Below are 288,358 nucleotides of genomic sequence, written 5' to 3'. Positions count from 1 at the left end.
ATCACATTTGGACAGGGGACTTTCTGACTCTAGGTTCTGGGTTCTATCCAAAGTATCACCCTTATATGCTTAACAGCTATTGTACCTCCTCCCAAACTTCTATCTTCAGTCTTAAACTTCCCAGTTCTTTGAATCAATCCTTACTTGATTTTTCATTACTCTTACTCCCTTCCTCTGAATGCTCTCAAGTTTATATCACTATCTTCCTAATATGTGGTTTCTAGGGGTGATAATAAGTACTCCAGATGTAGTCTGACAAAAACAGAGTACAGCAAGACCATGGTCTTTCCAATGTGAACATTTCTTTAATGGATATGTCATTTCATCATAAGATTATACTGCTACAGCTGGAAGAGATGGCAGAGGCCATAGAGTACAATGTGGGAACTCCTTTTCTCAATGTCTATTCAACCCAACCATGCACAACCTTCATATTGTACTTTTGGCCATGTCCTTCTATAAATCCTCTACAAGGAACTCACCCAGTTTGTTGGAGCCATTCTTTATATCTCCTCACACTGGAACATCCATCAATTGATTATTCCTCACTTCTCCTGACAGACTGGTCCATCTTTTTTCTCCTAGGACATCCTATAGGCCATTTCTCCTCTGCAATTATATCCACGTGTATTTCAGGTCCCAGGTACACATCATCTTCATGATCCTCCATCCCATTCTGTCTACTTTTCTACTCTTCAGACAGCAGTTTTGACTCTTTTAAGTGAAGACTTCCTACCCACAATTTTTGTGATTAACAATTAATTATATTTTAATGCATGTGTTTCAGTTATGATTTACAAGATGTTACCACTAGAGAGGACATTAGGAAATTTCAGGTATAAGTCCCAAGATTTCCCCAAGATCTGATAGGCAGTAACAAAACCAGAATGTAGCTACCAGAACCCATAAATGCTTTTTTAAAGCATATTATCTTCATTGCCAGAAATTGTCCCTTTCCTCTTAATAATAGTGAGCATTTACATAGCATTTTGAAGTTTGCAAAGTACTTTACTGTGTTATCACACCTCTACAAAATAGGTTCCGTTATCATCTTCCATTTTACAGATGAAGAATCCGAGGCATTATAATTAAGTGCCTTGCTCAAGGTTGCACATAAATAAGATTCAAACTCAGGTCTTCCTGACTCCAAATCCCACATTCTATCCACTGTCCAAAGAGAATAACTTAGATGTGGTTCTAAGCATTCAGTTGTTTAAAATAAGCTGAGACACCCAGTCATAACTCAGGGTACCACTTGCTTAATATTTAAAGCACCCATGAATTCACTATAATCTGTGTCAGTACAACTCCAAACAACACACACTGCTTATTTTATAAACAATTTAATTGACTACTAACAACACCCCCCTCAAAAAACAAACAAGCCAACAAACATAACTTCTATTTTCAGAGGAGTTTGCCATTTTCAGAGGATCCTCCTTAGAAAAAACAAAACACCTTGAATTATATTGGCAAGTAGAGGAGACACAATAGACCATTAAACCCAGGTGGTCCCTAAAGAACAGGTCGCATAAAGGCCTGTTTTTATTTTTATTTTTAATTAATTAATTAATTTTTAAATAACTTTTTATTGACAGAACCCATGCCAGGGTAATTTTTTGCAACATTTTCCCTTGCACTCACTTCTGTTCCAATTTTTCCCCTCCTTCCCTCCACCCTCTCCCCAAGATGGCAAGCAGTCCTATACATGTTAAATAGGTTACAGTAGATCTTGGATACAATATATGTGTGCAGAACCGAACAGTTCTCTTGTTGCTCAGGGAGAATAGGATTTAGAAGGTATAAGTAACCTGGGAAGAACAACAAAAATGCAAGCAGTTTACATTCATTTCCTAGTGTTCTTTCTTTGGGTGTAGCTGCTTCTGTCCATCCTTGATCAATTGAAACTAAGTTAGGTCTTCTCTTTGTTGAAGAAATCCACTTCCATCAGAATACATCCTCATACAGTATCGTTGTTGAGGTATATAATGATCTGCTGGTTCTGCTCATTTTGCTCAGCATCAGTTCATGTAAGTCTCAAGGCCTGTTTTTAACCAGGGAGACCATAAGTGAGGATTTGAAGAAAGCCCCCCATCTCATGTTCTGAAACTTTATGGAGTTCCTAATCTTCCCATCACATGGTTCCATGACGTTACAGTTGGCTTGTTGAGAAGTAGGCAATGTGACATGCTAAGAATTGCTATATACACATGTGTGTTGGTAAAATAGATTCTTGTCCCCAGTTCTGTGACTTGGCGCTAACATTTCTGTAGAGATTTAAGGTTTGTAAAGCACTTTACATATATAATCTCATTGGATTTGATCTCCCTCCTTCTACTACCTAAAACTATCTAGATTTAAAAATTTTTCAGTGTAAGCACTACAAGTGACTACAAATCAGGGATTGGTTTATCTTTATCAAGATACCTTGACAAAGCTTTATATTTGCTGTTGTTGATTGCCTAGATTTAAGAAAGCAAGGGAGAAAATGTGTGTCCTGTATATTTTTTTAGGGAAAAGTTTTTAAACATTCATTAGCACACCCTATGTCACAACCATCATGTGACACAGGTACAGTCATTATCTCCATTTTTACAAATGATGAAATTGAGTTAGAGAGAGGTCAAGTAACCTGTCTAGAATTACACAACTATTAAGTGCCTGAAAAAGCGTCAATTTTTTCGGAATGCAGGGCCAGCCCTATCACCTAATTAAAGGCAAATATCAGTCTTTTCAAAGCAAAATGAGGAGTTCGAACTACATAATTTCAATTGTCCTTTCCTTTCCTCTCACTTTTTCCTTTTGCTTTTTTAAAAAAACTAAATTTATTGATTTATTTAAAGCTTAAATATAAAATAGGAAATGAAAAAACTTGCTATATACACAGCAGAACACGAGAGAATTCAAAATGTAAATCAATACATTCTACTTTAAGATAGCCTATAAAATAAATAGTAAAAATTTATATTTTAATATATTTAACATCTACTGGTCATCCTGCCATCTGGGGGAGAAGGTGGGGGGTAAGAGGTGAAAAATTGGAACAAGAGGTTTGGCAATTGTTAATGCTGTAAAGTTATCCATGCATATAACCTGTAAATAAAAGGCTATTAAATTAAATAAATAAATAAATAGTACACATTGTGTTCAGAACTGTCCATCTTTGCTTTGCTTCTTTATAGCTTTTTTATAGATTATAGATTTTTGGGTTTTTTTTTTGCTGTGTAATTTTTATTTTCCCCCTTTCCCCTACTCGCTCATTCTTTTTTAAAAATTTATAAATAATTTTTGGTTTTATATAACTTAACTTTCTCCTTATGCTCTCTCTTCCTTTGTATATATGTGTCTATCTCTCTGTCATTATTTCTCTCTGTCCCTGTCTCTTTTTCCCAGAGAGTCTTCTTAATTACAAAGTTAAGGGGAAGAAAAAGAGGAGGGAGAAGAGAAAAAAATTCAACAAAACTGATCAGTACCTCAAAAAATCTGAAACGTTTCACACAAAAGAGTGAGAGGGAGGTTTTTTCCCTGAAATCTCTTCTTTGGGGCCAAGATTACTCTTTGTAATCTTTGCAACATGCACTTTCTTCTCACTTTCTTCTAAACTTGCACTACTTAGCTCAACTACTTCCCCCTTTCCCCCCAAAAAAGAATCTTTTCTCAATGCTCATTATTTTAGCCTTTCTGTATCAGGTGATAAATAGATAGGTAGAAGCTGCATACCTTCTCCTACTATACTCACTCTTCTCTGGTTTTTTTTTTTTTTTTTTTTTTTTGTGATACTCTGCTTTATGCCCTTTCTTGCTTCTTTTCTTACCTATTTGACTTCTCATTATTTTTTTTTAAATTGGATCCTCATCCTTGTCATTTTCCTTAAATTCGAGAGTTGTTGAATTGTTTCAGTTGTGTTCAACTTTTTGGGTTTGTTTGTTGGTTGGTTGGTTGGTTTTTCTTTTTCTCTTCATTTTTTTCCTTTCTTTTTTTTTTAAGCAAAGATGAGAGTGATTTCATTTCTTTCTCCAGATGACTTTGCAGATGAGGAAACTGATGTAAATGGGGTAAAGTGACTTGGTAACATGGGGCCATGCAGCTAGTAAGAGTCTGAGGCCAGATTTGAACTCAGGAAGCTGAGTTTTCTGACCCCAAGCCCAGCACTCTGTCCACTGCATCAATCTAGCTATCCTTACCTGTGAGTAACAACAACAACAACAACAACAACAATAGAGGCAGGGAATCTCAACCAATATGAAGAGTAGACAAATTTTGTGATGATTTGCACTGAGAGATGTTTGTATTTCTGCCACAGCTAGTCACTTTTATCTGTATAATAAGTATAGGTTAAATTTCCTATTGAAAAAGAGAAAGAAATCTAAGGATAATATTCTTAATATTCCAAGTTCAGCGTTGGTGTGAAGAGTATAAGAGGTTAGGTTTCCACAAATACTGTCAAAACAGGATGAAAGGAGGGGTGAAATATCTTGTTAAGATATTTCCAATCAACCACTGTATGAGGCAAAGAACTGGCTAAATAACAAAATTCCTGACAAGGAGCCCAGGACTAAACAGGCCCAAACCAGCTAAGGCCAATGACAGGGCACAAGCCTTTTGACACATGGAATGGACAAATAAAGAAGTGAATCCGACCAATTGTAACTCGGATTGTAATTCTGACCAATTGTAACTAACTTTGTAAATCTGGCCAATGTGAACCTTGAAGGGAGGAGGCAGGATAAAGCTTGCCTCTGCTTTTGCACTGGGGACGCATCTCCCAATGAGCACATCCACTTCTAAAGAGAATCACCGAATAAACCATCGCTCTTAAAAAAAACCCGGGTTGTTAACCTACTCCTGGACTAGCTTGCAAGTGGGAAAGCAGGGGTAATGGCAGTTTGTCCTGGCTTTCTTCCTTGATTGGACAACGAAGACCCAAAGTGGTCTGCCACATCCCTTGACTTTTGTCACTGCTGTACTTTGATGACTGTGAAAGAATGAGGCTGATGACTTTGTGCAACTGCCTCGCCGAAATCCAGTTCACAAGGAAGTCAAGATATCCCCTGTGCTGTCACCCGTCCTCTTCGAAAATAAAGGAGCAAAAAGGTGCACGCTGCCATCTGGATTAGGGCAGCATCTTTACCTTTTGTTCCACCATCCTCCAATAGTTGAGCATATGGTTCAGTTCCAAGATTTTCCTACAACAAATAATACTGCTAAGAATATTTTCATATAGATCAGGCTTTAAAAAATAATTATTGTATCCTTGATAAGGAAATCTATTAGTGTGATTGCTAAGGTTGAGAATAAAACTTTTGAAACTTTTCTTGCATCAGTCTCTATCATTTTCCATAATAGTTGAACCAATTTACAGCTTCATCAGTAGGGAAATAAGTCTTTTCCTGCGTGTTTGGACATATTTCCTTTGCTCAAAATGTCTACCCTGGTCTCAGAATCCTTCTTGTTTCAAGAACTGACATAACTTCTACCGCTTCAATTAAACTATTTTAGGACACTCTGATCTCTCCATTCTCTGAATTTCTGTTGTACTTGAAGTCAAGATTTCGAAATACAGAGTTGGCAATTGTTATATTTTGTTTTTGACAGGCCACATAAAACATAAGAATTTCTTAACTGAATTCAGTGTGATGACTAATCCCAGAAAACAATTAAGTAAACCAGTATTACAAAAACATTAAAGAAAGAAGCATTAGCAAAGAGAAGGCAAGTTTGTTTCTATTTGTAGATGATATGACATTTAACTTAGAAAACCTAGAGAATATTGATTAATGTAAATACAATTATTAAATAATTTTCAAAGAATAAAGGAAGACAAGTAAAGAGAATTTTTGAAGAGGAATTTGATGGAATTTTTAAAATTATGAATAAATATGACGATATTACAAGATCTCAAATTATATTATAAATTATTCTTTATAAAATATACTTAAAATATGGTTCTAGAATTAGGGATGAAAAAGATCAAAAACATACTGACTAAATGGAAGCCTTATAAATCTATATCATGAATTTTTCCCTTGAGGAAAGATTTAGGAGAAAATTTGTTTAATTTTTTTAAAAATCCATGTAAATTAATTTTAATAATTAATATATAATAATGCCTGCAACTGAGTATATAATTAAACTATCAACTTGTTAGAGAAAAAATTGAAATTTATATGCAACTAGAAAAAAGAATAAAAATTATAAAGATATAGTATGCAATTAAACAACTTCACTCTACCCTATTTAAGCAAATTAATGACACAAGAAGATGGGAGATGGCTATAGGAAAGGATAGTGACACTACAACATTTCACATGAAAGTTTAATTTGTGTAAACTAATTCTTATAAAGAGACCAAAAGAGTCTAAAATTCACTTCAGTCAGTAAACATTTAATCTGCTTGCCAAGCTGAGAGATATGACAACCAAGGTTAACATAAGTTTGGAATACAGACACTTGTTTGTGAAACCTTGTGATGAAAAATGGGAGAAGATTATGAACCCTATTGCCTCATAAAATATCAAGATGCGGGGGAAGGAAAAACAAGTTCAAAGAAAACTTAGCAAAAAAGCCAACTGAGCAAAATCTTCTTGAGAATATTTAAAGATGAAAATGGAAATAGACTAACATGCAGATGAAAGATGGAAAAGATCTGCAAAGATTATTATAATCAAAACGTTTTTTGTCTATCAGAAACAATGGAGCCTACCCAATAGATTCTAACATCACAATCCTGATTATGACTCTGGAGTAAAAAGAAATGGTATTGAAAAGAACAAACATCAGATACATGGCTAGATTAATGAAATCAAGTGAATATAGAGGAAGTCTACACTTGTAGTGACACAATTTTGAAGGCACTGAAGGACTGCTTCTCCCAGCATCTAAGAGGAATTGGTACCATTTTTTCAACCATCTTCCAATAGATGAGCACATGGTTCATTTCCAAGATTTTCTTACAACAAATAATATTGCTAAGAATATTTTCACATAGGTGGGTTTTTTTAAAAATAATTATTGCATCCTTGATAAGGAAATCTAATAGTGTGATTGCTAGGGTTAAGAGTGTAAAAATTTTGAAACTTTTCTTGCATTATTCTAGATAATTTTCCATAATAGTTGGACTAATTTACAGCTTCATAAGCAGGGAATTAAGTGGTTTTTTTTCCTTCTCACATAACCACATGCCATGAGTTTTTTTCCTATCTTTATCTTTGAAAATTTAATAGGTGTTCAATGATACCTCAGAATTGTTTTAATTTGCATTTCTCTGATTCTTAAAACTGCTGATGGTTTTATGAATTCATTTTGTATTCTATTACATTGCAGAAGCCCATAATTTTTGTAATTCTTTTTTTGGTTAATTCTCTTGAATTTACTTATTAAGTCATAAACAAGTCTTTATCTTTATTGGTAAAAATGAGTTACCATTTCAAGGATTCTCTTCACTGACAAAAATCACAAATCCTTCACATATTTTTTTTATTATCTATGATGCCATTAATAATAATTAGTTTTTCTATTACATCTCTTAGTGTTATCTGTTTACTATTACATTATCTGACATAATGATTGAAATTGTTATTCTAGGATTATTCTAATTCTAATCTTTGAATCTGTCTGAATCCTTATTCTTTACATGTGTTTCTTGGAAGCAGGAAAATTGTTGGGATTTATTGTCTAATTCACTTCTTTTTCATTGATAAATTCATCCCATTAAGTTCAAGAACATATTATTGAAGGATAACATCTAATTTCAACATTACAGTATTAGATCCTTGCTAGATAACATTTTTTTTCTTTTTATAAACACCAGGTAGCATATGGATTTTTTTTTCAGTCTAATGTTATTTTTTCAACAATAGCTTGTTGTTGTTCAGTCATTTCAGACATGTCCAACTTTTTGGGATTTCCTTGATGAAGATACTAGATTGGTTTATTATTTCCTTCTCTAGTTTATTTTACAGATGAAGAAACTGAGGCAAATAGGATTTAATGACTTGCTCAGGATCACAGTTAATAACTGTCTGAGGGTAAATTTGAACTCAGATCTTTCTGATTCTAGACCTGACAGTATATTCAATGTATGACCTAGCTGCCAATAACTGCTTAGATATCCATTATTCCAGCCCATGTTAGACATAGACACATTATTTGTAACAACCTAATCTTAATCCATCAGCTATCCCTCTTGTTCACACCAACTCTATGGAAATTCCTGACTGGGAATCTTAGAAAGTATGCATAATTGTTGACTCTCTTGTGACTTACATCATCTCTAAGTATAGTCAAGTAGTGAATTTCAAGGGGAGAGAGGCTGCTTAATAAAAATGGTAGGGAGTAGACCCCACAATAAAGAACAAGAAACAATAATTCCTCTTCCAGGCTCAGGATGTTAAGGATGGGGAAAAAAGAAGATCAAATAAGGTACATCCAGTACTGGAGAAGTTGACCAGGGATGCATTGTTATCAGTGGAGAACAGGGCAAAATTGTTTATATCAAGGTTTCTTATCTAGCATGAGAATAAAATACCATGTTTCAGTCTAGTGCTTTCCAAAGAATAGAGTCTACATGATGTCTGTATATATGAAAAATGTATGTATTTGGAGGTGATAGCAAGGAACCAGGGAAATGGGTTCAATTGGTTAAATCATGTAGAAAACTAGACATCACCTGTCCTTAAAAAAAAAAAGCAAGAATGGCTCCAAGGCAGGAATTTTTTTCATGGAATCACCAGGAGTAGGAATATGGAGGCAAGGTGGAAGTCATCAGAATTTCTTGAAAGGATTTCTGGACATAATAGCTGAGAAGATAGAGGATATTATCTAGGTGCTAGGAAAGTAGAGTATCTATGTGCTGCTAAGTGTAGAGCACAAAAATGCTTAATAGTTATGGGCTGCATTCTAAGTGACCAAGGAGTGTTTTATGTTGAATATTTGGGAATCTGAGTCAGTTCACAGAGAGGAAGAACAGAGATTAGGAGTTAACTCAGTGTGAGAGTGGTCAATGGATACTGCAATGTGTACCAGGACAAAACAGAGAAGAACTGCTTTGGTCCCCCCCATCCATTCCCTCATTCCACCCTCACACAAAAGCCACATATTAACTTGGAAAAACAGTGACAAGAGGCAGATAACTAAAATTTACTTCTATAGCCTTTACCAAGTGACATTGGTAAACAAGGCAGTCTGAGTTGTCAATCACCCCTTGAGCCAAAGCAGTTCTCTCAGCTGGTCCAGCCAACCCAGTCAAGCTTCTTTCTATGGACAGAGCTTCTCAGGAACTTACTCCCCCTTCTTTTAAGGAGGCAGAACTATCTTTTCAAACTCATTTTTTCCAAATGACTGCCCCCACCATCTCTCTTTTATGTCTTTTATTGGTTCAAATTTAATAATATCTCAGGATCTGATTCTTTTGTTAGGCTTGCTGAAGTCCAAAATCAGTTTCTCTCCTTTGAGCTAATGGCTCTGTAAGGATTCCAGCTTGGCTCAGCTAGGCAAAATATCTCTGGAAATGAGAATCTACCACCCTTTTTATCTTATGTCTAGATCAGAGTAATAAGTAAAACCCAACAAAGAGCTTGGATTTATGTTGACCAAAATTTTTATTACATTTAATGGCATAGAAGGGAAAAATAAAATAGAGAACAAATCCTGATACTTCCTGAGTTTAAAAGAGAGAAGGATTATAAACTGAATATGTAGTCTAGAGGGACATTAAGCTCTGGGGAGAACTCTGGAGAGAGAAAAGGAGGGTGGAGTAGAGTGGCTGGCTCTGCACACAATTTGCAATGCACATTTCACTTAGGATTACTAGTCACTTGGAGCATCTTCTCTGCTCCAGCTCTTGACGCTTTATGGCCACTCACAAATATATACAGTAATTTTCAAAAGAAAGAAATCTCTTACTCTATTCTTAAAATTCTGAGTTGCTGCCCAGAATATTCTACTGAATCAACTCACCCATCTGTAATGGCCTTTTGCTTTGTCCCACTTATCTGACTTAACAGTTTATTTACACAAGCCCCTTTATTCAAGTTCTAATGTCCAGACTTGAGTTTGGGAACCTAGATGGATATTGTCTATCTAGTGGATCAGTTTCTTGTTTCCAAAACTCTTTGCCCCCTGCAACTGTCAAGTAAGATCTATACCGCTATCTGAACTGGACTGCGTTGTTCCAGGTTTATTGTGAGTGGGTACAGTGGGCTCTAGAAAATGAAATATAGGTGTTGTAATGGTTAATTTCAGGTCCAGGGAAACTAGAACAATGCATATGAGCATGTGAGCAAAAAGTTGGAACTGAAGTTGTGCAAGAGTCATGTTGCTAAGCTGAGTCAAAGTATCAAGGGATCAAGTCACTAGGGGATGGAATGGACAGGATGTGGACAGTCAAGGTTACAGATTTGACTGGAGCAGGTGGACTGTGCATCTGAAATAAACATTTTGTTCACCTAATTATTACTGACTAAGCTAATTAGGTTTTTCTCTATGAGCATACCTCTGAGGTTTCCCATTTCAACTAAAAAGGGAAATAATTAAGGCAGTACTCTCTGAGAGGAGTTTTGCTATCTTAAAAACTGTAAGTGAAATTAATTTCTAATTTCTGGGTAGCCATTGTTTTTTTCTTCTTGTGTTCAATAACTCTTTAAAAAAAAATACTCTAGCACTGATACATCCTTGTTGTGAATGTATGACTTTTAGTTTTTGAACATTAGTGCCCTAAAATGTTACAAAATAGTGATGTTACTTCATGAAACTTGATCCTTTTCCCTGTTTAAAAAAAAGAGAGAGAGAGAGAGAGAGAGAAATAGCACTACTTGTTTTCCAGAGTAACTATATCTCATTACCAGTGCAGATAGATGGCATGGTAGATAGAGTACCAGCCCTGAAATCAGGAGGATCTGAGTTCAAATATGATCTCAGACACTTAACACTTCCTAGCTGTGTAACCCTGGACAAGTCACTTAACCCCAATTGCCTCAGCCCCCCCCCCAATAAATAAATACCTTATTATCATAATTAGTTATTCTTAAACTTAAGAGTCATCCACTGACCCATTAGATTTCTGTAGTTTGCTCTTTGGCAGGTTTTTATTGATGTTTTCTATTTTTTATGTCATGATAGTATCCCTTGAATGCCTCCTCTCCTCTCAGAGAAGCACTCATATGATAAATGGCATTTTTTGGAAAGGAAAAAGAGCTAGTTGGTCAATACATTTACTGATTAATACAGTTACTGACCAATACATTGAAAAGTCCAAAAATGTCTGTATCTGTAACATTTGTGGACCCCCCACAATTTAGAGATAGGTTGGAGCTGTCATCTCATATCACTTTATGTCCCATTTGATCTTTAAAATTGTATTATATTTACTTTTGATTTTTTTGGTGTCTCAGTTTTCATTCTACTCAAATTATAGTAACTATGATATTATTTTCTTGGCTCTGCTTGTTTCACTCTGCATCTGTTCATATATAGCTTTCCATGATTCTGTATATTCATCATCCACATAATTTCTTACCACATAGTAATATTCGATTATATTCATGTACCATAATTTGTTTAGCCATCCCTCTCGTTGATTTGTATCTACTTTGTTTCCAATTTTTGGCTATGACAAAAAGTGCTGCCATAAATATTTGGGAATATATGAAAACTTTTTTCATATTAATGGCATCCTTGGGGTATAAGAGTAATGAAGACTCTGATCCAAAGGACATAGTAATTTTAGTCACTTTATTTATATCCTTCTATAACTCTCCAACACTGTCATTTTTTGTCATCTTTGTCAATTTGTAGGTTGTGAGGTGATGCCTCTGGGTTGTTTTAATTTGCATTTCTCTTGTTAGTAGCAATTTGGTATATTTTTTATGGGGTAATAAATACTTCACAATTCTTCTTTTGAAGAACTGTATCTATATCTATGGGGGAATCTTGGATACTAAGACCTTACCAGAGAAATTTGACACAATTTTCCTCTTACTTGGTCACTTCCCTTCTTATTCTAGATGCAATAATGTCTTTTTAGAAGCTTTTCAATTTCAAGCTCCCTCTTCTGCTGTTAACAGCAGTCTCTCTCTTTCTCTCTCTCTCTCTCTCTCTCTCTCTCTCTCTCTCTGTATCCCTTTCCAAAAAGGATTTCTCTTACTCTCCATATCTTTCTGTTTAACCTAAACTCTCATTGTCTGATTCACAACTCCTATAATCATCTGATCTTTCTCACTCTCTTGAATTCTTCATACTCCCTAAGCTTCCAAAGTATCCATTCTAATCTCCCTTTAAGTGATTTCTGCTATTGCTTTGTAGTGATCCCCTCACAGATTTAACTTTCCTATTATGCCTCATTTCCAACACAATGCCAATAAACAATCCTTATGATGATGATGGCAGCTAACATTTATGTAGTGTTTACACTGTTCTAAGCACTTCATAGTAATTGTCACATTTGATCCTTATAACAAACTTTGAAGGTAAGTGCTATTATTATCCCCATGCTGAGAAGACTGAAATGAGAGGAGGTTAAATGACCTGTCCTGGATCACATAGATGTGAGCATGTGAAAGCCTATTTGATCTCAGGTATCTTCCTGACTGAGGCCCGGCACTATCCATTATGGCCCTTGATTCTGCAGCCCACCACCTCTCTAGACCTTCTTATTCTCTACATCTGTCTAGAAATCCCCCTCTGCGCATGGTTCTACTCCTTCAGGTGTCACTAACACCCCTCCCCATTTCCTGATTCCACCCTCTTCCCTGGGACAAGTAGACTTCTCAGGCTCCAGACCCACAGATCTCATCCAATATCATGTCTCTTCCCTCAAAGGAACATCCCACTCTTTCCTTTCCCCTCCTTTGTAATATTTCTCTCCTCTTCCTTCCCTACTCCCCTATAGTTTCTTCTCTTTCTGAGACCACAGAGTTGCCTTCTTCTCATGGCCAGCCCTTAATTTAACCCCACTGGATCACTCATGCTTTCCCCTCTACTCACATCCTTCTCCTGAGCCCCTTTCGTACATCCTTCTGTAGCGTAGTTTCACAAAAGAAGTGTTTACATATAAGCAGGGGGTCACCAGATAAGCCTGTCTATATCTTCACTGTTACCTCTTTCTACTTTCACTCCCATTTCACCTTTTTAGACATTTACAAAAACACTACTATTGGTCTCTATTTTGACTCCATCTTTCCTTGCCTTTTTATTCACTCCACTTGCATTTCTTTGTAGATGTTTGAAAGACAAATCATCGCTACAATTCTGTTTCTAAAAATGTTTCAAGGACATGGCCTTCTTCAACAATGAGATGAACCAAATCATTGCCAATACAGCAGTAATGAATTGAACCAGGTGTCTGGGTGTAGACCCAGGGAAAGAACTCTGGGAGATGACTATGAACCACTACATAAAATTCCCTCTATCTTTGTCTGCCTGCATTTTTGATTTCCTTCACAGGTTAATTGTACACTATTTCAAAGTCCGATTCTTTTTGTACAGCAAAATAACTGTATGGACATGTATACATATATTGTATTTAACATATACTTTAGCATATATAACATGTATTGGTCAACCTGCCACCCCTGGGAAGGGGTGAGGGAAGGAGGGGAAAAACTGGAACAAAAATTTTTGCAAGTGTCAATGCTGAAAAATTACCCATGCATATATCTTGTAAATAAAAAGCTATTTAAAAAATAAAAATGTTTCAAACTCTTCTTTTTTGAATGTCCATCTTTTGTCTTTTATGATGAAACTCTGATTTGCAAATTTGGGCTGCATCTTAAACTCTATTATTCTTTCAAACACATTATTCTATTCCCTTCTTTTTCCATGTGGAATAGTTTTAAATTATGCAAATGTTCTTTCCTTTGTATTTAAAGATCTTTCTTCTGATGGCTTGTAGAATTTAGGGTTTCTGGATGGAACTGTAACATTTATCTACTATGTCTTGGAGTTTGAAATCTTGGGATTTATTTTGGAGGTGATCTTTGAATTCTTTTAATTGAAATTTCATTTTCTGCCTTGCTGAACTTTTCTATTAGTTCCTTCATTATAGTGTTAAGGCTGTAATCTTCTAGGAAACCTATGATCTTTGGGATGTCTTTGCACATACTGTCTTCAAGTTTAATGTTTCAATTACATAGTGAGCACATTTATTTTTAATATTATGGGGATTTGCTCCTTTATCTTTCACTACTGTATTTTATAGTACCAATCTTTGTTCTCTCTTTTGTTTATTTGGTGAAGTTTATTCAGGAGTCAGATTTTTTCCATTCTCCTCATTATTTTTGTTGTGCAGAACACAAATTCTGCTCTTGTGATTCTCATTTCTCTTTTAAACACTCACCAACATATGGTGCCTCATTTGCCTCGATTTCCACAGGATATTCTGTCTCATCAAAATTTGGATTATTTTCCTTTTTTTTAAACATTTATTCATTGATACTTGGATTTATTTATGATGTCTAAAAGACCTAGCTACTTCTACTGTTACTGTTTCTCCTCCTTGATTTATTTCCAAGGTCTTTAAATTTTCTTCTTCCCTTGGTACTTTCACTGTTCTCCTCTTTTTATTTTCCTTATTACTTTCTTCCTGATTTTCTCCCCTATGACTGGAGTATCCTTAGAGGCTGAACCTTAAAATGTGTTAGGCTCCTCTCAGGATGGGTATTTTATGGTTCTCTAACTTAGTGACTTTTGGGTAGTCAGAACTGGCCTCAGGTAGTTGCTGTGCCCTTTCTTTCAGGTTTGGTGTAGCGCTGCAGAGCTCCCAACATGCATGGTATCTTGCTCTGGTAATCTCTTCCACTTCTGTTTCTCAGATCTCCAGCCTGGTACCCAGAAATTCAGAGCCTGCTTTTCTCAGCACTAGTACTTCCAGGTTACAGCCCCTGGCAGACTTTGGCCAAGTCTGTGGCCAAATTGGCTTTTAGGGTCTGAGCAAACTTTTGGAGCTTGGAGCCAGGATCTCTACAGCACTGAAAAGAAGAGTAGGGGGACCAGTGTAGAGGTGGGTTTTAATATAAGCCTGTGTCTTGTATTAGCTTTTCTTGGTGCAGATATATACTATAGTGGGAGGGGTAATGAGTGAGCTCAGAATCAGTGAGTTCCTATTTCTGGGTTTTGGAGGATTTGTTTTTTACATTCTTTTGGATTCTGGGTGTCCTAGATCATGGAAACAGTAGAAATGACTTTATCTTTGATGCATATTTTCTGTTTTGGAGAGATTTGAGAGGGTTGTGGGGATCAAAAAAAGATTTAGTCTACCTTCTTTTTGATCACATGACCCAAAAATGTAGTTTATTTTTAATTAAAAGTTATGCATTAATCACAATCACTTTATTTTCACTGTTGTAAAATTTCCAACATTAAGGCAGATATTATACTTTCTGACAAATTTTACATTTATATCTACTTAACCCCTGGACTTTTTGTGGGTGTGGTAAAGTTCATGATAACAAAACAACACATTATATTATAGTGTCATGGACAGATTAGGAAAGGAAATTGGGTGAAGAACTACCTTTTATATAAATTCTTTACAGAAAGCTCAGCTAAGTTTTTAGAAATAGCTTTGTTTGATTCAAGGAAGTATATAGGCCATGTTCACACATTAATTGATTGATTCAATAAAGAAGTATTCTTATTTAACAAAGGCAATTACTTTTAAGTGAGTGGAATAATCCCATTATAGCACTAATGTAGGAGGTAATTAATCAAACAGCATTTATTAATCATCATCTACTTCAGGCCAAACACTGGGGATACAAAGAATAAGGAGGATTTCTCTGCTGAAAATGAAAAGAAAAACATTTCAGAAAGTTTTGTGTTCCCAAAGTTTTGTAGAATTATTTTTATAGGTTTATCTGATAATGTTTGCCCATATTTTTAAACAAAAATATTGTATTATTCTAGTATTTTGTGTCCTTGGGGGGGGGGGGGATTTTTCACCTATATTTTGGTATGAATGGAGAGGGAACTGGCCTCAGAGCCAGAGAAACCTGGGATCAATTCCTAACTTTAACACATACTGGCTGTGATACATTTGATAAATCACTTAATCTCTGTGCTCCAGGCAACTTTCTAAAACAAAGTTGTAGAGAAGTTGCTAACAAAGACTGATAGAAGAGGTTTCCTTATCCAAGATTTATACATATCAATGAAATCACAGTTTTAGGCCTAATCTTCTATCCCCACTTCCATCTACCTAAACTTGAGTTTTTTTGGTTGTTGTTGCTGTTGTGTTTGCTTTGTTTTGTTTTTTTATGACTCTACTCCCCAGTGAGGTCAGGGTCTCTCAAAAGAAAAGTAATTTCCCATCCTTGTATTGTTGATTTTTTCCTGATGTAGATTAAGTTCCCTAATCATATTTTGCTTTGATTAATGTTAAAATAACCTGTGCTCCTTGAACGGGATACTAACTGATCTTGGGGCAATCCAGCCTGGTATTAACACTGTTCTTCAAATAATTGACTCTGGCTGAAGTCAGTAACAAGACACAATTACCAGCGTGGTTTTCCTCCAAAAAGCTCAGCTATTACTTTAACTCTCTGGATGTTGCCTGGAGGTTATTAGACAAATCAGTGAAGTTTTCAAATATGCTGGACCTGGGGTACAGACTCTTAGCAGACATACAATATTTCCCTGTGCTTATAATACATTATGGCAGTGCAGAGGAAAAGAAGGTAGTTTAATAACTTAATTTTTGTTTGGCAAAGCTCAACCCTTGAAGTGATTATTAAAGAGTCATGGTCAAGACCCAAGAGAGGAGATTGAAATATGGTTTTCATTCTGGTTTTATTTTGATCCCTTTCTAATTTTTTTCTTTGGGAGGGGGTGGGGTGGGAAGAGGCATAAAACCCTTCTTGGCACCATGTGTGTTGTGCTTAGTCCAAGGCCAAAAAAGAATTTTATGGGAAAGTCTGATGTGTGGTATGCCAGAGATCTGTTTTCTCTTTATCTATCTATAGTTGTTGTTATTGTTGTTTTTAATAAATGAATGTAGACCAAATAAAATAAAACAATCTCACACAAAGTCTCTTACTTTTAAGGTGTGAAACTTACCATTTATTTAGTTCTTCATAAATATTAATACATAAGATTGATTACATATGATTTTGAAATACTGAGAAGTTTGGTTTCTCAGCCTTTTTTTTTTTTTTTTTTACTTATGCTTGAATTAAATCAAAAGGTTTAAAGTTTTCCTCTAGAAAGCTCAAAAGATCATTATCTCTTCTGGCTTTACAATTTGACTGAATTTTTGTAGTGGCTTCAGGAAGGATAGAAATATGATTAGATATAGTTAAAACAGGTAACAGTCAAAAATTATGTGTAATTATACACAAATATACACACATGGATAGCTTTATACAGTTATGGAGTAACTATCTACATGTGATATGATTTTAGGCATCCCCAAAAAGTCCTGCATTTCTTTCTTTAGTCCTAGCCCTTGACCACTTCCCTTACTATTTCTCCCACCTGTATGCTAGTTGGTACCTGAATTTTAAGGAAGTATGATATAATGGGAAAATTCAAATTAATTATCAGAAAATCTAGTTTCTAGTCCTGATTCTGCCACTAAGTCTCTGTATGACCTTAGACAAAATCATTTAGCTTTTTCTAAGTCTCAGTATTCTCATTTGTAGAAAAAAGGGGTAGAACAGAGAAATTAGATTAAATAACTCCTAATAAAAATTTCAGGATTGAGAGAGGAGACAAAGGACAAAAAACAAGGAGACAAAACTTATCAAGTCTGTTTTTAAAAAAAGTTTGATTATTTTTGTTTTCATTTTATCATTTACCAATATATTCCTTCTTTCCACTCAGAAACTCTCCCCATAACAAAGAATTAAAAATAAATAAATAAAAGCAGTTATTGCTATTGTCATTATGTATTCTTTTTTTTTAACTCTGCTAACTTTGCTTTACATCAGTTTATATGTCATCCCATGCCTCTATATTCTTCATATTCACTGTTTCCTACATATTAATAGTCTATTGCCTTCATATGGCACAATTTGATTAGCTACTTCTCAATCAATGAGCATCTACTTTGTTCCTAGTTCTTTTCTCCTATAAAAAAATATTGCTATAAATATGTTGAGGTATAATGCACCTTTCTTTGTATCTTTGGCAGTCTCAGAGTATATACTTAACAGTGGAATCTTTAGGTCAAAGTATATGAACATTTTAGGCACTTTCTTACTTTGATTCCAACTCCATAATTTTGAGAAAAATTAACTCAATATGCATGAGGTATATTTCTCTGAATCAGGATGCCATTCAGTAAGGTCTGAGTATTTGTAACCCCATGGACTGCACTGCCCATGGGGTTTTCTTGATAAGGATAATGGAGTGGCTTGCCATTTCCTTCTCCAGAGGTAATGTGACTTGCCTAGGGTCACACAATTTAGTAAGTGTTTGGGGCTAGATTTGAATTGAGGTCTTCTGACTCCAGGCTCAGCACTCTATTCACTGATCCATCTAGGTGCCAGGTATATGGTAGGTACTTAATAAATACTTACTAGTTGATTAATTATAGAATACTTCAAACTTTACAAAGTGATTTATATCTCTTATCCCAAAGTATGTATCAAAGGGATTGTTGCTATCATTCTCATTTTCTAAATAAAGAATAGATAAAGCATTAAGTGCCTGTTCACTCTGTAATAAGTGGGAAAAGTAGAATGTAAGTCCTGACCTTCTGGACTCCAAGTCTCTCCTGATAGATACTGCAAGAAGAGATCTCCTTAGAGTTAAAAGAGACCTTTTATACAATGGTCTCATTCAACAGGTAACAGACCCGGAGGAGAATGGTCTGCCCAAAGTCACATAGCTTGTAAGAAGCAGAGCCAGGATAGGAACCCTACATTTCCTGCCTTGAATGCAGCATTACGTTTGGTATATGAGGCACAGGACTCGGGCTCTGCTCACAGCTGTGGTTTCAGCTATTTATAGTGAATTCAATTAATAATCCTCAGTCCTCCTGAGTTCTTCTGAGACATCTCTGGCAACTTGACCATTCTTCTAAGCTGGTCAAAAGCTTAAAGACAGAAGATGCTGTATGTGTAGGTCAGGGTCATTTTCCATAACCACTTTTGGCCTAAGTCCTTTGAAACCAAATGGATATTCATCTTCTGTGAGGCAGAGAGAGACCAGTCTCTTCAAACCTGCTGACAATAATAAATCCTAAATTCACCTAGTCAGGGACAACCAACAAGCTGAATTAAAGGGGAGGAAGATTACCTATCCATAAAGTAAAAAGTCCTTGGGAAAACATAATTCCTCACACTGACAAGTGAAAAATTAGGAAAAAGAAATCTATCTATCTCCTCCCCACCAACTCCCACTTGTCTTATTTTATACTCTAAAGGTTATTTGTCAGATCCGGAAACTAAGGGAATTCCAAAGATTTGAGTTCACTGAGTGCTGTTCACATTCAGGTACATGTCTTCCAGATGTTTCCTTTTGTCCACCAGAGTCACTTCCTTTTTATAGGATTGACTGGCCTGCTATTTAATTCATGATCTATGCAGGAGGCATCCCTCCAAATAACCTCTGGGAGTACTGACAAGTTAAATGAATTAGGGAAAGGGTAAAAAAGACACTTTCATTTCCTAACTACAACACAATGAATTTCCAAATTCCAAATAGATTTCCAAATGTAGATTTGCTAGTGGCTTATCCATTTTTTTCTATTCCTAACCCATGAGTTTACCAGGTGGAATGGAAAGGCTAATACAGCCAGACTGTAATTTTGCAATACATAGTTTTAGAGAGCTGCCTGAGGCCTTGAAAAGTTAAACATCTTGGAGGTAGAGTTGGACAATGTGGTGGAGACAAGATGGAGTATAGTCTGGGACCCAGATGAATTCTCTCAACATTCCCTTCCAAACAACTTTGAAATAATGCTTTAAAAAAATTGGAGTTGTAGAGCCAACAAAAGGTCTAATTGAGATATTTTTTCAATCTAAGACAACTTAGGAGGTCGTCAGAAGAAGTCTACAATACATGGGTTGGGCCCAGGACCTGAATATGGCAGAAGCACCCATCATGCAACCTCAAAGTAGTTGCTGCAGCAGCAGCAGCTTTGGGAATTCTTAGCCCAGAGATACAAAGGGGTAGGAAAATGCTCATAAAGAAATAAAAGTGGATCCTTTGCCAGCACTGGGTGCAGTTGATGCTGACTGGAAACTCAATTGCCAATATACGATCTTGGGTCTCAATTCCAGGGCAGAGAGGAGTCCTTGTGGTCATTCATAAGAGAAAAGGGGCTCTAGTCACAGTTCTGTAGCCAAGAGAAACAGTAATAGTTGCAGCTTCAGGTGAACAGATGCCCTTCCTGGGTAAAGACCAAAACACAGAGCAGGGGAGCAGGTCGACACTTCTCTCAGAATGGTACCACTGTGGAAGCACCAAAAACCTACACATCTCCAGAACTAGCTCTGAAAGTAGCTGCATGAAAAAAACCTAAATTTTGGTACAGTGCCTTCCTATCCTTAGGTGAACTTTAACATAAAGTTCAAAGTGAAGAAATAGGCTGGGGAAATAAACAAAAAAAGAACTTGACCTAAAAAATTACTGTGGTGGTAGGGAAGACAACATAAACTCAAAAAAAATATATGAAAACAACTTCTAACAAAGCCTCAAAGAAAAATGCTATTTGGACCCATTCCCAACAAGAATTCCTGAAAGAACTAAAGAGATGAGTGGTGGGTGGGTGGGGGGGAAATGAAAGCAACACAAGAAAATTATGAAAAGAAAATTAAAAATTTGATTAAGGAGGCACAAAAAAATTGCCAAAAATAACACTATAAAACAGAATTGCCCAAATGGAAAATAAAGCACAAAATTTCAATGAAGAAAGTAATTCCTTAAAACTTAGAAATGGGCAAGTAGAAACTAATGATGACTTCACAAGATTTCAAGAAACAATAACAAAAAGTCAAAAGAATGGGAAAAATAGGAAAATAAATTGAGGGGAGATAATTTAAGAATTATTGAACTACTTGAAATCCATGATAAAAAAAAAAAAAACGCCTAGGCATTATATTTCAAGAAAGTACTAAAGAAAACTGCCCCAATATCATAGATCCAGAGTATACAATAGGAACTGAAAAAATCTACCAATCACTTCCTGAAAGAGATTCCAAAATAAAAACTCCCAAAATATTATAACTAAATTCTACAATTCTCAGGTCAAAGAGAAAATATTGCAAGTAGCCAACAAGAAGAATTCAAATATGGAACCAATTAGGATCACACAAAATTTAGCAGGTTCTACATTAAAGGAGAAAAGATTTTAGAATATGACATTCTGGAAGGCAAAAGAAGCAGGATCCTAACCAAGAATAACCTATCCAGAAAAATTGAGCTTAATCCTTCAAGGGGGAAATGGATATTAAATGACCTAAAAGACTTCCAAGATTTTCTGATGAAAAGACCAGAGCTGAATACAAAATATGACATTTAAACAGAAGACTCAGGAAAAGTATAAAAAGGTAAACATGAAAGAGCAATTATAAGGGACTTAATAAAGTTAAACTTCTTATATCATTATATAAGAAGATAATACATGTAATTCCTAAGAATTTTATTATTATTAGGGCAGTTATAAGGAGTTTGCATCGACATAGGGCAAAAATGTAAGTCAATTACATTGAAATGATCTTAAATAATGGACGGATGACAAAGAAGAATCCATTGAGAGAAAGGAGAAGTAGAATGGGGAAATTTTTCTCACATAAAAAAGATGTTCATGAAAGAGCTGTTATAGTGGAGGGGCAAATGAAGGACAGTGTTGGAAGATAATGCTTGAATCTCAATCTCACAGGAATTAATTCAGAGAGGGAAAACATATATACACATTCAGATAAGTAGAGAAATCTATCTTACCCAATTAGGGAACTAGAAGAAAGAGGGGATAAGAAGATAGGGAGGGAGGATGATAAAAAGAAAGGTAGATTAAAAGAGGCAGTAGTTAGAAGCAAAACAGACTTTTGAGGAGAAACAGAATAAAAAGAGAAAAGAATATAAACAGAAGAATATAAAATGGAAGGAAATACACAACTAGTAATCATTTTTTTTTATTAAAGCTTTTTCTTTTTTTTTTTTCCTGAGGCAATTGGGGTTAAGTGACTTGCCCAGGGTCACATAGCTATAAAATATTAAGCATGTGAGGCCGGATTTGAACTCAGGTCCTCCTGACTTGAGGGCCAGTGCTCTATTCACTGCACCATCTAGCTGCCCCTTAAAGCTTTTTTATTTTCAAAACATATGCATAGATAATTTTTCAACATTGACTCATGCAAAACCTTGTATTCCAAATTTCCACTCCTTCCCCCCACTCCCTCCCCTAGATGGCAAGTAATCCAATATATGTTACACATGTTAAAATATATGTTAAATCTAAAATGTATACATATTTATACAATTATCTTGAGTGCAAGAAAAAGCAGATCAAAAAGGAAAAAAATGAGAAAGAAAAGAAAATGCAAGTGAACAAAAATAAAAAGAGCGAAAATGCTATGATGTGATCCCCCACTGAATGCCCACAGTCCTCTCTCTGGGTGCAGATGTCTCTCTCCATCACAAGACCATTGGAACTGGCCTGAATCATCTCATTGTTGGAAAGAGTCACATCCATCAGAATTGATCATCGTATAATCTTACAACTAGTAATCATAACTGTGAATGTGAATGAAATGAGCTAATCCATAAAATGAAGCACAGGGCAGAATAGATTATCACAATAATATCTTGTGCACAAGAGACATGCTTTAAACAGACAGACACAGAGTCAAAAATATAGGGCTGAAACAAAATCGATTCTGTTTCAGTCAAAACTAAAAAGGCAGGGGTAGCATGATCTCAAACCAAACAAAAATAAAAATAAACCTAATTAGAAGAGATAATCAGAAGAATTACATTTTTACTAAAAGTATTGTAGACAATGAAATCATATAAAACATTTTACCAGTTTCTCTGATAAAGGCCTAATTTTTCAAATAAATCAAATTGATAAAAAATAAAAGCCATTCCCCAGTTGATAAATGGTCAAAGGATATGAACAGCAGTTTTCAGAAGAAATCAAAATTTTCTATAGTCATGTAGCTCTTTTTTGTGGTGATAAATAATGGGAAATTGTGAGAATGTGTGTTAGTTGAGAAATAGCTGAATAAGTTGTGGCATATGATTATCAGACTATTGTGTTGTAAGAAATGACAAGTAGGATGATTCAGAAAATATGGCAAGATCTATATGAACTGATGAAAAGTGTAGTGAAAACAATCAGGAAATCAAGGTCCTCAATAACAATATTGTAATAATGAGCAACCATAAAAGAATCGGCTTCTCTGATCAATACTATGATCCAAGCCAATTCCAAACTACTTGTGCTGAGAAAAATGCTATCCATCTGCAGAGTGAGAACTAATGAACTCTGAACACAAATTGAAGTACATTTTTCTTGCTTTTTTTTTTTTGCAATGTGGCTAATATGGAAATATTTTTGCATGATTTCATATGTACAACAGATATACTTATTGCCTTCTCAGTGAGGGAAGGGGTGGAAAGAAGAGAGGATCTGGAACACAGAGTTTAAAAAGAAAAGAATGTTAAAAATAAATAACAATTTAAAAAAAAGTTAAATGACTTCCCATTATCAACCTGAGGCAGGGCTTAAAATCAGATCATTTTGACTTCAACCATTTATCCTTCATACTAGTTATCTAGTTGAATCCTGCACTATTTGGTCCTAAACTCCTAGAATACTTTCAAGCTTCTTCCTTTCACAGTCACCCATTGAAAAGGCTGAAATTTTATTATTAGCTTAAGATCAATATTATTATGAAGTTAAACAGCTATTACCTCAAATCCTGTAATATATTTCAAACCAAATAATAATAGGTAGCATTTACATAACACTTTAAGGTTTATAAAATGTTTTACATATGGTATTTCATTTGACTGATGTTATATTATTGAAATAGAATTTCAAAGTGACTTGCTTGTGTATTATCTATATGAACAAGTACTTTAACCTTCCAGGAGCTCAGTTTTCTTATTAACAAAATGAAGAGAGTTGGAGAAGGTAGTTTCTTAGATCCCTATTATCTCAATGATCCTTATGGCTCTGTTTTCATTCATTCCCTATAATAGCTACTATTTCTATAATGTGGGTGGAAAAAGGTGAAGAACTTACAGATTAAGCACAAATTGATCAGAGACTGTTAGCTAAAGTAGATCAAACCTATAGGCCTCAGTTTCAGTTTCTCTGGAGTCGTGTGATTTGAGATAAGGCCTGGACTACATTCCATTGTCCAACAAAGGGAGTGGCCAAAGAAGCTGTACATCACCTTGTCTACTACATTCCACTGACCAACTAGGGGAACACTAGTCTTATGTGACCAATCACAACATGTAGAGGGTGGGATTTTGGAGGTTCTTTGTCTGAAATGTATAAAAACTGTAAGCATTGTCAAGGCTCTGGCCCTATTCCGCTGTGAAATTTTGCTCACAGACCTGGGTGGGGTCCACTTCTCGAGATTCTAGTAAATAATTTTGCTTTCTATGAGTGATCTCTGAGTAGTCAATTTGGGTAGGTCTTTTTGTCCCACACAGTTGGGGATTTGTCCGGGAAGGGGTCTTTGGGGGAGATTGCTGTGCACCCCAAACAGGGACAGGCACCTACAGAGCAGTTTTCTCCATGGTCTGGCTCTGGGTGTGCAGCCTCCCTCCCCTCTTAGACAAGGACCCAAGGCAGGGATACTTAGTGGAAAGCAGAATTGAAGATTGAAGGAAATAGAGTCCTGATAACCAGCGGCAGCCTGAAAAGAAACACGTGTTCTGGAGGTACCTGCTCTTGGGAGTCTGGGGGTCTACTGGCTGGGTTGAGGGAGACCCCAAGGGATTAGCCCTCCTAAATTTGTTTTTTGTGTTGGGACTGCATTAGACCCCAAGGAAAGGATTGTCCTAAGAAAGAACTTGGGTGGCTGCGGTGGGGAGGGAGGACCTCCCCCCAAAACCTGGACTGGGTCCAGGGTGGTATAGAAGCAGTCCATGGATTTATATCAGGATGTTAGCTAAGGAATTCAAGAAAAGTAGAGCTCTGTGTCTGTCTGTCTGTGTATGTATGTTTGTGTGCTTTGCATTTTTTGTTCTGTGTTAAAAGTTAGCAAGCTCGTAAGAGATAAGAATTCAACCTCTGTGTTGCAAGCTTAGGAAAATATCAGGCTGAATTATTGGGAGTTGGAATTCATTCAGAGTAGTAATTCTTTCCCAGTGGCTTAGGGAAGAAAAGAAGTTTGAAAAATCTTTTTCTCTCTCTCCCTCTACCTCAAGCTAACAGCTTCAGCTTTGTGAGGAGAAGGGGGAAGAGGGAGAGAAGGGGAAAAATAAAAACATAGATTGAAAGTTTGGAAAGTTTTGAGAAAATAGAAGAATAGCGGCTATCACTCCTGTCAACAAGGAGCGCTGTTACTGATAACAGGCTTGTGCATTCTTGCATGGGAGAGGAGGTCGGGAGGGGGGAATGGCAATTCTCAAGGTAAAGCAAGAATTGGTGCTTAACTCTTTCCTGGCTTACTAAAAAAAATAAGTTTGAGTGGAATATCTAGGTAGATTTTAGGAAGTTTCACAAACTAAAGTACTGCTTAATTTTAAAATAACTTTAAATTGCATATGTGTTAAGATTGGAAACTTAAGACTGGAAATAAGAAACTGCAGATATTGGAAGGGAGGAATAAAAATAGAGTAAGAGAGGTAAATAGCTAAACATGGGGCTCTCTGACCTGTTGGACCTGTGGGAAAACTAGGCATACTTCTAAAAAAAAATTTCCCAGAAGAAAGAAAAATCATTATTGGTAAGGTTGGTTTCATGGAGCTGGGGAACAGAAAGTTTAAGCAAGCTAAACTGGGTAATTGTCTGCAACATTTGATTAAGAGTTTTGGGAACTTACTATATTTTAAAGAGACACTATAATTTTGAAATTGAAATAAAATTTACCATTGTCTTGCACATTGTTAGATTTATTAAGAGGATAAAACTTAAGAATTGTTTGAATATTGTGGCCTTTACAACTGAAAAGAAAAACTTTTTTTTGCCTTATTGTTTGGTTGAACTTCAAATTAAAATATAGGTTATTAAACAAAATGCCAGTAGCTTACCTTGGCGGGGGGGCAGAAAGGGGGGGGTTGTGTTTGTATCTCCCTATTTAAATAGTATGTTGCTTTTTAAAAGTATTGGGTAATTTCTAAATTATATTATAAGTTTTATGAAATTTGGTTCAAAATTAATTGTGAATCTTGAAGTTTAAAATTTAAAAAGGGTGATTTAAAGATAAGGGACAAGAGAGATTGATTTACAAAAGCAATTATTGGTTTAGGAGTGTTTAAAGTATGTCAGAGAAGGTTTGAGCAAATTGGGCATTGTGAAGAGAGACAGAGAGAGATATGGAATAGGAGAATGAAGGTGATTTAAGAAGGATTGATTAGTGGGAGCAAATGATTTCAAGAAGAAATCAGTGGGAAAAAGGAACTGGTTGGAAAGAGTACTCACAGAAAAACAGCTGTGAAATGGGATGTGTTTTTGCAGGAGAAGAGCAGCAATGGAAAGCTGCAGGCGCTTTTGGCTGAAGAAAGCAAACTAATTTAAAGGGACAGGCTGCTCTTACAAGATGTTAATTGATTGAATATTTGTTTCTTTAGATATATAATGGTTTTTGTGCTTAAAGAATATGATCAGAAATATGATATATCGTTTGAAAGGGTTATTTCAAAAAAAGTTTAATTGATGTTTTTAAGAACTTTTCAGATTCTTTTTTGTGAAAATAGGAAGTTTTAATTAACTGTATTGATGCCAATTATTTAAAGGGACTTCAAGGATAATAGTTTTTGCCTTTGTCCTTTTAAAAATATTTTTGTTATGGACAATATGTAGTTGGGGATTTTTCTGTGTATTGGGTATTTTAAAAGCAAAATGGTATAATATTCAATTTATGGAATATCTATCTGGGTATATAAGAACTGTGTGAACATTCTGGGATAAATTTCTTATTGTTAAAAGTCTTACAACATGTAGATAATCTTCTTGTGGCAGAGAGGAAAAAGAGTAACCTTGTCCAACTTGCTATCAGTTGTTAAATTATTTAGGAGCACAGGGACTGAGAATTTCTTAAGACAAATTGCAATTTGTGAAATGTGAGATAAAATATTTAGGTCACTGTATAAATGAAGGTGTAATGGGCTGAGGCTAAATAGTGAGGCTAAATAGTAATTGGATTATACTCTATTATTATATATGCTTGGAGAAAGAATGGCCCCCACCCACTCTGTGCAAGTCCTGATGTGTTGTATAGGAAATGACGATTTTGGTGGGTGGAGGCAGAGGGGCAGGAAGAGAGGCGGGGAGAATACAGCTGGCTGGCTTCTGGTCTGGCTGGCTTCTTGACTCAGCTGCACACATTGCTATTGAGAATTCCCCTTTACCTCCAATCCTCCTTCACCACTGATCCTTCTTCACCTCTACTGAGAATAAAGATTGAAGATTTTCCCTTAACCTGAATTCCTGACTCCAGCTGATTTTAAAATTCTCGGTCATCACAGAAGGGAAAAAGAAATTAGATCCTGTAAATTACTTGAGGGAAAGAATGGAAACAGCAAAGGTAAGGGACTGGCACACAGGGCATTGGTTACTGAAATTTTGACTAATCTTATATTACCTAAGAATGTTGCAGTGATTCATGTGCAGGGGCACCAAACAGGAGATTCATTTGAGACAAGGGGAAACTGCTTTGCGGATGAGGAGGCAAAACGGACTGCAGCAGAGGAATCTGTAAGTACAGAGGAAATGATGGTGCTAATTCTGGCATTTCTGCCTCCAATGCCTCCACCTTTCCTTACCAGAGAAGAGAAGCAGGAAATCCAAAGCCTTGATGCTCAGGAGGATAAAGAGGGGCACTGGTTCCTCCCTGACAGCAGAGAGGTACTGACCACAACGGGTATGGAACTTGTACTGCAACATTTACATCAGGGCAGTCATTGGGGTGTACAAGACCTGTGTGATGTGGTGCTAAGTTTGTGGCACCGGCCTATACACAATAGCAGGCAACTAGTCAGCAGGTGTCCTGTTTGTCAGACAATGAAGAGGGCAGCCCAATGACAAGTCCAAAAAAGAGGAAGCCCCCCTGGTATCAGGCCTTTCCAAAGCATACAGGTGCACTTTACCGAGCTGCCATTAGTGGGGCATCTCAAATATCTGTTGGTTGTAGTGGACCATCTGACCTCATGGGTGAAGACTTTCCCCTTGCCCAGGCAACTGCCTCAACTGTCGTAAAAGTACTCCTTGAGTATATCATTCCGAGGTATGGGTTGGTGGAGCAGGTAGATTCGGACCAAGGCACCTGTTTCACAGCTAAGATCCTCCCATCTGTGGCCTAAGCTCTAGAAATATCATGGGACTTACATACCCCATGACCTCCGCCCTCATCAGGTAAAGTAGAAAAAATGAATAAGGAAATTAAACAGCAACTGACTAAATTGGTTGAGACATAATTGCCCTGGACCAAGTGACTTATTAAGAATTAGAACAAAACCCTGAAGGGATGTGGAATTATCACTTTATGAATTATTGTATGGTCACCCTTATCCAAAAGGGATTCAAAATTCTTCCTTGGATCCAATATTTGAAACCAAGGATTTGTTTTTAAGGAAATACATCATATCTTTATTGCAACATTTGAAAACTTTACAACTAGAAGGGCTTATTGCTCAGACTCCTCCCTTAGGATTCACAGTGCATAAGTTCTACTGGTGGACACTCTAAGGGTGTGGACTTCCAAACTGAATCCAGAGAAGAAGCTGAGACAAACACTGAAAAAGAACTGATGAACTGTGCATGTAAAATCTTGATAGTGATATTTATCTGGGTACCTTGTTGAGGCATTGCCTAAATCAAACAGGTTCAGGGCCATGGATGGGAGAGGGTAAGTGGGAATAAACTTTTACTCGTCGCCCAGAGAGGGTAAATATCATAGATTGTGGTGAGCATAGAAACAGATGGAGCAAGTTAAATATTGTTTGTAATGATGGGTCAGTGCTTAATTGTGTCCACCAGCATTTATTAGAGGGTAATGAAGACAAACTGGTGATGATCCAGATGAGGAGATTAACAAGCAATGTGTAGAGATGTTAATTGAATTTGACCACAATGTAAGTTCTTCATGATGAAATATATATATACAAATATATTTATGAATAACAGGGAGGACTGTGTGGAAAAAGGTGAAGAACTTACAGATTAAGCACATATTGATCAGAGACTGTTAGCTAAAGTAGATCAAGCCTATAGGCCTCAGTTTCAGTTTCTCTGAAGTCTGGCTGGCTTCACTCTGAAAATCACTCTGAAGTGATTTTAGATAAGGCCTGGATTACATTCCATTGTCCAACGAAAGGAGTGGCCAAAGAAGCCGTACATCACCTTGTCTACTACATTCCACTGACCAACTAGGGGAACACTAGACTTATGTGACCAATCACAACATGTAGAGGGTGGGATTTTGGAGGTTCTTTGTCTGAAATGTATAAAAGCTGTAAGCATTTTCAAGGTTCTGGCCCTATCCTGCTGTGAAATTTTGCTCACAGACCAGGATGGGGTCCACTTCTCGAGATTCTAATAAACAATTCTGCTTTCTATGAGTGATCTCTGAGTAGTCAATTTGGGTAGGTCTTTTTGTCCCACACAATGCTATACAGCTTGCAAAGCAATTTCCCTGTTAACTCATTTCATCCATTAGAAGAGATAATGGAAAGCTGGCTATTTAAGGTTGTTGCTGTTTGTCCATTCTTGAAGAAGACCACTACATCAAGGAGATGATTCCTTGACATGTAAATGAACTGGATTTAAGTGAGGGAGAGGTATGCAAAGTTACCAGTTTCATTTTCTCTTCCTGAATCATCTGAGTCCAGTGGTAACAGATTGGGATGATTACAGATGGCCCTGGGTGGATGGAAAAAGGCTTTGGCCTTTTAAAGCTAAGGTCTTTAACAGGTCTCAGTTTGACTGAGGCAACCTTCATTCAGTGTTTAAGGGTAGGTAAGAAATAAAACAGAGAATGGCTTCTTTTACTTAACCAAAAAACCAAAACAAAACAAAAACATCAATCTGAAAGAGAAGGACCCTCAGGATTTCTGACCAAAATATAAACAATTACTATTTACATTCACTCTGAGCCAATCTGGGCCCCCAAAATGACCAAGTGTGGCTTTGTCTGGGACCTACTATTGGTCAGTCAATGAGAACCAGAGTAATGTGGATTTAAAGCACGACCTTTAAGAAAGAAAGCTAGATAACCCAAGATATCTCTCCAGGTTTCAGCAATCAAAATTTAAATTGCTTTGGGTAGGTATGGGTATGCGACACTATCCGGCTTCAGGGAAGAAGAAAAGAGAAGAGAAGATCTGTGGCTAGTTCCAGGTGGGTCCCCAGTGGGCAGTTTCTCCTCCTGCTCACAGAGGTTGTTGTTTGTCCTTCGTTCTATTTCAGGACCAATAATCTGGAAAGAGAGGTGTGGTCTGGGCAACAGGGACTAGAGACAATTCTAAATGTCCCTTAAGTATTGAAGATTGTACTAGTGTGGTTTCAAAATCAGAAATAAGAGAGAATCATCAAGTACCATAAACCTTATTATTGGCACTAGACCTTCTGCAATGAATGATGTCCAAGCCTTGTGGCACATAACTCCTGTGTTGTTTTGAGTTGTTATATAACCATTATATATATATCTCACTTCCCAAAGTAGAGGGCAAGTTTCTTAAAGCCAAGTTTCTGCTATGTACATTTTAAGGCCGACACCCTACTGTCCCAGGCAATATCATCACCATTAAACTCCAGAAAACTATGTGGAACCACTGGCCTGAATATCAGTCCTAGATCCTTGACTATCAGTCAGTCAGTTAATAAACATTTATTAATCACCTTCTCTGTTCCAGACACTGTGCTAAGTACTGGAGATACAAAAAACAGGCATAATAGGGTCCCTAACCTCAAAGAGCCTATCTAATGGGGGGAAAACAGCAAGCAAATATACATGTACAAACAAACTATAAATACAAGAAATAATTAAAAGAGAGAAGGCACTAGAATGAAGAGGGATTGGGAAATGCTTCCTATAGACATATGACCCAAGGAAAGTCACATTAAATCTGCAAAAAAACCATTTCTTTTATCTGTGAAATACATATTTCACTATATCCCAGACTTGTGTCAATTGAGATAGTCTATGTGAAAATACTAAGAAAACTAGAATACATTAATTCTTCCAAAATATAAAACACTATATAATGTAAAATGGACCAGTCCATGCCTACTTCCCAAGGTTTAATCTTATCAGCAACGCCCTCAGTATAATCATAATAGATGTCTATGTTAAGAGTCTAACTTCCCACTTTGTACAGCTGTTCTTCCCACTCCATCCCTGCAGTTCTCACAAGGAACATAACCCTCAAAATTCTTTATAACTCCATATCAGTTGAATAATTGACCATCATATCTTCATATTTAAGTAGTAATTTAACAAAATAATCTTTTAATCAGACTATTAACCATTACTGAGACATTGATAGAAGAGATAAATAATTTGGAAACAATAAAATAATAAGAAAATTTTCATTTTGAGAATAACTGAAGAACTTTGTTTCCATTTCACCAATATCAGGGTGTTAGAATTTTCTATTTAAAACACATAATTGAATTCTCTATTCCATCCAAACATCAATGACCTTAGCTTGCTGCTAAACAAGGTGTATTGATATGAACATCAAATGAAATTTATTGAATGGTTGGAATGGGAAAGTGTTCCATTATATCACTGTATTCATTCAATGATCATGATTTTTGATTTAATACTCATTCTCAGCTATACATATTGGGACGCTCAGAACATAAGATAAAATATAAAACCTTCTTTCTCAGTGGTCTAGGAATCTACCACAAGTAGGAGTTTCTTTCCACATTTGGCATCTTACTAAAAAATTGCATATAATTGTAATTTTAAATAGCTCAAATCCCATTTTAATTGCATTAAAGAGGTTTTGTATTTAAAAAGAGTCCTATAGTGAATGTTTCTTCAAAATGAAAAATACTTTTGTAATATGAATAATTACCTTGTAATTTAGATGTGGCAAGTTAAAGGTTTTTGCATATTGAGTTTGTTGGAGGTGGGCACGAAGATATTTAGTAATATATAGACCAGACTGGAACAATGTTTTGAGGAAGTAGAGGGTGGTGCTAAATCAGATATTATGGTAAACAAATTGTTGTGGGATTTAGGATCATCATTTAAACTAAACATTAAAAGAAGCTGAAGACAAAATAACTTCCATGATCAATTATGGCTTCTGAGAAGAAATTAAGAAATGAAACTCCTTTTTCATAAAGCAACTACTTTTCTTTTTCATAAGGGAAGGCTCTTTTTGTTATGGGCCAGAACTCTGAAACAAGGATTCTTACAAGGTGTTAAGTAAGTGGAATTGATGAGACAATGGTTATCTATGTTAGCATAGTGATTAATAGTTCTCTAAATTCAGTATGATTGATTTAATCTTACAACAAATAATGGTTTCCTAGTGATATGATTTATACTCGATGTAGAGCATACAAGCTGGGACTCAGAGCTAGAGACAAACTCAGAAGGGACTCAGAGACATATTCATTCCATTGTCCACCTTTGTGGTGGCTGGAGGCTGAAGCATAAGTCCTTGGATTCAGAGAGATTCATTCCATCTTCATCAGCCTCATGGTGGCTGTTCTGTCCTCCTACTCCCCCCACTAAAACCAAGACTCCAGAAGGCTTCTAAGAAAGTGGGCTTCAGGCAAGGAAAGTAGATTGTGAAGGAGACAATAAAGGATTTGGACTTTAACATCTGTCTATTATTGTGGTGATTACTCTACTGAAAAGAAGGCTGCCCAGAGACCTCCAGAAAACCCACCAAGAACATTATATCTTTTGGCATTGGCAGCAATGGCTGGGTAGAGGTATTGGTGGTGAATCATACCTAGAAATGACTATGATGTAAAAACCAAAAACATCAATTGAACTGTTTATGTATATATGTATATCTATATGAAATAATTTTATCTCTGGCACAGTGGTGACATGGAAAGACTCCCAAAAGATCCACCTTCATCAGATTTAGGACAACAGAATTCATGTCCGGTCTTTGACCCACATAGGCTACGTGATCTGGAAGGAGATATTTAACCCCTCTCTGTGTCCTCTAATCAGAACTCTAAAATTACAAATTGCAGACTGGATGCTAGTCTCAATTGTTTTGAGGGAGTTCCTTATACCACTGAATTCATAGGTTTATAAATTATTTAAAAAAAAAAAACAGAACTACATAGGATGAGGAGGTATAGGTGATCTAGCAGACTGTCATCAAGATTGGTCAAAGGTGATTTGTAATATTCAGGGTCTATGTCAGATTAAAAAAATGGTAGCAGGAAGTAAAAATTTTCAGAAGTAAAGAATATAGGGATAAACATATATATTGCATTTATATACACATATGTATGCATACACATAACATATACATATATGCATTTTTGTTGTTCATCCTTGTTTTTGAAGAGCACCAATGGCATCATGAGGTGATGTCTTGACATGTATATGAATTGGATTCAAGTGAGGCAAAATTGCACAAAATCATAAGTCTTTCTCTTCCAGAGTTAGTGAAGTCAATAGCATGACAAAAGTAAAGATGGGATGAAGACCCAGGATGCAGTATTGAATGTCTGGATGTCTTCAATGTCTGACCAACTTTAAGTGTTCCATAATGCCTACTTCAGTTGTCTTCACAGCCACTGAAACAAACTGTTCTCATCTGCTCATTTTGCCAGGAAAAATCTTCACATGACTGGGAAGCTATCCCCCTTAATTCATCAACAGGTTTGAGGTCTATTTGTTACCTTTAGCCGGGTTTAGCTCAATCTGTCAAGACCATCTTATCAGAGAGTGGCCACTGTGTGCTACAGCTTCTTGGAGCCACATGTGAGAGCCTTGTACGTAAAATATACATATTTAATACATCTATAACATGTGCTTTGAAATATATGTATAAAATATAGAGTATAATTCAACAGATAAAAAAGGTATAGAATAGTATAGGGCAGGGATGTCAGACATGTTCATGATACTGCAGCCAGCAACACTCCTGAATGCAGCCTGAACTAGATTAAAATGTAACTGGGAAATATTTGACAGAGGAAATAAAAATACAATAGGATATACAACTCCCCAGTAAACCATGGAACGGACTGTATGTGGTTTTCTAAGTTAATACACTGCCCACAGAGATCTTATGTATGACTTAATAGCCCTGTTTCCATTTGAGTTTGATAATCACTGTTGTAGTGGGGTGGGAGGAATTGGTCTTGAAGCCAGGAATTCTTGACGAGACCCTTATGACTTCAGGCAAATCACTTAACCTCTCGGTGCCCTGGGCAATTCTCTGAGATTGTATGTTGCAGAGAAGGAACCATCTGCCCTTGATAAAGGGAGGTTCTTCCTCAAAGAGTTACAGCAATGAAACCCCAGAGCTAGTCTCTTATCACCTATCAGCTGAGAGAACAGGGGCTCAAAAATGAGGGAATCCAGAGAAAGGGAGATAGATTTGGAAAATACAGGAGAAGGATTTAGCAATAGTTAAAATAAGAGGAAAATATGAGTAGCTGTGACTAAAATAGGGCAGCACATAAGTTGTGCTGTCTTGTCTATGTGGTTTCTTAGACACTGGCAAGGCACCCTTGGTGAGCTGATGGGTGTTGCCCAAATGCACAGATGGATAAACAGGATGTAATCCTGTTTTCATTTTGCAAAATATGCCAGGCTTCTCACTTTGGTATCGTGTCAGATTAATTTGTATTCTATGAACTATGATCATAAATCATTTAAACCATTGACAAATGAACAACATTTCTGCAATATGGCAACTTTGATTTAATATGTATACTTGTCCAAAGAAACATGTGTTCTATGAATTTATGAAACAAAGGTGCCCTAATCCTGAGCAGAAAATGAAATCATTGGATAGCATTTGAGGTTGAGTGTTATAGTGGAAGTGGAGGCTTGAATGCTAGTTTCCCTTCAACCATTTTCTGTATCATGACTTGGGACAAAACTTTTTACCTTTCTGGGACTCAGCTACTTGTGGGAAAGGTAGATTCCAATACACCAGAAAGATTAGAGGCAGAATAAAGATATTTTCAAATTTTAAGATCTCTAATTCTTAAGTTATAACATTGACTAGGTATTGAAATTAACTCCCCAATAAACTATGGAATGGATATCTGTCTTTTTTTAAAGATGTGCTGAAACTTTTTTATTTTTACCATCAATGGCAGCTATCTATGTCCTGCCTTAGATATAATTCTTGAAATATTATTTACACACAGAAGACATTTTTCCCTCTCATTGTCGATTACCAATATATGATTAATATTTGCAGTCAACTGATTCAAAACATTTGATAGATACATAAAAATAAAAACCAACATTCCATTTTTAGGGAACAGCTGGCTGTGACTCCTCGGAAGTATTTGCCTTACAATCCTATCTTTGATTTTTAGCTGTAATTACTTCACTGAAAAGACTTTACGGGTCTGAAATAACAAAGCAGACTAGAGTTGTATAAGAACAGGCCCCTTTTTGCCTCCTCCTCATCTTTCTCATTTCTTTCTGCCTGCCTTTGTTACAATTCCTGTTTTTAAGAGTGTAAATTCAGGTCAGATCCTGTTGCAACAAATAAGATTATAGGCCAATAAATAATTCTCCTAACAATGACCAAAGTTTCTTCCCGTGCCCCCCCATCTCATCATTCTTTTAAAAATACTTAATTCAAGACAATTATTTTAAGCAGCATTGTTTTTCTTTCATCTCCATTTTAAAAAATTTGGTTGTTATGCCAAATGTCCTTTCCTTCTTTTTTCCCTTCCTCATTTTTAAGGCCTTCCATGAACATTATTTTGCTTCATTCATATCCTCTAAAAATACTTGCCAAGACACTTTATGCTCCTCTGACTATGTTTCATGCAGGCAGACAAAAGAAGCAAAGAGCAAGCTATCTGATCCATTTAATATCATTGACCATTTTGGATCATTTAGGATAATCTCCCCATATCCTGCTCCTCCCCCTTAGATTCTGCTTTTCTTTAAAACTACCATGAAGCTTTTTTAAAAGCCCCCAATAAAACGTCCTCTACTAACTCACTAATCTAATAGAGGACAAAAGGGGAATCTAAGTATGGAGGATTTTATGAGAAATAAACTTATGTGATGGGGGGAAAAGATAAGGTAATTCATCCCCGCACCCTAATCCTCCAAATTTTTCGGTGACCTGTTTAATTTAGGGAGCATGTTCGAAAGCTATTTACTTTTCCTACACTGAAGTCATAATTGCACAGATTAAAAGATGTGGAAATGTTTTGTCTAAGGCCAAAACAGCATCTGCCTGAGGGAAGAGTTGTGTGCCATTCCTAAAAATGTCACCTGATTCTGACTTGACATTTGTAATATACAAAGGAAGCAAGGACATACAGTACCTCAGCTGAGAATCAAATTCCTTTCCAAAGGCAAACTGTTAGACAGCTAAAAGAGGAATTACATTTAGTTCTTGACAAGTACTACTAGGCGTTGGTAATGTGCCCAGTATTTGCTAAGTTTTTATTTTTACTTTTTAAGTTTTATTGTTGCCTATTAGGTTTTTTCCTACCTTAGCTATTTCCCTGTGCATACTCTCCCTGACTGAAACCTTCTTTATAAAAAAGACAAACAGTTAAACAAAGCCAACTCACAAAATGACTGTAGCTGACAGTGGGGGGCAATAGTTCACATGTCAAACACTTGAGAGTTGCAGAGAGCTTCATATTTTATCTCACTTTGTCCTTATGATATCTCTATGAACTACATGCTATTATTCTCATTTTACAGGGGAGGAAACTGAGGCAGACAGAGGCTAAATCTCTTTTCTAGGGTCACACAGTTAACAAATACTTGAGTCAGGAGTCAAACTCAGGTCTCCCTGAATCTGGGTCTAATATTCATTCTATTCCCTGCATCATCTGTACCGCCTGCTTCAAAAAAATAATCAATAAATTAGCAAGCATTTACTAAAAGTTCATGCCAGGGACCATGCTAACTACTTGTGAGACAAAAACAAAAATGAATTCTCAAGAAGTTTATATGTTACTGAGAGAAACAACATGCATGCAGATATGTATGTGCATATGTATGTGTACAAATATGCAAAATGTTTCACTAAAATAAATTTCATCAATTTGGTGAACTTCTGAAGAGGAAATTCTCTCTGTCAATACAAATAGCCACGTCTGTAATTTATAGTCACTGAAAATTTTACCGGGTACTAAGAGGTGAGGTGACTTTATCCAGGTGAAGTGACAGCATCTATTTATCAGATATGGAACTTAAACCAAATTTTTCTGACTCTGGGGTCAGTGCTCTATTCATCATAACATGCAAAATTGGTTTAAAAAAATAAACATTAAGGTAATTGGGAGGAGAGAAAAGGGGTCCTAGTTGCTGGGAAAGACAAGAAAAGCTGTCATATTGAAAGTGGCATTTGAGCTGATCTGTGAAAAAAACCTGGGATTCTTAGAAACAAGTGTGGATGGGATATGTCTGGGCAAGGAGGTGAGCTGCTGCAAAGTGAAGGGAAGAGGAGACAGAATGTTGGTATGAAGGATGGATAACAAGAAAGCCAGTTTTTCTAAACAATATACTTTGCAGTGGCGGGGGGGGGGGATATAAATACATAATAAGGCTGGAAAGTTCAGTTGGAGCCAAGTTATGAAGGATTTAAGAGTCAAAACAGAAGAGTTTGCCCTTGATTATAGAAGCAATAGGGAACCAGTGGATAAGGGAAGATAATATGGCCTGTGCTTTAGGAAAATCGTCTAAGGATTTGGAGGATGGTTTGGAAAGGGAAGACTTGAGGCAGGAAGACCAATTAAGACAAAATTATAGTAGTGCAGATGAAAGGTGATGACATCCTAAAACAGGATGGTGGCCATGTAAGTAGAGAAGAGATAGAAATAAGAAATTATTTGCAGACAAAATGGGTATGACTCAACAAATTTTTTTAATATGTAGAATAGGGGAGAATGTGGAGTTGAGGATGACTGACATTTAGAGACTGGAAGGATAGTGATGTTCTTAGCAGAAACTAGGAAATTTAGAAGCAGAGTTAGTTTAGGGAAAGACATAACAATTTCTGTTTTAGACGAGTCAACTCTGAAAGGGTTGTGGGGCAGGCAGTTTGAAATTTCCAATAGGCAACTGCTGATGGTAGAACTAAAACTCTGAAAACAGACTAGGGACTAGACATGTAGATGTCCCCTCTACAGCAAGAAGGGAAATGTGACCATCATCTATTTATCACTAAGATTGGTCATCACAATTAATCTGAATCTGGTTACCAGGGTAATCTATGCAGGCCAGGTAGCTCAGCAGGCTAGTGTGTGGTGCTAATAACATCGCTTGTCTTCTCATGTACCTGGGCTTCCTCTCTGTCCTCATCTCTACCTCCTGCTTCCTTTAAATCTTAGATAAAATTTCACCTTCTATAAGAAGCCTTTCCCAAATTACCTTTATATTAGTGCATTTCCTCTTTTGATTTTCTCCAATCGGGGCAGCGAGATGCACCACAGTGCACAAGCACCAGTCCTGGAGTCCAGAGGACCTGAGCCTCAGACACTGGCTGTGGGACACTAGGAAGTCACCCAACCCCTATTGCCTCAAAAAATTATCTCTAATTTATCCTGTCTATATACTGTTTTTACAAACTATGTACATAGATGTTTTTATATTATCCTCTCCATCAGATTCCTGCTTCTTGAGAATAGGAACTATTTTTTGCCTTTCTTTTAGTTCAGTGTCTGGCATATAGTAAGTGATTACTAAATACTTACTGAATGACTCACAGACAAAACCAGGTCCCCTACTTTTAGTCTGAGAAATACTGGCATTTTTTGCAGTGCGAGATTTAAGCCTATTTTTAAATGATTTGAAATATAATTTAAAAGCAAACATTTATCCTGTTTCCTTCTGCAGTCTTAAGGCAAGAGTACTAGATTTGGGGTCAAAGGGCATGTTTCAAATTCCAGCTGTCAATGACCTTGGGCTTCAGTTTCTTCTTCTGTTAAAGAAGTGGGTTAAGAAGCTATTCTTCTGTTGGGGAATAACTAAAAAAAATCATCATATCTGAATGGAATGGATTATCACTGTGCCATTAAAATGGTGGAATGAACAATTTCAGAGGGAACTGAGAAGATTTCTATGAACTGGAAGTAAACAGAATTAAGAAAACAATTTATACAATCATATCAATGTTATAAAAAAAATAGAAAACCTACAATTTGGAAAGTCCATTTTATTTCAGAACTCTGATCAATACACTGATAAACTACAGATCTAAAAAAAAAAGATGAAACATTCCACTTAATTCCTAATATGGAGGTGATAAACTTAAGCTTCAGAAAGAGACAATGTGGGGGTTGTTTTCCTGGATCATATAGATTTGTACTGATGAATTTTTTTAAAAAACTTACTCAGTGGGGGGGGGGGTATGATGAAAAGTACAGATCGATAAAAGAAATACTTGTTGCTTGAAAAAATAACAAAAAAGAGAAAATGACTGATATTTACATGGTACTTTCAGACTTACAGAACATTCACCACACCTCTTTGAGAGAGACGGGACAAAAATTATTGTTCCCATTTTAGAGAGAAGGAAAATGAGGACCAGAGAGAAGAAGTGAATTGCTATTAAATAGCATCCAAATTGTGATATTTTCCTTTCTTGCACAGTGACTTTCCCTGTTTCATCCCTAGCCATGCGTAATGATCAATGTGTATATACTCTACCCACTGGTTCTGAGCATATTTATGGGAGATTTTATGAGGGAAATGTTTTGTTGTGTTACTATTTTTCCTATTATGCCATTTTAGTAAAGTGTTTGCTGTGAGTTGATTATATGTTGGGATAGGAGATGAAGGAGGAGGTTGGATTTGAGGATGATCTTTTAGGCCCTTTTTAAAGCTCTAACTCCTATAATCTTAAAGAATAATTATCATTTGACTTCCCAGTCAATAGTATATGAAGATGGGATCTGTTTTAAAAAATCATTTGTAAAGACCTGTTTTTTCATGGTCTCATATATTCTAAATTTTTTACAGAAATGAAAAAGTAGGCACATAGGATTGGTAGTTGTTGAAATCTTGTTCACCTATTTTTTGGAAAGGAACATGATGCTATCAGAGTGGTTCTCCCTAATCTTAACCCCATTCCTTTGGAATCACTCCTTGAATATAATTTAAAAACTGATATGTATCTTTAACATTATATTCCCATTCCCCTTCCTTATCACCAGTGTGGATTTCTTTCCTATTTCCTCAGATAGTTTTTTTTTTTTTTTTAACTCCAACTTAATTTCATTAAGTGCCATTTCCACTTCCTTGTGTAGTGCTTAAGTATTAAGAGTCCAAATTAAGAGTTCCACTGTCATCCATGATGAAAATAGATCACTACAGAAATGCTGGCAAATTCGTTCCATTTTGCCTTATTTATTGTGCTATTTCCAGTTTCATCTATAAAAGCTGTTGGGAATCTCATGCCAAGCTTTCCAATGGTTTGTTTTCTGCCCTGCTGCTTTTTACTGCTTTATGGGGTAATACTGTTGCAAATGAGGTCAGATTCTAGTGTTGTCTTTGTCTTCTGTTTAGCATGGAAATCAAGGGTCTACAAGTTCAGGCAGTTTCTGAGCTCTTTTTAATCTCCTTGTTGTAGTGATTGTTTTATGCCAGTAAAACTTCTCTTTAAAAAATGAGGATAATTTGGGCTAGTGTTTTAATTTTTTTCCATTTCTAATTTCTTATTGTCAATATTTTGTTTTAATAGATCATGTTGGAATCTCTATAATTATACACTGTTTTCTCATCTTTATCCTTTCTTTTTATTTGGTACTGATTTTGACTTATGTCTATAGCTTTCTCCAATGATTTGCCCACACTCATAAAGTTATATGGACAGAATCCACACTAGTAACCCATTATTTCTTGTCCATCAAAATATAAATCATTTCATTTCTTAAGATATTAGGTTCTTGTCACATATAGAACATTCTATTTTCTCTAAAAAAAAGTATTCATGAGAGAAAAAAGTAATCTAAAAGCATTTTCTCCTTTGTATATGTCTTAATTTCAAACAATATTTCCTTAAGTATTTTTTCACTTTTCTTCTGTGTCTTCTTTCACAGTAAAGTTATCAAGTATTATTAAAGTACATGATGATTTGGTTTAGAAACTCTTGGCAAGTTCTCCAAAATTTCTCTATTTCTTCATCTTCTTTAGCAGATATTATCATTCATGGTGGGTCTGTTGCTTATGCTCATCATGTATCCTGCATATTGAAATGAACAAGTTTCTCAAGAAATGTTGTTTCTTGTTGATTTTGGACAAACACAAAGGAAATTGTAGTAATTCCTTTATTTGTTTCACAGAGGAGAACTTGTAATTCTTTCATTTAGCGACAACTCTATTCTGTCATCTAGTTTAATTTATAATGAGAATAACAATACTGAAGTAGTTCAATTCCTCTAACTCATAGGTGACTTGACAAAGATTTCATATTTTTAATTGCTAGGAATTAAATTATCCCTTACTGGTAAATGCATGTTAATACTGATGATGTCTTAATCAGGAAAGACTCTCTAAAGGTTGTGCTTCAGGCACTTTAAAGGCTGGTAGGAGATATACTTGGGAGTGTGTATATTGCTTTTCAAATCAATAGTGTACTATAAGATATAAAAGAGGCATTATGTCATAGAAGTCTTCAGAGACTCCAGAAATCATTATAAATCTATATCTTCAAAAGCGTCAGAACTTCAATGGTAACAGACATGTTTTTAACCTTCATCTCAATATACTAGTACCCAGTGAAAGCATCATTTATCCAAATTAAACCTCTTCTCATTTCACTTTTTCCTAATCCCCTCCTTACCCAGGTACCAACTTAGTTTACAAATTATACATTTAAGCAGCCTTCTTTATACACAGAGAACTGAAAGCATTGTCCAAATGATTTAAGGGAAGAAGACATTTTAGAAGGAAATATCTACATATTTTAAGTAAAAGTTAAATTTGTATGTTACTCTTTTTTGATTAAAGATTTTTATTTTCAAAACATATGCATAGATAATTTTTATTATAGCTTTTTATTTACAAGATATATGCATGGGTAATTTTACAGCATTGACAGTTGCAAAACCTGTTGTTCCAACTTTTCCCCTCCTTCCCCTCCCCCCTCCTCCGGATGGCAGGTTGACCAATACATGTTAAATATGTTAAAATATAAGTTAAATACAATATATGTATACATGTCCATACAGTTATTTTGCTGTACAAAAAGAATCGGACTTTGAAATAGTGTACAATTAACCTGTGAAGGAAATAAAAAATTCAGGTAGACAAAAATAGAGGGATTGGGAATTCTATGTAGTGGTTCATAGTCATCTCCCAGAGTTCTTTCACTGGGTGTACCTGGTTCATTCATTACTGCTCCATTAGAACTGATTTGGTTCATCTCATTGTTGAAGATGGCCAGGTCCATCAGAATTGATCATCATGTAGTATTGTTGTTGAAGTATATAATGATCTCCTGATCCTGCTCATTTCACTTAAGATCAGTTCGTATAAGTCTCTCCAGGCCTTTTTGAAATCATCCTGTTGGTCATTTCTTACAGAATAATTATTCTATCACATTCATATACCATAACTTATTCAGCCATTCTCCAACTAATGGGCATTCACTCAGTTTCCAGTTCTATGCCACTACAAAGAGGGCTGCCACAAACATTTTTGCAAACATAGATCCTTTCCCTTTTTTATGATCTCTTTGGGATACAGGCTGGTAGAGACACTGCTGGGTCAAAGGGTGTGCACAGTTTTATAACTCTGTGAGCATTGTTCCAAATTGCTTTCCAGAATGGTTGGACCAGTTCATAACTCCGCCAACAGTGTATTAGTGTCCCAATTTTCCCATATCCTCTCCAACACTGATCATTGTCTTTTCCTATTATTCCATCATTATCCTTAGCCAATCTGAGAGGTATGTAGTAATCTTATTTTCTTATGTATCTTATTTTCTATGGTTCCATTAGTTAGCATTAAAGGGAAAGGAAATATGTAGGGCTAAATTTTATTGTCTTATTGAACACATAAAAACTGAAAATGTTTCTCCACAGTATCTCCCTAAAGGTTTAGTGTTCATGTTGTATAAGATCAGCCAATCAGTCAGTACACAAATATTTATTATATGTCTACTGTGTGACTTAATAATGAAGCTTTTTTGGCCATGACAACTCATGGGTATAAAAATTTTAAATGGCCCCTAGTCCTATGCAGCCCCACTCCGTTTTAAGAGTGATGGTGGCACTACACACCTCTTATTGGCTAAGATGAAAGGAAATCATAAAGGAGGGAAATGGATCCACATGTGCAAAAATGTTTGTAGCAGTCCTATTTGTGATAGCAAAGAACTGGAAAATGAGTGGATGCTCATCAGCTAGGGAATAGCTCAATAAGATGTGGTATATGAAGGCAATGGAATATTATTGTTCTATAAAAAATGGTGAAGAAGCTGATTTTAGAAAAGCCTGGAAAGATTTATCCAAAATGATGCTGAGCAAAACAAGCAGGACCAGGAATATATTGTACACAACAACAGCAAGAATGTGCGATGATCATCTATGAAAGGCTTGGTTCTTCTCAGCAGTTCAGTGAGTCAAAGCAATCCCAATAAATTTTGGACAGAAAATACCACCTGAATTCAGAAAAAGGACTAAGGAGATTGAATGTAAATCAACATGTGCTATGTTCACTTCTTTTTTCTGATTTTTTATCTCTCCCATGGTTTTCTGTTTTGCTGATTTTTCTCTCCCAACATGACTCATAAAGCAATGTGTGTTAAAAATAAATAAACAAATAAATGATGCTAGAAGAAACTTTAATCCGATTAATTTACTCTAAAAGAAAGGTCTTCATTCAATGAATGAAGTGGACATAGTGCTGAAGAAACTGAACTATATTAATCTTGATATTCTTACTATAAATGAAACCAGCCAAAAGAAGGGAATTCCCATTAAGTAGAAGGATGGCTCATAAGTACTCCTCAGAGATAAAGAAAGGAGTTAGTGGGATAGACTTTAATACATGCCTCAAAGCTAAAAGAAATATCACTTCAGGGGCAGTTAGTGCAATAAATAGAGCATTGGCCATAGAATCATGAGAGCCTGAATTCAAACCCAGCCTGAGACACATAACACTTTCCAGCTATGTGACCTAAGCAAGTCACTTAACTCCAATTGCCTTGCCAAAAAAAAGAAAAAAGAAAAAAAACCAAACATTATTGCATCATTATATAATTGTAATACTGATGATTGAAGTATATGCAAAGAAACCACCATGAAAAACTGCTTTCCATACCAATATTGGTTTCTGAAGATGAACTAGTAGAGAAATTTTTGAAGAACTTGCTAACACCTCTAAATGAAATAATGTACTCTGATATTTGGTCAGTTCAATGCAAAGCAGAAAAAGGCAAGGATTAGGAGACATACATGGGAAAGTGTGATTCAAGAGAAAGACATGAGGGAAATCAAAGCCTTGAAGATTATCAGATTATATCACGAACACTTTCTTAAAAAAAAAATAATTGGTTGGTATTTATACATATTATAATATCCCAAAGAATAAAACTAACCACAGTTTAACATATATGAAAAGATTTATTGGGAATGTGAGAGTTATCTTGGGGTCAGTTGCTGAACAGTCAGACTACTGACTTGCAAGAAGTGAGATCAGGAACATTTAAAAAAAGAAGAAAGAATAGTAATGAGGAAAAGATCTAAAGTACAATCATAAAGTTTTATACCTGAATTATCTAAACAAAATGCTGAAAATGACAAATGAATAAGAGAAATGCCATCAAATCCAACAATAGGAGTTGGAGCCAAGATGGTAGATAGAAGCCAGGAAGTTACTTGAGCTCTCCCCATCTTTCCTGGGAAACAATATTAAAACAAGGTTTTATATGGATTCCAGAGTGACAGAACTCACAAAAAGATGGAGTGAAACAATTCTCCAGTTTAAGATAACTTAGAAGGACTTCAGGAAAGGTTTCTCTCACTTGAATAAAAGGGGAGGCAGCCCAGCTCAGCCCAGTGGGCCCAAGGCGCTTTGCTGCAGCACATCTTAGCAGCTAAGACCCCTCTGTCCTGGCCCAGCAGATCACCTGTAATGCTTCCAACCCCAGAACAGAAGGCACATTTCAAATCTCTCAATCCCAGCACAAGTGACACTAGGTCAGGACAACCCAGGGCAGTGGGAAAGCCACCAGCACTCCAGGTCCCGCATGGAGGCCCCTGACCTGCAGCAAAAGAAGCATGAGATAATGTCCCCTGGGTCCTAGAAGCAGAGTTTAACTTTTAAAAATGAGCAACCCCTCCCCCAATCCAAATAACCCTGACCATATAAAGCTATCATGGCAACAGGAATATTAGAACACAAACTCAGGACAGAAATAGTAAAATGCCTACATGTGAAGCCTTAAAGGAGAATATGAATTGATTTCATGCTCAAAAGAGTCTCTTTGAAGAGTTCAAAAAATATTTTTAAAAATCAAATAAAAGATATAAAAGAAAAATTGGGGGAAAGACATGAGAGTCATGTAGGAGAATTATGAGGGGAAAAGTCAATACTTTGGAAAAACTTGAAGCACAAAAATTGATTAAGGAAAACAATTCTTTAAAGTGGAATTGGTCAAATGAAAAGGAGGTAGAAAAGCTAATGAAGAAAATAATTCATTGAAAATTAAAATTGGGCAAGTAGAAGTCTTTGTCTATTGACTTTTCCCCTCATAAGCCTTGTCTTTGTTAGAAGAGGTATATATAGACTTTGAAGTGATAATATAAAAAAGAAATTAAGGGATGGAAAAAGGATTGTACTGGAAGAAAAGAAAAAGGGAGATAAAATGGGATAAATTATAACATCAAAAGAGGGAAAGAAGGGAAGGGGATGAACATTGTTTGAATTTAATATCAATAGATTTGGCTCAAAGATGGAATAAGATACACACTCGGTTGGGTATAGAAATTTATCTTTTCATACCTGGAAATAGGAGGGCAACAGATAAAGGAAAGAAAGGGAAGATGGCAGGCTGATAAAAAGGAGGGAAGACTGAGGGAGGTGGAGGGACAGAAGAAAGACACTGGTGAGGAGAGAAAGAGGGAAAGAAGAGAGAAAAGTATAAATAGGGAAAAATAGGATGAAGGAAAATACACAGTTACTAATCACAACACAAATGTGAATGGGATGAACTCTCCAATAAAATGAAAATGAATAATAAAGTGGATTAAAAGCAAGAATTCTACAATGAACTGTTTATAAGAAATATATTTGAAACCCAGAGATACTTGCAGAACAAAGATAAAAGGCTAGAGCAAAACATATTAAACTTCAGCTTAAGTAAAAAAAAAAATCAAGGATGCAATTCTCATCTCATACAAAAGAAAAGATCCAATTAAACAAGAGAAGGAAGAAACTACATCTTGCTGAAGGGTACCATAAGCAATGAAGAAATATCAATAGTAAACATCTATACACAAGTGGTATAGCATCCAAATTCGTAAAAGAGGGGGAAAGTGAATTACAGGAATAAATAAATAGCCAAAATATACTAGTAGGGTATCTCAACTTCCCCCTCTCAGAACTAGATACATCTAACCACAAAACAAACAAGAAAGAGGTTAAGGAGGTGGGTAGAATTTTAGGAAACTTCGATATGATAGATCTCTGGTGAAAACTGAATGGGGATAGAGTTTTTCTAAATGATACATGACACCTCTACAAAAACTGACCATATATCAAGGCATAAAAACCTCATAATCAAATGCAGAAAAGCAGAAATACTAAATGTAAGTCAAACAACAAATCATAGAAACAACAGTTTTGTCCAACCAAATGGCAATAATGAGACAACATATCAAACTTTTTAGGATGCAACCAAAACAGTTCTTAGGAGAAATTCCTTAAGTACCCACATGAATAAAATAGAAAAAAAAAGTTCAATAAATTTGGCCTGCAACTGAAAATCAAAAGAGATTAATAAAACTGAAAGTAAGAAAACTATTGAATTAATAAATAAAACAGAGTTGATTTTATGAAAAAAAAATAAAACAGACAAACCTTTGATTAATTTGATTAGAAAAAATAAAGAAAAGAACCAAATTACCAGTATTAAAAATGAAAAGGATAAAAGTACCATCAATGCAAAGGAAACGAAAGCAATAATTAGGAGCTATTTTGCTAAACTGTATGCCAATAAATCTGACAATCTAATTGAAATGGATGAATATTTGCAAAAATATAAATTGCCCAAACTAACAAAAGAGGAAATAAAATACTTTAACCCAATTTTAGAAAAAGAAATTAAACAAGACACCAATGGATTCCCTAAGAATTATTTGTAATAGAGAAAAGCTGGATGGATTCCCAATAAGATCAGGGGTGAAACAAGGACACACATTATCACTGCTATTATTCAGTGTTGTACTCAAAATGTTAATTGGCAAGAACAGAAGAAAAAGAAATGAAAGTAATTAAGAGTAGGCAATGAGGAAACAAAACTATCACTTTTTGCAGATATTATGATGGTATACTTGGAGAATCAACTAAAAATCAATTTTAACAAAATTGCAGGATATGAAATAAAACCACACAAATCACTGTCATTTCTATATGTTACTAACAAAGTCCAGTAGCAAGAGACAAAAAGAGAAATTCCATTTAAAATAATTCTACACAATATAAAATATATGGGTCTGCCTGCCAAAATAAACTCAGGAACAAGATGAACACAATCACAAAATACTTTTCACAGAAATAAAGTCAGATCTAAACAACTGGAAAAATATCAATTGCTCATAAGTAGGCCAGCAGTGTCATTACTGGATCTGTATCCTAAAGAGATCATAAAAAATTCCAAAAAATGTTTGTAGCAATTCTTTTTGTGGTGGCAAAGAATTGGAAATTGAGTTGATGTCCACCATTTGGAGAATGGCTGAATTAAAGTGTGGTACATAAATATAATGGAATATTATTGTTCTGTAAGAAGTGAAGAACAGGCTGATTTCAAAAAAGCCTGAAAATATTTACATGAATTGATGCTAAGTGAAATAATCAGAACCAGGAGAATATTATACACAGTAACAGCAACATTGTGTAATGATCTACTATGCTAGACAGCTCTTCTCAGCAATACAATGATCCAAAACAATTTCAATATATTAGTGATGTAAAGTACCATCTACATCCAGAGAAAAAATTATGGAAACTGAATATTAATTGAAGTATACTATTTTCATTTTTTTGGATTTTTTTTCTCACAGTTTTCTCCTTTTATTCTGATTTTTCTTTCACAACATTAGTAATACAAATATTAAAAAAAAAGCTTGTATATGTATAACCTTGCTGCCTTGGGAAGGAGGATGGAAAGGGGGACGGAACAAAAAAAATTCGCACCCAATATCTTACAAAAATGAATGTTGAAGACTATCTTTACAGGTAATTGGGAAAAAACCATTAAATGAAAACACCAACTATAATAATTTCATCCAGACATTAAGCCAATGTAATTAATTAATTAATCAAAAGACCCCAGGAATAGCCTTAGTCAATATAAAATTGCTTGCCAGATATAGAGGAGGTAACTAAAGGCAACATCAGGTTAGAATATAAACTGATCTTTCTAACATCTTATGAAGAATGATAAACAATTATTAATAGTAATTTCATAAAGAAGAGATAATCTATGGAAGGTAAAATCAAAGAAAAGGCTAAATAAAGCTTCACAAAATTCCCAACTAAATTAAATTATCCCAATAACATTCAAGGAGGAAAGCAGAAGTATTTTTTTAAAAATGGAAATGGAAAAGATTCACAGAAAAATGACTGCAACAAACCATTTTTTCCATCAAGAATAGTGAAACCACCATATTTGGACCTAATATCCCTCAGATACTTAGAGAGGAAGTATTAATGGCATTTTAAAAGATGCAGATGGGGAAAATAGTCATATTGAATGAGTTATATATTGAGAAATTCTGTGCTGGAGGAAATACATTTGTGAGGATATCGAGCAACTTATTTACAAGGAATCTAAAAAAGATACTAAAAGTATGGGGAAAAGTTCCAACTTATTTATAAGGGATTTGAAGAAATACCAAAAGCATGGGGAAACGTTCCAATCTTGACACCAAAAAAAAAAAAAAAGGAATGAGAGAACATAGCTAATTTACTTAATATACCCATTCTCCCACCATACATATTTTTAAGAAGCTGATTAATAAATGAGTTGAAAAATCTCCCAAAAGGTATTATGAAACAAATTGACTTTTGTAAACCACATTCAATGGTGTACTTCATTTTCACTAATTGGAAGATATATATCATGTGCTTTTGGGTAATCTTAAAATCAATAGAACAAAAATGCCACTTTACAGTTTGTTTTACAAGAAGATGTCTTTCATACATACATCAAGATCATTCAGAATTCCTTGGAAGATAATACAGAAATAATCTTATTAAATGACTCTGTGATAATAGTATCAGACATGTCAAACAATGAGATATATGAGAAATCCTGCAGAGTTCAGGTCAAAAAGTGGTTCCATGTGGTTGATGGAGTTCCTTATATGCTCTTGTTAGAGAATGACATTGAACTGATTATGTCAAACCCCAACACTGCAGAGATTTCTGAAAGAGATCTATATGCATAAAGAAAAGGGTGAACAGTCTATCAGCACAAGAAAGACCAAATAATTGAAAATTGCCTTCTATTGAGATTTTAACGTGCATCTGAGTGGTGTATTGACCAGTGGACACTATAGAGCTAGTACAATAGTATATCTGAGACATATAGTACAGAGATACAATGAGTTGGGCTTAGAATTGAAAATGAAGGGAATAGACTGGATTGCTTTCAGGAAATTGTGAAGCACTTTTACTAATCCAAAACTTCCAATAATAATAAAGGGGAATATTTTTCTGACACAAACATTTTACCAATGTTACTGGATGACAGCAAGATCTGGAATACCATTGCCTCTGAAGAACTAAAGATGGGCAGCATATGGAGTGGAATGTAAATGCGCATAATGGGTTGTCAGCAAGTTGCAACACACAACCAGAGAGGGGCTTTTTTTTTGTTTTGGTTTAGTTTTTTTGTTAGGCAATTGAAGTTAAGTGATTTGCTCAGGGTCATATGGCTTAGGATGTGTTAAGTGTCTGAGGCCACATTTGAACTCAGGTCCTCCAGGCTGGTGTCCACCAAAAAGGAACTCTGAAGAACAAAGTCAAAGGAAGCCATCAAGCTCCTGGATGTCAGGATTGACTGCGTGGAGAGAGTTAGTGATGACAAATAGAATGTTCTACTGACAACTTCTGAGTGTCAAAATAAAATGAGGAAATCCCTCGTGTTGCTGGGTGGACTTTGGGGAGGACAGGGAAGAGAAGAACATGAGCAGGCAAAGGTAGGCTGTACAGTGAATCTTTGGGGGAAACCCCCAAATCAGCAGGATCACAGATGCATTTGAGTACATGAGCATTTATGTGCCTCGTGTTGAACCAAGCACTAGTTTTACCAGAACGAAAAACAGTTCCTACTTAAATCTTCATGGAGGGAAATGATATGTAACTAGGTAAATACAAGACACAGAGAAAGTGGATAGAAGGTAATATTAGAGTAGATATTAGAAGCTGGAAGAAATCAAAAAGCCCTTCTAAAGAATAATAATAAGCCAAGCCTCTGGATGGCATAATAGAAAGAGCCTTGGCCTGGAATCAGGAATCAGGAAAATGAGTTCAAATATGGATTTAGCCACTTCTTAGTTGTGTGACCATGGACAAGCCAATTGTCTGTTTCAGTTTCCTCAACTGAAAAATAGGAATCCTAATAACATTCATCCCCCCCAGAGTTATTGTGAGGATCAAGTGAAATAATTTGCATATAGTAGGCACTTAATAAATATTTGCTTTCTTCCTTGAAAGAAAACAAAGAAGCAGAGATGAGGAGAAAGAAGATTCAGGAGAGAAGAGTATTCAGGTCATGGGGGGACAGGCAATACAAAGGTTGAGAGTCTAGAAATGGAGAGTGTTGGGAGAAGGGAACAGAAAAGCTAGATTACACAATACAAATGTAAGAAGACTGAAAAGATAGAGGCAGATTATTGAAGAACTTTAAATACCAACAAAGGACTTTATGTTTGATCCTGGAGGTAATAGAAAACTAATGGAGATTATAGTATAAGAAGAGCAGCTAAGTGGGAAATAGACTGGAGTGGGGAGAGACATGAGCCTTAGTAAGATACTGAAGTAGCCTAAGAAAGAAGAGATGAGTTTGACTGTGTAAGTGAATAAGAAAGACATTTTATAGGATCGATGTCTGTGAAAGTAGAGAGAATAAGATTTGAGGAAAGATTGGATATGTGGGGTGAGAGTGAGAAGTCAAGGATGACATCCTGGCTATTATTCACATGAATTGGCTACCCATGTCAAAGACCAATTACCCCAAAGCACCTCCTGGATCTTCCCAGAAAAGGGCTGTAATTTGATCCCATGTAGTCATACAAAAGAGATCGTGGCAGCTTTCTTTATTCTTTCTTTGGCAGAGAGTGGGCCTCCTGTCAATAGCAATTCATATATGATTTCTGTCCCTAATAAAACATTTAGACAGGTCTTAGTCAGCACTGAGTTTAAGTCAAAAGCATTGATTTGTTAAATATTATTTACTCATTCATTTTTTAATTGATTTACTGAAGAAAGAAAATCCCCCCAAAATTTTTTCCAACATCTTTATTTAAGGTATTGTGTTCCAAATTCTATCCTCTCTTTCTTCTACTTCCTTCCCTGCTCCCTGAGACAATAAGCAGTGCAACATAAGTTATATATGTGTAATTATATAAAACATTTCCACATTACTCATTTCATATAAGTCTTGAATAAAAGAAAAAATGAAAGATGAAAAATAGCATTCAATCTGTACTCAATATCAGTTCTTTGCCTGGAGGCAGAAAGCATGCTTTATCATGAGTTCTTGGGGATTGTTTTAGGTCATTATTATGCTGAAAATAGCTAAGTTATTCACAGTTCTTCACTGAATAATATTTTTGTTACTGTATACAACATTTTCGTGGTTCTATTCACTTCACTGTCCATGAATTCATGTAAATGTTTCCAAGTTTTTCTGAAATGATCCTGCTTGTTATTTCTTACAGCACAATAATACTCCATTATAATCCTATGCCACAGCTTGTTTAACCATTCCCAATTGATAACCATCCCTTTGATTTCCAATTTTTAGCCACCATGAAAAGAACTACTTTAAATATTTTTGTATACATAGATCCTTTTCCTCTTTTTTGGATAACTTTGGGATATAGACCTAGCAGTAGTATTGCTGGAACAAAAGGTATGTACAGATTTTGCCCTTAGGGTATAGCTCCCAATTGCTCTCCAGAATAGTTGGTTCAGTTTCGCAACTCCCCCAACAATGCCTTATTATATCATCACAAGTACGTGAAGATTTTCCTCAGTACAATGGGTAGATGAGAACAATGTGTTCTAATGGCCATGAAGGTGGCTGAAGCAGGTGCTGTGGTGCTCTTAGAGGTGTTTTTTTAAATTCTATTTTAAAAGTATATTATTTTTAATTTTTAGATGCTTTTCAACATTCATTTTTGTTAGATTTTGATTTACAAGTGTTTTTCTCCTTTCCTTCCTTCTCTCCTCTCTCCTCAAGACAATAAGCAATTTGATATAGGTTATACATGTACATTCATTTTTAACATATTTCCATATAAGTCATGTTGGGAAAGAAAAATCAAAACAAAAGGGAAAAAAACAAAAGAAACAAAAACCAAAAGATGAAAATAGTATGATTCAGTATACATTCAGTATCAATAATTCTTTCTCTGATTGCAGATAGAATTTTCTATCCAAAGTTTATTGGAATTGCCTTGGATCATTGTATATTTCCTAAGAAGGACTAAGTCTATCATAGCTGACCATTATACTATCTTGCTCTGTTACTGTGTATGTTTTCTGGTTCTGCACAATTCATGTGGGTCTTTCAAGGCTTTTCTTTCCACATCTTATTCAGTCATTCCCCAATTGCTGGACATCCATCCAATTTCCAATTTCTTGCTGCCACAAAAAAGAGCTGCTACAAATATTATGTGTGTTTAGTTTGGTTAGGCATTGAAGATGCCAAGGTCATCTATTCCATTCCAAGACATCACCAGTCATCTTGACTTTGTCTTGCCATTGAATTCTGAAGACTCAGAGAGTGAAGCTGACAGCTTCAAGTAACTTCCTCATTGTTTGCCCTTCTTATATCTAACTAATGTGTAGATCAAAAGACATCATCCACATCATTTTTCCCTTTACCTTCCTCAAAGTCTTGTAGTGACAGACAAGTGATGAAGCAGCAGGTTCAGATACAATGAGAGCTCAATCACAACCTTGCACACAGGCAGCTCAAGCCATTGGCTCATTTTCCCACTGAACTGAAGCAGTAGTGGGATTTGGCAGGCCCCAAGGTATCTGAGAAGCCTTTTTAAAGAAATGTACTGCTCACCTCCTGGCAAGAAGGGGGCTTTAAAAGGGGCCCTAAAAATTGTATGTTTCACCCAACCCTGGTTTGTATACCATAACAGGTGGGGATCCTACCCTGCAGACTTGAAAGACAAATAGCTCTGTGAGCAGATTGGACAGGTACTGCATCCAAATAACAGTGAAACAAAGTGAGTAAAACAAAGCTAGCAAATAAAGGCCAGCCTACCAAATTGTACATTTTTTCCAGTGTTCAAGGATGCCTCCATTGTCCATCTCTCTCTCTCTCTTTTTTTTTTAATAGCTATTTATTTACAAGTTATATGTATGGGTAATTTTACAGCGTTGACAAATACCAAACTTTATGTTAAATATGTTAAAATATAAATTAAATACAATATAAGTATACATGTCCTAACAGTTATTTTGCTGTACAAAAAGAATTGGACTTTGAAATAGTGTACAATTAGCCTGTGAAGGAAATCAAAAATGCAGGCAGACAAAAATAGAGGGATTGGGAATTCTATGTAGTGGTTCATAGTCCTCTCCCAGAGTTCTTTCACTGGGTGTAGCTGGTTCAGTTCATTTCTGCTCTACTGGAACTGATTTGTTTCATCTCATTGTTGAAGAGGGCCAAGTCCATCAGAAGTAATCACCATATAGTATTGTTGTTGAAGTATATCTCCTGGTCCTGCTCATTTCCCTCAGCATCAGTTCATGTAAGTCTCTCCAGGCCTTTCTGAAATCATCCTGCTGGTCATTTCTTACCAAACAATAATATTCCATAATATTCATATACCACAATTTATCCAATCATTCTCCAATTGATGGGCATCCACTCAAAGAGGGATGTCACAAGCATTCTTGCACATACAGGTCCCTTTGCCTCCTTTAAGATCTCTTTGGGATATAAGCCCAGTAGTAACACTGCTGGATAAAAGGATATGCACAGTTTGATAACTTTTTGAGCATAGTTCCAAATTGCTCTCCAGAATGGCTGGGATGTATTCACAATTCCACCAACAATGTATTAGTGTCTCTGTTTTCCCACATCCCCTCCAACATTCCTCATTATCTTTCCCTGTCATTCTAGCCAATCTGACAGGTGTGTAGTGGTATCTCAAAGTTGTCTTAATTTGCATTTCTCCAATTAATAATGCATTGTCCATCTCTTTAAAGGAAAAGGAAATAGGTTGTCTTGTGACAATTATGGAGGAATCTCTACTAGCAAAATTCTTGCCAGAGTCCTACTTAATAGTCTTACCCTTCACCTGAAGAAGATAGTAGCAGCTACAATGGTAAGATAATATCCAGAAGACAGAAATGTAGCAGAAAAAACAGAAGACTGGAACCTAGCTAGGTGGAGAAATTAGCTTGTCTGATGAGATTAATTAAGTGTTGATGATTTTATAGCATTGTAGGTGTGAGTTAAACACATGTGCCTTATCTATGTATTATTTCCCCTTGCATGTTCTCTGATCATAAATGTTCCCTGCATATTATCCGCACTGATGGTATAATAATCAGCGGGGAGAATATAACCTTTGTGTGTATGGGAGGAAATAATCTTGTGAATTGTATTGTATTGTGATTTGTGAATTGGTACAGCCATTTTGGAAAGTAATTTAGAACTTTGTTAAGAAAGTGACTAAAATGTCCTTATTTTTTAAACCCAGAGATCCTGTTGCTATAATATATAGATCAGAAGAAGGTCAAAGACATAAAGATCCCATTTTTATTATTAATATTATTATTATTACTGCTGAGGCAATTGGGGTTAAACGACTTGCCCAGGATCACACAGCTAGGAAGTGTTTAGTGTCTGAGATCACATTTGAACTCAGGTCCTCCTGACTTCAGGTTGGTGCTCTACTCATTGCACCACCTAGCTGCCCCTATACCAAAATATTTATAGCAGCCATTTTTATGGTAGCAAAGAACTTGAAACAAAGCAAATGTCAATCAAGTGGGAAAAATAACTAAAGATATTGTGGTGTATGATGCAACTAGATATTACTGTACAGTATGAGATGACAAATGTAAAGGAGAGAATGACATAGGAACTGATATAAACGGAAGTAATCAGAATCATTTAAATGATATCTACAAAAACTACAATAATGTAAATGGAAACAACAAAAATTAAACTCAATACTATAAAATTATAATGATCAAGCTTGGCCACAAAAAAAGCAACATAAGAACACACTCTCCTTTCTTCTTAAAAGGAATGGGGGCCTATAGGTATAGAACACTACATATAATGTCAGACTTAGCTGACATGTTAATTCTGCTAAATTAGTTTTTGAGTATTCTTTGTTATGAATTTCATAATATATATTTTATTTATATTGTCTTAATATATCTTTATATATATAATATATATTTTATACTTAATTATATATATACATAATACAAATAATATGCATTATACATTAAATTATATATTTATATCTTCTGGATATCAGATACCCTGCAATTTCTTCTCAATAAAAGAGGGCTTCCCCAGCTTTCTGCAACAACTTTAGCTCTTAGTTCTTTTGGGATATAGACCCTAACCTATGCAGCCAGTTAAAAGGAGGTCTTCAGCATTTTTTCTGTCTGTCCTTTAAGCTACTTTCCTTTTCTGGGACTCAGAATCCTGACCACTATTTCCTAGATGACGTAGGATCAGAAAATACCTTTCATCTCTTGCCAATGCCCTTGAATATTTGTCTAGATCCTTTCAAAATACCCTAGACACTCCACTTAGCAAAACTACAAAGAAGCTGTATAGTCCTTGGGTGACAACTCCTTTCAGGCCCTGGTTGCCATGCAAATCAACTTGAGGCAAGACAGAAAGGGCTGGTGGAATCAGAGGAATTTTCAAGCTCTACCTCAATTCCCTTCTTCTGCAGAATACACACACATACACACATAAACACACACACACACACACACACACACACACACACACACACTCACTCCTTTCCAAGTTTCATCTTCTCTATTAGATTATGGGCTCCTTAAAGGCGGGAATTGTGTTGTTTCTTGATGTCTATATTTTCAGTACAGTTCTTTGAATATAGTAGAGTAGGTGCTTAACAAAATGGAATTAAAATAAATCCAAGCCATTTTTCTTGTTATCTATTGTACAGGTTTACTTAGATTACTTAGATGAGCATTCTGTTAATCTAAAGCCATATGAATTCTTCAAACATTAGCTCAAAATTGACTTTCTTTAAAAATTTTTTAAAGAATAACTTCATCTTACACTGATTTCTTTTATTTCTTGATCCACTGGCCTCTATATATACAGTTAATACCATATCATCTTCTTGCACATGCTCTCACACTAACTTACATATGGTGAATTTGACTCACTGACTTCTATTTCTCCATAAACAAGAAAAACCAAGAACAAGAACTAACAAGAACAAGAAGAGGATGAGGAAGAAGCATGTAGAGGAGAAGTATAAGTAGAAACACCAGCAGCAATATAAGTGGGGAAGCAGAAGAAAGAAGAGAAGAAAAAGGAGGAGGAAGAGAAGAAGGAGGAGGAGGAGGAGAAGTCACTTGAAGAGTCTGGAACATGCTTGGGCATTCTGTAACCTGGTTCCAGGTGGTCTACCATGGGGTTGAGAAGCTTTTTTTTCCATTGGCTCTATAGCAAGAAATGTTAGTTTCTTTTCTGAGTCAGCTGTGGTCAGCAAGCTGTCTTCAGTTGTATTCTATGGGTGTGATCGTATCTGGTGCAAGATCACGCTTTAAGGGAAAGAGCCACAAGACATTCCTCCTCTGAGGCTGACTCCCAAGTAATAGGATTTATGAGGCTTTTTTGTTCATTCTTTTTTAAGTTAGGTGCAAGGAGTGGAGACTCCAACCTTAGGAATTTCAATGGCTGGTAGAGCAAGTCATGGGAATCCAGGAGTTGAAATCCAGGTAGATTTTACAACCAGTGCAAAATTAATCCCCTGAGGAGCAGAGAACAAGGAAACATCTTTGGTAAACACCTTTAAGGTCTCAGTATGGGAGAAAAACACCTAGCAGTGATGCTGCCTTTGGATGTGAAATTAGTGGGACCAATGCTATGTGGGAACTAAACTGTTATAAGCTCGCTTCCTTCCAATCATCACGGTGGGAAGGGGGAATTATATCTTCTAGGCAAAGTGTAAATGCATATGGTAAAAGCAACTCACAACCATGGAACTTTCTGATAAGCTTTCTTTCTGTAGAGAATCTTCACAGAAGTTCATCATAGGATGGGATAAGAATGCTAGATAAGCTGCTCCACAGCTAAACTAGCCTGGTTCCCCTCAGGGCCTCTTTGGTTTTATTTCCTAGGCTTTGAGGCTTGTTACCTCTCAAATATAGTGTTAACAGATATAGATTTCCCTATTCACTGGCTTTTTCTAGTTCACAGCTCCGATGTCTAGGTGAAGAAACTCCTGACTTACAGGACAATTCACAGTAGTTTTCCTAAATCTTTAAAGAAAGTAGTTGATGCAGCCTATGGCCTGAGGGCAAGTCCATTGCTTCTGCTGACTTTCACTTATAATTGAGTTAAAAGTCTTACATCTCATCTACAAGGTGTGAAATGCTTACATTTCACTGTCTCTTGTCTGCTTCATATGACCTTCAATTTTGTAAAATCTAAAAGGGCAACTCTTAATCTAACCAACAATCAAGACCCAAGTCCAGGGAGAATTCTCATTTAAAATAATAATAATAATAAATTGTGAAGATGAGAAGGTGGTAGGTTAATGTTACATGAGCTTTATTATAATATCGAGAATCCCATATATTTTGTCAACCTTCTTTTATCTTTCTATTAGTCTTCCTATTCACTTAAATTGAACTCTTGATTTTGCTAATTCCAGATTACTATTGACTTACATTATAAAACTGGAGATATTTTACCACAATAATTTTTGTTCCCGAATATCAGAAAAAGCCTTTCCGGCTCAGTCACAAAGATGCAGTTAATCAGAGGTATAGTCAAGAGTCAAGACCCCCAAACTTAATGATTAAGCAAAGGGAGCAATTAGGAGTCTGGGTCAGGTTACCTACCAGCCTGGGACCAGAAATGTAGAGATCAAGACCTAAGGAGAAGCAGATGCAAGGAATAGGAAGCAAGGTCAGGAATGCAGGACATCAAAATTAGGCCAATGAGCCAGGATTAGATTTACTCTAGGTCACAGGTATGAGGGGAAAAAAAGGGAAACACCCTATGCCCCTGAACTTGTCACAGTAAATTGGAAACACTCATTCTTTTGTCATTCTCAGCTTAAATTCTATGTTAAGTAGTAAAAATTAACTTGAAAATGGGAATCATAGTTTAATTTATATATATCATAAACAGAATATTATAATCAGAAGACTTGAATTCCAATTTTAATGTCTACTATTTAAACCCAGGCAAGTAGCTTCATCTCTTGAAGGTTTATTCAAATATACAATGGAGACTAGTCATTGCTGTAACACAAATAATCTTGTTGATAGATCTGTGAATTGGCACAGCCATTTTGGAAAGTAATTTAGAACATAAAGATCCTATATATATATATATTTTTTTCCCCTGAGGCAATTGGGGTTAGGTGACTTCTTCTAGGATCACACAGCTAGGAAGTGTTTAGTGTCTGAGATCACATTTGAACTCAGGTCCTCCTGACTTCAGGTTGGTGCTCTACTCATTGCACCACCTAGCTGCCCCTATACCAAAATATTTATAGCAGCCATTTTTATGGTAGCAAAGAACTTGAAACAAAGCAAATGTCAATCAAGTGGGAAAAATAACTAAAGATATTGTGGTGTATGATGCAACTAGATATTACTGTACAGTATGAGATGACAAATGTAAAGGAGAGAATGACATAGGAACTGATATAAACGGAAGTAATCAGAATCATTTAAATGATATCTACAAAAATTACAATAATGTAAATGGAAACAACAAAAATTAAACTCAATACAATAAAATTATAATGATCAAGTTTGGCCACAAAAAAAGCAACATAAGAACACACTCTCCTTTCTTCTTAAAAGGAATGGGGGCCTATAGGTATAGAACACTACATATAATGTCAGACTTAGCTGACATGTTAATTCTGCTAAATTAGTTTTTAAGAGTATTCTTTGTTATTATGAATTTCATAATATATATTTCATTTATATTATCTTAATATATCTTTTAATATATTATATTTATACTTAATTATATATAATATATAAATATATACTTCTTGTGTATTATATAATATAAATAATATATTAAATTTATATATATACATACACTCAGAGAAGGAAGGAATGGGATTTATTCATAAAAGTGCTATTAAAAACAAAAGATTCATAGAAATTTAAAAACAAAGTGCTATATAAGTATTTTATATAAGCACAGTGATACTTGTTAAAAAAAATATTTCTTTAAAGTATGTATAGACTGACAAATTATTGAGAAAATTGGAAACTAGTGTGGCAGAAACTAATTATTGACCCACATCTAATATCCTGTACCAAGATAAGATGGAAATGGGTTCATGATTTAGACATAAAGAGTGATATTATAAGCAAATTAGAATAACAATGGATAATTTATCTCTCAGATCTGTGGAGAAGGAAAGAATTTATGGCCAAAGAACTAGAATACATTACGGAATGCAAAATGGATCTTTTTGATTGCATTAAGTTAAAAAGTTTTTTAAAAAACCAATGTAGACAAGATTTGAAAGGAAACAATAAAGGGAAAATTTTTATATCCAAGAGTTATGATAAAAGCCTTATTTCTGGGGCAGCTAGGTAGCACAATGGATAGAGCACTATCCCTGAAGTCAAGAGGACTTGAGTTCAAATCTGTCCTCAGACACTTAACACTTCCCAGTTGTATGACCCTGGGCAAGTCACTTAACCCAAATTGCCTCAGCAAAAAAAAAAAATCCTCATTTCTGAAATATAGAGAATTGACTCAAATTTATTAAAATTCAAGCCATTCTCAAATGATAAATGATCAAAGGATATGAGTAGATAATTTTCAGATGAAGAAATTTAAACCATTTCTAGTCATATGAAAAAATGCTCAAAATCATTATTAAAGAAATGCAAATTAAGATAACACTGAAGTATCATTACACACCTCTCAGACTGGCTAAGATGACAGGAAAAGATGATGAATGGTGGAGTGGATGTGGGAAAACTGGGGCAATAATACATTATTGGTGGAGTTGTGAATTGATCCAACCATTCTGGAAAGCAATTTGGAACTCTGCCTAAAAGGTAATCAAACGGTATATACCCTTTGATCTAGCAGTGTTACTACTGGGCTTATATCCCAAAGAAATATTAAAGAAGGATAAGGGATCCACATGCGCAAAAATGTTTGTGGCAGCCCTTTCTTATAGTGACAAGGAACTGGAAACTGAGTAGATGCCCATCAGTTGGAGAATGGCTGAATAAATTACGGTATATGAATGCTATGCAATATTATTGTTCTGTAAGAAACGACTAGCAGGATGATTTCAGAAGGACCTGGAGAGACTTAAACAAGAACTGGTGCTAAGTGAAGTGAGTAGAACCAAGAGAACATTGTATACAGCAACAATAAGATTATATAATAACCAATTCTGATGGATATGTCTCTTCTCAACAAAGAGATGATTCCGGTCAGTTCCAATGATCTTGTGATGAAAGAACCAGGTACACCCAGAGAGAAGATGGGGGGGACTGAGCAAGGATCACAGTATAGTATTTTTACTTTTTTTATTGTTTGCTTGAATTTTGTTTTCTTTCTCATTTTTTCTTTTTTGATTTGTTTTTCTTATACAGCATGATAATTATGGAAATATGTATAAAAGAATTGCACATGTTTAACATATTGGATTGCTTGCCATCTAGGAGAGGGGGTGGGGGAGAGGGAAAAAATTTGAAACACAAGGTTTTTCAAGAGTGAATGTTGAAAATTACCTATATGTATGTTTTAAAAATAAAAAGCTTTAATAAAAAAGAAAAATGTGTAGAAAACTTTTACTATTGTTTCTCTACAAATATAATTGACAAATATTGTGACATATAGTCACTATCTGAAACATTCTACATTAGCCTCCACCCAATTTTACTCCTAAATTTTCTAGATCTTTAGACACCAAAGAGATATAAAAGTGTGAAATAGAATAGTGCTCTGAAACTTGCTGTAAATGATAATTTCTAGCCATCTCACCAGTTTTGTGCCCTCTGATAGGATTTAAGGATGAGAAAATCTTTTTTGGCTATTTGTCTCTCTCAATTGTCTGTCTCTTTCATTCCAAGAGTGAAAATCCAGCATTTTGAGAGGCTATGCAGAGAAAGAAATTACTTTTGTTCGAAGTCCAAGAGATTTCCCACAAATGGATAAAGTATTAGAGAGCAGATTTTCTTTAAATATGAGGCACAAACAGGAATGGATGACTGCCAATGTTCCTATAGGGATGTGAGCTGATGTGCAATGGTAGTTTTCTGTCTCTCGTGATTCCGATTGAGGTTGCTTAGGAGCATTCATCTATCTCTCTTGTTACCCTCACCATTATAACCCTGAAAACATAGATACAGGGCGTTAAAAAGTAAGGCAGGGAGAGACCACTGGAAATTTAGATTCCTCCAGGAGTGACATTAGCAACTTATTCAAGGGACTTGAGTTGTAAATGAAAGTACATTTCACTTTTGATTTATTGTCAGCAAATTCCATTTGGACTTCATATCAAGTCAGTGAATTCTTTGGTGGATAGAGTTCTTGACCTGGAGTTAGGAAGACTTCAAATCTAGCCTTAGACATTTACTAGCTGTATGCCCCTGGGTAAGTCACTTGTCTGCCTCAGTTTCCGTATCTGTAAAATGGAGTAACAGTAGCACCTACTTCCCATGATTGTTGAGGTTAAAATCAGCTTATCTTTATAAAAACTTTTGTAAATCTTTCAGTGCTATATGTATGCTTATAAAAACCTTTGTAAATCTTTAAATACTATATGTATGCTAGCTATTATTATTACTGAGAAAGGAACAGATTGTGGATCCAAGTAGAGGGCAATAGCCCTCTATTGTTATTATTTTGAGGAATTAATTCACTTCCCTAGCCTTATACATTAAGGCCCACGGATCATTTGGGAAGGCTACAATGGCTAGGTGTTTATTGTGAATTGTTGTGCTACCGGGAGCTGTTGGAATACACAGGGGCCACCTATGGCTGCTGGAGATCCAACCCAGAATGGATCTCCTTTTGTGAGAGGATGATACAAGGAGATTGAGAGGCAGTTGCTATTCTCTGACCTCTCTGACTAAGAGGTTGGTCTGAGTTGGATCTCCAGCAGCCACTGTCAGGTGTGAATGTGAAGTTTGAAGGTAGCTAATATAGCTATAATTTTTAAGTTCTATTTGTTGGCTAATACAATTAAAGTAGCCCCATAGCAAATTGCTCTGGGTTCTCCCCCAGATCTTCATCAGAAAAAGTGTTATCCAGAAGTATTTAACAAAGGCAGCCTTAGTGTCTTGTAGCCTGCAACATTCTCCAGTGCAACCTGGAGTCAGATTAAAATATATTTAACAAACTAAAAAAACAATTAAACATAATTAATAATACATTTTAAAAATTAAATCAATATGTAGCCTGCAAGGATCCTTATACACAGATTAGTGATCTCCAACTGAGTTTCTATTTGAATTTGATATCCCTGGTCTAGCTTATTTCTTACTTATCAAGATTATTTTTTGAACCTATGTAAATTTTTGCATTTATGAATTTTATCTTATTAGCACTATAAGGGCTATTCCCTTATGTAGCATGGAAGTGTTACTGTGAGTTAAAAAAAGAAGGCTGACTAGAAATTTCTAGCTTCTTCTCTCCCCATCCTTCTCTAAGGGAGACTTTAATTTCCCAATCTTTTTATCCCCCCAAACTGAAATAAAATGGGCATCATCCATCTTTCTTGAAGTTAGAAGTCAAAAGCATCCAAAGTCCAAAGAGATTCAGTAATTCAAAAAAAAAAGTCAGGGAACATTTGAAAAGATCTAGAAGAGACTTGAAGCTTGAAAAGAACTGAAGCACTCTCCTCTCATGTTGTCTCATTAATTCTACCCTATCCTTGATATTGGCTGGGCATTCATCTCCACTAAATAAAGAAAGAATCCCATACTAATGGCTTTAGGATTACATTTACATTGGGAAAAATCTGCATGCTCACAATAGATCCAGAGAACCACGGAACCAACTGAGAGAAAATTGATTACTGACTTTTAAATATTATAGAGATTATTACTATATTACTTAACCCTGATTTTACAGTATCCCTTTCATCACCAACCTTTTTTTTTTAATAGTGTCTGAACTATAAGAGTAAATAAAAAATTAAAACCATATTAATACGGTACACCAAGAATTGACAGAGCAAAGCATTTTAAAATTATATTTTTGAAAGTGAAAAACAATAATGGTTTAAAGTAGAACTTCACAAGAGATTCCTGATCAATGGGGTTGGTTTGGCTCTTTAAATGTGGTCTATAGAAACAGAGTTGACTGTTTTCTCCCTTCTGGATAAAATGAGATCTCTATCCCACACAGTATTCTCTTTAAAAAAAATCCCGAGTTTTAAAAGCTATCCATATTTGATGAGTATCATTTATATCATTTTTAAGTAAGAGTTTTTAACTGGGACTATTAGTACTTTAAAGGTCTATTGCTGTTTGTTTGGAAATGCTTAATTAATTGTTTTCATTTGTATTTCTTGGTGAGTAGTAAAAGATGAAGATGAAGAAGATATTCAGATTCTAAAAATGATTGTTTTCTAATTTTTTTATTAAATATATATTTCCCCAGAGTCAGAGGCTGATCTAAAATGGGAAAAGAATGCTACTACAATGGTTTGGAAATGACTTCCCAAATTTTCTCTTACATTCCCCATCTCATTTCTTACTTTGGAGTGATGTTCTAAAATTCCTTTTCCTTGTAGTTATCCAATATCATACTGAATATAGAACAAAAATGTATCTAGTAGTAATTTCATATGCAATTCAAACCAATATATTTTGCAGAGTGTACTGATAAATGATTAACAACTGACTGGGAGGAAAATGTATGCAGGGCTCATTTTTTCAGTTTAATCTGTATTATTAATGTTTTCTCCATAATGTTCTTAAGTTTAAAAATCAACAAAACAATAAATCATGCCCTGATTTGTAGTATTTGCTGATTTTTGAGGTATAAATGCTCACAATGAAAATCTAACATTTGACTGTCCTTAAGCAATATAAACTGGCTCCAGTAAATCTGGATAACAACTAGAAGATCCAACATAGATAATAAAATTTAACAAATGATGGAACTTGGGGATTCACCCCTAACCCTCATAAATGCAACAGTGCAAGGGGAATTTCACTGACAGTTTATAATTCATATAAACATAAAAAATAATCAAGTGGATTTTAAAACATTTTAAAAGAACACTTTGAATGTACCATGCTTTCTAAATTCCTTTATTTTCTAGATAAAATGAAATGTCCTCTTTTCAAAGACTCCCCTTCCAATCCTAATGCTCAGAATGCAGAAGGAAGGGGGAGGAAGCGAGAGTTATATGATAACTAAGGGTAGAAGAATAAGTGTTGGACAGAGATGTATAAGATAAAAAAGACTTCTAGAATGGAAACCAAAAAAAGGGGAAAAACTAAAATCTATATTTTCTTAAAGACTGAGTGGCAATACTTTTTCTTCTGTTGATAAAAATGTAAGGAATCTTGCCTTGGTGCTTAACTAAAATGTCAAGAAGCAGCTACTTGAAAATAGAAGACAAACATTGTAACACTATTCACACACACTGGAACTCTACAATATCTCTCAAGGAATATAAGACACCGTACGTAGCACTAGAAAGGACCTTTGAAATTTTGTCCTGCCCTTTCTTTTTACAACTGAGAAAACTGAAACCCAAAGTGATATACCTAAAAAGTTTCTGAAATAAAGCTTAAAACTCAGTCTTAGTGATATGTGCAATGCTCTATTCATTATACCATTGCCATTCTAAAATCCAAGGAATACAAAAACCTAAGCTAAAGTTTAGGCCGCAAAGTTGCATAATGGCTAGACCCTTGAACCTGAAGTCAGGGAGACTTATCTTCTTCATTTCAAATCTGGCCTCACTTACTTACTAGTGGTATTACCTTAGGTACCAATTTCCCACAGCTGTCTGATCTATAAAATGAGCTGGAAAGAACACTCTAGTATCTTTGCTAAGAAAACCCCAAATGGGAACACAAAGTTGGATACAACTGAAAAGCAACAAAAAGTAAAGTTCAAATTCTGAGCATAGAAAGTTTCATAAAAGAATCTACTTTCAGTCTCCTCTGTTGCTCCATCTCTTCTTTCTAGGCCTTCAATAATTCCTGAGGTTGCTTGGGCAATAGTTACTTTTATGTCACCTTAGTTGTTGTTCAATCATTTTAGTCACCTACCTATTACTTTTACATTTTTGTATTTTAATAATAATTTTAATAAGAACAATATAGCTGTTTTGAACTGGCTTCCCTCCAATTCTTGCAAATATTTTATTTTATAATTTAGCTTTGCTTAAGAAAAACTTGTGACAAAACAAAAAAAATGTATCCCACCCTATTCGGATTCTTGGGTAGAGTGAATTTACTTTGACCAAGATACACTTAAATCATTATTCTAAATCTTTGAGTTTCTTAAATTTATATATATTACAATGGTAGTCCCATTAGGAACTGAGTTCAAATTTGACCTCAGACAATTACTAATGTGATCCTGGTAACTTAATTAACCTCTGCCTTAGTTTCTTCATTTGTAAAATGGAGGTAAAAATATCACCTATTTCCCAGAGAATCAATTGAGATAAGATTTGTAAAGTGCTTTGTAAACTGCAAACCGAATAGCTATACCTCTGGGTTTGTTTATGTTCTTTCTAAATTGTAGTGAGTCAAAATTTGTTAGGGTTGGGCCTTTTACCAGTCCATTATTAGTTCTATTGGCTACTGGGATGAAATGAGATACACACTGAGAGGGGGTTGTACAGAAAAGTTATCAGCAAGAATACACTAATTAATAAGCTTCAGCTTTTATAGATCAGTCCCTCCATGGACTCATGGAAATTAATCTGCTCATTGGGTGAAGTACTTGGAGGATAGGGAGTGGATGAGAGGGAAAGATAAAGTCTGGACTTAACTCACATTGTGGAGAAACATTGGTATTGTATTTCCAATCATAGAAATGGAATACAATATTCCAGATATGGTAGGATTAAAATAGAAGATAGTGGATCAATCACCCTCCTTATTCTGAATGATGCTTCTCTTTATGTGGTCTAAGATTGCATTAGTTTTTTGGCTGCCAATACCACATTTTTGATTCATATTGAACTTGTATTCTGATAAAAGCCTCCAATGTTATCATCAATGAATGACTAGTCAAGCCTTTTTATTTCATGTCTGTCAAGTTGATTTTTAAACCTGCCACAAAAATTTACATTTATCCCTACTGAATTTCTCTCATTGGATTCAGTATGTCTTAATTTGTCAAGAGCCTTTTGGCTTCTGCCTGTCACTAAATAACATTTAGTATGTTATTTCCCTGTCCCAGATTTGTGTCACCTGCAGAATAAATAAGCTTCTACTGTCTTAATTTAAGTTGCTGACAAAACCATAGCACCTAAGCAGAAAACAAAAGCTTTACTGAAACAAGTAACATGGAGGAGTTCCTGGACCAAGAAGGAACCAGAATTCAGCATCAATAAAGGACAATGAATCTGAACCTTGTGGTTCACTGGTACTGTTTGCTATGTGAATTGTGATGGTGCAAGGAAGGAGATTGTGGTAAGAGGACTAGCCATCAGGGTCCCCCACCATATGGCCTGAATCAGCTCTTTTCCTGAAAAGGTATTGGAATTGTCCTTGAAATTTAGTTGCTCAATATACTGAGGTTCAGGTTACTTGAATACCTTTCCTCCCCTTAAATGTTTCTTTGGTGTATCATCAGGGGCAATATAAATACAGGGAAATTTCTTTACTGAATTTACAAAGTATTCTTGCTAAATATTTTCCATGGCTAAATAAATCTCCTTTTGTTAACTATCAGGTTTTCTACAAATGTTTCACTTCATTGCAAAACAGAACCTAAACTATCATTAGGCCAGTTTAAGTGACTTTTTTCAAAATAGGGGCTGAGTTGAGCAACCCTGAGTTCTTTCTTCTTGTAGTCATGTTCTATCCAGACACAAGTACCAGCAGCTAGGCATAAAGTTTGCCTTGTATGTGCTCTCTCCAACAAAGGAAAGGAACTTGGGGTCAGTAAAAAGGAAAGCAACTCATTCCTACCATTAACCTCGCCATCCAGGGACCAACGGAGCTTTGTAGACAAAGTACTATCCTGGAATGGGTTACTTGATTTTTATAGTAACTCTAACTTCTTTTCCTTAATAGCAGGGGGTTATCCAGAGTAGTATCATCAGTCTAGAGGATTCCAAAAGTCTTTCAGTAGGTGGGGCTAATTTTTTTACCTGAAGTGCAAATCCTTTGTACTTTCTCTCAAGTTAAGTAAAGTTTGCCCCATGTTCAGTGTTTTGATAAGTCTTTGCAAGGGGCTGAGGAATCCTTTTCTTCTGTTATGCAAACCTAGACATCAGTCAAATATTCTAAAGTTTATAGGAGAAATCCTGGATGGGAGCAAAAGAACACACAGAAGAAAATTTCTGTGAGTATTTTCCCAGACTGAACTTTTGTCTTTATTAACTCTATATTTGAAGTTTCAGATCATAGGTTACAGAACAGTTCTCTCCTTTCTTGCCCATTAGAATTGTTCCATGTTCCTATATAAATGATCATTGTTTTCAAGAAGATAGTTGAAAATTACTCTTTATGGAGAGATCACATCATCGTCATAAAATGTGAAAATAATTTTATCTTAATGGACAGAAAATAATGGGTTCCTGATGGTGGCAATTTTGAATCATCTGTCTCCATGCAATTAAATCATTTACTTACAGAAAATGTAAAAAACAAAAACCAAAGAGAAGAAAAGATAAAGACAAAAGAGCAACCCTACGTGAAATTACAATAGCTCCCCCAATTTGCTCAAGTAAACAGTTGGTTAACTCTGAAAAAACAGAGGAAAGAATGAAAAACATTAACAGATTATCACCTGAAATTAAGTGATATGAAGTAGTTGTCACAATAAAGAGGCCAGAAAAAATCTGAAATTGCCTCAGATGTCATTTAATTTCCTTGTCCAGTGATGATTAAACAAGTGGCAATACTATTTTAGAGCACAGATTCATTTGCAAAATGAAATGGAAGAGTATAGCAGGTTACAAGTAATGCTACCTCATATAAAGAGCAAAATACAAGAGACTTTCTCACTTCAGCAAATCTCTCTATTCCCCTTCACCTATTGATAAGTTTCTCCTGGAATGTTCATTTTGTGGAAAAAGTGCATGGTGGATATAGGATTGTTAGTTTATTCAAGAAAAGAGCTAATAGTAAAACTTTTGGGCTCAAATGTCTATAAACAAATGTAAAGAACAGGAACTCTGGAGAAATATACTTAAGGCTCAGTATGATTGATTTAATCCTACAGCAAGGTGTTAACTCAGACAATGGTTATCTATTTTAGCATGTGAATTCTCTAGTTCAGTATGATTGATTTAATCCTACAACAAGGTGTTAACTCAGTGGAATTGGTAAGACAATGGTTATCTATTTTAGCATGTGAATTCTCTAGTTCAGTATGATTGATTTAATCCTACAACAAGGTGTTAACTCAGTGGAATTGGTAAGACAATGGTTATCTAAGTTTAGCATGTGAATTCTCTAGTTCAGTATGGTTGATTTAATCCTACAACAAGGTGTTAACTCAGTGGAATTGATAAGAAAATGGTTATCTAGTTTAGTATGGTGATTAATAGTTCTCTAGTTCAGTATGATTGATTTAATCCTAAAACAAGGTGTTAACTCAATAGAATTAAGATAATGATTCTCTAGTTTACATGTTCTTAGTACTTACAAGCACTTAGTATGTTCTACAAGTTGAGACCTATTCTACAAGATTAATACCTATGATGATGTACTTGTAATAGAGTATTTAAACTGAGGACAAAGTTAGCCAAAAAGATTCCATCTCCTGCCTCCTGTACTTTGAGGGAGAAGACTTGACCAGCCTCTGGTGGTTCTCCTGATTCCTGCATTGCTCCACTGAAACCAAGACCCATTCCTGAGGACCTCCAGAAAGTTAGCCAGGCCCAAGGCGAAGGAGATAGACTGTGAAGGAGATAATAAAGACTTTGGATTTTATTCCTATTCTCGTGGTGATTATTCTGCTGAAACCAAGGCTAGTCCTGAGACCACCAGAAGCTAACCAGGACATTACAAACAAATGCCCAAGATGAGTCAAAGGTCTGACTCAGGAAAAAAAAAAATGGAAATTTGACATCATAAATCTCACAAAAACTTGGTATCACTAGTGAAATAATAGTTATAACTCATTTAAAAGAAAATGGAAGTGTGATACATATTAAAATTTAAGTGTACAGTGTATATATTATATATATTTAAAAAGATAATAGGGTAGCACTGAATATATACTCATATGAAGAAATTTAGAAACCAGAAAGCACAAGTTTGATGGATAAAGATAAATGGAGGGGCAAATAGAAGCAATTTTGTCATTATACTACAGACAAACTGAAAAAAAAAAAAAAAGAAATATATGAAGAGTTTGGTTAAAAGATCACAAGTCTGATGCAGGGACATAATATATTACCGAAGGGGGTTTCAAATATCCAAGTATTTTCTGGAGCTCTTCTCTGCCAAAAGCAGACGAGCAATATTCTTATCTATCTTAAACAATAATTCCTTTCTTACAAAAGTGTTAGAACCAACAAGTGGCAATTTTATTCTGTATCTGATTCTCACCAATGGGAGGGGAAAAGTAGTTACGGTAGACATGATGAGAATCTCTTGCCTAGGTGAGTACTACTTCCTAGTGTTTGTGACAGGAAAAGCACAGTGAGCTGAGTATATAACCTGACGTGCATTCTAAATTTTAGGAGTGAAAATTTCAAGGCATTCAGAGGAAGAATGAATTAGGCACTGCTCCCCCTCCTCCCATGACTAAAATTCTACAAGGGAAAACTTCTGAGAAGAGATGGGGAACTCTCAAGAAATTCTGTAGACATAAATGAAACAGTTCTGACAAGGAGAAAAAAAAAATGGAAGATGTCAAAATATACTAATGTGAATCCACAAAGTATTGACCAAATAACTTAACTTTTAAGAGAATATATAAAGGAAATGGAATCAAGGAAATATAACAGAGAATGAATAAAAAAATAGTATGGTCTTGTAAGAATGATGTTGAATACCATTAAAGCTCAGAATGAGCTGAGACTGAGAAGCTGAGGGCAGGCAAAACTAGTTTTATTTATTTTCACTTCATTGAGGGAATAAATATCAAAGAAGCCACAAACCCATTGCTTGGCCTGCAGGGGATAATAGAAAAAGGGGGGCTACTTAATTATTTTTCCTCAGACAGGGAGAATAACCTATAGACTGGAAAGAAAAGAACAAAAATCATTCATTAGGAGTTGATGTCCAAGATAAGTAAGAGGCTAGTAAGAGAAAATTGTAACGGTCCTAGATGGATTCACATCACCTGAAATATCTTCTGGAACAGAAACAAATTGCCCATGTGATGGTTGAACTACTTATTGGTGACAGATGAAAGACTATGAATGAGAGGTATCAGAAGAACTAGAAAAGTAAATATGTCTGGAACTTTTTTTAAAGGGGAGGGGATAGAAAGAATAGAATCTTCCAAGCCCAGCGAGTCCGACTTTGATTCCTGACAAAATTCTAGAATGTATTATTACAGATGGTCACTGATCACCTAGAAAAAGGAAGTGCCTATGGCAAGTAACCAGTGGCTTCTTCAAGCAAAGCTCATGTCAGACTAATCTATTTTTTTTTTGAGAGGGTTATTAACCTGGTCTACAAGGGTAATGCAGCATATAGTTTACCCTAATTTTAGCAAACCTGAATTATCATGCTGTCCTTGTGGAAAAGATGAAGTCCATGGTGGTTGGACCAGAACTTGGAAGAAATAAATGTTAACAAGAGTTTATATTAGTCAACATTTTAGATCTATGAGTTGAATATTAATTTTATCATATTTGAAGATGATACAAAACTAAAGAGAGATAGCTAATATACTGAATGACAGACAGTCAAGCTACAGAAAGATGTTGAAAGACAAGAAATTGGACTGGGTCTAATATGATGAAATTTAATTGGGATTAATGTAGTATTACATTTGGATTCATGAAAATGACTTTATAAATACAATATGGAGAAAATATAATGAGAGTGCATTTCATATGAAAAACATCTAGGAGAGCTCTATAGCAGTGGTCTCAAACTCAAATGGATCAGGGGCTATTAAACTGAACATAAGGATTCTAGCCAGATTCATATTGATTTGGAAAACCACATATTAGCATTATCTATATTCTAATGTACACTTATCTTGTTAAATATTTCCCAATTATATTTAAATCTGGTAAGGTTGCACTTGAGAGTAGTGTGGGCCACAAAGGCTCATAGGGTTCCTGTTTGATACCTCTGCTTTAGAAGACTATATATAAGCTATGAGTCAGGAGTAAGAAATGACATCCAAAAAAGCTAATGTAATTTTTGGTTATATTAAAAGAAGCAGACTTTCCCAGAATAAGAAGACAATAGTCCCATTGTACTCTGTCCTGGTCAGGCCACAGCTGGGGTATTAAATTTTGCTCTAGGTCTCTTATTTTAGAAGGGACATTCATTAAACTACACAATATCCAAAGGAGAGAAACCAAGCTGATGAAAGGTCTAGAGTCCATCACATGCTAATCAATATATAATATGATAAAGAAAAGCATCAAAGATGGCATATTGGCCATTTTCAAGTATCTGAATGACTATCATCTGGAAGATAGATTAAACTTATTTTTTAATCTTATAAATAATATTTTATTTTCCCCAATTACATGTAAAAACAAAATTTTTAAACATTCACTCATTTTTTTAAAGTTTAAGTTCCAAAATCTTTCTCCTTCCCTTCTCAAATGGCAGATACCATTTTTTATCATCAGTCTTTGAGTTTGACTTAGATCACCATATTACTGAGATTAGGTAGGTCATTTTCTTTTTTTTTTTTTTTTTTTTTTACGTGACCAAAACATTATTTTGCTGTACAAAAAGAATCAGACTCTGAATTATTGTACAATTAGCTTGTGAAGGAAATCAAAAATGCAGGTGTGCATAAATATAGGGATTGGGAATTCAATGTAATGGTTTTTAGTCATCTCCCAGAGTTCTTTTTCTGGGTATAGCTAGTTCAGTTCATTACTGCTCCATTAGAAATGATCTGGTTGATCTCGTTGCTGAGGATGGCCTGATCCATCAGAACTGGTCATCATCTAGTATTGTTGTAGAAGTATATAATGATCTCCTGGTCCTGCTCATTTCACTCAGCATCAGTTCGTGTAAGTCTCTCCAGGCCTTTCTGAAATCATCCTGTTGGTCATTTCTTACAGAACAGTAATATTCCATAATTTTCATATAGGTAGGTCATTTTCTTGCTATTACTGTGTACAATGTTTTTCTTGTTCTTCTTACTTTACTTTGTATCAGTTTACATTTAGGCCTGATATATCTGATTTTAGAAGGCAGAACCAGGAGAGCCAAATTTAGGTTTGATGTTAGAAAAAATTCTTACCTATTAGAACTAACCTGTACTGAAATGGGATGAACTCAGGAGATAGTAGGTTCCCTTTTAATGAAGGGGAAACAAAAATGTTTCAAAAAACAAGAAAAAGAAGGAAATGGCAAACTATTCCAGTATTCTTAAATAGAAAATTGCATAGACAGTATTAAAATGTCAAAAGCTATGACACTGGAAACTTGAACAGATTTCAGGAGATGGTGGAGAACAAAAGGGTCTAGTGTGTTATGATACATGGGATCATGAAGAATCAGATACTATTGAACAAACATGGAAAAACATGGAGTGCTGTAGGCCAAACTATGCTACAATTATATAAATTTAGAACTGGTTGAATGGTAGAATCAAAGAATAGACATTAGGAAGTCAAAGGTAAAAGAAGTTCTTTAGTCAAGTGCCCATGGATCTAGAATGAACTGTATGCTAGTATTTTTCTCAGTGACTTGGGACAATGGTCCCTGGGGAGCATGCATACATCATTCCAAGCTCTTTGGAGGTCTATGATACAGATTCTTTTTTGTATATGGATTGGATCAGATGCTTTTTCAGTGTTTATGTTCCATGATTTCATGTGTTAGTAAAATGATTACTAACACATAAGAAACCAAGTAATGGCTAGACTCTAGAAAATGAATGTTAGGAAAAGGAGATGTTTCCATTGCTATAGCAATCAGTATTCATGAAATAGAAAAAGATCTCTATCAAAATGGATAGATCTTCTTTGGAAGACCAATAGGAAACCATGGACAAGATTGGTCAAAGAAAATTTAAATGGATTTATCATGTCTATTGATGGAGAGAAAACCCACACTGATAAAGATCACAGCTACAGTAAAGTATAAGAAATTATATCTAGTATAGATCTCTTTGGATTCTGTGCTAACCAGGTTTCTACATATATACAGTAAATGTTGTTTTCAAGTTTAGTTTTACCTTCAAATTTATAGAATTTAAATTGAATGTTATCTGAATGGTGAATTTCTGTCATTTAATGGCATGTCTTTTATAATAGAACCAGGACATTCTAAACAGAACTAGTTATTCCTTAAGAATACTACCTCCCCAAATGAAATTTCACATAAGCGACAATGAAATATCATATTCATACATGATTATACAATATTTCAACTGAATTGTGAAAGTTTGGGACTAAGTTTGGAAAGTAAAATTTTAGAAAGTTTGGGATCAAATTTGGAGAGTGAACATTTAGAGGATTTATAAAATACAAAGAGTATAATTTAAAGATCATAATGACTTGATTTCTACATTGATTAAAGAATTTACTTTGTAAATGTACTTTGTCACTGATTCTAGAAGTAAATAGCTTAAAACCCTCTAACACATTAAGTACCAGTAAGTATTTGAGTAAAACAAGCACAAACTTGTTGTTAAAGACAAAACAAACTCCAAGGGAATTCTGTCCTTATTATACTAAACATGTACAAACATAGTTCTGGGGGCCCTCTATTCCTAAATATTAGGTGCCCCAAAAGTCTCAGTAGTTTTACAGGGAAAGGGTTTTATACAATTTGAAATATTATATAAGTGAGTTAATTTACCATGTCACAATGATAAGCAGAGTTAACTTCTCACATGAATAAAACATATTAGAAGTTATCCCTCCTAACTCTGGAATTCTAAAACTTTTTATTTCATTTTTCCTCCAATGGTATTTTTTTATCTTGTAGATCAGATCATTGTATATCTCTCTCATCAATCCTAGTAGACTGTTTCACTGTATCTCCTCACATAATCAAGGACATAGTCCTTTTTGCATAGTAGCAATTTCATGTTTTTATTAATAAATGACCACTGGTCTATTATTCTAAGGTCTTCAGGATGACTTCCCTCCCTCCCCTCCCCCCCCCCGAAAGGACAGAAGAAATAAAAAATCCACAGGACCCAGAAATCAAAAGGACAGTAAACTGAGGGGCAGTTCAAGGGCGTTTTAGAGACCAGTCTTCTTTTTGGCTCAGTTGTTGTCAATAAACATTTATTAAAGGACTAGTATGTGCCAGTCACTAGGCTAAGCTCTCTGGATACAAAGAAGCAAAAGAAGACTCTGTCTTCAAAAAACACATAGTCTAATGGATGTGACTTTGGGTAAAGCACTTCATTATTTTGATATCAATTTCCTAATCTGTAAAATGAATTGGGTTAGTCTCCTTAAACCTCTGACTTCTAAAATGGGGATGGTTTTGAAAATAAAAAAGACTTGATAATTTGATCACACATTGCTTGGCATATAAATTGTAAATGCCTTTTGATTGCCTGATATCAATAAACCATAAACTAGACACTTGTGTTGTTTCTTTTATATTACTCCTTTAGTTTTCTCAGCATATACTCTGAGGTATCACTTCACATCTCTCAAATTGACTAAAATGACAGGAAAAGATGATAAATGTTGGAAGGGATGTGGGAAAACTGGGACACAAATGCTTTGTTGGTGGAATTGTGAAATAATCCAACCATTCTGGAGAAAAATAGGGAACTATGCCCAAGGACCTATCAACCTGTGTATATCCTTTGATCCAGCATATACAGGATTATAAAACAGATTATAAAAGAGGGAAAATGACCCACATGTGCAAAAATGTTTGTAGTGGCTCTTTTTGTAGTGACAAGAAATTGGAAATTGAGTGATGCCCATCAATTGGAAAATGGCTGAATAAGTTATTATATATGAATGTAACAGAATATTATTGTTCTGGAAGAAATGATGAGCAGGCTGATTTCAAAAAAGCCTGGAAAAATTTTCACAAAGTGATGCTGAGTGAAGTGAGCAGAACCAGAACACAGTAACAAGATTATGTGATTATCAGCTGTGATAGACTTGGCTTTTCTCAGTAATGTGGTGATTCAAGACAATTCCAGTAGACTTGGGATGGAAAATGGCATCTGCCTCCAGAGATAGAACTATGAGGACCGAATTGGATTGAAGCATGATATTTTTACCTTTTGTTGTTGTTGTTGCTTTTTCTTTCTCATAGTTTTTTTTCCCCTTTTGGTTTGATTTTTCTTGTACAATATGACAAATGGAAATACATTTAAAAGGATTGTACATATTTAACCTATATCAGAGTGTTTGCTGTTTTGGGGAGGGGAGGATAACAGAGAGAGGGAGAAAATTTTAGAACACAAAGTCTTACAAAAATGAATATTGAAAACTATCTTTACATGTAAAATATTATTGAGAAAAAATATTTCTGGGCATATTTTAGGTACTAAATAATTGTTGGATGAATTTATAGAAAGGTGAAATTTCCAAAAAAAAATCACAGGAATTAATAATTTGAAGAAATTATGGAACAATGTGATTTTCTTTCATTTTCTTTTCCCTTTAAACTCTATTGGAGCAGTTCTTACTCCTCCCTATCTCTTCTAACTATTATTTCACTGGTTGTTGATTTCCATGTGACTGGGTGAACAGAAGTGACTGTTTTGTTTCGGTGCTTGTTTCTTTTGTTCAACTTTTTTTTTTTTTTTAAAAAAGAGGCATGAGTTGGAAAAGTTTCTCTTCCGTTCTCTCCATTTTTGGACTAAAATGTATAAGGGACCTGAATTGCATTTCACAAATGGACAGCTAAAAACAATACTTTAAAAATCTCTGCTCTTTACTCTGCTTAAGCCACGTCTGGCCTAGCCAGTAAGTCAAAGAAATGATTTATCAAGCTCGAAGAAGGAAACACGGAAAGGTCTGAAAATCTGAGACTTAGGTAAAAAGTGACCTTCCAAACATCTAACATATAATGACCATAACATAAAAGGAAAGGGAAAAACAGGATGCGAGGGAGGAGAGAAAAAAAAAAATATGTATATATATATATATATACATATATATTTCCTATTTAAGTAAATTCAGGTAGAGAATACAAATACATTTTCCTCAAGAAACTTTGTGAGGGAACTGGGAATGGGAGCCTAAAGCTACTTTAATATAAATATCTGCTAAGATCAAGTCACACTGTCTCCACATTTACCTTATCTTCTTTTCGGTAGGTTTTCCGCAGAAACAGAGAGTCTCTCCTAGTAAGTCGCTTAGCATTTCTTACCTTCGCCCTCATTTATCGAATGATGTGAGGGTTCTTTTGTAGAGGGGAGGGGAGAATGGGAGCGATGATTAAAAAATGACCCCCCTCCGCAACACCCTCCCCTTCAGAGGCTGCCCTTTTCTTAGGGAAGGCTTGCAAACCTCCCCGGGCCAGCCAAAGGGCACGCAGGCTCTTGCGCACTCTACAGATCATTCTCCCAACCTACATCAAACACAAGTGCCTAAAGGTCCTCTCCCGCGCCACCTTTTCCTTACAGGAAGGGAAAAAATGGGGGAGACTGACACGGTAAATGAATGGATTAATCCCTTCTTCCTATTACGTCAGCACCTCCCCTTCCCCCCAATTCCTACTCCTTCCCTTCAACCCCAACGCCACACTGGAGCACTCCCTCCCAACACACACACACAGATACACTTTACATAGAAGCTCGATACCTCCCCATTACCCCAGGCTCTCTCTCCCTTCCTCTCGGCCTGGGGATCAAGGCGGGGACTAAGGGAGTCGAGGGAAGGCCGGCTCCCTGATAAGAAACGAACTCTTATTGGCCCCGCTGCCGGGATGTCTCTGTTCCGGCGTCTCTCATTGGCCGGCCTCCTAGAAGCCCCTCCCCTCCCTTTCCCTACCCCGTCCCTCGATTGCTCAGCTCTGGCGGCGGCGGCTGCCGGGCCCTCCCCCGCCCCGCTGTGGTGAGTGACTGACTGAGCGTGTGGTGTCTACGGCGGTGTCAATGGCTCCTCCTGCCACGGAGCAGCAGCAGCGTCGGCAGCAGCAGCAGCAGCAGCATCAGCATCATCATCATCATCATCATCATCGGCGGCGGCGGCAGCAGCAGCCACAGCAGCAGCAGCAGCAGCGGCGGCGGCGGCAGCGACGGGGCTGAGCAGGAGGCGGAGGAGGAGGCGGCGGCGGCGGCGGAGGCGGAGGAGGAGGAGGACCCCGAGGAAAGGCTCCTTTAAGGAGGAGGAACGACTACGCCTCTTTTTTTTTTCTTTTTTTTTCCCCCCCGGTCTCCTCCCTTCACCCTCGTTTCCCCTTCGGTGAGGAGAGAGAGGGGGGGAGGAGAGAGAGGAGGCCGAGGAGAGGAAAAAAAGATTCCTCACAGAAATCTCTTTGAGGGGGTGTGGGGGGGTGGCAGAGGAAGAAAAAAAAAAGGAGCCCGGCGCCCCCTGCTCCCTCCCTCCCTACTCCCTCCCTCCCGCTCGCTCGCTCTCTTCTCCTCCTTCTCCCCTCCTCACCCGCCCGCCCACTCCCCCCAGCCGCCGCCGGAGACCGTGCTCGGGAGACGGCGGGACCGGGATCGGGGTCGCGATTCTCCTCGGGATCCCCGAGCGGGCGGGCGGCCGTCCTTTCTCTCTGTCTTCCTCGGTTCCGGCCTCGGCCTCGGCCTCGGCTCCTCGCCGCCCTCGCCCCTCCCTCGCCTCTCGGCCTCCTCTCTCTCCGGGCGGTGTGTCGGCCCGCCGCCCCGGCCTCCTGTGCCGCTCTCGTCCCCGGGGCCTCTGGGTCTCCTCGGGGGCCCCCTCCCCCCCGCCCCTGTGTCTCCGTGCCTCTCCCTCGCTCCCCTCTCCTCTCCTCCCCCCTCCCGTCCCCCGTCTCCCCCAAATCCCCGGGTGCGGGGTGTGTGTGTGTGTCCCTCCGCCAACGCCGCCACCTCAGCCCGGCAAATGAACTCCGTCCGAGCCGCCAACCGGAGACCCAGGCGAGTGTCGAGGCCGCGCCCGGTGCAACAACAACAGCAGCAGCAGCAGCAGCAGCCGCCGCCGCCGCCTCCCCAGCAGCAGCAGCAGCCCCAGCCCCAACTGCAGCAGCAGCAGCAGCCCCAACCCCAGCCGCCACCTCCGCCGCCGCCGCCGCAGCAGCCCCAGCCCCAGCAGCAGCAGCAGCCGCCGCCGCCGCCGCCGCCTCCGCCGCCGCCTCAGGAGAGGAACAACGCCGGGGAGCGGGGTAAGGCTCCGCGGCCTCCTCGGTCCCCTCCCCCGCTCTGCTGCCCCCGGCCCCGGCCGAGGCCGGGGGGGGGGGGGGGGGGGGGGTGGGGGTCGGGGGCTTCTCGGAAAAGGCGCCCGGCCGAGGCGGGTCTCCCCGCTGCCGCAGTGCCCGGCCCGGGCCCCCGTCGCCAGGAAAAGCCCCGGCTTCCCCACTCGCCTTGGCTCGCGCTCAGGCCGCGCTTTGTTTGGTTTCGGGGGCTCGGCACACCCCCCCTTCCGCCGTCCCCGGACCCCAGAGGGAGTCCGGGGATGGGGGGGAGCGGGGTCTCCCCGGGCTCTCCTTCCTCACTCGTCCCGGGGTTTAGGCGCTCTTCCCCTTCCGATGGGACTGGCGAGGAAGGGACGGGAAGGGAATCGCCGGCGCTGGGTGAGGACTTGGTCGCCCTCCCTCCTTTCATAACCGGGTTAGCGAGCCTCCCCTCCGTGAGGCTCGGGATCCCAGCCCGGAGGTGCTGCCCCGGGAACTTGTTTTTGCCCCTCCGGCCCGGCCTGGCTCCCCAGTCACGGGGTGGGGGGGGGGGGTAGGGTGGGGGCAGTCGTAGCTCTCCCAGCCCCAGTGTTTGCTGCGCAGTTTGGTTTTGGTTACGGAATCCCGGGGAGGGGGATGGTGTGTGAGGGGGACTGGGGGGAGGGACCCGCTAAATCTAGACCTTTAAAATAAATAAATAAACAGACCATCGGCCATTTCCAGCCCCCTCCCTCTCTCCTAGTGCAGTCACCCCTAGCTTGTTTCCTCCGGTGCCCCTCTGCCCCTTTGCAACCCCTCCCCCCTTGGCCTCCTATTCTCCGGCCTGCGCTGGCCCGCTGGCATGGACTTAATACCCCTACCTTGGAGCAAATGTCTCGGGGAGAAGGTGGTGTGTGGCTTCTCCAAGGCCTACTGAAATGTGTCAACTGGACCCAACTGGGCAGCCCTCGGGATGGTGACCACCATTGTCTAAAGGGCTGAGGCTCCGAGCTGAATTCCTGTTTTAGTGAAATGCTAGTTATTTGGGAGGTCGCGAGTGGGAGTGTGCCCCTTGGTCACCAAGCTGCTCAACTATTCTCTTTTTAACTAAATGCTGCCGGTGCAGGGGCTCGTCCCCTGTACCATGTTCGCAGCTTTGTTGTTTTAAGGAGGAAGAGAATTGTTAGGAGACATTTTGCATGTTGTATAGTTGAGAAGATGAGGTTTTAATTTTTTATGCATTGGTTGTCACATCTCGAATGATAAAGGGAGCTAATTTTGAATGCAGTTACTGTCTTGGAAACGTGGTGTGTGTGTGTTAAGTGGTGGCTCTCTTTTTACTTGGTCAAAATATTGAATAGTTGAAAGGAAAATGTCAATTTACAAATTAAGTTTACCCATTTCTTCCCTGATCAATATGAAAACTGTCATTGGAGGGCAGGTTATTTTGTTTAACATGAAAGGATTGTGAGGCTGCAAATCTAGCTGAGGGTCTTGTCCAAACTCCAGAAATTCTTAGTAATTTATTGATTGACGAATTGGAATTTTGTTTTCATCATGTCCTTTTTGTATGTGATATGCATACGAGAGTTTCTTTTCCCAAGTCCCACTCAGTAGGGATGTTTCCCCTGTTGACACTTTTGTAAGTAAAGAAAAAAAAATTTTTTTTAAACTGATTTTGTATTAAACACTATAAACGTTCAGTCTTGGTGTTTTGCTAACAATAAACTTGCTCAAGTTGTATTTGTCGTAACCTTGCCAAAAATCCTTTTGATCCAGTAAACCATAATTTAGTCAACATGACTTATTTTAAAATTTTATTTGCTTTGATTCATTCCCCAGAACCCCCTTTTTAGACTGTCATTTAACCTGCTGGTGAACACTAAACTTTAGTTAATATCAAGCTATTTATTAAAATTGATTATCTTTGATATTTTTCTTTCAAATCCAGTAGCAGCTTTTCATTGAAGTGAAGTGGTGATCTAGATTTGGAAATTGTAGGTTATATGCCAATGGTTAGAGTTCCTGTCTTTGTTTTTGATACTTATAAACTATCTGATGGTACTCATGAATCAGACTTTCAATAAGTAGCAAAACCTTAATAAAAAACAATTCATTCTAGGATCCTTGCTATGCAGTAAAGACATACCAATTTGGGAAGGCTTTCTTTTCTTTTTTTTCTAGCAAAAATATTGTCTCAACTCTAAAAAAATCTTTAATGAGCTGCTTACATTCAGAGAATTGTTTTAAAACTGAATAAATGGTAGAGCCAATAAGCAAAAAACTCGGGTAATAATATTAGTGTACTAACTTTATCTTAAACCGTGAATACATTTTTCTTTGGAAACTTTAATACTTTAAAAAAAAGTTTTTAATTTTCCATATGAAAAGTTTTAGGTGTATGTGGAGAAGTTAGTTTTAAAATATCTTGTTTGCACGTGGATTTTCCTTTTATTATTTATTTTTCTGGCTTCCATGATTCTAAGGTTTGTAATACAAATGGCTAAATGTGTGTGTGTGTGTGTGTGTGTTTGTGTTTTAAGAGATTTTACATTTTATTGAATTATATTGCATAAGTATATAAGTAATGACTTAATGAGTTATATTGCATAAGTATGTAAGAGACTTGGATCAATTTGCTACTACTATATTGAGACTCACTGGTTCCAAAGATAAGTTCAATGTCAGTTTATTTTCCGTGTAAAAACTTTTTTTCTGGTACACATGTCATGCTTAGAAGGATAAATAGATGACTGTATATTGGTGTACCTTCCTTTCTGTTCCCCTTTCCAAGAGTTATTTTAGCATCTAAAATTCGTGTTACCTTTATTTTAACTATAGTTTTCTTCATGACCAGTTTTTGAGAGGTAGAGCAGCTTAGGAATATGATAGGGAATCTTTTAGAAGTTCTCCTGGAGAATTCATAATTTAGACACCCCTTTAGGAAATGTTGACAAATAAATCATAGGATGTTGCATTTATTTATAAAGGTCCTTTGTCAAAGGCAGAATACTAATTGTCACACCTTGGGTCTGTCCATTTAAATTCTTGAGCTTTGAATGTTAAACAGATGCATATTTAGCTAATGGAAATTAATTGGAAATGTTTCATAAAAGAGAAGACAAAGATTTGTTAATATAAAAAATTGTTATATCCTAGGGTCTAAAACAGGCAAAATGAAACTGAAGGTAGTGTGTTCATTACTTCAGAAATGTTTGACAGTCACTATATTTAAAAAAAATTCATGTACTGAATTTATATTCTTTATGCTGATGCTGTTCGATAAGTTTTGCAGAATAGATAAGTTATTTGCTTATTCTCCTAGGTGGAGATTAAGTAGCTAAACAAGTATATTAATAGTTGGAGTAAATAAGATTTTATTCTTGATGTTTTAAGTTTTTAAAAAATTAAGTAGGTGACAGCTACAATTTGTATTTTTAATTATTGAAAAACTTTGATGCCTTTTTTAAAGACAAAAAGTTTAATTTGCATATATAATAGAAATCATAGTTCAAGGAAATTTATCGTGGTTCTCATGATCTTTTGGTTTCTAACCTTAAGGGGATCAGGCTTTTTTTTTTTTTTTTTTTTTTTTTTTAATAATTGAAAATGTCTCAGCTATAAATTGAGCTGCTTCTCTGTTTTGTAGTAGTTTTTTTTTTTTTTTTTGAACTTCTTACAACAAACCTGTACTAAGATTCAATATGAGATTTTAGTAATATCTTAGAACAGAATTGGGAAAGGGGATTCCTGGAGATCCAGGTTTTGAGTTCTTGGCCACTCTTTAAGAAATACTTCCACTTGTATCAGCTCCTTTCTGGCTCCTTTGCAAGCACATACATTCCTAACCTCTACCCTCCCTCCCCTTTCCCCAGTTATATATTCTTTTGAAACTCATGTAGCTTTTAGGACTTCAGGTCAGAGAATTGTACTCTGCTTTCCAGAGTTTAGGTAATTATGCACCTTGGAGGACAAGGGTAATGAAGAAAAATTCTTTGGCTCTTTCTTGGCATGCCAAGTTGGGAAGAATAAAGTTTTCATAGGTTTTGAAATCATTGAAAATTTTCAAGAAGGTTATATGTTCTCTTCCTTCTTGGGAACTTTAGCAGATTAGGAGAGATGACTAAACTAGAGATCATCTCCCTGTTAAGGTCTTAAATTAAGGAATCTCAAGGCTACTGGATCACTCTGTTATGGAACTTTTATTTTTAAAAATAATGACTTCAGTGAACAATCATTCTATTTTGTGAACTATTATGATGACGAGATCCCTTTTCTTTCTCTCTTTTTCTTATTCTTCAACATGTACCTCTTGCTCATCATAATATTTTGTGTTTTCTGAAGTCCCTATATAGTCCTACCATTGGTCTCTTTTTTGATTCTCTTTCAATATTCCAAAGGTACAGCAGCTTTGCTAAGCAACTTTAGTGCCATCTGAACACACAATGAGCATTCTCTATTTCGTTTGTGAAATGGCTTTAGGATTGGAATTATTTGAATTCAAATCCTATATCTGACACCTAATAGCTTTGTGACCATGAGGGAAGATATTTACAAGCAACTCTAAGACTGAGTAACCTAGCAGTTTCTGCTCTCCATTAGTGGAGGGATTTTCTACACTGGAGGTTCCTACATACAGGAAATCACAGGTCCAAAAAAAGATCACTGATTAAATGAGTAAAAAATATTGTTCAATTTAGAGTTAATTCTCTGGAGTAGCATTCAAAATAATCCCTTAGATTGATATTGAGACTTTGAGCATTGCCTTATGCAAATATAGATGGTGCTGAAGCCAAGTTTGTTCATATCTAACATGGTGAAACTATCAAGTGTTGATGTGAATGACTAGAGTTTTCCATGTACAAAGAGAAGAGATGGGTGAATTTTCCCAAAATTACTCATGAGTTCAGTAGTTGGGTTTTTTGGTGTTTAGATTTTCTTTTTCTTTTTTTTTTTTCTTCCACTTCATGGCTACAGGCAGAGACTGTTTTTAGAAGAAAAATGTAGGTTAAATCAATGTTGGACCAAAGTACTAATTTTAAAATCATTTTTGACTGGCTGCTTTCTGGAGCAAATTTCCTGTGTACAATGTATATGCTGGAAAAGCTCTGGGATATTTTTTTTTTCCCAATCATCTACTTGTACTTTCCTACATCTCTTGATTTTTGAATCCCCTCTCTTTAGCTCCTATTGAAAAGTTCCCAAGCCCCAACCAAGTCATTAATGGAATACTTAATCACAAAATCTCAATCTCTTTTTTAAGGCCTTACGTTCTTAGATCCCAGCTGTCTACTGCCTTTGGTCATGATGATGATCCCATTCTCCTGTATTTCTTTCTGCCCAGCCACAAGTCTACTCTCCTATCCTTATACTTGCAACATTCTAAGTGAAAGTAGGAAATACCTATCTTGCCTTCATTCCTCTATATGCATCATCTCCTCTATTAGAATCCAAATTTCTAGAAGGCATTGACTGTCTTTATTTCTGTTTGTACCCTCAGAACTTGTCAGTACCTGACTGTGGGAAGCATGTTTTTTTTTGTTTTTGGGTTTTTTTTTTATACATTAATTCTCTTTTGACTTCCCAAATGCCACTCTTCTTGTCTTCCTGTTCTTTTGTTTCAGTTGTATCTAACCCCCTGAAGCTCCATTTTGGGCTTTTCTTGGCAGAGAGCTCTTTTTGCAGATAAGGAACAGAGAGGCAAGCAGGGTTAGATGACTTGGTTAGGGTCATACAGCTAGTACTTGTCAGAAGCAGTATTTGGATTCAGGAAAGTGAGCTTCCTATGCACCATGCCACTTTAGCTGTTCATCTTATCCTCCTACCATCTATAATTGCTGCTATCAGCCAATAAACATGGGCTATGTGCCAAACACTGCCTTCCCAGCTAAAATTCCAACTTTTATAGGAAGTCTTTCCCAATCCTTTGCAATTCTAATTTTCCTTCTATTGATTATGTTCCTAATTACTCTGTACATAGCTAGTTTGTACATTTTTGTTTACATGTTGCTTCCTCCATTAGATTATAAATTCCTTGAAGATAGGGATTGTTTGTCTTTTACCTTTGGGAAATGCCTTATTTTTTGGTAGGGGTGGGAAGAAAGAAATGTTATAAACACCAAAAAGAAAACCAATCTCTGGCCTGTAGGAGTTTACTATCTAAGGGAGGCAAGACTGCACACAAAGGGAAACTGAAATAGGGGTGTATAACTTACCCTGAGCTTCTGGCACAGTGAAGAATCTGTATGAAATGCAGAGATGACTGGCCTGGGGACTATTCTTATATGGAGAATTTGGGAGGAGCTCTCTACCTTCATTGCGGAGGGCTTCCAGAGCCAGAGGGTGCTGATGAAATATGATTACTAAGGCTAATGCAGTCTTTCTGGATGATGAGATTCCTGTTGGTGTGATGGAGAAGTAGAAAAAGGAGGGCTCCTCTATACTATCTTGTTGATTCTTCTCCCCCTTCCCTACTGTCTAAGATGATGTTTGCCAAGACTAGGACTTGGGCCCTCTCACTCTGTCTTGTCCTTGGCAGTCTCACGTTTGTGTAGTGTTAGTTAACATGGTGTAGTTTAGCAGAGTGCCCGATTTGAAAGCAGACCACCTGGTTTCAAGTCCTGGTTCGGTTCTCTTACTACAGATATGGCATTAAGCAAGTTTTTTTTTTTTTCCCTTAATTCTTTTAAGTAGGAAATTTAGACTAGATATCTTTAAGGTCCTTTCAACTCAAATCCTTCTGGATCTGTATAAACAGATGATAATGAATTCTAATTCTAGCTCAGACTCTCTTCTGTGCTCTAGAACTTCAGATCTGTTTGACTATTTCACTGCCACTTCAAACTCACTGCGTTTGAAAGTGAACAAATTATATTTATCCTCAAAATTTTACTGTTCCTCCTGTCTTCGTTATTTTTGAGTGACACTACAATTCATTTTGTCTGTGTAAAACTTCATTTTGTCTTTGATTCTACTATCTCCTTCATCTGTCATTATTTTAACTTAAGTTTTTTTTTTCCTACTTTTGAAATCTCTCTCCTGCCAATCTTCTGCACCATTTCTACTGGTACCACATTAGTACAGATTTCAATACCTTCTGATCTATCACAGTAGCCTCTTAACAGGTCATACTGTGCCCATTTTTAGCTTCTTTTAAACCATCCTTATGGCTTATCCATCTAAAATTTACTGGGCACTAAAGGCCTCTCCATTCCATCTTAATCGGTATATTTTATTCTGCTTTTGTATGATCTTTTGTATAAATACTTTCCTTTCCTCCTTCCACCATTGCTCAGATCAAATATCTCCTATACTACATTTCTTTTTTTAAAGTCCATTCCCTAAAGCCTAATTCAGATTTCTTCTAGGAAGTCTTTCCTAATTTCCACCAGGTAATAATTTCCTTTTTCTTGTTATACTCACATAGAATTTTGGCACTCATATTATAAATCAGTGTTCTTATTGAGGACAGGGAACTATTTGGGGGTGGGGGTTGTGGGAGACGGTCCTCAGCATCTAGCATAATATTTTGCATATAATGGACATAATGTATAAGTGTTGAATTATAATTTTGTATGAGTTAGATCTTATTGCAGTATAAATTCTATATAGTAATGGTTCCTATCTGAATTTCATATCTAATAGTGCTGTGCTCACAGTGCACTAATTGTTCATTGAGTTGAATCTGTGGAATTTAACTTAAGAAATATGCTTCTTACACTTAAATTGTCAATATATTTAATCTAAAGAAAATAGAACTAATTTTGTCCCATATAATTTAGTCAAGGGTAAGAATATTTTAAAACATTTAATTTTACTTTGAAAATCAGTTAACTGCATTTTCTTAATTAGAAACATTTAATAAGATTTATTATAGTTGCAAAGGAGATAGACATATGTTTTATATATGAATACGATTCAATTCAGCACATCTATAGTAGGCATATACCATATGTGAAAATCTGTGCTTGATGTTGAAAGAGATAAAAAGTTGGTTGATTAAAAATTGCTTTTTGGGAGTTTACAAATAAGTAAGGGAATATGCTTCCTCCCATTCACACACTAGATATATAACTAATACGGAATAAATAGATAACTACCTCATGTATAAGATAAACTTAAGCCTAATGGATGCATCCAGAAGTAGGTAGAGCTTCAGTTAACTTAGAAATGGGATTTCAAAGATGGGTAGGGAAATATGATTGAATGAAGTTTTTGATTTCTTGTTATCTGATTATGCCCATTAAAAAGAAAAGGAGGCATAGATTATTGAATAGATGGGAAGCAAGTCTCCTTCAGGAAGACTTGGGTTTAAGTTTTGTCTCAACACTGTATTGCTCCTCTGATTCTGGGAAAGTCAATTAATGTTTCAGTGCCTCTGTACGATTCTTTTAAGACCATCAATTTTTGAACGGTTGCTAATTTGCATTGGTAGATTACATTGACCTACACATATGTCACAGATTGGTGTTCTTCCTTCTTAATGATATTTTGAAGATAACTCAATCTTGGGGTCTTAGAGCTTTCTCCTACTTGGGAGTTTATTTTCCTGTGGTGTTGACTGAAGTTTCATATGAATAAGAACATGAATTTTGAGGTATGTTTGGCTCAAACATGCTTAAAAGTATATGACTGGAGAAACAAGATGTTCTTTTTGGGAATTAAGGTCATAAAAATAAATAGGTAGAATTTGCTATTAGTATTTCTAGGAATTAATCAAGCTAGTCTATTGTCAGTCATAATATATTATCCACTGACCCTGAATGTTTAGGGATATTATAAAAGCTCTTCAGGTTATCTGGAATTTCAGCAACAGTGGAAATAATCTCATGTCAGGAAAGGGGCCCTCAAGGAAAGTCACATCATAAATGAAGTAGTTGGTTCTTTTTTCACCTAAAGTCTACATCAAGAGGAAACAAACTTCTGTTGGAGATGAGGGTAAAACCAGTCCTGCTGACAGCCATTTGAGTTTTTAAAGTGATTTGCACCTTTGGCACTTTTCCATTATAAATTCTCCCACTAAATGAATATGAAATCAGGGTTTGCAAATGATTTCCCTTGTGGAAAGTGTCCAATAGTAATATAAAGGTCTCAAAAGCAACTAGTGGCAATCCATAAAAGAAAGCATTGATTCTTGTGGTTCTAGTTTTTGATGCAAAGACCTTGTTTGAACGGTAGGATAGTTTCTTCCTTGTACCTATTTAAAAGTGTAAAGGATTTAGGTTCCTTGCCCAATGGATGGTCAGCTATTGTTTAGGTAAATCTATCATTTGGACAAATTGAGTAAGGCAGCAACTTAATCCAGATCTCTTGACTTGGGGAACTTTGGACATCTAATAATCAGGAATATTGACTTTCCTCCTCCCCTCCCCCCAGTTCTATCAGCTTGGACAGGTCACTGACATGCTTTCCCAACTGTAAAACTGGGACAGTAATATTGACCACTTAATGTTCTGTGTTAATGTTCTGATTAATAAAAAATTAAGAGCTCTTATCTGGCTATGTGCTTTTGGGCAACTCATTTACTTAACTTTTTTAAGCCTCAATTTACTCATCTGTAAAATAAAGAAATTGAGCTGTGCATGTTCCTTTAGCACTAAATTACTGGATTATGTTTTTCTGGTTTAGAGACTCACTTCTTAGTTTCAAGGTTAATTATCTGAACCCTTAAGGTTTTGTTTCTAAGCAGTATTCACAGTGGGATCGAAAGGCGGCTTGATGAATAGAGCCTAGGACCTGAAGTTAGGAAGACTCATCTTCCTGAATTTTAATCTAGCCTCAGACATTTACTAGTTGTGTGACCCTGGGCAAGTCACTTAACCATTTTTGCTTCAGTTTCTCATCTGTAAAATGGGTTGGAGAAAGAAATGACAAACTACTTCGCCGTAGTTGCCAAGAAAACTCTGAATGACATCACAAAGTTGGACAACAATAACAACAGTATTCGCTGTATTATTAGAATGTATAAACTTCTATTCTCTGAGAGAACTGAGTTTTAAGAAGATGTAACTTTTCTTTCACAATATTTTTATTCACTTGTTACATCTTGGAGATTGGTAAAGCCAGGTGTGTGAAATACACCTAGATATGAATTATTCATTAGAGATAAAATAACATTGTTTCTTCCAGTTTAATTTGTATTGTCTTTTTGAAGATGGTAGGATTTTGTGTGAATAAAGATTTAGCAGGTGAAATGTGTGTGGGGGGGGGACACTTTAGGCAAATCTCCAGTGACGTGAAAGAGTGTTGACAGAAATTCAAAGTTTATCAATGAAATTACTATTTCCTTAGTTAACATTGAAATCTACATTGCAAAATCTAATACTCTTTTCTCATTCTTCATCTTGTCTTATCTTCCACTTTCATGCACTCTTTTCTGGAACTCTCAAGTTTTTATTACTAAATTGTTCTTTTCCTGGTTCTTCTACCTGTCTGACCAGTCTTTCTTAGTCTCCTTTTCTGGACCTTCATTCAGGGCATGTTCATTAAACATAGGTTATCTCCCATAGATTCTGTCCTGAGTCTATAAATTCAGCACTACAGAAACTCTCATTATCTCTCCCTCCATAAATGCCCTCCCCTCTTTCCATCTTGCCTTCCAGTTAGTCAGGTGGGCAACCACCACATCTTCACTTAAACTAACTCCATAGTATTTATATCAAGTTTCTGTCTTTTTCTTCTTTCACAGTATTTCTTTTATATGTCCTCTTTTCTCCAGTCTCATCTCATTCCAGTTCATTCTTCACTTACCTGCCAAATTGATTTTCCTAAAGTGAAGGTCATGATGCTTCCATTCCCTATTAGTTCAATACACTGGTTCTGTTTTCCATTGCTTCCAGAATCAAATATTAAAAAAATATTCTTTTTGACACTTAAAACCCTTCACAATATGGAATTTTCCTATCTTTCTGTTATTCTTAAACTATATTCCTCTTCACATGTTTTATGACCCAGCTTCTTAAGCTATGATTCTCGACTTCTTGTAGGGTCTAATAACTCAGTGTGAAGGGGTTGTAAAATTATGATTTATTATCATTAATGTTGATTTGTGTACATAATTTATGTACATGTATGGCTGGTATTACATAAAAAATTTTTGAGCAAAAAAAGGGGGGGTCATGAGAAGAGTAAGAAGTCTTGCTTTGGGGCAGGTAGGTGGTGCAGTAGATAGAACCCCAGCTCTGAAGTCAGGAGGACCTGATCTCAAATTTGGACTCAGACACTTAATGCTTCCTAGCTGTGTGACCCTGGGCAAATAACTTAACCCCAATTGCCTTAGCCAAAAAAAAAAAGTAGTAGTCGTCCCTCTTTGGCCTACTTGTTCTTCCATATGACACTCCATATCATCATCATCCTTACTCCAAATGTTTGTAGTGAGTGCCCCTCATGCTTCAGGTGCTTCCTCATAGGGACTTTTTCTCTTATTTCATCTTATCTTTTCCTTCTGCAGACAATCTTTCCTGGAGCTTTAATCTTCTTGAGATTACCTCCCACTTATTTTTATATGAAAAGAATCCTTTGCTTGTTGTCTGTCCCTCCTTGAGAACAAACTTTTTTTTGGCTTTTATTTTCCTTTTCCTTTTTTTTTTAATTTGCCAGTGCTTAGCCCAGTCCTTAATGTGTAGTGAGCCCTTAATAAATGCTTTTTGACCAACTGACTGATAAATTCTTAGTGACTGCCTGAAGTTAGTCAGTCCTGTATGTAATTTGAAAGAAATGATCTTCTGAAATAGGGATGGTGGTCTTGTTGCAAGTGGCACATTAGGCACACAGTAGATGGCAGATATCAAGGGAGACAAGGAAATATACCAGGATCACATGATGGATAAATGGAAACTTATAAGAAGTCGATCAAAAATTCTCATAGTTGATAGAATCACAAATCTGAAGCTGGAATGGAGAAATGTGGGTCACTCAGCATTGAAAATGTCTTAGTTTTGGCACAAGAAATGTGTAGAACTTTGGAAACTGACCCTCAGCAAGGCAATTCAACAATCATCTATTAAGCATCTGTTAGTGCAAAGGCATAATGCCAGGTGATAGCAATACAGACCAAAAAAAAAAATTAAAAAAAGACAAATAGTCATACTTCTTAGAGCTTACATGTTCTGAAGAACAACTTAAATAAACATGCAGTTATCAAGAATGCTTTTGTCACTATTAACATTCATTTGGAATTTAAATTCCCTATTTTTGTATTTGATAATCGGGGATAGCTTAAATTTCCTTGGTTCTATTGATATTTTTATCCTCTACAGTTCAAACTATTTCTCCCTTACCTACAATTCTTCCAAATCATTTGCTGAGGCTCTATTTACTGTTGCTATCATAGGAATCTTAAGTTTTTATCTCAATTCATTGAAAATAAGTTGGAGCAGTAGCAACAATGGACAGAAGAAGATTCCCCAACTTTGGATTGTATGTAAGGATCTTTGTCAGAATGTTTTTTTTTTTTTTTTTTTTAAGAAAATTGTTATTAGGTGATAGTTGAAGATGTAGGCTAGTCCACAAAAACTTTTTAAATGCATAATAGCTATTTACTACAGTATTGAGTATTAGTGTGTGTGTTCTGGATATTTAAGAACTGAGGACTGTGCTCTTGAGAAATAAAGAGAAAGAAGAGCAGTTCTGGCTCTTTATTCGCCAAGATCTTTTGATATTTTTTTAAGAAGCAAAGCCAGCAATGGACACAATTCAAAATTAACCAAATTTCTTTGATAACTTCTGATAAATCCTCCTCTCCAGTATACCTTTCCTGGAGTGTTTATTGCCCTTGTACCAACCTAAGCCCTCATACTATGGCATCCTAATTTGACTTGTTGTCTCTAAAAGTGTGTTTTGTGCTCCCAAATCAGCCATTTTCTCCTATCTTTTTTTTAAGCTCTTGGAAACTGGGCACCTTATTTTACCTAAGCAATGTATCTTGCCTACAAGAGTAGGTTTTTATATTTGTTGAATTGAATGGAAATTCAGTGCAAATTAGCTTAAGTTTGGAGTTTGAAAACTCTACTTGAAATAATTCATACTTGATGTGTGAATTAGTCATATTCCCTTAACCATATCAGAAATTATGGAGGTTTTGTTTAGTTCTATAATAGAAGGTACTTTGGACTGAAATGAATCTCTGGGAAAAATTCAGGCTGTATGAGTTATATATGAGTGAACTAAAAAACATTTGGTCTCCTAAGGGGTATATTTTGAGGTAGCAACTATATGGGTTCAACAGTATCTGGGGAATTGTCCCCATAGTCAGCTCCCCTTAGTTATTCACAGCCTATTCCTTCCTTTACTTGAGACAGTGGTGGTAGAAGGAGTGGAAGAAGTGTTAGTTAGCAGGGTGACAAGTTGGGGACTAATTTTACATGAAAACTGCTTGATAGTAGGGTTAGTGGAGTTCAAGAAAAATCTGTTCACATTTGAAACTAACCTTTTAGAGAAAATAATTCCTTGACCATCTTTTTTTTTTTTTTTTTTTTTTTTTTTTTGGTTATTTTAGTAAAGAGTTTTTTTCTTCTTTTTTTAATTATAGCTTTTTATTTACAAGATATATGCATGGGTAATTTTTCAGCATTGACTCTTGCAAAACCTTCTGTTCCAACTTTTCCCCTCTTCCCCCTTCCTCCTTCCTCTCTCCCCTAGATGGCAGGTAGACCTTAAAGTATATATTAAATACAATATAAAGTATATGTTAAATACAATATATACATATCCATACAGTTATTTAGCTGCACAAGAAGAATTGGACTTTGAAATAAGGTAAAATTAACCTGAGAAGGAAATCAAAAATGTAAGCAGACAAAAACAGAGGGATTGGAAATGCTATGTAGTAGTTCACACTGACCAGAGTGTTTATGAGTGTAGCTGGTTCTATTCATTATTGAACATATGGAACTGATTTGTTTCGTCTCATTGTTGAACAGAGCCACGTTCATCAGAATTGATCATCTTGTAGTATTGTTGTTGAAGTATATAATGATCTTCTGGTTTTTCTCATTTCACTCAGCATCAGTTCATGTAAATCTCTCCAGGCCTCTCTGAAATCTTCCTACTGGTCATTTCTTACAGAACAGTGATATTCCATAACATTCATATACCACAGTTTATTCAGCCATTCTCCAACTGATTGGAGTTTCCAGTTTCTAGCCACTACAGAAAGGGCTGTCACAAGCATTTTGGTACATACGATCCTTTTCTCTTCTTTATGATTTCTTTGGGATATAATCCCAGTAGTAACACCGCTGGATCAAAGAGTGTGCACAGTTTGAACTTTTTGAGCATAGTTCCAAATTGCTCTCCAGAATGGCTGGATGTATTCACAACTCCACCAACAATGTATCAGTGTCCCAGTTTTCCCACATCTCCTCCAACATTCAGCATTATCTTTTCCTGTCATCCTAGCCAATCTGAGAGGTGTGTAGTGATATCTCAGAGTTGTCTTAATTTGCATTTCTCTGATTAATAATGACGTGTAACATCTTTTCATATGGCTAGAAATAGTTTCAATTTCTTCATCTGAAAAATGTTCATATCCTTTGACCATTTATTATTTGGAGAATGGCTTGATAGTAAAGAGTTAGTGAAGTAGGTTTATGGATCGCATGGAATAATACTTATTTATATGATTCTCAATAAATGGTACAGTCCTTAGAGCACCAGTCCTGGAGACAGGAAGAGCTTAGTTCAAATTTGGCCTCAAATTTTAATCTCTTTTTGCCTCAATTTCCTCATCTGTAAAAGGAAGATAATAATAGCACCTACTTTGAAAAGTTGTGGAAATGTATGTGATAGTAATTATAAAGTACTTAGCACAGTGCCTGGCACATAGTAAGTGCTACATAAATATTAGCTATTACTGTTACAATCACTGATTTTTATATTTTATTTTCTTTCAGTGGAAAAAGATAATAGGAACTCCTAATTACATTGAGAGAGTAAATTTACCCAAAAAGATTTTTTTCCCATATATTTATATATTTCTTAGTTTCTTGATTTTACCACATTGCAGTATGTTTTTTTTTTGTTGTTGTTTTTTGTTGTTGTTGTTGTTGTTGTCATTTGTTTAGTTTTTTTTAAGTAAAGAACTTAGGGGAGAAAGTATGATAGATACTTCCTTAGAAATTTTATTAGTAGTCTTTCTTTGTTTTAAGTCTTTTAGTCTACAGTTGATGTTTTAGCACTGAATTATGCCATGGATGTGATTGTAACCCTTGATAATTTTCAGGTTACAATTTTTAAAAATTACATATACCCTCTGGGTAGATGATTTTGGTTCTTCTTTTATGCTGAGTTATAGGTAATTTGTGTAATAGAAATGGTCTAGAACTTGAAGTCAGGATCCAAATCTTGGCTTTATCCATTGGCTTATCCATCCTGCCCAAGTTTGTTAATTCATCTGTAAAATAATAGGAGTTGAACTAAAAAACCTTTAAGATACATTCTAGCTTCAAAATTCCGTAATTCTTGTTAAGTAAGTAGTCACTGCCAATTCTGTTAAGTTTTATACTTCTTGACTTTTCTTCAAAATTACTTATCTCTTGTCCAATTTCTTGCAACTTCTTGCAAAGTCCTATTTTAGGCTATAAGTTTTTTTTTTCCTTTTTCCTAGTTATTTTCCTTGCCATTGCTGATGCCACCTTATCTTAGTCATTTTGGTATATGCTAGAAAGTTGTTATACAGTTTACCAAATATTTGCTTGCATTTTGCATTCTTGTGCTTCTTGAGCTTCATCAAGATTTGTTTCTAATATATATGAGAAATTGCATGATTATCTTTGCTAGCAGCTCCATGTGGGATCTCCCCAAAGAAAAAGTTTTTTTATTCTTATCATAAGTTTTCATAAGCCAGCACCCCTTTTTAATTACCTTCCCCAAGAAGGTTGCCCTGTTCCTGGAAAATGGTGACTCAGTTGTCTTAATGATTTTGGTTGGTAGATGATGCTCTAAATGTTTGTTGGATCAGTGGGGAAAAAAAGTAAAGCCGTGTTGTGGGTTCTGTGTGTGTATATGTATGAGCATATGTGTATGTGTAAAAATAAGACATCTGTATGCTGTTCATATGTGACTGGTTAAGATGGGTACTAATGAGCATGGCACTAAAGAGGCTCAGGTCATGGATTTGATCATTCTGTGGAGTTATGTGTGTGTATTCTTGAGCCAAAGGGATTTTGTAACACTGAGCATATTAGTAGAAATTCATTAATGCTAGAAAAATATCCCGAAGAGCATGTTCTGTTAGTGAGTTAGTAATGATGTTTGCTAAGCAAACCATTTTTATTAATAAATGCAATTTGGTAACAAGTACGTTGACCTTTATAATGTTGCTTGTTCAATAATCAATATTACCTTGTTTTTATTTTGTTTATTATATATGTACATTTATGTATAGGTATATTATATCTACTATATGCTTGTATTGTTTCCCTTGATAGAATGAAGCTCTTTCACAATGTGTGTGGACTGTTTTATTTTTGTCTTTGATTTCTAGTGCCAGTTATAATATCTTCCACACAATAGGTGATTAATATACTTGTTGATTGACAAAATTTGCAAAAGAAGGGGTGAATTAATTGTAGCTGAAAAGCCATTGTTTGGGGGGTTTTTGTGTATAATGGTATGGGGAAATTTTTCTTGAAATTTGGAGAATTTGTGTAAGCATATGTAAATTATGAAAGCTGAAGAACAAAGTAAAATTGAGGTCTTATGATAATTAATATGAAGTTTTATAAAAGCTTAATAGAATCAAATATAGTGAAAAAAGGGGAGTCGTGTTTTTCTAGGCATTATATTAACACACATACACTCTATCCCATTTCCTTCCTGGGAGGCTTACATTACAGACAGACAAATATGCAACATAAGTTAAAATATGTAAAGATATTTTATAATCATAATATGTATACATAAGATAAAGAATCTTGAGCTATTTTTAAACTGTCATTCCCTGATCTCCACATACATTGTAATAGGATATATTCCATATCAGTGTTTCTGAGTAAACTAATTTAATATATTAGACTAGTTTCTTTGTCTTTGGAAGCTTAAAGTTGCATTGTGGAAAGCAAAGGAAGATAACTATATTACTATATATTTTTTCCCATTCCTTGCAGTTGCAAGTTTTTTGTTTAGGTAGATGTCATTTGCACCAAACATGATTTTATGTATATTATTTAAATTAGATATTAAAAAGTGGAGATGAACACATGTGCTGGAAAAGCCCTGTTATAAGATTATCCTTAAGATTCATGTTATAAGATCCTTTTGTAATTTAATATGCTTGAGATCTTTGGAAATTAGAGTGGTTGGACCAGGGTTGTGTTGATCCAGTATCTTATTTGTTGTTCCACAATTTATGTGCTCATTCACTATACCAGGCACTTCAGAATTGCTGTAGTTTAGGAATAAAAAGGAGATTCAATAGCATTTTTGTAGAAATAAATGAAAAATAATACTAGGCCCCAACCAGATCCTACCTTGCTGGGTAGAGTAGGTATTTGTTTTAGTAACTTCCTAACTAAGATCTCTATAGCTTAATTAGAAGTGTTCTGGGCCTAATGAATCATGTTAGGGGTCAGAGATCTCAGAATTTAAAAGTCCTATTTTAAGAATTGTCAATATATGTTGAATATGCAGTATTCCAAGTTTACACACACACTCACACTCTCTCTCTCCCTCCCTCCCTCCCTCCCTCTCTCTCTCTCTCTCTCTCTCTCTTTTTCTGTCTCTCTTTCCCTCCCCTGCTCCTTCTTTCTCTCTCTTCCCCTCTCCCTCTCCATATCTCCTTCCTTCCCTCCATCCCTCTTCTTCCCCCCCCCCCCCTCCCCGGGGCAGATTTCTGAGTTGAAATAGATTTCAGTATTATCAGTGGTCTTTAAGCAGTCTTTTAGTAAGTGTTGTACCAAATTCTCCAAAAATGTGAGTTTAACAGACAATGGTCTATTTTAAATATGAGACCTAAATATTTAAAATTAAGTTAACACTACTATGCCAGGTACTTTTCAGGAATTGTTGGGATATAAATCAGAATTTGATTTTTTTTTTTTTTTTTAAGAGGCAGAAGAAACCTTAGAGGTGATTTGTCATTAGGACTTTGAGATTCAGAAATGTTAGATGACTACACTTATTTACATTACCAAAGCTATGCCTTTCTTCTCACCATTCTCCCCTCCTTACTAATACTTCCTTCCAGCACTTTTTTTTTAAACAACACCACCCACTAAGTATATTTATTTAGTACTACCTCTAAAAGTAGCAAAAGTAGGTATTATTGATTTAAAGTTCCAGGTAAAGGTAAATCCTAGATAATAACTTGAAGATCAAATGTGATGAGCCTGCTTATAAAGTCATCAATTGCATTTTAAATTCCAAGGAGCAAGATTGTTTTCAGAGAGAGCGTTTCACATTTTAATGCAGGGATCTACAGTGTGTAAGGTGAGGTAAATCATATTTGAAAAACCAGTCTTTGAATTGAGGTACTGAGGGGGGTAGTACTTAAAAGACCTGTGAAGAACTTATGTCAGACCAATTTGATTTTTGTCTTTGTAAGAGTTCTCCAGGTCTTTTAAGTGATAAAAAGTGGAACAAGTACAGCAAGACAGTAAAAATCAAGATGATTTTTTTTTCTATCTTATCTTTTTGGGGAAATTGGGTGAGGAAGAGTGTTCACTTTTCCCAGGCCCAATACTACTGCTGATTATAATATAGCTTTGACTTCCTCAATTTCCTCACCTAGCTGATTTACCCCTGTAACAGAGTGTATCTTTAGGAGTATGCAGTTTTGTTAAGGTCAAGGAAGAGAGATTTTTGTAGTTCTGTTTCATGGAAGTTGATTTTAGATTTAATAGTTCAGTCAATAATTTGGATGAAAAGAGAACATAAATTTTCAGGTTATATTTATTTAGGTGAGGTTAAGAAATATTTAGAAATAAGAGGACTTTTGAAAAATTCATGTTAGTCTTTAGAAATAGTAGATCCTTATTTGTAGGACAGTATTTAGAGAGATCTTATGCAACTGGGTTTTTGGATCTTGAGTCACCCCATCAGGTTGAAAGTTCACCAGCCATTCAGATCTGGCCCATTGCTGATTTTCTGACTATTGCCCTGACACAAGTGAATACATGCCTCCTTTGGAAGGTTGGTAATGTGTTGGGATGTCACCACATTGATGCTGTGTGGGACAGTATTGACCACAAAAATGGTCAGAGACTCTCAGGATATGAGAAAGGCCATCTCCTATCTGACAAGGTGTTTGTTTGTAAGAGGAGTGCAAAGTAAAAACTGCAAAACACAAGATTAAATGCCTTGACCTTAGAAGATCCCCCCCTTTTCTCCCATTGTTTGGGGGAGTTGGAGCTTATAGTCTAACCTAGAAGAAATAATAATATTAAGCTTTTAATTTAAATTTCCCTAGAACTACAGTAGGAACAGATAATCTCACATAAGAGAATTCAAAGAAGTACTTAAATGATAATTAAGAGGTGGTGGGAAACAGGAGGGGACAAACACTTGCAACTTTTAGCTATAGCTCTATATCTATTATTTTAAAGTTTCAAATCACAATCAAATCACAATTATATAGGCTATATTCTTTTTTAAATATTTTTTATTATAACTTTTTATTTACAAGTTATATGCATGGGTAATTTTACAGCATTGACAATTGCCAAACATTTTGTTCCAATTTTTCCCCTCCTTGCCCTCCCCCCCCCTCCCCAGATGGCAGGTTGACCAATACATGTTAAATATGTTAAAGTAGAAATTAAATACAATATTAGTATACATGTCCAAACAGTTATTATTTTGCTGTTCAAAAAGAATTGTACTTTGAAATAGTGTACCATTAGCCTGTGAAGGAAATAAAAAATGCAGGCAGACAAAGGTAGAGGGATTGGGAATTTTATGTAGTGGTTCATAGTCATTTCCCAGAGTTCTTCTGCTGGGTGTAGCTGGTTCAATTCATTACTGCTCTATTGGAGCTGATTTGGTTCATCTCATTGATGAAGAGGGCCACATCCATCAGAATTGAACATAATATAGTATTGTTGTTGAAGTATATAATCATCTCCTGGTCCTGCTCCTTTCACTCAGCATTAATTCATGTTAGTCTCTCCAGGCCTTTCTGAAATCCTCCTGCTAGTCATTTCTTACCAAACAATAATATTCCATAATATTCATAAACCACAATTTATTCAGTCATTTTCCAATTGATGGGCATCCACTCAGTTTCCAGTTTCTGGCCACTACAAAGAGTGCAGCCACAAACATTCTTGCACATACAGGTCCCTTTCCCTTCTTTAAAATTTCTTTGGGATATAAGCCCAGTAGTAACACTGCTGGATCAAAGAGTGTGCACAGTTTGATAACTTTTTGAGCATAGTTTAAGGGTATATTCTTATGAGCGTGTCTTCATTCAATTAATTCCACACAATGCTGTGGACATCCAATCCACTATTCCTGGCTTAAAATTAAAAAAAAAAAAAAATACTGCCCCCAAATTTTTTCTCCTGCTCAGAGAACAGATAGAAAAAAATGGGCTTAATTGTATCTAAGTGGTTTGAGTTAGCTATAAAGAATTGCTTGGATGGAAAGATGAAAAAAAACAGAGTAATAGATGAGTGAGAGGTTATATGGCCTTGTTCCATGAGGTTAGCTATTTCTTTTAGATGTTCTTAATCCTCTCTGGAGAGAGGGGTCTAGATTAGATGTTGATATTTCATCTTTAGAATTTTATGGTCATGTTGTTTCTTTCCAGAGTTCTTTATAACTTGTCAATCTTCTTTAACTAATAATTCTTTGTATAGCTTCCCAGTAGCACTAAAAAAAAAAAAAATAAAATAAAATCTGGTGTTATTGCCTTATATTTCCACATTATATAATGACAAAGAAGAAAATTTTGGTAAATAAATCAGTGTTATCCATGTAGATACTTCTTCCAGTGCTTCATCTATCACTTAACTCAATCCTTTTCCTCTGTTCTAAAACTGTTTTATAAGTATTCCATAAGAGATCTTTCTAATGTGCTTTTAGGTGTTTTAATGTTTTTCATACTGTAGTTAACAATACTATACACTGTTCTTCTGTTATCCTTCCTTTTTGCTATACAAGTTGTCCTTTTACATTTCTGTTCATACATTTCTTTGATATGTTTATGCCAGTTGTTGCATGGGAGTCACCTTAGTATTATATTGTAGTCTACTTACTTTCATCCATTTTGTGCATTTCTATTGCCCACTGCATTAAAATGCAGTTTAATTTCTTAGAGATCAGGCAGTAGCTTGCAGTAGTTTAAAGGGCTCTGTAATAGATCAAATTCAATATAATCATTCACTGTTTCTTAGTTCTGGCACAACTTGATATCTCTGCTTCTGTGGGCTTTCAAGATACATGTATGTATAGACTAACTGCATATCATTCTTAATGTATTATTAGGCCTTTCCCTTTTGAATATCTGATTGAGGATATCAGCTGCAAAAAGTATTTGAAGGACCTAACATTTAATAATGAAGATTATTCCTTTTTATTTATTTATTCATAATAATGAAGAAGAAGATTACTCTTCTTAGTAGAGACATTTCACCGTAATAGTAGTGAACAACCTTGATGAATTTATGTCTCCCTACTTTGTTTCATTTGATTAATTAAGAATAGACTTTTATGGTTATATCTGTTAAGAAGTCTTAAGTGATCTAACTATATGCACTGCAGATACTTAAAGGAGACTTTCTTTTGCTACCAAATCATATATACATTTTTAAAAGTCGACATAATTTATACTTTTCTTTATCATTTATGTGGTTATTAAAATGTCTGCTGTTGAAAATCACCTGTGAAAAAACTATCTGTTCTTCCTCATTTTCAACAAGGATAACGTAAAATGGTACATTGAATATTTTCATGTAGGTTTTCCAGAAATGAAAAAGTAGATATTAAGGCACCACGTAGCGCAGTAGATAGAGCACTGGTCTTGGAATCAAGAGCAACTGAATTCAGATTCAGCCTCAGAAACTTCTTAGGTGTGTGACTTCGGGCAGGTTACTTAACTGTTGTTTTATCAGTTTCTATAAAAAGTAGGAAGTAACACTTCCAGGGTTGTTGTGAGGATCAAATGGGATAATATTTGTAAAGTGTTTAGCACACTGCCTATCACATAATAGGTACTATATAAATGCCAGCTATCATCATCATCATCATCATCATCATTATTGTTGTGTTATCATTCATGTTTTGGGGTAATAGTACTATTTGTGCTTTCTTTCCCCTATTCTTTTCAATTTTCACCTTCTTTAAAATGAATCGAAAAATTTGTGCCTCTAGCATGAATTCCTTCTGTGTGTACTTGGTCTGCTGCAGTTACTTTTTCTGACGTTACTTAAGATCTGAGTTCAAATACTGCCACTGCCACCTAATTGTGAGACTTTGGATAAGTTACTTTAACTTCATTGGACCCCAGTTTCCTCATCCATAAAATGAGGAACAAGTATGTCTGTCTAAAGTTCCTCCTTTCAGCTCTAAATCTATAGTCCTGCAAGTGCTATTTCCTCAAATAGCACATTGATGAGGTTTCAGTGTCATTGATTGAACTATATTGTAATTGAAAAGCTAGTAAATCTGTGCTCTTTTGTTTTTGTTTCTGTTTCTTTTTGCTTTCCAGTTTCAACTATAGATATTTTTGTGTTTCATGACAGTTTTCTACAAGTTCATTTCCCCTTCTGCCATTTTTCATTGTTTTGTGAGGGGATTCTCTTCCTCTCTCCTTGACTTTTCACTTCTACTGCTATTCTCTTCTTCCTCCTTTTTTTTTCCTTTTTCCTCCTCCTTTTCTTCCTCCTCTTCCTTTTTCTTTTCCATCTCCTTTTCCTCCTCCTCTTTCTCCCCCTCCTTCTACATAATTCCTTCTTTGTAATGTGTCTTTATAATGTGATTGACATCTAGGATACCAGGTCAAATGATAGCCCTTGCCCTCTAAGCATTTGCTTACTTTTGATGAAAAAGTATGCTTATAAGTAAATACAAAATAATTGCAAAGCAATTTGGTCGGGAGTCTGTCTACTATGAAGAGCAGCTTGCCAATAGAATAGGAATTACATAAGGCACAAGGAATAATCAGCATTTATATAGTGTTTTAAGGTTTGCAAAGTACACATATCATCTCATTTGATTTTTACAGCAGCACTGAGTTAGGTGCTATCAGTGTATCATTATCTTCATTTTATAGATGCACATTGGAAAGGGAGGGAATAATATATAGCATTTATTTAGAGTTTTAAGGTTTACAAAGTGTTTTATATACATTTCATTTGATTTTTTTTTTCCAACAACTGAGTGAAGCAAGGTACTATTATCAGTATCATTACTCTCATTTTCAGGTAAAGAAGTTGAGGTTAGGAAAGATTATTTGACTTGCCCAAGGACACATAGCTAATAAGTGTCTGATGCAAGATTTGAGTTCAGGTCTTCCTGCTTCCAAGTTCAGGATTCTTATCTAACATGCTGCTTACTGAGAGTGGAAAGGGTCCCAGGAAGGATAGGCTGAGCCATGGATTAGTTAGGAACTGAGGTTGGGTCATGAGATAGGAAAAGAGAATTTCTAGCTTAGGAATTCTATAAGCTCAGTGTCTTAAGGTTCTAGTGTTCTAGTAGGTTGTCATGTTCTTTTTTTTTTTCCTGAGGCAATTGCGGTTAAGTGACTTGCCCAGGGTCACACAGATAGGAATTAAGTGTCTAAAGTCATATTTGAACTCAGGTTGTCCTTACTTTAGGGCTAGTGCTCTATCCACTGCGCCACCTAGCTACCCCAAGGTTGTCATGTTCTTTATAATAGCAGTTGCAGAAGTCTTAAGAATGTTGTGGAAAGTTGGGGATTGGGTGAACGTAAAAGGGAGAACAGAAATGTCAAGGAAGGCTAGTGATGGAGTATTGGAGTTAGGCTGATAAAGGAAGAAAAGGAAGTATGTTTAAGGTATTCATGATCCAGGTAGGTCAGCTTTGCTCTAGGACTAATTCTGGTGCTGAGTAGGTGATCCTTCTCTTGGTAGCTAGGCTCTAAAACTAAAGTTCTTTTTTTGTTTGGCTGGTGGCCAGGAAGAGTATTAATAATAATAATAAATAATGCATCTGTATATTGAGACCTTTGAATATTCTTCCAGCTAAGTTACATGAGCAAATTTAACATTCAGTCTTTCTGTTTGTTATATCCTTGATTTATCATGCTATATACAAGTAGTTAAAACTGTTTTTGGGATGAATTATTTGAAGAATAAAAAGTTGTATTATTTTGAAGTTTCTGACGCTGATAATTCCATATTGATAATTCCTTAAGTTAAATCGCTTAAACTGATTTGAGAGATCTTATTAAAAGAGAAAAATATAAAAGTTTCTTGCATGACAAATACAGATTTTTTCATAAAAAATTCTCTGAAAATTTTTTATAGTTTATGAACAAGTTCCAAATTCATCATTTGTAAATTAAATTTGTGAACTAAACTAAAGGTTGCAAATTAAATTCTTATAACATTTTCATATCATCTCTTTGTGTTTTCAGAAATGTACTCTTTCACTAGTTAAGTCTCTGGTTATTTTTGCTATTTATATTTTCCTTTCCTTTTAATTCAGATCATTCTTGTAATTTTCTTAAATCTAGCAATTTTCACTAAGTGATAAAGGGATCTAAGATCTAGTCAACAAATACTTGACATCTTACTGCATGAAAGCCATATATTTAATTCTTTGGAACATATACAATTTTTAATAACTTTAATGATTTCTTCCTAATCTCCTTTTAAACTAATATTTGATACCACACCTGCTTGAACTTCCTAACATACTATTTTATTCAGGCCATTCTTTCAGAGATTTTCAGTGGTGCTCTATTGCCTATAATAAAAGTAGCTTTAAATTTGAAAAATTCTTAACGTGTTACTTTATCTTGTTCTTCTACCAGTCCTTTGGAGTAAGTACTATAGATAATATTATTCCTGTTTTACAAAGGAAGAAATTTTAAAAAATTGAAATTGGAGAAATTGTATCTTGCTTATTCTCATACAATTAATAAGTATCAGAAGTAGAATCATCCTGGTATTCAAACTGTCTTCAACCTATCTTTCTAGTGGCATGTTACATAATGCTTTCTTTCATGTATTCAGTTCTAGTCGTACTGTTGTAGAACTTCCTATTTTCTTGCCTCTTGTTTATGGTTTCCAACGTGGAGCCCACTTTGCACTCCAGTTTTCAATTTATTAAAATCCTTTTATTCAAGAATGAACTCAGATGCCATCTTCTTTCTCAAGCCTTCCTTTATCTTTCCAACCCTCTTGTTCCCTAAAGCAGAAGGGCATTTTTGTCTCCCTCAGATTTTTCTAGCACTTTTATTTCTTTCTTTCCCTTTTGTATTTCGTCTTTCTGCTCTGTAAATAGAAAGTAAGGCCCCAGGACGTGAGTCTAGGCAAATTGCTTAACCTGTCATAGCCTCAAGTTCTTTATCTGTGAAATGAAGCTAGTGATATCTATTAGTACCTCAATAGTGGTATGCAAGTGATTTGCAACCCTTAAAACATTTTTTGCTGTTACTGTTATTAGAAAGGTTTAAAATGTACATATCTAATGCTACACATTTGATTTCTAGCTGAAGGCAGAGACTTGGAATATTTATTTTAGATGCTCTTATTTTTAATTAATATATTATTTGGGAAAGCCCCACTCTAGTGTAAGTCTTTTTTTTTTTTTTTCAATTTTTTTCAGACTTTTTATTTTGAAAAAAATTTCTTTACAACATTATCCCTTGCACTCACTTCTGTTCCGACTTTTTCCCTCCCTCCCTCCACCCCCTCCCCCAGATGACAAGCAGTCTTATACATGTTAAATATGTCACAGTATATCCTAGATACAATATATGTGTGCAGAACCGAACCCGGGAAGAAAAACAAAAATGCAAAGTTTACATTCATTTCCCAGTGTTCTTTCTTTGGGTGTAGCTGCTTCTGTCCATCATTGATCAATTGAAACTGAGTTACATCTTCTCTTTGTCGAAGAAATCCACTTCTGTCAGAATACATCCTCATACAGTATCGTTGTTGAAGTATATAATGATCTCCTGGTTCTGCTCATTTTACTTAGTTCATGTAAGTCTCTCCAAGCCCCTCTGTATTCATCCTGCTGGTCATTTCTTTTCTTTTTTTTTTTTTTTAAATAGCTTTTTATTTACGAGTTATAGCATGGGTAATTTTACAGCATTGACAATTGCCAAACCTTTTGTTCCAATTTTTCCCCTCCTTCCTCCTCCCCCCTCCCCTAGATGGCAGGATGATTAATACATGTTAAATATATTAAAGTATAAATTAAATACAAAATAAGCATACATGTCTAAACCATTATTTTGCTGTACAAAAAGAATTGGACTCTGAAATATTGTACAATTAGCCTGTGAAGGAAATTAAAAAAAAAAAAATGCAGGCAGGCAAAAATATAGGGATTGGGGATTCAATGTAATAATTCTTAGTCATCTCCCAGAGTTCTTTCGCTGGGTGTAGCTGGTTCAGTTCATTACTGCTCCATTGGAACTGATTTGGTTCATCTCATTGCTGAAAATGGCCAGATCCATCAGAATTGATCATCATATAGTATTGTTGTTGAAGTATATAATGATCTGCTGGTCCTGCTCATTTCACTCCTGCTGGTCATTTCTTACAGAACAATAATATTCCATAACATTCATATACCACAATTTACCCAACCATTCTCCAATTCATTCCATGAATTGGAATTCCACTCCATTCATTTATGGGCATCCATTCATTTTCCAGTTTCTAGCCACTACAAACAGGGTTGCCACAAACATTTTGGCACATACAGGTCCCTTTCCCTTCTTTAGTATCTCTTTGGGATATAAGCCCAGTAGTAACACTGCTAGATCAAAGGGTATGCAGTTTGATAACTTTTGGGGCATAATTCCAGATTGTTCTCCAGAATGGTTGGGTTCGTTCACAACTCCACCAACAACGCACAGTGTCCCAGTTTTCCCGCATCCCCTCCAACATTCATCATGATTTTTTTCTGACATCTTAGCCAATCTGACAGGTGTGTAGTGGTATCTCATAGTTGTCTTAATTTGCATTTCTCTGATCAATGGTGATTTGGAACACTTTCATATCAGTGAAAATAGTTTCAATTTTATCATCTGAAAATTGTCTGTTCCTATCCTTTGATCATTTATCAGTTGTAGAATAAGCCTTTTTTTTTTGTTACAAAGTATTAAAAGGAATAAGGAAGAAAAAAAGCAGGATATCAAAATTAATCAATAAATTTCCTGTGTCTGAATATGCAATATTCTCTATCCAAAGTCTCTCTCCTTCCCCTTTACTATCCCACTCTGCACTGTATAGAAGAAGCTGCATTTTCTCAGTTCTTCTCCATGGTCAAGTTTGGTCATTATAATTACTTAGAGTTAGTTCTATTATTAATTCTTCTCTGCATGTGTCTGGTTTTGGTTCATTCTCTGTTGTGAGATTCTCTGAATTCTTCAGATTTACCATGTTTCAGGTAATGATTTTCTATTCACTTGACACAAGCATTTCCCAGTTGATGGGTACCTATTTGGATTCTTATCCCAATTACCAGAAGTGCTTCCATGAATATCAGAGCATTCTTTTGGTGTTTTAACAATTTGGAGTGTATCTATCAGTGAGATCTCTGAGAAGGGAGTGGACATTCTAGTCACTTAAACATAATTCCAGATTTGCTTTCCAGAGTAATCGGACTAGCTCACCAATACCGTTACCTTTTTTCTTACAGCCTCTTCAACATTGACTTCTGTATATAGTCATCTTTGTCAGTTTATTGAGTGTAAGGTTAAACCTTAATTATCTTTTTTAATATTTTGTTGTCTTCTTTATCTTTAGTTAATAATTGTCTCCCTAGCAATACTTGTGAAAGGTATTTGATCTGTTTCTGATACCCTTTTGAGTTTCTTTGAATATGTAGTTCAAGATGTTAATGTAAACCTGCATTTTTCAAATCTCTTGCCAGTTTTCTTAGCAATTCTTATATACTTGTCCTGATAGCATTTTTCCAATTAATTTTCTTTCTGGTGATAAAACCAGATGTTGAGTTTTTCTTTTTTTAACTTAAAATAGTGTATGTGTGTGTGTACGTGTGTACGTGTGTGTATGTATATGTCTGTGTGTGTGTACACATTCATTTATTAAAAAAAAAAAAAGTCAGGTTGAGAGAGAAAAATCAGAACAAAAGGAGAAAAAAAAAGACCCAGAAGAAATAAGAAAGGTACAAATAGTATGCTTTGATCTGCATTCAGTCTTTCTCAGGATGCAGAAGGTATTTTCCATCCAAAGTTTATTGAAATTGTTTTGGATCATTGAATTGCTGAGAAGAGCTAAATCTATCATAGTTGATTATCATCCAATCTTGCTGTTAATATATACAGTATTTTCCTGATTCTGCTTGATTGACTCAGCATCAGTTCATGTAATTCCTTCCACCTTTTTTGAAAACAGCCTGTCTGTCATTTCTTATAGAACAATAATATTTCATTTCTTTTATATACTGTGAACTTAGTTATTCCCCAACTGATGGGCATCCACTCGATTTCCAGTTCTTTGCCACCACAAAAAGGGCTGCTACAGACATTTTTGTACATTTGGCTACTTTTCCCTCTTTTATGATCAATTTGGGATATAGACCCAGTACTAGCACTGCTGGATCAAAGAGTATGCACAGTATGTTCTTTGGGCATAGCTCCAAATTGTTCTCCAAAAGGTTGGATCAGTTCATACACAGTGCATTAGTGTCCCAGTTTTCCCACATCCCCTCCAAAATCTGTCATCTTTTTCTGTCATAGAAGCCAATCTGATAGGTGTGAGGTAGTACCTCAGAGCTGTTTTAATTTGTATTTCTCTAATCAATAGTAATTTAGGACATTTTTCTAAGACTATATATAGATGGCTTAAATCTCTTCATCTGGAAATTATCTATTCATATTCTTTGACCATTTCATATATTGTTTCTATAGATTTAGAAAGAATTCTGTTCATATCATATTTTGGTGTTCCAAATATGCCTCTGTAATTTTAAGACCACTTTTATCCAGATAAAAGGGCTTGTTGCAGAAATTCTGTGATAGGATTCTTTATGATAATAAACATGACTGATAAAATCCTAGACATTGTGCTATATCTAATTAACTTTTTAGTCATAGATAGAGACATAGGTACAGTTTTGAAATCCTGGGAGATCTATAGGATTTTTAGATAGATAAATTTGGAAGCTTGGGAGCTATTATTTAGTGTAACTCAAAACTTTATATTATTTAGGTTAAAGATATATGTATAGATGTGTACATTCTATTTTGACAGAGCTAAAACCCTAGAGAGGTTGTGGTTTTCCCAGATTCATGGAAGTAGATACTAAATTATTAGCAGAGGTTGGAATAGAACTTATCTCCAGAGTGTCTTATAGGATAGCACCATTTTCAAGGAGGAAGACAAGAATTCTGAAGCTGTTATTTTTTTTTTTTAAATTAAGTTATTTTGTGACTTTTTGTTCTTGTCAGGAAAATTTATTTGGGGGCAATGTTGTCAACCCTATTCGCATGGAATTTCAAAATGACTTCACGTGTGATTTTTATTTTGTGGGCTCATATATAAGAATATATGGAGGACGTGTCAGGCTCTTTATACGGTATTTAATAACTTCCTTTAAAGGCTTTCATACTCTTTTATCAGGATTGAATTCTAGCAGATCTCTGTTTGGGCAATCTTTGATTGCCCAAAGTTAAACTTGTGAGCTTTTCCCCAAGACCTGACTTCACTATTTTTTGAGTGTTATCATTATTCCTTGTAGTCTTCCATGTTCAAAACCTTTCTGTTTCTTTTGACTTCTCCGTTTCTGATTTAATTGAAGTCCTACAGAATCTTCTACTGCTGTAGCCATCCCTTCTTTTTTATTCTTTCCCACCAATAAAGGTGGCCCTCATTTCCTGGTCAATTGCAATGACTTTTTAATAGGTATAGTGGTCTTCAAAACTTAATCTGTACCTTCCCCTTTTTCCATTATTCTTCCTATTCAAGCAAGTTATCTTACACACACACACAGCTGATAATGCCCTTCCTTGGATCAAAACACTACTTACTACTTAAGACTCCTTATTGGACATTTAAGGCCTTCCTTAATTTATCTCTGCTCTATTTCTTCAACTTTATATAATACTATTTTATGTTTTTTATATGCTAGTCAACTCTACTATCATAGTTCTCTGTACTAATTCCATTGGCACAACATTGCCTTGCTACCTTTGCTATTCCTTACTCCTAGAATGCTTGGTTCTTTCCTGTATTCATTCCCTCCTCTACCTCACCCATGACTCATTCCTATTATATTCTTATCCAGTCTTTTAAGCTCAATTCATATGCTGCTTTCTCTTGGATGCTTTCCCTGATCTTGTTCCAATCCCCCAAACAATAATGATCCCACTTCACATGGCACTTTGTTCATACTTCTTCTCTTAGACACTTGTAACATGTTATTTTAATGTTATAATTGCTTTATTCATATTATCATAACCCTTTTGTAGCTTGTAAGGACCATAAGTACACAGTAGATATTTAGCAAATATTTATTTGTCCAGAGAAAGTTACTAATGGCTTGTACAGATGTGAAAAGAATTGGTTAGTCTATTTCATTATAACAGAAAACAATGTAAATACCTATAAATAATTGTTAGTTGTGAACATCAAAGAACCAAAAGACATAATGAAAGACCAACCACATTAGATGAAGACATCCATTATACAGCATCAGACTTTTCAAAGCTGGTCCAAGAAAGAGGTCAGTAACCTATCCCAGTTTGTTCTTCATGGTCAGGGATATAAAGTTAGTAATAATGCCCTGAATCCTTGGGAGACTTTGCCAAGTAGCCTTTGCATTTTCCTAGTTTTGCAGATTACAATAGAAAAGCACATTAGAAATGGAAGAAGCACTTATTTTCCAAGCATTCTTCCTCACAACTACTTCATTCTATTCCCCTGCTATTTTTGCTTGGCCAGGCTTCATTTTCTTATGTTCCAGAGAGCAAAAATCATAGTGACATGAATGGGAACCCAGTCTTAGGTCCCAGCTTACCCTACCCTCCCACCTTGCCCTCTTTGATCTTAAATGTCTTCAGATAGATCCCTGGGGAATTCAACAATGAATGTCTTTACTGAATCCATCTCAAGTGAGTTTCAGACTCTACCTTGGAGGTTCTTTAAAAGATGGCTAAGGGGGAAAAAATTAATTAGATTTTGTCAGAAAAAATGGCTTCAAATTGACTGTAATTTGAAGTAGCACTGCAATTTACTTAGTTTATGTTATGTGATCTTGCTCAGAAAAGTCATTTCACCTCTCTAAGCCTCAGCACATCTCTAATACTAGATATCCTCCAAGGCTCCTTCCAACTCTTAAATCTATGATACTATTGTTATTCAGCAGATATTTATTTATTCTGTGTATTGCTTTCACACATATGTACAATAATGGATGAGACATCATTCCAGTAAAGTGAAGAAAAAATATATAAGGCATAGTTTAATTCTACTTGTTTAATATAGCCATGATTGAAGCATTCGGTAGCTGTTAAGACTTCTGATCTTCTGGATAGCTTGTCCAGATTTACAAGTTTTGTGAGCATTATTAAAATTGCTTAGTTACTAGATACTAATAATTAACTGTCAAGCACATAAAAATATATATATGACAAATTCATAAGACATCATAGACCATTTTATAGTCAGTATGCCTTTATGAACTTAGAATTTGAAGGCAAACTATGTATAGTCTTCTCCAGAGAATCCTTTGTTACTTAAGATTTCTTGCTAATCAGAAAAACTTCTCTAATCAACTTTAACTAAATATTGTTACTTTAAAAGTATGGTATCAATTATTTGTGATTTATCATTATATTGCCTGGGTGCTGGATTTGAAATTTAGAGAATTCTGGATTCCTATTTCTCCCCCTATATATATTCTCTATGTCCCCAAGCAAGTTACCCAATTTATTTTTCAGCTTTAGTTTTCTGTTTTGTAAAATAGGCATAATATGTGGTGAATAGTTGTTTCAGATGGAATTTCCATGTGTAGTATAATGAGTGGATTACTTAGAGCTTGAGGGTTCAGAGAAATAATTACTAATAAATATATAGACCTTCATGTAAAAGGAATAGGCAAGGAGATAAGAGTATTCCTCTGTTCTTATGAACTCCTTTTCCAAAGGGCCATAGTCGTACTTGGGGTCATCTACCTAGAAGTAGAGTTAATGCAGATCAGCAAGGCCTATTCTACAGTGTTGTGGCTTACAACAGTTTTGTTTGGAGGTGTGGCTTTTTATTGGGTTTGACTCAAGCAGCACAAAGTCTGCTGAGGTCCTGCTGGGCAGCAGGTGACTTCCTGAACCCTGACTGTTCATAGTGACTAAGGTAATAGATATTAGCTTCACAGCATTCACAGGTTAACTATCACCAGGTTTAAGATACTTCTGTAGGTCCTATTTATAAATGTATAGCTCATGAGCCTCCAGTGATATGCTTACTTTTAGTAGCTAAAGTTTAGGCATAGCCCAAAGCAAATATATTTACTGAGACATTGTTATTATACCAACAGTAGTAACAACTATCCTCTCCACAGCTCAACTTAAAGACTTACCAGAGCTTTCTCTCTTGAGAGGTTACTCTCTGTAGAGTCTCCTGCCTTAACTGTTGTGTAAGATGCTTTCTATTGGACAAGTTTCTCCATTACAGGACACAAGTTACTTGGCTGGAGATTAGGATGGGTAGTGAGGGAAGAGAGATTAATCCTTTTCCTCAGAGACAGCTCTTTTCTCCTTCTACTTGTCACAATTTTTAGAACCATTGCCCTGTCCTTACTTTTCATTTGGAGAATGTTTTTTTAAAAGACCATGTATGGCACGACCAACAATTTCTACCTGCCTTCTGATCCCATCAGTTTTGATCAGAAAACTTATTATCATTTGTGATATTATTAACTGATCTGGGGGAAACCAGTTGATCAGAAGTCTCATAATTTGTTCTTTCTCCCCCCAATTCAAGTTATGCAAGGTAATTTTTTTGAGGCTCTAGTAACTGAAGAATCAGGGAACATCTCATTTAAGAGATATTGTTTTTGTGTAACTATAAAGCAGAGGTGAGGAGAAATACTTTGAACAATGAGGAATAAATAGGCTGTGCAAAGAACAGATGCTGGAGATACAACATCATAGAGGAATAATAGCAAAGAAGCCAGTTGGGCTTGATCATAGAGTTTTTTGGAAGGGGAACCTTGTTAAATCACAACAGGTTAAACCATGAACAGGTCAAAAGGGTAAATTGGAGCTTGGTTGTGAAAGACTTTAAATAACAGAAGGTTTTATATTTGATTCTTAAAGTGATAAGGGCCACTGGAATTTATTGAGCAGAGGAGTGATGTGATCAGATCTATGTTTTGAGAATATCATTTTGTCAGCTATGTGTAAGATGGATTGCATAAGGAAGAGATTTTAGGTAGAGAAACCAATTAGAAGGCTATTGTAATAGTCCAGGTGAAAGTTGATACAGGTCTAAACTAAGGAATCATGAAATCCTGAAGTTTTAATCAACTGTTTAAAATTCAATAAAGCAAGATTGTGACATTTTCTTTTTTTTTTTTTTAATTTAATAGCCTTTTATTTACAGGATATATACATGGGTAACTTTACAGCATTAACAATTGCCAAACCTCTTGTTCCAATTTTTCACCTCTTACCCCCACCCCCACCCCCTCCCCTAGATGGCAGGATGACCAGTAGATGTTAAATATATTAAAATATAAATTAGATACACAATAAGTATACCTGACCAAAACGTTATTTTGCTGTAGAAAAAGAATCAGACTCTGAAATATTGTACAATTAGCTTGTGAAGGAAATCAAAAATGCAGGTGTGTATAAATATAGGGATTGGGAATTCAATGTAATGGTTTTTAGTCATCTCCCAGAGTTCTTTTTCTGGGCATAGCTAGTTCAGTTCATTACTGCTCCATTAGAAATGATATGGTTGATCTCGTTGCTGAGGATGGCCTGATCCATCAGAACTGGTCATCATATAGTATTGTTGTTGAAGTATATAATGATCTCCTGGTCCTGCTCATTTCACTCAGCATCAGTTCATGTAAGTCTCTCCAGGCCTTTCTGAAATTATCCTGTTGGTCATTTCTTACAGAACAGTAATATTCCATAATGTTCATATACCACAATTTATTCAACCATTCTCCAACTGATGGACATCCATTCAGTTTCCAGTTTTTAGCCACTACAAAAAGGGCTGCCGATTGTGACATTTTCTTAATGGGAACATTAAAATATGTATATATGATTTCTCAGTAGCAGCACATGGCACAATATGCGGTACTAGGGCACAAAGATGACACATTTAAGAAAGCAGAAATACTATGCATGATTTACACACCATAAAATCCAAGTAAAAACAGTAATCAATACAAAAAGCACAAGCAAGACAACCCTAAATGGAGAGATATTAAAATCATAAACAATAAAAGATTAAAGTTAATGTTAATATTAAATAGTTTACCAACATTTCTGAGACATAAGAAATCCATACAGGAAAAGGTAGTCCTTACAGGAAAATTGTATAATTAAAACATTTTTTTAAAATAGAAAAAAGAAAATCAGTGAATTAAATATGCAATTAAAATAAGAAATCAGCAAATAAACCCAAAACAAGTGAAAAAAAGATCTCAAATTGCAGAAGAAATACATTGAAAACCAAAATAAGACTTATGGAAATGATTAGCAAAATTAAAGTCTGATTCTTTGAACAAGATTAATATATACAATGTTTTAGTCAATCTGATAAAATGTAAGAGAAAGGAAATTCAAATTAATAAAATGTGAAGTCTAAACAGAAGAAATGAAAATTATCAACATCTTCTACACATATTTGTATGGTGGCAAAAAATTTAAAAATCTTGCCAAATTCCTTTCTTGAAACAAATAGTGTTGGTGCCTATGTTTGAGGAAGTATATATTAAGCAAAGAGTACTCAAATCTCGTGTCTTTTGTGAATATTAGTTTAAAAAATTCAAAAAATCCTTTATAAAAGAGATTGTAACAATTTATCCATACAATCAAGTTATAGTTTACACAAGAGATGGAATGATAAATCAGTACTAAAAAAAGAGTGAACAGAGGGCAGCTAGTCCTGAGTTGAAGTTTGGCCTCAGACACTTAACACTTCCTAGCTGTGTGAGACTTGGGCAAGTCACTTATCCCTCCCCGCCCCCCCCCCAAAAAAAAATACAATGAACATAATTAGACATGTTAAAAAACCGATAGCCAAAACCCTATAAGAAAAAGTCTGACAATATTCATTTGTTTAAAAAAAACAAACTTCTTGAACCAAAGAAATCAAACATCTTTTATTTTTTAAAAAATTATTTAAATGATTTTAAAATATACCAAATCAAAAGCTAGCATTATATACAATAGGAAAATACTAACAATAGCAGTAAGACAAGAAAAAAAAGTGTAAAGCCTAAAGGTAGGCAAAGAAGTGTGTGTGGGGAAAAAAAAATTTAAGGACAATATGATTTATGTAGAATATTTTAAGATATCAGTAACAAACTGAAGAAATTAACAGACTTAATAAAGAAACAGGTTACAAAATAAATTCACAAAAATCAGTAGCATAATAATAAAATCCAAGAGAATAATAGAATGAGAGGTCCTAATAGAAATAATTGCAAAATGCCTAATTTATCTGGGAAGCAGTATATTAAAACACACTCAGTACCAGTAGTAATGGTTGTGAGTGGTAATAGTACACTATTAGTAGTAATATTCAACATTTATATAATACTTTGTAGTTTTTAAAGTTGTATGTTTTACATGTAATTTCATTTGATCCTCATGATCCTAGGTTTTTGCTGTTATTTTTCCAGTTTCATAGATGTGGAAGCTAAGGCTAAGAGAGGGTAAGTGCTTGTTCTGGGTTTCTGAGCTAGTAACTCAAGGGTAGAAGTTGAATTTAGGTTTTCACGACTCCAAGGCCTGTGCTCTATTCATTGTACCATTTACTTGCCTAAATGAATAGATGGAATTCCTTAAAATAGTTAAGGGCTTAAATAATTGAAGGAGTATTCTGTGCTTATAACTAGGCTGTACCTTTATACTTGTATTTATATAATTTTTACTTTGTTATTTTGAACTTGACATTAAAAAACAAACATTTCTACTTATATAGAAAAAAAAAAGGATTGTCTGTGAAACAGTATCTATTATGTACAGCTAGCAAATTTAACAGTTTCAAAGCTGTCTTTTTTGTGTCTTCCTTTGAACTTGTTTTGTGCATTAAAGAAAAATGATATACTTTTATTTTTTGCTCAATCATCAATAGTTACATTATATGTGCATGACCTTTTTTCTAAGTCCTATTTGGAGCTTATTACAGTACAATGCAAGATGTTGATCTAAATTTTTGTTGCTTTCCAGTTTTCCTGGCAGTTTTGGTTGAATAGTGGATCTTTATTCCAGTAGTTGGAGTAGGGTTTTTTCCACTTACTACATGTTCCTTTTATATGTTTGTTTTGGGATCTTGTGCTATGTAATCTATTCTAATGATCAGTTTTTAAGACAGGACCAAATAGTTTTGATTAGTCATATACACAAGTGTTTATTATGCACTTAGTATGTGTAAGATACTGTGGAGATCCAGTAGGGATACAAAGAAAGGTAAAAACCTCTCTTCTCTTAAGGAGCTCACAGTCTCATGGGATGAGAAAATATGAAAACAACCCTGTACAAACTCTTAATTACTATATATAATATATAGTAATTAAGAGATAATAATAGATATAAGGTACCAGCACTAAGAAGTGTCAGAATGGCTTTTCTTGAGAAGATGGGATTTTAGCTGGGATTTGAAAGATTATAGAATGCTAAGAGGCAGAAATGAGGAGTGAAAGTTGCAAGCTTGAAGAATAGTTGAGTGAAAGTGCCTATAGTTTGAAGAGGAGAAAGGTCTTGATCCAGGAAAAATAAGACCATTGCTATTGGATCACTTTGAGGGGGGTGGAGTAATGTATAAGAAACCGAGAAAGGATTAGGAGGGGATCAGGTTTTGAAATTGTTTGAATTCCAGGCAGAGCATTTTACGTTTGATCTTGGGTGGTGATAAGTAGACACTGTAATTTGTTGAATAGAAGATCCTCTTCCAGATCATACCCTCTACCTAGAGGTGTTCCTCAGGGCTCTGTCTTGGACCCTCATCTTTCTTCCCTCCATATTACTTCACTTGATTTCATTAGCTCCCATGGATTTAATTACCATCTCTATTGAGATAATTCTCAACTCTACCTTTCCTGCCCCAATTTTTCTGCTGACCTCCAATCTTGTATCTCAGCTGCCTTTTCAAACATCTTAAACTGAATGCTCAGTAGACATCTTAAACTCAATGTGTTCAAAACAGAACTCATTATCTTTTCTTTCTCTCACATAACCTTCCCCAGTCCCCACCTTTCTTACTAGCTTCCTTATTACTATTAAGGGTGACACCCTTCTTCAAGTATCTTAGATTTGCAAGGGAGTCATCCTGGATTCCTCATTCTCTCATCTTTTCCAGTCTGTGTTGTAGGCAGGATATGTCAATTTCACCTCTTTAACATCTTTACAATATGTCTCCTCTCCTCTAATCCTTGCCTCCTCTCTAGTGCAGGCCCTTATCACCTAACACATGGACTGTTGCAGGAGGCTGTTGGTGAATCTCCATTATCTCAAGTCTTCCCCTACTCCAATCCTCCAGTTCAGCTATTAAAGTGATTTTCCTAACGTGCAGTACTAACAATCCTCCCCTTATCCCTGTGCCCATAAGTTCCACTCATTCCCAGGTGCCTTCAGAATAAAATAGAAAATGCTTTGTTTGACATTCAAAGCCTTTCATAATCTAACCCCCATCCTACCTTTGCAGTTTTGCATCTTACTCTCTGACATGTACTTTTCCATCCTGTGATACTGGTCTTTTAACTATTCTACAAACAAACACTACATCTCTTCATCTCATGGCATTTTCCCTGGCTGTATCCCATGTCTGGAATGGGATTCCTTCTGCCCCACTGCTGACATCTTAATAAATATTGATTATTTAATCAATATTGATCAGATTTGTGCTTTAGGAAGATTAATTTGACAACTAAGTGAAGGATGGACTGAAGTGAGGAGAATATTGGTGTAGAGAGATCAACCAGCAGAAGTAATAAGAAAAAGCACTTATCCTGAACTTTCTTTGCAAAAGTGTGATACTTTGGATCTGGGACACCATACAATGTCACATCAACCATGAGGTGATGAGAACCTACACTGGGGCAGTTAAACAGTATCAGGAGAAGTATAAGATAGATATTTTGAGAATGAGATCTACAGGACTTGGTGACAGATTAGATATGGGAGGTGAGAGTGAAGAGTGAAGAATGACATATTTGAGCTTGAGTAACAGCAAGGATAATAGTATCCTTGACAGTAATGGGAAAATTAAGAAGAAAGTAAATTTTGGAGGAAAGATAATGAATTCAGTTTTGGACAATGCCTGTGGTTCATGCAATTTGAGATATCAAATGTCGAAGATGCTAGTTTGGAGGTTAGATTTGGAGATAAGGGTTCATTAAGATAATTGAAATCATGGTAGAAAAGAAAAGGATGTGTTTTGTAGAAAAGTTTGACTTCTAATAATACTCGGGCACTTTATTCCCATTTTTTCCCCTCAATTGTTTTCCTTGAGATTTTTAATCTTTTGTTTCTCGTGATGAATCTTATTATTATTTTCCTAGTCTTTTGGTAGTTTGACATGTCACTTAGTAAGTAAATTAATGGCTTAGACTGTGCCAATATAATAAAAATGATATTACTAAAATTAATTTATATGTTTAGTCCTCTTTTACCAAGGGGATACTTTGCAGAGTTAAACCAAATAACAAACTCATTTGAAGGAACAGAATTAGCATATTAATTTAACTAATAAAAAAAAGTGAGACAAAGGGATAATAGTACTCCAGAATTCTTACATAATTACCAGAACTGTTTGGTTTTGGTTTACAAAAAAAAATTAGAAATGGAGTACATTGATATACACTAAATAAGAGAGAATCAGTAGCAATTAAACTTAGTAATGCAATGTTCAGTAAATTCTCAAACATTACCTTTTTGACAAGAACTTTTTAGAAAATTGGAATATAGTGCCAGAAATTAGACTGACATCTCAAACTTATGTATCACAATAAATTCAAAATGGAAACATGAGCTTAATTAATAAAGATCAAATACCAGGGGGGGGGGGGGGGGGGGGAATCCAATGAAACAGATTAAGTAGTTTTCAACCCAGTTAAGGAGTGATTTCTTGACCAAAAGATAGATAGAGTTACAAAGAATAAAATAGAGGATTTTTAGAACAAGAAAATTAAAAACTTTTGCATGAAGTTACTGTAACTAAGACAAGAAAGAAAGCATTCTGCTAGGGAATAAATCTCTAACAAGGGTCTTATATCTAAAAAATATAGACTAGTGCTAGAAGTATATGACCAGAAGTCATTCTCCAATAGTCAAAGGATTTAAACAAATAGTTGTCAACAAACTGTAAAAATGCTCCAGATCATTAATGAGAGATGCAAATGAAAAATAACCCAGATTTTTCCTTACACCCCCAAAACCGGCAAAGATGAGAACAGTCCATGTAGGAGAGAACAGGAAACATTAATGCAGTTGAAAAGCAATTTGAAGGTATGATATGAAAAGGTTACTAAAAAGTCACTTTGACCCAGATATTTCCCAGCTAGATCTGGAAGCCAAGATAAATGACAAAAAAACCCATATGTGCCAAAATATTAATAACAATACTTGTAATAAAGAACTAGAAATAAAGTATATGTCCATTATTGGGAAATTGATAAATAAATTGTGGTAAGTAAATGCAATGGAATATTTTTGTTATAAGCATATTTTGCTAAAAGCATGTAATGAATATAGAGAAGTATAAGATTTAAATGAACTGTTTCAAAGTAGAACAAATGACAAAACACAAAAACCAAATATGATAACATAAAGTTAAAAGAGAACAAACTGAAACTAAATGCTTCAAATTAATGACCAAGCTTATCCCCAAAGAAGAGATAGGAAAAGGCACCACTCATGAACTTTCTTTGCAAAAATGGAGTACTTTGGGTTAACAGCTCATATAATTTAGGATGTTTTGAGAAGTTAATTGGTTTTTGCCCCAAGCTTTTCTCCCCATCCCTTCATTAAAATATCTGATTCTTTGGGAAGAGGGAAAGGATATATTGGGAAATGTAGGTGATGTATAATAAAAAGTAATAAGAATTTATCTTAAAACAATTAAATAATGATTTGTTGTTCTGTTTTTGATGAAAGGCTCACCACCCTGTCAGTCATTGACACGAAAAGATCATCCTAAACTTTTCATTCTCTCACATTATCTCCAATATCTAATTGAATGGCCTAAGTTTGTCAATGCTCCCTTTACAATATTTTACCCCTTCTCTTCAGTGCCTTTGCCCCTTATCTACTGTCATAGGTCAGAACCATATCATGTAAATGTGGAAATATGTTTAAAAGAATTGCATATTTTTAATCTCTATTGGATTACTTGCCATCTATGGGAGGGGGAAGATGTGAAGGGAAGGAGAAAAATTTGGATCACAAGGTTTAGCAAGAGAGAATAAATTTTGAAAACTATGTTTTTGCATGTATTTTGAAAAATAAAAAGCTATTATTATTTTTAAAAACCCACCATATCATAAGGTACTGGAATATTGCAAGGAATTTCTGTGACTCGTTATTGCTTCTGATTACCTTTAGAACAAAATTCAAAATTCACCAGCATTTCAAACCAGTCCTCTAACATGTCTTTCCAAATTCATTACACATTGGTTCCTCTTAACTCCATTTGTTCTAACTAAATTAAGATATTTATTGCCCTACTCTAACCCTTCTCCGACACAACATATTTTGTACTTTTGTACCTCATATACAGACTGTGTGCCCTGAGTCTAGAATGTTCTCCCTCAACTCTGTCTCTTGGAATCCATAGCTTGCTTTTCATATCTCCTACAAAAGCCTTTTAAAAAATGATTTCCTCAACTACTTGTTCTGCCTCTAGCTACATTCCTCTCTCCCATTACTTTATACATCTTTTCTCCTAGACTGTAGCACAGTGTCTGGCACCTTCTAGATATATGAAGGATTGATTGTTATTTAGCTGAGTAAATATATCATCAATATATCATAATATCATCATGATTATGCTATAAAGTATGTACTTTATACTTCCAAGTACTTCCAAAATTAAAAACCCTAAAAATCCTTTTGACACATAACCTTCATTCCATCTCTCCCTGCTTTACCACTTTCTACACCTATTTTTCATACTTACCAGGACTTCCAAACATTCCTTCTCTCAGCATTTTCTCACACCATTACCTTTGCCCTGATTTTACAATTTCTCTTTCTATTCTAGATGTTATAGTTAACTAGTTCTACCATCTGTTTCTCTCTGATCCATCTCATACATATTCAGCAGAACAAGAGAGGGGAAAATTAAGTTGAGTAGGTTTACAACAAATTTGTTACCATTTCCGTCTTGGGCCTCACTATAACAAGACAATGCTCTCAATTGATTTCTCTGTCCCATTCATCTCAAAGACTCTTTCCCTTATAGTCTTTTGATAAAGTACAAGATCACTCTAACTATGAACTCTCAGTTCTCTTCTACATCTCTGAGGCTTTTGACATCATTCCTCATTTTCTCTTCCTTTACTGTAGTTGATGATTGAGAGATGGCTCTTCTCCATATAAGGACCAGTCTTTCATTCCATCCTTGTACTCATGATCCATTTTTTTTCCTTCTACAAATTACTCCCACTATCATTCATTCTTTCTCTAATCTTCACACTCGCCCATCTTCTTTTTCTACCAATATGCCCAAATCATACTCATTCTTTAAAACAAACAGAAAAGCCCTCACATCTTTATTATCCCACCAAAATAATATCATACATTTCTACTTCCCCTTTCAGCCCTTATTGTCCCAAAATAACATCGTACATATCTCTACTTTCTTTTTCAGCCTAACTCCTATACTCCTGGCCCTCACTCCTCAACTCTTTGTAATCTGGCTTTCTACTTTGTCACAAATGCAACTTTTCTTAATCCTTATCTTTTATGCTACATTTGACCATTATTTTCTGGACAAGCTCTTGGGGTTTCTCTCTCTCTCTCTCTCTCTCTCTCTCTCTCTCTCTCTCTCTCTCTCTCTCTCTCTCTCTCGGTTCTCCTGTTGGTTTGACTGTATCTATTGTTTCCTTTCCTTATTCATAATTCATATCATACTCTCTATCTGAGGGTATGCCCCAAGACATTGCCCATGGTCCTCTTCTTTTCTCTCTCTCTGTACTCTTGGTGATCTCATCAGATTTTCATAAGTTTGCCATCTCTAGATGACTCCCAGGTCTGTATTTTCAGCCTTAGTCTCTGTCTCTCAAACTTTTCAGTCTCATATCTCTGATTACATTTTGGTCACTGTATAGTTATCCTATAAGGCAATTTAAATTGAATATGACCAAAGAAACTAATTTTTTATTCCCACCCAAATGCATTTTTTTTTCTGTTAAGGTTATTCTTCTCCTTCCAGTCAGCTAGACTCTCAGCTGCATTATCTTCAACTTTTTGCTATCTTTCATCTAGCTTAGCCACACACGCGCCAAATCAATGAATTTCCAGTCTTTCTTGCTTTCATCCAATTATTTCAGTACTTTCAAGTCACCAGTTAGACTTAATCACTAAATGGGTATGGTTTCAATCAAATAAAGTCTCCCATTGCATTCAGGGTCATCTTCAGTGTATTTATGGTCATCTCCAGTTGTCCTGATCTATATCTGGCCACTGGATCCAGATGGCTGTGGACAAGAAAGTGAGGCTGGTGACTTTGCATAGCCCACCTTCACTTAATCCAACTTACTTGTTTGCCAGGTCATCAACGCCCTAATTCATGGTCCTCTTGGAGAATGAATGGCCACCACAGTAATAACAGCCATTACATTAGTTGAGGGCATCAGTACCTTTAACAGAGTCATAACTGGTCTTTTCTATTTCACATCTTTCCTTGCTATAATCCATCCTTCATATATCTGCTAAAATGATTTTCCTAAAATGCAGATCTAACAGTATCACTACTGGGGAGGGAGGGGGGGACAGAGCCAAGATGATGGAGAGTAGATAGGATTTTGCCTGAGCTCTTCCTGGCTTCCCTCAGAATCAACACCAGATCAAGCCTCTGAATGGATTTTGGAGTGACAGAACCCACAAATATTTGGAGTGTAACAAATATCCAGCAGAAGATATCTTGGAAGGACTTCAGGAAAGGTCTGTCTCAATTGGGCAGGGGGAGGGACATGGCCCAGCCCAATGCAGCCACAGCACGGGGAGGACCAGGGCGGAGTGCCCCTTCCCCAAAGGGAATCTAGTGGGAGGCTCTTAGCCAAATTATAGCCGCTTTGGCTACTCTGTCCTGATTCAGAAGCTAGTGGATCAGCAGATTAGCTGTGAGACCTCCAACTACACAAGGTGAATAGTGAGCCCCTTGAGCCCCAGCATAACAAGGACATTTGGCCACATTTACCCAGTGGGGAAGGAAGCCATCACCACTGATCCCAAGGCAGCTTAAAATCCCTGTTGCTCTATAGAGGAAGCTTGAGACAACCTTCCCTTTGCCCTAGGAATAGACCTCAACCTTTAAAAAGCAAGTGAAAAGAGCTCTGACCATAGATAGCTATCATGGAGACAGGAAAGAACAGACTTAAACCCAGAGGACACCAAAGGCAAAATGCCTCCAGATGAAGCCTCAAAGGGTTATATGAGTTGATATCCAGCTCAGAAAGCTCTCTTGGAAGAATTCAAAATATCTTAAAAGATAGTTAGAAAAAAATGGGGAAAGGAAAGGAGAGCTTTGCAGGAGAGTTTGGAAAAGGAAACAGAAATTGTCTGAAGAAGACAACTCCTTTAAAAATAGATTTGGCAAAATGGAAAAAGAAAACAACTCCTTGAAAAACAGAATTTATGAAATGAGAAAAAAGAACAACTCCCTAAAAAATAGAATTGGTGAAATGGGAAAAAAAAATCCAATAAAAAAAAAAAAACAGCTCGTTTAAAAGTTCAATTGGCCAAATGCAAAAGGAGGTTAAAAAAAAAGCATAACTGAAGAAAATAATTTTTCTTGAACAAATTGGGAGTAAATGACTCAATGAGGTGTCAAGAATCAATTATGTGATAAATTTGTCTCCTCCTTTGCTTAGGTGATACCTGGCACCTTTGCACTGACTGTCCCTCATACCTGGATTATATGTTGTCTCCATCTCTGTGTCTAGAATCTTTTGTCTTTTAAACTTCAGCTTGTATTTGAAGCTTTTCATGATTGCATTCTACTCTACGTACTAGTACTTCCCTCCAAATTTTTCTTGTGTATTTTTTTTTTTAATATACTTAGGGTATATGTTGTCTCCTTTGATAGAATGCAAGCTAAGCTCCTTGAGGGCAGGAACTATTTCATTTCTGTCTTTGTATTCCTAGTACTACCTAGCAGAGTGCCTGGGCATTTAGTAAATGTTTTTTAACTTCTTGTTGATTGATGTAAAGAAGTAAAATTACACTGTGAGGTTTTTTCCCCCCATCATTTTATATTCATCTCCTTTGAGATGTGTTTTCTTCCCAAATCTATTTCCATGAAAAGTTTGGGTGTTGAACTTTGTGAACTGTAAGGCACTGATTAATTTACCCCCTTCAGTGTTTTTATTGTCCTCTTCATCAGATAATCTTCCTATTAAGGTATTAATAAAACGATTTATTTATAAAAAGTTTGTTTGATATTTGGAGAGAGAGAGAGAGAGTGAGTGTGTGTGTGACTACCTTGAATTGTAATTTTCTAGAAGTAGGGACTATCCTTCTTCAGTTAATTTTATAATGGGTACCTAAATATATTTAAGCAGTAATAAATTAATCTATTAACAAGTTTCATTAATTTTAGAAAAGATTATTTTACCTATTAAGCTATGTTAAATGTTTCTGTAAGCTGCAGGTTTTACTCACTGTTTTTGTCATTTTGCCTTGCATAACCTGAATTATATATTTAGAGTTGGGAGGGACTTTAGATACCATTTAGTACAACTTCTTCTTTATACAGAGGAGGTTAGATGATGTGTTCACAATCACATAGGAATAGTAAATAAGTGGTAAAGGTATTTGTTTGCAAATGAATACTCTTTCTGATTGTTTCTTAAGATGAAATATAGTTTTGCTTTATGATAAACTAAATCACATGTTAGATTCCTTATAATACCACATTTAATTAAAATCAATCAAATTTCCTTGGGAGTTTTTATGGATCAAATAGAAAATACTTAGGTATAGAACTTAGAGTTGGAAGATGAGAAACTGTCAGCTGTGGGGAGAAACCATCAAATATGTTAAAGGTCAAGATAAAAATACAACTAATACAATATGTTACCAAAAATCCCAGTAGATATGAACAAGCAGTATTCAAAAGAAGTAAACACTGTTGACCATGTAAAAACTTTATCTCCAAATCACTAATAATAAGAGAAATTTAATTTGAAACAACTATGAGTTTTGTCTTACACCTAATAAATTGGCATAACAGTCATTCTGGAAAGTAATTTTGAATTACACTGTGAAAGGTAATAAAATGTCCATACCTTTTGACCTATAGGTATCCACTGCTAAGTTTGGTACCCTCAAGAAGGTAAGAAATAGAAATGTCCTATATGCACTAGCATATTTATAGCAGTACTCTTTGGAGTATCAAAACAGAACTGAACAGTATTTATTCTTAAACCCACTCTGTTTTTAAAACTTCCCCTTTTCTATTAAGGCCATCACCACCATCCTCATAGTCATTCACAATCAAAGCTTCAGAGTGATCCTGGGCTCTTTCCTTTTCCTCATACCTGTTCCTATCTTCCTTACCTCCCAACATGTGTCAAGGCTTGTGGATTTTTCGACTGCAACATTTCTCAAATTCATCCCCTTCTTCACTCACAACCACAACCTCTTAAGCAAAATAAAATCACTTCTTGCCTAGTCTATTTCATTAACTTCCTAACTGATTTTCTTGTTCCAAGCTTTCTTCTATCCATCCTCTGCACAGTTGACAAAGTGATATTCCTATGGCACACTTCTGATTATTTTAACCCTCAAAATTTTTCAGTGGCTCTGTATTGCAGAATATAGAAACGCCTCTGTTTAGCATTCATATTACTCTCATATAATTTCTGTTCTAATCAAACTGACTTGTGGTCTCTTTCCTATTATGTGTCGCACATTTCTGTGACTTTGCACAAGTGTTCCAATGTATGGAAGGCTCTTTCTCTTCTCTGCCTGGTAAAATCTCTAATCCTAACGAACACATTTCCTACATGAGTCATTTCTGGAACCACTACTCTTCCTTTGTCAAAATTACTTTGTTATGTACTCATGTATATGTAGTATCTATCCCTTCCCCAGTAAAGTATAAACACTTTAAAGGCAAAGAGTCAGCTATTTTTAGTGTGTGTGTCTATGGCTAGCATGGTGGTAGGTAGAATTTAATTGCTATAGGACTGAATAAAATACTACTTTATTAAAATAAATGCCTTTTTTGCAGTCTTCCTGGTTTTCATGTTCATCTCCAAAAAGAAGGCATCAGACTAGATTAACACTGAATACTCTTCGATCTTGTTAATTTAATTGATTCCTATGATAATATATTCTTGGTAAATGTTATTTGAAACTGGTTTATTATCAAATGCAAAATATGAAATTCAAAAAATATTTGAGGAAACCAGCACCCATTTTCTTTAGTAGACTAAAAGTAATTATAATATTTAAATCTAGCAAGTTGTAAACCCTGACAAAATGTGTGCTGCATATGCATTTTGATTGATTTGCCTATGTGTCCCTATATGAAAGCCTATATATTAAGCTTTCAGCCTGATATTTCTGTGCAAATTGATCAAACTTGAACTTCCTAGTTGACTGATTTAGGAATGGTGTCTAAATGCTATAAATAAGTATACATATTAAAAAACAAATTGTGTAGGAAAGTGTTTTATTCTTTTGAGATTAGATACAAGCTTTATGCCATAAAAGTTTAAATAACATTAAACTGGTTATTTTGTATAAGTGTGTTTGCTAACTATTGTGGAATTCTATAGAGAAGCGCTGAATGTGGTACCACTTAATGTAGTGGTGAATAGCATCATATAGAGCTACAGAAAGAGACTGGAAAAGGTCAAAAATACTATTTTTAAAAAAGGGGGGGATGGGGTGTGGGAATAATGAGTTTTACTTTTCTAACAAAATTCCAGAATATATTATTAAAGAAATAGTTTGTGAACTTCTAGAAAAGGAAGCAGTAATCACAGAGTCAGCATGACTTCAGCAAGAACAAGTCATGAAACATTTATATTTCCTTTTTTTAAAATGAAGGTTTTTTTAGATTTTTAACAAAGCATTGAATAAGTAAATACCATGTCACTTTTGTGTCTTAGACTAAATATGGGCAAGATGATTTTATATTTAGATGGGTTTGAAACTGGTCAAAAAAGCAGGACTTAAAGAACAGTATTGATGGTTTGGTGTCTGCTACCTGGTAACCTGAACTCAGTCAAAGGAAGTAGGAATTCCAGGAGTTGGAAGAGATTTGAAAGGGAAAACATTTCAGGCGTGAAAGAAAAGTTCCCCAAAGTTACAAAGGTAGGATATAGAATATCATGTACAGACAACAGCAGCAAATTAGATAGTTTGGTTGGCATATAGAGTTTGTGAGGGAGAAATAATTTGAAATTAGCCTGGAAAGATAAATTTTTACCAATCTGTAAAGCCTTTAAGTATAACAGAAAGCAGCTTGAAATAGTGGGAAAGTATGAGATTTAGAATCAGGTGCTATCTTACCCACTTTCTACCTGTTTGATGTTAGTAGGGTAAGGAATTTTGCTTCTCTGAGTCTCAATTACCTCATATTTAAAATTATGGGATGTTTGGGACAAGATGATTTATAAACTATTTTTTAGTTGACAGTTACATAGAAGAGATAGATAAAGTAGTAAAGTGAATAGAATATTGGATCTGGAGTTAGGAAAACCCTAGTTAAACTCCTACCTTAAACATTTCTGATTACATTGTCATGGACAGTAGTGTCTTAACCACTCTAAGCTTCAGTTTTCTGTTGTCATGAAGATAGTAGGATAGTTAGGATGGATATTTTTCCAGTTTATGTGTGTGTGTGTTGTTGTTGTTGTTGTTCTCTCCTTTACCAAACTGTTGACTCTTTTTTCATGGTTTTCTTGCATCATTTTTATTTCTCTTCTCAATGTTCCTTCTCTTTCTATTTGATATTCAGAATCCTTTTTGAATTCTTCCATGGCCTAAGACCAATTCATCTTTTTTCTTGGAGGCATTGACTTTGTTGTCTTCTTGTCACCATAGTAATTTTCTATGGTCATAATTTTTTTTTTTGCTCATTTTTCAGTCTATATTTTACTTTTGATTCTTTTTTAAAGTGATGGAGGGTGCATTGTCCCAAGTTCCAAGGGTTTTATGCAGGTGTTTTCAGAGATACTTCTAGGGACCTGTAAGTTTTCAGTCCTTCGAATGTGGTATGCTCTTAAGAGAGAAGTGTGTTTACTAATCTCCTGGACTGTGCTCTGGTCTTGTGAGTGACCATCAGCACTCTGTTTTGCCCTGCTACTTGTGATAAGGATCTCTTTTCCAGCTGCAAACTGGTGGACTCCTCCTCACTTTGAGATTACTACTCAGGTGATTCCCTTAATAGATATAGGGAAGATTGGGGAATGAATGTGTTTGAGGAAATGGGGGAGGTGAAATATAACTTCTATTTTGGACATATTGAATTTGAGATGCTTATAGGACAACCAAGTATAAATATATGCTATATCCACATATTGTTAGCAGTATGATACTAGTATACTAGTATAAAAGAAAGATTAGGGTTAGCTGTGTAAAGTTGGGTTCCCATGAAGAGATCAAGGGAAAGAATAGAGAGAAAGAAGAGAATTGAGGACAGAGCCTTAAGGATGCTCATACTCAGTGGACAGGAGAAAAAATCAATGGAGAATGAGACACTGTAGTTAAAACAAGTTATAGGAGAACCACAGGAACATTATCATGAAGTTTAGAGAAGAAAACATCCAAGAGATGAGAATGGACCGATTTAATAATAACAGGAGCTAACATTTATGTAATTCTTACTGTGTGGTGGGCAGACCCACTTTAGGTAAACTTTAGGTCAGTATCTTTATTTTTTCACTGATTTTTTTTTTTTTTATTTTGTCACTAGATTTTAGTCCTTGTAAATTTCTGAAAATTATGCTAGCAGTATTTTTTTTAGCCATTACTTCCAAGCCTTGAAAATTCTTTGTTCATGGAAGTGATTGTTTAATATTATGTTTTGATTTAACTTACTGACCATTCATCAGTAAATAAGCTAATGTGATAAAATATCTGTCAGTGTAGCCCTAAGCTTCCATATAGTGATAGGACTTGAAAAATTATATATTGTCAGATAGATTTGTTAGAAATCTAATAATTTCCCAATTGATTCTACTCATATATAGGACCTTCATTTAAGTATTACTTTTTATGTTTGATTTATATTTCTAGATTATTTATATTCCTAAATTAAATAAGTTCTAGCTGAAACCGAAATAATAAAAAAAAATTCTTAAGCCAAAATATGTTAAAAATACTTCTTACATTTTAAATTATACCATAAATTTGAACAATTATCAGATCCTATAAATTGTGTTTATTTGTGATCTTATTGGTGAGAGTAAATTGCAATTCATCTACACATATCTTATATATGTTGACTCATAGATGATCTATTAGGATCTGTATATAAGATCTATCTACCACGTGGAAAGTCTTTTTTTAGGCCCGCAAGTACTTGGACTATACTTGCCTGTTACCTTGTGTTTTCCACATACAGCATGGCCACATGATTTCTCTTATCATATATTCCATGAAACATTTGTGTCATTTCTTGAAAATGTCATTTAGAACCATGTTTATACTTAAAACTTGCCATGAGTGTTTCAATTACCTTTTTGGTTTATCTGAGCTTGGATTCTTTAGAATTTATCTTTTAAGATTGACCGCTAAACTGTTTAACCGAAATAACACTATTAAAAAATGTTTGTGAGGGGCAGCTAGGTGGCCCAGTAGATAGAGCACCAGCCCTGAAGTCAGGAGGACCTGAGTTCAAATGTGATCTCAGACATTTAACACTTCCCAGCTGTGTGACCCTGATCACTTAATCCCCAAATGCCTCAGCCCCCCCCAAAAAAAAAAAATGTATTGAAGAGCTTCATAAGATCATTTAGTCAATTAACAAATATTTATTAAATACCCACTATGTGTAGTATAAAGAATGAAACAGTTCTCTACCCTCAATCCTAAATTCTAATCAGGAGATTAATATATAGTAGAAATATATAGATAATAAATTCAAACTTTGTTAAATAAAAGGTGTTTAGGGAACGGAAGGGACTAGCATCTTAGTGAAGGGATCAGAAAAGGCATCATATAGTACTTAAAAGTAGTACTTGAGCTGTTTCTTAAAGAAAGAGGAATTCCAGGAGTTTGACATGAAGAAAGAATGCATTCCAGGGTTGCAAAATGGCCAATACAAGAACACAGAAAGAATGGAGATTGTGGTGTTGTATGTGTGAGTAGGAAAAAGGCTATTTATTTGGATTGTAGAATGTGAGAGGGGGAGTAATGTTCACTGAGGCTGAAAAGATTAGGATCAGGATATATTTGGTTGTAAAAGCTTAACTGGGTTTATATTTTGTCCTAGAAGCATAGGAAGCCACTCATTGCTTGGGGAAGTTCCTTGGACATATCTACGCCAAAGAAAAACCATTATGGTAGCTGTATGGAAACTGGATTGGTAGGAAGAGACTTGAGGTAGGGAAGTGAATTAAGAGACCATTGATTGCATTAGTCTGAATGAGATGATGAGATTTTAAATTTAAGGTGGTGATTTTGTGAGTAGAAAGACATCTGATGTGAGAGATGTGAGGTAGAAATAGCAAGATTTGAAAACTGATTGGTTGAAAATCTATTAAATTTCATTTTTAGGGCATACTAAGTTTGAGATTTTTGGGGGGGAAAAGTTATCAAATTGTGCCTACTTGTTGATCTAGCTGTGTTTCTATTGGGCCTATATCCCAAAGAAGGAAAGGGATCCACATGTGCAAAAATGTTTGTGGCAGCCCTTTTCATAGGGACAAGAAAATGGAAACTGAATGGATGCCCATCATTTGGAGAATGGCTGAATAAGTTATGGTATATGAATGTTATGGAATATTATTGTTCTATAAGAAATGATCAGAAGCATGATTTTAGAGAGGCCTGGAGAGACTTACATGGACTGATGCTAAGTGAAATGAGTAGAACTAGATCATTTTATATGGCAATATCAATATTATAAAACGATCAGTTCTGATGAATGTGCCTCTTTCTAACACTGAGATGATTCAGGCCAGTTCCAATGATCTTGTGATGAAGAGAGCCATCTATACCCAGAGAGAAGACTATGGGAATTGTGAATCACAACATAACATTCTCATTCTTTTTGTTGTTGCTTGCTTGCATTTTTTTCTTACTCATTTACTTTCCTTTTTGATCTGATTTTTATTGTGCAGCAAGAGAATTGTGTAAATATGTTTATATATATTAGATTTAATATATATTTTAACATTTATAACATATATTGGATTGTTTGCCATTTAGGGGAGGGGGTGGAGGGAAAGAGGAAAATCTAAACTACAAGGTTATGCAAGGGTCAATGTTGAAAAATTATCCATGCATATGTTTTAAAAATAAAAAGCTTTAAAAAAAAATTTCTTTGGGAATCCCATTTGCAGTGTTCACTCTATAGATATGTTCTCCCAAATCCTACCCTTTTTCCAATCTTATTTCAGTCAAGATAATATTCTTTCAGACTCTCAGGTTCATAACTTCAGCATATACACCCAAAGAAACAACACTGGGAAATGAATGTAAACTGTTTGCATTTTTGTTTTTCTTCCTGGGTTATTTTTACCTTCTGAATCCAATTCTTCCTGTGCAACAAGAGAACTGTTAGGTTCTGCCCACATATATTGTATCTAGGATATACTGTGCCATATTTAATGTGTATAGGATTGCTTGCCATCTGGGGGAGGGGGTGGAGGGAGGGAGGGGAAAAGTCGGAACAGAAGTTGAGTGCAAAGGATAATGTTGTAAAAAATTACCTGGGCATGGGTTCTGTCAATAAAAAGTTATAATTGTGAAAAAAATAAAATAAAATGAAGATAATGATATTAAAAAAAAATAACTTCAGCATAATTCTCAGTTTTTCCCTTTCAAACTTCTATTATTTTCCAGTTAAGACTAATTTTTAACATTCTTTTAAAAATACTTGAATTACAAATTCTCTCTCCTGAGCACATTAAACAATTTAATATCGTTACATATGTACAGTCATGCAAAACATATTTTCCAAATTAGTAATGTTGTAAAAGAAAATAAAGATTTTTAAAACCCCACAAAAAATAAAGTAAAAAAATATATACTTCAATCTATATTTGCATTCCATGATTCTTTCTCCAGAGGTAGGGATAGCATTTATCATCATAACAGTTCTTTAGAATTGTTTTAAATCTTTGTATTGCTGAGAATTGCTAAGTTATTAATAATCTATCATTGTCAATATTGCTGTTACTAAAAGTGTGTGATATTCTCCTGATTCTGCTCACTTCAGTTTTGGTTAGTTCATGTAAGTCTTTCCAGATTTTTCTGAAAGCACCCTGCTCATCATTTTTTGTACCACAGTAGCTTTCTATCATAATGATATACCCCAACTTGTTCAACCATTCTACAGGAGTTAGGCATCACTTCAATTTCCAATTCTTTGCGACCACAAAAAAAAGTCTGCTATTAATATTAATAATACATATAGATCTTTCTCACCTTAGCTCACCGGACCCTCTTTTAGAAATCTCTTTGATATATAGACTAAATAGTGGTCTTGCTGAATTCACACAATTTTATAGCTCTTTGGGCATAGTTCCAAATTGTTCTCCAGAATAGTTGGATCAGTTCACAATTCCACCAACAAAACAATGTCCCAATTTTCCCACATTCTCTCCAGCATTTTTCATTTTCCTTTTCTGTCATATTAGCCAATTTTATATGAGGTGGTTCCATTTGTTGATTTGTATTTTTCTAATCAATAATAATTGGAATGTAGAGGGCTGAAACTCTGAAAAGGTGTATTTGAATCTAAGACAGCAGTGCACTTAAGGCTAATTACCTACTCAAGGTGTGATAATGGTTCTACAAACATATGGTCATGTGATGGCTCTCCTCATGATTGGCACTTGCTGAATGTGTTGTGATGAGGTAATCAGAAGCAAGGATTAGAGAGCTGAGGGAAAGGGTCAGAGCCTCTCTGACATAGCATGCTGAGGAGAGAGGACTTCAGGCTTCAGACTCCAGAGTCCAGAATTCATTTTTGGCAAGCCACATGGCAGCTTACCTGCCTCCTTCACTTCTCCTCCTAAAGACTAAGAACTTTGACAAAATCCTGAGGCCTTCCAGAGAGCTAGCCTGGGCATTATATTGGAGAATTTTTTTCATATGATTATAGATAAGCTTTGTTGTTTTGTTTTTTTTTTTCATCCAAAAATTGTTTGTTCATATCCTTTGACCATTTATCAATTGGGGAATAACTTACATTATTATGAATTTGACGAATTCTCTATATTTGAGAAGTGAGATCTTTAACAGAGAAACTTACTGTAAAAAAAAATTTTTCCCCTCGGTTTTCTGCTTGTCTTTTAATCATGGCTGCATTGGTTTTGTTTGTGCAAAACCTTTTTTAATTTAATGTAATAAAAATTATACACTTTATATGCTGTAATGTTTTCTATCCCTTGTTTGCTAATAAATTCTTCCCACATTCAAAGATTTGACAGGTAAACTGTTCCATGCTCCCCAATTTGCTTGTGATATCATACTTTATGTCTAAATCATGTACCCATTTTGATTTTATCTTGATAGTTGATATTGGTCTGTATCTAGTTTCTGTCAAACTGCTTTCCATTTTTCCCAAATAGTGCCAAAAAGTGAATTTTGGTCTCGAGAGTCTGAATCTTTGTATGTATCAAACATAAAATTGTTGTGGTTGTATCTTACCTGCTTGAAGGTAAGGACTAAGTTTATCTCTTCCTTTCCAATGATAAGTTCTATAAAAATAAAGTAAATATCTAGGTAAGAGTCATATAATATATATTTTTGTTTTTAGTCAAGTTTTTCTTCAGGATATTTACTGCAATATTTCTTTGGAAATACACAATCAATTTTAATCCTCATCCATACCTCAAAGTGTGGTCAAGTTAATCTGTTAGAAAAAAAATCCTCATAATTCCTATTTCCTGCCCCAACTAAATTTTTCCTTTTCTAGGCAAAAATGTTTATGGCTAAAAGAATCATATCTCTACTACTGGAAAAACAGTTCAAAACATGTTTTCCATTTTTATATAATCTTTATGGACTTTAAATCATATAATCTCAGAGTTGGCAAGAACCTCTGAGACCATCTAGTACAGCCCATACTTGAACAAGAGTCAGTTCTATAGGATACCAAGAAGTGTCTACTTTTGTTTGAAGATATGTCATAAAGAGAAAAACTTTTAATCTCAAAGACAATTCATTTCACTTTTCAATAGTTTCTGTATTTCTGTAGTTTAGACAGTTTTTCATTACAGTGAGCTGAAATAACCCAGTTTACAACAACTCATTATTTATTCCTAGTTCTTCCCTAGCAAACAAGGAATTTAAGTTTGAACATAGCTTGAATATTTAAACAGTATCTTGTTTCTATAATTGAAAACTAATCTATCATCACTTTTCCAAGGTTAAAAATTCCCAATTCCTTTAACAAATCTTCATATGGCATGATCTCAAGGCTTTTCACCATCCTGCTTGCCTTTGATGTTAATCATTGTCCTTCATAAATAAAGTATTGGATTCAGAACTGAACTCAGTTCCCTGGATGTCGTCTGTCTAGGACAATGTATGGTAGTTATCATCTCTCTTGTACTGAACTATACTGCCCCTTACTATGGCCTCACATTGCATTGGGTTATATTGTGACTGTTGTGATACACTTTTGATTCATTGTAGGCTTATAGTCTGCTAAAATACTTCAATCTTTTCCCAACAAACTACAAACTAGCTAATACTCCCCTTAACTTGTATTGATGATGGTGAGTTAAAAAAAAAAAAATAACCAATTGACATATGTAACTTTATATTTAGCCCTATTTTGTAGCCGTAAGATCTTTTTGGATTCTGTGCCATCTGTGTTAAAATCTTTCTTGCCTAGGCTTTATGTCACCTGTACTTTGGTAAGTATATCATACCACAAAAATTACAGATTTAGACGTGGAAGAGACTTTAAAAGTCATGGAGTCCATGCCCATTTTCTAAGTGACCTATCCAAGATTACACAGCCATGGGAAATCACAAAGCCATGATTGAAATCGATGTCCTTTGACTCGCAGCTGCCACAATCTTTCCACAGGACCACAATGCCTTCATGCATGGGTTTAGCCATTGTTGAAATAAAAAAAATGTTGAGTAGTACAGACTCTTTGAGGGACTTCATTGGGAGACATATTTCAATATTATGAGCTATTTGTGATTATTCTTAGGTCTTGGTCAGCTCTGAATCCATATAATTGTAGTAACATCTAACCAAATTTCTCTATTTTTTCTACAGAGCACTCTATAGAGGAAATTATGACATAAATATGTTTTTAGAAAGGTCATTGTATGTTCATAGTGTACAATAAAATTTTATTCTCTAGTTCTTAACTGAATAAACATTGATCATCCATATCTTTGATTTCAGGGTAAATAAGTGAGTTTACTGTATACAGCCTCATGTGGATGTACATTTTACAAAACCTCTTTCAGATTTTTTTGGGGGGGAGGGAAATTGTAGTTATATGCACTTATAGTACTTTTTTTTCCCCCTGAGGCAATTGAGGTTAAGTGACTTGCCCAGGGTCATATAGCCAGGAAGTGTTAAGTGTCTGAGGGCAGATTTGAATTCAGGTCCTCCTGACTTCAGAGCTGGTGCTGTATCCACTGTGCCACCTAGCTGCCTCTACTTATAGTTCATTTAAACCTCATGTGTTAGGTTATTTTAAACCAAAAGTACTTATGGCATCAGTTCAGATGTATCAACATTTGAAGCCACTCTCCCACCACTCCCAGCATTTTTTATATTTACTGATAACTTGAAATGTTTGTGTGGTAAATTAGGTTCTTGTTACCATTTTGGGATATACTAGATGACAACTTTAGGACATACTATGTTTTTGTTAATTTGCATTGTTAGAATATCAGTTTCATCTGAGGACGGGTTTTTTTTTTTTGTTGTTGTTTTGTTTGTTTGAAGTTCTTCATTTCTTATTACAGGTGGCAGTAATCATCAAATAATTTTTTTTGCACCATCTGCTGTTAATGTATCTTAACTAAATTTTTTTCTGACAGTGAAAGTTTTTAAATAGGTCCTAAATCAAATTTGTCCCTTGAAAATAGATGCTTTGTAAACTAAAAGTAACAACAAGGTTCTGATTCTCTCTACCGGAAGCTTATATTGTAGGCTAGTTTATTTAACTGACTTTCTGAGGGACATGGGATAACAGTTATATTGTTAAATATTATTTAGTGATCCCTAATGGTTAGATACTAATTTTTCATTTTATATATTCTCAGATTAATAGAGGGAAAATTTTTCTACTCCTGCATTCAACCTCTTTCATCAAAGAGCAATATCTATTCCTTACATCTCTCTATTTTTATAATTCTAGAGTTAAGAAATATGCTTTCCTGGGGCAGCTATGTGATGCAATGGATAGAGCAACAGCCCTGAAGTCAGGAGGACCTGAGTTCAAATGTGGCCTCAGACACATAACACTTCCTAGCTGTGTGACCCTGGGCAAGTCACTTATCCAAAGTCCAAATATCTCAGGGAAAAAAAATTGCTTTCTCAATAAATTCTTGCTGTACTATTAGCCTTACCCTAATTCTAAGAACTCCCTTGAGTCCTTTCATAGTGCCTTTCTTGGAAAAAGTGGATAGTTAAGTGCTAGACTTGGAGTTAATCAGGCCTGAGTTTGAATACTACTTCTGGAACTTACTGTGTATCCGTAGGTAAATCCTTTCTAAGGATCAAGTGACAAATAAGGTGCATTGAAAAATGTAAACAACAACAACAACAATCTGAATGAATGCCAGTCATAATTGTTATTGTTGCTGATGTTATCATTAATTTGAACACAGTTTATGTTTGTGTTTTACATCTTAATTATTTGTTAACAAAATAATGTCTTCTAATGCTTCCTTTTTAAAAATACTTTATATTATGTATTTTTCTATAGGATACATAAACAGTAAATACCTTTTTGAGTATTGTTTAGACTTGGGAGTGAGTATGAGGAGGAAAAAAGTATTGTAAACTTATAAAAGTAGCTTCCTATTCCTTTTCTCTAGATTTTGTGATATATTCCACCATCCCCATATTGGTGATAGGCATAGAAAAGAGTCTTAACAGTGGTATTAGGAGTAATGATTCCTTGGTTATGGAATTGGAAACTGAAGCTAATCTGAACCCACACTTGAAAGTTGTTAGTAATTTTGATTTGTTCTTTATAGATCCTATCATTAGTATACTGTAGTTCATTTTTAAAAAGGAAGAGGGTGTCCTGAATAAATATCCAACAGGTAATTAGTGATTCAGTTTTGCAGATTATGAGAGAGACTAGAACAAGATAAAATAGGCCTGAAATCATCCATACAAATATGATCATTGAACTCTGGGAAACTAATGACATTTCCAAAAGAGAGGATATAGAGTGAGAAAGAAAAAGAGTTCAGGAACAAAACTTTGATGTACACTCAGGTTGGGAGGAGAAGATCAAGGAGGCGTATTCATATAGATTAGGAGAGAACTATGAAAAGGGGGGGGGGGAGTAGGCAGAGTAGAAAAGTATACAGGAAATTAAAATGGACAACGCTTTAGATTCTAAAGTTGGCAGAATGCTTTAAAAAAAGGTATAAAAAAATGAAAGAAAGCCTTTACATTTAGCAAATAAAAGATCGTTTGGGAACTTTGGAGAAGGCAGTTTCAGTTGAGTGAAATCACTTAGGTTCTCTCCCTCCACTCACCTCCCCCCCCCACCCCACCCCCGAATTGGGTTCTAAAAGGAAAAAGAAAAATAGGTTGATAGATAATTAGAAGAGATAGTAGGGAACAAATGAAGATCTTTTAAAAGGACAAGAAAATCTAGTTGTATTTGTAAGAAGTAAAGAAGGATGCAATAGAAATAAATGATTGTAGAGCAAAGAGAGGGTGAATATAATTGATGACATCCATTTAAGGTTTCTGAATCTGATAATGGCATATATACACATTTTAGGAACTGAATTTCCCAATGGGAGGAGAGGCTTCATATTGTAGCAGATAGAGAGCTGTCCCTGAAAACAGGAAAATCAAGACTGAAATTCCTGTCTGATGCACCAGTCATGTGACTTTAGTCAAATAACTTAATTTTTTAGTGCTGAAAGCCTCTTTCTAAAACTGTGTTAGAGAGAAATTGTCCACCAGGCTTAGTCGGATTCTTTCTACCCAAGAGTTTTATATACAGTTGAGACCATAGTTCCAATTCCTAACTTTATCTTTAACTTAGCCATAGTATGTGGGTGGTATGAAAGAGGAATCAGAAGAAAGACTATTTTAAGCATATGAGTAACTGATTTTTTTTTTTATGTCACTTTTTGCATTCAAATGAGTATTTCCCTGAAGCAGTAGATACTCATTCTTAAACTGCATACCCTGGATGAAAAAGCTGAAAAGAAATGGTTGGACAAGTAGGAGAACAGAGTGGAACATTAAAACCTAGAGAAGAGAGGGTAATCATCAGTGTCAGAGTGTTTAAGGAAAGAAGAGGATTATGAAAAAGCCACTTAGATTTGACAGTAAATAAGTGCTTAACCTTTTTGGAAAAAGCATTTAAAGTTGAACAGTTAGGTTGAGGTCCACATTGTGGAGTATTAGAATAGTAAGAGGAGGAGGTATAGGCACCTAGTGTAGACAGCTTTCTCAGGAGAGTTTGACTAAAAAGGGAATGTGTCAGAAACAAGAACATCAAGTATAGAAGTAATTCCAGTCATTATAAATCAAGAGAGTGGCCTGGCCACTCAGAAAAGATAAAATGGATGGAGAATGCATATTGCCTGGATTACAGGCATACAATTGATTAATAACATATTAAGCCCTTAATCATATATATTGGGGTCATGGCTAGTATGGATAATTAGCTGGATCCAGAATCCAATAGGAAGGGAAGTTCAAGTTTGTCCCAAATTCGAAAAGTTACATAGTTCTTTCAGCAGTCCCAAGCTGGTCTCTATTGTTAAAACCCAATTTTTTTTTTTAAACCAATATCTCTGTGATACTGAGTGACTAAGCCACAAGAAGTAGAATAATCAAAGACAAATATAACTGAGAAAAGAAGTAGGCCTATCATATAGTGAAAGTAAGAGATAATAGCCACTCAGCCTAAATTTTGCAGTGATATGTAGGATATTTAAAGAACCAGAGAAAAACCTACAATGTATTTATTAATAGATCCTTTAGAGAGAATTTATAGGAAAAAGTTGGACAAAAGCATTGCACAAGAATTGAAGGCATGATTGTGGTTTGCAGTGATACATATGCTGATGAAATCAGTTGCATTTAGATATTAAGCAGAATGAAAGAAATTTGTTGAGATGATTAAGATATTTTGAATTCAGAGAGTATGAAACAATAAAAAGCAATATTTGATGGCAATAAAACTACAAAATTTTTACAGTAGGGAGATACAATGCAAAGAACATTCACAACTCTAGTACTAATATTTTCATGCATAGTTTAAATGTAATGCCAGAGAAACTGAGATAGGATAGAGATTAGAGAACAATTTAATAATTTATTAAATGGAGAGATTTACTGGGACCAAATGGATCCAAGAATCCAGCAAACAATAAGAGGTCAGGGGTAGACTGAGATGGGGGTAGACTGAGGTAGGGGCGGAATCAGGGTGCTGGGAGCCAGAACGGGACTCTGACAATCCAGGTCTGACAGGGTGAGGGGAGGTATGGGGGGAGGAACCCTGGAAATGGGGAGAGGCATCTTGATAAGATGGTATCTGACATTCCCGTAGCTTGGGGTGGGGAGAGGCATTCTGATATTCTAAAACATAAGATCTTTTATCCTTATCAAATATTCTGATAAAGAGGGAGGGGAGGTTTTGCAGGACTGAGCTTTTGAGAAGCAGGGAAACTGAGTCAGGATAATTGGAGAAACTGAGTCAGGACAATAAAAGAGAACTGTGGCATAACATAGATTTCCTGTTATTTTTGTCTATTATTTTAAACAAACAAAATACCCTTTTTCCATTTTATCTTCCTTGATTATCATCATTTGTACATCAAGTATGTTACAAGTATTCATTGGACTTATTTTCTAAATAAAAAGGGAAATTTCTACCCAAGGGAAAAATTTTCTGGCTTGTTCATTCTAAAAGTTCTTAGTTTTGCAATCTAACCTTGAAAAGGAAAATGAAAACAAAAATAAACTCTGACAGATTTAACAAGCAGTGAATTACATAGGACTATCATTGATTTTCACCAAAGCTTAGGAAGAGAATATTGAATATGCGTGTGTCTACATATGATTTTAGATCATTTTGTACTCTGGTGGCAGTATCAGTTTATTACTAGTATTCTTTGTTAACTATGTAAAGATTTTGCCTCAAGTACTTTGGACAGGATCCCAGTTTTTCTTTTTTGTTTTATAACAGTTTTTGTTTATTGTTTATATGTGCTAAATTATCTCTCACTTTTATTTAGCTTTCCCTATTTTCATTGGGTTGTGATCTTTTTGAGCATTTCTATATTCTTTAAGATTACTTTATGTGAAAATCTGCAGTGTTTTTGATATGTTCTTTTTCATTGATCATAAAATTAATTGCATCTATATATATAAATATTTAAAGAAGGTATATTGCTATCTCTTTGTTTTTCAATATTTTGTGTAAAAGGAAGTGAAAAATAAACAGTCTATCATTTTCAGTGATAACTCTTAGTTACGAAGTACACCTGTAATCTCTTGAATAGAGATGTATTTCCATCTTTAAGGCACTATGTTTAATTTAAGCTAATTAGAAAATTTGAGACATAGCTTCATTGTCTTTGGACAGAAATCACAGAAATCACACCTGATGTTTCTACTTTGTGAAATAAAGATGATGGTAACATAATGACTTCTGATTCTTTATAGTATTGTATTCATTTAAAATCCACTTAAAATATTCACTTCAGCTTTAAAGCTGAAGGGAAGGGGTTTCTATCTCCAAAAAGAATTGAGATGACTTTTTGTAGGGAAGTAAAATTATGATATACATGCTCTTACCATGGAATTATTAGAATTTAATTTTACAGCTATGTAACCCCTCCTATTCCTCCTCGGAATTTTTGCCTTAAAAACCATGTGTTTAACAGGACCTTAAAAGCAGATTATTTTTCTCCATTTGATTGTATTAGAGATTTTTGTTATAAGCCTTGTAGTTATCTTTTTTGGCCACTAGATGGTCCTCCCTGCGTGGTCAGTCAATGACTAATAATTAGTCATTTGTTTTTTGAGTTTTGTCAGATATGAACAAAATAATAATGAATATCTGAAAAGGTAAAATAAGGCTTTTTAAAAGCAGTATCAAACACAAAGCATAAAATAGTGTTCTCACTGCTTCGTGTACTTTGTGGGAATGATGACAGGGATCCTGAATTCTTCAACCTTTTGGTTTCCAAATCTATAACTTCCAGTTTATAACTAGCATCTGTTGAGTTCCTTGAGAGTATTCTCGCTCCTAGACTTTCTCTACAGTTGTTCTCCAAATAGCAACAAAGAAATGGAAAGGGGCAGTAGATGTGAGATAATCAAGTACAGCCAGTAGGAATCTTAAAGATATTAGCTTCCAACTCTCTTCTCTCACCCTCACTCCCATTTTTGCTGGTGAGGAAACTGAGAAGTATAAACATTTACTTAGCACCTATTATGTACCAGGTCCATGCTAAGCATTGGAAAGTTGAGGTCACATAATTATTAATTTTTTGAGGTGGAATTCAAACCCATGTCAGGTAAAATATTGGGAAGGATGTAATGTAAGTCCATCTGTCTAATTTATGTATAGAAATATTTTTCTTCATTTGTAATAACTTTTAGTGGAAGTTTTAATCTTTAGTGTTCTTCTAGATTCTGTGCTTCTCATGTTATTGTTAATATAGAGCAGCCTACTTGGGCACACCACGTGTTTTTCCATTATTTTTAATAGTCACCTACAGTTTTGATTCTTTTGTAGATTGTGATGTGCCATGATTAAACACCCTCCAGCTTCACCAGAAGAATACAGCTATCAGAAAACAATGGATTTTTGTGTCAGAGTGTTTGGAATCTTTGAAAGTACTATGCTATTTCCCAAAGGCAATAAGCTCTTTTTCTTCCTCTCACTTCATTGTAGGTTTACATATACCAATAGTTTCAGTGGTATATTTGAATGTCATAGTCTGGTTGATAATTTTTTAAAAATCCATTTAGTTTTTAAAATTCCACTCCCAGGATTTTGACAAACTAAGCTGTACGAAATGATGAGGAGGGTAGGTTCAGGAAAACCTGGGAAGACTCATGTGAACTGATGAGAAGTGAAGTGAACAGAACCAGGAGAACCTTGTACATAGTAACAGCAATTTTTAAATGATTATCAACTGTGAAAAATTGAGCTAGTTTCATCAGTACAATGATCTGTGACATTACCATAGGACTTATGATGAAAAATTCTGTCCACCTCCAGAGAAAGAACTGATAAACTGAATACAGGTTGAAGCATATTTTTCTTTTTTTTTTTTTTTTTTTTTTGGCAACATGTTTAGTGTGGATATAGGCTTTTCATGATTCAGTTAATAATGAATAGCTTATATTTGCCTTCTCAATTGGTAGGAGAAGGGCAAGAATTTTAAAATAAGTGAATTTTTTGAAAAAGATTCACAATCTGAAAAAAAAAATTTTCCTTTTCCCCCATCGAACATTTCATCTAACAAAAACATTTAAATGAAACTGATTGATACAAATAGCCATGTATGTCAGCACATGAAACACATTCTACCCATATTCTTTCATCTTCTGCTCTAGATTTGAGTTTGGTCATTATAAGTAATTAGAGTTCAGATCTCTTTTAGTGTTTTCATTTACATGATTGTAATCCTACAGGCTTTGTTTTCTTGGTTCTACTTTCTTCACTTTGGAGTTGTTTTGTTCATTCCAACTCTTTGTGACTTCCTTTGGGATTTATTTTGGTTGATTTTATAGATGAGGAAACTGAGGCATCAGGGTTAAACATCTTCCTCAGGCTTATATAATGGTTAGTGTCTGAAGCTGGATTCCAGGCTTGGAGCTCTATATATCTAGTCTACCAACTAGTGGCTCATGCATTACTTCATACAGATTTCCAAATTCCTCTCATTTCTTATGTTTCAAGAATACACTTCTATCATTTATATACCATAATATAGTCAACCTTTTTCTGATTGTTGGCCACCTACTTTGTTTCTAGAGTTTTTATTTTGTTTTTGGTATAAGAAAAAAGTTCTGTTGTGAACATTTTGTTATATATATATTGGACCCTTTCGGCTTTAAACTTTTTGGGAGAGGAAGAGTTTATTCCCAGGAGGGCTATTTCTTGGTTGAAAGGAATAAGTAATTTATTAAGTTTGCTCAAGTAAATTCAAATTGTTTTCTAGAATGATTGAATTATTTTACAGATATACTGGAAATGCATGTGCCTATATTTCCATAGACTTTCTGATACTGACTTTACATTTTTAAAGAAATCACTTTTGGAGAACTCTTATGTTGCAAGGTGACATTTGAATTCATTTAATTTGAACTTCACTTTACTATTAGTGATTTTTAGTTTGTCTTCACGTAGTTGTTAATCATTATTGGAATGACTTTTGGCCTTACATCTGTGTCATTTTTGTTTTATTTTAATATCAAACTTTTTTCAAAGATTTGACCCAGAGATTTTTTTCTCAGTTTATACTTTCTTGTAGCTGCCTTAATTTTTCTTGCACAAAAGATTTTTAATTTTATTTAAATAATCTAGTTTTTCATTTATGATCATCTTCTGCCCTTTGATTAAGAACCATTGAGTTCTTCCTATGTGGATTATTTAGGTTGATCACTTGAATAGTCATGAATGGTAGAAAATTTATATGGGCAAACTTAGGTTCAATATCAGGAAGAACTTAATGATTAGAGTTATTCCGAATTGGAATGGTCTGCCTTGGGAGGCATTTGAGATATTTCAAGTTGAGACTGAGTAACTATTTTATTGATAGGCATTCTCTTAGAATTTGGTTGAGCTAAATAACCGTTGAGAATATCTCATGATTCTTAAATTTTATAATTCTGAATGTCTTGTTGAGGTATTCTAGCTCTTGATATAATTTATCACATCCTTTATGAACAGCAATTTCTGGAAGATCTCATCTTGCATAGTAGGGATTTCTTTTAGAGTATCATAGACTCCTTTGCTAATCTGGTAAAATTTATGAACCCTTTTTAAAAAGAATATTTTTAAAAACATAAAATGGGCACATTATTCCATAAGAAGCTAATTAATTATATTAAAAACAAATATCAGAATATTTTTTAAAATAACAAATTCTTTATATCCCAGGTTAGAGCCAGTAATGATAAAGAAAATCCCTTTACATTTTCCATGTAGGAATGAAAACCTTTGAAAACTTTTTTTTTATCTTAATCTGACATATTGCATTGAGTCTTGTACCACCCTAACATTTGCAGGAGAGGTCTTTGTTGGAGGAGAACTTTAAAGAGTTAATTCATTTTGCTCTGCAATCAAAGCTTTAAAAACATAGCTAAACATAGCTATGTGATTTTGCTCACACTATGCCTCAACCATACGTTATTTCTAAACCTTTTAGTCAGTTGTTTGTGAAAGCATGTGATTTCTGGTAGTTTGTTCACTTAACATATTTTCATTATAAGGACACAATTTATGTTTCATTTTCATAAAACTTTTATAGAGATGAAATAGCAGGCATATGTCTTAATCCATGAAATTTTTTTCTACTCATTTAGTATCTTACTGTCCTTTCAAATATCTTGGAAATTGATGCTGCAGTGTTTTGAAAATTGTTATTTCAGATATGACTGCTTTCTTTCACTTACACCTTGTTTGATCTAGCTATTCTTCTTGTACTAAATAATAATATTTAGTACATCAGGGATTGAGTAATTTTATTACCATAGGTGATAAAAATAGGTTCTTGTTAAAATTTTGGTAGATTATTAATTAACATTTAATGTACATTAATTTTTCCAGTTTTGCCTGTGTGATTTGGCCCAATTAGATCTCATACTAAAGTTTTCTTTTAACTAGTTTTAGGTTTCATCACTCCGATATGATATTCTTTTTTAGTATAACACGTACCATTATGTTGACATGAGTCAACAAGTATTACTTAAGCATCTCCTCTGTTCCCGGCACAGAGGATATATATTCACACAAATACATATATACACATTGTGCATTGTGTGTATGTTCTCTTGAGTGGAGATTTTAAGTACATATTAAAACAAGTACACTATAAATGTATAAAAAGTGATCAAAGGCATGGTAGTTTGGGAGGGAGGACACTAGCATTTGAAAGGTCAGTAGTAGGACTGATGTAAAAAATGATGCTGAAGCTGCATCTTAAAGGGGAAAAAAGGAACTCTGAGGCAGGGATAGGGAAAGGAGTGCATTCCAAGCATGTGAGACTGTTATTATAAAAGATGTAGAGGAGAGATGTGAATTACAGAGAGGAAATCAGTTTGGCTAGATCCCAGAGTGCGAGAGTACCAGTATAGAACATGGTTAAGGTCAGGATGAATGGGGCTTTAAAATCTAAACAAAAGTGTTTATATTTGATCCTAGAGACAATAGTAAGCCACTAGACTGGCTTAAGTACAGAAAAGACACAGGGTCAGATCTTTAAGCAGCTCGGGATAGGGATTTACTTATTGTGAGACCCAAAGCACAGAATCCAGTTAAATTATTGCAATAACTAGGTGAGCGCTGACAAAAGTTTGAACTGAAATAGCAGAGAAGAAAAAGGACTCTATTGTCAGTATTGTCAATGGCAATATTTGGCAACTTAGTGAATAAATGGAATGAAAGAAAATGACAAATAAAGAATACTTCAGTGTTAGGAACCAGGGAGATCGGAAGGATAGCAGCTGCTTCTGACAAAAATACACAAGTTTGGAAGATGAAGTAGGTTTAAGTTAAAGGAAAGATAATGAATTCAATTTTGGTCAAGGAAAATTTGATGATATATTTATATGATATACACACAGGCATGCGCACACAAACACACACACACACATGCCATCTACTTACAGCTAATGGAAAGCAAATGTGTTTACCAAGAGAGAGAATGTACAAGTGAAGAAATCTCAAGACAACCTTTGGAAAACACTCACAGTTAGTGGGCAAGATATGGATGATGAATCAGCAGATTAAAAAGAAGCTAACAGGTAGGAAGTGAAACAGAAGAGAGTAGTGTCATGAAAATATTCCAAACTCTTGATTGCCATGTCTTTTTGCTTGGAAGGAAATTGTGTTTGCTATTTTCATTATTGTAATTGCCTCAAATCAATTAAAAATTATGTAGAAAATGGTTATAGTTTGTATTGCTATATTTTCCTTTGTTCATTTTGTGTGTGTGTGTGCGTGCTCGCGCGTGCACACGCTGCATCAATACCTTGTTTGAGCAAGACAGGAGGTTTGAATGACTTATCTTTTCTGGATTTGAATGTTGATTTGGATTTTTGTTCTAATGATTCATTGGTCTTAGTGCACACGGAGAATTCAGCAATTATTCTTTATGTTGGTAACCAGTGATTTCCTTAAGAGACAACAAATTTTATTTTTAAACACTTAAAGCTATGTGACCCTAAGTGAATTATTTAAACTCTTTCAGCCTCTCTTTTCTCATTGTAAAGTGGGAATAGTAATACTTCCAGGGCTGTAAGGATCGAATGAGATTTTACATATATATTTACAAAGCACACTTCTTTTTTCTTTTTCTTAATTTTCTTTTCTTTGCTTTTCCTTTTTTGTTGTTGTTGTTGTTGTTGTTGTTGTTGAGGCTATTGGGGTTAAGTGACTTGCCCAGGGTCACACAGCTAGGAAGTGTTAAGTGTCTGAGGTCAGATTTGAACTCGGGTCCTCCTGACTAAAGGATTGGTGCTAACCATTATACCACCTAGCTGCCTCCAAAGCACACTTTTCAAATCACTTTATAAAAATTATTTTTATGTGGTTCTACATGTGACCCTGTGCTCTAATTTGTTAACAACTTGTGCTTTGTTGAAATTGTTTTATAAATTATGTAAAAGTTAGACTTTTAACTCTTCTGTGACAGCATAAAAATTAATCAGTTAAGGGCAGTGAGATATACTTGAGTTTTGATTATTTTAATAAATTTATTTTTAAAAAATCTATGTATTTAAATGACAGATATCAACTAGATAGTCTAATGGAAATAAATGTACAACATAGCCAAAAGGCTTATGATAATAACTCTCTAACTTCTAAGTCACAATGGCTTAAATTGCTTCTTTATAAAATTATGTATAATATTGACAATCTTTAAATATTTTTTCACCTTGACTCTGTATTGCTCTGGGTTTCCCTCCAATTTCTCTAATTCCTTCTTAGTTCTTCTTTTTCCTTCTGACCCCAGATTATGAGCATTCCTTATAACTCATTTCTGAGCTAGCTGTTTTTTTTTTTTTTAAGATTTTTTTTTTCTTCTACTTATATGTTAATGGTTAAATGTTATACTAGAGACTTCTTAGGTGTTCCATTTTTATCTCAAACCACAATTACATTACTTCTCCTCGCACATTAGTGTTTGCTTTCAATTTCCCCATTCTCCTAATCACTGAAGTAATTAATTCACATATAAGGTCACAGACTTTATACCTGAAAGGGATCCTATTAGAAGTCATATAGTTTAATCCTTTCATTTTATATAAGGAAATTGAGGAAGAAAGGTTAAGTAACTTGTCCAAAGTTTTAGGGTAGTAAAAACAAGTGGATTTTGATCTTGGGTGTTTTGATTCCATCTCCCACAGGGTAGAAAAGCCCAGACACTCTGAGGGAGAGACTGAAAGTAGCATGTGCTAGTGTCAAATCACTATCCCCTTGTCACCATCTCCCTTCATACTCTGATGGGATCAACCCTGAACCCAAGAATCATGGGAATAGCACTGCCCCAAACCAGCAAATTTACTCCTGTCCTGGTCTCAACAGTCATCATTGAGGAAAGAAATCATTGTAGAGAGGAAACCCACCTTTCTCATCACCATTGGCAACAGCTGCTGATCTTGAAAATAGTGACATGAAAGAGGAAGCATTAGCATTGGCTTTGATTCTGACTTTTAAAGACCATGGGGCTTTTTTTTTTTTTTTTTTGACTTATAGCTGAAACCTTCCATGTGTATGTGACTCTTTGAGAGCATGGATTGTCTTACATTTCTATTTGTATCTTCATGACTGAACAGTGCTTTGCACATAATAATGCTCAATAGATGATTCATTCATTCATTTATTCAAATTCAGAAGCCTTTGCATTTCATTTAGTCAGCTACCAAGCTCTGTCAGTTGCTCTTTTACAGCATTTTTTAGATTTATGTTTCTTTTCCTTGTTAATTGGCAGCATGCTATTCCAAGCTCTTATTATTTCATGCAGCATGGAAGGGGAAATAGAGTGCTGGCCTTTAAATCAGGAAAATAGGATTCATTTCCTATCTTTGACACAGAGCCATGTGTCTTGCCATATTTATCTTGACATACTCTAGTTTCATCTTAACTAGATAAGCTTAATTCTAAGTTAGTCTAGTAACTGTCCCCAAAAATAGTTTATATTTTTAACTTGCTAGTATTCTCACTCTATACCTAAAATCCCCTTCCTTTCTTTCTGCCACATTGTACTGGCTGATTCTTACTTTATTATACCTCTCACAATGATCTCTGGTCATGTTACTCTTGTTCTTTTCTGAACAGTTGCTATTGTAGCATCTGATAAACTGTTTTATTCTCAGTAAATCTTTCTTCCACAAGACAGTTAACTCCTTAAGAGCAAGGAACATAATCTTATACACAATTTACTACTCTTCTCCATAGTGCCTTTAAGACTGGATCAGGCACATAGTAAATCTTCAGATACCTCTTGGGAATTGACTTAGTAAAGAAATTACATACACAGTACATTTAGCTTACCACTCTCATTAGAAACAAAGGGACTAATGAAATTCAAGAGAGATTTTATCTGCTACTATATCTATCTTATGGGGTCATCTAGATGGTATGGTAGATAGTGTTGGGCCTGGAGTCAGGAAGACTCCATGATTTCTAATCTGGCTTCAAACACTTAATTAGCCATGTGACTCTAGGCAAGTCACTTAAACCTGTCTGCATCAATTTTTCATCTGTAAAATGAGCTGAAGAAAGAAATGCCAAACCACTCCAGTATCTTTGCCAAGAAAACTCCAAAAGAGGTCCTGAAGAGTCGAACATGACTAAAAAAACGACTAAACTACCACAACAAATATCTCTCGTGGTAGATTGCATATTTATTAAGCACTGTTGGAATTACAAATGAGCAAGACAGCCCCTGCTATTAAGGAGCTTATATCCTAATGGGGCAAGACAGCTCATAAAGGGGGTTGGGAGAGAGTTGGTAAAGACTGCATGGTGTAGAGATGACTGGGAATACATAGACTTGATTTCTGACAATTTAAGGGGTGATGACCAGAATGGAGGCAGCATGGTGTGAAGATATCTGGGAAAATTACTAACAGATTTGTAAAGAAGAGGAATCTATTTAGACAAGTGGCTTTAAAAATGGTAGTTCAAAGAGCTATTAGATTTAACACTGAAAGGGATTTTAGAGATTAAGGAGACTTAAGTTTCCTATATTTTACAGAAGTCATACCTGAATTTCATTGAAGGAAATGGCCTGCTCAAAATCTTGCAGATAAGATGTAACAGCTGAAAATTCAAACTCAAATTTTCAGAACCTTAATCCAGTGTTTTTTTCCACTATACTATTCAATTTATCATGACATGGAAGACATCAGAAAAGACCATCTTTTACTTTTGATAACATCCTAAATTAGAGAGTCACTTATTCTCTTTAGTGCCTTATTTTCCTCATGTATATTGATGATACTATTTTATAAAGATATATATGAATGTGCTTTCAGAATATTCATTAACTTTGTAAGGTTTCCTGAAGGATTTCTCCAGGATATTAGTTTATTATCTCAGGGGAAGCACATTCTAAAATTAGCTTGCAAATTTGTAGTTGTATTCCTAACCACAGAAATGTAATAATAAATGAAATCTCCTGTACATTATGTTATAGAACTTGTCAAAGGAAAGTTACTTTAAGAACAATCCAAGAATTCTGAGGAAGCAGACCATTGTGGAAATGAAATTAGTGATATATGAACTTAGAAAATTTTTTAAATGTCATGTGATGTTTATATGTAATTGAAATTTAGGATGATTTTACATAATTTGAATTTATTTCACAGGTGTAAATTAAGCCTAGTGTATTGAATTTTTTCTTTATTTTGAATTCTAAATTATTTTCTGATAAACATTTAGTAGGTGCCTACTGTTGATAAGGCCTTATTAATAGGTGCTAGATAAACAAAAACAAAATAGTCTCTGCCTTCAGGAATTTATATTTTATTGGTTTTTAGTTATGGCCACGATGACAACTTCATTCCATTTTATAAAGATCTCCAGATTACTTTGTTTACCCATATTTTTGTATTCATTTGTAGATATTTTAGGCCTTAAGTTTTATTGGATGTTCTCTTAGATATTGTTTCCCATGCATTCCTCTTTTCATTTGTTCTTTCTCTTTGTTTTATTTACTCTTATGTGGGTACCAACCTTACCAAGTCTCTGGGCAGTATTCTCTCCTGTTCCCTCTTCCCCTTCACAATTTTCAAGTCATTCAACCCATAATAATTTAGAGAAATTACTATTAATAAGGTAGATGGTAAATTAGGTAATACTTAAAAAAAAAAAAAAAAAAAAAAAAAACTCCAAACCAGTGGAACTTGAATGTAATGAAATTTGCTTGTGGGATTGATTCTAGTGGCAGTTCCAAAAAGGAGAGTTTAAGTTATGACAGTATTGCTGGAACAAGTGTCTTGCTTTCTGGAGTCATTATCCTGAAGGAAAATAATACTTTATCTTCTTGATATATTTCTCATTTTTCTTTTGTTTTAAACCATTCATAATTTTATAGCCACTAATTTCTTTGCTCCATTTCATAGTTCAGCTTTCAAATTGTGGCTAGGCTGAAATTCTCAAAATATTGCTTTATGCAAATCATTCTTCTGTTTTAAAGCCTTTAGCAGTACTCACTGCTTGCAAAGTAAATATACTGTAAATTCCTTCAAATTCAAGGCCTACCATTTGGGTTCCAAATCTGTATATCTTAATGTATCTTTAATTTTATCTTAGACTCATAGAATTTCAGGATTGGAAGAGATGTCAGAGTTCACCTAGTCCAGAGGTAGAGAAACTTTTTTCCTGCCAAAGGCCCAGCAATGGGAGGTTGTTTTACTTAGCTTTTAGCTCATCACCTGTGGTGGCCTTAGCAAATGGTTTCATTGGTCTTACCCTGTCCATGGACCAGATACTCCCCACTCCTTATCTAGTCTAATCCACTAGAAAAAAAGAAGCCTCTTTACTAGACATCTGATCATTGGTCATCTAGTATATGCTTAAAAATCTCCAATTATTTTTTGATAGATCTAATTGTTAGAAAGTTTTCTTAGTCCAAATATGCCTCTTAAAATATCTGTCCATCTTTCTCAATCCTGATTCAGAATGTCATGATGTCAGCTATCACTCTCAGCTTTGTGTCATCTGTAAGTCTGATAAATATGTCATCTCTGTCCTTATCAAAACAATTCATAACTATTCTTAGAGATGAGCTATTTTCAACCAGTTTGAAGTTTATCTCATTTGAATTATCTTTTAGCTTATATTTTTCTATCTTTCCCCTAAGAATTGTGTGATAAATTGCCAAATGGTTTGCTAAAATCTAGTCAAACCTTTTATCTCCAGCAGACCTCTAATTAAGCATTTCATTCTAGTAACTCTCCCCGTGCTGGAGGACCTCCCCTTCCCCAAAATGTTTTTAATGGAGCCAAGTTTTTTCTTTGTTACCCAGACTGCTTACCCCTTTAAGAATTCTTATATTATGAAAACTGAGATATTTGCCTTTATTTAATCCTACTGATTTGATTACCTCTTCCATTCTACACAGTCTTACAAAGATCTTTGACATTGGTAATGTATAGTCTAGCCAAATTGACTTTTCTGCTATTCTTTCACAAAACATTCCATCTTTCATCTCTGTGCCTCTAAGGTATTCCTTCTTCACTTCTGCCTCTTTGGATGCCTTGAGTCTTTTCAGAGTTCAACTTAAAAGCCACCTTTTAAGACCTTGATTCTTCTCTCACCTTTTCATCCCGTCTCCAAATTTCCTTGTTCCTAAAATTACTGTTATATTTTTATACATTTTGTACATGCTATATAAAATTGTTCTTGCCTTCTAGTTTCACATACAGTGTTTGTATATTAAGAGCAGAAACTGTTTTTGTTTGTGAATACCCATGTCCTAGCAATGAAGTACATACTGCTACACATGACAACTTTATGCAAGAGAAACAGTAATAAAGAAATTTATTTGTATGTATGTATATATATGCACATGTATACACATGTGTAAATATGTATAACTTTTTTTTTTTTAATGGGTTAGCCATGTAGCAGGAACAAAAGAAAAAGGATGGGTTTTTTTGTATTCTCATTGTGTCAAAGAAATACAAAAAGCCCCTCATGTATTGAGTGGACCTCTTGGACATAATTATGAAAGATCATGGATGAAAGCATAGGTTGGATAGGAAAGTTTGTATTCCTAAGGAGAAGCAACTTCTATGTCAGTGAGATCAAGGATCTATTGGAGTTTTAACATTAAAAACAAAACAAAACAAAAACTCTCGCCCTTTTTGTTGTTTTTAGCCTTTCCTCTTCCATTCAGCTCATTCTGACTTTTTAACACATTTAATCTAATTCTTAAATGTTATTGCTTCCAAGCTCTAGGTCAGTGTTTTATCTTTGCATTTACAGTAGTCTTTTTATCAGTCTGCCTTTTTGTCTTTATCAAAATTATTTCTCCTTGTATTCACAATTATTCTTAAAATGCTTTCAGTTCTTCCAAGTAGTTTCCTTTAGAATTTTAGTCCATAAGGTGCTTTCTTTCCAACCTTTTACAGTTGGATTTTTTTTTATTTTGATCCAGAAATGTGTGTTAGGTATGAACCTGACTTTAACTTTCTTCTATGATAGCTCATAAGATGGAGATGTTTCTTCTTTCATTGATTCCCATTACTGCTATCCCAGCAGCCATTTAGTTCCACTTTATGGTGAAACTCAGATCTGGAATATAAATCTACCAGAATCTCCCACTACACTCTCTTAACCCTCTATGGTAAATATTTTTCTAACTAACAAGTCACATACATTTTTGGTTTGATATGTCCACGGAACAGCTATGCAGAAATGTCTAGGCAGTTGAAAATGTGAGTCTGAAATTCATTGGAGAAGTCTTGTGTTTGAGTTTGCGGAGAGGTGATAATTTAAAATGAAGGAGTTTGTATGAAGAAGAGGACAGAACACAGAATTCTGAGAAGTTTCTATGTTAAGGAGACCCTGAAGTAGATAGAACTCCAAGAGGTAAAAGGAAAACCAGTTGTGTACTGAAGCCAACGAAATAAACTTCAAGGAAAGGTTAATTAAAGAGTGCCCTCTTCTCCCCCTCAACTCCACAAAAGGGAAAGCATAAAGAATTAATCAAATACATTGCAATTGGTAGTTAGGATGTTATTTGTGACCTTTGTGCAAATAATTTAGGGTTCACTGGGGCAGAATTCTGTAATTCAGTGAATAGTGGAAAAATTAAAAACTAGTAGAGATGAATTAAAAGTTTAGTAGTAAAATGAAGGAGAGTTTTGATTTAAGAATGGAAGAAGCATATTTCTTGGCAGGGAGAAAAGAGAATGGTGAGAGAAATATAGTTATATATACATTAATAGTATAAGTTAAACTTTATTACAAAAAAAATTTAACATTTTTTTTAAAGTTAAATCTTACAGTTTATACACAGGATTTAAAAAAAAATTTTTTTAAGATTTTTCCCCCCAACAAAACTAGTTTATATGTGAATTAATCTTTGGATTTACTATTTTTGAGATTAATTAAAACTGTTTTGCTGTCTATTGTTTTATAAAACTTTTCCATAATTAGAGAAAAGCAAAGGTAGTCACAGCTGTGTTAGAAACAGTTGTCAGGCATGTATCTCTGCCATGAGACTAGGAACTGTTTTCAAACACAGTTGTTACTAGCACAGATTTTTTTTGTCGGACCGATGTAGCAGGTTGGTAAGTGGCACGAGATGTTTGTACTTTGTGTAGAAAAATTAATCTAACACGTGCATACTCATTAATAGCATGAGTATTGTTGATTTTGTTTTAGGCAAGTTTCAAAATATCCTAAATTGTATTACAAATTTAAGAGAATATGGTAATTATATGTTTTTTATCTGTGGTGCTTTTTAATGCCAAACAGGATGTCCATAATCCTTTCCTTGGTGTCATGATATAGATCTGCAAATAGTTCAGTTTTCAACTGATAAATGAAATATGAAAAGTTGAAAACATGTGCATAATGTTTTCTTTAAAGATATTTAAAAAGAAAATGAAATTTTCTATGATTTCAGAGTACTAAAGAAAACTTTAATGGAAATATCTACAACTAGAAGTCCAATATGGGTTTTAGTTCTTTCTGATAAATAGTGATCATTTTTTGTGAGTAGGCAGGTACTGATTGGTTTTTATTCTGCTGTGATTCTCCCTGCAAGTCTTTTAGATTATGTTATGATAGATATTGGTCTCTTAAAAATCAAATTTGAAAATAAAAAACTATAAATGTGAAAAACTACTTTAAATAATCCAGATTGTTTCATTGGAGTTTACTTTTAGACTGTTTTTATTGGAAGCTTAAATCCTCTGTGGAATCCAAGTTCTTAGAAAAATGCTGGTTTTGAACTGCTATTTATTACTATCCACCTTTAGTTATTAGTGGATACTGTTAGTATATAGGGAAACTTTCTTGAAGTGACCAATAAATACGAATAAGATTAATTTATATAGTGTTTTGGGTATACTAGATGCCCCCTTTGCTTACCATTTTCCTTATTCTCTCTGTAAGCTTCTGAAATATACATTATCATTTTCTTTATTCTCTCCTTAAGCTCCTGAAATATTCATCCACTTGTTAACTTTCAAAATTGCTCTCTGTATTTCTACCTTTCATCTATTTGCATCTGTTGAGATAGAATTTCTAAATACTCCAGACACCTCTGATATGAACTAAGTGTTTTTGTTTTATTTTTTTAGTGGTAGGGCCAGGCACAAAGGAAAAGATTTGAGAACTTGACTTTTGTGAAAGTAGGTGTTTATAGGATGAAAGAATTGATGACTTTTCCTCTGGTTCTTACTCCTGTAAGAAAAGCATTTCCAAAAGTTATGTTGCTACATTACATGGATGATATCTTGAGGTGTGCACATGAGGAGCAAATGTTAGAAGCATGTCTACAAAAGACCATAGAAATACTAAGGAACTACAAATTGCATATAACTCCTGAAAGAATTCAAAGGGACATTTATGGAATGTAACATTTAGATAGAAGTAAAAATCCCTTAAAATTATTTTAAGATGCAAATCATAACTACATGTACCCTTCAGTTGAGCATTGTCACATTTTAAAAGACCTTCAATGTTTAGTCTATTTTTCACATTTGCCATTCTTTTCCTTTATAATCAACAAATATTTATTGAATATTTAACAAAAAGATGCTCTAGCTATGTGCAAAATATTCCTGCCTTTAAGGAGTTCACAGTAAAAGATAACAAAATTCTGAAACCTTTATTCCCCTCAACACATATCCACAATCCACATGCAAGGAATAGTTAGGAATATTTAAAACAAGCTATTCTCTCATTTGCTATTTCAAAACTCCCTCTCCTCCTTCTCTTGCACTTTATAATTTGTTAGAAAAGCCTAGGATTATAAACATTGATTTAGAGATAGAAGTGACTTTCTGAGGCCATCAAATTCAGTCCCCTTACTTTAAGGAGGAAACTGAGGCAAAAGAAAGTTAAGCGACTTGCCTAATACTTTGCCTAATGGGTAAAATAATTTGCTCATTGTATATAGGGCTAGTAAGAATAAGAGCAGAGAATTCCTAACTCCTGTTCTAACATTCATTTCTTGCACCTTTACTAGTATGTGCAGTTCAATATACCATCTTCATATCCTAAAGTATAAGACCCACTCTTCTAACCCTGATGAGGGTATTACATGATTTTGTTCCACTTCAGGGAGTGATTCTTTTCTAATCTTTAAAAAAAAAAAAAATGTTGAAATTTTTTTTTTTTTATCTTTTTAGTACAACTAATAATCAACCATGTTAGAGAAATACTGAACTGGTAAATCTTTCAGATGTACATTTGATAGTTTTGCTGCTGCTTTTCCATTCTCACTTGCTTGTACATTTTGGACCAGATTTTTCTGTACAAAAAGGCAACACTGCTCATAACCACTCCCTTTCCTCAGTATTGCCCACCAGGGGATGAAAAGGGGATGATCACTTGATGTTCAATTTGTTTTTTTCCCCAGCCCTCATGGTATTTTTTTTTCTTGTATGCATATTAATCACCTAATTTTTTCCCCTTAATACACTTCTAATTTGTGTTCATTTCATTGGGAAAACCACTTTCAAATCAACAAATAATTTAATTATTGTTGATATGTCAGTATTAGTTATTATAGCTTTTTCAAAAGGGCCTAAGAATTGAAGTGAAACTCAGTGTAATAAAGAAGCTGCCATAAATAATCAGAAATGCCTAGCAATCTTCTTTTTAACTTGAATCAACAATATTTCTGTATTTTTTTAATTTCAGATACGGAATATTTGGATTAAGTAGAATTTATTAAACTACAGGGAACCTAACTACTACTTATAATAATGTTTCAATGGAGAAGAAAATTATTATATTATAACTTCCAAATGGTCTTTTATAATGAACAAATGTATAATACGCAGGTGGTCATTTATACATGATCATAGATTTTGAGCTTAAAGATTAGTCCAAATAAGGAAATGGAGGCTCTTAAAAGTAGTGATTCTCCCAAAATCACATAGATTAATCAGTAAACATTTATTTAGTGCCTATTACCTGACCTGCTAGATACCTAGCTACTATGCTAAGTTCTGGGAATAAAAAGAAAAGCAAAAAACAATCCCTGCTCTCAGGGAGCTCACAAACCTAAGGAGGAAAGACAACCTACAGTTGTTTATGTACAAACTAATGTACTATGTACAAACAAGATACAGATAGATAAATTAGAGTTGATATCAGAAGGAGGAAACTAAGTGTGATGACTGAGAAAGGCAGATAAGTACTTTCTTTGATACTTAAAGGAAGCCATAAGGTAGAAATCAGAAGGGGGATCAAATTCTAGGGATGGGGCAATAATATAGAGAATTTTAAAATGCCCAGAGTTTGAAGATGGAGTGTCCTGTGCAATAAACAACAAAAAGGCCGGTATCACTAGATTGTAGATTACATGAAAAGAGTGGGTGAATAAGATATAAGAACATTGGAAAGTAGAAATGATCCAGATTATGAAGGGCTTTAAAATCTAAACACAGAATTTTATATTTGATCTTAGAGATGATGACAATTCACTAGAGTCGAGTAAAGGAAGTTGACATTGTCAGACCTGTACTTAAGGACATGGAATAGAGAGGGGAGAAATTAGAATCAGAGAAAACTAATGGGAAGGCTGTTGAAGTAATAAAAGCTTGAGAATAGGAAGGTATGCATCAGGATGGTGGCAATATCTGAGGAAAGGGACATATATGAGAGATGTTAAGAAGATAATGAGATTGAGATTGATTAGGGAAGTAAAGAAGGATTATCTTGCAATAGAGAGTGTTTGGTTGAGAGTATGCAACATAAATTTATAGTAGACTCAGCAGTTTTGTGATTTTTCTATCAGCAGTTTGGGAATAAGATGTAAGACAATAATTCAGGACTGGGATTTAGCAGGATATTTTACACAGGTTATAAGTGGTAGATCCTGGACTCAAAACCCAAGTAGTCTCACTCATAATTCAAAATCATTTATACTGTAATTAACCAGGTATCTATAATGGAAAGGCTGCTTTGTCTATCGGCAAGTTTTCAAATTAAAATCAAAGTTCAAGTGAATCTGTCTCTCAGACGTTTGCAAATCACTGCTCATGACCTCCTATCTGGATTCCCAAATTCCATAGCCACCACCATTCTAAAGTTCATAACTGATAGATCCCTTCTTTCATTTTCCCCTCGCTGAGATGGTAGACCATTTGATATAGAATATATGTATTCAGTCATGCAAAACATATTACCATATTAGTTGTGTTATGAAAGAAGATAAAAATCCAAAAGGAGAGTAAACACACACACACACACACGGAAAAAAGTGTGCTTCAATCTGCATTCAGACCCTATCAGTTCTTTCTCTAGAAGCGAATAGCATTTTTCATCTTGAGTCTTTTGGAATTGTGTATGAACTATTCTTTAAGCATGATTTTGATTGTATCATTTCAGATTACAGAAGATTATAAATAAAGAGTCGAATTGACAATAAGAAATACTTGAGTTCAAATCCTGCCCCTCACAGATGCTGACTTTAACCTCTCAATGCATCAGACAACTCTCTAAAACTATAAATTGCAGAGAAAGTGCCAGACTGCTTTGGTAGTAAGAGTTCATTCATGAGAGAATCTCTCTATTAATGAAATTACAGTTCAGTTTTTTAAAAGAAGACTTTTAATCGTCTTGTTTTCTTATGTATCTAATGAAGTAGTATACAGTAGCGTCTAGTATTGTCAAAGAGTGAAGTATTTTACATACATGGGTTTTTGAGATAACTGATTCTCAACCACAGGTTTAAAAAAAAACAAAAGAAAACATTAAACACCCCTACTATGAGCAAAATGTTTTTTTCTCCCATGGGAAGAAGCAATCCTTGCTCTTAAGGAGCAAAGGGGAGATAACAACGTCTTCATAGATAAATGTTTTACTTAAGTTGGAATGCCACATGCAACAGTTAAATGTTGATCATTTAATGAGAAAGGGGGCAGTAAAAGGTAGTGTGTAAAGGAAGTAGAATGGCAAAGCCTTTGTATCTGAGGGGCCATTTGAACTTGAATGAAGATAAAAAGGTTAAAGAATGGAGGCAAGAAAAAAAGCACATTTGTGACATGGTGAAAACTTATGTGAAGGAATAATGGTGGGAGATCAAGTCCCAGTTTCAGGAAACTTCTGTAGCTGTGCAGTTTTATCAGAATGTAGAGTATGAAGTAGGGTAATGTGAAATAAGTCTAGAGAGAGAGAAATGTTGTCTACACATGTGGACTAGGTTAGATACCAGTCTGAGGAATTTCTTTAGACAATAGGAAAATCCCTGATGACTTCTGATTTAGGGGTGTGGACTAATCCCAATCTATGCCTTAGAAATTTTATTTTGACAGATAAAAGCTAGATGGGAAAGGGGAAAGACCACTTACTTAGTAAATTAGGTAACAGCAGTACAGGCTAAAAGTAATGGGAGCTTAGCCTCATAAATAACAGGAACAGAGGTAGACTTTAATTAAAAGCAACTACTCATTGTTGGAAAAGGAGATGGAACAATAAAGGATATTTTTGAGGTTATAAGCATACATGACTGAAAAGATAGGGCTTCAGAAAAGTCTTGACAAAGGTTGGGTTTGGGGACAGGGGAGAAGGATAAAGTATTCTATTCTGAACATGTTGAATGTAGGACATGCATGTGGAGTTGTCATGTAAACTTAAATTTCCTCATTTGTAAAAAGGAAATAATACCTATCTCTTAGAGAATCAATCTGAAAAAAAAATACAAGAATTGTTATGAATTAGTGGTGGCCCAGGGAGATTAGAAAATGTGAATTTGTATCCCAAAAAGAAAAGAAAATATGACTGTGTAGTGAAGCTTGTTGGCAGGATTTTATGACTTTATCTTTAGCAGCAGGGAATAGAAATGTTGACTAGGAGAGTGAGAATCTAGCAAGACTTGAATATCGATGTAAGAATTTTAGGATAGTATTTTTTTTTTTATTTCAAATCTTTTAATGCTTAGGATATTGATTTTTATCACACATTTTGAATGCTGAGTATTGTAGCCTAATGAACAGTGTTCAAGCCCTATTAACACAGTGGTTGTGTGACCCTAGGCAATTAACTGAAGTACTGTAGGTAACTTTCTAAAGACTCCACAAAGAGAAGTTTCTGGCCTTCACTGTAGCTTCTTTTGAGGAAATTTCCTCATCCAAGGATTCCCTATATCAATGATATCATAAGTGAAATATTAATTCTTAAACTTCAAATGCTAATATTCTTCTAAATTCAATATTTGTTACCAAATTTATTTGATATTTGTCTATTAATTATCACTTTTGCTACTAGGCATTCCTTCTGTGTCTGCCTTATCAATTCACTATCAACACTCTTCATCAGTTCTTTCAAAACTTCTTCAAATCTCCTGTGCAACCGCTCCTCATCCTCTTAGTTGAAAAAAGCCCTATAATAAATGCCTCTACTTTTCTTTCCTCTCACCTTCTTCTTAACCTCTAACAATCTGGCTAACAAATTTAACCATTTCATTGAAATGGCTTTTTCCAATATTAGCAATGTAATTAGGCCAAATTTAATAGTCTTTTCTCAATCCTAATTATTCTTGACGACTCTGCAGCTTTTGACACTGTTGATCATTCTTTCTCGGTTTCTCTTCCCTCTAGGTTTTCAAGATACTTTTATCTCCTGGCCTTTCCTCCTACCTATCTGACCCCTTCTTCTCTATCTCCTTTGCTGGATCTTCATCCAGATCATGTGCTCAAAATTATAGGTGTCTTTCAGGAGGTGTCTGTCCTGGGTTCTCTTCTCTTTTCTCTGGATCCAACTTCATTTGATAATCTCTCATTGGTCCAGCTTTTCTACTGAGCTTTTCTTGGATCTCCGATAATCTCTCAGACATCTCACATTGGATATCCCTTTAGTAAACCTATTAAACTAAATATATCCAACACAGAATTCGTCTTTTCTCCCCAAACTCTCTACCTCTCTTAACTTCCTCATTTCTGAAGAGAGCAATACCATTCTCCCAGTCTCCCAGGCTCACAATGTAAAAGTTATCCTGGATTCCTCACAATCTCTCACCATCACTTGCCATGTCTAATCTGTGGCCAAGGCCTGTCATTTCACCTTTGTAGTAACCTCTCAAATATGCACTGCTTTCTCTTCTGACATCACCACTACTCCAGTGCCAGGCCCTTTATTTCACAACTAGATTATTGCAGTAGCCTGCTGATGGGTCTGCCTGTCTCAGGGATTTCCCCATGCCAGTTTATCCTGCCATTCATCCACCAAAGTGATTTTCCTAAAGTGAAGATATAACATGTCACTCTCCTATCCAGTAAATTCTGGTGGTTCCCTATTGCCTTCAGAATCAAATAAGTAATCTTCTAACATTCAAAGCACTAAATAATCTAGCCCCTCCTCCCTTTCTGGTTTTCATATGCCTGACTCCTTGCCACATACTCCTTGATTTAGTAACTACTAGTCTTCTGGATGTTCCAGGAAAAAGACAATCCATCTCCCATCTCTAAGTAAAAGGGACTTAACCTCCAGTCATCCTTCTTTTCCTATTTTTTTTTTAATCTTTTCTAGTAGAAATTTTTTGGTGCAGAAAACAGAAGCAAAATAAGAACAGTCTTGTCTTCTCTCTTTTATCCTCATCTCATCTCCAATAGAGTTAGCAGTACTATCTTATCTTTGATTATATTTTCCCCTGAATAGTCAACAACCCCTTTTTTGTTGTTGTTAACATTACTTGACAACTTGACATTCTTGACCCTATTCTATAGGACCCTATTATGCTTCTTAGTAATAAAAACTCTGTAGATAACTTACCCTTCTCAGTGAGAAGTTTTTTATTCTTTAAAAGATTACCCATTACCTCTGGCTTGGTTTCACTTGTAGAATTTTACTTGTTACTCAAGAAATTCTAGTAGTGGTTCCAAATTGACAAATTGACAAATTACCATAATAGATATTCTTAAAGGAATTGACAAAATGAACTCTCTTCCCTTCTTTGCAGAAGTGAAAAGCTGTGTATTTGGGAAATACTGAATATATTATCAAATGTGATTATTTTGCTAAACTACTTTTTCTTCCCTTTTTAAAAATTCTGTTACATGGAGTGATTCACTGAATAAGAAAGAAAAGAGAAATATAGCCAATGATATAAACAAGTTATGTTAATACAGCATATTTATAATAGCCTGCCTTGCCAGGTTTACATACAGGCATTACATCTTCTCTCTGTACCTTTGCACAGCTATCCCCTATACCTAGAGTGCAGTCCCTCCTTGCTCATTGCTCCCAAAAAAGTGCCCTTTTCCCCAGTTTTCTTCCATTTGTTTTATGTATATTGTTTACATTTATTTATGTAGGTCTCCCTTAATAGAATGTGAATTCCTGAAGGGCAGGAATCTTGTCTCTTCTCTGCCAGTATAGTACCTGGCACATAGAAGTTAGTTAATAAGCACTTATTAACTGATTGCCCCATCCCAAGTCTCAGAGATACTTCTTATGTTTTCTTCCTTGTGTTATGCTTTCTAGTTCACATTGCATTTTATCTATATTATGTATATTGTGACTAAACATCTGTGGTCATGGGTTTTGTAAAACCCATGTAAAAATTATTCACTTCTGGCTCTAAAAAAAATAAATTCTTATTAACCCTTGTTACATACATTCTGTTCCCCACTGTGACTTTGGTGTTTTAAGCTATAATCTAGAATTTGGACTACATTCTAATGGAATCTGATTCTAGACATTATCTTTTTAGTAAGATATTTATTTGTGAATTCTCTCTTTCTTTACTGAGGCCTTTTACTCTGGTGATTAGCAGTAGTTAAAACACTACTTGTACTCCTGAAGTTTTCAGTTTCTTGTCTAAAACTTTGTCATCTTGAGAATTATTTTTCAAATTCCTTTTGACAGTATGATCTATGCTTGTGTGTATCACTATAAGTGAAGTAAGTAGACATCTACACACACCACCCCCTAAATCTGTTTGAAAAGTTTTCTATCATAATCATAATTTTCTATCATAAATCTCAAGTTAGAAAACCTTCTGTGATAAGACCAGCAAATAGCTATCTATTCACTTAGAATCACAAACTCTTAGTAGTCATTTTTCTCTTCCACTGATCCTTGCTTACATAATGCTAATGGCAGTTACTTTCTCCTTACAAGATCCAGCTCTATTCTCTTGAGGAAGAGCCTCAAATCTATTACTAGTATCCAGGTGTTTATAGTCTTCCCCATAATTAGTGTCTCCTTCATCTACCCTTATGATATAGGGAAGAATTCCAACATTCACCTTTTTGGTTTTCACACTAATCCTTCCTGTTATGTTTTGTTTTTAAAAAAAAATACTTCATTCTAAATTCCTAGAGAGGTTAGCTGCTTAAACTATAGTTTGCAGTTTAAATAAAGATCCCATGTGGGGTCTTGTAACTGAATGTGGGGATCAAGAAATTATATTTTATCATCAGTAAATGTTTGGTTTGCATACTATTATATATCTGTATACCTGGAGACATAAAATTTTTTCAGACAAAAAGGGGTTACAAGTAGAAAAAGTTTAAGAAGCCTTGACTAAAAAAACGAACCATTCTTTGAGTCTCTTTACCCATTCTGCTAGGACCGTTCTTTGTGTCTCTTTACCCCTTATGCTAGAAGGAAGATTAATCTGCACTTGGAACAAAATAACAGTACATATTCTGCACATCTTGTTTGTGGCATAAAAATGAGCAGTAAAATTCTCACTGCTTTTCATATTTTTTGAAGTAATATAATGGCCTTATTTTTTCTTGGTTCTTACCAGAAAATTTCAGTTAAAATTTTGTTTCTGTCACTTCCTATCTGACTTGACCTGGTACAGTTATCTTTCTGGATCCTGGTTTTCTGTAAGATAATGATTCACTTCTGGCTCTAAATCTCATCCTTCATTTTATGAATGAGGCAACTAAGGCCCAAAGAGTTTGGGCTAAACTGGGACTAAAATAATTAGTCCAGTGTAAGAAATGAAAAAAAAATTTTTTTTTTCTTGCCTCATATGAGTTTACTTCTTTCTGTTAGATTCTATTAAAAAACAATGTGGATCCCTCATTGACTCTTCTAACTTTCTAAATACATTTACAAATATATATTAATGTATGTTAGGAACATCTTAATGTATATATGATCTTCATATAATAAAATGGATGTGTACTTGAATAGTTTTTGTATAGGATAAGTGTCTACATTAAAATTAAAGGACTTTTTTTTAAAAATTATAATAGATGATGATGTACCGGCAGATATGGTTGCAGAAGAATCAGGTCCTGGTGCACAAAATAGTCCATACCAACTTCGTAGAAAAACTCTTCTACCTAAAAGAACAGCTTGTCCTACAAAGAGCAATATGGAGGTAAGTGTTTTTTTTTTGTTTTTTTTGTTTTTTTTTGTATATTAGAATATGTGTAGGAGAGGAGTTTCTCTTAGAAAAAAAAATCTTTTCACATTATTTAGAAACAGAGGAATTTATTTGTTCTTAAAAACTACAATTTTCTAAAGTAGTGTTTTTGTTGTTGAAAGGGTGCTTCTACTTCCACCACCGAAAATTTTGGTCATAGAGCAAAACGTGCAAGAGTCTCTGGAAAATCACAAGACTTATCAGGTATTTTTTATAAGGATTGAAGAATAGAAAAGGGTACATCAACCAAATTCATTCTCAGTTATTTTATGTCAAAACTAAGAATCTGAAATTAGGGGAAAATACTTTTGGGGATTAGAATTGTAATTTTGCTAAATCTGACAATCTCTGCCACCTTATTATTTATATTGATAGTGTGCAAACTTATTTTTGCAGTGTATTTCCAACTTAAGAAAGCCATACCTAAAAGAATATAATCAAGCAATTCTTGTCAAATTCAAGAGAGGGTTTTAGAATTTGAAGAGTATTTTATGTATAGATAAAAAATTCTTTTGAATCAATTGTTTTCTGGTATTTTAAAAAAAATCTAATCATTAATATTGATGATTTACTTAGGATTCAGCTAAATTATTTAAATATATGTTAATATTTTTAATAGCAGCACCTGCCGAACAATATCTTCAGGAGAAATTGCCAGATGAAGTAGTTCTAAAGATTTTTTCATACTTATTGGAACAAGATCTCTGTAGAGCAGCTTGTGTGTGCAAACGCTTCAGTGAGCTTGCAAATGATCCAATTTTGTGGTGAGTGAAAAGCTATATTCGTTATTATATTGACAAATATTATTTGTTTGCATGTAATGCCAAATATAGTAGGAAAGATGAATTGTGAACTTACTGTTATATTTAAATAGCTGAGTAAAACTTGTGTTTTTAAAATACCTAGTTATCTCAAATGTCAATTGTCTGACAAAGCAATGTTTATTAAAAATTAATTAAAATATTTTCTTTATGATCTACTGACTAATAACTCATTCTTTTGGTGATTATGGGAGTTATTTCTCATTGTTTAGTTTAGAAATAAACTAATAGATTTCTCTTTTTCCCTGCTTTAAATAATAGTATCATAAAAAGTGTTATTGTGTTAGTATTAACAAGTCTATTTGTGTTTACTACTAAAAACTTTTATTGTGTAATTAGTAGGAAAAAATCTTGTCTAGAGTGTTAGAGCTATAATTTTTAAATTGCAATTAATAATGTCTTAAGATTTGTAAAATTAGTGATGAATTAAACTGAAGGGAGAGGTTATTTGCAGAATGTTTTTTATTTTAGAAAGTACTAGATTAAAAGATTAAAATTTACAATTAAAAAATTTCAGTTGTGAAAAAATAACATTTTAAGTTGCCATTTGATTTTTTTCACTAACTTTTATACTTTTTGCTATACTTTTTATACACTTTTGCTATGCTTTACCTTTTCCGAGTCTCATTTTCTGTTGATTATTTAAAGGGATTAATTTTGAGGTTTGAATTGTGCATATATGTTGTTTGAAATAGTTGTTGTATCTGATTTTATTTTCAATATTTTTCCTCTTTCAGGAAACGATTGTACATGGAGGTATTTGAGTATACACGTCCTATGATGCATCCTGAACCTGGGAAATTTTACCAGATTAATCCAGAAGAATATGAACATCCAAATCCTTGGAAAGAAAGCTTTCAGCAGTTGGTATGTATTCTTGTGTAATATAGAAAGTACTTGTCTCATTGCATATTTGTAAATAAAATTTCAACTAAAAAAAATTTCTCATTAACATTAAAAATTATTTAGGAGGTTCTTTTTGTCATCCAGCAGATATTTTGTCACTTTGATCATCAAGAATCTTAAGAAAACTACAAATATTATGGCATTTTGAATTTCTTTGAACTTTCTTTTCCTTCCCAGGAATTTAATGCTAGTTAGCATAAGGTAGTCTGTGGTTCCTTATAATTTTTCATCATTGCTTTCATATTAATGGTATGCCATTTGTTGCATAATTAACCTCTTTAAAAGGTACAGTTAATGTGTGAAAATGTATATTCAAAAATCAGTTAAGGCTGACTAATACAAATATACCACAATTCTAATTTTAAATTTAAAAAATATATACATTCAAGTACATTAATTTTTTTTTTAATCTTGCTTTTCTTTGCATTTAGTATAAAGGAGCACATGTAAAGCCAGGATTTGCTGAACATTTCTACAGTAACCCTGCAAGATACAAAGGGAGAGAAAATATGCTAGTATGTATAATACATATTTTTATATAATTTCTTCTAAAAGTAACCTTACAGTTTATTACTAATATTTTTATTTCAAATTTCTTTTAGTATTATGACACCATTGAAGATGCATTAGGTGGAGTACAGGAAGCTCATTTTGATGGACTTATCTTTGTTCATTCTGGTATATATACTGATGAATGGATATACATTGAATCTCCAATTACCATGATTGGTGCAGGTATTTTGAAATACATTTTTATCATAATTTTAATTCAAATTAATAAAAATTTCTAAAATAATGTGACACATTATGCACTTAAAGTAGCAACAATGTATTGTTGAACAAAAGTATTTTTTGAGAAGAAAACTCATTCTACTATAGGAGACAAAGGACCCTTCCTACATACTTAGGGAGAATGATTTAGAGAGAAGGTAATACTCTTACTTAGAAGAATATTGGAAAATATAAAGCTGCATTTCCTTTAAAGTGAGGTCATTACCTACATTTCTTATTGCTTTCATCCTTCCACCTGGAATTACCTACCTTATGCTAAAACATGAACATTTGCATATATTTTTTCTTTCCTAATGCATGTATTAAGAAGCATTGGTTATTCTTTAGTGTATTTTTAATAAATTTGAAATCTAATATCATATTTTGCCTGGAATGATGTTTTATTCTAATGCTGCAATATTTTTTGTTTCTAAAAAGAGTTACAAACGTTAGTATAACAGTCTCTTAAATTTCATGAATATACTCCCTCTGCTGGTTTTTCTGATAGTTAGTGCAAGGAAATTTTTTTTCAAATAAATGCAAATATCTTATGAAGTTCCTCTTCTTTTCTCTGCCCCTTTAAAGTTACATTCACATTCTTCTATCTTTATCTGTCTCACATTCCCCTCCCCCAAATTTGATAGTGATCATTCTCTACCAGTTATTAATTGTTTAATATGCTTTATTAGAATTCCATTATACGTAATCTCGTTATAACACTATAATGCCAAGAACTATGCCCCTTTAATATGAGATATAATAAAGCCTAATGTAATGTGGTACATGTTATGTACAATTTTCAACACTTATTAATCAAGGGCAGCAGAATTTTTTGGAAAAAACTTAGACTTGTGACGTGATTTCAGTTTTCAACTTGGCCATATGCTAGATATTTTATGGCCACAACAAGTCAATCTGTTTCCTCATATATAAAAGAGGAATTAATACTTATACTACCTCAGCCATAAGATAAGTTTCAAATAAAATATTTTATAAAAACTTGAAAAGCAGTACTATAAAGATGTATTATTACTTAGTTTTATAGTATAGTATCTGTCCTTTAGATTTAAACTTTGTTCCTTCACTAGACATTGTTTAATCTGTTCAGTAAAAAGGATGTGATGTTCTAAAAACGTGTCTCTTTACAGCACCTGGAAAAGTGGCAGACAAAGTCATAATCGAAAATACTAGAGATTCAACTTTTGTTTTTATGGAAGGTTCTGAAGATGCTTATGTTGGATATATGACCATCAGGGTAAGAGAGTTGAGATTAAAATGATGCACATTAAAATTTTTAAATCGGTGTTTGTTTATTTGAAAAAAAAAATTTTATATTTTTCAGTTCAACCCTGATGATAAATCTGCTCAGCACCACAATGCCCATCACTGCTTAGAAATTACAGTGAATTGTAGCCCAATAATAGATCACTGTATTATTCGAAGTACCTGTACAGGTTAGTATTACATATGTTGATGTTACTTGAGTATTATAATGTATATAGAAATATACATATACACACATATACACAAATATATCTGTGTATGTATGTATGCGTTCTTGCTCATATCTGAATAAAGAAACTTGTTTAAACTATGTTTTCTCAAACTAAAATAAAGAAATGTATCATGTATTCAATATAGATAAACTTGCCAGCTATGTGGATCATAACTCATTGATAAATTAGTAGATGGCCTTTGAGAGTAACTGTGACCAAAATATTCATCACACCACAACTAAGTTGGCCTCTCAGGATTTATGTGGGTTTTCTTTAAACAATATAGGTATGTAGGTCTTTGTCCCACCTTAACTAATGTAGTTTTACTGGATTATCTCTAGGATAAAAGACAAAATTCACTTTATTTAAAATTCCATGATAATGGCTTCAGTCTACCTGTCATTTTAACTCATCTTTACATGTTCTTCATTTCAATCAAACTGACCTGGCAGCTGTTTTCTGCAAGTGTGTATGTGTACACATTTACATATACACATTTTGATTTTTGTATATATACCTATAAATAGAATCCTATAACTTTAAAAAATGTTTGTTGAATTGAATTGAAACAAGCCTTCAAACTTGGTAGAGTCAGTTTGAGTTTATATTCTGCTGGTATTGGTTTTTAGAGCCCATGATTCAGTGTTGAGTCATTGTGGACTTTATGAGGATATGTATTACAAAGAGTAAAATTAAATAAGTTCTTAGCATAATACTTGTAAAATATGCATAGATTATTTCAGATTTTATTTTCCTTACAGTTGGCTCTGCAGTATGTGTTAGTGGACAGGGAGCGTGTCCCACTATCAAGCACTGCAACATCAGTGATTGTGAGAATGTTGGACTTTATATAACAGATCATGCACAGGTACTTTGTAATTCTAAAATTTTTTTCTTTGATGTTTGGAGAAGTTCTACTCTTGCTGACTTCTGATTGTTTGCTATAGGGGATATATGAAGATAATGAGATTTCCAATAATGCTTTAGCTGGGATTTGGGTTAAAAATCATGGAAACCCCATTATTAGACGGAATCACATTCATCATGGACGTGATGTTGGTGTGTTCACGTTTGACCATGGCATGGTAAGAACATTTCCTTCTTGGTAGAAAACATCTGATTCACGTCTTCAACTAGATAATTATTTACCAATAAATATTTGGACATACTTAATTTTTTTTTTTTTTTTACTGAGTATATTCCAAACTTTATTAGTCAAAAAGCAAGTGGAAAAACAATTACAATACAATTCATTAAGATACACAGCAGTTCATCATTTTCTAAATGAGCAAGTTAGGTACATTTTTAGGCACCACTGAACTGGGCACTTTGCTAAGTACTTAGGAGGTAGTGAAAGGCAAAAATTTCTCTACACTCAAGAAATTCGCAATTTATTGTGGGAGACAACATAACAAGCAACAATATACAAATAAGATATATGCATACACACATACACACAAATATACATATTTGCAAATATGTATATGGGGTGTGTGTATGTGATAAATTAGGATAATTGGAAGGCACTAAAGTTAAAGAAGAAGATTAATAAAGACTTTTTGCAGAAGGTGACCTTTCAGCTGATAATTGAAAGAAACTAGGGATGCTAGGAGGCAGAAATGAGGAAAATCATTATGTTCCAGGTATCAAAGACAGCGAGTAAAAATACCTGAGTGTCTGTAGGATTGTAGAGTACATGGTGAAGTAGGGTGTAAGAATATTGGAAAAGTAGAAAACTTCCAGGTAATGACATACTTTTGAAACCAAATAGGATTCGTATATGTAATCTTGGAAGTAATAGGAATCTGCTGGAATATATGGAATGGAGTCTAAGAGTTCGGTTTGGGCCTGTGGTTTGGGAAGGTTAGTTTGATGGCTCAATGAAGGATGGATTAGATTGGGGAGGGGCTTGAACAGAGAGATCAACCAGCAGAATATTACAGTATTCCAGGCATCAGATTATGAGCCTGCAATCAAGGTGGTAGCAGTGTCAGAGACCAAAAAAAAAAAAAAAAAATTTAAGGGAGACAATAATGTAAAGGTAAAATTGACAGCACCAAATGACCACAAATGAATAGCTTAATTTACAGAATACTTTGTCAAGATAGGAAAAACTTTAAAAATAAATTCTTTATAGCTTCCACTACTAATTTAATGTTGACAAGCACTCTCAAAATTTTAAGCCTTTAGATTCACAACTAAAGCCCCCTTTCAACCTTTTCCTTGGTGAACTTACAAAAAAGTTAAAAAGCAAACTGCCCTTATGCTGCTGCTATTAATTTGTTCTGTCTTAATATTTAGCACTTACTGTGTATAAGTTTTTAATATTTTAAGTGTTTTGGCATTTGAGGAACATGTCAATATAGGTTATTGAATACATCTTAACTTGAATCTTTCTCCTATTCTTAAAATAAGTCTACTAATCAGCATTTAAATGTTCTTAACTTAGGTAACCAAAACAATTTTTTTCAATTATGTTTTATTACAAGGCTTGCAAATTATTATTCATCAAATGTATTTAGCAATTCATATTTTCTAATTGATTTATTATTTTTTATTCTCACAGTCCAATGTAGTAGGGTGTTTTGACTATTTTATAGGTGATGAAACAGGATTTAGAATCAATAACCTAGGCTTTTCATAGTATTCTTTCTACTATGCCACTCCACTTACATACAAAGAACTCAATGTAGCATAGGTATTATCTTCTCAGATAGATTAATAGAATAAAAGATATTTACGCAAATCATTATAAGACCAAGGACAAGGCAGCATTAAACATAGACTTGGTCTGTAACAGTACTCTCAAACTTTTAGTCTCAGTACTCTTTTATTTTAAAAATCATTGAGGATTCCAAAAAGCTTTTGTTCACATGAGTTTTAGCTTTATTTGTAGTATCAGAAATTGACTGAAAACATGTTTTAAAATAATGAACTCATTACATGCTAATCAAAATATCATTTTTATGAAAGTATTTTAAAAAATAAATTTAGTGAGAAGAGTGGCTTTGTTTTATATATTTTGAGAAATCCCCATACTATCTGGCTTAAGAGAATACTATATTCTCATCTATTTTTTCATTCAATCAATAGCAATATGTTCTTTTGGTTGAAGTATAAGAAGAAAATCTGACTTCATACAGCTGTGTGGTTGGAAAATAGAGAGTTATTTTAATAGACAAACAGCTTCTTAGTGTTATGAAAATTGTTTTGACTTTTCCAATCCCCTGAAAGGGATCTCTGTACTCTTTGAGAGGTCTTTGTTATCCCCAACAAGTGACCTTGATGACCTCCAATGGCCATAATCTCACTACTCCTTAAGGTAACCTGCTGTGGTTTTAGACAACTTCTGTTACTTAGAAGCTTTTGCTTATATTAAGCATACTTTCTCTCCAAGAAGAATGAATGAATCTAGTCTTTTTTCCTAATTAACAATCCTTTTAAATATTTGAAAACTGTTATCATACCATCTCTTCTTTTCTCACCTCCACACCAAACAGGGTTTGTCTTTGCTAGGCTAAACATTCTCACTTTTTGCTAATTTATCCTGTGGCTTGGCTTCTAGTCACTTTTATTTCCCTGAGCACTTTTCTGTATTAGTTGCAATTTAAAATATGACACTCAGAATTGTTTGTTTCATTTCAAATGTGTGAAAGAATAATCTTCCTTATCCTGGATATTTATGGCTTCTGTTAATTTAGTGTTAGGTCAGATTAACTTTTTTGTTTACCACATCACATTACTGACTCATGAAGCTTACATTTCATTAGAACCCTCAATCATTTAAACTCACTTTTTTCTCCATTATATCTGTCCTGTACTTATATAGTTGGGTGTTTTCTTTTTCTTTTTAACTTAAATAAGGATTCTTAAATTTCAGTTTATTTACCTGAGCCTACTACATCTTATACAGATTTTCCTTTGGTGGGGGAGGAGGGGATGGGTTGGGTGTATTCCAGGTCTTTTATCTCAAACTCATTCTTTTTCTCCCAACTTTGTATCTCCTGACATATGCCACCTTACATCTAAAGCAGTTGATCTTTTTTTTTTTTTTTTTTTTTTTTTTTTTTTTTTTTTTTAAACAAAATGGACCATAGAGATTTTTTTCTAATTTGATATTGAATTGTTAGCCAATTGTCTTTAGGTCTAGTCAGTCAACACTTTCTGAATTTCCCACCTAAGTGTTTGATCATCCAGTCTGTGATCTTTCATAATATATTTGTATAGAGCCCATGGAAAGAATATTAGACTAGAATTTTTTTTGATCCTGAAATTGCTTCTGGCTATGTGATTGTGAATTAATCACTTAACCATTCTGAATCTCAGTTTCCTAATCTGTAAAATAAGATAACTTACATAATAAAGTAGATCTTATTGTCAGATGCTAAAATTCATATATGTATCCAAGATCCCCCTGATCTGTAACCCTCAAAAAAGGAAAAGAGGTTAATCTGACATGACTTTGTCTTAATCAAGCCAATGTTGGCTCTTAGTATTTCTTTCGTTTCTAAGTGCTCTCAAATAATCTATTTAATAGTCCATTTTAGAATTGTCACAGGGAAAATAGATCTCTCATCAAGGTTACCTATTTCCAGTCCAGTGGAGACATGACATTATATTGGCATTTCTCCCTTGACTAGGATTTCTCAAAGATTACTAACAGTTATTTAGCACAACTTCAAGGTTTTTCAGTACTCTAATAGTTTATTCTGATCAAGAGACATTGAGCTTATGAGGGCAGTTAAGTCCTGCTTATTTCATGGCAGGACCAACAAGGGCCAAAGCTTTTGGATTTTGGCAACATGTAGCCATTGGGAGTTATTTGTGAGGATGATTTATAGCTTTCTAAACTAACCAAAAGATACTTTACAAGTTTAAATATTTTGAGAAGTGCTCAGTGCAAAATGGATTACAAGAAAAAATATGAAATTAAGTCGGCTATTTAGAAGATCATTTTAGTAGTACTGGTAGTGACAAGGGAAAGGAAGTTACAGATTTCAGAGACATTGGAAAGGAAGAGTAGAAACAACAGGAATTGGTGACTGAATGAAGGAAGGAGAGAAGATGAAGAGGGGAACCTTTTCTAGGTCATCAACTCACGAATCTACTTTGGAAGGAATTTAAGAGATCATCTCTTCTGACCCCTAGGTGTGCAGCAATTCCATAGCATCCCTAACATATGGTCACTTAGTCTCTGTGCCTAAGGTCTTCTACTGCTAGGGAATTTGCTACTTTGTAGTGCAGTGAAAAAATGGTGTTTGATTTGGGAGACAGAACTTGAGCTAAATTTCCTTCTCAATTCTAATTCTATGTGTAACCTCAGAGAACTCACTTTAGCCTCTCTGTACTTTAGTTTCCTTATTTGTCAAATAAAGGGATTGAACTAGGTTGCCCATAAGTTACCTTTTCTCTCCTAGGCTATGATACAGTGAGTAATGAATGACTTGAGTTTTTTGTTCTAGGTAACTACTAAAATAGTGATGCAGGCATCAAATATTTACTGAGTGCCAGATATGGATAGGTCAAGTTTTGGAAGGAAAGCAAAACAAAACCATTTACCTTCATTAAGCTTGTATTCTTTTGGATAGAAACAATATGAGCACATATAAAGAAACTTCCATCAGGTAATGAGACTAGGAAAGATCTGTAGATTAGGTGTCATCGAAGGAAATTAGGAATGAGAAAAGAGTGCATTCCAGGACAGGGAAGAGCATGGGGAAAAAAAGGCATGAAGATAGGAGATGTAATGCCCTACTGAAACAGTTAGATCAGTCTGATGTTAAAACATAGAGCCTATAAAGAAAAGAATAAGTCCAGAAAAGTGGACTCGATTGTAAAGCTCTTTACAAGTCTGACAAAGATGTTTATATTGTATCCTAATTGGAACCTTCTTGAGGAAGGAAATTTACATAGTCCTCACTCTGTGGATTAGGAATTTGACAGTTCTATGTAGCATAAATTGGAGAAAGGAGAAAATGACAACTGGGAGACTATTTAGGAAGCTTTTGTGATATTCTAATCTAGATAAGGAACTGATAATGTTCTGAACTAGCTAAAGTGGTGGCTGTCTGGGCAGACAAAAAGTTGTGAGAAATGGTGTTTTTCATATGCACAAGACTTTCTATCTGATTAGCTATGGGAGTTGTAAAAATATGACATAATTTAGAAGCATGAGGCTACCCTCAACAGAAATTGGGTAGTTAGGAATCCAGGAATGCTAAACAAGGGGAAAGGGTGACAATGAACTTAACATTATCTATCCACAGACAATAAATATAAGATTAGAGTTTAGGAGAAAAGCTTTAAGTTCGAGGTAAAGATTTGGAGTATATACTCAGATTTGATAGTTGAAGCTGTGGATTAAAGTGTGAGCTACAAAAGAGAAAAAAAATAGGTGTGTAGTTTGATTGTCATTTATCTCTTCTGAACTATTACTGTCATTTATCTCTTCTGAACTATTACTTATGTTAGCTGTTATAACTGATCATTCCCATCAATCTTTTACTTGGCAGCAAATTAATAGAAGATGATAGTGATTTTAAGGCTTTTTCTGTCCAAACTAGTGTGCTTTCCTACCATTCTCTCACCTAATACTGCTTTTATACAGACTAATTCTTCTTAACCTTCACTTTAAGAACCCTTAGGTTTTTGTTTTGTTTTGTTTTCCTTTTTTTTAAATAATATTTTATTTTTCCAAATACATGTCAAGATAGTTTAACATTGATTTTTGTAAAACTTTTGTTAAGAACCCTTAGTTTTGAGAGAAATCAAGAACAACTTCCCATGGAAGTTGACATTTCTCTTCTTCAAATTGTCACATGTCCACTTATCACTAGGTTCTGATCTACATAGTACTACTCAATAGGATGAAAGTTCTTTAGATACAGCAACTATTTATGGTTTTTTTTTTTCTCTCTAGTATCTATCATGGTGCTTTGTACATTATATGTGCATAATATATTATTGAATTGGCTATTTGCTGTGCATGAACTTTGCTGTAAGATTGCTCTTATATTAATGTTTCAAAGAATTTTTTTTCTTCACCATTCAAATAGATATTCCTCCAAACTTTTTTTTTAAAGACACAGGTATTTGAAATATTTTAATATTGTCCTGTCAGGCAAAGGGCTGCTGAGCAGTAAAGAGTAGTAAGAATATCAAGGAGAAGAAAGTATTAGGGAAGGAAGGATTTTGGCAGCATTAATTACTTCTTGTCCATTCTTCATGGCATTCTTACATTATTCCCCTTTACAGATATCCTCTAAGGATAGTAAAATTGGGGGGATTAAAAGAAAATTGGCCAGGCATGCATATCATAACCACTTAACCTATTAGTTAAGTTAATTTTGAATTGAGCTTGATGATACAAAAGACACGAAGGATTATTGCTTTTTTTCCTTTTTTCCCCCCACCCAAACTTGTGATTTTATTAAAAGAGGGAGCTCCACGTGAGAAACCTCTTAAGAGATGTGCCTTGTACAGTAGACTGCGGGGTTGTGATATATCCAAAGTCACCCATTCTTTGTGTATTAAGGGCAAAACACCTTACTTCAAAATTGGCTTTTCTGTTGCATTGTGTTATCTGGCTTTTAGCCTGCAGTCCCCAGGCACTTTCTCATCTAAATATCAACTAGGCCCAGTTGTGGTTGTTCTTAAGTTGCTGAGTATTCTTTCTAAGCTAGCTGTTTCAGTGCCAACATGGCTCATAAATATACTATGCACTTTTGTTAAAATGATGGAGGAATACTTGAGTTTCACTATAAAAATAGTTCTTTGTTATAAGTTCACATGATGGTGTTTTTCTTTTTTTAATAAGTGTAAAGTTCTGTAGCGTTAAAAAAAGTTTTTAAAAAAGTAACTTTCATTAGGTCAAAATGATTATATCAGTATAATGTAAGTAAAAACAATTTTTAAAGTGTTGATGCAATCTTAAAGTCTTTGAAAGAACAGTTTTCTTATCTCAAGTGTTTTTGTTTTTTGATTGGTTTTCTTTTCATTGTTCTTTTTAATGTTTACAGTTTGTGATTTAGTGAGATGACCTCACTTCAGAAAGGTGTTTATTTTGGGGGAGCAGGGGTGTGTTTTGGTTTGCTTTTGGTTTTTCCTGGCTTTGTTTTATGTAAAGCACATCCGAAAAAAAATTAAGAATAGTTTGACTTACTGCTTTCCTCTCAAAAATATAAATTTCTTGTTCTATACTTTGACATTATCCCTTTTTAAAAAAAGGCTTATTTTTAAAAATCAAACTTTGAACAAAATACAAATTCTTCTTATACTTAACACACATACTAATGTGGTTTGAGGACCAACATGATATAGTTGATGTAGACACCAAAAGTTGGGCTTCAGTCATATGTGAAGAATTTACAGTGGCCATTCTTTTTGGCAAAAAGGTAGATTTACTTAGGGGAATAGGTTACAGACAGTAGACACCAGGAATAGTAAATATGAAATAGAGTAGGAGAGCATATGAAAGACAACTCACAATGACTTAGTAGAAATGGAGCACCCCATGATGTTGGAGCATACCCTTAGCTAGTAAACTAAATCCTGAAAGGGATTAGCATCCTAAGAGTTAACTAGCTGTAAGGAGGAAAAAGTGGGGGGCGGGAGCATAGGGGAGTTAGGCATGGCATGGCAGAAGGTGGAGGGGCTAAGGAGAAAGCCACCGTGGGGCAGAGTACCGGAGTGAACTGACTGACCCAAAGGAAAGCAGCAGCCATAGGATGGTCCATAAGTAGATTTTAAAGGGAAAATTTAACCTCAGGGACATGATTGGGATTTTTGACAGGACATGGCAAGAGAAAACTGCTCAAGACTTCTTGTTGGGTTAGAAGTTTGACAAAACTTGGATTTCTGACAGGATAGATTCCTCAAGAGGGTGGGACCATGAAACTAAACTAATCTCTATTAGTGCCTTCTGCCTGCTTGTCTCAGGGATCAATTCTTTAGCTTCTCTAAGGACCTCAACCTTACTTGTTTTTGTGAGCTTTTTGCTTTGAATTCCTGCAGTTTTCAAATTGGTCAAGATCTGTTTGTCCTTTGTTATTTGAATCTGCTTCAGCTCATCAGACTATAACATATAATAGGCTTCTTTGTATTTCAGCCATTGTTGGTGTTTAACCTTTTTCCCCCAGCTTGGAATTTCCCAGTATTTGAATTAGTAAAGGTGGCTGAGTTTCAGAGCTACTGCTGCTAAGAAGTTTGCAAACTATTATTTTTTAAATGGAGGAAGCTTTTGGCAAAGTAAAATATTCTTTGTCAGAAACTGCTAATAGGGAATGTTTGAATAATAGAAAAATCTTGCAGGATAGATAGATAGATTTGAGAAATATAACTCTTGATGCTTTTAAAGATTTTATGTTGGCAGAGGGAGGTTTTTAAACTGAGGAAAAATATACTTCAGATGAGAAAAACAGCATATGCTATACTGTTCAATCTTTGATTAAAACTGGTCAGCATACCAGAATGTTGTTAGTAAAGGATTGATCACTTTAGGTATAATTTTTAAAAATACTCAATTGAGCCATAATATGGATAATTTGGGTGTAGGTGATAATACAGTGTTCATAGATTGTATAGTTCATGTGAATTCCTTAAAGTGGTATTTCAATACCTAAACTATTTAGGTTTGGACTTCTTTCTTATCCTTTAAGATAGAGAAGTGTTTTCTCTAGGTAAATAGGTATTGTAAAAATATGTAAATAGAAAGTTTCTATTGGATTCGTGAATTGACTGGACTTGAGTTCCTATTCCATATTTCCTACCTACAAAATTTTCTACTTATCTGCTCTTCCATTTTTTACTTTTGCTTTTTTTTTTTTTTTTAGCTTTTTATTTTCAAAATATTTGCATAGTTTTAAACATTTACCCTTGCAAAATCTTGTGTTTGAAATTTTTTCTCTCTCCCTTCTCCTCCCCTCCTTAGATAAAAAGTAATCCAGTATATGTTATATATTCTACCATTTCTTTATAATCCTAGTTTTATAGATTTTGACACAAAAAGGATCTCAGGGATCCCAGCACATCCCCTCCCCATCCTGGTTTTATAGATAAAGAAACAGTGACTACAGTGATCATGACTTACTGAAAGTCACAGAGGGTGTTAAGTGAAAGAGCTATTAAGTTCACTCGTTCTAAATACTATCTTTTCTTTCCTTATATCTGAAACTGAATTTATTCTTTTGCCTTTCAAAAACTAGATACTCTTAGGCTTCACATTTCCTGTCATTGGTTCCCTTATTTTTCCAAATGCCTAGTACACATCTTTTACGCTTGTTTTCTTTTGTCTGCTATCTAATGAGAGACCATTCCTGCTTCAAAATGTTTCTCTCTAGCCTTTCCTTTCAGTTAAGACTATGATCATTTAAGGTCCTTTGTCCAATACTTTAAATTGTTATAATGGTCTCAAAACTTGTGTCTCTGGCTGCTGTCTCTCTCCCCTTTGGTCCCTTTAACTTATCAGTGCCCATTTGTTCTTCCTAAAACAATATCTTCACTTTTCTCAAAGATTTACATGAGGAAGGGACTTCAGACCCCACCTAGTCCAATCTCCTCATCATATATTTGAGGAAACCTGGGGAGATTATAATTTGGCCAGAATCAAATACCTGCCTTGGGCAGGTAATGCTCATCAGAAGGGTCATTTGAACCCAAGTCCTCTGACTTTAGAACTACTATTCTTTCCATGATACCATGTTATATTGTCCTTGGATAATATTGGTCTGGAGTTAGGAAGGATCTCAATTCAAATTCTACCTCAGACACTTAAATAAATAACTGTGTAACTCTGAGCAAATCACTTAACTACTATTTGCTTCTGTTTCCTCAGCTATAAAATGGGAATAATAGCAGCACATTTCTCCCAGGTGTATTGTGTATAGCAGAGTGCCAGGCATATAGTAGGTACTTAATAAATGCTTCTTGTCTTACTGTTTTTTTAAAGAAACTACAGTGTATCCTAATACCGTTTGGATCAAGTCTAAACTCGATAGCCTGTTATAGTCTGACCCTAATCTATCCAACTTTATTCCTTTTTATGCCCAACGGTTATCTCCTTCAGCCAGGTTTGAATGCTTTTTTATTTCTCAGACCTATTTAAATCTTTTCCATGCCTGTCTTGAAATAGTTCTTCCCTTTCCTTTTATTTCAATATGAATTTTCTTCAAAACTAAATCTACTTTTCAATTCTGATGGCATTTGACTGCATTGTTTTTTATAAGCAAATGGAATATGAAACTGAAATCAAGGCACTTCTATTAAAGAGAATTCTAGTCCTGGTCTGCCACTACAAACTCATGCTGAATGAAAGAATTGTAGATCTTTAGCCCAGAGAAAAGAGAAATCTTACTATTATGTATATTATATCTTCAAATATCAAAGGGTACCTCATATGGAAGAGGAATTAAATTCATTCTGTACAAGTTTAAAGGGCAAAATTAGAGAACCTACTAGGTAGAAGGGTAAGATAATATAGATATAAATTTGGGCACCTAGGTGGCACAGTGGATAGAGCATCTGTCCTGGAGTCAGGAGGACCTGAGTTCAAAATCAGTCTCAGAAACCTTGACACTTACTAGCTGTTAACTCTTTTTGTCAGGGAGAGACACAGACAGACAGATATGTGATGTCATTGTAAATGAGAAAGAACTGCCTTGTAAGGTATTAGACTGTCAATGAAGAGATTTAAGCAGAAGCTCAGTGACTATTAAGAATGTTTACATGCTGTTTGCATTTTTGTTTTTCTTCCCGGGTTATTTTTACCTTCTGAATCCAATTCTCCTTGTGCAACAAGAAAACTGTTTGGATCTGCACACATACATTGTATCTAGGATATATTACTACATATTCAACATATATAGGACTGCTTGCCATCTAGGGGGAGGGGGGGTGGAGGGTGGAAGGGAAAAATTGGAACAGAAGTGAGTGCAAGGGATAATGTTGTAAAAAAATTACCCTGGCATGGGTTATGTCAATAAAAAGTTACTATAATTTAAAAAAATGCAATAATACTTAAAAGAATAAAGATTGTTATCCAAAAAAAAAAAAGTTTACATGCTATTGTATTTAACTTATGCTTTAACATGTTTAACATATATTGGATAACCTGCCATCTAGGGGAAGGGGATGAGGGGAAGGAAGGGAAAAATTAGAACAAAGGGTTTTGCAATTGTCAATGCTGAAAAAGTATCATGAATATATTTTGTAAATAAAAAGCTATAATTAAAAAAAAGTTTATATGCTAATAAGTCCAAAAAAATGGGTAATCTTTGAATTAGTGGAGAGAAAGGTATGGATAACATGAACAGAGAAATGGAGTGGGTTTAAATGTATTCATAAAGTCTTCTGGGAAGTTGTGATTTTTTAAAATAAAGTGAAGAGCATTTTGAATCTGTCAGAAGTTTGAATTCTAGCTAATCCCAACTAATAAGCTACTATATATTCTTGAATTGTTGGTTTTGTTACTTACAACCATAGAATACAAGTATTAGTTTAGGAAGACATCTTATAGGAATCAGTTCTTTGCATGGTATCTTGGGTATAAAGATAGTCAAGTACAGCAATTTTTTTCTAGTTGATTATAATAAACCACTATAAAAATTATGGCAGTGATATTTTGTTTTGCTTCTGTTTGCTCTCATCCTAAAGGGCACTTGAGAAAATAAATTTATTTCAGGAAGAACAACTAAATCTAAGCTGGAAACAACATAGTCTTAAAGGAATACTCTAGGAATGAGTCTGTTTCTTGAGAAGAATCCAGAAAGATGAGAAAAGACATAGAGATATACATGTTTACTGTATATATGATAAGGCTTTGAAGGTCATTTTAGCATGTTTAGGATATTAGTTTAAAACATGAGCAAAGAAGAGGAAAGCTTTTACTACAGACGACATCTTTACAAGGATATAGCTGAGTAGTATATAGACTATAGATCCCATTGTGTATGTGGATTTCAAGAAACCCCTTGACTTGATTATAACAATTTTAAAAACTCTCTTCAAAGGTTTTCAGAACCCTAGATGTAACTGAATGATAGATGTAGCTGCTGAGACAATTGTTCAATGATCCTATAAGTTTATGAATTTAACATCAAGTAAGGTTAATATAGAGACTTGATCATTAAAAATGTTTTCCAGTGTCAAAAAAAAATGTGTCATGTTTGAGATTAAAAAAAGATTCCCTTGATATCATTTACAGTATTTGGATAATATTGTTATTATTGAATTGACCCTCACAACACTATAAATTGTGTTCTGAAAAGTTCCCAATAATTTGAAAAAGACTAATTGGCTTTTTCCACCTTTGTTGGTATAGGAAACCCCCAGTGAAAACACTTTTTCAGTAAATGTAGACCATCCATAAATAAGACCTGCTTTGAGATCTTTGAGAGTTGATTTGGGGCACTGAAAGTTAAGTTACTTGCCTGGGGTCACACAATCAAATATCTTCCAGAGATCTAACTTGATCCCAGGTCTTCCTGACTCCTAAACCACTTCTCCTTCCACTGGGACACAGCCTGCCTTTCGGTTCTTTACTTGGGAAGAGCAAAATAAATTAAAAATGCATAGATTGTGACATAAAGGGATAGCTAAATAAATAATCTCAGAATTTAATGTGTTATTTCTCCACTCAGTTTTATTCTATTGTCTCAACATGGAACGAATATAAGCTTGAGTTCTTAAAGGCTGTCTATGCCATAAAGTGTAAACTCTGGCAGTTTCCACCATAATGGAAGAACATGTCTCTCAGCATCAGATTGTTATCCCAGGCTAAGACTAATGAAGAACAGAAAATACTTTTTTTTAAAATAGCTTTTTATTTACAAGTTATATGTATGGGTAATTTTACAGCATTGACAATTGCCAAACCTTTTGTTCCAATTTTCCCCCCCTTCCCCCCACCCGCTCCCCTAGATGGCAGGATGACCAGTAGATGTTAAATATATTAAAGTATAAATTAGATACACAATAAGTATACATGACCAAACCGTTATTTTGCTGTACAAAAAGAATTGGACTATGAAATGTTGTACAATTAGCCTGTGAGGGAAATCCAAAATGTAGGCAGGCAAAAATATAGGGATTGGGAATTCAATGTAATGGTTCTTAGTCATCTCCTAGAGTTCTTTCGCTGGGTGTAGCTGGTTCAGTTCATTATTGCTCCATTGGAACTAATTTGGTTCATCTCATTGCTGAAGATGGCCAGGTCCATCAGAATTGATCATCATATAGTATTGTTGTTGAAGTATATAATGATTTCCTGGCCCTGCTTGTTTCACTCATCAAGAAAATACTTTTCACTAGTAGGCTGTCCACTTGGTTATAAATTCTTTGGCATTGGCAGACTATGAAACAGAAATACAAAATTGCCCTTGGATCTGCCCTTTACACTTCTATACTGATGGTGACCAAGCCAGAAAAGAAGACAGGGTGCTGGGAATCTGACAATTTTTAACGCTCATATAATTTGGCTATTGGCACTCTTAAATGTGAGAATCTAGTTTCAGTGACTACTAAGTGAATATGCTATTGAAGGAAGTGAATCATATCAATCTTGGCATTCTTTAATTAAATTGGAAAGAAGTTCCTATTAAATAAAATGATGACTCATAAGTTCTCCTTGGAGAAGCAAATAGATGAATTGGTAGAATTTTTGTGGTGTTTTTTTGTTGTTATCATGCATTCAAAGGCATCAAGGACATTTCATGAGACTTTTTGTCTTCTCAAATTGCAATGCTTATGATAAACATTTGCAAAAACACTACCATGAAAATAGTCGCAATTTGCTCATTTATCCTTTAATATAGCCTAAGAAGATTGAAAAATTCTACAAATAATTCAATAAGACTATTAAAAATAAATACTAAAAATAGACAATTGATTTATGAAAAGGCCAACACAGTTTTTGTGAGGAAGTTCAACTTAATGTAAATCAATAACCAAACTGAGGAGACCATAAGCTGAGGAACTTCTTCGGCCACTAAGTGCTTGGTTGATCTTCTTGCCAATCAGAGATGTGACAGCCAAGCAAAATAGAGGTTTTAAATGGAAATTTATAAAATATTATGTAAGAATACAATGAAAGATTATGAGTAGTGTCATTTCATAAAATAGCAAGCAACAATAGAGGTGAAAAGCAGGCTTTTTGAAAATTCATTGAGAGATACAACTAAACCCAAAGCAATTCCAAGGTCATTGGTATAATGGTTAGAGCATCCTGATCTAAATTCCATTCTTAGAATACCATCTGCTTAGCCAGCTGTTCAATTCCCAAGGGAATTCATGTATAAAACCAGGAGGGCATTAAACAGAAGTGGAAAATATTGGCCAAAAAATATCTAATAATGCCTATCATTCATAGTGGGGGGTGATCACATTGTTTCTTAACACTATGGTCCATGATATGGTACATGATAAAATATGAAATTAATAGCAAGTACACCTTACTAAAAATGATACAACTTAATGGCCATTGAGGGATTTATAGAAATACTTTGGGGGAAGAATAATAAACCTTATTACTGTCTCCCAAAAAGCCACTCACTTAAAGTGCTGTTAATACGATGTTTATTTTCATATGTCCATAAACTCTTTGAGAATAATTCATGCACACATCAAAGATATTCTTGAGGATATGAGAAGGGAACAGAAGACCCTTTATTTACAATCAAACAGTGAATTTAAAGGTATGGAGAACTCAAGATCCTATCATATTTATTTGAAGACTATATAAAAAGCATCTTATTTGTAGAGCAGAACACCACTTTTAAGTTTTTTCTTATTGGTTTTTCCATCATTCTTCAAAGAAAGTCTACTTTCTAGGCAACTCTTAAGATTATGAATTTCAGAAAAGGTGCTGATCTGCATGGACAGAAGACTTTCCTTATCTTGGTGTTACCTATACTTAAGAAATCACAGGTCCTGTTCATTCTATCTTTATCCCACACCAAGTCTAACCATTATTAGTTCTCCATTTTTGATAGGGAAAGAGTTTAAGCAGATGTCCCGAATAATTGGAAACTATTCATGTGTCTCTTTACTAGGCCTTGTGATCTGTTTCCAGAATTGCTTTCAAATAATATATTTATAAAACACTTTGTATATGTCTGGCATGTATAGTAGGCAATTTAATAAAAGCTTGTTCTCTCAGTTACCCTTCTCACTCCCTCCTGCTCCCCCCTTTCCCTTTCTATGTAGGATTTTCTCTCTCCCTTTCCCTCCTTCCCTCCCTCCCTCCCCCTCCTTATCCCTCTCTCTCTTTCCCTCCCTTCCTCTCTCCCTCCTTCCCTACCCCTCTTCCCCTCCTCTCTTCCCCTCCCTCTCTTCTATCTAGATGGTTGTAATAATATGCTGATGACTACTTTTCTCACAACTGATCTTCACCCAGATGTTCTCCACCATGCCATCCTCTTCCAATTCCTATATTTCTTCATGTCAGCATACCTTCTTAATATATAAGGCTAAGCATTTTCCTTCCTTCCAATCTCTCATACCACTACAAATCTTTCCAGACCACATATTCAAGTTTCTGGTTTTATCCCATTAAGTCTAAGTGATAATGTGTAAAATCAAATTTGTCTTCTTGAGTAAAGACCTATAACTTTAATTTGCTTCTTGCCTAAATTTTATGCACTTCAATGTAAACATCTGAAGCCATGGATTTTGTTTCTGTGTACTTTTATTGAATTGTCTCATGAATTTTTAGTTATCTCAATCACTACTTTTTTCACATTGTATCTGTTATCTAGCTTATAGACATCGTGTTCTTTCTTCCCTACCCTTTGTAGTTTAAAGCTCTTGTGATTAGATTTTTGTTAAGATACTGGGAAAATATATTCTTAGCAATTTTTTTGTTAAGTGTTACTTCATCCTTTTTCAGGAGCCTATCATTCTTCCATTTTAAGCCATGGTCCAGAAATCTAAAACCCACTTGTAGATAACTGTTTAGTTAGCTGTTTACTTCTCAGTGATGATATTATGACAGTAAGTAATGAAACACCATAATCTCTGAATATTTAAACTTGCAGGTTATTCAAATGGCAATAGAGAGGCATGTCATGGGCATGAATTTATTTAGCATATTAATGAAAACAGTCGCTTATGTATCGTAGTAAATATTGCATCATGTTAAGCATAATTTTGATTCTGAACTATATTAAGCAAAGCATTTTGAATGCCTTAATATATTTGAAGTTGAGATTACGTTTTAATACATTTTCCTAAATTTTTGAAACTGGACAAATTTTAGACTATACCTGTGACTTCATTGGTATAAGGAACTCCAGATGAAAAAACTGTGCCAAAGCAGATAGGTACCTGCGCTGAAATGAAGCTGCTATTTCTGATTCTGAGGCTGGCTTTCCATTTTACATAAAATATAGCATAATATGCTAATCTTCCTTTGATTTTTGTACTTATCATTGAGTTGTTTTTTTAAAAATGTATATATTGGGAGAAACTGCTATAGATTTAGGAGGGAAAAACTTTTTACTTTTACTAGAACTGAGATTTAACATAGAATATTGTGTACAGTATTCCAATTTGGGTTGCCAAAAATAGTCCCTTCTGAAGTGGGATTGAAAATGTCTCTTCTCCCATGTACTGAGAAATATGAGAATAAGACACTGATGATGGTTTATGGAGTATGAATTCAACAAAATCAATATTTATTATATATCTACTGTTTTCAAGGCATTGTGCTAGGCTGAAGATAGTGTAAGGGATGGTTGTTGGAATTAATAGTTTACGTTAAAAAGTCAGAATAAAGAACATCTTCCATGTGATTAGGATTATATGTTGCTTTTTACTAGGTTCCCCCCTCCCCCCCTTTCCTGAACACTTATGGGAGATAATGCAATCTCTTCTAAACATCTACATGTTCTTAAGGGATTTTCTCATTGTTACTACTAGCAGCAATGAAAAACACAAATGGGGTAGATTTGAGCACAGTTTTGAGCCTGTGCATATTATCCATTGTGAGTCCCTTCTCTTTTTTCCCTGTAGAGAATGTCTTTGGATATATAAACTAAATTAAAAGTTGCCTGAGTTGCATAGGCTAACCATAGACTGTTCTAGATGTTGTTTCCCAAGAACTCTGAGATGTGGAGTTGGACAGTGATGCTCCCTCAGGTTCCCAGGAATAAGACCAGGAGCTAAGATGGAAAGAAAAGAATGCCTTTAGAATTTACTCTTTAGTATTTTTCCCCTTTGCAGAAATGACAAAAAATTTGTTTGAGGGAGAGGGTGAGTGACCTGTGATTTTATAGGTATAAGTAACTACTAGAGAAGTAATTCCTAACAATGATACTTAAGGCAGTGAGAGGTTAAGTGATTTATTTGTCCAGCATTGTAGAAGAAAAGGCACTGATTTGCAGTCAAAAAGACACGATTTCATTCATATCCTCCCTAACCTATTTGCTATGTTCTTGATGAGCCAAGTCATTTAACTTCTCTGATACAGTTGTCTCATCTTTAAAATTTGGACAATAGTAGCACTTTACCTCAGAGAATTGCTATGAGGATCATGAAGAGATTGCTGAAAAAAGGCCTATATAAAGATCAGCTGAGTTTTTTATTGCAAGCCAGTATGTGCCACACATGTAATTGGAACCCAGGTTTTCCTGTCAGGTGGGTCACCATTCTATCCATTATGTCATGCTGGGTCAAGGAACTTAGTGTGTTTCCTTCTGCTTCCCCCCACACAACTATTTGTTGTGCAGTCATGGTACCATCATTCTGAGTAATACCAGGGAGCAACTGTAGGTCTTTAGGCCGCCAGACTGCCAGCTGTTGTTTGTATATGAATGGCCATGGTCATAATATGTTAGTAACTGTATGTGATTAGTAGTTTTGCGTTTTCAAAAGAACTTAAAATGTTTACACTGTTCCATTCATTTTAGAAAACAGCTTTTATATAATTAATTTCTCTGTTTGCAGGGTTACTTTGAAAGCTGTAACATACACAGGAACAGGATAGCAGGCTTTGAGGTGAAAGCCTATGCTAACCCTACAGTAGTTAGATGTGAAATCCACCATGGTCAAACTGGAGGCATTTATGTCCATGAAAAAGGAAGAGGACAATTCATAGAGAATAAAATCTATGCAAATAATTTTGCAGGTGTATGGATTACCTCAAATAGTGATCCAACAATAAGGTATGTATATGAATATCTATAGCTATGTTGATAGGTGGAAATAACTTTGAAAACCTTTTACTGTGCCACTTTTATGGAAATGCTAATACTGAAAACTTTATACATAATACTAAACATCCGATTTCATAAACTTTTGAGCTATGTGTGTCTGTATATATATATATATATGTGGGGGGGGTTACTTATGTAAATGTTCTAAGATATAATGTTTCTAAATATATGATATTCAGGAAATATTCTAGGCTATGTTGTTTGTAAAAAGCACCTGTTTTTAGGGAATTTTTCACTAGCTTATAATTTTCACTTCCCAATTTGGTTTGATATGTCAGCTCTCAAAAGATCCCTGAGACAATGATGTAGTCAAGTTTTGCATATCTTTTACTGTATATTTCATGTTTTGGGCTGCCCTCTGGCCACAGGAAGGAAATAAGAATAGCACAAGTCTTACTGGCTACATGTTGTGAACAACAAAGTTTTTATCTGATCAAAAATCATAGCTTATTTTTTTAAATAAGGTTTGTCTAAGCAGACTTTACACTTTGCCTTATAAAAAATTAGTCCAACATTGTATTATTAGTCTAAGAAGTTGTTAATATTTAAAAAAAATTATACTTGTAAAGAAAAATTTAAAAGGACTTTTCTATTGTTATTGATGAAAAAGAATGATCGTAAATCAAACCAAATTCATGTGAATTTATATACATATAAATATGCACATATATAGATGCATTTATTTTAATTACAGGGGGAATTCAATATTTAATGGAAATCAAGGAGGAGTTTACATCTTTGGTGATGGAAGAGGCCTTATCGAAGGAAATGACATATATGGTAAGCTAGTGATTTGGTTTCATAAAATCAAGACGGAGCTGGGCAAAAGGAATTTCAAATGGTAGTTTTAAAGATTCCTTTAAAAAAGCAATTTCAAGATTTTCCTTGGCAATCCATTCCAGAATTTCCAGTAGGAAATCCTTGTTAATATTATGTAGCTTAAGTGTTTTTTGTGCTACAGTTTAAGGTTTTGGTTTTTTTTTAAACATGGAGAGAACTATTGATTGAAATTATCCTTCTATTATCCCTCAGCTTTCTTTTCTGTAGTATAGTTCCAGTTCCTTGAGTTTGTTTTCTCATAGTTCTTATCCTTTAGCTATTATTTTGGGGATTTTCATCTTAAACTTCTTCTCTACTAAGAATCTAATCAATGGAACTGGAAGATTAATGTAGTTATATTTCCCTTATACTTAGATTTTTTTTTTTTTTAACATTATAACATTTTCCAACAGGTAATGCATTAGCAGGAATTCAGATCAGAACAAATAGTTGTCCCATTGTTCGACATAACAAAATCCACGATGGTCAACATGGTGGAATTTATGTGGTGAGTTGAGTTACTAATCATAATTCTATAAAATAAATATAAAAATATAAGATGAGAGAACTGTTCCTTAACATTTGACTGTAGCTTCAGTAAGAGCAAGATTTTCTAGTTCAGCTTAGAATTTTGTAGAAGATACTTGACAATTTTTAAAACCAAATAAAATATTGCCTCTTTTTGATGTTAGGGAACAAAGTGTTATAAAAAAAATTTATTCTTTACTTAATAGGTTTACTAGTAGAAAGTAATTTATTAGATATTATGGAGCAGCTGGTTATATACATAGAAGTTTGAGATAAGCCAGATAACTTTCTTAATATTATTCTTTTATCTGATTCTACCTTTGTTTTCTTTTGTCCCAGAAAGGAAATACTAAATCCAGTTTTGATGTTCAAATATAATTGAGCAAATACTAGTCAAAAAATGTTTGACTTTTAACAGTTTGTTTTATATGTTTAACTCCAAAATCATCTATTATTTTAACCAACACATGAATGCTTAATGTTTTTGAGAAACTTTCAAGGCAATCAAAAATGAATGAGACAGCATCTTTCCTTAAAGAACTTATAATAGACATAGAGATTTCAGAAGAGTGACGAATTGATATTAAGATGTGACTAATTTTAAGTATTCTGCTAAACATGAGCATTCTTTGATAAAAATGAAAATTCTGTCATAGCAAAAGCAGAAGTTCCACTGCTGAGGTAAAATTCAAGACTAATTCCTGGAGAACCTGAATTAAAATCTTACCTCAGACACTTCCTAGCTATATATACAGTATAAACTATATGTACTACTATTTATACTTCCCTGGGCAAGTCACTTAATCCTAATTATCCCCCCCAAAAATTAATAATAGTAATAGTAATTCAAGGTTTGAAAGCACAAAAACTTCATTGACAATAAAATGTCATCATGAGTATGTTGAATTCAGATAGATGACACAAAAGCAATGATGAATAGTGTGATCTTTGTTTCTCTGCCAAGATAAAAATCCATGTTTTTTAAATCTCCTAAACAATGACATATCTGGATGGGATTTAACGTAAATGACTTTTTTATTTTTTTAGCACGAAAAGGGACAAGGTGTAATAGAAGAAAATGAAGTTTACAGTAATACTCTGGCTGGAGTTTGGGTGACAACAGGAAGTACTCCAGTGTTGAGGAGAAATAGAATACACAGTGGCAAGCAGGTGGGATTTTTTTTTCCAGCATATTAGATGGGAAATATTTTGGTTTAAGTATTTTTGTTTCTTTGACATAACATTTTCCTTTTTTAATATTAGGTTGGTGTTTACTTTTATGACAATGGACATGGAGTGCTAGAGGACAATGACATCTACAATCATATGTACTCAGGAGTTCAAATAAGGTAAAAAAATAAAAAACTTTTTTGGGGGTTTTTTGGGAGAGAATGGAATAAAAACTTAGATATTCTGGCAGTATAGTTGTCTTTTGTCTTTTTTATCTAGAGTCTTCACTAATTTATGCCATGTATAAAAGGTGACAGAAAAACTAGTTGCTGTCATCTTTATGCTTTAGTACTAAATATTGAAAGACTGGAAAAAAGGATTAAGTTTTCCCCAGTGTATTAAAAATAGAGAAAAGTTATAATTTCGGCAGACCATTCTTTAAAGCTTTCTTACCTCTCCAGGATATTATTTCATTATCCAAGTATATATTTGTAGGGGATTTATGTATAGTTTTTAAGAGTTCATTATCAAGAATTCATAGATCTCAATCTGTCTGTTGTAAAGTACAATAATACAATAAATGTCTGATAAAATTCTACCACCATATCAGTAATCAAAAAGAATACTTACGTGGTATTTTTTATTTTATCCATAGAACTGGAAGCAACCCTAAAATTAGGCGCAATAAGATCTGGGGAGGCCAGAATGGTGGAATTCTAGTTTATAATTCTGGTAAGTAAAGTCACTTTTCTTTTCTCAGGGTGAATATATTGTAACACTGCCTCAATAGCATAATTTCAATGTTTGTTTTTCTAGGTCTAGGCTGTATAGAAGATAATGAAATTTTTGATAATGCAATGGCTGGGGTCTGGATTAAGACAGATAGTAATCCTACACTAAGAAGAAATAAAATACATGATGGAAGAGATGGAGGCATCTGTATATTTAATGGAGGCCGAGGTATTCATTTAAAATGTTCATTATCCTTTTATATTTATCTGAATTGTCTGATTATGAACTATATTTGTGGAAGGGGCACTCTAGTTCAGGCCTTTATCATTTCTTGCTCGGATCATGGTGGCAATAACTTAATAATTGATCTCCTTGACTCCAATCACTCCCTTTTCCATTCTTTCCTCCACACAATTTGATCTTCCTTAATCAGAAGCTTCTTCTCACCTCGCAAGATCAAATAAATACAGATAAATCAAATAAATAAAAACTCTTTGTTTGGCTTTTTAAAACCCTCAGTTTGGCTCTAGTATACCTCCAAAGCAGATTGCACATTGGTATAGTGTCTAACCATGTACCAATTCTAACCAACTGTCCTGACTGATATTGCTAGTGTACAACATTCCATCTTCCTGATCTGCCTTTGCACAGCCCTGTGCCTCTTAAGCTCAGGGTTCCCTAACCCTCTATCCAGCTTTATTTTTTGTTTACTTTTCTGTATCTATATTCGATCCTCTTAATAGAATGTGAGCTTGTTGAAGGGAAAGACCTGGGGAGACTACTGGTGGTAGTGTATGCAGCTTAACAGTGATTTTTGAATGAAATAAAATCATAAATCCATCGGATCAAGTTTGTGTCATGAAACATTTCAGTGGAATTGCTTATTTCCAGATCTTTTCAGAATGTTATTTAGTAGGTCTTTGTCCCTGAAAATTTGACCTGTCTTACAATACCAAAATTTAATTTATTCCTCATAGACAGTTTGATAAATTTTAATGAATTACCAAAACCACATGACTTTACCTGGTCTGTAAATGTACAGAATTTTTGCATTAAGGTATTGTTTTCATGTCCATTTACTGTAGTTGTGAATATGATGCTAATAAGACCATGGCTGATTCTTCCAGTAATAATGAGGTAGGCTAGCTAGCTTTTTTTTTTTTTTTTAATCAAATAATTGCAGCCCACAACTTCCCAATCTCATACGTGGGTTTTGCCTTTAAGATCATTCATTGGTGGAGGGAACTACTAGTATAGAATCTGTCTTCATCAATGCAGGCGTTCAATTTCTTTGTTGACTAATGCTATTGTTACCTGGGGTAGGGGGGTTAGTAAATTGCACTAGCCTTTGTCTTTGAAACTAGTAAGTATATCTTGTTCATCTATAATATGCTGTCTCACAATTCTCTCAGCTTACAAAGCATTATGCTAAATGATCCCTTATAATTTCTAATATGTTTGAATTCTATGTATACATGTATGTATTTTTTATTAAATCCTAAAAGAAGTTCAGTCCAGGCATTTATCTCGATGTCAGTACTACTATTGACAAAAATCCCAATTTTTTCACATTATCTTCTATGTACATTTCCCGTATATCCTGGATAAATTCTTTGGTTATCTTGGGAGCATCTCACTTGAAAATTATCCATCTCTCTCTCATTGTAGATTTCCCTAGTTTTTAAACCTCTTGATTGTTTGTCCAAGTTTGTATTAACAAATATCTGGGGGTTTTATTGTAGGTCTCCTTGAAGAGAATGATATTTTCAGAAATGCTCAAGCTGGTGTACTCATCAGCACCAATAGTCATCCAGTCTTAAGGAAAAACAGAATATTTGATGGATTTGCTGCAGGTTTGTATTCATAAAATTGCAAAACCATAGTTCTTGTAGTTTGTAGTTTTTCTTTTGTAGTTCTAGTCTTTAACCTTTGAGGCTTGACCTTTTAATTTAAGGGTATATACCACAAACTAATGCTTTGGTAAGCACAAAGTTTTATTAAATGGTTTTTTAAAATTGGCTTTTGTCTGATTAATATATAATCTTAGCTGTTAATCTCATTTACCTTTTGGACTACTTTTTTCTCTTCACCATTCAGTTTGCTCAGTGAATGCTGTCATTTTTCAGTCATCCCTTATTGTATAGCTTATCACCATAGATGACATGTTGTAAAAATGAATGCATTTTATTTTTTGTATTCAGCAGATACTTCCCTCAAGTGTGCACAAACAGTAGTCGAGTTTCTTTGCCCCAATCTTTTAAGCACTATTATTTTTACTAAGATCATTCATGTAACTCATGTAAACACTTTTTAATTTCTTCAGGTATTGAAATTACAAATCATGCAACTGCAACACTAGAAGGCAATCAAATTTTTAACAACCGGTTTGGAGGCTTATTTCTAGCATCTGGCGTTAATGTAACGATGAAAGGTATGTTGGAATCTTTTTTATTCACTTTAGAGTACCAAAAGTAGTTTCCTTAGCAAGTTTACCCTGACCCTGAAGCATTTTTGAGGGAAGTATACTTTTTATCCTCCATAATCAGCTTTGTAATGTTATTGAAGGTGAATATTCCCTTCAACAGATTATAATTACTGTACTGTGTAGGGATTGCAATCTTTTAAGTGCCGATGTAAACAAACTTCAGCACTCTTCAATTGATACGGTAATAAATGAGCATTTTCTCAGACAAACATCTATCACCAGCACTGAGATCCAAATTTTATATATATATACATACATACACATACATACATACATACATACACACACACACAAATAAAATAATTTCAAGGGAAAGACAAAAAGGGAAGACAGCAGAAAAGACCTTATTAGGTGGCATTTTGCTGAAAACTATTAGTGGGATTTCCTTTCAGGATACCAAAAAGCAGCATGATAGGACTTAGTGGAAATTTAAAGTTACTTGTTTTAACTTGCTTAATCTACTTGTAAAAAACTTTGAATATCTTTCTTTTATTGCAGATAATAAAATAATGAACAACCAAGATGCCATAGAAAAGGCTGTTAGTAGAGGCCAATGCTTATATAAAATATCAAGCTATACCAGCTATCCCATGCATGACTTCTACAGGTATTAAATTAACAAATTTGTGGGTTTTAGAAGCAAGGCAATTTTTAATTTCCTAGACTTGGGTCCCTCTCTTTTGTCCTAAACCTTCAGGGGGGTGGGTCCTAGCTTCAACAATGGTCCCCCCTCCAGCTGGATTAGGAAAATGTTCTTGTTCATTTCAAGTGGAAGTATGATCAGGTCTGATCTGGTTCTGGACTTAGATCAAGTCAGGCCCCCAAGCTAGTTCTTATCAATGTTCCAACTCTTTTTGTAGTGTGCAGAGTTTACTATAGATTAGGCTTTGATTCTTGTGTGCTGGGAATAAGACAGTATTATCTTTCTACTACACCATTTTCTGATTAAAAATTTAGTCTGAAATCAGGCAGAAGAGTACCTACTTAGGTGGGTGAGGCATTCTAGAAACTAAATATGCCATTTAGTCCTTCAGTTCATTAGAGCCAATCGATCAGATAATTCAGTCATAAAAAGTGAATTTGTCTGTATCCATAACTAGTTTGTATTTAATGCTTTTTTAGATGCCATACTTGTAACACCACAGATCGTAATGCCATATGTGTGAACTGCATTAAGAAGTGCCATCAAGGACACGATGTAGAATTTATTAGACATGATAGGTATGTAAGTCTGTTTGTTAACACTATTATTTAATTAGGACCTTTTTTCATATATGTTTATTAATATATTGGCTTTTGTCATTTTCTAGGTTTTTCTGTGACTGTGGTGCTGGAACACTGTCTAACCCCTGTACTTTAGCTGGCGAGCCTACACATGATACAGATACACTATATGACTCTGCTCCACCTATAGAATCTAATACATTGCAGCACAATTGAATTCCTTCTCCAAGGAGAGTTCTGCCATTCTGACTTAAAACTATTAAAAACTTTTGGAGGAAGATACTTGCCCATTTCTACAGGAAGAGACTGTAAAATGGATGTATATGGTGTTGACACTATGAAGCTCAACCTACCAAAAAGAAAGTGGCAATATATTGACTCAGGATCACAGAACTGGGTGTTTTAGCATTACTGTGTAAAGACTTTTTGAAGGGACAGAAGTGAAGAAAATAAGCTGCAATTTTGTACAGATAACAACTTCTGTAAAGCTGGTGTTTTTACAACTAGCATTGAAAGCAGTCCACTTTGCAGTAGTACTATTAAGTAGACAGGCAGCATTGTTGCTGCTTTTATGGACATGGGTACCAATTGCTTTTGTAATATGGTAAAAAAAAAAAAAAAATGTGAGCTAGCACTTCTGCATTTTTGATTTTTTTTAACATGTATTCAGATTGAGATATGATTTTAATGCTTTAATCTCATGTAGTTTGTTTTTAATTTCAAGCAAAATTGTACTTGAATGTGTCCCATTTTGTTAGCACACCTAGACTTGCTGTAACTGTACTCATGTCCCAGTATGTACGTTCTTTCTATGAAAGAGAAAACACTAATCTTAAATTATATCCAGCAATGTTTCTGGTATCCTTTAAGAAAGTTAGACTATTATTTCCTTCCCTTCCCTGTCCCAGCAGGAATCAAATCACCCCTAGAAAAAGTGAGTGTTTTAATGAGACTTCCTAGGAAGGGATGCACTGTAAAACAAAGTATTCTTGTAACTAATTTTGTGAAAGGTAAAGCCTACTATGTTTTAAAGTACACTTTAGAAAGTCTCCTCAAAACAGTCCTGTATTTTAATCTGTTCATAGTTTTTTTTTGAACAGTCTAGATATAACTGCTGGAAATTAAAACAATTTCCTGCTCTAATGAAGCTGAGACAAGTATATTATACAGCCCTATACAGTTTCATAGCTTCCCCTTCCCCCATTTATGTGTATTGGTGACAGTGGGTAATCAAACAGCCTGAAAGTATATGCATGTACCATAACATCTAGACTTAATATATTGTGAAGTATTCAATAACCATTATGTAGAGGGTAGGTAAGAATTAAAAGGGTTTAATTTCCTAGGAAAGAAAATGGAAAAAATGGTCATTTTTAAAAAATAAAGTTTATTAGATCATAATGTTGTCTGAATTTTAACCACCTTTGTCAGAAATTGCTGAAGCTTTTATATTTCCTTGATCAAAGTCAACAACTTGTGAATAGCCTGGACATCTGCAGCTGAATTTTCAAGAGCCAAACAAACTTCCCTAAAAAGAAAGAGACAAAAAAGTTGGTTAGATTTTCTTCTTTGTTTCTGCTTTGCTTTCCCCACTATTATCTTGTCCAAATTCTTATATATGAGAAGATGCTGGGTAATATAATATATGATTAACCTACCGAAATAGTCTCAATGATTGGGTCATCTTCTCAAATTCTTTTGCTTTCCTATGGCCTTTCTGAATAATCTCTTCAGGAAGACAGGCAAGCCTTGCTGCATTGAAGCCATAGCTTTTAGGACAAGCACCTTTAGTAAATTTATAGAGGAAGGTAATGGTTTCCTGGCTTGGGTCTTCACATTCATTTTCAACCATGCATGCCTAAAATTAGGATGACATTTTTCATGACTTGATTATCTGTATTTATGGAGGTGGAGGTACCAAAGCTGTTCCCCAAACTGTAAATCCCCTTTTGAGCAACAGTTACATACCATGTGTCCTAGGCACACAGCAACATTTTGGGAGTAATCCTCTACTAATGAATGGTAGTGTGTAGAAAATAAAGTACGACACTTTATGGTCTCGGCAAGTTCTTTAACAACTGCATTTGCTATAGCTGTACCATCAAAAGTTGCAGTGCCTCTACCTACAAAAATTAAGAAGGATCACAAACTACTCTTTTTCTTAAGTCTCCCCTCTCCAATTAAATCTTAGAATTTTACCTAGTTCATCCATGAGCACCAAGGAATGTTCTGTTGCATGCTGTAGTATGCTGGCAGTCTCATTCATTTCAACAAAAAAGGTACTTTCACCTGACATGCAAAAATATGAACAATGAATGAATGGTCAAGTCCAAATTCTTACACTGAAAATATTGCATGAAAGACAAAATCTCTCCCCCCATCCCCTAGCTTTAAGAAGTCCAGCCTTTTACTTGACTTCCAATAATCATTTTGTAGTACTACTTTGCTGAGCAACTCATTGATTGTACTTTGGCATATACCAAGTTAATGAGATTCCTTATGTAGGACTACAATCTATTTGCATTTAAGTTCTTTTCCTTCACCAGAGTTTTAAAACATATTTATACAATAACTATACAATTATGTATATGTGTGTATGAAATAATAAAACAGACCAATTTAATGGACTGCCTCTAAGATTTTAGGTAGCCAAAATGTAAAACAAAATTTACAGCTAAACAAGACAGACTAACTTACCTGACATTATTCTGTCTGAAGCACCTAATCTAGTGAACACTCTATCAACTGGTGTGAAACTACAAACTTCAGCAGGAACATAACAGCCCATCTGAGCCATTATAAGCAAAAGACCAGCCTGTGAACATTAAAAACACCCCCCCCCCCCATGTCATTAAAAACCAAGAAAAAACATTTAACTGAACATCATGGAACTTTCTAGATCATCTAATTAAAAAATGATTTGCCTGAAGTCATATAGGTAATTAAGTTAAAATTCTTTGTTCCAATATAATGCTTCCTTTTCCCAAAAACTGAACTTTGTTTTTACCCAGCACCTTCTCAAAGAATATGTGATTCACATTCTCTTGCATATGTCCAAAAAAAAGTTTTCTTAATGACCATCCTCTATACCCATATTTTAAGGTATAAGGCACAGTAAAAACTGGAAAAAATGCTCAAAACACCTAAAGATTTAATTGGAAATATTGTGGGTTAATAATTAAAATGTAAAGCCAATTTGCTTTTTAATATATTCAATGTTTACAGACTACTTTTAAAAACAGGAGAAGTACATGAGGGATCCCAGAATATTTTAATGACCCTGAAAAAATTGTTAATCCTTTCTGTCATGCCCGACTCTCAAGACCCATTTGGAGTTTCTCTTGGAAGACAATAGAATGGTTTGCCATTTCTTTCTCCAGATCATTTCTGAGGCAAACAAGTGTTAATTGACTTGCCCAAAGTCACATAAGTAGTATTAGTCTGAGGCCAGATTTGAATCCTGGTCTTCCTGAGTTAAGGTCCAAGGGGTTCTATTCACTGTCAGCTAGCTGCCCTGAAAGAATACTTAGGGCCTGATTAATTACCTGTCTCATGAGGGTTGATTTGCCCCCCATATTTGGTCCAGTAACCAGCACACAATAAGCATCCCAGGTACTATCTTCCGAATCTTCTTCCTTACAGCCTATCATAATGTCATTAGGAATAAAATCATCACCAAAAAAGTTATTTGTAACACATGGATGTCGGGATCCTTTAAGCTTTAAAAAGGGTCGAGTCTCCTCGTCTGGTACTAGGATTACTGGACGACACATGGGACCTTCACCACCTCGACTATAGTTGGCCAAGCATAGTAAGACATCTATTTAAAAAGGGGAAAAAAAAAAAAAGGTAAAAGCAACAGCTCCAATTAGACAAGAGTTTCCTTAATAAATTTGTTCATCAGAAACTTAAAGCTAGCAGAGACAATCTAAATCTAACTATCCCATCACTTGAAAAAAGTTTTCATTAGTTTAATATTTTGTATTAATAGAAATACTTCTGAAAGCTCACAACTGACAATTTTATATATCATCCAAGAATATAATTTTAAATAGGGAGGAATATTCCTTGAACCCAACAGCTCCCATTAACAAGCCTTACCGAAGATCAGAAGCCTGGATCATTCAAAAAATTTGAGGGAAATCGCACTGAATCACAGAAGACTACTAAGGAGTGCAGAGGTCATTTCAATACCCCCTCCCTTACCGAAAATAATCACTATTTCATAGAAGAAAAGCCAAGAAATACTTATTTATTTGACAAAATTATTACTTCTCATAAGGAAATGAAATATTTTAAAAAAAGAATAAATGCATTAGGTTATGACGAGATAGGCTGAATAAAGAGGAAAATCTTTAACAATTACTTTGTAAAGAACTGAGGTATTGGTGAAACATGCCTTGCCTTGGTGGACTAGAGGTATAGAATGAGACATGCATTGTCAGTTTATTGGCAGTGTCTGCTACAATAAAAAGGGGAGTTATTAAGAAGTAACATTTTAATTTTAAAAAATATTTAAAGTCAGAAGATTGGAGAAGAATTTTTAAAAGAAAAATGTTAATTAGCATTTAGAAGGCTAAAGAGGCTTTAGTGTCTGGTTCAATTCCAGTCCTCCTTTTGAGCTTTAATCTCTTAAGAAACAGGCCTCGAGTAGTGTATACTGTGGGCTGCAGCTGCATACTTTCTTCAAAAATCACATATGTTCTATTAATATTTAGTTAAATATTTCCTCATTATATTTTAATCTGGTTTGAGCTGCACTTTAGAGTGCTGAAGGACACAAGTAATCAACAAGTCATATGTTTGACATCTCTGCCTTAAAATTATTAGTTGTCCATGTATATCAAATATTTTCCTATACAGATAAAATAATAGGTAGGTTTGGACATTAAAAAAGAAAAAGTTTTTACAAAGAGAAATAAATTGGAAAAGTTCCTAACCTTATGATAGCAGTATCAAATATAGACATAAGCAGTCCCAAATCCAGCCAAACAAATTCAATTTCTCAAGATTGAGACAAGTATAAAAAAGGTAAAAAATAAACCACAAATTTATACAAATAAGCATCTTTATGATAACATTAATTATACACGATAATAGGGATCTAGAGTTACAAGTTTAATGATCAACTAAGTGGAGGCTTAACAATCCAAGGTATTATGTCATTAAGACAGAACTAGATCTAAAAGCCAAGTTTTTTGACTGTAATAGTCTTTTCACTATACCCTCATCTGTTGAGAGAAAAATAGTAACAGGAAAACAAAAAAAAAAAAAATGAATTAAATGATTGCTCACTAAAAATTCCCTGATTTCTTAAATTCAAAGGATCTGGAGAAATATGGGTCATCAGCCCTATGAAATAGAAAAGACCTGTAAGAGAAGCTGCCTTCTGATTGTGTATCAAGTGCTCAATTTAGTTTGGTAACAAACTCTCCATGATACTTCATACAACTATCAGAGGTGGAATATTTCCTCTATCTAGAGAGGACTGCTATATATATTACAAGATCTATCATTAGTGTCTGTGAAACTTAAATGATAGGTAAAAAGCAACTGTCTAAAACTAATGCTAATTAAGTATATTATTGATGTGACAATCTTACTCTTTGCAGCAATTGATTGTGTCAACAATAGATTGGGAGCCCCTCAAAGCAGCTGTCTTTTGCCTTTTTTATATCCAAAGTGATTAGCACAGTAGGTGGTACATAATAGGCACTTAATAATTGCTTGCTGACTAATAGCATCACAAGTATTAACTTAGAAGATAATATTTCCCCAGGCCCCAAAAAAGGATAATTTACCAGTCTTACCGAACACTGCAATGCACTCCACAGCAGTCTGCCAGTCCCTGTAATTTTTATCAAAATTAAAGAAGAGTCTCCTCATACAATCCTTCAGTGATACATCTCTCCGCTCTTCAGCATTCATCAAATCAGCAAGCTTCTTCTCAATGTCCTTTGTCCAGTATCGTTTACAGCCCTTCTTGGTGGACTTTAGTTCATATTCCCCTGGCAAATCATGCAATGTGAAACTTTCTGGAATTTCCAATTGGTAACGATTTTTGCCAACACCCCAATAGACTATGGACCTGCAGCCAATCCGTTTACGCTGTTTCTCTAAATAGTCTAAAAGGCTCTGCTCATTGTCCTTAATATCAACCAATGCTTGGTCATAATCAGAATCAAATCCTGTTTTAGGAGTAATAATTCCAGTCTTTCGAGCTTTTTCATGGTCAAAGGCTGTATCCCATCGATTCAATTCTGTGGTCAACTCAGGGAAACGACCCCCCGAATTTTGAGTCCGGAGTGTAATAACTTGCTTAAGGATTTTAGACTTGAAATTACCTACTACTTCTTCCATAATTCCAACAATCTTGCACATCACTTTGAATCCTTCCAGAGCAGACAAGAAATCAACAATCTTTTTTTTGCTGTAAGTGGTTTCTTCATACATTATGGCTCTGCTGTCTGGGTGCTTCTGACTCTTTAGTGGAGAGCCAACACTATGAATCTTGTTCAACAGTCTCTCAAGGTCTGGAAGCTTCTTCAGAAGGTCAACTACTTCACTAATCTTGTCAGGCACAGCCATGAGATCTTCCATTGCATCTAAACGGTCATTGATTGAGGATGGGTTACAAAGTGGAGCACAAAGCCACTGTTTTAGGAGCCGCTTCCCAAAGGGAGTACAGCAACTATCAATCCTCTCTAACAGCGTCCCTTCAGTGGAGCCATTTACTGCATTCTGGAGAATCTCCAGGTTGCTGAGGGTCACAGCATCTAGTACCATTCGACAATCTCTCTTACCAAAGATGGCACCAGGCTTTACAGCTTTTACCATATCAGCATCAACAGGAATGTATTCTTCAAAGTTGGCCATAGACAAAAGCTCATAATCGATAAGGCATTTTTTGAGGTAGAAGACACAACCACCCAAAGCAGACAATGCCAGTTCACTCTTCTCATTAGGTGTTAAGCCAATGGAGTCAGACTCTGATGTCATGCTTTTAAGCACAGGGGGTAATACTACCCCATCAGCCACATTTAGCTTTTCTTTAAAGTATCCTTCTTCAAGGAGTGTTCTCAAGGTTTTGGCTGCATCCCAAAACTGAGAGCCTGGAGTCAGACTTTCTTGAATGGAAGAAGATAGAGACACCTTCAGAACCTTCCTTGTTTCAGCAGAGAGATTTCCTTTCTCAAACAGTATTTGTGCAGGAGTATAATGTGCCACCAGAGTCCTAAATCGGGAGCAATGACGGTCATCTGAAAATTGACCCATATAAAACTTGCCCACGGAGGTGTCGATAAAGCAAACACCATATAAACGCATGTGACCAGAAGCTTCCTCCTCTTTTTCTTTAACACATAGCAAATACTTATTGTTGCTTTCAGAAGGTTCACCATCCAGCACACTATAAGTCTGTGTTCCCTTGGTAATAATTCTGCATATTTCTCTCCGCACCACTCTATCAAATCTGGATATATGAGTCAACTTTCGACAGCGAGCTTCCATCATTTCAGGAGTCTCTGTCTGCTCAACTCGAGCAACTTTGTAACCCTTCTGAACCAGGGAATCAGAGTATCTACCAAATGCAATTTCTGGGAAGCCTGAATGGGCCCAATTGCCTTTCATAAACACTAGCCCCAGCTCATTGACCCCAATGATTGCATCCATGTGGTATAGTTCATAGAACTTCCCTACTTTATAGAAGATTACTAGGTCAAAGTTCTGAGACTTGATTTGCCACCACCTTCTCATTCCTGGAGTACAGGTATTAAGGAAATCCTCAGGAACATGAACAGTGTTTGGGTCATAATCAGGATGATCTGGACGCCTCCTGCATGCATCTTTCCTCTTTCCCTCCTTTAACCATTCTAGTGTTTCATGGTACCACTGAGTAGAGCCACAGCTCCCATCACCACCTCCACTGACTTGGGCTTGGGCCTCAAAGTTCTGTGGAGCAGAGAAAGCATTCAAAGTGTTCTTAGTTTCTGAAGAAACTCCTACTACTCGTTTGGGTACATTAGAAGTACAACCTCCCAAGCTTTTCCTCTTGAGGGAGCTGTTGACAGCAGTTCCTCTCTTCCGTTTTGGGGCAGCTTTGACAGGACTGTCCATGTCACTATCACTTTCACCCATTCCACTGCTTGCTTCATCACTGCTCCCTTCCTCCTTGGTATCTGGCTTAAATTCTACATCAGAGCCACCAATGTCACTCTCCGAGTCTGAAACAACTCTCATTTTTTTGTTCCGGGCTGTGCTACGCTTAGCCATCTGCCTCTTGGGTCTCACTTCCTCTTCACTTTCTAGATCCTCTCCACTATTATCTGATGCAGAAGCTAGAGCCACCTGTCAGAAAGAAAAGACTATTAAAAACAAAATAAATTTTAGTACATTAAAAAAAAAAATGTGTGTGCAACACACACATATATTTTAAAGGTATTAAAGTGGGATACAACAAATAACCACTATAAAGAACACCTCCCCCCCCACCCAAGTCCATTTTCAATGTTTCTACAGATATCAAAATGCCTTAAAATTGGAATGTCTCTCTCCACCATTCCCCACCATGCATATGTATTTAAGGTTATCTGTTGTCAATTTTCTTTTATCCTTCCTCTCTTATTTCTTCAACTGACCTTAACAAAGAATTTACATATGTATTTGTTCCTGGTTTTTTTTTTTTAATTTAAATGTTTTAAAATTATGATACTTATAGCAGGATAGCCTCTGCCCCTTAAGACTTATCAACTACATTAGATAACACAATATACACAGCTATGTGGTGTATATATAGCAGACAACAGAGTCAAGAAGCCTGATTTCAAGCCCTAATTTTGTGATTAAATAGCTAAAGCAAACTTGGGTAAGTCTTTTACTCTGTACAACTCAGTTTTCTCACATATAAAAAGAAGGGACAAGGTAGGAATGTAATTCAATAGTATCATGATATCCTGAATGAAAGACCTCTACCCCAAGTTCTCACATTAACATGCAACCACTTTGCCATATTTCTTTTCAATACATAAAATGAAGGAGTTAAAATTAAAATATCAAGTCCTAGACCAGGCCAATACTGTAAGTGGACAATAACTACCCTCAGCAGTTTATGAGGCAGAGAACAAGAACAAGGAGAGAACTGGGAGAGGGAGGAAAACAACACAAAAAAAAAGAGAAACCATTTTAAATTCATCAACTCTTGAGAATTTTTACAAACCATGATTGAAAACTTACTTCTAAAGCTCTAAAATGCTAATAGTTTGTATTTTGTTATTAATTCCCAAAATTAAATAAAAACTTCACCCCCCCATACCATTCCTCCCCACAAAAAAATTGAAATTACTTTTTATAAAAATTTGTGTAATCACTCCTTCCCACTCTTACCATAAGTAAAATGAAGATTAAGTCAATTTTTTAATGTCAGTACATCAATACATTTAGGAATTTTAAAGAATGATAATTAGTAAATTCATTATTCTTTATACTTTAAATGAGAGGCAATCTTAGTTTCTGCTAAAGCTTAGTTAGCTGCTAAAGTTTACTTAAAATCAATTCCCATTTACTCTGTGTACAACTAGCACACACAGAGCCAGCAATTGAATCAAGAAGACCTATGCTTCCAAGTCCTTCCCTCCATTACACATTTGCTAAGTGAGTCTGGAAATGTCACATGATTCTTTAATGTCCCCAAGAAATTCTCTAAAACTGTAAGATGCAGATCAATTCTCTATGTATATAATAAGAGAGATTTCCTCATTTGGAGTTCCTTACGGTGATGAAATCAAAGGTCCTATATTAAAGAAAACCAAAAAATATCCATTTCAAATAAATTAACTTTTTTTTTTAATTTACTTAACATCTTTTGATCATAAATGATTAGTGGGCTGTTAATTCAAATGAACAATTTCATCAATAAAAACTGCCCCCATAATTAAAATGAACTTTATTCTTAAAATTCCTAGTAATTCCTCACAACCAGCTCCCTCACTTTCTCCACAAAGCCTTTCCTAATCCCTTCAGTTATTAGTGCCCATTTATTTTGTATATGTAAATGTACATACTTTGTCCCCAATAAAAGATATGCTTCTTGAAGGCAGGGATTATTTAGTTTTTATCCTTTTCCCCCCAGAACCTAGCTTAGCAACCACTTAATAAGTGCTTACTGACTAATCATAAATTTAGAGAAGAGACCTTAAGGCACCTTAAAGGCACCTAGTCTAACTGCTCCTTTTACAATTGAAGACTCAGAGATGTTAAAGGATTTGTCCAAGGTCACAAAAAGCAGTAAGCAGGTACTGATCCTAAGCCCACTTTACCATGCTCCCTTCTCCAATCTAAAGGGGAAAATGAAGTGCCAGGTATGCCTTCAAATCTTTAAGCCTTTGGCTCAAGGATACCCCAGGTTCCTAGGAACAAAGAGGGAAATCCTAAGAAATGGGCTTGAGCTTGGAACCCAGCTTAGTCTGACCTTATAAACTACTCCCTGATGTGTAGTTTAAGGACATCTGCAAATTTGTTTCCAAAGGGAAGTTCACTTGTTATGTGATCTATGTCTCAGTTTGTTCATCAGTAAAATGCTACTGGATCAAAAATTGGATCAAGACAAATGTCAGATTGCTTCCAGTCCAACCCTGCATTTTATAGATGAGGGAGATGAGGCCCAAAGTAGTTACGTGAATTGCCCAAGTATGGGAGGCAGGATTTGAACTCAAATCCTTTGAAACCAGACATTCTGCTTTCCATTACACAATTTAAATTAGCCAACTCAAAAAGATCTCTCCAATAGTAATATTCAATGACTGTGACTTTTTAAAATCGGAGTTTCTACTGCAAGGAAGTTTGAGCAACGTGCACTATGTGATATAGAACTGTATTCTGGTGCAGGGAATTTGCAATGAGTAATTAAAAAAAAAAAAATTATTTAGTATTTTTCCCCCCAGTTCCATGTTAAAACCATTTTAACATGTTTTTAAAAATTTTGAATTCTAGACTTTTCCTCCCCCATTGAGAAGGCACATGGGAAATCATGTCTTGACTGTCAAGATGTAAAAAGTTGAAAATATTCTTGAATATTGGATATTTAATACTAGGAATTAAAACCTCTCTCATGCTAACACAACCTATTAACATATACTCAGAAATCCTTCCCAAAAAATAGCACTTTATCCCAGTACACTGACAAATATGATAGATGGCTTAAGATCTTAGGCCACAAGAGTGGCTAATTTATAGCTTAAAAGGGCAGGAATTCACACTCTGTACATGCTCCAAGTTCATGTTGCTATATTATTGCATATATTTTGGCAACTAGAAGTGTTATGTTATGTACCTATGTACACACAAACATAATATATCTAGAGATATACTTACCCCTAAGTTATTTAAAGATAATATTCTATTTTCTCATCTATCAGAACAAACACTACTCAAACAGTTGCAAAATTAGTATTACTACCTCCATCTCCTCCTCATCTGGATCTGAAGGCTCATCACATACTGCTAATTCAAGCCGCTTATTCTTCTCTATACTTATGGCATCATCTGCCAGTTGCATTGCTCTGAGTATTTCAGGCTTTGCAGTATAAAAAGGACCTCCTTTCTGGGCTTCCTTACATTTTGAACCTGGAAAGGAAAAAATTTACTAATAAGAATTGATGACGAATGACTAAGAACAAACTTTACTTAGCAAATGAAGAGATACTTAAAATAGCAAAATTTACTTGTAAATCATCCAAGTAACTTTACATATCTTTTGCAAAAGTAAAAATTTCAAGAAAATCTGTTTAAAAAAAATTTTTTTTTAAAATGTCAAGTTGCATCAGACCCAGTGTACAAATCCAAATCCAAATGAAAAGGAAAGGAAATATATTTATGAAGTTACTTTCCTGAATTATTAAACTTTACTTTGAATCTTTTCTTATAAGTTAGGTACTGTAAATGAAGATGCTACTCCTAAAATGAATGATTTAACTCCAATTTACTAGTACAATAAATTTAAAGATATTTTAAACTGACATCTATTATAAGAAGTACTATGCTACTATAGTTACATAAATCCAGAAAATTTAAATTATAAAAAAACAAATTAAGCAAGTACTATGAAGTGGTACCATGCTCCCAAATCAATCAAGCTTATAACCTGTGTCATCATCTTGGATCTCTCATTCACATATCCACATCCACATATCCAATCCAAAATTCTCATTGCCAAATCATGTCATTTATATCTTTTCATAACTATCGCCCTCATTCAAGTCGAGATTGACAATTTATAAGGTCCTGACTAGTAAACTTGCCTCATGACTCCCTATTCCAATCCATCCATCTCCACTCAGCTGTCAAAATGATTTTCCCAAATTGTAGATCTACCCATGTCAGCCATCTGCTCCATAAATTCCAGTGACTCCCTAGTGCATCCAAGATCAAATGTAAAAGCTTCTATGTGACATTTAAAGTTCGTTCTTCAGAATGTGGTGCCTTCCTACCTTTCCACTCTTCTTACACTTCACTTCCTCCTGTACTAACTCTATATTTTATTTATACTAGTCTACATTTTTTTTTTGGAGGGGTTGGGAAGGGGGAGGGGGTATGTGCAAGGTAATCAGACCTAAATGACTTGCCCAGGTCACACAACTAGCAAGTGTCAAGTGTCTGAGGCCTCATGTGAACTCAGGTCCTCCTGATTCCAGAGCCAATACTGTGCCACCTAACTACCCCTACAGGCCTACTTTTGTTGCTACTTATTATAACACTATCTGCCCGCCCCATGCTTACCTCAGCTTTAAGTTTCACAAACTCAAAATTCCACCACATGCAGGAGACTTTTCCTGGTCCCCAGCTGCTAAAGTTTACTTAAAATCAATTCCCATTTACTCTGTGTACAACTAGTATGTAGTTATTGGAAGTCATCTAGCAATTGGTAATGCTGTTATCGCAACAGTTCTCAGCCAAGGACTCTTTAAATACATTTATTTCTGAACTGAATGCCTAAGCACAAGCAGTCCCTAATCCAAACTAAAAACAAGTTCAACAGGACAAATTGAACACTTTTTAGTCTTCCTTTTTTTAACCAAATCATTTCTCTCCCCTCTCCCTCCCTCCCTTCCCTTTTCTTAATCTTATTAGAGCATTGAAGTCTATTGGGAAATTTACAACCTCTTTTCTTTTAGGAAAAACAACAAATATTATCCAACTGCAAAAGATTAAAAGCAAACAGAAATCCTACTATTTAACACAAAAGCTCTGATCAAAGACAGAGTGAGAAAAGGGCCAGATTTGGAAATCTGAAGTCTTGGAGTTCAAATTCTAGCTCTGGCAGGTACCATCCATGCGACTATACCCATCACTTTAACTTTCTAGGCCTCAATTCCCTATCTTATAAAATGAGAGGGGTGGGAATAGATGATCTCTAAGATTCCTTCCAGTTTCACATCTATGATCCTCAATTTCACGTTGTCATACCAACATCTTTAGTGATACTACAAAGGACATTCCTACAATTTAGATGAACTGAAAATAAGCTACATTCACAGTATGACTTTTTAAAAAGAGTTTTCTTCTTAATTTATAGAATAAAACAAGCATTTCTGTAACAGTATAATAAAAAGTTAATTGCACATGAAATTACAAATCTATTATGTATTACACATGTAAACATGTATACTTTTTTTAAAAGGTAAAAAAGTGCTCAATTCCTACTAAAAGAAACAATCTCTTACCTGTATAGGGCTTTACAAGCCTTTTGTTAACCCAGCCCCTCACTGGATTGTCATCAAAAAATTGTACATGAACACGGAAAGTTTTTCCCCTTTCTCTGATGAATGTTCCTTCAGTGGGATGATTATACACAAGGCAAGGCCACCAGGGGTAACCTTCCATCTTGGCCCAAACCAAATCACCAGGAGAGAAGTCACAAGAGCTGTTATCAAAAGAAGATAGCTAATTAACATTTGGATAAATTACATTTAAAGGCAGTTTATCTTAATGCTTTTGTGCAAGTTGTTTCAAAAGTCCTTCAAAGTTAACAGTTCAGTAATAAAAAAGATGAATGAGAAAATACCACTAAAGGAAAAAACATTCTTTGTTTTTGAATAGCAAATACCACAATGGTCTCCCTAACTAGTAAATTTAAGCTTTATAAGTGGATAGAGCACCACTCCTGAAGTCAGGAGGACCTGAGTTCAAATCTGATCTCAGACACTTCCTGACTGTGTGACCCTGGGCAAGTTACTTAACCCCAATTGCCTCAGTAATAATAATAATGATGATGATAAAAGAAAACACACTGAAATATTTTGTGAACTCAAATTCTGAACTGAATGCTTAAGCACAAGCAGTCCCTAATATCAAGGCCATGGTTGGTACCAGAAACTAGTTACGTGGAAATGATGAAGTCTTGCTAATCATGAATGCGGACTATTTCAAAATTAAGAAAGCAAGTTTTTTATAAAAACAAAAAATGTTATTGGGGAGGAAATACATATGGTAGGTTATACAGGTAATATCGTTAATATTTATCAGCAAGTATAAATATCAATAAAATAAGGATAAAGTCAAAATACAAACTACTGGAGAACCAAAACCACAAATTTTTTGGATATTACCTAAAACAGACCCAATTTTGAATGGACCCAAAACAAGCGCTCTGGCTTCTCTGCAAGTTTTGAGATGAGTATAACCTACAGTTTAGAGTTAGATAATTTCTAGGCATTTAACAGCAGGTTAAAATATTATTACACTACCCTTCCCCCCTTTACTGCTGCCAAATAATTCTACCACAAAGTAGAAACCATAAAGGTTTTAAGAGGTAGAAAAAATAATCCTGAACAAAGACTAGAAGTAATAAGTTTTTTTTGTAGACAAAAATTACAGAGATATAGGAATAATTTTTGATATAGAACAGTCTTATACATTCTCTTGGGCCACAAAAGTTGAACAATCAATCATAACCTCATATATCCAGTTTCATTTATCATCTTAGAAAATAAACCTAGTTAAAGAGACTCTACAGGTAAACTAAGTCAAATTACAGATTGAATTACATGGAGAGGGTTTCACAATGGACTGATTACACTTCACAAAGATAATAAGCAATTCGGAGCCAAAAGGATCCTTCCAAAATTAGCTAAATAATTTTGTTTAGTTCAAATTTCCCTTCAGCTATTTATCTGAGAAATGTCAGATTTTAGCTAGGTAAGATTATTTAATCAAATGATCCAGAAGGAATAGCACAATAAAACTGAAGAGGAAATTTTCAAAAATCCTATTAAAATGCAAACAAAGTACTCAACTATCCTAGATTTTTGTGTTTACCTTCATTAATAACAATAAATATGAGAAAAGTTATCACCAAATAACTAAAATAGAGTAGCCACGCTCAGAGCCTAGCCTCATCAGCCAATAAACCATTTATGAGCACTTGCTGTCTCAGGCACTGTTAAAATGTAGGAATTCAAAGAAAAATGCAAGTCTCTGGTTAGGATTAAGAGGTTAGAATCAGAGTAAGAATAAGGAGAAGTAAAGAGAGCTGTAAGAAGAAATAGACAGCAAAACTATAATAGTGGGAGATCTCAATCTTGCACTCTCAGAATTAGATAAATCAAACCACAAAACAAATAAGAAAGAAATTAAAGAGGTAAATAGAATATTAGAAAAATTAGGTATAATAGATCTTTGGAGAAAAATGAATGGTGACAGAAAGGAGTTTACTTTCTTCTCAGCAGTTCATGGAACCTACACAAAAACTGACCATATCTTAGGACATAAAGACCTCAAAATTAAATGCAGGAAGGCAGAAATAGTAAATGCTTTCTTTTCAGATCACGATGCAATAAAAACTACATTCAACAAAAAGTTAGGGGCAAATAGACCAAAAAGTAACTAATTACTAAATTACTAAATAATCTCATCTTAAAGAATGATTGGGTGAAACAGCAAATTATAGACAAAATTAATAATTTCACTCAAGATAATGACAACGATGAAACATCATACCAAAATTTGTGGGATGCAGTCAAAGTGGCAATAAGGGGAAATTTTATATCCTTAGAAGTTTACTTGAATAAAATAGAGAAAGAGAAGATCAATGAATTGGGCTTGCAACTTAAAAAACTAGAAAAAGACCAAATTAAAAAACCCCAATCAATTACTAAACTTGAAATTCTAAAATTAAAAGAAGAAATTAATAATGTTGAAAGTAAAAAACTATCGAACTAATAAATAAAACTAAGAGTTGGTTTTATGAAAAAAAAAACAATAAAATTGATAAATCTATGATAAATCTGATTAGAAAAAGGAAAGAGGAAAATCAAATTAGTAGTCTTAAAAATGAAAAGGGAGAACTTTCCACCAATGAAGAGGAAATTAGAGAAATAATGAGTTACTTTGCCCAACTTTATGCCAATAAATTTGAGAACCTAAGTGAAATGGATGACTACCTCCAAAAATATAGACTTCCCAGATTAACAGAGGAAGTAAATTGCTTAAATAGTCCCATTTCAAAAAAAGAAATAGAACAAGCTATTAATCAACTCCCTAAAAAAAAAATCCCCAGGACCAGATGAATTTACATGTGAATTCTACCAAACATTTAAAGAACAATTAGCCCCAATACTATATAAACTATTTGAAAAAATAGGTAACGAAGGAGTCCTACCAATTTCCTTTTATGACACAGACATGGTACTGATATCTAAACCAGGTAGGTGAAAACAGAAAAATTATAGACCAATCTCCCTAATGAATCATCCCCAGGATAATACACAATGATCAAGTAGGATTTATACCAGGAATGCAGGGCTGGTTCAATATTAGGAAAACTATCAATATAATTGGCCATGTTAATAACCAAATTAACAAAAACCATATGATCATCTCAATAGATGCAGAAAAGCATTTGATAAAATCCAACATCCATTCCTACTAAAAACACTTGAGAGTATAGGAATAAATGGACTTTTCCTGAAAGTAATCAGTAGCATCTATTTAAAACCATTAGTAAGCATCATATGTAATGGGAAAACTTGCAACCATTCCCAATAAGATTAGGAGTTGAACAAGGTTGCCCACTATCACCATTACTATTCAATATTGTATTAGAAATGCTAGCTTTGGCAATAAGAGTTGAGAAAGAGGTGAAAGTAATTATAGTAGGCAATGAGGAAACCAAATTATCACTCTTTGCTGAATATGATGGTATACTTAGAGAACCCCAGAGATTCTACTGAAAAGTTGGCTGAAAATCCACACCTTTAGCAAAGTTGCAGGATACAAAATAAACCCACATAAGTCATCAGCATTCTTATATATCACTAACAAAATTCAACAGTTAAGAGTTACAAAGAGAAATTCCACTTAAAGTAACTACTGATAATATAAAATATTTACGAATCTATCGGCCAAGGGAAAATCAGAAACTTTATGAGCAAAACTACAAAACACTTTCCACACAAATTAAGTATGATCTAACCAATTGGAAAAATATTAAAGCTCTTGGATAGGGCGAGCAAATGATAATACTACCTAATCTATTTATTTAGCGCTAAACCAACCAGACTCCTCAAAAACTATTTTGATGACCTAGAAAAAATAACAACAAAGTTCATATGGAAAAACAAAAGGTCAAGAATTTCAAAGGAATTCATAAAAAAAAAAAAAAAAAATCAAATGAAGGTGGCCTACCTGTACCAGATCTAAAATTATATTATAAAGCAGCAGTTACTAAAACCATCTGGTATTGGCTAAGAAATAGCCTAGTTGATCAATGGAATAGGTTAGGTTCAAAGGACAAAGCAGCCAATAACTTTAATTATCTAGTGTTCGACAAACCCAAAGACCCCAGTTTTTGGGATAAGAACTCTCTGACAAAAATTGCTGGGAAAATTGATAATTAGTATGGCAGAAACTAGGAATTGACTCATACTTAACACCGTACACCAAGATAAGGTCAAAATGGGTTCATGACCCAGGCATAAAGAATGAGATTGTAAATAAATTGGAAGGGCATAGGATGTTTAACTCTCAGACCTGTGGAAGAGGAAGGAATTTATGACCAAAGAACTAGAGATCATTATTGATCACAAAATAGAAAATTTTGATTATATCAAATTGAAAAGTTTTTGTACAAAAAGTTTGTACAAAAGTTTTGTACAAACAAACTAATACAGATAAGATTAGAAGGGAAGCAATAAACTGGGAAAACATTTTTACAGTCAAAAGTTCTGATAAAGGACTCATTTCCAAACGATATAGAGAATTGACTCTCATTTATAAGAAATCAAGCCATTCTCCAATTGATAAATGGTCAAAGGATATGAACAGACAATTCTCAGATGAAGAAATTGAAACCATTTCTAGCCATATGAAAAGATGCTCCAAGTCATTATTCATCAGAGAAATGCAAATTAAGACAACTCTGAGATACCACTACACACCTGTCAGATTCACTAGAATGACAGGGAAAGATAATGAGGAATGTTGGAGGGGATGTGGGAAAACAGGGACACTGATACATTGTTGGTGGAACTGTGAATACATCCAACCATTCTGGAGAGCAATATGGAACTATGTCCAAAAAGTTATCAAACTGTGCATACCCTTTGATCCAGCAGTGTCTCTACTGGGCTTATAGCCCAAGGAGATACTAAAGAAGGAAAAGGGACCTGTATGTATAACAATGTTTGTGGAAGCTCTTTGTAGTGGCTAGAAACTGGAAACTGAGTGGATGTCCATCAATTAGAGAATGGCTGAATAAATTGTGGTATATAAATATTATGGAATATTATTGCTCATTAAGAAATTAATTATTGCTCGTTAAGAAATGACCAGCAGAATGATTTCAGAAAGGCCTGGAGAGACCTACATGAACTGATGCCAAGTGAAATGAGCGGGGCTAGATCATTATATACTTCAGCAACAATACTACATGCTGATCAATTCTGATGGACCTGGCCATCCTCAGCAATGAGATGAACCAAATCAGTTCCAATAGAGCAGTAATGAACTGAACCAGCTACACCCAGCAAAAGAACTCTGGGAAATGACTATGAACCACTACATAAAATTCCCAATCTCTCTAGTTTTGTCTGCCTGCATTTTTGATTTTCTTCACACAGGCTAATTGTACACTATTTCAAAGTCTGATTCTTTTTGTACAACAAAATAACTGTTTGGACATGTATACTCATATTGTATTTAATTTATGCTTTAACATATTTAACATGAATTGGTCAACCTGCCATCTGGGGGAGAGGATGTGGGGAAAGAGGGGAAAAACTGGAACAAAAGGTTTGGCGATTGTCAATGCCGTAAAATTACCCATGCATATAACTTGTAAATAAAAAGCTATTAAAAAAAGAAAGAAAGAAAGAAAAAGAATCAGAATATGAGGTATTTAAGGTTAGAGTCAAGAATTATAAACTCCATTTTGTTTCGATTTCCTTCATTATGATTATCCTCCAAGCTAGGATCTACTTTGATATCAACTCATATGATTTATGGGGAATTAAGATATGATTCTGGGAGTTTGGGAAATGTGTGCTGACCACAAAATGTTCTTTACATTTTGAGATATTCTTGTAAAAACAACAGAATGTCCAGGGCATTTTTGTAATAACCACAAGATTTATAAAACTCTTATCCAATCAGAAGGGAAAAGGCCTATGTTATTCAAGATTGTATAAATTAACTGATTTTTGCTACTTACCATAAGAATGCCTTATTAATTTTTTAAAATAACTTTTTATTGCCAGAACCCATGCCAGGGTAATTTTTTACAACATTTTCCCTTGCACTCACTTCTGTTCCGATTTTTCCCCTCCCTCCCTCCACCCCCTCCCCCAGATGGCAAGCAGTCCTATACATGTTAAATATACCATAGTATATCCTAATACAATATATGTGTGCAGAATCGAACAGTTCTCTTGTTGCTCAGGGAGAATTGGATTCAGAAGGTATAAATAACCCCGGAGGAAAAACCAAAATGCAAACAGTTTACATTCATTTCCTAGTGTTCTTTCTTTGGGTGTAGCTGCTTCTGTCCATCCTTGATCAACTGAAACTGAGTTAGATCTTCTCTTTGTCGAAGATATCCACTTCCATCAGAATATATCCTCATACAGTATTGTTGTTGAGGTATATAATGATCTCCTGGTTCTGCTCATTTCACTTAGCATCAGTTCGTGCAAGTCTCTCCAGGCCTCTCTGTATTCATCCTGCTGGTCATTTCTTACAGAACCAATAATATTCCTTAAGATTCATGTATCACAATTTATTCAACTATTCTCCAATTGATGGGCATCCATTCATTTTCCAGCTTCTGGCCACTACAAACAGGGCTGCCACAAACATTCTTATACATACAGGTCCCTTTTCCTTCTTTAGTATCTCCTTGGGCTATAAGTCCAGTAGAGACACTGCTGGATCAAAGGGTATGCACAGTTTGATAACTTTTTGAGCATAGTTCCAAACTACTCTCCAGAATGGCTGGATATGTTCACAATTCCACCAACAATGTATCAGTGTCCCTGTTTTCCCACATCCCCTCCAACATTCTGCATTATCTTTTCCTGTCATCTTAGCCGATCTGAGAGGTATGTAGTGGTATCTCAGAGTTGTCTTAATGTGCATTTCTCTGATGAATAATGACTTGGAACATCTTTTCATATGGCTAGAAAGTTTTAATTTCTTCATCTGAGAATTGTCTGTTCATATCCTTTGACCATTTATCAATTGGAGAATGGCTTGGTTTCTTATAGAGTCAATTCTCTATATATTTTGGAAATGAGGCCTTTATCAGAACCTTTAACTGTGAAGATGTTTTCCCAGTTTATCGCTTCCCTTCTAATCTTGTCTGCATTAGTTTTGTTTGAGCAAAAACTTTTCAATTTGATATAATCAAAATTTTCTATTTTGTGATCAATAATGATCTCTAATTCTTCTTTGGTCATAAATTCCTTCCTCTTCCACAGGTCTGAGAGGTAAACTATCCTATGCTCTTCCAATTTATTTACAATCTCATTCTTTATGCCTGGGTCATGAACCCATTTTGACCTTATCTTGGTGTACGGTGTTAAGTGTGGGTCAATGCCTAGTTTCTGCCATACTAATTTCCAATTTTCCCAGCAATTTTTGTCAAATAGACAGTTCTTATCCCAAAAACTGGGGTCTTTGGGTTTGTCGAACACTAGATAACTAGTTATTGGCTGCTTTGTCCTTTGAACCTAACCTATTCCATTGATCAACTAGTCTATTTCTTAGCCAATACCAGATAGTTTTAGTAACTGCTGCCTTATAATTTTAGATGTTACAGCTAGGCCACCTTCATTTGATTTTTTTTTCATTAATTCCCTTGAAACTCTTGACCTTTTGTTTTTCCATATGAACTTTGTTGTTATTTTTTCTAGGTCATCAAAATAGTTTTTGGGGAGTCTGGTTGGTATAGCGCTAAATAAATAGATTAGTTTAGGTAGTATTGTCATCTTTATTATATTTGCTCAGAATGCCTTGTTAATTGACAAATGGTATCCTTGTACTTACTAAAGTCTTGGACCTGATGTCACACAACTGCTAGATCTTGCTAACAAATCAATTTGCTCAAATATTGCCTCAATCCAAGTCAATTTTTCATCACCACATGGGGGAAACATGTAAATAATTATGGACAAACAAGTTATATAGAGGCTAAATAAGAAATAATGAACAAAAAAGGAAGACATTAGAGTTAAGAGGGATCAAGAAAGGTTTCCTGTTTTTCCACAAGATTTTAGCTAGGACTTGAAGGAAGCCAGTAAGTCAGATGAAGGATAAGCATTCCAGGCACAAGTAAATAGCTAGTGAAAATACCCAGGTTCTAGAGATGGACTGTCTTGTTCGAGGAACAGCAAGAAAGCTAGTGTAGCTGGACTGCAGATGTAAATTGGGGAATATAGAAAGAATTAAAATGTAAGACTTTAAAATGGTTAAAGGGGAGATGTTTTTATAATGATTCAAATATCAAATAATGCGTTTTTCTATTTGATCCTAAAAGTCACAAGGAGTCATTCATTGATATAAGTCAAACTGCTTTCCAATTTCTTCATCTATAAAAGGGGACATCTGGACTACAGATAGCATTCACATATATTTCAACATGTAATTTTACTAAATACAACATAATTAAATTCTGTCATATGAAAATAATTTGTTACCTATATACACATACATGTGTGTGTACATATACACACATATATATATTCAACAGCTGTCATTTTGCCCTTCTATCATTTTAGCCAATTTGATAAGTGTGAGATACTATCTCTAATTTTATTTTGCAATTCTCTAATCAACACAGATTTGGAGCATTTTTTATATGACTATAAATAGCTTTGTGTTTTTCCTCCAACAACTGCCTGTTCACATCCTCTGATCATGTATCAACTGGAGAATGACTTATATTCTTATAAATTTGCCAAAGTTCTCTACATATTCAAGACACTTATTCCAATTTTCTGCTTTCCTTTTAATCTTAGCTACATTGGTTTTATTTGTACAGCATTTTCTATATAGGGAACTGATTCAGATTTACGAGATCAAAAGCCATTTCCCCAGTTGATTTGATCAAAGGATAAATGAACAAGCTATTGTCAAAAGAACTTACAAGTCATTTAATAGCTATATTAAATAATGTTCTAAATTACTAATTAGAGAAGAGCAAATTAAAACAACTTATTGCAATTTATACCAACAAAACCACCAAAGTTGACCAAAACAAGGAATATGCTAGAGGGACTGTGGGAAAATGTAAGCAGTAAAGCAGTATCGGTGAGATTAACTGGACCGGGTCATTTTGGAAAGATATTACAACTATGCCTCATAATAGTTACTAAACTTTATATATGCTTTCTGATCTAGTGAAAGGACTCATTTGTACCAAAATATTCAAAGTAGTTGAAACGAATGAAAACCCCAGGAAATATAGTTTCCAGGTAATTAATAATCAATTTATTAATTGGGCTAGCCGGCAATTAATAAATTGATGATCATTATTTTCTCTCAGTAATAAGATGCCAAGGGAGATCTGTTAAATCACCTTATATACTTCTCTGAAAGGGTGTTCCCTTGACAAGTGAAAATTAGTCTTGATTGGTGGACATTTAATGAAGAGGTGGGCTTAAAGTCTTCAGCTTCTCCTGCTAAGAACATGATTCATCATGAGATTCACATCCAGCAATTTGGGGAAGAGGACCTCTCTCTCTGGCTGTTGTTTGCTCCTTCATGAGCTGGGTCACGATAAACTCATAATGGAGAGGATGAAAAACAGGGATTCCTTCACTTAGGGTTAAGGGCTTATACCCTAAAGGATTTTGTTTATACTCTATAAACAGAAATTCTCTAGAAGCAATCTCAATCAATAATGTCCTTCAAGGATTGACTTTAACAAGAGCTGGGCCTTAAAGAGAAAAAAATAGAGAAGTCTGGATCACAAATTTATAATTAGTTATTAATATAAATAGTAATAACTTCTTTAACAATTCTTTTCCTCAATGGCAAATAAATGGCACCTACCCATTAATGAGGGAATAACTAAAAACGGTATGTTACTATAAAAGTATACCATTGTGCTACTGGATAGAATCTAGGTAGACTTGTATGAACTGAAAGTCAGTGTTAACTACAATGACTTATAACAACGGCATAATCAATCACCACAATAACCAGCCACAATGCCATGAAACATGCTACACACAATCTGATAGTGGTAAGTCTCAAGAATGAATACTGCAACATTTTTTTTCAACAAATTGGTAATCTTTTTCATGACTATAGATTTTAGTAATAAGATATATTCTTCTTTTTCAAAGGGATGGGACAATTGGGAAGAAAAGATGGCGAACTTGTACTGACTGGGAAAAAATAAAAAACAAAAAAAAGATTTTTGGGGGGAGAGGGGGGAGAGATAATTAGGCTTTTAAATGACTTGCCCAGCATCACAAAGCTAGGAACTGTCTAAAGGCTGAATTTGAATTCAGATCCTCCTGACTCCAGGGCTGGCAGCCTATCAACTATGCCAAACAGCTGCTCATATAGTTTAATTAAAAACAATATTTGTTAGAGAAACATGCTACACTTTTCCCCATTTCTTCCCTAATTTTAATTGCGTTTATATAAAAACTTAGAATTTTATGTAATCAGAATCATTCACTTTCTGGGATCTTCTCTAATCTCTTACTTGATATTACTGATCTAATATTTCTTAGTTATTCCTTGTTCTTACAAAGGGATGGGAGCTTCTAGTGGCTAAGCTACTCTTTTTGGCAGGGAAGGGAGGTTTTCTGTATATAGCAGTTTCATTTCACTTATGAAATCATTTAAACTTTTTTCAAACTCTTTCAAACTCTCTCTCTCTATATATTTTTTTTTTGGGGGGGGGGGGAGGCTTTGCTTCTAGATGTTTTGGAGACATTCTTTTTTTGGATTTGAGCATCCCTGCCAGCATAAAAGAACTGGCCAATTTATTGATGGTCAGATTACTATTATTATTATTTTTTCCTTGCTCATTTTTCCAGTCTTACTTTCTGATCTAATTTTTGTTATGGCCAGGCTCTGAGAACTTTAGAGGCAATATTTGGGCTGTACTTGTTTCTGTTTTGTGTCCTCTTGAGTCCTGCTATTGTTTCTAGGATCTCAGGCACAGTCCAAGCTAGGGTCAACATACACAGCAAAGCCAACAAAACAGGGCAAAGTCCAAGTCCTTCTGTCCTGCAAAGTTCTTACCTTGAATTGAGGTCTGGCCAGAACAACCACAAGTTTGCCCCTCTGGGAGACTATGTATGGACTTAAACCATTGCCAGGCGGAGTAAAGGCTCCACAGATTCAATATGGTGAAACTGTAGGCTTCCCTCTGTGAAGGTCTGGTCATTTTTACTGGAGATTTCACTGTGGGCTGGGATTCTTGCTCAGCTCTTAAAACCAAACAATACATACAAGCAGCAAGCTGCATCTTGCTTATACCTTGACACACAATCTGTCTAATCCTTCTTTCCCACCCTTTGCCACCTCTTCCTTCTCCCTGCACAATGTCAGGCAAGTCCTGTTTCAGTTCCCATGAATCCTGCAAGGTACATCTCTGATTAGACTTTGCAACCAGTGTCTACAAACATCTGTGTTTCTATGTTAACTTGTGCTGAAAAAATGACTCACTGGTTTTTTTCTTGACTTCCCCATCAGAACTTTAAGTCTGGCACTTTTTCTAAACTGGCAGAATGGTTGCAGAAGACAGTTAATTTATAGTTCTTCCTGATACTACTCTGCTTTGCTGGTTGGTCTCTAGGCTTTGTAGAGGAACTGAAGCTGCACCCAGAACTGAAAAGAAGAGAGCAAGTTGTGTTTCAATCGACATATTACAACATAATTTTAAAGATTCCAAGCTGTTCCCCAACACATATTAAGGGATCCCTGAGACCCTTTTTTTATGTACTCTATTAAAATCAAATATCACTAAAAGTCCTATGAGATCAGAACAACTTTCCCCTACTCCATTGTTTCCCTTTCTTATAAACTGTTAAACATGAAGCCATGAATCATAATTGATTTGAAAAAACTGTATCCTCTTAAGTGCTTCCTTCTCTGTAAAATGGATGAAACAGCTTATACTACTTATTTCAAAGAGTTCAAAAATACTACAAAAATGTGAATTGTTGTTTTATCCCAATCTTTCTTTTATAACAAACCCAGAGCAAGTCTAAGGAGAAACACTTGTCAAGATATATTGTAAAATTAAATTATTAATTAAAATTAATTACATTAAATTATTGCAAAAATTAAATATGCTTTTTGTCTTAAATTTCAGACTTCAGCATACTATTATGCTGCTAGAAAAGCTGTAGGATCAACCTAAATATTCTAGAAAGCACTTTAAAATGATACTTAAAAATGATCAATCTCCTTTGACCCAGAGACTATAATGCTAGATATATAATCCAAGGAGGTCACCAATATAAAGGCCCCATATACACAAAAATATTTATCAAAACTTTTTTTGTAGTAATATGTAACTGGAAACAAAATAGATGTCTATAAAGTAGAGAATGGGTAACCACAAAATAGATGCCTAGCAACTGGGAAATGGGTAATCAATTATGGTACTTGAAGGAATAGAATATGAATTATTATAAAGTAAGATTTGAAGAATATGAAAACTTCAAGGAATCATGAAAGGGCTTAAATGAGGACCCAGAAAAACATGAACTATATAACACTGTAAAACAAGTGGAAAAAAAAGCCAAGTGCACACAGCATAGTTACTATAATTAACCTGAACCTCAAAGAAAAGAAAATCTCCCTCCTGTCTTTACTGAGGAAGAGGAGCTACATGAAAGTGGAACAATGAATATATATGAGATTCAGTTTACAGATGTTGATTAGTGGTGCCAAATTCTTATTCTTTCTTATGAGGCATATTGAAGGAATGTACTTTGGAAATTAAGATTAACTTTAAAATTAGCAATAAAGTTTTTAAAACTCAAAATATTTTTTAATTTAGACAGCAGTTAGTAAAATCCTACATTCCTCTCTACTCAGTAGAAAGGAAGGTCAATTTATGAATAGGATAAATTTTATTATAAACCATCTATTAGATTCCAATAAAATCCATTTGTATTTTCCTCTCTGAGGTATAGCCTTTGTTTTCCTAGATGGGTTTAGAATAACTTGCTCTATTAATATATGAAATCCCACCTTTTTTCCCCCTCACATCCTTAACTACACTCAAGCCACACTTTCCCAAAATCTCACCCTCCTATTATGCCTTCTGGAATTCTAGTCCCTCAAACTTTCCTTTCATTTTATGAAATTCAGAGATGCGGATTTCCTCAGATCTCATTTGATTCCTGTCCACTCTTTTCACCAGTTGTACTTTCATCCTCCCTTTCTAGACTAAGATAACAATCTTAGAGAATCTAAATATTCCTTCAGGTTCATTCTATCCAAATTTATCACCCAATCCAAACTCTAATAGCAGTTTATCTACTCTAAAATGGAGTTCTTTTTTCATTAAGCTCAGCAGATGGCTGTTCACCCCTCCACTTTAATTCTTGCCCTTATAACTGAAGAACTTCAACATACATGTTGATTAATAGTTGCTCAAATACCTAACCTCCCAGTTCCCAAATCTTTTTATTGCATAATCTACTCCTTCACTACACCTAAGCAGGTCCTCCTGACCCCATTCCAACTATTGTTTCCCCTCCACTACTCTCAGGTAGTCTGGTGAAGCCCATGGATCTCTTCTCAGAATAATTAAAAGAAAAAAAAAAATTTGCAGGAGAGCTCGGGTGTGGCTGGAACCCCAGCAGGAACCCCAGAAACTATCACCTCCTGGACTATTTGTGGAGTCGAGGTCTGATTCTGGGAAAACTGAGTGAACCTTGGGGCTCATTGGGACATCAGGCTGGGCTATGCTATTGAGACTCAGCTCTGGGAAAGAAGGAACCAGCACCTGATGAGTGCAGAGCCAATGCGACAGGGACCCTTGCTGGAAGAGGAAGCTCTTGATTTGAGGTTCCAGGTCAGAGGGGACAGCTGAAGAGAAGCTTGAGACACCATCCCCACCCCATGATTAGAAGTGCTTATACTAATACCTCTTACTTAAGGGAAAAAAAAAAAATTTACCAGCAAAGAAGGAATCCCACCATAAAAACTTACTATGGGAACAGGGAAGACCAGGGATTCATTTTCAGAGGACACTGGGGGGGAAAAAAAAGCCTCTACCCCAAAGAGTAATATGAAATGGTTCCCAGTCTAGAGAGTTTATAGGAAAATTTAATATAAAAACCATCCAAGAAAAACAAGATGATTATGAAAAAAATTAACCAACTAGAAAAGAAGATAAGACTCTCAAGAGTCTCAAATAACTCTTTGAGAATTAGAATTGGGCAAGGAGGAAGCTATGAATCCAAGAAATTAAAAAAAAAAAAAAAAAAAACCAGATTATAAAGCATGAAATAATAGAACCGAATGTGAAATATAAGAAAAACAACAGATCTGGAGAACAAATCAAGAAGAGAAAATCTAAGAATATTTGCACTGCCTTAAAGTTGTGACCAAAAATAGACACAGTAATGCAAGAAATAATCCAAGAAAATTGTCCTGGAGTGATAGAACATGAGGAGAAAGTAGAAACAGAAAAAAATCCACCAATCACCACCTCAATGAGATCCTTTGTGGAAAACCCGTTAGGACTATTACACCAACTTTCAAAACTCCTAGATCAAAGAGAAAATTTTGCAAGAAACAAGAAAAAAAAACATTTCAAATACACTGGTGCTACACAGGGCTTAGCAGCAGCTGTAATAAAAGATCACAATCTTATCATATTTAGAATCTTATCTACTGACAATCAAAGGAACTAGGCCTGGGGCCAAAAATATCATGTCCAGAAAAACTATGTATAATATTGAATGAGAAAAAAATGGACATTCAATGAAATTGCAGATTTTCAGTACTTCCCATCAACCAAACCTGAACGTAATAGAAACTTTAACATGTAAGAGCCAATATCAAAGATTGATTTCCAGGAACTCAATGTGGACAAACTGTTTATGACTTTTTGCATAGGAAATGTAAAAAGTATGTTTAAAATTGACGTTAACAACAGGGTAGTTCAAAAGAAAGATTGGGGCAGAATTAAGGCAAAAATAGTAACCATGTTATACAAATGAGGTACAGAGGAAGAATAAAATAGATATATTAGAGGGGGGAGGATTCATAGTTCTGAAAACCTACTCACATTAAATAGGCAACACTACATATATACCATGAAAGGGCATAGAACCCTCAAAAATATATAAAGAAATAAAGGGGGGCGGGGGGAAAGGATGGGTAGACAGGAAGCAAGGGCTGTGGGAAGAAAACAAAGAAGGGATTCATGGGTAGGAGGAAGCTAAGTAATAAGTTAAGGAGCAAAATTAAAGCAAGGAATCAACAGGGATAGGAAAAGATATGGTGTGTAGGTGAGAGGATGGAATATGTATATGTTGTGTATGTACATATCTACATATTTATATATAAATCCTTTCTTAAAACTATAGCCTGATTGGGGGTGGGGGAAAAAAGAATAAAGTAAAAACATGGACAGCAGAGAACAAAAGAGTACTTTACAAGGAAGTAAAGAAAATATGAACCAAAAAAAATAATTGTAGGAAATTCTAATTTTAGGAGTTAGTGACAATAAAGATATAATTCTTTTTCTGATCCAAGTTCAAGGACCCTCCGAAATTTATTTATGGGCCTCATATTAAGAATCTCTGAAATACAGAGAGGCCTGGAGAGACTTACATGAACTGATCTAAGTGAAATGAGCAGAACCAGGAGATCATTGTACATGGCAACAAGATTATATGATGATTGATTCTAATCCATGTGGCTCTCTTCCACAATGAGATGATTCAAACCAGTTCCAATTGTTCAGTGATGAAGAGAACCATCTACACCCAGAGAGGACCATGGGAATAGAGTGTGGACCACAACATAGCATATCCACTCTTTCTGTTATTGTTTGCTTGCATTTTTGTTTTCCTTCTCAGGTTTCTTTTTTCTTTCTAGATCGGATTTTTCGGATCTACAGCAAGACAACTGTATAAATATGTATACATATATTGGATTTAACATATAATTTAACATATTTAACATGTATTGGACTACCTGCCATGGGGGGGGGGAGGGGGAAAAGGGGAAAATATGTAACAGAAGGTTTTGCAAGGGTCAATATTGAAAAAATTTACCCATGTATGTTTTGTAATTAAAAATATATAATAATTTTTTTAAAAAATATCTGAAATATAGTCTCAGGCACCCTTGCTCTTTCTTCCCTTCCCAATCTCAACCTTATAGCCAGCCATGTCAAATTTCTAGCTTCCTAGCCTTGTCAAAGGTTATACTTTGCCAAACCCAACTCTCCCTTACTTATATGTGAATAAAGAGAACTGAAAGGTATCATATAACCAACTGTGTCTATTAAAAATTTGTAATCTAATCATATCATAATTTTATCATAAAAAAGGATTATCAATCTTCTTGTACTTCTTAGCATATTCTTTCCTTTCAAGCCTCACCTAAGGACTTTACCTCACTCTTTACTGAAAAAATACTGACACCATTCACTATTGGGTCTCTTCTCCTCCTCTTCTCTAAATCTCAAAACCTCTTAACATCATTCACCATTATCCCCTTCATTCCCAGTCGCTGTAGAGGTGATCATTTTCTCTTCTTCAATGTCTGATCCAAAATCCTATCTTCTCTAGCTAGTTATAGCTGCAATACTATTTCTATGATTCAATCTCTCCCTTTCTACTAGTTTCTTCTTTGTCACCTACAAACAGGCCCAAGTTTCTCCTATGCTGAAAAAAACTCACTAGACATCATCTCAAGTTATTGCCCCAACTCTCTTCCCCTTCACAAGTCAAACTCTTAGGGGGAAAATATTACCTATTACTTTCTGCCACCATTTCCTCTCTCCTTACTTTTCCAATCCTTTGAAATCTAGCTTCCCAACTACATTATACAGAAATGGCTTTCTTCAAAGTTATCAATGATCTCTTAATTTCAAAAGCTAATGACCTTTTCTCAGATTTCATCCTTGGACGTCAAGCAGCATTTCATAGTAGGACAATCGTTTTCTCCAAGGTATTCTCTTCTGTCTGTTTCATATCCTATTCTCTCTTGTTTCTCTTATCAGCCTGATTGCTTCTTCCTAGTCTCCATTGCAAATTCATCATTCTCTACCCCCCCTTACTCAATCTCTTCTCTCTCAACTCTCTCACTTGATAACCTCATTAGTTCCAATGGATCTAAATGCCATTTCTACGTAGTTATTTCCCATTTCTCATCTTTCTTCTGAGTTTCACATCTCCCTCTGCCTATTTGATATTTCTAATGGAGAAGCTCAAAGGTATATGAAAAACACTTCTAGACAGAGTCCCATCTTTACTGCTGCAAACTTACTTGAGGTTACATAATTCCCTCGGGTCCAAAACCATGGCATAATTCTGAATTTTCAATTTCTCTTTCTCTACCAAAAAAAGTTAACAATTCTTGCATCTACCTCCAAGGCATTTCTTGTGGCCCTTACACAGAGGCACAGCTCTAGTTTTCGGATACTTATCACACAAGATCCCAACCATCCTTATCACACATTAAGTTTAATAAAAATCAAAATAATATCAAACCCTGGATGAATCTGCCCAGAGACAGAAGTAGAGAACATTTTTGGTCTAAGAGAATTTGAGGTTTCAAATGGTTTCAAGTTTCAAACTACAGTCCACTAGAGAATCAGTCACTGGGAACCACTCATTCAGCAGCTATTATGTCTCAGGCACTGTATTTTGTCACTCAGGATACAAAGACAAAAAATGACATAGTCCCTGCCTTCCAATGAGGGGGGGGGAGAGAAACAAGTTCTCGGATAAATAAGAACTATAAACAAAGTTGGGAAAGAAGGAAGGAATAACAAATGGGGAAATTAGGAAAGCCTTCTGGAAAGAAGCGACATTTCAATAAAAACTTCAAATAATCTAGTGTGAAAGTTTTTCTCTAGCTATTATTATCACCACCTCAATCCACCATTCTCCTCAAGACTGCCGGCAATTTTCCCCAGTTGGGAGTACTGGTCTTAAAGTTTGAATATACACACAAAGGAAAGCTAGACACAATAGGACAGTAAGGTAGCATAGCACCAGACCTAAGGCACAAAGATTCATCTTCCTAAGTTCCAATATAGTTTCAGAAAGGTAATAGCTGTATTATTCTAGGCAAGCACTTAACTCTATTTGTCTCAGTCTTCTCATCTATAAAATGAACTGGAGAAAGAAATGATGAACTACTCCAAGAAAACTCCAAACAGAGTCACAAAGAGTCAGACATAACAAAAACATACCAAGGGAAAAGGAGAAATGTTACCCTGTGGAATGAAGAATGGATTCTAAGGCAAAGAAAAACAAAATGTTTTGGTGAGGAGTACCAAAACAAGACTCTAAACCTTTTCTATAGTACTTCTAAAGCTGAGCATTACTGATGAGCACTAAGGCTAGTCCCATGTATCATCAAGGATTATGGGAAGCTTTACACTCTCCAAGCATAATAGAAATTATAGCTGTTCAACCTGTAATATATTTTTTGTTCTGGAACATGTTCCACCTGGACTCAATCTGAAATCCCCTCATTTGGTTTCCTGAATCCATGAGAAATGATCACAAAATTAACACTCTTTTCTTAGCTCTAAAAACATTACTGTGGTATCCATTAAGCAGTTATCAGTTGGTGCTTTCTCTAACACTCTAAGGCTAAAGACTACTTTGACTAAAAAAAAAATTATTTAACTACTTCTTTAACAGAAAATACCTTTTATTATCATCACCCTTTATCATTATTATTATTTATTGGATGATAAAAATAATCTGAAGTGAAGGAAAAGTTAGGATAGAGTCAAAAAGGCTTCCTATAGGGGGCAGAGCTTGAGCTAATAATCCTAGAAGTGAACTAAGGATTCTAAGAGGCAGAAAAGGAATAGATTTCAAGCACAGGTGACACATACAATGACAAGTAAGTGGGGAAGAGTGGTAAGATCAATCCTACAAAGACTATGTGAAAGAGTGTAATGAATATACCCTAACAATTCAAAATCAGAACTGGGAACAGAAATTAAGACTACAAATAGACTACCATTTTTACATGGAGGTGGAACTTATTAGCAGTGAATGTTGTCTATTAGTGAGAGAGAGGGAGAGAGACAGAGAGAGAATATGTGTGTGTGTGTGTTGAGGTCATTGAAAAATCCACTCTTACAAGAAGATGCTGCACAACTGTATCAAAGCTGGAATACTTTTTAAAGACTGCAAAGTAACTTTATATAAAGGAAGAGTATATAAATACAGTCATTTCTTTTTTTTCTTAAATCTTTTAATTTAATCAATATTCTTCCTCTCAAAATTTGTTTCACCTTTTAAAAGGTGATGTTCTAGATTCAGAAGCATAATTGACAAGCACGATTTCAAAAGTGGTTTCTCCCGGAAAAAGTATGACTGCTAATCAATGACTTGGAACCTTCATGCCATCACTTTAACATAACATAACAAAAGATCTGCTGGAAGTGACTAGAACACCACTTTGTTTAATAAAGAATAAATCCTCAAATATAATAAATACAGAGACAAAATACAAAGTCAAGGTTTTCTCTCTCCCTGCTTTCCTAACAACTGCTTCTTACTCCATAGAGGTAATATGTTTCTCCTCTCTGTGAAATGTGATTTGAGTTATGTTCAATCAACTAGGAATTGTATACAGATTTGATTTGTAGGCAAGGCCTGCTATGACTCATCAAACAACAGCTTATATTAATAATTCCTTAAGAGTTTAACTTCCCCACTTTTGTGAGCTTAAATCCCTAGGTTTTTAAGACTTCCCTTTTCTGTGGGAATCAAAGTTCCCCTTTTAATGTATTAATTACTCATTCGGACTCAAGAAAATTACAAACTTTCCATGTGATGCTAAACTAAGATAATGATGTGGTCAATAGCCTAATTAATCAATAAGCTTTTATAATGCCTTGACAATCAGAGGGAGTGTGCCACAAAAACTGTTCACTTTTCCATTTTCCCATTCCTAAAAAAAAGGTTACTTGTCTCTAGCCTATTTCCAATCAAAATCTCCCTATTCTTGCCTTTACTCAAAATATCTCCAGAACCATGTGTCAGTTCACATTGTGGCAAAATGATACAAGTTCTTGTTAGGAACTTCTTCACCCATCAATCAGGAAATTTGTCTTTTTACTGACTCTAAAAAAAGTTGTGTAAACTACCCACGAGGTCCTTATTCTAAGGTGCCTCAGACCCCACTTATTGGCAATTGCTAGCCTTATTAAAAAATGGAACGTGTTCGGTTTCTCTTTAACATTCCAATAATAGAAACATCTCCAAGATATCCTGGGGTTCATCAATTTAGCCAAGAACTCCAAGTAGGGAGAAGGATAGTAGCAATAAAGAGAACATCTCCCCATACACCTAGTTTGCTGGCTGTGACACTACATTAAAAGCTCTTCCTTTGTTCAAAATACTCCCTAAAAGTTTTTCTGGGCCAAGATATAACTATCTTCTGCTTGCAGTCTCATCTCTGGGTCTCTCAGCCCTTCTTCTTTCCAAGGAATTGGCAAGGCATTGTTTGGTGCGCTCCAAAACTTTTCCCCATTAGAAGGCACCCTACCTTATCCGCCCATTCCATCGACATCTTAACTATTCTGGCCTCTTTCTTGCAAACTCAAAATCAAAGCCGTGCCTCCCAAGCTTTCGGCTTCATTAAATTGCCCTTTCTCCCAGATAGCTCCACGACTCGGAAGGTGCTCTCCCACCTCCCCCCCATCTACCCGGCGAGCTCGCTAGCTCCCCACCCCCACAGTGCCAGGCTTACCAGCTCGCACCGCCCCTCCTTTTCACATATGCATCCTCCCCCTCCAAAAGCCACCTTCCCCTCCCCCAGCGCCACGCCCCCTTTAGTCAATTTCTCGGGGGGGGGGGGGATCTCCCCCTTGGGCTACCGCAGCCCCCCACCCCCACCCTGCATCCCCCGCTGGGGGCTCACGGCCCTTCCCCGGGATACCTGGCTGGAGGAGCAGCCGCGGCTGGGGCTGGAGCCGGGGTCGGCACTCCAGTCGGTCGCCGGCGCGGCCCTCCATTCAGTTTTATCTCTCGGGGCAGCGGGGCGACCCCGGAGCTGGAGCGGGGGCTGGGGACGTGAGGGCCGGGGCCTGAGGCAGCAGCAGGGTCAGGACTCGGGCGGGCTTCTTCGCTCCGGGCCGCGTCTCCGCAAGCCGACGAGGCCCCGGAGACTCCGGCCCGCCCCACCCCCTCAATCCCCGAAGCCCCCGCTCCAGCCCCAGCGCCGCTTCCATCCGCAGCAATGGCGGCGGCCTTGTTGTTGCTGCACAGCGCCGGGCTCTTGGGGAAGAAGCTGAATAGGGTGCTCTGTCGCGACATGGCAGCCGGCGGGGATAGAACCCCCTCCAACCTACTCTCTCTAGGTCGGTCGGGCCAGACGAGTGACCCACCGCGGCCAACCGCCGACCGCGCTCTGGCTGGCGGGAAACGTGAGGAGGGGGTGGGAGCGGGGAGGGCGCCGTGGGGGAGGGGAAGGGCGGGAAGGGACGGAGGCGGAGTCGGATTCCGCTCGGGGGGGAAAAACCCATAGTCCAACCAATCAGAGAGAGTGGGGGCTGGTGCGGGAGCCTCCGTCTTCGAGCCCCGGCTCGCTCCGCCTCGCCAAAGAGATGGAAAAGCAAGCACCGAGGGGACGGGCGCCACCTAGCGTCTAGCCGCAGTCACTGCTCCCTCCCCAGCAGTCTAGAGAGACGTGAGGGGGGACGAATTCGCTGTAAATTCGGGCTATGCCTGGGGAAGGGGTTGGACGAGGAGTGACCTCCTCGCGCGCCTTTCTGAGAAAGCTACTAAATGAGTGCAGAAGTTTGCACGTCCCGGGGCGCAGAGGCGTATAATAATAACACTAATCATATTAATAACATGATATTTACATAGTGCTTTGTGGTTTGTAAAGTGCTTTGCAAAGATCTAATTTTATCCTCGAAACCGCCCTGGGAATCGGATGGTCTCGTGATCCCCGTTTTTCAGAGGTGAAAGGAAGAGGCTGAGCTGGGTGAAATGGCTTTCCCTAGCAAAAGCCTGACGCTGAACTTGGAATTGAGGATTTCCGGCCTCCCAGACTTTCTGTCCAGTGGAAATTGCAGGAGGCCTGAGGCTACTTCTTACCTAAAATTCTTGATCTATTCCAGGGCTTACGACTGGGCTCTCCACAGACCACAACCCGCTTCATAGCTATTCCTTGTGGATTGACTTGAGGGAAGGGTGGAGCCCAGAAAAATGATCCACGAAGGGATACCAAAATCATATCATCAATTAACCCCTCGCTTACTATTTTAAAATTCGTTAGGCATCCAAATTTAGTTCTGGGAACTTCTGGATTTTGTTTTTTATTCTAAAAAGACAAATTAACAACAACAATAAAGACATTTCCACAAGAAAATAGTGGGTAGGAGATGGAATTTCCATGTCAAATACTTTCTTTAAAAAAAAAAAAAAAAAAAGGACCTTATGGTACGTTGCTTTATAAGTTTTGCTTTTTTTTTTTCCTAGCATTTAAAAAAAAATGTTTCAATGGCTTTTTTTTTTTTTTTTTTTTTTTTTTTTTTTTTTTTTTGCATCGCTGTAACTAACTGGGTGGATAAAGCACCTTGTTCAAATCGAGTCTTAGTATCTGTGTGACCCCCGGGCAAATCACTTAATCTGTTTTCTCTTCTGTAAAAATAGAATGAAAACACCCATCTCTTGGTTTAATGGTGAAGCTAAAATGAGATAGCATAAGGTCTGGCTAGGAGTAGGTGGGATATAAATGTTAGCTACCGGTATTATCTACTCTCTTTTTTCTCCAGCTTTCTTTTAAAAACCAGAGAAAAAGAAAGATTGGGGCGGGGGGGAAGGGGGAGGAAGATAAGCATTGCTGAGCAAAATGAGGAAGGAACTTTGGAGATCTTATAGTCAAGCTGTGTTATTTTGCAAATTAAGAAACTAGAACCTCTGGAGGCTCACCCAGTTATTTACAAAAAAGTACCCGAATCCAGCCCTGACCTTTGGCTCCAGAATTAAAAGTTTTCAGCTCAAAACCTGTCTCCATTAATTCCACACTCATGACTTTGGGTCGCTCTTTTTATCTACTTTTTTGTTTTTTAAATGAAAATGAGGGTGGTTTCTTTAAGCTTTAAATCCTTCAGTTCTTTCAAAGGATTTCTGCTTTCTGGCCTCAAGGACCACTTTAACCACCATTTTATTCATACCAACCCAGAAGCACCGAGCTGCCTAGATTTTCCCAGCCCTTAAACTGACAAGATGTTGAAGGTTGAGTTCTGTGTTTAAAATGTAACACCAACATTTATTAAATACTTACTGATGAGATCTGTATGAGGCAATGACCACTAACCCAAAATAATTCAAATAGACATTTCTCAAAGCCAGAGCGGAAAGCAGTTTCTTCAATTTTTGCAGAAAAAGGACATCACCTTCATCAGAATATTCTAGTGAAGTGAGGCAAAGGACAAGCAACAGAGTAGATTTTTTTACTCAGTAATAATTTTTATCCCATCTTAAGTCCCAGTTGTCCCTGACTTCATATCAGGGATCACTGTCTATCATAGGAATCCATTACACCCTTAGGGTACAAGAACAGGGAGACTACAGATTACAAAGTAGTTTGTGTAAGATTAAGAAAGGGTTAAAAGCAAGGAAGGGTTTCCTGAACTGTAGCCCTAAACTATGGAAGGGGTCAGTTTTCTGAGAAGACCTCACTTCCTCTCTATTCCATTTAATCCTTCCTCTTCTTGTGTCCATTTGAGGACTTCTCACACCAATCCCAATAAAATTTTTCAACTTCTACATCTACCTTGTTCTCAGGACTCCTCTAGCTTCCTGATTTTTTGGGCTCCCACCCACAGAAGTTATAAGACAAGAATCTCCACTTCTCATTACATAGCTAGTCCCTGCTCCCAAGGAGCTTTCATTCTTTAGGGAGAAAATGAATATTCTTGATTATCCCTTGATATCCTTGTGAATTTCAGTTTTCTAATTTAATTTTCATTTCTCCAATTTAATTTTCATAACTGTGGAAAAATGTGCCCATCCATTTCTCACAATTCTATTATTATTATTTTTTTTTTTTTAGCAATTTGGTTTCCACATCCCTTTCTAACCCCTCATCTTTGACTAAAACTTTTTTTACATCCCACTTCATAAAATTCTGTTAATCCCTGCACAGCTTTTCTTAAACAGGATCGATAGTTAATCCCTGAATTCTCAGCTAATTGATAGAGCTGTACTAAAAATGAAAACTACTTCCAATTATAACACATGTTCTTCCTCTTCCTGCCATTAACCTTTCCAGAGTCATTCTGTTTTCCCATACCATTCTGCTAGTGGCATCTAACTATTCTGCTATTCCTTTCACTCCTAGTGTAACTTATCCAATAATATTTACTCACTGGAGTAGGTATGACCCAAACCAGAACTAGATTTCTATATTTTCCAGTTACTATCCTTGACTTAATTCTTCCTGATTCACTCTTTCTTAGTTCATCAAATGCCAAGATAAAAGGAATAGCCAATTGGATCGGTGTACCATTGGTGTACCATTCAGTTCCCAGGCAAAGCAAGTTTGAAACTATGTGGGACAGTATTGACCACAAAAGCAATCAGAGACTCTCAGAGTAAGAAAAAGTAAAAAGGGGTGTATTATGATCTCAGAAAAAAGGGCAGTAAAGAAGTGCAAAGTAAAAACTTCAAAACACAAGATTAAATACCTTGAACACAGAAGATCCCTCATCTCCCCACACCTCCTTCCCCAGTCTTTTCTATCGTTGTTTGGGGGAGTTCAAGTTTACATTCTAATTGTGGAAATCTAACTCAGAAACAAACAAACAAAAAATACAGGTCAATAATAATAAACTCTTAATTTACATTTTCCCACACAGGTGCTTATATAAGCAGATACCCTTGGATAAGAGAATTCAAAGCCATCATCACCTTGAAAGAAGTATTTAAATGCTAATTAAGAGGTGGTGGGAAACAAGAGGGGACAAACTCCTGCAACTTTTAGCTATAGCTCTATTTGTTATTTTAACGGTTCAAGTCACAATTAAGATATATTCCCATGAAAGTATCTTCACTCAGTTATTTTCACACAAGAGTATTGCTTCTATAATACCATCCAAGGTTTGCTTGGGGTATGCTTATCCAAGAAATTGCCAGAGCAGAGCTACTCTCAGTTACATTCCAGACTCAGGAACATGTTAGTACAGTCTCTAGATTTTGAAATCTTTCACCCTACCATGAGAGGCAAGCTGATTGATCTCCAGAGGTAAGGGACTAGTATAAAACATTGCAATTCTCTCCAGTAATGTTATTTTGGGAACAGGAGAAATTCACTAGTGTTTTTCCATACCCAAAGGGAATAATACCATCTAGACATGGGACAATTTGTAGCACAGACATAGAAATTGCTATTTGTTCAGATTTTACAGAGTACTTTACCAATTCTACTCAGGCATTAGTATCTATCACTTGCCTTAAGTCCTTAATTTGATTCCAAATCTTCCTAAGAGATCTATACCTATTACATATATAACCAACTTACTCTTTGATCTGCATTTTCTATATGTCTAGCCTTTGTAGCAAACCAAACATTATTCCAAATTGGACAGGCAGTTCCATAAAAACCTCTTTCTCTATTAGGACACAATTGTACCTAATTGTCAAGACTGTCAAGCCTCTATAATTTTATAATTTGACAAGCATTAAACTGAATTGTTTATGCAATATCCTTTCCCAGTAATATTGAACCAAATCTTAACCCAATATCCCCATCTTAAGCTCCAAATACTATTGAAGTATAAGAGATGAGGGTTGAGAGATCCCCTGGTCGATGTTGCAGATTCTTTACAAAATAATCTACAAACCGGAATGGCGAAGTTTGTGGCAAAAAGTGGGTTTATTGCACTAAGAAAACAGCTTTCTTAGTGGGCAAAATCCTGTTAGAATTATTTGAAAAGGTCTGGGCACACAATGTTTGATTATATTGGATTTTTTTGGCTGGGAGGTGGGGACCTTTCAATAGAGGGTGATGATTATGCCCCAGACCAAGATCTCCAAATGAATAGGAGGAAATTACTATCTGGGAATTTTCCCTATGAACAGGAGGGTGGGGCCTCTCCTGTAGACCAGGAGGGGTTTCCATTCAGACCCTTTCCAACCCTTCCTCACCAAAGATCAGGGGGACAGTTTACATCACTATTGCAGCAGGGGAATAGCATTAATCCTGCATAATCTCTCACCTTCATAGGATTGATAGACTCCTTACAGGGAACACACTCAGACACTGGATAATCTGAAATCCATTCACCAACCAGTTCCAGTACTTTCCCAAACAAATGGGCCCAGTCTTTTAGGGTATGGAGTAATGATCTCATCTTCTGAAACTTCTTCCTATTAAGAATGGAAATTGAGCTGGTTCACTCTACAGGGTCCCATTTGAAGGGGCTTAAGCTGATTGAAGATCCAATGGGTTGTCAGACCCCTGAAGCTGGTTAATACAGCTATCTAGTGTTGCTCATTTGAAGGTGAATTGCTCAAAGCCTAAAAGAAAACAAACCTAAGAGAACTAGAGAGAAAGAAAGTACAAAGAGCAGAATTCTCATTATTGAAAGGTGTGTTTATACCTTCCCTGGAGATTATGTAAACAGCTAGACAAAATCTCTATCTCTCTCTTTTTTAAGAAACTATATCATGCCCCAAAAGCAATTTTCAGAAAGGGGGAATCCCATCAGATAATAGAAGTATTCACAAAATCCTTTATTAAAAGGTTTCATTTATCTATCAAAAGCAGGATACTGATAGAGAATAACCCAGACTTCTAATATATGTATATATATATATATATATATATATATATATATTTTTTTTTTTTTTTTTAGATAAGTATCCCTATTACTCTGAACAGGTTTCAAGAGAAGGCAGTTCAATAGTCCTTTCAAAAATCACTTGGGCTCCTAGTCTGAGACCAGTGAAAATAGATTTCAAAAGAGCCACTGTAGCCTGTTGTAGGCTTTAAGAAGTTCCACTGGCTTGGCTCTGGGATTAGAAGCTGGCCTGAAAGTGTTTAAAAATCACTCAGATTTCTATAAATTTTCCCATTAATGTAACAAAATATTCCATAAGTAACATTCCTCTAAGAAAACTTGAGTACTCTAAAATCCTCTTTTCTAAACCATATGAAAAATATTTCAGCTTCAGTTTCAATAATCAATAAAATAACATGTCCTACAGATAGTTGTATCAATGGTTCTTACATACATAGAGAGTCCTTAAAAGACCTTATTTCATACAAATACATATATCTAGTAATAGATAGATGATCAGGCCATTTTTTTTACCTAATTATAAAATATGACTACATATTTTCAAGTCATAAACAGCAAAATATTACATATTTGATCTTATGCTTATGGCTTATATTGACCTCTTACTCTGATTAAAGAAATTTGTTATGAGAGGAAAAAGCAGGGGCATAATTATAATACCATCAAAATTGATCCTTCAGGGCCTCAGTCTTAGGGCACAGTTGACAACCAGTCATGTAGTAACAATCCCACTTTAACCAATTCAGCTCTCAAATGGTGGGTTACCAGTTTACTAATTCATCAGATAATCATTCCCAAATTCAAAACTCAAAACAATAAGTTATAATCCCAAGAGATTTCATTTCAATAGCAAGTTTCACTAATGAGACTTTAAATCCTAAACCATCTATCCCATGTCTATAGGGCCAGAAAACTATAGATCATATTCATTAAACAATTAAATGATGATGCACTTATTAGATAATTTGCTGGATGGGTTTTAAAATAACCACTTTCAGAGAATTTTTACTTAACCAGAAATCTACAAACTTCTCTTAGAAGTTCCTTGCATTGCTAAGAAGTTGAACCTTTGATATAGCATCACAAGTGACTTTGCCTTAAAATAACCATAGATTTGAAAAATAAAAACTAACATTCAGTTATTAATACCATGTAAATATAAGCTATTTCTTTAAATAATAGAAGCAATTAATGTTAAATTCATTTTAATTAATATTAAATGAAATATTAATTTCATTTAACCAATAAGGGGGGAGGGGCAGAAGTTGGGGGGAAGGGGTGTTGAGCTCCAATGAGTGGGGTTTTTTTTCCCTCATTTCTAAGAAGCAGCCACACCCAGTGGAGGAAGGGTAAACTAAGCCTTCACCTTCCCAAGCCAACAGATCTTTCCCTTTCCCTTTTCCCCATAGTGTCTCTTTTAATTCCACTAAGCTTTCCCACCACACTGCTTCTTATAACTATCTCTTTTTAGGTTGTTAAGTCCCTTCCAGGATTTAGCCTGGCAGCTAAGGACACGCACCAACCTCATGGGTTGTTTCTTTTCTCTTGGCAAATGGCAATTTCCACTAAAGAACTTGCCCTTTCCATCATTGATTATTAAGATCCATTTCTATGCTCTCTTCCCCTATTTCATATTTATCATTCCCGGTGTCTATTCTATCCCTCCATTTTGGGGTCTTGGAACTACATTTTTTGTTGCCAGCCAAAACATCCTGTTCTTCTTGGTCTCTTTTTCTCTCCTCTCTCCCTCTTCTTCCAACAACCTATCAAATGAATAATGCTTAACAATTTTAGGTTTCAATTTTACAACAATAATCCCAAACAACTTAATTAGCAATTTCACAATGTTCCTAAGTAATAGCTAAATAGATATGACATAGTCTATCCTAAAAATGGATAGGAATCTCATGTAATTTACACTCAAGTTTCCAATTTTAACATACATGCCAATTTTTAAAAGTTATTTTACAAATCAATACTTTAGCTTGTGAGATTCTAACTGGATGTTTCATTCAAACTATCAATTGTTCTTTGCAAATCAATCTTTCTTGTCCCTTGTTTTTAAAACCATCCTTTTTAATATCTAAATAACTTTGGATCAAATTTCATAAAAGTTATACATATATGCAGCAGAGCTGACTAAATTTTAAATCGTAACTCATGATTTTTAAAAATTACCCAATATATAATTTAGAAAGCCACATATTTCATCTATGAGAAATGCAGAAAAGTTGAGTTTCCACAGAGTGTTGCAAGCTTCCAGGTAGTATAGGATAGTGTGCCTTTCCAGGAATATCATTTACCTAGCAACACCTGCTTAGCTGCAGGATTCAAAGTTATCTTGACTTGGCTTTGAATCCCTCTTAAGGCTCCCTAACATGTCAGCCAGCAGACCAGAAAAGACTGAGAAGAATTAGGAAGAAGTGTGTTGGGCGTGTATCATTAATTAGGATGGCAAAAGGGTGAAGCTGTTTCTATAGAGAATCCCTAGTTTCTACTAGTATACAAAACATTGCCTCTTCATGCACTGATTGGTTTATCCTCTTTATGTTTCCTTAGTAATTTTGCAGTTTTAGGGCTTAAATATGGAGAGCACAGATACAAAAAAGTCATCTTGATCACTTACATCTTGTCTTGACCACATACATCGATGTTTTCTTTCTATCTTTTCTTGCTTTCATGGTCTCCGCAAGAGCTAATAGATCTGGTTTGTCATTGGCATTAAGCCTTGAGCAAACAAGGAATTGGAGAGCTAGGAAGGCACAGCTAGGAAGGATTCAACCAATCAGAAAGAGTCTTGTGCTTTTGAGAAAACCACAAACTTAAGATAATAGCGCATCCAGCCCAAAATGATTGGGATCAATGACCTGACTTGACCAAATCACTATTGTGCCTGCTTAATAGGCTAAATGAATATTAAACATACCCTGTAAGGAGTTTTCCATCATTTTTGAACATGAATTGAATGATGATGAAAGGGGAACATGTTTATACCTATTTAGGGGGAAACATGTAGTGGTATAATGCTGGAGAAACTGAGCAAGAAACAAGAGCAATAAGAGAATAATATAATAGTTTATTAAATGGAAATGTACTGGGACCAAATGGATCCATGGTATGGTCCTAGGGCTGAATGACACTATTGTCTCCAAGAATCCAGCAGTCAATGTCAGATACAAGATTCTTTTATAGGGTAACAAGAACAATGACATTACGGGGGAGGAACCTGGATGGGGCTGACCTAATGGGAGAGGAACCTAGGATGAGGATGACATAATAGAGGCAGGCATCTAGGATGACATAATGGAGGAAGGTACCAGAGAGGCTCCTGATATTCTAATGACATCTAAAATAGATAAAGACCTTTATCCCATCAAACATTAAGAGGGAATGAGTATGGCCTAAGATTTAAGATATAAGACCTTTATTCTATCAAACATTAAGAAGGAATGGTTATAACCTGAGGCAGAGTAATTGAATAGGACAATTAGGGAAACTGGGTCAGGACATTAAAAGGGAACTGTGGCACAACATTCCACACTCTCTCTCTTCTAATTATTCAAATCTTTGAATTATCTTCCTCTAGAAGGTCTTAGTTTTAACCAACCCTATGTGAAGTAAATAGACCAAATAAAAATCAAAATAAAGCTAGAACAATGCAAGGACTTATAGCAAGGATAAGTCTCTCCCTGATAACCCCAGAATTAATCAACAATACACAACACTCCTTATTTCAATCATGTCAGGTCCTCTGCAGTTGGGGAGCATATAAACAGTTCACTATGAGTTAGGTCTGTGGTCATTTGTGCATGACTCAGCCTCTGCTCACAGAGCAGCAGGGCTCAAGACAGATGTGCTGCCCATTCAGAGGGGCAACCCGCTCCAGGGGAGAAGGGTGAGGCTGGAGTAGCTCTACCTGTCCCTGCTCAGAGGAACAGACAGGGCTGCAGAAAGGATCAGATTTCTGAGCAGATGATGCACAGTTAGACCAAGGCAGGTAAACCCCAAACTTTCAGAGGCCCGATATCAACTACAAGGTCCTTTTAAATATGCTGAAATACTAATTAAGGACCTGGGGCGACAGTAATGGAGAAACAGATCAGAGAGACTGCCAGTCCCAAGGCAGGTATCCGATTTCTGGTTGTTTCTAAAAAATAATCCCCAAAACTGAGTCTGCCAGGGCAATTCTAACTGAATAAGAGATTTCAAAGTTAAAGCATAACCAGCAAATCATAGGCCAGTAAATTTAAGGAAGGAGTAAAAAATAAAAAGGACTATTTAAAGGACTACCAATTAAATGTGAACTAGTAAAATAGGGGGTGGGGCAGAAATGCCTAAGAAGATACACCAGTTTCCCCAATTTCCTACATCTTCCTCCTTTTTTTTCTCACGGAAAGGAATATCTAATAACCATACCACATATAAATCATATACATATGCATATACATGACAGACTAAAAATCAAGTTTAACAATTTTTTTTAACAAGTTTAACAATTTCCATCCCAAGTCTTAAACACAGTAATACAGTTAAAATTTTAACAATTCAGCCACTTTCCCACTCCCCCATATAAATCCAAATCACATCAGGAGCAGGGGCGATGGTTTTCTCAAAAACTGCTTCCTGCTGAAGATGGGCAGAGATGCTCAGTGCAGGGAGGGGGATGGGTGTAGTGTTGCATGCTGACAATCAAAGCTCAGAAGCAAGTCAGTATATCTGTAATTTGACCAAATCTAGAAACAAAAACAAATCTAACAAAGAAAAGTTAGAACAGTCTGAGATAGAAAGACTGGTCCACAAGGACTGCTACAAGATGTGGTTTCTCATTAGTTATAAACCTTAAAAAACTTGAATATCCAGACACAATATCTAGTAACCGATAGATGACTGGACTAAATACTTATCTGCTCAAATATTTAGGGTATAAAACCAGATTTGGAAATAGCAAGGTGTGACATAATTGAATTGCATTAACAGTTTCTTATTGACCATTGCTCTGATTATAGAAATCAGTTACAAGAGGAAAAAATGCAGTGACATATTAAGTACAAACCCAAGAAATTTTACCTCCAATAACAAACCCCATTAACCAAAGTTTCAGACAAATCCTAAACAGATATTTACCATAACCTTATATTTATACAAATCAGTTTGCTCCTTTTATCCAAAACTAGGGGGCTACAATTTGAGGGAAAAGAAAATCTGGAACAGTTTAAAGGGAGGGAGGGAAGGAAAGAATTCCACATAGCCGCTCATCCCCCCCACTCTACTTTCAAAGAGGCAGGAGGGAAGGGAGGTGAACTAACCTGGACTCCAGGGTAACTAGATGCTCCATAGAAGTAGCAGAGAGCAGTGTGGGATGAGTTTAATCTTTACCTTTGAAGACAAAAGATCCCTACCCCACCCAACATTTAAAGTAGCAGAAATCAGTGAGGGGATGGGTGGGGAAAATTCCATAAAACCCACATGTCCAGCAGAGCTGGATTTAAAGCCTAATTTACAATGTTATAATGTAAGGTAGTTTTTCTCTCTCTCTGGCCCCATGTGGCCATTATTCACAATGGACTTCTAAACTCCAACTTGGGCAGAATTGAAGCCTTCAGAAAAGTCAAATCCTTTTTGCTACATACTTTACCTAATTAGAAGCACATGCCCCCTTTCAGGAAAGTTAACAGAACTTCTTTAACAAGCTATTTTTCTTTTAAGATCTTATATTTAAAGATCTAGCCTGCATAGGAAACAGTAAAATTATTTCCCACAATTTTAAAACTGCCCAAAAGAATATTCAGAACAAATCTGGCATGCAAAGGCAATAGTAAAATTATTTCCCAAATTTAGAATCATCCTAAAATTCCTAATTTTCTCCAGCTGGAGTTCAGTATTGAAATAATCAATTCCCAAATTTGATCATTGTTCTTAAATTTAACAGAGCTCTTAAAATAATAAAACAAACAAATCACACAGAACACAGAACACACATAGACTGCGCAGTCAAAACATTTAACACAGACCAGGAGTTATTTGGAAAGAATAGCCTGAGAGAAGTTGTCTCCAGTCTACAATTCCATAATCTAAACGGAGACTTTTTTTTTTTTTTTTTAGCCAGATGGTATCTTAAAAAAAGACACCCAGATTTATACTCTGGAATGCCCAGAGTTGTGCCAACTGGCACACAGATGTATCTTAGACACCCAGGTAGAGTCCCCTGCAACCAGAAGACCCTTCTCCCAGAATTTATGTTTGTCAGCATTTCATAATTCTGGGAATACAGATGCTAGCATACCGACAGAACAGAACAGGTCTTAAAATGTAACCAGATAGTACCCAAAAGGTACCCAGACAGACTTACTCTCCTGTGGCCGAAATAGAGGTGTCTACCATCAGGCTGTTGTGGCTGGAAACTGCTCTCTTTCCCAGAGGCTCTGGAAAAAAAAATCCAGGGCACCTCGGCCTCTCCAGGTCAAAAATTCAGATCCGCAGCCACCCTGAGGCCCAAGGTAGAGACTAGAAAGTCTCTTATCTCTAATCCTGCTCATTTTCTAACATCTTGCTGGGGAACTCCAAAATGTAATGCCAGAGAAACTAAGCAAGACAGAGATTAGAGAACAATTCAATAGTTTATTAAATGGAGAGATATACTGGGACCAAATGGATCCATGTTTGGTCCCAGGGCTGAATGAGACTATCATCTCAAAGAATCCAGCAGTGAACGTCAGATACAAGATTCTTTTATAGGGTTACAAGAACAATGACATAATGGGGGAGGGACCTGAGATGGGGATGCCCTAATGGGGGGAGGCACCTAGGATGACATAATGGAGGGAAATTCCAGAGAGACTCCTGATATTCTAATGATGTCTAAAATGGATAAAGACCTTTATCCCATCAAACATTAAAAGGGAATGAGTACAGCCTAAGGTCTAAGATATAAGACCTTTATCCTATCAAACATTAAGAGGGAATGGTTATAACTTGAGGCAGAATAACTGAATAGGACAATTAGGGAAACTGGATCAGACCATTAAAAGAGAACGGGGACACAACAGTGGCTGTATCAGAAATATTGTAGGCTGGAAGGAATGGACCAATTCTTTTCTCAGTCACTAAGTCTTACTAGGTACTTCCCCTTTCACTGGATCACTATCTCTAACAGGGATCCTGTTCAGCTCAGCTTATTAGGTGTTGCTCCTTTCCCAGAGCCCCCATTCTGCTTTTCCTGTGGGTTATAGGTGTATTTCTTGCATGACTGCTCCTGTCTCAGCAGGGCTTGCTCTTTCTCAGTCTGTTGGAGCTTATCTTGCTTTCTGATCTGGCAAGCCCATTTCTTTAGATTCCTATTTTTCCCACAGCAGGATCATATCCTCCCTATCTCCCTTACCTCCTCAAGTCCAAATACTATTCGGGCTGCTCACCCAACAGGTGCCTGCTGTTGAGAGTGACAAGAGAAAATTTCCAGTAAGCGAGCACAAATCCTGGACAAGCCTCTAGAAAACTATGTGGGACAGAGATCACTAAAACAAAATAATTCAAATAGACACTTCTTAGAACTAGAGCAGAAAGCAGTTTATTAAATTTCTGCAGAAAAAGGAGTCATCTTCAACAGAATATTCTAATGAAGTGAGGCAAAGGACAAGCAACAGCAGAGTTTTTTACACCTGGTCACAGTTTTACCCCATCTTGGGTTCCAGCTGTCTCTGACTTGATATCAGGATTCATAGTCTATCACAGGAATCCATTCCACCTTCAGGGTACAAGAATAGAGAGACTATAGATTGCAAAGTGGTTTGTACAAGATTAAGCAAGGGTACAAGCAAAGATTTTTTCCTCTGGAATGTAGCTCTAAACTATGGCAAGGTTCAGTTTTCTGAGAAGAACCAAATGTCTTCTCCATCCTACTTAATCTATGATGTAGGATTTAGCAGCAAATGATTGTTGAGGTTCAGAAGGAGACCCCAAAAGGTTGAGATTGTGGACTAGTGTTGTGAGGCATCTTAAAACAATTTACAGGATTGAACCCATCTCCAAGTCAAGGGACAAAGTTTATTGTAATTGTAACACCAATTGAAGTGGGCTAAGTTCCAAAATAATTTGGCAAAGGACCAGGAGCAAGAAGACAAATTTATAGGAAAAGACAGTTATAAGGTTCTTCATGTCACTGATATGCTAATTTTATAGCTCAGAGGTAGACCTGAGGAATAGTTTATTCACTATTATCTCAGGTATTTGGTTATCACTGACCAGCAGATTATCTATGTAACAATCAGCAACATTTATAGGACTATCCTAAGGCCAGAAAACTTTAAAATCATTGACAGATTGTTAGAACAATAGTACTCTAAGGTCAGGGGACCTTGAGATTACTGCTATATTTCCCTTAGAAACTATAATCCCTTCATGATGATAAGCACCAAAAGTTGAAATTCAGTCATGTGAAGAATTCACAATGGCTATTCTCTTTGGCAAAAGGTAGATTTATTTAGAGGAATATGTTACAAACAAAATAGAGGGATACAATAGATACAAGGAATAGGAAATATGAAATAGAGTGGGAGAGTATATGAAAGACAAGTTACTCGGGGAACTCAAAATTACCTAATAGAAAGGAAGCATTCTATGAGGTTGGGGCATGACTTTAACTGGTCGACTAAATTCTGAAAGGGTCTTAGCACCCTAAAAGAGTTAGCTGTAAGGAGGAGAAGTCAGGTTGGGAAGCATAGTGGAAATAGAGATACCACATGGCATGGGGATGGAGAAGTAAGGAGAAAGATACCACAAGGCAGAGTACCATGGTGGACTGACCCAAAGGAGGATAGCAATCATGGGATGGCTCACAAGTAGATTGTTGTGCCACAGTTCCCTTTTATTGTCCTGCCTCAGTTTCCCTAAATTGTCCTGTCTCAATCCCCTTAGTTGCAACCCTACCCCCCCCCCCAAACTCCAGTTCATTAATACTGATATAACTCAGGGCTATTTACTCTAAAGTTATAAATTGTCAATGTGTAAACTCAAAAAGGGGGAGTCCAGACTTTCTGTCTCTAGCCAAACACTTTCTTACCTTCCAGTTAGTAAGAATTTATGGTCCTACCCTCCCCCCCAACCTGTCAGAACCAGATTGATGGTTCCTGCCTGGAGATTCCTGCTCATCAGAGTTTAGACTCCACTCCCCTGCCTTTGTTTAGCTAGTGTGTATAAATATGTCATTGAGAACTCACATTTGCTGCTGGATGCTGGATGCTGGATTCTTGGAGACCATAGTCTCATTCAGTCCTGGGACCAAACCATGGATCCATTTGGTCCCAGTAAATCTCTCTCTTTCAATAAATTATTAAAAACTCTCTAATCTCTATTTTACCTCAGTTTCTCTGGCAAACTGGGAAAATTTAATCTCAGGGTCATGACTAGGATTTCTAATAAAGTGAGACAGCTGGAGATCTCTACAGAAGGTGGGTCTTAGGAGTTTGACATAACTTGAATTTCAGATTGGATCACCTCCCTAAAGGATGGGACCATGGAGCTACGCTGATTTCTATCAGAGCTTTGTGACTACTTGCCTCGAGGATCAATTCTTTAGTTTCTTTTTGGTCCAAAACACCATTCAGGACTTCATCACTTACTATGGAAAGGCTTTGTGGTAGAGTATAGGCCCCAGCCCCCACCCCTCTGCCCAAGTTAGATCTGTGTAGCTCACCTCCTCAAAGGGATGGTCACATTGCTCCTCCTTACTGTCAGGCCCCTTGGGGGGAATTCTATTCACTATTATAGTTGCTTGCACTTAACTGGCATGTTTCCCATTTAAATTATCTATCAAGATGACACTATTAACATTTTGGGGTTTTTTAGCAAAGCAATGGGGTTAAATGACTCAAGGTCATACAGCTAGTAAGTTTCAATTGTCTGAGGTCAGATTTGAATTTGGATCCTCCTTTCTCCATGGCCGGTGCTCATTCAGTTGACTCAGGCACTTAGACGCCCCTACCATTAACTTGCAATCATTAAACATTTAAGAGAAAGCAGCAGTAATAATTATAACTATCCATAAATCTGGATTGATCCCACTCTCCCAACAATGCACATTGCATCCAGAAGGGAAAAAAACCCCACAAATTTTGCAGAAATCTAACAGTAAGGCTCATGAGAAAGGAAATATGTACCTGAGGCAACTCAACTTTAGACCTTGATCTTGAACTCTTTAAGGTATAGTCTGTTCCTGATGCTTTTATATTTGGGAGGTCGTTGAAGCAGTGTTAAGTTCTTTTGTTTATCAAAAAAATAACCCCAAATTTGAGATCTTCAGAACTTTTCAGATCTGTTCCTTTGCCTTAATAGTGAGACAGCCACACATAGGGAAAAGTAGTTCTCTTAAAGATCTACAAAGCTATTGTCAAACAGGACCAAACCAGCCTCTAACCTGTGAATGTCCAGAACTGGACAAGATAGACTAAAGGCAGTAGAGTCTGGAATCAAATAGAAGTTTCATGTCAAAATAAGGGAAATGGATTGCAAGCAAGGATGCTTGTGCCCAAGCCCCAGCCCTAGTGAGGGGGACTTGAGGCAGTGTGGGGATCTTAGTACTTACACTGGGTGAGATGTGCAGTGAGCTGTAGTCCTGACAATGAAGGATAACAACAACAATGTGATAAATTTGATTCATAGCAGAGTTTTACAACCAGAAACAAATCTGGGATTTTGCTGTGGCTGAGATCATCTAGATGGTGAATGCAAAAGATTGTTGTTACGTCAAGCTCAGGGCACAGCATGCTTGTTGACCTTAGCTCTTGAAAACAGGATGTCTCCCAATATCTTGACATTTCCTGCTTCTGACCAAAGGAATGGGACCTGTGGGAGAAGTGTGTCCCAGGAATAATTGCTTAGCCATCATTTGCTTTTAAGCAGAAAATAGGGTTGCCAAGAATGGAGAGGAAGAAAATGCTAACATGCACTTGAATCAGGTCCTTGGTGGTTGGGCCCATAACAAAAAGGAAGAGAAAAAAAACAAATTAGGACAGTATACTCAGCCTTCATCAGAAACCATGGGACAGCTGTCTTGTCTGGGTATCAGCTGCTTCTAGGTCATACTAGACAAACCTTAAGGTCCCTAGAAGGTTTTGTTTTTCAGTCAGGAGCAGGGACTTCCCTTAGATAATATAGAAGTCTACATCCACAAGTTTGATAACTGTGGGAGAATAGTCAGAAGGAACTTGTAGGGACCTTTATAAGACAAGGGTTGACAATTGTGAGAAAACTCCTTGTATCAAATTTTGAATTTGAGTTTCTGGTCAACATAAATAAGTCCTTAGTCAAGAGTCTCTAAATAACACATGGAAATGATCTAGTTTCCTTGACACAGAAGGCTACGTTCAAACAATGCAATATTTTCCCCTACAGTTCCCATAATTGTATAGTTACATTAAGTCAGGTACAGATCATTTTACTCATAGGGTTCACAAGGGACTAGTTCTGAGAAGGGAGATTTATAAGCCAACAAGGTAACTAAGACAACATTAGCATCTTAAAACAAAGACCAAAGTGCCCCAAGACTTGCTTAGAGGGGTGGGCTATGGGATGCCTAGTGCCACTGGAGCTACTGCCAGTGGGGGAGTCCCAACCCAGCTGCTGCCCCCATTCTACTAAAAGGGCCCTAGAGAATAAACTACACAACTGTAGAGGCATGACAATTCAGATGTCCTACATTTTCCCCAGCATTTTGTTTTTCAGCCTGTATTTGGGAATTTGATCTGGGATGAAAGAGGTTAAGGAGACCTAGTAAGTCATAGAGAATCTCTGATTTAAACAATCTTTTCTCTTTTCATGGTCAAAAATGTCAAGGAAGGGTTAATAAGATGCTGCTATAAGGTGCAAACAACTTACCTTTTTTTTTTTTTTCTTCCCTCTGAAATTACTTTTAAACTAATTTCCTTCCTTTACTACTCCAAAATAATGAAGCTATTAACCTTGTCATTTACTTTTAACTTTTATAAAATTTAATCTTCATTTTTCCTTAAAATAAATTCCTCAGAATGGTACCCCAAAATGATGAAGTTTCGATTTAGGGAATCAAAATGAAATTAGGGTTACTGGTGGTCAGGGAGTTAAATGATAAGATCTAGTGGCAGGTTCGGAGTTCAGGGAACCAAATGGAGGTTTGGCTCCCCTGTAACTCCTTGGGATTCGGAGCAAGGGTAGGGAGTTTTGGGGACTCCCTGCCGGCGGTGAGAGGTCCTCTGTAAAAGAATTTACAGACCTGAAAACCTAGATTGATAAAAGGGTTTATTGTGGGGACTGGAAGTTAGGTTAGAAATCTTGACAGAGAGGCATAAAGTCTGGTTAGGAAGTAGGTAAGGATAAAGAGAAGATGGCACTGGAAAGAGTGTTTCAGTAGACAGAGGCTCCCTGGAATGCCAAGCATAGAGCCAGCATTTTTGGAACCTCTGCAAAGAGAGGGTTTTAGTTTGACTCTTTTTATAATGAGAGCTTTGGCTACAAGCTGAAGGGAGCCCATGGGTGGAGCTCCAAGTTGGCTCCTCAATAGGTTTCAGCTTGAGCTAGAGTTTGAATTGAATTCAACGAGTTTCAGGACTGAGCCAACCCCACCCAGTTAGCAAGGGTCAAACTGTTTGTCCCTTGGGGTAGGGTCCCTTATTGAGGCAGAGTTGAAGGAGATTTTCTCCTTCAAAGAGTTTGGGGTCCCCTCTTCAAAAACTTATTAAGATATTTCAGAGGAGAATAAATTCCTGGAATTACCTCAAGGTCCCAGGAGTTTTCCCCTGAAATTTAAAAATGATTAATCTACAAATTCTTTAATCTGCTGAGATTTTTTTAGTAATCCCACAAACTTTGATTTTTCTGACTTTATTTCTGTAATTCTAGCATAATCAAAGCTGAAATAACAGGAAAAAATGCCTTGCAGATTTTTTTTTTTTTTCTTTTTTCTTATAACCTAATCTCCCACAGAAAGCTCAAAATGGAAGTTAGTCCTAGTTACTGGAATGATTGCTTCAACCATGAAAGTTCATTCATTTTTCCCAGTGTTCTAAACTCTGGCTTCAGCCTTTAGAAGTTTTTTTCTGGCTGGCTGTATTCTAAATCTTTCAGTATAACAGAATCTAGTTCATGACACAGATATTTGACATTTTACAAAGACACAAATACAGACAAAACAATTCAAATAGAACAAAACTCTCAATTTCTGTCTATAACCAGGCATGTGTTTACCAGTTTAACAGAGGCACAGGGTTAACTGAACACTTTTAGCCTACAAGGGAAGGAGGAGTAGGAAGGTTGGGGGAGAGGTGCTGGAACTGGAATAGAACAGCTAAGACCCCCTGACTTGCAGAGGCTAGAGCCAAACAGGGCAGGCAGGAACAGTTGTTGGTTAAAGCAACAGAGGATGCAGAAAGGATATCCTTACCAAAAAGACCCAAAATGAATCATGTCACCTGAGAGGAACTGGATTTTTCCTCACAAAGAATGGTAAGGCAGAATCTTTAACCAAGGACTGGAATAGGGGCAAGAGCAAAGGACTCCTCAGATGAGGGAGAGCGTCAGACTCTGAAGAAATAAATCTCTTTGTTCCCACTGACAATGGATAGTCCAATGACCCAGTTCTGTGTCCCAGTTCTGACACCAATTAATGTCAATTGGACAGAACTGATCTCTAGTCTGTGGGTGACCAGAACTGAACAAAGCAGGCTAGAGATGGGAAAGTCAAACAGAACTTTAATTTCAAAGTGAGGGAAATGACTTGCAAACAGGGACACATGTGACAGAGCCCTACCCCTGGAGGGAGCAGGGGAACCTGCTTCAATGTGGGAAGGTTTCGATATTTACACCAATGGCTGTGCAGGGAACTATAAAGGATAACAGCAACAATGTGACAAGTTAATTCATAACTAGAAACGATTCTGGGATTTTGTTATGGCTGAGAGTATCCAGAGGATGAGTCCAGGGGATTGTTATATTAAGCTAATGGCACGGTTTGCTTGCCGGGGATTAGGTCTGGAAAACAGCATGTCTCCCAATATTCATAAATGCTCTCTGGGCTTGGAGAGGTTTTACCCTTCTAGTTATAAAGGACTGCTGAGTTTCCCCTCTCTCAGACTACAGATAAAGTTTCAGAACAAATCAACCTTTCTCTAGTCAGCATTTCAAATAGCGGAACATTCTCTCCTTTTTTCTCATTTGCTCTTAAGATCGGAGTTTTCCTCTAGTCAGATCAACTTATATATAGTTAGTTAGAAATTGTTTATATGGCCACCCAACTGTTCTGCTTCTGTTAGATACTCAACTGGATTGATTTATGGCTTCTGGATGTAGAATCTTAACATCACTGCAAATCCAGTGCTCTACGTTATACTATTTTTCATTAATTTCTAATGTCTAATTTGTCATTTTTTTGTGTGTGTATTGGGAAGTATAGAACTATCTGTATCTCTTCTCGTACATTTTATTTTTCTCTCAGGACTGTCGATGTTCCTCTTCAATCTGTTTTCCTCTGAGTTCCTTCCACAAAAATTTATTTTTTATTTCCTGTCCCCTGCCTTTTTCAATAAATAAAATAATCATACAAAAGGGAGTTAATAGCTTTCCCTAGTCACTTTGGGTAAAAATAGTATCTACCTTCAAGGAATTTATAATCTAATGAAAAGATATAATATACAAAGTAGTTAAGAGTGTGGAGAGTTGATCAGGAGAATTTGTATCAGACAGGAAAGAGAAGTTGATTTAAATTGTGGTTCATAGTCACCCTTTTCTGTTTGCCTAATTTAAAAATAAAAAAAGATCTGAGGGGAGCCCAAAACTCTTTCTCTTCTCTTTCTCTCTCTCTGACTTTGGGAATGAGCCATGAGGTAAAGCACTTGACACCTCTTAAAGGACAAATTCTCCTTGAATCCTGGCCTCTGTAAAAGATCCCCTCCCCCCCAGGACAAACAGCTTCATTCTGCTATCTAGGGGGCTGACCAGCCCCCATCAAGAGCAATCCCCAGCTTGTAGCCACGGCTTATAAAATGAGCCAGTTTTAAGCTCAGTCCTTGTAGAGGATCTAATATGCCATGCCATGCATAGTAGCAAGCCTCTGCCTGCTCAAATGATATTCTCTTTCAGCGTTACCCTCTATTAAACTCTCTCACCTAAGACTTTATACCTCTCCTTTGGGATTTCTCTACTAGAAACTTCACTTCTCTGTCTGACCTTGCCACTAAGGAATTCAATTTTTCTATTCATGTATAGCAAAGGCTGACTTCCCAATGCCAATAATAAACTTCTTTTTATCATTCTAGCTTTTCAGGTTTGTAAATTCCTTTACAAAGGACCTCTGTGCCGCCAAAAGGAGGTTCCCACAACTCCCTATCCTTTGTCAAATCCTAAAGGAATTTAGGGGAGCCAAATCCCTTCATTTGGTTCCCTGAACCCCAAACCTGCCACTAACCTCATCATTTAAATCCCTGACCACCAGGAACTCTAATCTCATCATTTTGGTTCCCCTAATCTAATCTCATCAGATCTGTTATAAACTACTACTTTGAGAGAATCTGAGACCCAATCAATAAAGAAAAACAAACTGAGTGCCCACTATATGCCAGTCACTATACTAAGCCATGGGAACATAAATATAGCAATTATTATATATACCCTTTGGGCCAGTGATACTCCAAAATGCATATCCCAAAGAGGGATTAAAGGAAGAGGGAAAGTACCTATATACACAAAAATATAGCAGAACTTTTTATCATAGCCAAGAAGAATTTCTAGTTCTGCTACTAATGAGCTCCCACCAGTGTGTCAAATGAATACTTTAATCTCTATTTTGTTCCAGTAAATATTAGTACTATCAGGACTCCCACCCCAAAACCATTCCTCTTTTCACTCTTCTCTTTTTATTATTAGGACATTTAGTCTAACTACAACAAAAATCATAGAACTGATGGTCCCTGAATTTAGGCAAACACTAGCAAGAAACACATCCTGGCCATAAATCCCTGCTGTAAATAGACTTTTTGTCAGACATTTTATCACTAGGCAACCTCACCTCATTGTTCTGTTATGCCTTACAATTGTTATCACATCTCACTGCTTGATTCTTTGACTAGCCACAATTACCTGTATCAAGACGTAGTCTTATTGCCTTAGAGCCCTAGAGCAGGCCCCAGTATGCCACTTGTGTCTAGTTTATATCCTCCACTGGAATAAAGAAAAATTTTTGCTTATAATGTCTGTGAGTCTTTTATTTTATTTTATTTCATTTTATTTTTCAGAGTTGACAACTGGTTTCAAACAAACTTCAAGTCTCTGTGGGTTCTTAGATCTTCAACCAATATATTTAGGGATAAATAGGTAAGGTTAGAGACATTCCTTCTTATATTTGATCCTAGCTAGAGCCTTCCCTTTCAACTTTTCCTCCATTCCATCATTAGGAAAAGTTATTTTAAAATTTTATCCCTTTTCCTGTACATTTAAATCATCCCAGAGTTTCCCAATTTGATTACGAGGCAGCCAGAAAGCAAGTATATCTTGTGCACTTGGCAGCTTGTAAGCTGACAAAATTTTTGTGTCTAATTCAGGGATATAGGATTGTAGATTCTCCTAGGCCAGTTCTGCAGTGCACCTTGTGGTTGAAGGAATCTGTTTTCCACCCTCTTAACTGACATTGCTCATTTCCACAAAAGCAGATGCATCCTGTTGGCCTAAGCTTTCCATTTCCCACTAAGCATAAACATTAGCTTGGCATACTATGCATCCCCCCTTTAAGCAAAACTCTGAGCTTTATTATGACAAATTACATGGAAGCAGACATCCTGTTGGCCTAAGACCACAATTCTTTCCCACTAAACATAAACATTATCTCCAAATGTCATGTAACTATCCTGTTTGCAGAAATCCCCTTTAAGTCTTGATTTTTTTTCTTTTTTATGTTTTTTTTTGAGACTTTTGAAAATTAGCATAGTCATTTTCAGACATACCATCTTCTCTCTCTTGTAACAACAGCAAAATATAAACAAAGCCAACCACAAACATATTGTTTATAAATTCTGTATCCATAATTCCCCTCCCTTCTGACATATACTTCTTTTTTTTTTGATTAAAGCTTTTTATTTTCAAAACATATGCATAACTTTCTTTTTAAATTTTTTTTATTAAAGGCTTTTTATGTTCAAAACATGCAAAGATTATTTTCAACATTGCAAAACCTTGTGTTCCACATTTTCTTTCCTTCCCCCTCCCCTAAATGGCAGGTAATCTAATATATGTTAAACATGTACAATTCTTGTATACATATTTCCACAATTATGCTGCACAAGAAAAACCAGATCAAAAGGGAAAAAAATGAGAAAGAAAACAAAATGCAAGCAAACAACAATAAAAGAGTGAAAATATCATGTGATTTACATTCAGTTCCTACAGTCCTCTCTCTAGGTGCAGATGGCTCTTTTCATCACAAGACCATTGGAACTGACCTGAATCAACTCGCTGCTGAAAAGAATCATGTTCTGGCATATATTTCCAGGGAAAGATGGGAAGTACATTTCCTCCTTTTCCTCACTGGGGTTAACATTGATCCACATGATGAGCAATGTTTGACTTCATTCAAGTGGCTTTTGATAAAATGGAAAGAACACTGGCTCAGGAGTCAGAAGACTTAATTTCAAATCCTACCTCTGGGACAAATCATTTAACCTCCTTGTGCCTCATTTTCCCCAACTGTAAAATAGGCATTGTACTAACTGACCTCTGAGGGTTTTTTGGTTTTAGATCCTTGATTTTTTGATCCTCTACTTGTTTCTGTCTCTATTCTTAACCAGTCTATCAGTTATTTCCTCCCTCCACTTCCAAAACTCCCCTACTACTACCCTTTTTTTTTCCTGAGGCAATTGGGGTTAAGTGACTTGCCTAGGGTCACATAACTAGGAAGCATTAAGTGTCTGAGACTAGATTTGAACTCAGGCCCTCCTGACTTCAGGGCTGATACTCTATCTACTGTGCCACCTAGCTGACCCCTACTTTCTTCTTTAAAGGAATATAATTGTTATTAGCATCCATTTTATTTCCATCTTTGAAGCAAATTTCATCCTTTTGGGCAATTTCCTTCCAAATGGCAAAGCCCCAATAGCTTCACCTTAATTACTGTTCCACCGACTTAACCCCCAAAATTCTTAAAAGGTATTCCTATGTATAGTGTGTGCACATGTGTTTGTATGTATGAAGGTATATGCATGTAGGTAGCTGCATAAGGTATGAGCATTTCCTGTGGTCCTTTCTCTTTAGGTTCATTGGTATTACTCATCTCTTGATATATATTAGCTTCCAGGAGCATGTGGAAGGACAAGATCTAAAGGAGACATAGACATAAAGGACTGACTAAATCTAGGGCCCTAGAAAACAGTCAGGTGCGATGGTAGATAGGGGATATAAACCTAAACATTCTGGTAAGTTTCTAAGGCCTCTTTATGTGTATTTACTAGCTGTCTGCCTATTAAGCAGTTGTTTTGATTAATAGTTGGGGAATTCTCCTAATAGACAGTAGTTACAGTTATATAGAACTTAAAAAGCTCCTCCAATCATGACTTGCATTTTAACATTCACAACACACTTCACAAATATCTCATTTCATCCTCAATAACTCTTAGACATAGATGCTAGTATGACTCCATTTTACAAATGAGAAAACTAAAGGAGACAGAGATTGAGTGATTTGTTCAGTTACACATTGAGGGAATACCTGAGGTTAGATCTGAAGTTGATTCTTCCTGAAAGAGTATCTTTCCAGGATTCTACCCACCGTGCCACCAGCTGCTTCTGTCATCTCTTATAAGACCAAGTTTGAAAGACTGGTTTGAGTTTGTTTGTTTGTTTATTTTTTTAATCATGAATGCTGGTCTTGATGATTGAGTCCAAAGTGAGATTTTTACTGTTGGAATATTCCAGGACAAATTGATTAATCAATTGCATATGCATAGAGTCATAGATAAAAATCTTTAAGGGATCCTCAGGCCATTAAATCCAATCCTACCTTCTGGGTGGTGCAGTTGGATTGAGTGCTGGGTCTGAAGTAGGGAAAACATGAGTTCAAATTTAGTCTCAGACACTTAGTAACTGTGATCACTGAATCTCCTTTTACCTTGGTTTCCTCATTTATAAAAAAGGAAATAATAGCCCCTATCTCCCAGAGTTGTTATGAGGATCAAATGAGATAAAGATAAAAAAGTGTTTAGTACAGTGCCTGGCACATAGTAGGAACTATATTAATGACAGTTGAGGAAGTATCAGGTTGTGGGAGAGCGTTTTGAAATGTGGAAAATTCATATTAGCCATTTATTATAGTCACAAAGAGCCCCCTTTATTGATGTAAAAAGGGTTAAATTTAAATGATTAAGCAACATGCTTTGAGTGAAGTGGGTTTTTAAAGTCAGAAGGAAGAGAAGAGAAGTAAGGGTAGAGTCTAGGCAGTTAAGGAGAAGCTTAGGGAGGAGTTATAGTAGATCCTAGTCCAGCTATGTATGCAAGCTCATCAGTTGCATGATGAGGCAGAGGGAGTTGAGTATGCTAGAGCTCTTTAAGCTAATATAAGAAATAGCCTTTTGAATAGAGATTATTACAAATTAATATTAATAATATAATATATCATAATATTATCAATATTAACATCAAGTTATCTCAATAACGTTTTCACTGATTTAGTATCCTTTTTCTAGACCAGGTCGCTTCAAATTTTGATGAAGAGAATAACAAGGAAAATTAGACATGTTTCTAGGGGATGATCTGGCACCAGCTGGCTTTTGCTTATAGAATAAACAAAAATAAAACTCTCTACCCAAGTAAATATCTTGGGAGTTGGAGTAGTTTACATTCTTCAGCCAAAATATGCTGAGTTAAATTTCTCTTTAAGCTAATGTAAGAAGTGGCCTTTTGAACAGAGAAGGGAATATTATGAATTAATATTAATAATCAAATGACACAGAATTAAAATTAATTTTCTTTGAGTTAAGGGATATACTTGCCTAAGGTCATACTGAAACTTAGTGTCTGGGCTAATGATGGAATATAGTTTCTAGGGGAGACAACAATAATTTTAAGGTCCCCTGACCTTCAGGGGCTTCTGTTCTAACAATCTGTCAGTGATTCTAAATCTTCTGGCTTTGGAATCTGTGATTCTGAGGCCCTCTGATCTAAGAATGCTGTTGTTCTGTTTATTGTAAAAGTATTCTGGCCTAGGAACATAATAATATTTCTTTCCTTAAACTTTAGGGAAGAGATATTAATAATCCTGAAACTCTCTAACCTTAGGATGTTATTGTTGTAACAGTGTTGTCTGTCAATGATTCTAAAGTCTTTTGGCTTTAAGATAGTTCTAAATCTTCTACTCCGAGATAACCAGATTCCTGAGACCACTCCCCAGTTCTACATCTAGGCCATAAAAATTAGCATATTAATGACATGAGGAACTGGATAAATGTGTCTTTTTGTTCCAGGTTGTTAAATTCTCCTGCACTTTAGCTTGCTTCAGTTGGTGTTATAATTACAATAAACTTTGGCCCTTGATTTGGATATGGGTTCAAGTCTGCAAATTCTTTTGAGACACTTGGTGATACTGGTCTGTGACCCCCAACTTTTTGGGGTCTCTTCCCAACCTCAACATTTGGTGGCCTACTACAGGGAGAGTTTGGCTTCCCCTGGCTTGATTCTCACCTTGTCAAGGTAAGCCCCTCATTTTTTTCTGCCTCAGTCCTATAGCTGGGACTCCCCAAGCCATTGGGAGAAGGCTTGTCTGAATCAGTCATCATGAACTACATGCTCATTAAGTTTTCCTTGATTGAGGACCCCTAGATTTGGAAATTCTTGCAATTTTCAGCAAAATTTCTAGGGAACCTTTTCCACCTTTTCACCTTTTCTGGGATACTGAAGAGACGAAGTGCAATAGAATGGCTTTTGGCAAAATTTTATGGCTTTTGACAAAGATGGGACAGTCCTCTTTCATGTCATTTTGTTTGTGCATCTCTGTGCAGAATGTCTATGTCATGTATGTTCTATGAGCTAGATTCTATTACCTGGAAAGATTTAAAACGTAACCAACAAGAAAAAAACTTCTATGCTATAGTTAGAATGCTGGGAAAGAGTTCTTAAAATCCTTGACTCCTAAAGCAGGGGTTCTCAAACTTTTTAAATAGGGGGCCAGTTCACTCTTCCTCAGACTGTTGGAGGGCCGGACTATAGTAAAAACAAAAACTTTTTTTTTTTTTTTTTTTTATTTAATAGCCTTTTATTTACAGGATATATATATGGGTAACTTTACAGCATTAACAATTGCCAAACCTCTTGTTCCAATTTTTCACCTCTTACCCCCCCCCCTCCCCTAGATGGCAGGATGACAGTAGATGTTAAATATATTAAAATATAAATTAGATACACAATAAGTATACCTGACCAAAACGTTATTTTGCTGTAGAGAAAGAATCAGACTCTGAAATATTGTACAATTAGCTTGTGAAGGAAATCAAAAATGCAGGTGTGCATAAATATAGGGATTGGGAATTCAATGTAATGGTTTTAGTCATCTCCCAGAGTTCTTTTTCTGGGCATAGCTAGTTCAGTTCATTACTGCTCCATTAGAAATGATTTGGTTGATCTCGTTGCTGAGGATGGCCTGATCCATCAGAACTGGTCATCATATAATATTGTTGTTGAAGTATATAATGATCTCCTGGTCCTGCTCATTTCACTCAGCATCAGTTCGTGTAAGTCTCTCCAGGCCTTTCTGAAATTATCCTGTTGGTCATTTCTTACAGAACAGTAATATTCCATAATTTTCATATACCACAATTTATTCAACCATTCTCCAACTGATGGACATCCATTCAGTTTCCAGTTTTAGCCTACTACAAAAGGGCTGCCACAAACATTCGTGCACATACGGGTCCCTTTCCCTTCTTTATAATCTCTTTGGGATATAATTCCAGTAGTAGCACTGCTGGATCAAAGGGTATGCACAGTTTGATAACTTTTTGAGCATAGTTCCAAACTACTCTCCAAAATGGTTGGATTCGTTCACAACTCCACCAACAATGCATCAATGTCCCAGTTTTCCCGAATCCCCTCCAACAATCATCATTATTTTTTCCTGTCATCTTAGCCAATCTGACAGGTGTGTAGTGGTATCTTAGAGTTGTCTTAATTTGCATTTCTCTGATTAATAATGACTTGGAGCATCTTTTCATATGACTAGAAATAGTTTCAATTTCTTCATCTGAGAATTGTCTGTTCATATCCTTTGACCATTTTTCAATTGGAGAATGGCTTGATTTTTTATAAATTAGAGTTAATTCTCTATATATTTTGGAAATGAGGCCTTTATCAGAACCTTTGATTGTAAAAATATTTTCCCAGTTTATTGCTTCCCTTCTAATCTTGTCTGCATTAGTTTTGTTTGTACAAAAACTTTTCAGTTTGGTATAATCGAAATTTTCTATTTTGTGATCAGTAATGATCTCTAGTTCTGCTTTAGTCATAAAGACCTTCCCCTTCCACAGGTCTGAGAGGTAAACTATCCTATGTTCCTCTAATTTATTAATAATTTCATTCTTTATGCCTAGGTCATGAACCCATTTTGACCTTATCTTGGTGTACGGCGTTAAGTATGGATCAATGCCTAGTTTCTGCCATATTAGTTTCCAATTAAAAACTTTGTTTTGTGGGCCTTTAAATAAAGAAACTTCATAGCCCTGGGTGAGGGGGATAATTGTCCTCAGCTGTCGCATCTGGCCCACAGGCCGAACTTTGAGGACCCCTGCAAAAGCCTAACTTTTTTTCTGTGGACTTCAGCTCTGGCCAAGCTCGGGGCTACACAAAAAAGTTAGCTAATTAAAATTGAAATAACATCTTAGCAGATTCTCAAAGTTTTGAGAGCAGTGATTAAGAAGTTTGGCAATTAGTCATTTTAAGATTGCAAGAAAAATTCCTGAAATATTGGGGATAATTCCAGGAATTTGCCCCATTCTGAAAGGGAAACCCCCCACCAAACTAGGCAAAAAGCAACTTTTTGCTAACTTTTTCTTGACTCCTATCTTGTCTGGAATATCCTTTTGCTCCTTTGGGAAAACATCCCAGAAGGTATTAAGGGACCCTCTCCTTTCTACTCCCAGTAGTCCTGAATATATTTCAGTTGTGAGGATTACTACCAAATTCAATATAACCCAAGTCCCTTTGTTTGCTAAATTTTCTCAACTGAAATCAGATTAAGAAAAGAGAATGCTAAAGAATTGTAGAGAAACTCAAATTCTGTAGAAACAGGGGAAGCCGCAGCAATTGTGGAAACCTCGCATAACTTTGCCCAAACACCTCCCCAACCCAGTTTAGGGACATAGAGATGGAATAGGAGTCAGGTTCTATGGTCAGCATCCCTGAGCTCTGGCAGCTGAAATTACCATCAAAGAGAAATGAAATTCCCGGCAACACTCACCTCAGCTTTCATCAGGTTCTATCCAGCAACTACCTGGGAAGAATCTGGGTATCCCTGGTAGCACTCAGCATGGCAGCATGAAATGAGAATGCCAGTCATTTTCTACATTTGGTAAGACCACCATTCTCTGTTTCAATTGTGGATATGTATTAGCTGTGTAGTTTATGACAAATTATTTTATCTCTGCATTTCTCATTTGTAAAGAGAAATAATAACTGCTGTTGTGAAGATCACAATTGCAAAAGTGCTTAGCATAAAACATACTATATGAAAGTTAATTGCTTTATTGGATATAATTGTTTCATATTTGATAACTTTATGGTTTTTTTTAGCTGTGAACAACAAATAAATGATTTCTATGTGTGTGTAAAGTAATTTGGAAAATCGTCTGAGATAGGATAGTAAAAGGAATTTTTTTTTTTAAATTTAATAGCCTTTTATTTACAGGATATATACATGGGTAACTTTACAGCATTAACAATTGCCAAACCTCTTGTTCCAATTTTTCACCTCTTACCCCCCCACCCCCTCCCCTAGATGGTAGGATGACCAGTAGATGTTAAATATATTAAAATATAAATTAGATACACAATAAGTATACATGACCAAAACGTTATTTTGCTGTACAAAAAGAATCAGACTCTGAAATATTGTACAATTAGCTTGTGAAGGAAATCAAAAATGCAGGTGTGCATAAATATAGGGATTGGGAATTCAATGTAATGGTTTTTAGTCATCTCCCAGAGTTCTTTTTCTGGGCATAGCTGGTTCAGTTCATTATTGCTCCATTGGAAATGATTTGGTTGATCTCGTTGCTGAGGATGGCCTGATCCATCAGAACTGGTCATCATCTAGTATTGTTGTTGAAGTATATAATGATCTCCTGGTCCTGCTCATTTCACTCAGCATCAGTTCGTGTAAGTCTCTCCAGGCCTTTCTGAAATTTAGGATAGTAAAAGGAATTTTAAAGGAGCTCTAATTAAAGGCCACTAAAGGAATATATAAATTGTAATTGAACGAGATGAGGTGAGATCTTTCAAGACAGTTGTGAAAATCGAGTAAGGCTTCATCTATTTCAAAGTTTAAGTAGGCCTGAAGGATTTTAAGCATCAAGTCAAGGGCATACTTAAGTCCCCTCCCTGCTATCCCCTAAAGGCGTGAATTTAACCCTAACCCCTTGTTATCCTCCTATGACATCAGTGTCTTTCTGTTTAGGTCAAATATGGGCAACTATGTACTTATTGGTCAAGTTCAATTTCTTTGGTAGTTCCCGCGTTTAGAATGTAAGCTCCTCAGCCAATAAGGATGAGGGTCAGTGGTGGGAGGGGGTATTTGCGTTAGGGATAAAAAGTGTTGACCCTGCCCCCTACAGTGGTTCCTCCCTTCGATTGTCTGCTGGATCGGCCCGATTCTCATTAAACTTTGCTTTGCTTCTAGATCTCTCTCCAGATTTTTTTATTAAATGCTGTCTGAACCACACATAATCTATTTGCACTGATAGTGTTAACAGAAGCATTTGGGAACTTAAAGAAAACAGAAAAGCAGTTTGCTAATTCTTTAAAAATTCTGGCTACAAACAACCTGCTTTTAAGTTATCTAGAGTCAAACTTCTGAGGCACCTGTCAGTAAAAACTGGCACCTTAACTCTTTCTCTGTCTCACAAAAGAGAAATGATTTGCGTGAAATGGAAAATAATCCAATGGCAATTCAGTTTGTCTAGAACATTTAATCAGAATTTAGGGAATCATTAAAGTTAAGTCAATTTTAAAATCTGTTCTATCTCAATTTTAAGAATTATCATTTTTTCCCTAAAACAAAAGGGAAACTTATTTAAGGGACAAGAAACTCCAGCTAAGACTATTTAGCTAATATTTAGGAAAATTCTAAAACTGTTAATTAAATTACTTGGAGTTATTGTCATCATATTGAACCTAAAAAACTAAATACTCTGGGGAACCAGTTCACCTCCAAGTATGAGGTATGCAATACCTTTTTCTCCCTTCACATAATGAGGGGAGATATCAAACAGCACAGCCCATGAAAACACTAAGAATACTTGGGGTGGACAACAGCAAGCTCGGCACCCTCTCTGGGGTCTCTGTCAACTCCCCTTAATTTGTAAGCTTGCCATTTTTCTTGAAATCATTAGGGTAAGCAAGGTCATCAGCCCTGAGAAATGAGCCTGTTTAGGATGTGTAGTTCTTAAACAAAGAATGTATTTACTAAGCATCTATAAGCTCATTTAGTGATTGATCCTTTGAGTCAGGATAAATTTAAACATATGAAACATATTAAACTAAAATCTCATGTGTGTAAGTCCTGGTAAACTTTTAAAATAATTTATCTAGCCCTAAGCTACAATTAATAGAATTTGCTATTAAAGATAAAATCATTTGGGACAGTAACTGATATTCTTTTGAGTTTTGAATTTGATTGCCTGATCATTAAGTCAATACCCACAATTCAAGAAAAATGCCATAAGTTACTCAGAGGAATACTTTTCTGAACTGTCATAAGTGGACATCTTATCTGGACAAGCATTTGGAGGACAATTTTAGCTTCTGCTTAAAGTGGGACCCTGCTGACTCAGTTTCTCAATTCCGTTTTTTATTTGTTTCCTACCTGATTATTCCTGAATCTTACTAGGAGGTGGAATTATTACTGCATGATCAGTTGTCAAACAGATCTAAGGATGCTTTATCCTATCATATATGTGCTCTCAGACTGAAGCCTAAAGGACCTGTTTTGATGCTATTAAATGATGTCCCTGCTTTTCCTCTTACACCAAATATCTATAATCAGAGCAAATGGTGAGTAGAAGACATGAGCCCAATACAAGGATCCCAGGGGACACAATGGTTTTCTACCTTAGATCTTTTTTTTTTTTTAATTATAGTTTTTTTTATTGTCAGAACATATGCCTGGGTAATTTTTTACAACATTGTCTCTTGCACTCAATTCTGTTCCGACTTTTCCCTTCCCTCCCTCCACCCTCTCCCCCAGATGGCAAGCAGTCTTACACATGTTAAATATGTTAAAGTATATCCTAGATACAATATATGTGTGCAGATCCATACAATTCTCTTGTTGCACAGGAAGAATTGGATTCAGAAGGTAAAAATAACCCAGGAAGAAAAACAAAAATGCAAACAGTTTAATTCATTTCTCAGTGTTCCTTTTCTGGGTGTAGCTGATTCTGTCCATCATTGATCTATTGGAACTGAATTGGATCTCTTTGTCAAAGAAATCCACTTCCATCAGAATACATCCTCATAAAGTATCATTGTTAAAGTATATAATGATCTCCTGGTTCTGCTCATTTCACTTAGCATCAGTTCATGTGAGTCTCTCCAAGCCTCTCTGTATTCATCCTGCTGGTCATTTCTTACAGAACAATAATTTATAAAAAATCAAGCCATTCTCCAATTGAAAAATGGTCAAAGGATATGAACAGACAATTCTCAGATGAAGAAATTGAAACTATTTCTAGTCATATGAAAAGATGCTCCAAGTCATTATTAATCAGAGAAATGCAAATTAAGACAACTCTAAGATACCACTACACACCTGTCAGATTGGCTAAGATGACAGGAAAAAATAATGATGATTGTTGGAGGGGATGTGGGAAAACTGGGACATTGATTCATTGTTGGTGGAGTTGTGAACGAATCCAACCATTTTGGAGAGTAGTTTGGATCTATGCTCAAAAAGTTATCAAACTGTGCATACCCTTTGATCCAGCAGTAATATTCCATAATATTCATATACCACTTTATTTATTCAGCCATTCTCCAATTGATGGGCATCCACTCAGTTTCCAGTTTCTGGCCACTACAAAGAGACCTGCCACAAACATTCGTGCACATACAGGTCCCTTTCCCTCCTTTAAGATTTCTTTGGGATATAAGCCCAGTAGTAACACTGCTGGATCAAAGGGTATGCACAGTTTGGGGCATAATTCCAGATTGCTCTCCAGAATAGTTCCATTCACAACTCCACCAACAATGTATCAGTGTCCCAGTTTTTCCGCATCCCCTCCAATATTCATCATTATTTTTTCCTGTCATCTTAGATAATCTACCTTAGATCTTAAAGATGCTTTCTTTTACATTACATTGCATAAAGATTCACAATTTCTTTTTGCCCTTGAAGGGGCAAATCCAAGGAAACATACCCTCCATCAATTAATATAGCCAATCATGTTGATAACATGGAGGTTGCCCAGGGCTTCCGTGACAGCCCCCACATATTTGGACAGGCCCTGGCTATCCTGTAGGTGGATTATATCTTGACCTGCAGCCCATGGGAGAAGCTTCTCTGGCTGCAGCCATACAAACCCCTAGCTTCCATCCCTCCTCCTCCACCCAGGGCTATGGAGTGTCTTTGTCTAAAGGCCCACACAGTCTTATCAGTCTGCTAAGATTCTGAAAGCTAAACTAATCTCTTGCCTAGCCTTAGCCCTATTTACAGCTTTTTAACACTGCGCTTTAATGGAAGGCGGGGCCTCCACAGCACTAGGGTCTCTAGAATCCTATTCCAGACCCCTGCTTACTTCTCAAAGAAATTTGGTGCCTTTAGGGTGATCCTCCTGCCTCAGAACTTGCTACCACAGTCCTTGTAATTGAGAAAGCCTCCAAATTCACCCTAAACCAACCACTGGAAGTTCTAATCCCTTTCCTACTTTAGAGCATTTTGGAAGCCAAAGGACATCAGTGGCTTGCTAATGGGAGACTTACTAGATATCAGGCTCTCCTACTAGACACCCCAACCTGACTCTCCCAGATTGTCATGCTCTTAACCCTGCCACCCTGCTCTCTGACAATACTTAGTTAGTTGACATTATTCGTAATTGTGAGAAAACCTTAGGTTCTTTTACTCCAGTTGACCTGACATGAGAGACATTTCTCTTGACAGCCCAGATGGTGAATGCTTTACAGATGGATCCAGTTATCTTGAAAATGGGGAAAGGAAGGCAAATAATTCTGTGATGACCCTCAATATCACCCCATTTTGAGACTTTTGCCCAGAAAGCTGAACCCATTGCCCTTACTGGGACTTTGGAACTGAGGAAAGGAATGATCTATACAGACTCCAAATGTGCTTTTCATATTTTTCACACTCATGGGGCTATATGGAAAGAAAGGGGACTTTTGACAGCACAAATAAATAATTTTTCCATTAAATATGCAAGGGAAATTCTACAATTATTGCAAGCTGTTCATGGACCTAAAGAGGTTTCTCTTATGTTTTGTGAAGGATATTAAAAGGGGGGGTTCATTTCAGGCCAAGGGAAAGAGGCTTGCAGATTCATCTGCCTCTGAGCATGGTACCTTTAATTCCCTTGCTCCTTGACTCATACCCCTTCACATAGCTCTCAGGAACACCCTTTTTCCTGGGTGGTTTCAGACACCCTCAAGCTAGCTTCTAAGCCCAGAGGCAAGCCAGTGAGAACTTCTTTCTGGTCTTCCTGGCTCTGTGCAGAGCAACAATGGCCCAGCCTTCATTTCTCAAATAACTCAAAATGTGACTGAGGCACTTAAGGTTACTTATCATCTCCACCCTGCCTGGTGGCCTCAGCCTTCTGGGAAGTTGGAGAAAATGAATCACTCTCAAGTGATAACTTATTAAATTATGCCTCGAGAGAATTGGGTGAAGGATCTCCCATTAGGAAGGATCTTTTATAAGGTCATTCTGACTACTCCAACTTCAGTCAGACTCGAAGGTTTTCCCAGTTGGACTCATATTTCTAGAATTAAAAGTGCTACTCCTATTACTTCTTCTCCCTCAGACATTCCTAAATATTCCTGTGAAACCATAGAGGATCTGAAAATACTCTTCCACAAGGTTCCTGGAAACACACTGGATAGAGAAGGAGGAAATTGCCTGTGATTTCTCTCCCTCCCTCTAGCTTTCTTTATTGTTATTTTCCGTTTTTCCAGGTGTACCTTTAACAGCACTCCAAGGATGAGAGCTTTGCTCCTGGTATTTTCTCTCCAGCTCTCCTGCTGTCACTCTGTGGCCTCTGCCAGTGGGAAGATAATTCCTTAGTCCTTAGGCTAGAGAACTCTGTGGCCAGTGGGGGCAATCAGGATCATGGGGTTGTGCCCTCAGCATCCTCAAGGCATCCCACATATGCAACTTGATGCATTATTTGCAAAGGCCCCATTTCCAAATGTCATTATCCCCACTCTGAACTCCACCCCATTTGTATTTGCTATCTCCCCTTCCTCCCGAGGGAATAACTTTAACCTGACTATCCCCTGTTTTCTTGCTAGAAAGGATTTCTTACCCACCTATCTCAACATCTACATCATAGGTACAATAACTGTCATTGTGAACCATAATGAACTCACCTCAGCAATCTGTATTAGCTGTGCAAATGGGTCGCTGTACCTATGACTATGGGCCATCCCTAGAAATAATTGTAGGATATTCACTTCAAAATTACGCTGGCAAACTCCTTGCAGCTTTTCCATAACTTCCTGAGAACTAACATTGCTATTGGTCAATTTATTTCCTCCAGACTCCAAGCTAAGAATTTCCAACTATTTGTTAACCCTGAATACCATTGGTTAACGGATCCTGACACTTAGCACCTCTCTGAATGCTGCTGCTGCCATCTTCAAGTCACATGTCTCCTCTTCTCAGCTTGGACCCCACTAGGGGCCACTTTACACCCCTTATCAGCATGAAGCATCTCCAGAAGATGAGATCTCCATCCCTTTCTCCCAAATCAATTTGCTGTGCAAACTGCTTGAGAGGGGAAATGATGGAATATAGTTTCTAGGGGAGACAGCAATAAGTTTAAAATCCCCTGATTTCAGGATGCTTCTGCTCTAATAATCTGTCAGTGATTCTAAATCTTTGGAATCTGTGATCCTGAGGCCTTCTGATCTAAGAAGGCTTTATTCTGTCAATAATTGTAAAAGTCTTCTGGCCTAGGAATATAATAATACTTCTTTCTTTAAACTTTAGGGAAGGATATTTTAGTGATCCTAAAACCCTCTAATCTTAGGATGCAATTGTTCTAACAATCTTGTCTGTCAATGATTCTAAAGTCTTTTGGCTTTAGGATAGTTCTAGGTCTGCTGGTCAGTGATAACCAAATTCTTGAGACCACTCCTCAGTTCTACCTCTAGGTCATAAAATTAACCTATCAATGACATGAAGAACTGGATAAATGTCTCTCCTTGCTGCAGGTTCTTTGCTAAATTCTCCTGGACTTTATCCTGCTTCAGTTGGTGTTATAATTACAACAAACTTTGCCCTTTGACTTGGATATGGGTTCAAGCCTACAAATTCTTTTGAGACACTTGGTGACACCAGTCTATGACCCCCAACTTTTTGGGGTCCTTTCCCAATCTCAACACTAGGATTCAAACTTAAAACAAGCAAATATTATAATTCCCATTTTATAGATGAAGAAACAGTGATTATTATGCATGTAATAATCACTGTTTATTGAGAGAGATGATTATTGGTGACTTTGGATTTGGGAAGATCCAAAATTTTCCCTTTTTATGGAGTCCTCATTTTGGAATTCAATCTCTGAAGGTTGAATTAATTTCCTTAAATGTAGTGTAGTTCATTCAGCCTTACAAGGAATTTAATCTAAGGTGGGGAAGTCCATTATTCTTTGCTTAAGTCTGAATGAAAATAAACTTTTTGATTAAATTGTTCAAGGATGGGGATGATTTGGAGGCAATGCCATAATCAAAGTTCTTTGGAGTGAGTCCAGTCCTTCACTGGGATATTCATGCTCTCTTATTACTTGCTAACAAATTGGAGTTGATTGCCACCTTCTGGAACATCCACTTTTCCAGGGCCTTGAGGCTGTCACTGTGAGGGTCTTTGATGTTCAAAGAGTACCACTGACCTCTTTTATTAAAATACTAGCATTATTAATAAAATACCTAATTATCCAGAAGTTATGTCTTTCAAACTTTTTTAATATCACATTACTTATGCCAGGTACTGTGGATACAAAGAAAGCAACAGTATGGTCCTTGCCCTTGGTTTACAAATCCACAACTTGTTTCACTATACTTTATAAACCCATACAATTCAACAAACATTTATTAAATGTTTACAGTATTTCAAGCAAGGCATTATGCTAATACCCTGGGATTAAAAAAATGAAACATTACTTGCACTAAGGAGTGTTTCATGAATCCAAACGTCAGTTGGACTAGCTAATCCCAATTAAGACAAATTGAATCAAAATGGATTTTACTATACTCTCTCTGAGTGTGTGTGTATGTGTGTGAGAGAGAGAGAGAGAAAAAAAAAGAGAGAGGCAGAAAGAGAGAGAGAGAGAGGGAGAGAGAGAGAAAAGAGGTCCTTCCACTAGGAATTGGTTATATATGTAATCTTCATAATTTAACTAGTAGCATTTATATATTACATGGTTTTAAAAAAATTGTTGGGCATTATACAAAGAAATAAGTTATACTTGTTAAGGAGAATTTATATAATTAGCTACAATAGATAAAGGATGTGTTATTGTTAGTATAGTTGGTTTCACTAAATCAGAATTATCTGATGAGTTATATAAGAAAGAGGGAACATTTCAGAGCCTGAAATCCTCCCATTTTAGTGATATTAAAAATAAAATTATTTAAGGATTCACACTATTGCCAAATATACTTCTTAACATGCAGAACTATTTTAAAAATTAGTCTATTATATGCTCAAAGTATAGACCTACAGTATATATAAACCAGTGTGCCAGAATAGCAGTCTTAAATTATGCATCATATAGGTTTTAGTTACAGATGCAGAATGGATAGAATGGAATTTTACAGAGGGCAGAAGGGAAAGGGGAAGATTTATGCATCAAAGAACAGATAGCAGAAAGGTAAAGATCTCTATCAGATAAAATAATAAACTGGACAAAAAACACTGGGAATATAGCTGGAATTTACTAACCATTCACAGTGGAGCTCTTCATGGCTCATATTAATAGAAGTAATAAAGCTGAGGCAGAAATTCTCTTATCACAAACCAATTAATCACCTGAACTAAAGCTGGGTCTCAGCTAAATTCTGCAAGCTCTAGAGAGTTATGTGACCTGTCATCTTAAGTAAATGGAAGTAATAAAGCCAAGCCAAAAGAATTTCTTATAATATTAGTGAAATCTTTTTGTACCAATTAGAGGATCAAAGAAAGACACTGAAGAGAACCATCTATTGTTGTGGGTCCTACCATTTGTGTAGGGGTCATTTATTTGACAAATATAGAATAAAATAGAATCAATTATGTTCTCTCAAAAATTCATTTTCAACAAAAGGTAAGCCAGAAATTTTTTTATGACAATTTGTTTATTTTCACTTTGTAGAAAACAACATATATACAAATTAATTACAGTTAATGGGCCTTGTATGGATTTGGGGCCCTTCAAACTTCCACAGGCCAGTAATAAATACAACTTATTCATCTCCAGCTTAGTGTTAGAAACACACTTTTGACACTGAAAATTAGATATTGAGGAAAATTTATTAAAGAAGAATAAATTGTCTTAATGTTTCTGGCTAGAAGCAGTTTCTGCTTTTCTTCAGGAAGAGGGAGCCCTAAGCCCTAAGTTTGGCGCAGTCCCTCCCTTCAGAGACTGGATTGGTCCATTCCCTTCTGGGTCACAATTTTTCTGATATGCCCACTATACTTTTCCCTCTAAATATGTATAAGCATGTTCCCCCTCCCTCATCACACATCTTATGATAAAATATGGTGGAAAATTCTTCTCATGGGGTGTGTTGTTAAATATTTAATTAGCATATTAAGCAGGTGATTTGGTCAAGTCAGGTCATTAATGGGTTAGATTGGCTATTATTTTAAATTTGTAGTTTTCTCAAAACCACAAGATTCTGATTGGGTGAATCCCACCTGTGCCTTCCTAGCGCCCCAATTTCTTGTTTGCTCAAGGCTTTTATTGATCACTTAATTGTTCTGTGGAATCTTAACCTTCCTTAACTTCTCACATTCTGAAATACTATCTGGAAGTTTGCGACACCCAACTTCTCATATTTCTCACATTAGCATAGTGCCTAGTAGATAGTAAATGCTTAATGTGTGGAAAAGATGAAGAACTTACAGATCAAGCACATATTGATCAGAGACTGTTAGCTAAATTAATTGAAGCCTTAAAGGCCTCAGTTTCGGCTTCTTCGGAAGCACGTGATTTCAGATAAGGCCTGGACTACGTTCCATTGTCCAAAGAAGGATACATGGTGAGGAAGCTGTACATCACCTTGTCTACTACATTCCACTGATTAAATAGGGGAATAGAGACTTATGTGACCAATCACACCATATAGAGGGTGGGATTTTGGGGGTTCTTTGTCTGAAAGGGATAAAACTATGACTACTCTCAAGGGAGTGGCCCTTCTGCTGCGAGCTTTGGCTCGCAGACCAGGATGGGGTTCGCTTCTCAAGATTCTTATAAATAATTCTGCTTTTTATGAGTGATCTCTGAGTAGTCAATTTGGCTAAGTGTCTTCATCCCAAACGGTTGGGGGCTCATTCAGGATGGGGTCTTTGGAGGAGATAACTGTGTACCCCAGACAGGGACAGGTACCCACGAAGCAGTTTCTTCCATGGTCTCTGGCTCTGGGTGAGCAGCTTCCCTCCCTCTTAGATAACCACCTGAGACAGAGGTACTCAGTGGTAAGCAGAATTGAAGATTGAAGGAAGTAAAGTCCTGATGGCCAACAAAATGCAGTTTGGAAGACTTACACGTGTAATTCGAGGTATGCTTTCAGGAGTCTAGGGGTCCATTAATTGGGTCGAGAGAGACCCTGAAGGATTAGCCCTCCTAAATTTGTTTTTGGTGGGCACTGCTGTTGAACCCAATGAAAGTACTTCCTGAATAGGCTCTCGGGTGACTGCGGGTGTGAGGGTGACCTCTGCAGATAATGGGATAGAAGCAGCCCAAGAATTTGTATCAGGACGGTAGCTAAGTATAAAAGAAAAAAAAAAAAAAACTGGGAGGATCTTCCCAGGACTATTTGGTATATCAGACTTAAATCTGTATGTAAAAGTTGAAAATAGAGCTCTGTATGTATCTGTGTGTGTGTATGTTTGTTTGCTTTGCATTTTGTGTTCCGTGTTAAAGGTTAGCAAGCTTGTAAGAGATAAAAATTCAGTCTCTGTGTTGCAGACTTAGAAAAATATCAGGCTGAATTGTTGGGAGTGGAATTCATTCAGAATAGCAATTCTGTCAGAGTGGCTCAGGCAAGAAAAGAAGATCTTTTTCTCATTCTCTCCCTCTGCCTCTGGCTGACTGGCTGAAGTCAGATGAGAGGGAATGCAAGAGATTTATGAAGCAAAATAGCAGCTTCGTGGGAAAGAGGGGAAGAAGGGGGAGAAGGGGGGGGGGAGGGAATAAAACATAGATTGAAAGGGATTTGAAAGTTTGGAAAGTTAAAAGAAAATAAAAAATAGAAGAGCAGTGTGCCATCATTTACAACTCCTGTAAGCAGGGGCCTGTGATTTTGTTATCAGAACTTAGGCTTGTGGAATTTTGTCAGAAAAAAATTGGTGCTTAACTCTTTCCTGGCTTACTAAAGAAAAGAAGTTTGAATGGAATATCTAGGCATTCTCTGTGAAGGCAAAGAAATGCACTAAATGGTCTTGGAAGTTTAGAGAAGCTCCATTTGGATTCTGGGAGGAAAGAATCTCAAGCTGAAACAAACTTCTATCCAGGCTATTCCTGGAAAAAAGCCCCTAGTCTGTATGTTTTGTTGACTTAAAAGCTCTATTAAGTTTTAAGAACAATGATTAAGAAATTTGGGAATTGGTTATTTTAATGTTGCAATTGTACTTAGTATAAAAATTTACTTGTAATTTTAAACTTTTTAACCTATTGTACTAATTTGTAAGTAAATGGAACTTGGCTATTCTAAACTGACAGGAAAGTTTTTCCCTTAAAGAAGGTTTCAAAGCCTGCTACAGTAAAGGGCAATAAAACCTTATCTGCTATTTTAGGAATGGTAGGAAAAAGAGCAACCTGCTTTAGTTAGGGAGGAAGGGAAAGAGCAATAAAATTCAAGTTCTGCCTGCACAGATAAGAGATGCTAATTGCTATCAGAAGAACACTTAGGCAGAAGAAAAAAAAAAACTGTATTTGGTTTGATTCAGTTTTGTTAACATAAGTTATGCTTTAAATCCACCTCTGCTGGACATGTGGGCTTTATGGAGTTATTTAGCTATTCACTATAAGTTTTGAAAAGACAGATGAGAGGGAATGCAGGAGATTTATGAAGGATTGAGTTGTAGGAGCAAATTGAAAGCCTGAATGATTTCAAGAAGGAATCAGTTGGAAAAAGAAAGTAAATAAACTGATTGCCTAAATCTTGAGAAGTATTCCTGTGTAGGAAATTGAGTGGGAAACAGGAAAAAAGGTCTTTTTTTTTTTTTAAAGTGAAATTGGGGGAAGGGCAGCAGTGGAAAGGGGTTTGTGCTGCAGCTGCTTGTTTTCTTCTGCTGAAGGAAGCAGGAAGCAGTCTAATCTTTTAAAGGGACAGGCTACTCTCATAGGGTGTTAATTGACTGAATATTTGTTTCTTTAGATTCATAATGGTTTTCTTATTTAAGGAATATGATCATAAATGCGATCTATAGTTTGAAAGGGTTATTTCAAAAAGTTTAATTGATGTTTTTAAGAACTTTTCAGATTCTTTTATATGAATGATGATTATTTAAAGGGACTCTAAGGATAATAATTTTTGTCTTCATCCTTTTGAAAATGTTTTTGTTATGGACAATATGTAGTTTGGGATTTTTCTGTGTATTGGGTATTTTAAAAGCAAAATGATTGGCATTGCCTAAATCAAACAGGTGCAGGGCCATGGATGGGAGAGAGTAAGTGTGAATGGATTTTTACTCGTCAATCAGAGAGGGTGGATATTATAGATTGTGGTGAGCATAGAAACAGATGGAACAAGTTAAATATTGTTTGTGATGATGGGTCATTGATTAATTGTGTCCACCAGCATTCATTAGATGTAAAGGGCTGAAACTCTTGAGTTCATGCACTCAGGTCAGACAACCGAGCACTTAAGGCTAACTACCGATTGGACAATACTCTTAGCATATGATTGGAAAATGGCCCTTCCCACTATTCTGTGCTGGCTTGATAATTGGTGTATACAGAGAATTGTAGGAGGGACTAGGGGGTGGAATAAGATTAGCCAGGGTCACTTCTGGGCAGGAGACAAAGAAGGAAGGTCACAGAGATTCTGTGTCCATCCAATTCACTCCTACTTCTAAAGACCAAGAATAAAGACCGAAGACTTTTGCTTATCCTGACTCTGGCTGATTCTAAGGTATCCAGAGTGCTAATGTGGCCATCATAATTAGAGGGTAATGAGGAATGTTTGAAGAAATTTAGAAAGAAGCCTACTTGTCAAACACCCCATAATCTATTCAAACTGATGATGCTAATGGGTGGAGAGATGCCTGGCCCCCACACAGCTTATCATAGAATATGGACCAGTGACATGGGCCCAAGATGGTGGTTGGGGTATTAGACACCACTATATATATATATATATATATATAACAGATTAATTTGACTGCAAGTAGTCTTAGAGGTAACAACTAACCAAACTTCTCAGGCCCTTGATCTATTAGCTGATCAAACCACCCAGATAAGAGACGTGGTTTTATAACAGATTAGTTTTAGATTAGAAAGGAAGGGTCTGTGGGAGACAACACTTGTTGTACTAAGGGCATTTGCAGGATAGTTCATGTGCCTGTCCAAGTTTGGAAATCTCCCTTCACAAATAGCTGGTGGTCTTGGTTTGATGGTAGCTGGTGGAAACAGCTCTTATGATATGGACTTATTGCAATTAGTGGTATTGTTCTGTTGCCACTATGTTTACACATAATTACATTGGTAACAAGAATACTTTGGAGATCACTGTCAAGAATCTTACATACGGAGGATGCTATTAAAATGACAGAAAGAGGGATGGGAGGCAGTAGCAGGGGATGATCCAGATGAGGAAATTAACGAGCAATGTGCAGAGATGTTAATTGAATTTGACCACAATGTAAGTTCTTCATGAGGAAATATACATACAAATATATTTATGAATAACAGGGGGATTGTGTGGAAAGGTGAAGTATTTACAGATCAAGCACATATTGATCAGAGACTGTTAGCTAAATTAATTGAAGACTTAAAGGCCTCAGTTTCAGCTTCTCCAGAAGCCTGTGATTTCAGATAAGGTCTGGGCTAGTCCATTGTCCAAAGAAGGATACGTGGTAAGGAAGCTGTACATCACCTTATCTACTGCATTTCACTGACCAAATAGGGGAATAGAAACTTATGTGACCATCATACCATATAGAGTGTGGGATTTTGGGGGTTCTTTGTCTGAAATGTATAAAAGCTGTGACCACTCTCAAGGGAGTGGCCCTTCTGCTGCGAGTTTTGGCTCGAAGACCAGGATGGGGTCTGCTTCTCTAGATTCTTATAAATAATTCTTCTTTCTATGAGTGATTTCTGAGCAGTCAATTTGGGTAGGTGTCTTTGTCCCAAACACTTAATAAATGTTTCTTGATTAATTGATTGAAAATGTCAATCCTTTCCTTTGCAGCTGAATCCCAGTTGGTGGAAACAATGAAGAAACAACAATAACAGGAGAGAACCCGTCTAGAGAAGAATAAATGTAGCAAGAATAATACAATAGCAATAATAGAACACAGCCTTGACCTGGCAGGGTCAAAAACATGAACTGATTGCCCTATGCAGGTACCTTGTCTATATGTACTACTTAAATGTGTGCCCCACTAATTATATGAGTCTCCACTCTTTTTACTAATGGTATGTATATTTGTAGGACAGCATGCCCCAAGTTTATGGGGAGATTAGGAGTGGGTTGTCCTATTGCTATTTTTCTTACAAATTTTATTAATTGCATTGCTTTGAACTAATGATGATCCCTGGCTGACTAGTAAAAGTAAATAATTCAGTAAAGCTTGTAAGCCTTATATTTGAGTAGACCCAAATTTATAAAGTACTTTGATGCTAAGATACTTATCTTTTAAGGATCTGACAAGGGTCAGAATATACACACATTATTTTTGTTCTTAATTTTGATTTTAAATTGTTGTGGCTGCCTTGGTCTGTAATAGTAGTAGTAGTAGTAATAGTATTTAATAATAATGATAGTAATAATAGTAATAGATGTATGTATAGTTTAAGAAAAATGTAACTTTTATATTGAATGTAAGCTGCTTGAAGAGAGAGATTTTTTTTCATTTTGTCTGAGAGCAAAATTCAAAAATTGGAATAATTTAGAAAACAATGTATTAAGTCATCCAGCAAAGGGGAGAGTCAAAACAAGGGTAGCTCACTCCCCTTTTCCCAGCGTCTCTAAAATACCCATAATATAGGATTCAAACAAAGGAGCAAGGAAAGAATGGGTGATTAGCCTGCATGAAGACACTTTCCGAATAAGATATATGGATCACTTGAGATGTATAATGGGAGAAAGGCCCTTACTAATCTTTGGATCTGACTGTGTTCAATGTAACCTAGATTTTACATTAAGAATTAAATGATTCTATTCTCTAAACAACAGGTCTGGTTTTTCAGTTGTGAGAAATGCTGAAAAGTTGGGTTTCCACAGAGTTTTGCAAGCTTCCAGGTAGTGTAGGATAGTGAATACCACTGACCAAGAGGTTTTTAGAATGTGAGAGGTTAAGGAAGGTTAAAATTCCACAGCACAATTAAGTGATCAATACACTGATACATTGTTGGTGGAACTGTGAAGGGATCCAACCATTCTGGAGAGCAATTTGGAACTATGCTCAAAAAATTATCAAACTGTGTATACCTTTTGATCCAGCAGTGTTACTACTGGGCTTATATTCCAAAGAGCTCTTAAAGGAGGAAAAGGGACCCACATGTGCAAAAATGTTTGTGGCAGCCCTGTTTGTAGTGGCTAGAAAGTGGAAACTGAATGGATGCCCATCAATTGGAGAATGGCTGAATAAATTGTGGTATATGAATGTTATGGAATATTTTTGTTCTGTAAGAAATGACCAGCAGGATGATTTCAGAGAGGCCTGGAGAGACTGACATGAACTAATGCTAAGTGAAATGAGCAGAACCAGGAGATAATTATACATGGCAATAATACTATATGATGATCAATTCTGATGGACATGGCTCTCTTCAACAATGAGATGATTCAAACCAGTTCCAATTGTTCAGTGATGAAGAGAGCCATCTATACCCAGAGAGAGAACTGTGGGAACTGAGTGTGGACCATAACATAGCATTTTCACACTTTCTGTTGTTTGCTTGCATTTTGTTTTCCTTCTCAGCTTATTTTTCTTTCTAAATCTGATTTTTCTTGTACAGCAAGATAACTGTATAAATATGTATGCATATATTGGATTTAACACATATTTTTAGCATATTTAAATAACATGCATTAGACTACCTGCCATTTAGGGGAAGAAGGGAGGAGAGGGAAAAATTTGGAACAGAAAAGTTTTTGCAAGAAAGTTTCAATGTTGAAAAGTTACCCATGTATATGTTTTGTGAATAAAAAGCTTTAATAAAAATAAAGGCATCTCTCAGAAAAAAAAAGTAAGTAATCAATAGAAGCCTTGAGCAAACAAGGAATTGGGGAACTAAGAAGGCACAAGTAGATTCAGTCAATCAGAAAGAGTCTTGTGATTTTAAGAAAACTACAAACTTAAGATGACTGCCCATCTAGCCCAAACTGGCTGGAATCAATGACCTGACTTGACCAAATCACAATCGTGACTGCTTAATAGGCTAAATGAATATTAAACAATAAACCCTATAGGAGGAGTTTTCCATCATTTCTGAACATGTGATGTATGATGAGGGAGCGGGAACATGTTTATACATTATTTAGGGGGAAACATGTAGTAGGGTTATCAGAAAAATTGTAACCCTGAAGGAATGGACCAACCAGTTCCTTCTAGAGGTCTGAAGGGAGGGGCTGTGCCAAACTAGCAACTAAATTCTCTCACTTCTGTGCTCAGGGCTCCCTTTTTTTGAAGAGGAGCAGAGCCTGTTTTTGGCCAGAAATGTTGATGATTCCTAAAGATTCTTCTTCAAGAAGTTTTCTTTGATATCTGATTTTCAGTGTCAAGTGTATTTCTAACACAGCCATGCAAAGTTAGGTTCAAACAATACAATAAAATTTTCTCACAGTAGGTATTTAATAAGCACATGTGGAATTTAAATGAATTGCTAAGGTTTGCCTATTTCTCTTCTCATTTGACCTTTATTTTATTCCTGTGGGGTAGTCCCCTTTCTACCCCCATTTTATAGATAAAGATGCTTAAGATCAAAGAGGTTGAGTGATTTTTCCATTAGTCATTAGGTAAGAAGTGATAGAGATCTAATAGAAAGGCAGTTCTCCCCTGATTTCCCACCCAGAAACCCTTTCCACCACCCTACACTATTGTTTTGGTGGTGGGGCAAGCCATGAATAGCAGAACTGATTGGCAAAAACAGCCCACAATGAATCTGAAAAAAATAGCAATCAGGGTCTAGAGCTTGACTTTTCAATTGTTAAAGGCTTTTGTGTTACATCCAAAGCTCATTATTTTGTAAACTGATAAACACAAAGGAACTAGAATTAGTATGGTGTAGTTTCAATAGAGAGCTGGAGTTAGGAAGAAGTGGTTTAGGTCCTGTCCCAGATGGCAACTAGGTAGTATAGTGGATGGATTATTGGCCCTAAAATCTTGGAGACCTGAATTCAGATCCAGACATATACTTAATAGCTGTGTGATCTTGGGCAAGTCACTTAACTCTTTTTGTTTTAATTTGTAAAAATGAATGAGAAAAGGAAATGGCAAATCATTCTGGTTTCTTTGCCAAGAAAACCAAGAAAACCCCCAAAGAGCCAAATAAATACAGTTAAAACAGTTAAACAAAACCAAAACCTGACATGTTTATCAACTTACCTTTCAATGTTCCAGACAATTTTCAGACTTTAAATTAGATTAGTTGTTACTCTGCAGTGATGGAAGTAGTTTCCCAGTTTAAGTTCTCTACATCAGTGAAATCACAGAACAAAACAGTAACCATAATAATAACAAACTCAGAGACATAAATTTAGATACCAATGATACATAATATTACATGTCAAGAAACATTTAATTAAGTGCAAAATGCTGGGGATACAAACACAAGTTGAAATAAAAGGCAGTCTTTGCTCTCAAGCTTACATTCTAAGGGAGGGAAGGCAGCATCTAATAGGAAGTTAGCATGTAGGGGAGGGGAAGAATGAAAATATCCTGTATGGGAGGCATTGTAGAAAAAATCCAGGAGGAAGGTCAAGAAGGAAGCTTGGAGAGGAATGAATCCATGAGTGATTCGGGAAGCCTCCTTAAAAACAAAGGGAGGGACCAGAGAAGGGAAGGGTACTTCCTATGTGTGAAGTCTAGGACTAGAAGGAGTTTCAAAGATAAAGTTTCTGGAGTTTTATAGAGAAAATCAGAGGGGAAAATTGGGAGCATAACCTTGAGGGGAATGAAATTTATTAGAGAAATATGAACACTGTTAATTGTATCAGAGAAATCTTTTTTAAAAACCCACTTATTTCAAGTCACGCCTTATGAACTACCATTTTTATTTAATATCCCCCAGTCAAGTTAGAAAAAAATATTTGATATCACAAAAAAGTAAAGGACATTTATTTAAAACAGAATATGAAGCAATGAAAAAGAACAGTAACAAATAAATTAGTCTTCTACCACCTGATCTCCACTATTGCATTCCCAAAGCCCAGAACAGTGCCTGCATTATAACAGCAGGCACTTTGTTGAATTGAATATCATCGATTTAGTGCTTGCTAAGGAGTGCCTTGTGACATCTTTCTTATTTTGTTTTATTACTTTATGTTTCTTTCTTTAGAAAATAAGTTCCTAAAGGACACAAGATGATTCACATTTATTCTGCCCACATCTGTTTGTACATAGTTGTACATTATCTCACTCATTAGATCGTGAGGTCCTGAAGAGCTCCCTGTCGGTGGTTTTTCCCCCCCTTTCTTCTCGTTCCAGTGGTTTCTCTCATTTACCCATTACATAGCAAGCTCTAAATAAACACTTGTAATTAGGCAACTTAGAATTACCAAATTTCAAACTATATTACAAAGTGGTAACCATAAAAACAATCTGGTAATGATTAAGAAATAGAGAGGTGGATTAGTGAAATAGATAAGGTATACAACACAGTAGTAAATGAACATAGTAATCGACTGTTTGATAAACACAAGTTTAGGGGACAAAAACTCCCTATTTGACAAAAGTTTCTGGGAAAACTGGAAAGTCATTTTGAAGTGGGTTATGGTCCCTTTAAGAAACTATTTCCTACTGATTTGTGATTCCTTTCAGATTGAGCTGTCATTCCTTTCAAATTCCCAGCCCCTCCTGGCTGAGGCATTTCAGTCCAGGATGCCAGGGCCTTTGATTCACAAATCCTGGTCAAAAGCATCCCTTTGAATTCCAGTAGGAGATCTGGACTTGTTTTAGCCCCAACTGGATCTGAGCCAACTTGGATTCTGATCTGCTCCAGCTGTCCCAGCCCCCATTCTGATCTGCTCGGTTTCCCAACCCCCACCAAGACAAGCAATATAATGAGCTTCCATCAATTAAGGTCTTTGCAGATGGACCTCCGTGACTTACACAACTACCAGGTCTTTCTGCCCACTGAGAACTACATTCTCAGTGCAAAACTCCATTTCCCATAGATCTGTCCACTGGAATAATATTCTTTTCCAGTGCCATCCTTTCTTTATCCTCACCTATTTCCCTAACCAGACTTTATGCTTCCAATACCCATAATAAACCTCTTTTATCAATTTAGGTTTTCTGGTCTGTAAATTCCTTTACAGAGAACCTCTGTGCCTCCAGAAGGGAGTCCCCCAAATTCCCTACCCTTGTGCAGAATCCCAAGGGGGTGCAGAGTAGCCAAACCTCTCAAAAAAAAACTTCCTGAACCCCGAACCTGCCACTAGACCTTATCATTTAACTCCCTGACCACCAGAAATCCTAATTTCATTTTGGTTCCCTAAATCTAATCCCTAAAACCTTATCAGTTTGAAAGACACCAGGTATAGACCAACATCTCACCCCATATATCAAAATAAATTCAAAAGGATTTGGACATAAATAAATTAGGGGAAGGGTGGAGCCAAGATGATAGAATAAACCACCCACATACTCCCAAATTCACTTTCAAACAACTACAAAAATAATTCCTCAAAATGAATTCTGGATTGTCAAAACAAACAAAAAAATAAGGTGAGGCAATTTTTCAGCCCAACCTAAAAAAAAAAAAAAAAAACAAGAAAAGTGGTCTGTCTCACTCAGGTAAAGGGGGAATGCAGTGCAGTGCAAGTAGTGTGTGAGTTCCAGCCAGCCACCAAGAGACCCCAATTCTCAGTGCAGATCAGCTGTGAGAACCCATTGGCCCAACCCAGGACAGTAGGCCAGCTGCAAAGCTTCAAGCCCTGGTGTGAGAAACTTGGGACAATGCTTCTACCTCAGGAGAAGAGCCCAACTTTAAAAGTTACAAAATTGGTTAGAAAAATGAGCAAAAAGCAAACAAACAAAAGAATCTGACCATAGAAAGTTGCTATGTTGATGGGGAACAGCAAAACACAAACTGAGAAGAGGACAATAATGTCAAAATGCCGATATGCAAGCCTCAAAATACAATGTGAATACAAAATAGAATGTCTCAGGCCTTAAATGAACTCCTGGAAGAGTTATTTAAAAAAAAAAAAAGAATTTAAAAAAGCAAATGAGAGAAGTAAAAGAAAAATTAGAAAATAAACAAGAAGGGTTCAAGAGAATCATGGTAGGGAGTAGGAGGACTCAATAGCTTGGTAAAGAAAGTACAAAAAATGGAAAAATATGTACACAAATTCACTGCAGAAAATAATTCCTTAAAAGGTAGAATTGGCCAAATGGAAAAGGAGTTATAAATGTTAACTGAAGAAAAATCCTCAAAAATTAGAACTGGGTGAGTGGAAACTAATGATCTGTAAGACATCAAGAATCATTCAAACAAAATCAAAGGTTAAAAAGTAAAACCAGATGAAAATGTCAAATATCATATTGGAAAAACAATTGGCCAGGAAAACATATCAAGGATACATAATTTAATAATTTTTGGACTACTTGAAAACATTGATCAAAGGAAGAGGCAACAAAATAATATTTCAAGAAATTTATCAAAGACAACCATTCTTCTATGTTAGATACAGAGAGTAAAATAGAAGCAGAAAAAATTTACCAATCATTTCCTAAAAAGATCCCCAAATAAAAACTCTAAGCAATATTAGAGCTAAATTTCAAACTCCCAAGTCAAGGAGAAAATACTGCAAGCAACCAGGAAAGAAATAATTCCAATATCATGGAGCCATAGTCAAGATTACAGATGATTTAATAGTTTTTACGTTAAAGGATTAGAGATCCTTTGATCTCTATGATAGATGATATTCTGGTAAGAAAAGGAGCTAAGATTGCAACCAAGAATCACTTATCCACTGAAATTGGTCATGATCCTTTAGAGACAAAAAAAATTAAATGAAATGGACAACTTTCAAATATTCCTACTAAAAAGATCAGAGATGAATGAAAATTTGATTTTCAAATATAAGACTCAAGAGAAGCACATAAGAGAAAAAGGAAAGAGAAAACATAAGGGATTCCATAGGGTCAAACTGTACCTTTTAAGAACTATATTACTATTTGGTCACTTAGAGGAATACATGGAGAGTATGAGTATAGAGTTTGATGGAATGATATAATCTCCCTCCTCCCCCCCCAAAAAAAATTAAAGTGTGATAAACAAAATTACAGTTGAAGAAGAAGAAAGGGAGAGGTAGAATTATTTCACTTAAATAGGAGTGAAAAACCTATTACCATAGAAGGAAAGATAGGGGTTGATAGATATCACTCAATCCTTACTCTTATCAGAATAAGCTCAAAAAGGGAATAACACATGTACTAAATTGAACATAGAAATCTATCTAATCATGTCTGGAAGCAGAAGGGGAGAAGAGTAAGAGAAGGAGTTAGGGAGACTGATAGAAGGCAGGACAGATTAGGGGAAGCGGTAGTCAGAATTGGAAGTTGAGGAAATGTCTATCAATTGGGAAACAGTTGAACAAGCTATGGTATATGATTGTAACTGAATACTATCATACTATTCAAAATTATAAACAGTATGATTTCAGAAAATCCTTTAAAGACTTATATGGACTGAACAGAGTCAGAAGAATATTGCAGACAATAATAACAATATGGTATGACAATCAACTGTGAATAACAGCTATTCTCAGCAACACTATGATCTAATACAATTCCAAAGGATTTATGAAAGAAAATGTTATCCACCTCCGCAGAAAGAATTAAAGGAGTCTGAATGCAGATCAAAATATTATTTTTCACTTTTTAAAAAACATTATTTTTGGTCTGTGTCTGCTTTTTGCAACATGACTAATATGGAAAATTTAAGAAATAAGTAAATTATGGGAGTATGAAAAAAATGCACCTGTCAGATCTAGCCCTTTGATGTTCCTTTTAAAATAATTAAATGCCAAGTATAATACTGAGACCTTTACAAAAGAATATTTAGTTCAAAAGGTAAAATCACAAATATGCAAACTTGCTCTTCCCATAATCTTTCTCCTCACCTTTGTGTCATTTCCTTTCCTGAGGTGGATAAGAAAAGGGGATTAGTTTTAAACCTTAGCTAGAGTATAGTCCCAGTTCCAAGTCCAAATCCCACTTTGGATTTAAGTCCTGGGCACCTTGGCTTCTCAGGGCTTTCATGATGACCTGATTAGATGAATTGCTCCACCATAATTCTGCAAAGTCACCATAATTCAAACTCCCAGTCACCTCACTGACACCCGAAATTGAGGAGGTTTAACAGTATAGAACAGAAACAAATACCCTGGGTCCATTTTATCTGGAGTTAGAACTTTCAAGGAGTTCAGTTCATGATGTTCATGATGGAGACAATAGATAAGAGTCTCCAAAGAAAGCATAGCAAAACGTGGTAGAAAGAGTTCAGCTGAAAAAAAAGCAAATGGCTCAGGCTTGCCAGGTTTAAAAATAACTAGTATTTGTGTAGTGCTTTAAAATTTGCAAAGCACTCTATGCATTTTACAGGCACAGATATTGAGATATTATGACCATTTTAACAGCTCTAGATACTGAGACAGAATTAGAAAGGGGCTCCTAAAGTCAAAAATCTCAATATAAAACTATCCTTCCCCAAACAAGAAAAAGCAGCAAGAGAGAAGAAAAAAAAATCTATCTTTTTTAATTCAGTTTTATATATTTTTTCCAAACAATAATATATAGATATATCGTCATCCTCTCTGACTGTAGTGAGAATGTCTTTTTTTTTTTTTTTTTTTTTTTTTAATTTAATAGTCTTTTATTTACAGGTTATATGCATGGGTAACTTTACAGCATTAACAATTGCCAAACCTCTTGTTCCAATTTTTCACCTCTTACCCCCCACCCCCTCCCCCAGATGGCAGGATGACCAGTAGATGTTAAATATATTAAAATATAAATTAGATACACAATAAGTATACATGACCAAAACGTTATTTTGCTGTACAAAAAGAATCAGACTCTGAAATATTGTACAATTAGCTTGTGAAGGAAATCAAAAATGCAGGTGGGCATAAATACAGGGATTGGGAATTCAATGTAATGGTTTTTAGTCATCTCCCAAAGTTCTTTCTCTGGGCGTAGTTGGTTCAGTTCATTACTGCTCCATTGGAAATGATTTGGTTGATCTCATTGCTGAGGATGGCCAGGTCCATCAGAACTGGTCATCATATAGTATTGTTGTTGAAGTATATAATGATCAGTGAGAATGTCTTGAAAGTGTTCTTTGTTCTAGCACACCTCCCATTTCACTCTGGCCTTTTAGACAAGATTATCTACTTCTTCTCTACATATACAGGCCCAGGACCCCACACAGACTCTAACCTTGCATGGACTAGGTTTCAACCTAGTAGGCCTTATCCCCAGAGGATTATTTTATTTTTTCTTGGGGCTCATTGTTCCCTAATCTGGATTTCTAAAGGAAACTCTCTAATATATAGTTTATGTATAATGTTATCCCAAATTCACACACCAAAGTTCAATGTTCTGTATGAGAATCAATTACAGAATAGTTTTTATTTGATCCCCTGCATAAAATGCAATGTTCACAGATGCTCCTGGATATAAAAGTATATCCAGGGAGTATAAAATATCCAATTAGTCCATTTGACTCATTAACTACTTCCTGGGAAGGTAAATACACTTTTGGAACTATTAAATAAATATTCCCCACCATCTAGGATCTGCAAAATCTGAACAATTAAGGTTCATTTCTGTTAACACTACATGATGTGAATTTAGTCTTTTAGCTACAGGCTGCTCCTGTGGACAGTTGTCTTCTTCCTTCAAAAAGCATTTTACTTAGGAAAATCATCTTCTTGGAGGTTCCTTCAGGGACATAAACATAGTCTAAAAATCATATAGATAACACTAGCCAATATAATTACAATAATAATGATACAGATAATACCAGTTGACTGTTAGCCATCTTCAGTATTTCAATCAGCAAGACAAAAGGACAAAACTTCACATTTTTGAATCATCCCTTTTTCAGGCTTTTGGATTTTTTCTCCTAGAGTTGCTTTGATGTTCATTGCCCCCCCCCCCCCCCCCTTAATTTCACCTATCTGGAGATAACCTGGATAGAATACAAATAATGGTTTGTATACACCTGCATCTGCAAGATGTAAGGTGAACCAAGGAAATTTTCTTTTCAGCAAGGAAATAGCACAATGGAAACATAGAGGATGCTACCCAGGTCATGTTCTAGGACAGGGGTCTTCAAACTTTTTAAATAGGGGGGGGCCAGTTCACTGTCCTTCAGACTGTTGGAGGGCTGGACTCTAGTAAAAACAAAAACTTTGTTTTGTGGGCCTTTAAATAAAGAAACTTCATAGGCCTGGGTGAGGGGGATAATCGTCCTCAGCTGCCACATCGGGCCTTAGTTTGAGGACCCCTGTAATCTAGGTCATTCCCCATAACGCTTCACAGGCAAAGATGTCCACTTTAGCAATCCCCAAACTGCTGCACATGCCATTTTCTACTATTAGCTTTATAATGATTCAGATAATTATCCTGATAATCAAAGTTCAAAATTATAGTAAATTTACAGTCCTAGGAATTTTTGCCTAGAATAGCAAAATTTCTCTGACCACCATGCAAAACCTGAATATCTTTCCTGATGTTTCTCTAATGGTTTCATTAATTCTTTACTTATAACTTAAAATTACCCATATTCTGGGATTTCAAACATATAGCAAATACCTAATAAGTTACATCTTTAAATTATCTTACATGCTTTCATAAGTCAAAATTTTTTCCAAATGAAAATCTGCTCTTGTAATAAACATTAATATACCTCATTAAATATTTAAGTTTTTAAATATTCATTTTTTATCACATCCTTTTAATAGCCTAATTCATGAGTGACAATATCAGATTAAAAATTGTTTTTTCTAACAGCAATTCTGTTTTACAGTGCTCTCTCAAATTTTATAAAATAAATTTAGAAATAGAATAACATAAATAATAAATTTCAGATGATACCAATTGCATTTCCAAATTATAATATATGAAAATCATTGATCTTAATTGTTTTTGGCATTTTAAAGCCATTTTAAAGTTATCAAATATGGAACAGTTACATTCAATTAGAGAAATTACAATGTAGTGCTTACCATATGCCTTTCACTGTGTTAAATACTACAGCCACTAATTTTGATCTCACAATAACCACCATTATTACCTTTCTCTTTACAAGTCAGAAAGCTGGGGTAAACAAAGATATTTGGGGACAAAATAGGAAGTCAAGGAAGAGTTTACAAGAGATTATTATTTACCAATTTTAAAATTCACTTTTCATTTTTAGGCTTTCTGACAGCTAACTTTCATTTATCACCCTAGAATAATAAAGCTATTAATCTTGTCAATTATTATTATTATTATTTTTGGTTTGTTTTTGCTGAGGCAATTGGGGTTAAATAACTTGTCCAGGGTCACACAGCTAGAAGTGTTAAGTGTCTGAGAACAGATTTGAATTCAGTTCCTTCTGACTTCAGGGCTGGTGCTCTATCCACTGCTCTACCTGGCTTCCCCTTGTCAATTATTTTTAAAACATTTAAAAAAAAACCTTTTATAAAATTTAATCCTTATTTTTCCTTAAAATAAATTCTATGGAGTGGTACCTCAAAACTTAGATGTTTCAGAAGAGTATGATTTCCTAGAATTGATCCAAAATGTCAGAATTTTTTTCCTACAATCTTAAAATGATTAAATTTCAAACTCCTTAATGATTAATCTCAAAACCTCCAGTATCTGCTAAGAAGTTCATAGTGGTTCCACAACTTTAATTATGTACCATCATTTCTGTAGCTCCAACTTGGCCACTGTTGGGACCACGGGAAAAAAAAATGTCATGGACTTTTCCTTCTTATAACCTAATCTCCTATGGAAAGCCTCAAGTGGGAGTTAGTAAAATTAATAAATCTTTCTCAGTCTTCTCTCTAACTATATCCTAAACTCTGGCTGGCTACATTTTGTGCTCACAGCACAAACATGACCCAGACATTCTGCACTTATAAAGACACAGACAAGATAGATACAAACAGGAAAAAAAATGAGTGTCCAATCCATAGCTGGACATACATTTATGTTTAAATTATGAAGCACTCAACAGAAAACTCAAATTCCACAGCCAGATATGTATTTACTAGTTTAAACCATGAGACACATAGGGAAAAAATAGTGTTCCTGATCACAGTGTTCCAGGAAGAATCAGGTCAAGAAAGGGACCTTGGAGTTTACCTCACAAAGAAAGAAAGCCAAGTTCAATCAAAGATGAGCCAGAGGATTTGAGCAGGAAAGAGTAGAGGATTTGCCAGATTGGAGGGGGGAGGTCAGAGTTCAAAGAAATAAATTTTCAGTGGCACCTAAGTCACTCCCATTGGTTCCATAAGATCCGTTTGACCCTGTTCTGTGTCAAATCCCATTTCTGACACCAATTAATGTGAATCAGACCAGATGAGGCTTCTAGGGTGGGTGACCAGAGCTGAAACAGAGCAGGTTAGAAATTGGAAAATTAGAGCACAAACAAAAGTCTAATTAATTGTAGAGTGAGGAAAATTACATTTACAAACAGACCCTCCCTCTCCCCAAGAAGGAGGATTTGACATGTTGGACCAAAGGCAGGTCTTACATACCTAACAAGTGGACTGGATTATGACATAATCATTTTTAGATATGGAATTACTATTTTCCATGGACTGGGGGGGAGCAGTCTTAAGTCTTAGGGGTTGTACCCACCCTATGAGACATAGAATCAGAATTCTCTGACAGGAACAAAGGTGTAGTACCTATCAGTGACAATATGAATATGGGATGGATGGCCTTGGGAAATGGAGGGGCTAAATCCCTCAGTGAACATTGGTCCAAGTAATAAACTTTGCCGGAGGATAATATTACAGAGTGCAATTATTACCTTAGTTCTGGAAAATAGGGTATCTCTAAAATATTTTGACAGCTTGGTACCAAGAACATAGTAAGTGCCTAATAGATGTATATTGAGTTGATTTGTCTTGACTTGATTGTCTGTACCATTTGTTACCTAGTGCTATATTATTTCAGAGTTACAAGTGGCCTTAGAAATTATCTAGACCTGATCTCTCACTTTACAGATTGAGGTCCCAGGAGGGGAAGTAATTCATCACAGAATTAATAGGAAAGCCAGAACTAGTATCACAGGGTCATAGATTTAGAGATGGAATTAATCTTGGAATTCACTGAATTGAATTTCTAAGAACCCAGGTATCCTGACACCCAGGGCAATGCTCTTTATGCTACATCATAATTTTTGATAATGTTTTCCATTTAGTGTGTATTAGATTCCCTTCTTCCCGCCCCCTCCCTCTACCATGGAGGCTATATCCTCCATGAAAATTGCATTTCTTCTACATTTCAAACAGTACCTAGCACACAGACGATACTTGGAAAATACCAATTGAATTAAATAATATTGGTTCAAAAACAATTATTAGTTTTTTTTATCAGTACTAAATGAAGTTAGATGTGGTCACATTTGCTGCTCCATATTCTTTTGATTAGTTCAGAGCTAGAAACCGAGTGAAGGGCAGCTAGGCAGCACAGTGGATAAGAGTGCAGAGCCAGGAAGACAACATGAATTCAAAATCAGCCTCAGACACAAATAGATGTGTGATCTTGACCAAATCACTTAACTGTTTCTTCATCATAAAATAATCTGGAGAAGGAAATTGCAAACCATAGAATCTTTACCAAAAACACACAAACAAACAAACAAAAAACAAACCAACAAATTCAAAAGGGATCACAAGGAATTGAACATGATTGAAAAATGACTAAAAAAAATAACAATAGAAATTGAGTAGAAGGTTTTGGCCATGTTATCCCTTGAGAAAATCAGGACCCTGACTAGAGTATTTTGTAGCTCAGGTTTCTTCTCTTATCTGTTCCATTTACCAGAAAAGGTGAATAAGTAATTTATATAGCCTAGTGTAATGCTGGAGAAACTGAAACAAGATAGAGATTAGAGGGGTTTTAATATTTTTATTTGGATTTCTGAGAGGGAGAGATTGTGCTGGGGACATGTTGCCCCCAGGGCTGATATCCAGAGCATCCAGCAGCAAATGTGGGTTTTCAATGACATTATTTATAGCTCTTAGCTCATTTAGCTAAACAAAGGCAAGTAGTGGAGTCCAAAATCTGGTGAGCAGGAATCTCCAGGCAGGACCATCAATCTGATTCTGATAGGTTGGGGGATAGGACCATAAATTCTTTTTTTTTTTTTTTTAATGTTTTTTAAAAAATTATTATTATTATACTTAATGATTATAACTTTTTATTGACAGAACCCATGCCTGGGTAATTTTTTACAACATTATCCCTTGCACTCACTTCTGTTCCGACTTTTCCCTCCACCCCCTCCCCCAGATGGCAAGCAGTCCTATAAGGACCATAAATTCTTGATGACTTAGGAGGAATTAGGAGCCAGGAAGTCTGAACTCCCCCTTATGTTGAGTTTACACATTTACAATTTATAACCTTAGAGTAACTAGCCCTGAATTATATCAGTCCTAATGAACCAGAGGGGGAGTTTGCAACTAACAATTAAGTGAACAGAACAGAACAATTAAGTGAAACTGAGGCAGAACAATTTAAGGAAACTGAGTCAGGACAATAAAAGGGAACTGTGGCACAACACTAGTTTGTATCAGGCCTTCACAGCTATTATCTCATTTGATCTTCCCAGCAATGGAAGGTCTTTTCTACCTGTGACTCCTTTAAACAAACCCAGTGTTTCAAAAAGTGAATGAGTTCACCATAGGATTCCTTTAAACAGTGACTTCTGATGGGTTTATTTACAAATAATTGAGTTTTTGTCTAGCTTTTCAGAAGACTGCCAGTGGCAGAGCCCACTATTGTAAGCTGTCAAAGCAAACAGTAATCAGTAAGATCTTAAAGAACCATCAAAAAGACC

At 35.6% G+C, this 288,358-nt stretch overlaps 2 protein-coding genes across 3 annotated transcripts; one reads left to right on the top strand and one right to left on the bottom strand.

Annotated features, from left to right (window-relative positions):
• Positions 1 to 79,382: 79,382 nt before the first annotated feature.
• On the top strand, positions 79,383 to 196,063 carry FBXO11 (F-box protein 11). 2 transcript variants are annotated; one of them, XM_031950448.1, is made up of 23 exons: positions 79,383 to 79,481; positions 164,438 to 164,565; positions 164,733 to 164,814; positions 165,230 to 165,374; positions 166,169 to 166,298; positions 166,769 to 166,852; positions 166,940 to 167,072; positions 168,257 to 168,363; positions 168,451 to 168,562; positions 169,366 to 169,472; positions 169,552 to 169,689; positions 187,541 to 187,758; positions 188,504 to 188,589; positions 189,042 to 189,136; positions 190,204 to 190,326; positions 190,420 to 190,505; positions 190,982 to 191,058; positions 191,143 to 191,286; positions 192,801 to 192,911; positions 193,382 to 193,489; positions 194,042 to 194,150; positions 194,666 to 194,764; positions 194,854 to 196,063. In XM_031950448.1, exons 2-23 carry the CDS (start codon positions 164,458 to 164,460, stop codon positions 194,981 to 194,983), a joined length of 2,532 nt encoding a protein of 843 aa, XP_031806308.1. In that variant the 5' UTR covers positions 79,383 to 79,481; positions 164,438 to 164,457; the 3' UTR covers positions 194,984 to 196,063. The 2 variants fall into 2 exon arrangements, with proteins under 2 accessions (XP_031806308.1, XP_031806309.1); XM_031950449.1 differs by having other exon boundaries at positions 79,406 to 79,481; positions 165,233 to 165,374.
• MSH6 (mutS homolog 6) lies at positions 195,436 to 229,916 on the bottom strand. The gene is made up of 10 exons (XM_031950447.1): positions 229,385 to 229,916; positions 208,483 to 208,682; positions 206,220 to 206,386; positions 200,578 to 203,113; positions 198,313 to 198,587; positions 197,465 to 197,582; positions 196,967 to 197,056; positions 196,736 to 196,890; positions 196,426 to 196,625; positions 195,436 to 196,295 (listed from the first exon to the last, which is right to left on the bottom strand). Exons 1-10 carry the CDS (start codon positions 229,759 to 229,761, stop codon positions 196,214 to 196,216), a joined length of 4,200 nt encoding a protein of 1,399 aa, XP_031806307.1. The 5' UTR covers positions 229,762 to 229,916; the 3' UTR covers positions 195,436 to 196,213.
• Between the last annotated feature and the right edge of the window lie 58,442 nt (positions 229,917 to 288,358).

The sequence above is a fragment of the Sarcophilus harrisii genome, chromosome 2, assembly GCF_902635505.1.
Source record: "Sarcophilus harrisii chromosome 2, mSarHar1.11, whole genome shotgun sequence".
NCBI classification, from domain to species: domain Eukaryota; kingdom Metazoa; phylum Chordata; class Mammalia; order Dasyuromorphia; family Dasyuridae; genus Sarcophilus; species Sarcophilus harrisii.
Note: the sequence above shows the minus strand (reverse complement) of the source record. Positions and strands in the feature narration are given on the sequence as shown.

Excerpts from the sequence above, each read along its gene's own strand:
- FBXO11 (XM_031950448.1), top strand. The coding sequence starts at position 164,458 with ATGGTTGCAGAAGAATCAGGTCCTGGTGCACAAAATAGTCCATACCAA. Across the intron at positions 191,059-191,142 it reads AATTCTAGTTTATAATTCTG|GTCTAGGCTGTATAGAAGAT; the intron begins GTAAGTAAAGTC and ends TTGTTTTTCTAG. Across the intron at positions 194,765-194,853 it reads GAATTTATTAGACATGATAG|GTTTTTCTGTGACTGTGGTG; the intron begins GTATGTAAGTCT and ends GTCATTTTCTAG.
- MSH6 (XM_031950447.1), bottom strand. The coding sequence starts at position 229,761 with ATGTCGCGACAGAGCACCCTATTCAGCTTCTTCCCCAAGAGCCCGGCG. Across the intron at positions 198,588-200,577 it reads GGAGTGCATTGCAGTGTTCG|ATGTCTTACTATGCTTGGCC; the intron begins GTAAGACTGGTA and ends CTTTTTAAATAG. Across the intron at positions 197,583-198,312 it reads AATCAACCCTCATGAGACAG|GCTGGTCTTTTGCTTATAAT; the intron begins GTAATTAATCAG and ends TAATGTTCACAG.